Source organism: Rattus rattus, chromosome 1 (assembly GCF_011064425.1).
Source record: "Rattus rattus isolate New Zealand chromosome 1, Rrattus_CSIRO_v1, whole genome shotgun sequence".
In the NCBI taxonomy this organism is placed as follows: Eukaryota; Metazoa; Chordata; class Mammalia; order Rodentia; family Muridae; genus Rattus; species Rattus rattus.
Window position 1 is genome coordinate 72,157,981 of NC_046154.1, and position 288,358 is coordinate 72,446,338.

The 288,358-nt window shown below is 40.4% G+C and overlaps 1 protein-coding gene and 1 pseudogene across 1 annotated transcript; both read left to right on the top strand.

The window, feature by feature from the left end:
• The first annotated feature begins 28,573 nt into the window (after positions 1 to 28,573).
• On the top strand, positions 28,574 to 175,993 carry Mpdz (multiple PDZ domain crumbs cell polarity complex component). The gene is made up of 48 exons (XM_032902440.1): positions 28,574 to 28,763; positions 50,408 to 50,476; positions 52,594 to 52,760; positions 71,181 to 71,393; positions 73,597 to 73,736; positions 74,660 to 74,873; positions 75,802 to 75,930; positions 77,416 to 77,622; positions 81,011 to 81,125; positions 81,417 to 81,505; positions 90,083 to 90,245; positions 91,012 to 91,083; positions 93,988 to 94,094; positions 95,852 to 95,998; positions 96,789 to 96,953; positions 100,085 to 100,270; positions 101,258 to 101,467; positions 102,728 to 102,844; positions 104,398 to 104,565; positions 111,106 to 111,381; positions 111,635 to 111,749; positions 121,063 to 121,261; positions 124,405 to 124,446; positions 126,935 to 127,039; positions 130,515 to 130,607; positions 134,351 to 134,528; positions 137,180 to 137,290; positions 141,072 to 141,170; positions 144,323 to 144,485; positions 146,178 to 146,374; positions 147,408 to 147,499; positions 147,680 to 147,770; positions 149,165 to 149,245; positions 156,598 to 156,690; positions 156,779 to 156,853; positions 158,540 to 158,705; positions 160,481 to 160,626; positions 161,259 to 161,342; positions 161,500 to 161,693; positions 164,471 to 164,618; positions 167,066 to 167,152; positions 168,289 to 168,379; positions 169,184 to 169,227; positions 169,948 to 170,070; positions 171,203 to 171,307; positions 171,844 to 171,956; positions 172,681 to 172,804; positions 174,692 to 175,993. Exons 2-48 carry the CDS (start codon positions 50,461 to 50,463, stop codon positions 174,836 to 174,838), a joined length of 6,207 nt encoding a protein of 2,068 aa, XP_032758331.1. The 5' UTR covers positions 28,574 to 28,763; positions 50,408 to 50,460; the 3' UTR covers positions 174,839 to 175,993.
• Positions 118,608 to 118,730, top strand: LOC116890571 (annotated as a pseudogene).
• Positions 175,994 to 288,358: the final 112,365 nt, after the last annotated feature.

Here is a 288,358-nt window from a genome sequence, read left to right on the forward strand (position 1 = left end):
GTGTGACTGCTGTAAAATTTCAATTTCTACTTGAGAATATTAATTTTGTAATCAGATAGATACATATTTAAACTAAAATTAAAATTTTGAGGCCTCCCCTCTGGACCATACTCTTCATAAAGTCATCCTACCTACTGAGCAAAGTAAAGTCAGCAGAGCTGCCTCCCATTTCACTTCAAGCCCCTGCATCAGGAAAGCAACCCCAGTGAAAGGACAATTCCCAGAGGAGCTATGCTGGCCACCTATACAGTGCCGGAAACAGGGAAATGTGGTTAACTTGTAATCTGCATAATCACAAACCCACACAAATAAAAAGCACTCATCATGGCTGAAACTGAACTGGCCCCAGTTTGTATCTTTCCCTGTACTAAACTGCTAATATCTTCCATAGTGCATAGTATTTTTCAAATAAGTTTGGGAAGTAAAAGTGTGAACATTATTTCCTAGTTTGTGTCAGCTTGAATAAGCTAGAGAAGGGAGCCTCAGCAGAGAAAATGCCTCCATAACATCAGGCCATAGGCCTGAGGGAGAAACCAATCCACTGTGTGAACAATCCTTAGCTGATGGTTCCGGGTTCTGTAAGAAAATAGGCAAAGCAAGCCATGGGGAACGATCCAGTAAGCAGCACTCTTCCATGGCCTCAGCTCCTGCCTCCAGGTTTCTGCCGTGTTTTGAGCTGTTGCCTTGGCTACACTCTTTGGGCTGTGATATGTAAGTCAAATGAAGCCTTTTCTCTCCAACTTGCTTTTTCATGGTGTTTAATCATAGTAATAAAACCCCTAACTAATACATTTTCCTATCTCAAATTACACAAATTCTTTCTCTATTCCTTTATAACCAATTTATTTCTCTTGAATTTTCAAGCCACATTCTTAGGATCTGAGGAAAAGCCAACTTTGTTTTCTAACTTATGAAATTGTCACTGGTGAGCCCAGTGACATTGTCCATTGCAGTTCTCAATGGCTCTGTGATGAAGTCATCTTTTGCATGTAGTATCTTGAACCTCTTGTTCTCCTCTCCCAGCACACTGAGTTTTCTCGACCTTCCTTGGCTTCCATCTTCTTCAACCCATTTCATCATCAGACTTTAAAGTCAGAAAAGTGACTGGGAATCTTCTTGAATTCATTACATAGCATTTTTTCCTCTGCGTGTTTTCTTTGTTATCCTCTGTATTTGAACCTCTGAAAGCTTGGATTTCTCAGATTAATTCTTGCATTTCTTGTCTTTTTCTTGATTATTGCCTGCTTTTTTTGTTTTGTGCTTTATCCCCTGGCAGATTTCAACCTGACTTTTCAAAAAGGATTTAAAATTCCTGTCACTGCTTTTCATTTTTTAAATGTGTTGTTTCTTTAAAAACAACATTCTATTCTAATGCATACTGTGAATGAAAGATCTCACATATGGAGTAGCCCCATCCAAGGAAAACCAAGGTCCTCAAGGCAGCAGCAACGAACTCTGACTGTTAGAGGTAAGGGAGAGCCACAGGTGGGCTGTCTTACCATAGCTAGTTCTCAGTTGAATGCAACCGTGCAGCCATCTCCACGATTGTGTGTGTGTGTGTGTGTGTGTGTGTGTGTGTGTGTGTGTGTGTGTGTGTTTTCCGGTGTCTCAGATTTTCTAGATGTTTTGTGCCTGGATTTTCTTTTATTTTCTTCCTCCTTTCTCCTTTCCTTTCTCCTTCCTTTTCCTTCCTTCCCCTTCCTTCCTCTCCTCTCCTTCCTCTCTCTCTCCTTCCTCCTCCTCTTTCTTTCTTTACTTTAACATTGGTTTTAGTATCCTTTCTTCTACCCTGTGTTCAGTATCTGAGTCTTTATTCTTCTATGTCTTTCACTCTGTTAGAGAGGTTCATCTTTTTATTTGACTTTGTAAGTTTTTCATTTCCAGTTTTATCTTGGTTTAGGTTTTCTTTGGTGATTCCATGTCCTGAACTGTTTGCTTCATTTTACTCCATTGTTTGTTTGTGTTCTCGTAGGGTCACAGCTTCTCTAAGGTCCTTGAACATATTCACTATAGCTGGTTTGAAGCCCTCGTCTTGTGTTTTAGCTGTACTGTGTTTCTCAGGCCATTTCTCTATAGTAGCATTGCTGAACACCTGTGGAAACATAGCTTCCTGACTGTTACTGATTGTGTTTTTGTTCTGTTGGATTTGGGATGATTGTAATGCTAAGTGGTGATATCTGGCCCTGTCTTTCTTGGGTAGAGTTTTCATTCCTTGCCTTCTGTTGTTCCCTTCGGATCTTAAAGGAGTGTGGTAGCTGCGGGTTGAGTGCTTCTGAGTCCCCGCCAGGTAAAAATTCTGTCTAGGTATGTGGAGCTGACATGAAGGAATAGGGAGGGGCTAGAAGGGTGCTGTGGGGAAGAGGAAGAAGGCGTTGGTGGCAAAGAGGGTCTACTCAATGGAGGAAAGCTGAGTCTGCCCTGAAGCTCTCGGAGTCCCTGGAATGGAGGAAAGGAGGGAAAACAGGCTGCTGCTGGAAGTCTGTTCCTGGGTTGGGGACAAAAACAGGGGAAATAGAAATGAAGAACAAGCAGAAGACTGAAAATTGCCCATCAGATTCCCAGGCCAGATGTGGCCAGCAGGTTTCCAGGGAGAGAGTGCCTTCACTCCCTCTGTTGCCTGCTGAGACAATGGGATGTGAAGGAGGAACTGCTTAGAGAGGAAGGAGAGGCCAAAGCAGGTGGTCTGTTAAAAGGTGGGGATACGACTGGGGAACTGGAAATGGAGGACCCTTTTAAATGTTTTTAATAAGGCCCTCCCCGTCTTCTGCCTTGTTCAGTGGCTGATGGGGTGGGGGTGGAGGGTCATTGTACTAGGTGGTCCTTCCCTGGGAGGAAATGGAACCGTCTACTGTAGCTATCAGAACGAAGTACAGCATTATTGCTATGAAAGAATTTTACAGAGTTAATTCTTAAAATATCCTTATGCTTTTGTAAAAACATCTATCACTCAAAAACTGTTTGGAAATGCTACAGATAGTATCTTGCTACATTTTTTACATATTTATCCCTTTATATGGTTCATCAGAAGTTTTGCTGTATTTACTCTGGCGAAAGCTGACACAATTGTTATAAGATTATTTTTCACAGTAGTAGAAGTACTTTAATGTGTTGTAATTGCAGCATCCTCTTAATAGTTGCTTTAAAACAGTCTCAAAGATGATAACATTGTAATCCCTGGTTCTACATTAAGGAACCAATTCTTCCCAGGATACTAATGCATAAAGAAGCATAGTAATAATAGGTATGTGGAAATGTGTACTCGGGGAAAAATATAACCTTTTAAAATTACTTACAAGTAAAAACGCGTGCCAAAACACATTTCATCACAACTAAAAGTAATTTTCTCTTCTCACAAATACAATTACAAAAAAATCAAATGAATTCCAAGGAGTAACTTAAGATCAAGTTCCCTAATTTCAAGGGCACATGTAGCTTGGATGGCATTTCGTGAACCGTTCTCCAGCACAACCATTTCCAGGCTTTACAAGAAAACAAATGTGCAGTGTTTCCTCAAGTAGCTCTGACCAGAACACTGCTTAATATACATGGCTTTGTAAATTAATGCTTTTCTACTTAAAATGATGCAGGAAATGTCAAGAGGACTCCCCAACAAGCCCTTTGACTCCAAATTCCTCCAACTAGGCTTTCAGAGAGAACCACAAGTGTTTCTGAGAAATCTGAGACATTTCATCAACAACATATCATTGAATATGGCTTCCTTAATACATAGAAATCCTTCAAGAGTCGTCTTCTAAACTTAACCAAGATATAATTTTCATCTCTTGCCAAAATATCAAGTACAGGTTGACCACAATAGCATTTAATTTTTTTTAATATTCTGGTTAGATTGAACTGAGAACATGGTAATTTATAGTAATTACAAGAAGATTTTTTTCCTAAAGAGCTTTTGATTATTGAGGAGTTTGGTTCAGGCCAGAAACTTGTGTATTTAGCTTTTCTTTTCGGGAAGGTGTTATTTTGGTTGTGTATTGAAAAATAGGAAAAAATAGGAAAAATTGTTGAATATCCTGGAGTGGTATTGATTGGTTTAGTGTCTGCCTAAGAGAGTTTAGAATAATGTTAAGGGTAGATGCTCTCAAAATTGTTCTTGGTCAGTATACTCAGTTTACCCTGCACACTTGCCACAGAGAATGGGATAGGAATGGGGTACAAAAAAAGTAGCTGAAACAGTTCTTGACACAAGAAAACACCTATGTTTTCTACTGTTCTACTGCCTGCAGGTCTTGTTGTTCCACCCAAAGTGTTGAGAACATCTGTGTCTCAGTGGTAGCCTCTCATCGGGTGCAACATACCTTCCTAGAACAAATGCAAGAGCAGAAATGATAAGAAGAGAAGACCTAAGATGAAAGCATTTCCCCTCCATCCAGGGCAGCCATGCAAGGCATTCTAAAGCCAGCTGGCCACAGCAACGAGCATCTGCATGCAACTCAGCAATGGCCCCATGGAGAGCACAGTCAGCCAGAATACTCAAGAGCACTGACAAACTGAAAGAGTACAAGTGCTTCTGTCCCTAAACACACTGTTCCCACCACCATCGACGTTATCAACATTATATAATATTCTACTCAGAAAACAACGAAGTCTATGCCTTAAAGAAGAAACTCCTAATTGAACACCATCAGGAAATCCTTTTCCAACAACATATTGGCTGAAAACATTAATATCAAAGTTCATAAAGTTATACAATGTTCTCTGAAAAACCAACCTAGGTTATGCAGGCTGTGTGTAAACTAAGTTGTCCATCGGTAAAGCTGGGGACAGGGAAGAAAATGAATTACTCAGTTCAAACTCTTTAATCATCTTAATTCTGTATGAACTAAAGACAAGCAATTCCACTTCTTCCTAACTGGTTGCCTAACAATGAGTGTCTTGTAAGGACTACTACTAGAGTTGTTGAGTAAGGACTACCACTAGAGCGTAGCGTCACCTAGGGCCTGCTGAGCCTACGATTTATCCCAGAATGGTTCAAGTGCTAACTTCATTGCATGTGAGTCTCTGCAAGTACATGGCTGGCATTTGATCTTCTGATCCTTGGATACTGCAAATGCTAGTCACTATCAGTTGCATGACCTGTCTGTACAAATGGTTCTTTCACAGTGTGTACCTGTTCACATCCGCAGCACACACATTCTTGGTAACTGTGGGTGCAGACTGACTAAGAACTCTAACTCTGTGCAAGACAGAGAGAACTGCATGGTATTAGGTGAACAACTAACCATGAACATCACCTGTCCCTAATACTGTGATAAAGAAAGCCTAGTATTTGCTGCCCTGTGCTTTCCCTCAACTAGCATTGTTTGGTTGGAAAGACAATGTTTCTTTATGAAACAGGTAGCTAGCTAGGGAGACAGGTCATGCATCACATCCAACTGATCCGTGAGCAGTAACACCACCAGCATCCACTCTTCTTCTTCCCAGTGTGGGGTAACTCGGGGCAGAAACTGGGCTCCTGCTTTCTTTTGTGTGATGATTTTAGAGTCTGCTTCATACCAAGTACTCATGTGTCAGTCATTAAATAATAAGAGGGAGGCAATTAACTTATTACCTTTCCCTACCATGACAAAGGGTATCGATTTCTTTAGAATGATGAGACAACAAACCAGAAAGTCCATGGCTGCCTATATTAAAATAAGGTATCACATACTTCTTTCTGACCTTTTTTTAACTTTGAAAGATATTTTATAGACTGACAGAGAGGAAAAAGAATTAGGTAGAAATAATAATTGAAATAAATAAACAAATAACAAAAGATAAAAAATTTAACAAATGACAGAATGTAGCAGAAGGTAATTCAATAAAAATTTGTATCTACAATGGTTTGTGAGCATAGCATGTTTTCTTTGGCTATTTTATGTATTTACATTTCAAATGTTATCCTCTTTGTCTCCTCTCCCACACCCCCCACTTCCCTTCCCCTGCTTCTGTGAAGATACTCACCCTCCCACCCACCCACTCCCATCTCAAAGCCCTGGCATTCCCCTACACAGGGGAAACAAACCTTCGCAGAACCAAGGGCTTCTTCTCCTATTGATGACAGACAATACCATCCTCTGCTACATATTGGCTGGAGCCATGGGTTCCTCTATGTGTACTCATTGGTTGGTGGCTTACTCCCTGGGAACTCTGGGGAGGTCTGGTTGGTTGATATTGTTGTTCTTCCTGTGGGTTTTCAAACCCTTTCAGCTCCTTCAGTCCTTCCTCTAACTCCTCCATTGGGGTCCTCTACTCAGTCTGATGGTTAGCTGCAAGCATCCTAATCTGTATCAGTGAGGATCTGGCAGAGCCTCTCAGGAAACATCCATATCTGGTTCCAGTCAGCAAACACTTCTTAGCATCAGCAGTAGTGACTGGGTTTGGTGGCTGCAAATCAGATGGATCCCCAGGTAGGACAATCTCTGGATGACCTTTTTTCAGTTCTTGCTCTACTCTTTCTCTCTGTATTTCCTCCCATGAGTATTTTGTTCTCCCTTATAAGAAGGGATGAAGCATCCACACTCTGGTCTTCCTTCTTCTTGGGCTTCATATGATCAGTGAATTTTTTCATAGGTATTCCAAGCTTTTGGGCTAATCATCTGCAAATAGTGATATTTTGACTTCTCTCTTTCCTATTTGTATCCCATTGATCTGTTTTTGTTGTCTAATTGCCGTGACTAGGATTGCAAGCACAATATTGAATATGTAGGAAGCCTTGTCTAGTTCCTGATCTTAGTGGGATTGCCTCTAGTTTCTCTCCATTTAGTTTGATGTTGGCTGCTGGTTTGCTGTATATTGCTTTTAATATGTTTACATATGGGCCTTGAATTACTGATTTTTCCAAGACTTTTATCAGGATGGGGTGTTCAATTTTGGCAAATGCTTTCTCAGCATCTAATGAGATGATTGTGTAGCTTTGTTTTGTTTTTGTTTTTGTTTTTGTTTTTTTGAGTTTGTTTAAATAGTGGGTTTCATTGATGGATTTCTGAATATTGAACCATCCCCGCATCCTTGGGTGAAGCATACTTGATAATGGTGAATGGAATGATCATTTTTATGTGTTGTTCAATTTGGTTTGCTAGAATTTTATTGAATACTTTTCCATTGATATTGATGTGGGAAATTGGTCTGCAGTTCTATTTCTTTGTAGGGGGTTTGTGTGGTTTAGGTATAAGAGTAATTGCGGCTTCAAAGAACAAATTGGATAGTGTTCCTTCTGTTTCTATTTTGTGGAATAGTTTGAAGAGTTAATATTAGGTCTTCTTTGAAGATCTGATAGAATTTTTTCACTAAACCCATCGGGCTGTGGGCTGTTTTTTGTTGGGAGACTTTTAATGACTCCTTCTGTTTCTTTAGAGACTGTTTAGATGTTTGGTCTGATCCTGATTTAACTTTGGTACCTGGTATCTGTCTAGAAAATTGTCCATTTCATCCAGATTTTCCAGTTTTGCTGAGTATAGGCTTTTGTAGTAGGATCTGGTAATTTTTTGGATTTCTTCAGTTTTTGTTGTTCTGTCTCCCTTTTCATTTCTGATTTTGTTAATTTGGATGCTGTCTCCGTGCCCTCTGGTTAGTATGGCTAAGGGTTTATCTATCTTGTTGATTTTCTCAATGAACCAGCTCCTGGTTTTGTTGATTCTTTGTATAGTCCTTTTTGTTTATACTTGGTTGATTTCAGCTCAGAGTTTGATTATTTCCTGCCATCTACTTCTCTTGGGTGCATTTGCTTCTTTTTGTTCTAGAGCTTTCAGGTGTGCTGTCAAGCTGTTAGTTTGACATGCTCTCTCCAGTTTCTTTTTGGAAAGGAAACCTTTGGAGGCACGTAAAGCTATGAATTACTTAGCACTACTTTTACTGTATCCCATAAGTTTGGGTAGGTTGTGCCTTCATTTTCATTAAATTCTAAGAAGTATTTAATTTCTTTATTTCTTCCTTGACCAAGTTGTCATTGAGTAGAGCGTTGTTCAGCTTCCATGTGTATGTGGACTTTCTGTTGATGCTGTTAGTGAAGATCAGCCTTAGTCCAGGGTGATCTGATAGGAGAGCATGAAATTATTTCAATCTTCTTTTATCTGTTGAGGCCTGTTTTGTGACCAATTATATTTTGGAGAAGGTACCATTAGGTGATAAGAAGAAGGTATACTCTTTTGTTTTAGGATGAAATGTTCTATAGATATCTGTTAAATCCATTTAGTTCATAACATGGTTTCACTGTGTCTCTGCAGTTTCTGTTTCCATGATCTGTCCATTGATGAGAATGGGGTATTCAAGTCTCCCTCTATTATTGTGGGGGTGGTGCAATGTATGCTTTGAGCTCTAGTAAAATTTCTTTTATGAATGTGAGTGCCCCTGCATTTGGAGCTTTGATGTTCAGAATTGAGCGTTCACCTTGGTAGATTTTTCCTTTGATGAGTATGAAGTGTCCTTCCTTATCTTTTTTTGATAAATTTTGGTTGAAAGTTGATTTTATTTAATATGAGAATTGTTACTCCAGCTTGTTTCTTGGGACTATTTGCTTGGAAATTTTCTTTCCATCCGTTTGCTCTGAGATAGTGTTTGTCTTTGTCACTGCAGTGCATTTCCTATATGCAGCAAAATTTTGGGTCCTGTTTATATATCCAGTCTGGTAGTCTATGCCTTTTTTTGGGGGAATTCTATTTTCTTTTGGGTTTGTTGCAAGAAGATTACTTTTTTGCTTTTTCTTGGGTGTAGTTTCTCTCCTTGCGTTGGAATTTTTCATCTAATATCCTTTTTATGACTTGATTTGTGGAAAGATATTGTGTAAATTTGGTTTTGTCATGGAATATCTTGGTTTCTCAATCTATGATAATTGAGAGTTTTGCTGAATATAGCAGTCTGGGCTAGCACTGAGTTCTCTTAGGGTCTATATAGTATCTGTCCAGGATCTTCTAGCTTTCATACTCTCTGTTGAGCAGTCTGCTATAATTCTGATAGGTCTGCCTTTATATGTTACTTGACCTCTCTTGTTACTACTTTTAATATTCTTTTTTTATTTTGTGCATTTGGTGTTTTGACTATTTTGTGATGGGAGGAATTTCTTTTCTGGTCCAATCTATTTGGAGTTCTGTAGGCTTCTTCTATGTTCATGGGCATCTCATTCTTCAGAGTTGGGAAGTTTTTGCCTATAATTTGTTGAAGATATTTACTGGCTCTTTAAGTTGGGAATCTTTTCTCTCTTCTATACCTATTATCCTTAGGTTTGTTATTCTCGTTGTGTCCTAGATTTCCTGGATGTTTTAGAATAGGAGCTTTTTGCTTTTTTCATTTTCTTTGACTATTGTGTTGATGTTTTCTATGGTATCTTCTGCCTCCGAGATTCTCTCTTCAATGTCTTGTATTCTGTTGGTGATGCTTGCTTCTATGACTCCTGATCTTTTTTCTAGTTTTCTATCTCCAGAGTTGTCTTTCTTTGTGATTTCTTTATTGTTTCTATTTCCATTTTTAGATATTGGATGGTTTTGTTCTCCTATTTGGTTATGTTTTCCTGTAACTCTGTAAGGGATTTTTGTATTTCCTCTTCAAGGGCTTCTACTTGTTCACCTGTGTTCTCCTGTATTTCTTTAAGGGAGTTGTTTATGTTTTTCTTAATGTCCTCTATCATCATCATGAGATGTGGTTTTAAATCCAAATCTTGCTTTTCTGATTTGTTGGGATATTTAGTACTTGCTGTGATGGGAGAACCGGGTTCTGATGATGCCAAGAACTCTTCATTTCTGTTGCTTAGGTTCTTGTGCCTACCTCTTGCCATCTAGTTTTCTCTGATGTTAGTTGGTCTTGCTGTCTCTGACTGGAGCTTGTTTTTCTGGGCAGGTTTTGGGTCGGGAGTGCTGTGGGACAGCGTTAGCTCTGGGTGCAGATCCAGAAGGGTCCTGTCCAGGCTGCCTGCAGCTCTTGCGCCCAGCCAGCTCCTGGTGGGTCTCTCCATAGACAATCAGTGGAGAGAAAGTGGGGTCCCACCTATGGGCTTAGGAGAGTGAGCACTCCTAGAAGACCAGCTTTCTGCAGGTAGGTTTGGGCCAATGAACTATGGGACAGCTCTGGGCACAGATAGAGACTGAACTAGGCAGCCCTATGGCTCCTGTGCCCTGTGTGCTCCTGGTGGATTTCTCTTTGGACAGTCAGTGGAGAGAAAGTGGGGTCCAACTGCATGGCCATAGGTTCCTGGCAGACCAGCTCTCTGTGGGTAGGTTTTGGGTTGGGAGGGCTGTGGGACAGCCTTAGCTCTGGACGCAGATGGAGACCGAAAGCCTTTCTGACTTTTTGATGCTGAGTACATGATACAAATTCCAGTAGTCTTTGGAGAAAATATATCAGTCCTTGATCTTTTTCCCTCTCTTTCTCTCAAATTTATCTGATGTATCTAAGTTTTAAAATCCTTGGTAATTCAGAAATCTATATGTTGTATTTATAAAAGTTATTCATAGTTTGAAACGAGCAATGTTATTATCCATTCCAAGCCAATCTTCCTATGTTATTAAACCATACATTATTTATCGGGCTATTTAATCCCAACAACTTGAAATATTCCATAGAGATATGGCAGCAATTGCATATGCAAAGAGCATGAATCTGGAGATTATGGAATGGCAAAACTCGCTACAGTAAAAACTAAGCAGTTCCTCATAATGACATTACTGATTTACTAATTTGGTTTATCAAACTTTTACTCAGTTTCTTTCTGTTTTTTAATCTCACTTCTTACTGAACTGAAATTAAAAGTAAACAACTATTTGTGTATATATAAGCACATACATGACATGGTATGCATGTAGAAGTCAGAGCACAACTTGATGCACTCTTTCTACTGTGTGATTCCTGGGGACTGAACTCGGATCCTCAGGCTTGGCAGCAGCTATGTTTACCTGCTGAACCACTTCGCTGTCCTCACTAAACTGAGGTTTCTAAAAATGTAACATGCTCAATTCACTTCTAATCTTTTTTCAGAAAATGCAAACCCATGTTTATTTTTAATATTTATTTTTATTTTATTTATGTAAATGTGTTGGTGCTTTGCCTGCATTTTTTGTCTGTGTGAATGTGTCTGACCTTGGAATTACAAGCAGTTGTGAGCTGCTATGTGGTTGCTGGGAATTGAACCCGGGTCCTCTGGAAGTGCAGTCAATGCCCTTAACCTCTGAGTCATCTCATGTTTGTTAGAGAACAAAGAAATTGTAAGTAAGTTAAGTCATTCCTTTATGTTTGTTAATATATCAATTTTACTTTTTCTCTGATTTCAGGATATTACTACAATGGGGAAACTGAGACATGATGAGTTGGAAGGCAAAGCCTTTCTAATGGGTAAACAACCATACACACACACACACACACACACACACACAAACATACACACACACACACAAACACACACACACACACACACACACACACACACACAAACACACACACACACACAAACACACACACACACAAACATACACACACACACACACACTCACACACACACACATACACACACAGACACAGACACACACACACACAAACACACACACACACACACACTCATGCTGTGCAGGGATTAATGCTAGACAAATGCTTTGATGCTCTCTTATACCAGCAGCCCAATACTTGAGAGAGAGAGAGAGAGAGAGAGAGAGAGAGAGAGAGAGAGAGAGAGAAAGACAAAGAGTGTATGTGTGTGTGTGTGCTCACATGTGGAGATTGATGTGGGCTTCTTCCTCAGTCCCTCTTCACTTTCTTCTTAGTAATAACAAAGGGAAATCTGTGTCAACCTACTTTATTGACAATATAGAGGCTGACGAGGAAAAAGAAAAAGCAGTAGATTTTATTCAAGCAATCAGCAGCTTCCATAAGGATGGGAAGAACCCTAGAGCCAAAATTGGAAAGGATGTTTTACTGGGCACTGGCACCTCCCTTTTCCTGACTCCTCTTCCCTTCTCTCTTATTGGTCCCATCTGGGTTCCCCTTTAGGCATGTTCCTTCTTCCTGCAGGGAAGGATGGAAGTGGAGGGCTTTTCCCACATCTGTGGTCAGCCACAATCCTTTTAAAGAGTCTGACTTTGATTTCCCTATCTGCCTACATTTGCCTAACTCTTTCAGTATAGATAAAATTACAATTTAAAAATTTTGGACTTCTAATTCAAAAGGTAGGTAGTTCTCAAGAGTAAAAAATGTAGCAAGGGACTGATTTTTAAGAAGACTGTGGTGATTCAAAAGGAATGGATACTAACCCTGAATGAATTGTTTAGTAAGAATAACGAGATTCAGTAAGTGACTTTCTCTTAATATCTTTTTTCCCCTAGAGTTGTCAACAAGCTGAAAGAAAAATGCCCAAAGCTCTGTTACTGTCTAAAAGAAATGGAATTAAATAACAACAACAAACAAATGCTCACACAGTCTGGATACATTCACCTGCTGGTTTGCCTAGCTAGCATGCAGGAAGTTGAGGGCTCTAGCACTATGTTAATCTCAAGTGGCAGGCCTGTAATCCCCTGCTCTTGAGAGGAGCATCAAAAGTTCATGGTCAGCTTGGGCTACATGAGATTGTTTTACAAATAAAAACTGCATTGGAGAGATGGCTCAGTGGTTAGGAGCACTGTCTGCTCTTCCAGAGGTCATGAGTTCAATTCCCAGCAATCACATGGTGGTTCATAACCATCTGTAATTGGGTCCGATGCTCTCTTCTGGTGTGTCTGTGACAAGATGCTCATATACATTAAATAAATAAGTATTAAAAATAAATGAAAAATAAAAAATAAAATAAAAATTTCACTGACACATATCAGAAAGCTAGTTGAGAGCCAGTTGAGATCCTGAATCAGAATGAAGTCTGTTTCTGTCAATAATTAAACAGAGCAACTGGATGCAGAATGGCCCAATGAATTACACTGGAGCTACAGGTCCTCCAAATTTCCAAGTGTCCTAACTACATATATGAGTTGAAAAAAACCACACAGAAATATAATGCAAAATTAATTACAGTGGAGTTGAATGCTTTCTAGTCCATTTTACTGTGACAACCTTGTTAGAGGTCAGCCAGAATGTCTTCACAATAAACAAGTCAGGATCTCTCTTGGTCTCCCAGTGCAGTGTTTGTGAGCATTCTCACCTGCTCTTAGCATAGTGCCAGTTTAAAAAAAAAAAACTTTTTAATGATTCTTTCTAAATTTCCTATCATGTACCTCGATCCCACTAATTTCCCTGTCCTTCCATATCTGCTCTCTACACTTGCAACCTCCCCACAAAACAAACATACAAGCAAACATACAAGCAAACAATCTCTCTGTGGAAGCTGTGGTGTATACTGTATGTCCCCTATTATATCTTTCTGCCCAAACAGCTTTTCTTGAAAGAAGAAATTGCATTGCTGTTAGTTATTGGTTCTGTTCCAAGACTCTGGCTTCTGATACACTATTAATGTTGTTACTCTGTGTCCTGAGGATGTTGCAGCTTTGGATCTGCAGGACTGGTCCTTTTAAATGCTTCAGCAGTTCATAGATGGAATAAATGTTAGGGCCAACCCAAAGCCCTGGAGTTTGGCCTGGGTGGTAGCTATGCTGGTTGGGCTGACAGTACTCATGCATTTGTGGGTGGGGGCAGGCTGTAAGACGTGGAAAGCAGACCTCTCACAGGTTTTTCAGAACCAGGCACACCCACCCCCCATATGCTTTTCTTGGTAGGCTTTTAGCTCAAAGAGACATTTTACTCTGTTCTGCCTTTCCATCACATTTAAGCCCCTTCTAAGGCCCTCTGCTGATCTCCCCACTTCTCTTTGAGGCATGGGCTAAGGTTGCATGCCAGTGTATGGAGAGGAACATGTGGGGGAGTGGAGATTGGGGCATGCGCACTAGATGTTTGTTCGTCACATTTAACCCTGCGGGCGAAACCCAAGCAGGAGAAGGGAGGAAATGGACCAAGAGAACCAAACACAAAGCAAGAGAGGAGAGGGCAGAGAGGGTGAGGGAGGAGAGGGAGAGAGAGAGGGAGGACGAAGAGGGAGAGGGAGGACGGAGAGGGAGAGGGAAGACGGACAGGTAGGAGGGAGGAAGGAGGAGGGAGGAGGGAGAGCAAGAGCGAGATCGCAGAGAGAGCCCATGGCCAAGATGGCGGATTTATACAGGAAAGAGAAACTTGGGAAGGGAAAGGAAGTCCCTAGGCTAAAAGGGATATATAGCACGGGATGGGGTAAGAAGTTAAGGGAAGAGCCACAGGTACTGAGTGAGCCTGAAGGCCGAGCAACTTTAGTATGTTATAGAAACCACAGTTAGCCACTGTACTGAGTTTCACTGGGACCTGAGCAACAAAACAAGACACAGTATAATGTATGAAATGAGAAAAATGGGCTTGTGCCCCATTAGTTGGCATTATACAATGTGGTTCTCACAAAGAATAACAGTAGCGTCTCCAAGGTCAACTAGATAAAGTTAAAACTGGGGAAGCGCTGAGCCTGCGGGCCGAAGGGATGCTTGATCCACAGGCTAAGAAGTGAGGAACAAAGACCCAGCGCTGTTCAGAGCTGCAGCATGGGTCCCGCCTTCCTCCACTTCTGGGCTACCCTGCAAGGAGAGACTCAGAGCTAGTTTCCAGAGTGAGAAGTTCTTTGGAGAAACTGTATATTTGGTAGGGACTGACCTTCCGTTTAACGGGCAAGGTCTTGCTTCTTCACTATCTCCTTAGATAAAACTAAGGCATCTTCAAAAGAATCATTCAGAGAGCTGGAATGTTTTGCTAGATGGGAGGTACTTTGTTATCCGGATACTCGCTGAACTGTAAAATCCATTAGGCCTTTCGTGGTGCAGCTATTAAAACTGATCATAGTGTGAAAGTCTTTGGAGACTTGATATGCATCCCCTGGAATCTGGGAGGTAAGGAGATCACTGCCTGACTCTTCATGGACAAGCTGAAATATGGAATCTGGTTGGTCATGGGTCCCAGAACACAGATTTGGATGTGCTGAGATTCTCTATGATCCTAGAAAGGTATTAGGTCTACACTAGTACTGTGTTGAGATAGCTTAGAAAAAGGAACTGTCTTCCTAAATGTATGGGCCCTGGTAGGGGGAGTCGTGGAGGGTGTACCAAGAAAGTGGAAGTTCAAGGGCATTTTTATGAGGTCAGTGGGAACATACCTCATTCCCATAATGGGCAGAGATCCAAGAAGAAAGCATGGAGGAGGTCTCCAAATACCTCACTAAGTCACTGGGTAACAGATGAAGCCAGCCTTGGATAGCCGCCACTGAAGGAAATTGTTGTCCTCCAGCAGAGTATAAAGATACTTTGGCCCCTTTTCATATCATCTGCAGATCCGTACCCTAATGTTGGAGAAGTCAGAAACAGCAGTAAATAGACAAGTTAGAGTGAATAAAGCTGGGTTATAAGTCTGAACAGTTGGGCAAGGTAAGTTTCTTTAAGCAGAATGTATGATGGTTATTTAAAATGAAATAGCTTGGAGGTTAGGTGTGAGGGTGCACATTTGCAATCTCAGAATTTCGGAACTGTGGTTAAGAGAATCAAGAGTTCAGGGATATCCTGGGCACGTGAGACAGTGTCTGACAGAGGCAGAAGGGGGAGGGAGGGAGGGAGGGAGGGAGAGCAAAGCAATAAGAACATAGTTTAGGCAGGAATACTCCAGGTTAGAAGCAATTCTCTACCACTCACAAACAGCTACAAAACAAAAACGATTGATGGTGATTTTAAAGAATATCTGCATTTTTGATACTTTTCTGTTGTCCCAAACATAGAATTGATGTACCCGCTCCCGATACCTAGTTAGACTTTGTGACTATGCCCAGCAGGGACATAGAGGCTGGATCATGAGGCATGCAGCAGGTTTGCCAGGTTATTTTGGGATTTCTCTTGGAAGCCTGCAGCTGCCTTAAAAAACTGAGGTTACTCTGAGGAGAGGGTGTGCAGAGATCAAAATAAGAAGGAGAAACAGCGATGGTGGCTAGAGACAGACACAATGTCTGATGTTGCTGTCAATAGCTACTGGATGACATGCTTCAGGTTGTGCATTTACATTTTAAAAAACTCTATGGTGTACCTGAGTGTTTAGAACAAACCCAGGACCCAGTTCAGGCTGAGAAGGGCTACAGGAGTGCCTCCAGGGACCACTGACAGGAAGTTTCCTTACCTTTAATAGAACAGTTGCCATGGGCAATCTCTAGACATTTCTCAGGGTGGATGTGATACATGTATCTGCCATGGTTGCCTAGTTAGCAGCCCGGGTAGGAAGCAGAGAGCAGAACTTGAAAGAGTCCGGATGGAGGCCAGAGCCCTCCCTGAACTAATGCTGACAACTGCTCTTGACTCTGGATAGTCTGAGATACACAGCTGACAGCCCTTTGATTTTATAAGCCAGTTTCAATGCGTCTTTCCACTTTACGCAGAAGGCAACAAAGAGCAGCACCATGTAGCATGCCAGCAGAGAAGCAGAAGTCATCAGGAAGACAGGAGAGAGGGGGTGCAGTTGGCAGGGATGCCACTGCCCCTCCAGTGGTGCTAGCATGGGATAAGGGCAGGAAACAAAGCTCTCTGCTCTCCTGGAGCTTGCTTCCTAATGGGGGAAGGCACGGCAAGGGGCACAAGAGGACAGAAATCCTAGTGACTGAAAAATGATACAGATAGTGTAGAGTAATGTGAAACTCTAGAGACCCCTACTGTCATTGGAGAGCAGAGAAGTCTACAGAAGTGACACTTGATCCCACATCTAGATGAGTAGATTCTGGTCATTTAAAGCTGTGAAGAATAGGCTTTGTTAAAGACAGTAGCCTTCTTGAAAGGCAGAAACAAAACGAAAGACAAAGGAGTGGAAACTCTTTATGAACATTAAAATGAAAAAAATCATCTTAGGATGTGGTCAAAATGGAAGAAGCTGGTTGGAAGTAGGCTTGGTGTGCTGTCTGAGCTGGTGTATTCTCCCCCTTCCCCTGCCTTCCTCACTTTCTCAGTTTTCCCTCTTTCCTGGGGTCTTGCTGTATTCCTTAGGCTGGCTTTTCACTGTTATGTAGCTCAGGATGGCTTTAAACTCCTTTTCTCCAGCCTCCTGCTGTGTTACAGGAGTCTATCATTCAGCCTGCCTGGGACTGTGAATCAGTAACAAGCCTCAAATCCCACATGGATATTTCTGACCTATGGATGACATATGGAGCATTGCTTCCAAAGCTTGACCACAGAGAAGTTAAAAAGTAAACTTTACAAGTCTCTGTAGCAGTTTAACATTGGAAAACAATATCTGAGCACATCAGAAATTAAAAACAAAACCCAACAACCCAAAACTCCAAAATCCTGATTAGTCACAAATAGTTTAAGAAGCATTGCCCCAAGCTAGGATCTCTCTCTCTCTCTCTCTCTCTCTCTCTCTCTCTCTCTCTCTCTCTCTCTCTCTCTCTCTCTCACACACACACACACACACACACACACACACACACACACACAAAGTCACAGCTTCTACATAAAATTTCAACAAATATCCATCTTTTCCAAAAAAAAGAGTCAGCTAAAAATATCCTAAGAGGACACTGTAGTGACAGGGAAGGCTTCCTCATCCTGGAATATTGAGGCAGCAGGTGATCAAAATGAAGCACAATGGAGTCAACATGTCTGCCCATGTGCAGTAGTCTCAAGTTGATTGTTTGAATAACAAACAAGGCTAGAACAGCCATGATCTTTTGTGGGGGAGACAGGACTAAGTATATATTAACCCTTGATAAGGGACTGACAACGGGACCAAAGAAAGATTTCTGCCCAAGTCTAACTAAATGAGACAATGGGATTATTAGGGTTACTTACAGGGACATGGGTGACTATCACCAAAGTCTACCCTCTGTGGGCGACCACTCAGAAAGCTGCATCCTTGAGCTCCCTCGATGGCTCATGGGCACCTGGTCAGAACTTGCTCTTCAGAGCTATCATTGTTCACATAGCCTTGGTAAGGGGCTTTTGTGGGTCTTGTTGCTACCTCAGTTTCTCTCATGTCTGCTGTGCATCTTTTATTTCCTGCCTGTGATTAGCACTCCTCCTTCCAGGAAATGTTTCTATTCCCAGAAAACAGTTATTCAACTTTGAATCAATTTTAAGACAGAAGGAGGCAAGATACAAAGAAACAGGAGTATACAGATTGCAGTTGGGACAGACTTAGCAGCCTTGTAGTAGACTTAGAGAAAAACCTAGTCTCTAGTTTCCTGTCCTTAGTCTTCCTCCATGTTTCTTCTATGTAACCTGAGAGGCGCCACACTTTTTGGTGAGGCCAAATCTTTACCAACAGACTGCTCTTCTGTCGCTTTTTCTAATTACCTTTTTACAAACTTCCAAGCACGGAGGCAATCTCAAATGTGTTTCTTGAAATCTAAAAGAATTTATCTTGTTAGTTCATCATGGATGCTTTAACGTATATTTCCTCAGTGTGGATGTTTCAGTTTTCAAATTGCAAACAATCCAGTGCAAACTGGTTTAGAAATGATTTGTGGACTTATAAAAATGTACAAAAACATTAGATGGGGTAAATTTGAAGTAAGATGGAGATGTAGCAGTCATCTTGTTGCAACGGATACAGAAAGGGCTGGTAATAGATGATAGATGCCAGTGCCTCAACATGTTACAGTGAAAGCAGACTTTGGGATTAAAGGCTCCTCAGCATCAACACAGTGAAGCCAGAAGCCCTAGGGGTGATAAATGAAGAAGTGAGACACAAAAGTGGATCCTGGGTCTGGAGGTTGTGAACCACCCCGTGGATGCTGAGAGTCAAATATGGGTAATCTGAAGAGCACCCAGAACCATTAACCAGTGATTCATCTCTCCAACCTCAGCCTTGAAGTGGAACCTTAATGGTTCATTAGAAAAGTCAGTTGTGTTGGATGGTGTTTTGCTGGGGCAAACACATAAAGGTGTGTTTTCCTGATGTGGACACAAGTGAAAGGATTTTTTGCTAAAGCAGACACATGGAGGAGGAACGTTTTGATTCTTTGCTAATGATATGAATGTATTAGTGCACCTCACATTGAATAGTTGAGCTCCACTTGTATGGACTCCATAAGGAAAAGCATACCAAAAAACTTCTGGTGGTGTGCTGACAGCCTCTTACTGCTTCCGTGGCCAATTGGCAGAGCATATCAACTGAGGCTGACTCAGGTGCTGAGGCAGGACTCATGAAGGTCACATGATGTTTGAAGGGAATACAAATAGGACTCGATGGACAGTGTAGGAGGCTGAGCCTGGCTTGCTTGCATAGCAATGCTTGTTGGTCTAGCATCTTTGCTGATCTTCACTTTGCTGAGAGAGGCACAGCCAAGACCTTTCTTCGTGGCATTCCTGTTGTCCCTGGTCAATCCTGCTGACTTGTGCTGAGGCTGTGGTTTAGCTGTCTTTGCTAGTTAGTGCCACCACTGCTGATTCGTGTTTGCTATCCTGACTCTACAGAACTGCATTGCTGGTATAACCTTGAAGTGCTTACAAGTCGACCGGACTGTTGCTGCTAACCTCTCATCTGAACTGCTGATTTCCTGACAGCACAGATAGGATTTGCTCCAAAGAACCTTCCTAAAGAAGTCCACTTTCCCCATATCCTTACTTTGTACTACTTCTGGTGGATGGTGGACAAGAAGGGAGGTTAAAGTGTTTAAGACCCATCATTTAAAATAGACATAGAAAAAACTAAAGTAACACGGCCCTGTAATTTTTTTTTGCCAAAGAAGGACTTTTTACATGAAAACATACTGAACAACATAAGTAGTGCCTTTCTGCTATTATTATTGCTTATATTTCTTGGGGACAAAGAACTTACTATTTCAAAGAATTTGTGGTCTGGAAGTAATGTTTTGTGTAGTTAGATTCTAACTGTCATGGTCTCTGGAATAACCCAATTATTCTGGACATGTCAGGTTATTAAAACAATCTGACAAAGATTCTGAAATAGTTGTTTATATTTCTCCTCAAAACAAACCTCATTCCAATGCTTTCGAACGACCTTATTTACCAGAATGATGTGGGACCTAAAGCATTTGAATTCAAAATCAGAAGGTCATGATCTCACAATGGCTTTTTTTTTCTCAGAAGACTTACACATGGACACACTGGTAATTTCAGAGTCTCCATTCTGATATAAGCAGTTTGTTATAGGAAGAGAAGCAATTAAACTGGGTGGGAAAGGTGGTGAGGAGGGAAAAGGGGTTGGAGATAAGGGGTGGGAAAGTAGGTCAGAAGAGGGATGGGAGTGAGAACAAAAATCAGGTGGGGAGCATCTCTGGGACTTGCTGAAGATCTGGGACAGGGGAGACTCCCTGGAATCTATGGAGTGATCTTAGCTGAGATTCCTAGCAGCTGGGGATACGGAGTCTGAAGAGACCACCTCCTGTAGGCAGGCAGGACTTCCAGTGGAGGGAGGGGGACATCAACCCGCCCAGAAAACCTTCAATCCGAAGTTGGTCCTGCCTACAGCTCAGCAATAAAGACGGAGGCGAGATTGAGGGAGATGGATGACCGATGACTACTCCAACTTGAGACCCATCCCATGGGACAGAGCCAACCCCTGACATTATTAATGCTCTGTTCTGCCTGCAGACAGGGACCTAGCATAAACAGTCTCCTGAGAGGCTTCATACAGCAGAGGATAGAAGCAAATGCAAACGGATGCAGAGACCCACAGCCAAACATCAGGCAGAGCTCAGGGAATCTTGTGGAAAAGTGTGGGATAGGATTGAGCAAGCTAGAGGGGTCCAGGATACCACAAGAAGAATGACAGAGTCACCTAACCTGGGCCCATGGGGGCTCACAGTGATTGAACCACCAACTAAAGAGCATACATGGGCGAGACCTAGGCCCCCTACTCATTTGCAGCAGATGTGTAGCATGGTCTTCATGTGGGTCCCTTAACGACTGGAGCAGTGGCTGTCTCTGACTCTGTTGCCTGCCATTGGATCCCCTTCCCCTAGCTAGATTGCCTGTTTAGCCTGTAAGGGTGGGACTACGAGGAATGGAGGGAGGGGGGCTGCCATCAGGGTGTAAAGTGAATAAATAAATCGATTAATTAATTAATGAAAAAAATTCTGAAAAGAGTAGCAAATTTTACAGTTTCCTCCTGCTTTGGATTCTCTGTTCCATTGTCTCCCCCAGTGGCTTTGCTCCTACACTCATGTGCATCTGCTATCCTCTCATCTCTACCTTCCCTTTCCTGATCTTTTTTCCCAATAAAGAGAAAAAGAGATCATTTAAAATGTTTTATTTTTAAATGAACAAACTATTTTCTATTTCCTTTCCTTGAGAAACTAGAGACCCAATTGAAACAGTAAGATCATCCAGCCAATAGATGAGGCTTAAAACATGTCTGCCAATTATAACACACTAGAACTGCACATGCGTTGGGCGTCAGCGACCTTTAGTCAGAAGGAGCTGTACTCATGCCATTGAGTTCCCACTTAAATGAAGTATTGTTAGTATGAATCATGCTGGGAAATGGTAACGGGAAGAGTGAAGTGTTCCACAACTGAACCCCCTAAGTCACGGGGTCCCAAGAAAAGTCTCGGTACCCATTGCTAACCTCAGAGTCCTGTATAAACATCTAACTGCAAGTGGCCAACCACGGTTAGGAAAGCAGAATAAAGACTGTGTTTGGGAAGTACCTAAAAGCATCCTCTTGTTTCACTGGATCATAGCTGTAATCTCTGGGACGTGCCTATCATCTGACAGGAGTAGACATTTCATGTGTCTTAGAAGTATAGAATAGCTGGAAATGTAAAACTATTCATGCTTAGCTTATGTTTGTATCTGATCAATGGTATTTTTAAATAATTTAAGCAAGAGTCACCCAAAACTGCCTTTATATAAGAATGGCACAAAATAGACTCTAGGTAATCTGCCTGAGATTATATATCTGGGTCATACAGTGAGTCCAGTTTTAATCAAAAAATTATTTATAGTAAATTAAGTTTAATTGTGTGTGTGTGTGTGTGTGTGTGTGTGTGTGTGTTTGTGTGTGTTCATGTGGGTATGTGCACCTAAATGTAGGTGCCTGTGGAGGCCAGAATCCTCCTCTATATCTGAAGTTGCATCTAGTTGTGAGATGCCCGATATAGATTATGGGAGTTGAACCTGCGTGCACTTCAAGAGTAGAAATCCATCCTAACCACTGAGCAATCTCTCCAGCTCTTTGAGGACCAGCCACACTGATTTCCATAGTAGAGACACCAGTTTCTACTCTCCACAGTGCACAAGAGTTCTGTCGCCCACACTGCTCCCTCCTTCTCATCCTTTGCTAGTTTTGTTTTCTTAATCTTAGCCATCGTGACTGAGGAAAGGTGAAATTTCAAAGTAGTTTAAATTGCATTTGTCTAATGGCTAAGGATCGGGGATTGTTTAAATACATTTCTTAGCCATTTGTGTATTGTCTTCTGAGAACTCCCTGTTCAGTTCCATGCCCCATTTTTAAATGACCTCATTCATTTTCTTGATGTTCAGTTTCTGAGCTCTTTATAGAGACACTGGCTTGTTCATGTTCATTGCTGCTCTATTTATAAACCCAGAAATTGGACACAGCCTAGACATCCATCAGCTGATGAACAGATAATGAAATTTTTCTACCAATACACAATAGAATCATATTCAGACATGAAGGCAGAATGAAATTAAGAAATTTATAGGTAAATGGGTGGAACTGGAAAACATGCTGGGTGAGGTAACCCAGACACAAGAGACAAAAGTCACGTGTTTTCATTCACATGTAGATCCTAATGTCGAATCGAATCTTTAGATCTGTAAGTTTAAGTTGGAGCATCTGTAGAATACAGGAAACCAGAGAGGGCCTGTGGTGATTTGAAAACATCACTGCATGTGGGTTTTGTGATTTTGTACCCTGGCCCTACTTCTAATTCATTCTTTCTTCCTGCCTTTGAGGATATTAGCTCTAAGCCCCCTGCTTTAGTTGTCATGCCTACATGCTGCCATATGTCCCTGCCAAGACTACATCCTCTTATCTCTCTGGAAGCAAAAGTCAAAAGACATTCTTCCTTAAGTGGCATTGGTCATAGCGCTTTTATCACAGCAAGCCAAACATAACTTCCAGAAGTCTTTGGTGAGGAGGGGAATACATATCTTAAGGGAGGGTAGAAAAATACAGGTAATATGAAGAGGAAAGGGGGAAAATGGGGATGGAGGTTTAAGTGAGGAGAGGGATAACATGGTGGGAAGAGGAGTGGTGTGGAGTGGGATGCTGAACACTAAAACACTAAAGATGTTTTTAAAAGTTGCCTGGAAACCTATTTTTTAAGCTATACACCCAATTATATGAGTTAGTTGGGGTTACCCCACACAGGAGAAAACTGCTCCTTCTGGGAGTCACAAGCTGGCAATTAAAAAGTCAGAAATGTGATACCTCCTGTGGAGTGTGTGCAGAAGTGCCCCAGCGAGCACCATAATAAGACAAGCCCTTGCCCTTGCTCTTACTTCATAGTAACGCTCTATTCTGAAGACAGCACATACTTTGGGTGTAGGACATGGAGATGTCAGTTTGATATTGACAAGAAGTTCTTCACCACTCCTTAGATTTCATAGACCTGGAGATGCTACAAAGACTGCTGGTGAAAAAAAAAAAGCCATTTGTGGCCTTACCTAGTTGTAAACCCTGTTAACTATAATAATCATTGGCATGGTAAGATATGCCAAGTGTGTAATAGTGACATGAATGTTATGTGGGCAATCATCCGGTTTCAGATTAAGGACTGTTCCTCATGCCTGCAACTGGAAGTTTGCCAAGAACCAATCTTTGGGAAACTCACAGGCCCCAGGGAGAAGCCTAATACTTTTATTCTGTGCAACGGGCACAGTATCAAATTGCCCTGTGAATCCACATCTCTCTACCCATAGATCAGTATACCCCTCAGATCTTATCATAGAAAACTCTTTGTGCAGGATATGGTGGTTAATGTAGAAACTCACAATTTTTAAAAGTATAGCAAATAAGTGTCAGTGGAGTACTTAGGCACAAATATATATTATATTCTCTTCCCCAAGGCTGAGGAACCATCACAGAGGTGGGAGTGATGGTTTGTATATGTTTGGCCCAGGGAGTGGCACTATTAGGCAGTGTGGCCTTGTTGGAGTAGGTGTGTCACTGTGGGTGTGGGCTTAAGACCTTCACACTAGCTGCCTGGAAACCAGTCTTCTACTAGCAGCCTTCAGATGAAGATATAGAACTCTCAGCTCTGCCTGCTCCATGCCTGCCTGGATGCTGCCACACTCCCACCTTAATGATAATGGACTGACCCTTTGAACCTGTAAGCTATCCTCAAATATATGTTGTCCTTTATAAGACTTGCCTTGGTCATGGTATCTGTTCACAACAGTAAAACCCTGACTAAGACAGTGGGCACATAAAGACTGTAAGAACTGGTCAAGGAAGAGCAGAGCAAAGCAGGAAGTCAAGCAGGGCAGGAATCCATAGACCAGAGCTGATGCAGAGACTGGGGAGGAGTGCTGCCTATTGGATTGTTCCTCATGGTTTGCTCAGCTCAGTTTTGTTTGATTGTTTTATAGTACCCAGTACCAGCATCCCAGGGATAATACTACCCACAGTGAGTGAGGGCATTTTCTCAGTTGAGATTCCTCTTTTACAAAGACTCTAAATATTGTCAAGTTGACATAAAACTGACCAGCACAACTGAACTGCACTCATGAACTCACAGTGGCTGTGGTTACTGCACAAAATCAAGCCAGGCAATAGTCCACCTTGGAAGGGGAACAGGATTATGAGCCCTCACTCCGAGGTGAAGCACTACCTATAGTTGATAGATTCTGGGGGAAGCAGAGTAGCTTCATTTAAAGGTATGGTCCAGATAGGCCAAAACATCCCTGCATTAATCAACTTATAAAGCAGAGGGGTTTACTTGGACTAACATTTGGGGAGTTTTAGCCTGTTGGCTCTGTTGCTTTGAGCCTAGGGTGGAGGAGCACATCACATGGATATGCTGGGATATTCCTACATCCAAGACGTGGGCATAACATAAATTAGAATTTATAGGCTATTAACATTTTTTAAATAGGATGCAAAGCTGGGAGGGTGTGGCAGTGGATCTGGGAGGTGGAATGAGAATGGGTATGATCAAAATATAATGAATGCATTCCCAAAAAATTAAATACTACTCATTTTAGAAATAAGAATGGCTTAATCCGTTACTTGGATTTCAGAAAAGTAGATGGTCATAGAGAATCTCAGTGCGCCCATTGGGGATATTACTGGAATGCAAGGGTACTGGAATGTTCCAATCCTTTTGCTTTCAGATCCCTGGGTCTATAACAGAAAGTGTAAGGAATCCTTTAATAGTCTCTACTAGGTAGACTGAGCTATTGCACAGCATAGCAACTCTGTTTTATCTGATTTGTGCTTCCTCTGTCAGATTTTATTTCAAATTCTTGAATTTTTCAAACAGCTAATACAACATGCCATCCTGACTAATCACTTCTGGGAACCAAGCAAAGGATAACATGGGGTAGCAATATGAGCACAATGGATGTTGTATGTCCACAGTCTCCTGGGGCCCATGTGTTATAAAGACTTGGTTCCTCACTTGGTGATATCAGCAGGTAGAGGTGCTTCTCAAAGTTGAATGCTTGTGGGAGGTTTTCAGGTCTTTGGGCTCATGCCCTTTAAGGGCACAATGGAACCAGCCCCTTCGTCTCCTTCTTTTCTACTATCACATAAGGAGTTCTTCTTTGCCACACTTTCCATGTGACGTGCTCCCAGATCAAATGTCCAAAGCAACAGAACCAACAGAATGGGCTAAAACTCCCCAAATGTTAGTCCAAGTAAATCCCTCTGCTTTATAAGTTGATAAATGCGGGTACTGATTATGGTGATGGAAAACTGACTACTGATGAGAGAGCTTCTAAGTTATATGATGAATATTCACCCTTGCAGTCACTTATTTATCCTTTGCCATTGGAACTCCAGCATTCTGCTAGGCTCTGAGGCTACAAGGTGACTTGGCTCTTGCCCTCTGTGGAGTTTATGGGTTAAGAGGGAAGAGGGATAATGAAGTATGCCTAAGCATTTATAAAAGTAAGTCGGCAATCATAAAGTAGGATTATATTATGAAGCAAAAAATAGTATACAATGAGAGCTTATCACAATGGCTCCATCCTAAGTTGTAAAAGTAATGGGTACTGAAATATGTACGAACGACCAGACTTGAGCAGAGCCGTTAGGATTCTCTTTTGGATAAGCCATGTTAGAGACAGGCAAATAGGGATGTTTAATATGCTTGAGTATATGTGTAGGTTGATGTCCTTATGCAGTTGAAGGCAGACACAAGATAAAACGAGGCCTGTCATTGGATGAGAAGAAAGGGAGGCGGGGACAGAGGTTTTAGAAGGGGAGGGAAGAGGAGAAAGGGAGAAGCAACATGGAGGCAGATGTAAATGATCCTTGCCATGTATCTCTACATAGATACAGGTTGTTATGAATGTTGTTCTTAAGGGATGGATTTCTATAGGCAAATTTATCTTATCTAGGCGGGAGGTTTATATCCTTATCAATTGGTTGTGAGTTAATTGTGTGGATGTATTGTACATTGAGCATTTAACACATACATTTGGTTGTTGGTTAGTTCGTTGAGTGACGATTTAACTGGGTTGTTGGGAGTGTAAGCAGAGTCCGTGACAAGAAGCCGTGCGAGACTATAGAATGCTTGGGGCTAGCATGGCATGGACCCACAGAATGTGATTTGGGTCTCAGGCGTGGTAACAACCTGCCAGTGGGACAGCGTGTAAAAGCAGCTGACAGAGAGACAGCTAGAGCTTGTGGACCCACGCGAGTGGTAACTCACGGGAAATGGTTGTGCACTTTTTAAATTATACCGCAACATATATGGAGAAGCTTGAACTGAACATACAAATTTGCACATTCTCGGCCAGTTGATGAGAAGGTGGAAGTGAAGATGGATTTAAAGATATCTTTTAAAACAGAAAGAGGATTCATAACTGAATCTTGAGGAACTCCGGTATTCAAAGGTAGCAAAGACAAAGGGATGCCCCTTCAAGTTCTACTTGAGGACCAGGAAGCTTCGCGTTCTAGCTCTTGCTTAGGAATTGCAATACTGAGTTTATACAGTGATTAACTATTTAAAAAATTCTAAAGCGATTTCTGTTGTTTTCCTCTAGAAAAGAACTGTCAAAGCTTGCACATTTTCACCTACAAGGAAGGAACAGAACCAAAATGGGTTTGACTGAATGAAAGCCAAAGTGGGGTACAAACAGGGCCAGAGGGAAAGAGGCAAGGGCTCCAAGAACAGTGTTCAGCCTCTGTGAATGCGTACGAAAACAAAAACTATGAGGTGAGAAATACATCCCATGAATTCAGGTAGCACAAGGCCTATGCCCTTACCAAGACAACTGTCAGAGCAGTGAGCGGCCCAGAAGTCAGGGTCTTTTCCATGACTGTGATTAAGAACACATCAGGTAGAGACAGAACCCTGGATCCAGCTCCCACCCCCGGACCCCTAACCCCACCCCCTTCTCTTTTCCGTTGTCCTCGGTTCCAAGGTGGGAGGCCTGACAGAACAGATTTCCATAAATGCACTGGGGGAGAAAGGTAAGATGGGATGAACTGTCCCTCAGCGTAATTACGTTTTCATCTTCAAAAATCTTAGAGCTGATTCATATCTATAAGCGTTGAAGACATCCAGAGTTCGCATTTTCCTGCATGTCAAATCCACGCGGGCGGATCGATATTTGTGGGACCAAGGGAACTGAAGGCTTGGTCCATGTGTCGTCTCCACCCAAGACACTCAATTCACTTTAATCAACTAACACCAGCAAGCAAACATATTCATTGAAAGGCATCACTTTCATTCTTGTGCATTTTATGTGTTTTCTCCTTCAATATTTAGTAAATGTTGGAGAAACTCAAATTCTCAAATTGCTTTTTAGTAGACAAAATAAAATTATAACGCAATTCTAAATTCTGAGAGTTTTAAATTGCACACTCTAATATTAGACTTAGAAAAAAGAGAGAGCTGTATTTTCTTTAACAGGTGTAGGGCTGGGGTAGATTGTGGGACTCAGAACTGAGGTCAACAGAAATGTACCAGCACCACCACCACTACCACCCCTCCCAACCACCACCCCCAGCGGCAGACAACTCTGAGCTCTTCTCAGGAGTTTGCTGATTCTTTTAATTGGCTCACCAGGCTAAGAATGCATCTTGATGTGCAAAGTAACTTCTCAAACAAGGACTTCCCTTGGCCACCTCGTTTCTCCACAGGCCAGGAATGCAGAGGGCAGTTCTCACCGAGAAATAGAACTGCAACTAGAGACCTGGGCTGGGAGCATAAAACGCTGCATTCTTAGCCCAGTTCAATTATTTTTGATAAAATATCAGCAACACTGGAGAGCAAGTATTTCCCGCGCAATATTAGGGAAATGCTATACTTAAAGAAGAAGGCATTTCCTTTGGAAGTCACATTTAGGAGCCTGCCCCACGCCCCGCCGCCTTCGCGCTGTCCGTCACCACGCGGGCCCCGGCCCGGGCGCCGGTCGTTCCATCCCGGCGGCGGCTGGGCCGCGCCCCTGATTGGCCAGCGCTCCCCGCCGGCGTCACGGCTTCCCGCAGCCCCGCGGCCTCCGGGAGCCTGGTCGGCGCGCAGCGAGGCTGGCCGGCCGCGGGCTCCAGTTCCCCGGCTACGCGTGAGCGTTCCCGCCACACAGAGCTCTTGGGGCCGTGGTTAAAGCGGAGAGGAGCCGAGCGCTCTACCCACCCTGGAAGTCTCCTCCAGGCCGGCGAGCAGGGTAAGCGGCCCCGCCCGAGCCCTGCCCCCGGGACTCTGGAAGTTTCCCCGGCTGCGCGCTCCCTGCTGTGCTCTCCCCGCGGCCTGCGCGCCTGTTGCTGTGCGCGGGCCCGGGGAGTGCGGGAGGGCCGGGGCCTGGTGGGGGTGGGGAAGCGTGCGGGAGGCGCTTTTGTGTTGGAGCCCTGCTTCGTGGGCGCGATGGTGCCCCTGGGTTGCTATTCTCCAGGGGCTCAGGGTCTGGGTAGTTCCTTCCCCAGTAGGCGGGAGGAGAAGGGGAGGAGGAGGTGGAGGAGGAGGAGGAGGTGGAGGTGGAGGAGGAGGTGGGGGAGGAGGAGGAGGGCGAGGAGGTGGAGGAGGAGGGGAGGAGGGAGGAGGAGGAGGAGGAGGAGGAGGAGGAGGAGGAGGAGGAGGAGGAGGAGGGAGGAGGAGGAGGAGGAGGAGGAGGAGGAGGAGGAGTGGCAGCCTGGGCGGGCGCTAGGGGGTTGCTCTGCTGGGGGAGGACGCCGCGGACAGGCAGGCCTGCGGGCGGAGGCTGGGGTTTCCTTCTAGCATCAGATAAGAGGACCGTGACTTCACCAGCTAGAGGGAAAACTCCTCACGGAGGCGTTGTTTCAGTGTCCTGAGGGGATGAATCTGAGAACTGAGCCCAGGCCACCTCATCCTGTGCTGTAGGACAGCTGTGCAGTCGACATCACCTTTGTGTGTCCATAGACCTTCGTTTAGGATGCCCTTTATAAAATGAGTAATCTGGGAACACAGGAGGGGGCGTTGGTTCTAGGGGTATGGGAGGTTTTTGCGTGTAGAATTTGTTCAGAGATGATGATTTCATAGCGGTCAAGTTATCCAACTTAGTATCTTACTGTTTTAGAGGCTGATAGAATCCAGATTAGCAATTGCATTTAAAACTCTAATAAAATTAAACTTTGAACGCCTTTGATTTGAACTTCTAATATAAAGTTTTGATTAAGTGCACCTGGTCTATGTGTCCCAGGATCTAGGAAAGCTAATTTGGGATGCTCTGTAATTTGTCTTATCTTCCTCGCCCCATTTAAATACAAAAAAAGCAAAAATTGATGGGACTTTTTTTTCTTCAACATATTGATTACAGCACATATGTGCACTTTGTCTTTCACGAGTTCTTTTTCCCTTGGATTCTTCTAGTTTCTTCTGGTTTTCTTTCTTCCTCCACATTATTCTTTTACCACAGAACCCTGATGAGGCTTGGTGAGGGAGTTAAGTTTGTTTTTAGGGTGCTCCAAATTCCTGTCTGAGTCCCTGGGGGGTTTCTTTGAATTTCAGATGCTTTCTAACTAGGGAACACTATGAGGGAGTAAAGGTTGTCTATACAGCATACTTCCCTGCTGGTTGGAGGTTTCTAGAGCGATAATTTCAGAAATGCAAATTTGCATTGATTCAGTGCTTGGCACTTTCAACATTTAACTAAAGTAGGCAAAGTGGTTTCCGTATGAAATCTTGGATACATGTTTTGGAGGTAAGACTAGCTGGGAGGGGTGTAGAAGCTTCTGAGCAATAGTAAGTGGCTTCCATGAATTAGTGAAAGATTATTTTGCAGAGTACATCCCAAGTTTGTCATCATAGATTTGACTTGAGTTGAGTCGCAGATTGGCTACACATTTTACATTTATATTATGGTCAACATACTTTGAATTTCATCGAATACTTTGAGGCAAAGTTGACACACTGTACTGGACGTGCCTCCAAATACAGTGGAATAAACACCCCATCTGCCAGAGGAAGGTCTACACTCAAGAATGAAGAAACAGATGAATTTGCAGTGAATTCAGGATTGCTAGATTGTCCGGGGGATGTGTCTCACTTCGGTGGGTTTGTAAAAATAGACATTTGGTAGAATTTCCTTGGGTAAATATAGTTAAATTGTTTCAAGCATCAGTTTGCGGATAAGACAGGTATTTTTCTCTTTTAAATTTAAGCTTTGGGTACCGAACAGTATTTACAGAAATTTGAGAAACTAGTATGGCAAATTTGTTATATTGTAATTAGTTAGATAACTTTAGTGGGCCTCCATAGGAGAAAGAGTGGGCAGAGAAATCAGTGCTAATTAATCAGGTGCCCTCAATATGGTGGCTATGAAGTAATTAGATAGCAAGCTTTGGAGACTTGTTGCATCAGATTAAGCAGTGGCAGGACTGGAGGTGGGTCAGAAGGAGGCATACAAAATAAATACAGTGTTCTGGAAGCTTGATGTCTTTACTGATCACAGTCGACGATAGAAAGCCCTTGCGTGTGGTCTTCAGAAAGAGCGGCCAAAGGGTCTTAGGTTGTTTGACATGATGAAGTGATAATAGTTTTGTTGTTGTTGCTGCTGTTAAGGTAAGTTAGTGTTTCTCATAAAGAAGAGAGCATAGACCTGTAGGTGAAATGGTTGGGAAGGAGGTGGGTGGCAGGAACTAGAGGGGAATATCAGTTTGTAGACTTCTAGAGTAGAATTGAAAGTTTGGGTCAAGGGAAAGTGGTAGGAAGCATGGATGGATGTGCAGCTGGAGTTTTGTTTTTCCCAGTGTTTTTCATTCTTATCTGTGATCTCAGAAAAGTCATCCAAATGTCCTTGTTTTACCAACTGTCCCCTTCAAAGCAGTCTAGGCTCTCCTGTCATGTCCTTCCAAACTCTTGTGGCATCTTCTACCCATTGCTCTCGTCCATAGCCACTGTGTGTGTGTGTGTGTGTGTGTGTGTGTGTGTGTGTGTAGTAAACAGCATCCCATTTCCAGTCTGGTGTACTGGACTCTACAGCTGGAGAACTATAATATATCTGCTGGTGATAACAGGAAGTGATGTCCTTGGTTCCCAAGCACGGCAATCAACAAGTGTGGCATTTGGTTGGTTTCTGTTTCCTTGCCTTGTTAACTTCTCTGTATTTTTTCATGTTTTTTCCTTTCTGTGTGTTGACCTGTTTTCTTCCTAAGAAAATGCCTGGTCTCATTAGTTAAGGCCACTGATTACCCCATTTTACTTTAATTATTTCTTTTAAGAAACTCTCCAAATATAGTAGTCATATGCTTAGGTGGTAAGGATTTGGATTTCCCATGAGTTTGAAAGAAGAGGATGTATTCTTTCTCCCATAAGAAAGTTCTTGGAGAAACCCAGCCTGTAAGCTGATTAGAAACAGAAGGATAGGCTGGCCCAGGGTGAAGGAGAGAGGACAGAGAGGAGGCAGCTGGGTAGTCTGAGCATTGTTGTGGTAATGTGATGCTTGGTAGGAAAGGGAGACTGCTATTTGAGGAAAGGCTAGTTCATCTCTGGCCCAAGGCCTACTGCTTTCCCTAAGTGTTCGCTGGGTACTGTGTATCTAGGGGTTTTTCCTTTCTGAAGAACATTAGTTCTATCTTCAGCATAATTTTCTTAAAATATTTCTGAGCCTTAAAAATAATAAAACAGATTCAGTAAAGAAGAAAGTATTAATGTAAGCATGATGAGTTTTGTGTTTGATTAAAATAACACAATTTGGTTAAATTAATTAACATCCTGGTTCTTGAGTCAGGGTCTAATGTAGCCTCAGCTTAACCTGATTCACTATGTATTTCAGGTTGGCCTTGAACTCCTGATTCTTCTGCCTCCACCTCGGTGGTGCTGGGATTATGTAGGAGCATACTACTACACCTAGTACAATCTCATTGACTTAGAACCTGTGTCCCATGTGTGTTTTGTGGCCTATTCTTAGTCATAATCTTCTCCCCTTTTGAAGATTCCCCCTTTTAGAAAAACAAATAGAAGATTAAAAAGGCAGAGTGATCATATGTGATCAGATGACAAAACTCTCATTTGGATTTTGAAATTACATTTGATGATTTAGAGACATGTGAAAGCCATTCTTCCAGTTGTGGACATCTGGGTGAAGGAAAGCCAATGAAACAACAGAGGAAACATAGACTAACGTTCTGACACTTTCTTTCCTTCCTGTCTTTTGTCTTTTTGCATATGGTAGTTAGACTTCTTGGGTTTAGGGAATTCTTATCTTTATTTATTTAATATTCTTATTCTGATAAACTATTTTATCTCCAGGTCTAAGATATTGTAAATAAATGCATGAGGGAAAAGTGAGAAAGGAAAACATAGACAGTAAACTAAACACACATACACACATAAACACACATTTTAACAAAAATGATTCTGTTGAATATTTATGATTGGTAGTTCTGAGTATATAGGTGATAGGTAATTTCTTTAATTACCATGTACATAGTTGTATTTTTCATAATTCCTTTTGAAGGGTTATAGATATGAATAGAAAAGGTAGCTTAGTGTGTGTGTGTGTGTGTGTGTGTGTGTGTGTGTGTGTGTGTGTGTGTGTGTGTGGTGTGTCCTGTGAAAAGTCTAGTAGAGTGTTGCCTGGCCTCCTTTCTCTTTCTCTACCATGTTCACAGTTTTCTTGGGAGTGCGGAGTGTAGTCATTCTGTACCTGATTTGAAAAGTATGACATGGGATTTGGTGGAGAGATGGCTCAGTTGATAAACTGATTGCCTTTTCATCATGGGAATCAAAGGTGGAGATCCCCACCATGCATCTAAATACATGCATGTAAATACAATAGCAGGGCCATACATTCAATCAAGGGTAGAGGGGTTAGAGATAGGAGGCTCTCTGGAACTCATAGGCCAGCTAGCCAAGGCAAGTCCATGAACTCTTAAATTCAGTGAGACTATCTCAAATATAGAAAGGGATAAAGGAAAACACCTGAGGTGTACCTCTGGTTTCTACAGGCTCATACAACTCCTTCACATAGGCAAGCATACACAGGGACGTGTACATATGCATTGATACATATGTACATACATGTACACACGTACAGCATTGCAGTGCTGCTCATTATGAAGGTCGCTGAGTATAGATTGGATCAGGCTATGTCAGCAAGCACTTTTAGTCTTTCTTGTAGCTGTTAGGAGACAACAGGATAGTTTATCTGGGGCTGAATTATTATTGCTTTCTAGCCTGAATATTTGTTCAACCCAGGAGGTTCTTGTTTTCTTAGGGAGGCACGGGGCTATTTAGTATATTTGTTACTCTAAAAGGTTTCCTTATGGCCCTTTTGTTTCTTTTCTACCTTCCTTACCGCCCACCCCCTTCTTCAGGGACCAGCAATGTGCTCTCCGTCGCTGCAGATGAGTCCGCACTCACAGAGCTTGACTCAACTGAATGGATTGGTTATACAGAAGGCCACAGCTTTTTCACTATGTAATTCTTTTAGAGTTCAAACTAAAGTAATTTAAGGTCATAGTTACGACTTAGTCCTGTTCATTGCTCTCTACTAGTTCACTGAATCTGGATATACAATTAGGAGAATTTAGTGGCTTAGGATTCTTTTGTACGTTCACTATTCAGTTGAAGTGTATTTATTTTTACTTTTGTAGTTGAGTGGTGACTTCAGCTATAGAACCTCTTAGGTCCTGTAGTTGAGAACTATAAATTGAAACAGCAAAAGACAGACTTAGTGGCAGAAAGATCAGACGCACATAATCAATGCTTCTAATTTTACTTGCAAGAAGGCTACACAGAAATGAATACCTCAAGTGGTTAAACCGAGGTGACAGATAGGCCTGTGTGTGTCTGTGTGTCTGTAGGTCTGTGTGTTTGTGTGCATGTGTTTCTGGTGTGTACAGTAGGAATTGATTTTATTTGGCATGTGAAAGGCTAATGACATCTTTACTAGTAACAATAAAGGCTATATGTATTACAACAGTAAGTTTGTGTTATTTAAAAGAGAGGGAATTTTTGCTCCACTTGGGTTAGAAGGGAGAGTCAAGGTAAGTTGTTGTGTCTTCTGGTACTCATTGCCTCACATCAAAATAATCCTTATGCCAAAGGAGCATATGTTAGGAGAGTGTATTCTGAGTCCTGTGTCTCAGTGTGCATCAGACTTTTATACTTGGCTGTGTGTCTTCAGTCTTCCTAAGGTCAGGCTACTGTTGGGTAGTCATAGAATTTCAGCGTTTTTACTAGATGTTACAGAAATACTACTGGGTATCTTAAAATGACAGGATCCAAGATCCTTAACTTTTAATAATATAAGGTGAATAAATCAGAGTAAATAATTGAATAAATCCTTCCTCTGAGCATAGCATATATTCATATTATATATTATATATTTATAATATAGCGAGTGCTGTTTTATTTCCAGGCTCTCTGCCAAAGTTGTTTTCATGTGTGTGCATATTTTTAGTATTTTAAAAGTCATTTTGTTAGAGTTATCTGTAATTCCATATAAAAGCATACAAGAAGAATATATAAGGCTTTAACCAGTAAAGGAATGGTTTGCTGTTAGGATTATACAAATAATACCTATTCTGTAAATGTTCCATTTGAGACCATTGAGTATACCAAGAATTAGAGATAGGATGAGCTGAAAACCTATTTTATTCTAGATCAGGCCTTTTCAACAAAGGTAGGAAACATATGTAATTACAAAGGTGTGTGTGTGTGTGTGTGTGTGTGTGTGTGTGTGTGTGTGTGTGTGTGTGTGTGTAGATGCAGGTGCATGGTGTGAAAATGGGGAAGAGAGAGGAGGGGGTGGGTGTGTGTGTGTGTGTGTGTGTGTGTGTGTGTGTGTGTGTGTGTGTGTGTGTGTGTGTGGTGCAGTGCATGTGTAGATGCAGGTGCCTGTGGGCTGATGCGAGGCCAGAAGAGGTTGTCTGATCTGGGACCGGAGTGACAGCCAGTTGGGAGCTGACTGATGTGGGTGTTGGGAATGGAAACCTGGTGCTGTGCAAGAGCAGCAAGTGCTGTAACCCAGGACCATCTCAAACAGATAATCTTAAAAACTCTTAGGAACCACGGTATAGAGAAATGCAAAAATAGATGATATTTATTTCAACAATTTATTTTGTTTATTACAATTTCTTCAAAATATTATTTAAATATGCAATAAAATATAAACTACAGATGTTTGTCTTCCTCTTTTCAAAAAAAAAAAAAAAAAAAAAAAAGTCCTGCAGTCATTGCTATACTTTACACACAGCGTATCATCATTTAGAACTTGCTGTATTTCAGAAGCTGAATAGATATGCTGGCTCCTAGCTACTGGTAAACACAGCACTTTAAATCATACATCTAAGCTGCTGGAAAGATGTGGTCAAAAGAAGCTGCGTCATTGTGCCTGGACAAAGTATTCTGCTGGCGGCATCCATCCAGCATTTCTTGGGTTGTTTTTGTCTGGTCTTTTGAGGAAAGATATCATTGTCAGGCTGGGAGCCTCCTTCCTCAGCCTTAGAAGTGCCTGGAACACAGGCATTGGAAGGACACCTGTCCAGCTGGGTTGTAAAAGTCTTTATGTGTTTGTTTCTGCTTTCTGACCACTTAGTTGAAAGTGTGATAGAAAACACAGAAAACAGCATCTTAAAATCAGGTGTGGTCTCTTCAGTGTTAGTAAAGCACAGTTAATGAATATAGCTAAGTGGTAGGTGAGTTATTTAAGTAAAAAGACACGCTTATTGAAAAAGCAAAAAAAATTTTTTTTCCAGAAAGAAAAATAAAATCACTTGTAAAGGTGAACCACAAGATTGCTAGAGAACTGCATTTGGTAGCTAAATATGGAGTTTATCATGGTAGCGAATCAGTAATTAGGGCACTGAATTGATGCTAATTTAGCCTAACATACCTAAAGTTCGTGTTCAGGGTCATATTGCCTTATAATTTTTAAATAAATTTTTCCTTATCTGAACTACTTGGAACCTTGCCAGGAAGCTAGACATTGCCACCCTTTGCTGAATCAGCTCCTAGCAGTCCTGGTTCTGAGGACTGAGCTGGTTATCCTAGGGTTTAGACAGAATCTCTGTTCTCACAGCAGTGTAGGGCTCTGTCTAGCACTTATTCACTACAGATCATGGGAAATGCTTCTGGTCAGATTTGATCTTCCTGGGTGTGTGCTTATATAATTAAGAAGATCCAAAAGTAAATTTGCTTTGGTTTAGTGACTAAGATCATGGCAGACTTTTCTCTTTTAAATATTCCATCATTCCATAATATGTGAGCTTTATTCCATCTTGGGGCTTATGAGAATATTGTTTATTCTGGTAGGCTTGTTAAATTTACCCTTTAGATCACTGACTTTTTAATTAGACTACTTTGATTTCCCCTACTTTTAATTATCAAGACTATTTCCTATCAGCATTTTTTAAAATTAGTGCAAGGACCAAAGTTCTATCAAATGAGTCATATTTGGTATGAGTGTGAACTCTTTTTTTTTTTTTTGCATTCCCAGCACTTGAACAGCAAACTGCCCACTGTGAACCATCTCCGAATGCCCCACCCCCACCTTCTCTTTGAGAAGGGTTCTCTAGATTGCTTAGGCTGACCTTGAACATCTGATTATCCTGAGTAGTGGAGATTTGTGATCTATGTCACCAGACCTGGCTTAATTGAATGTAAATACTGTCCCCTGCCTCTTGTTTGGCAGCAATCATTTTATAAGTGTAAAAATTACAAATCGGTCTGTTAAGCATGCTCCAGCATGAGGAGACTAAGAGAGTTTTACCACTAGGATAATTCTTTTTTTTTTCATCTTTATTAACTTGGGTATTTCTTATTTACATTTCAATTGTTATTCCCTTTCCCGGTTTCCTGACCAACATCCCCCTAGCCCCCCTCCCCTTCCATATGGCTGTTCCCCTCCCCATCCTCCCCATAACCGCCCTCCCCCCAACAATCACGGTCACTGGGGGTTCAGTCTTGGCAGGACCAAGGGCTTCCCCTTCTACTGGTGCTCTTACTAGGCTATTCATTGCTATCTATGAGGTCAGAGTCCAGTGTCAGTCCATGTATAGTCTTTGGGTAGTGGCTTAGTCCCTGGAAGCTCTGGTTGGTTGGCATTGTTGTTCATATGGGGTCTTGAACCCCTTCAAGCTCTTTCAGTCCTTTCTAAGATTCCTTCAACAGGGGTCCCATTCTCAGTTCAGTGGTTTGCTGCTGGCATTCGCCTCTGTATTTGCTGTATTCTGGCTGTGTCTCTCAGGAGAGATCTACATCCAGTTCCTGTCGGCCTGCACTTCTTTGCTTCATCCATCTTGTCTAATTGTGTGGCTGTATATGTATGGACCACATGTGGGGCAGGCTCTGAATGGGTGTTCCTTCTGTCTCTGTTCTAAACTTTGCCTCCCTATCTCCTCCCAAGGATATTCTTGTTCCCCTTTTAAAGAAGGAGTGAAGAATTTGCATTTTGGTCATCCTTCTTGAGTTTCATGGTAATTTGAACATTTGGGCTAATATCCACTATCACTAGGATGATTCTTACATCAAGTATTATATTTTCAAATATCTGTTTCTCTTGGAGTTCTAATCTCAGTTCTCCCCCTCCTTTTGTTAAAAATAGATTATTTTCTCATACACTACATCCTGATTACAGTTTTCCTGCCATTTCTCCTAGTTCCTCCCCACCTCTCCTCTCTAATGGGTCCACTCCCTTTCTGTCTTTCATTAGGAAAGAACAGACTTCTAAGAGATAACAATACAAGCTAACAAAATAAAATATAAGATAAAAAAAATCACATTAAAGTTGGAGAATGCAAACCAACAGAAGGAAAAGAGCCCTAAGAGGTGGCACAAGAATCAGAGACACTCAGGAATCTTACAAGAATACCTAACTAAAATCTGTGATGTGTATGCAGATGTATGAGGGTGCAGACCCATATCGGCCCTGTGCATGCTGCTTTAGTGTCCCTGAGTTCCTATGAGCTTTGCTCAGTTGATTTAGAGGCTCTCTAGTGTCCTCATCCTCTCCGGCTTAGACACTCTGCCTCCTCTTCCACAGGTTCCCTGAGCTCTGAGGGAAAGGAGGAGATAGAGACAGCCATTTAGAGCTATGTGTTTCCAGTCTCTCTCTCTCTCTGCTTCATTTTAACCTCATTTCTCAATTCTCTCCTTTGCCTTTGCCCTCTTCATTGGTCTTTGTGTTGAGCAACTGTTTAGAGACCACTGATTATCCACTCAGTGTCCCCAAGTTATTCTTCCTTAAACTTTTAAAAAACTTTTATGTGCACCAGTATTTTGAAATACATATATTATACACACACATATATATATATGTGTGCACCATATGTGTTTCTGGTACCCTTGGAGGTAAAGAAAAGATGTGGTTAACTTATGCACACTGTGTAGGCACTGAATCAAGGTCCTCTGCAAAGACAATGGTCACTCTTCGCCACTATCTCTCCAGCCTCGGGTTGTTTTCTTGAATAATTGGTTACTCACACACGTTCATGCAATGTGTCCTCTAGATGCCATTCAGCACACGTTAGTGCAGTGTCTGCTGTGTGCATTATTCAGCAGGTTTGTGAAGGTTTGGTCTGCTGTAGATCTATTTCCAGAGGAAAAAGGAAACAACTGAATGATCAGCTGTGCTTTGCTGCAATTTATCCTCTATTATTTGCTATTTTCTAGAACCACTTCAAATTCAGTGTGTCTATAAGGAACACATTTCCAGCCATCTAGGAAGCTGTGAAAGTCCTCTTTGCTGCTATTTTTTCAGCTAACAGGCCTCACAGTATATCTAGCATCTCAGATTAACAACTCTAAGAGTCAAACTCTGTTGATGTCATTTGCCTGACTCCTTTGCCCCCCGGCTCCTGGGTTTGATTGAGTCTTTTGAGTTGTTTCTATGAATGTGTCCATCTTTCTGTTTTATTCTTGCTGTTTCCCTGCGCTGGACTCCCAGTGGTTTTTTGCTTGTTTGTTTGCTTTGTTTTTCTGTTCTGTGTTGTTGTAGCACCGCTGTTGCTTTTCTTTCTTTGGTAAATTATTTACCCTACTTCCAAAGTTGGTGTTTTTTTAAAATATAAGTTTTAATGTCTCCCATTTGCAGCCTTCAGCCGTGTATGCTCTGCTCCGCCCACAGGCCAGTCCCAGGCAGGGCGAGGAAGCGGTGCTCTCCAGGCTCCTCTTAGGACCTTACTGGGAGCCGTCACCATGCTGTCATGTGATCTTCTGAATTCTTTACGGTTTCTGGCCTTAGCAAGTATCTGTTCCTCAACAAAAGATTCCTTTCCTTCTTGGATCCCTTCTTTTCTCTGTTCATCCTCCAGGGAGGGGTTGATGTATCCCATCTTCAGATTCCTATTGATTCCCGACGATGACAGTGTTGGGTGCCTAGCACATCACAGCATGGTGCTGGCCTCCACTCTGCTCTGGCCTCAGACATAGGGTTATGTCCTTATTCTCTGCCATTCTCGTGCTTTAAGTCACCATGCCAGGCATGAAGATTTTTATACAGTTTGGGTATTCATCTTTTATTTTTAAAAAAGATTGAAATTATATGTGAAAATATGTAAGCACTGGTCCCTAACTTTTTGTGAAGAAAAAGTCGATGTAAAATGTACACATGGGAAAGCAAGAGGCTTAAGGTTGGAAACATGAGTATTTAAAAATGTACAATGACGTTTGAGAATTATTCTATCAGTAAAAACTGTTTGAAAGAAAGCTTCATGCTTGATCACACTGAACAATACCAGTGTCTTCTTTTATCTGATGGCGAGGAATGTGGCTAGAGCGCTTTTCTAGCATGTATAAAGCCTGTGTCACCACTGTTGACTGCCACCGTGACGAGATGTAGACATACTCATGGGACAAGCTTTTCGGCACACCTGTGCAGTGCAGTATTTTCTTGATTAGGTTAAACTGCGGTGGGAAGACCCATCTTAAAAGTAGGTGTCACCATTTCTTGGGTTGATCCCTCACTGTAGAAAAAAGAAGGAGTGAACTGAACACAGGCATTGAGGGCTCTTCGTTTTCTGAGTTTGAGCAGAGGCATTGAGGGCTCTTTGTTTTCTGAGTTTGAGCACAGGTAGGTACTGAGGGCTCTGCCTTCTGAGTGTCCAGCCGCCATGCTGTAGTCATCTGCTTCAAGCTCCTATTGCTCTGACTTCTTTACCAGGATGGAATGGACCCTTGAAATGTGAACTGAAAGAAACCTTTCCTTCTTGAGTTGTCTTTCAGGGTATCTTGTCAACACAACAGGAGAAGAAAGTTAGATTCTCTGTGTCTTATTGGAATAGGAAAAGAGAAGAGGAGGAGGGGAGGGTGAGATGGAATAAAGTAGTCTTTTAAGGAGAGTGGAAAACCTGGACTCTGAGCTTGTTGCTAATTCTCCTGATGCCCCATATCTAGGAAGATTTCAGTGTTTAGTTAATACTTGATGAAATAATACAGTTGTTAATTTTGGACTTGTTAATTTCTGTCAATGTCTACATTTCTAGGTTAATATGTATATTTTTATTTTTTGGTTGATTTTCTAAAGCAACCAATACCATCAATTTATTTTATATGATGGATATTGTAATAAAAACGTCTGATAGCTCTGTAACATTTTTAAGTGCTGACTATTCTCCCTGACAGTCAATCCACATGCTTTGCTCCGTGTGTCTTTGTGCATGTTCAGCTTTTTCACTTTATTACAAGCTCTTCCTTCCCACCAACGGTTGCTTCTCTGTGTCTTGCTGTACATCAGAACTAAGCTCTTTCCACTAATCTCTGGTTAATAACACTTTATGTCTCAGTACTTAGACTAAACTGATTTTACAATTTGTCAGGTTGAGTTCTACTTCCTTCAATCCCCAAGGGGCAGGGGATCATTTTTTAGGACTGTAGGTAGTATAAAAGGTGTTCCTGGTTTAGGAGATGACAAAGTACTTCCATGCAAGAAAAAGGACCAGAGTTTGTATACTCAGAACCTATGTAAATAATCCAGGCAACACTGAAGATCTCCTTAGTCTGATAACTGGAAGCCAGAGGACTGGCTGGAGTTGATGGGGGTCCATGAACCCTGTGTTCAGGTAGAGACCTTGCATCAATTAAAAAATAGAGATCTGTCAAGGATGATGGCAATGTCAACTTCAGGCCTCCAAATACATAGGCACATATGCACTCTTATACACATGATGTGAACACACAGACACACAGATACAGACACACATCATACTATATACAAAATGGAGTTTTCAGTAAGTGGGAAAGGTGTCATAAAACCTTTGGCTTTGCCACATGGATAGTAATGGGGCAGTTTGCTGTTCTTACTTTAGAAGTGAGGAACTTTGATTAAATTAAGGACTTATTGTCATAGCTGTTGGAAATACAAAAATACAGAACTTAATATACAGGCATTACGTCAGATACAAATTAGTAATCAAAATAGTTTTGTATGTCTATTGCTTGTAGGCATTTGCAAATGTTAGCTATAGCTGACTTTACCAAGTGGTTAGAACAACTCAAAGAGGACAGTACTCAGCCTAGCATCACATAATTAAGAAAGTGAATTGTTTATTCAAGAGACTTAACTAAAAATGCAACTATGAAACTCGGAAAGCCCAGCTACCTGAGTTGTTTAATCTGAAAGCCTGTAAATGTTGCCTGTCCTATATCATGACTGTTAGAAGCCAGAAGTGGGACTTGATGCTGTGGACTTCCTAGACTGTGGATTCCCAGGTTGGATCTATCTACACGTTGGCTCTGTTGTTTACAGGCTGTCTGCATGGGGGAAACACTGACTCCTGAGCCTCTGTCTGAAAGCATCTGTGATGAGCACATATCATCAGCTCAAGGGGACAGGGACAGGATACGTAGTTCACAGACAGTTCAGTTGTATATAGTAAGACAGGTTTCTCTGTGTAACCCTGGCTATCCTGGAACTCTCCAAGTAGACCAAGCTGGCTTCTAACAGCGTTCTGCCTGCCTCTGCCTCCTAAGCACTGGGACTAAAGGTGTGCAACACCATGCTCTGCACGTTGCAATTGTATTAGCTGCCGTTAGTGAGCAGCATATTTGTAAAGCTCCGAATAGATGGACTGTTGCGCTCATTTGTAGATTACAACCCTGCCTATACTTTAGATATTTCAGTGGAAATACGTTTAAAGGAGTGTTTGATGGAGGATTATGCCTGAGGAGTAGGGCTACTTTTTCATTGGAAAAATTATGCAGAATATGGCCAGGGCTTTAATCTTTCCTCCTTCTTCCCCCCCCCCCATTTCCAAATTTGTTTGTAGCCAAAATAATTTTAAATAAGTTTGATGTTTTATAATGTAAACTCTTTGTATGTCAGTTTTGGTATCAAGAGGCATGTAATGAGGCTTCACTAACATCTCTGGTGGTATGCTTCTGTGTCTATAAAATCTGGTGTTAGCAGGCTTAGACATAAAACATAGAGATTTTACTATTTTAAAATAATCCATCATTAATAATTGTGAAAGAAAGTGTTGATGCATTATACCAGCTGAATTTGAGGGTTTTGAAGAACTCTCTGGAAAGCACCATAAAGAATGGGCTTAGACAGTGAGGGTATGCTCACTCAAAACTCTCAACTCCCTCACAGCCCGCTCTTCCCTGAAGAGACCTGGAACTCAACCAAGAGGGCTCACAACCCATTAGTCACCACAAGCAAAGCATGGGAGAGAAAATGGCCACATTAGTTATAGCTCTAAAGTGTTGTTTTCTTACCAGACAACTGCTGATCAGAAACATGAGCCTGCCTTTTCCTGAGGTAACTTGTAAACTTTCTCTTTACTCCTATCCAGATCCAGCAAAGGGAGATCATGGAAGTCACAAAGGGAATGTAGAAGCACTGATTGATGAGGAAGGATAAAAATATCTAATTACGTGCAGTGTTTTGTAGCTCAGGGTAACTACGTAGGCGGTATAAGAGAGGACACCCCTGATTTCTGTAGGAAAGATTCAAGAACTGGAGAAACATGTTGGGAAATAGTGGACAATGTTTGCAATAGAGTTACTCTTAAGAGCTAGAAAGAAAACCGTAGAAAATGACATTGGAAGAATTGTATATACTTGAGGTTGTTAGACAGAACCTTGCCTCCCTCCTCTCCCCACTGTCCTAATTCCATAGTGTTTTTCAGTGAGGTTTGTCTCTATTCACTACCTTTTAGAACTCCACTGAGGAATGCCTCTGTTAGAGTTGACAAAGCCACATATTGTTCTGCCTCGGGATTGGCTCTCCCCTCTCACCAACTCAATGGAAATCCTGTGACTGAGTAGGAGGCCAAGGAATGACAGACATCTTCAGTACCAGCCCCTCCTTCTGTCACTACGAACTCTTGCAGACCAACTGCCAGCTGCGTTCTGTGTCCATGGGGATGCTTGCCTCTCCATGCATTGTATTAGCACCAAGGACACACTGTGCTCAGGCTCACTGGGGAATTGCCTTGTTCCAGGCAGGCAAAAGGACAAACAGCAAGCACCAGGAGTAACTTCCCCAGAGAATTAATTTCCAGTATAGGAATTACACCTGAGGCCACAGAGTTTATCCTTCTGTGGGTTTGAGGTCTCCAAAGAAAACAGTGGCAGAAGTGAGTTGTTCTGTGGGTTCCTGGCTGGATCTGGAATCGCCTCGTATTGACACATTTATTTGCCAGAGCCACCCTTGGAGGAATCCCTCTGCCTGGTTCTGTCCAAGAAATATGTGTGGCATCTGGTATCTTGGCCCTTAACCCTGAAAGTGTGGTAGTGAGCAGAGGCAAACTGCCTAACAATCCAAATTCCTTTGACTTTCACTGGGGAGTTAGAGAGCAGAAGAGAGTGAATCTGCTAGAAGCACCATTTCCTGAGTCAGTATGCTGAGGGCAGATGACTCCAGAGAAGGCTCCTGTCATCTAGGGGTGTGGGTAGAAAATAGGAGAGATATGCCAAAGACAAGGTATCAGAACCCCATTTTAATGTTTATTTTGGATTCTTAAGGATAACAACAACAACAACTTGCTGGAAGAGGAGGAGGGAAGGCATAAATAATAGAATAACTATAAGCAGATTTAATTTACCTTGTATTCTTTAAAATTGTCCCACCAGCTTTATAGTTGAAGGGTAGCAACAGCTCTAAGCCACAGACTTAGAGACGACCGGTTTATGTGAACCAACGCCAGTGAGTGTGTCTCTCAGCTACATATGTGTTGAGGTTTTTCCAACTCTAGAATTGACGTCGGAGTAGATTACAAGCAGAGGATAAAAGAATTTAACTAAAAACATACACATTATAATTTAAATGTGTAACTCGGGAAGTAGATACAAGTCTATAAAAACAGTATTTTTGTGTTTTGGGGTGTCTGTAATTTAGGAAGGAAATACTTAAGTTTTTGAAGGGGTAAGAATACCTCTCCTTGAGGCAGCCGTTTAAAAAATGAATGCAGACATACATGTAGGCCAAACACACATACACAAAAAATAAAAGAATAAAACAAGGAAAAATAACTTTCAAAACCCACTTCAATTCAAAGCAAAGTTAATGAATATTTGTTAGTTCAAATTTATTTGTTGTATAAATATATCCATAACTTATAAAATGTTTAAACTATAATTTTCTGTGTATCTCATTTCCATGGGATCTTTGTCCCCTAAAAAGAGGGGAAGTTTTAAAACAAAGGAAGTGAATAACAGTAGGAATCCTAAGAAATGAAAGGAAATAATATCATTGATATCTTTCTCTCTCTCTCTCTCTCTCTCTCTCTCTCTCTCTCTCTCTCTCTCTCTCTCTCTCTTTCTGGGGGAGAGGGGGACAGGGTTTCTCAGTGTAGATCTGACTGTTCTGGAACTCACTCTGTAAACCAGGCTGGGCCTCAAACTCAGAGATCTGCCCACCTTTGCCTCCTGAGTGCTGGGACTGAAGGTGTGAGCCACCGTCGTCACCTGGTGCAAACTTCTTTAAAGCATGTGGATTCTCAGTTAAAGCAATGGTTTCTGCTTATGAGCTTGTTTATCTGACTGTGCATTAGTGCATTTTCCTATAGTTTAGTATTGCTATATATCGTGACTTTGTCATTCCAGTATATGTGAAAGAGAATGAATTTAACAGATTTATGTTTGGGTTACCCATTGCTTCAGAGGAAGAAACTTTTAAAGGTTTTGTGTTGGATGCAAATCCAGAAGTGACCAGCAGCAGCCCCTTACTACCTACCATGGCTCCATGGCTCCATGGCAGTTCCTTCAGGGAATACCCACCTTGGAGGAAGGTAGTTCATAAAAGGGGTGGCCTTGTTTCTCAGCTACTCTAGCATTGCCTTAGTCATTGTCACTTTTGGAAACAAATCCCAAACATTGAACCATTTTACCAGTAAGTATTTATACACTTATTGATCTACTTACACAAAGAGTTTAGCTTACTTGAAAGAAGGAAAGGCGAATTCCCTGTAGATAGATATTCCCTGACTTGAGGCTACCCTACTTGTTGACTGCCCCGTAGGTGACTGCAGCTCTTGTTTGGACTGTGCCCTTTTAAGCCAGTGATGTACCATTTGAGTACTGTATATGTATAGACTATAAAGTGTTTTATTTTTCAAAAGAGCACAACTATTCTGTGCTTCTCAATTTAATTTTTAAAAACTAGACAGTAAGTCTATTCGTTAACAAATAAGTTTAATTTATTGTGACTATAAATCTCCAGACTTGTTTCAGTCCATTGATTTGTGTTTCTTGTTTGATGCTCTTTTCCTCTTTGTTTCCCATCTCCAAGAATGCTATATTTTGTTTTATAGTTTTTCCACCAGGCATGTGTGTATGTGTGTAATTATTTATTTACTGATGTATTTTAATATGTGAATTTAGCTTATTTTTCTGACGGAGTTTGAAATGAGAACATTTTAGCTACCTGTGAAAGCCAATTTTAAGCGAGACATGTTTCCTTGTCTGTTAGCATTGTTTGGCATCCTACATTTTCATTGACGTCACTGATATTTGTCATGTGAGCATAGCATTAGTGAACTTCCACTAATCCCGAAGTTGGTATTTAACTCACAGCCCTACAAAGGTAGCAAGCAAGAGTTTGTTTAATAGGAGATAATATTGATCAGTATGTCTAATAGGAAATAATATTGATCAGTATGTCTAATAGGAGATAATTTTGATCAGTATGTTTAATAGGAGATAATATTGATCAGTACATGAAGTAGTTTATGAAGTTAAACTTTTTTGACTTTGGAGTAATTTTAGAATTAACAAATTCTGCAGTTACTGTAGGAATGGAGAAAGACTTATAACTTTGATCATGAAAATAAAACTTGCATCGAGGAAAGCATTTTTGATCCTGGCCTAGAAAATGAGGAGACAGTTCAAAGGAGGAGAGGCTGGTCAAAGGCTGCTTGCGCCTACTGGGCAGCTGTGGTGTGGGCAGATGCTATGCTGTGCCCCTGCTTTGGAGACAGCAGTTATGTAGTGTTATCCCAAAGTCGGAAGCGTAAATGAAAGTATGCACCTTGCTCTCACAAACTCTTGCAGATATGACAGATTACCTGTGGGGGATTATAGTCTGGCGTTTGTCTGCTAGCTTCAGGAAGTGCTGAGGCAGCTCTGCACAGGATAGATGCTAAATTTAAATGCAGGGGCAGGTGCTGAGCTACTGTGATGAGCCACGAAACCGGTGCAATGAGCTTTCACTATTTTATATTTATTTAAGTTTTAGTAAGAATTGAGCATATTAACTATAAAAGTGAGCATTTCCTGAAGCTCCTCCCCAGAGAATTATTTCTATCTGTGCCGGCTGGGTAATTTTTGTTTTGAGGGTCATCAATTTGACACAGCTAGGAACAGTCTGGGAAGAAGGACCTCAGTTTTAAAAATGCCTTTGCCAGACCTATAGCAAGCCTATGGGTTATTTGTTTGTTTGCTTGATGATTGTTGCGGGAGGGCCCAGCCTACTGTGGGTGATGGCATTCATGGGCAGGTGGTCCTGCACTGAGTAAGAGCCAACGGAGTGATCCATGAAGAGCAAGCCAGGAGGCAGCTTCCTTCCACTGCTTTGGTTTCAGTTCGGCCCTGACTTTCTGTCATGATGGACTATAGCCTACAAAATGAAATAACCCCTTTCTCTCCAAATTACGTTTGGGTATGGTGTTTTCACAGCAAACAGAAAGCAAACTAAAGTGCTAGAGCAAAGCATTTTGTTTTGTTTTTTGTTTTTGTTCACGTGTTTGTTTTCTGCTAGTTGCTGTGAGATCCACATTCAGAATGATGTGCTGTGTGAAACACTGACTGACTGCATACGTTTATGTCTGATTCTTCCAGAACAGCTTGCCAGAGAGCAAAATGGCCAATTAGTGCTTGCTCCTCAATAAAGCCAAATATTTAGCTTATCTTTCATTCCTTGCAAAAAAAAAAATAGTGCTATGTACCCTTGTTGGGCAGTGAAATGGTCATTGAGGATCTGGGAAACTGTCCTTATCATAAAAGTTTATAGAAAGCACACAGGCCTAAGATTGTAAATGATGTCTTAGTTTTACTAAGCAAATACAAATATAAGAGGATTGTCAATTAAATTACCAGTTAAATTTGAATTTTAGATTTTAGTATAAATATCACTAAAGTTTTGCAGGAATTGTATACTAAGAAATTAGTCATTTTTCCTGTAGCTCAAATTTGAGTAGGCATTGTGCTTATGTTTGTTCATTCTGGATGTGCTCAGTCGAGGTAAAAACTAAAGAAGAACGCAGCACTCCAGTGCTTCCTTCTCTCTCCTCTAGCCTGACCACCTTTCACTGCGAGCATTTTTGTGAAACGCATGAAAATACTTTTTTATAAATACGCAGCTTTGTGGTTCGTACAAATATATATCCAGTAATCTCCTCAGACCGTGGATTTTACATTCTCTTAATTTATACAGGTGGTTGCACCTTAGACACCATCTCACACATTCAATTTTAAAAAATCAATACCTCTACCTTGTGATTTTGTTTTCCAGGACAGTATAGAAAACGGGAGATAGAAGATGAGTTCAGTGGTTCATGTTTCTTATCCTTGGCAGGAGAGGGAATGGAATTAAGAGCTTGCGGACTACATAATGAGATTGAGGTCTGCCAGGGCTGCATAATGAGCCCTGTCTAAATAAGTAGGGGCAGTAGGATATAGCGTAGGCTTGGAAATAAGGCAGGGGGTTTCAAGTCCAACTTCCCCACTTAAGGACTCTGTGACTTCGGGCGAACACTCTGTGGGGCACCAAAGGAGCACTCTGTCAGGCACTGGAGGAGCACTCTGTAGGGTACTTGAAGGAACATTATTTCAGGCAATATAAGGACCCTTACCTTTAAGATGTCGTCTCTTCCCAATTCCAAGTCCATTGAGTAATGATTGGTGTGTGCTTCAGAGTGTGTGACTATTGAAATAGACTTTGGGTCCATTTATATGTAACCTGATAGTGTAGTGCCCACAACTAGAACTTATGGATGGTCGATAGTTGGTATCTACTGCTTCTATGGGTCTCTCTGTTGGGGGATTAAGTCTTAATTTTTGAAATGCAACAGCTATGTTTTAAACACTAATATAAGTAGGTTTACTTTATCTTGAGTGTTTTTTAAAGATTGCATTTTAAAAGTGATTTGTTTAAAATATATGAACATCACATAGGTGATAAGTGCTATTATTTTTCTTTGATAGGACTACTGATAGGTTCGAAAAATGCGTAGATCCAACTGGATCAGATTGTGTGGGCAGTTGGTTGTGTTGAATGTCTATACTAGTTTAGTTCATTTTAGACTTTATTTAGACTGAATATAGTTTTCTTCATTGGTTTAACCTTTATAGGTGTGCTGGTTAGTTATTTGTTGGTTTCTAATCAACTTGACATAAACAAGAATCATCTAGAAGTAGAAGCTTCAATTGAGAAAATGCCTCGAGCAGATTGGCCTGTGCATTTGTCTCTTGGGCCTTTTCTTATTAATGATTGATGTGTGAGGGTCCAGCCCACTGTGGACTGTGCTACCCCTGGGCAGATGGTCCTGGGTTGTATAAGAAAGCAAGCTGAGTCAGCCTTCAGAGCAAGACAGTAAGCATGAGTCTTCCATGGACTCTACTTTCTGTGTCCGAGTTCCTGCTTCGGTTTGTGCTCTGTGATGGATCATGTCGGAGAGAGAGAAACCTAATAAACTCTGTTCTCCACAAGAAAAAATGGTCAGTGTTTTACCACAGCAACAAAGAACGAAGTAGGAGAGAAGGCAGTGGTTTACATGGTCGTTCTACCATGGAAAAGAAGAGGAAAGTTGTGAGATGAAATTTTCTCCTGGTGAGGAGCAGCACTGTGTAACATTTAAACAGTGTACTCTGGAGCCAGATGTGTGTGTGTGTGTGTGTGTGTGTGTGTGTGTGTGTGTGTGTGTGTGTGTGTGGGGGGGTGTGAGAGAGGGAGAGAGAGAGAGAAAGAGAGAGAGAAAGAGAGAGAAAGAGAGAGAGAGATATCTTGGCATGTGTGTCTCTCTCTCTCTCTCTGTGTGTGTGTGTGTGTGTGTGTGTGTGTGTGTGTGTGTGTGTGTGTGTGTGTGTGATCTTGGCTTCACACTGGTGATGTCACCTGAAGCAAGGGACTTATTCGGTCTGTTTCCTCTTGTAGGTGGGTAGACAGTGTGGGTTAGGAGAATAACTGAACAGTGTGTTTGAATGCCGCCCAGCATGCTGTAACTGCACTGGGAATAGTTCTTCCGTTTACCTCCCATTAACCTTCCAGCCCTTCCCTTCTTGCTTCTCAACATTATATGCTATTATTGCAACTATTAGGCATGTTTTAAAATCATTTCTTCGCTCTGTATGAAACTGTTACATTTAAGTCAATATCATTTTAATAAAAAGAATAGTAATATCACCAAGCACTTTTCAGTCTTTAGATTTCATTAAAACGTAATGACTCCATTTTATTTCCTTTCTCCTCAGAGTCTCCTTTTAGTTGGTGTTTGGCATCATTATAGTTTGGCATCTTGAAGAAGATGTTGGAAACCATAGGTAAGAAGACTTCTCTTTCCTCTGTTGCTGTCAGAAGCGAGCATGCTTCAGCTGCTTTCTCAGTACACTATTCTCTATATACTATAGTAAGTTGGGTTAATTTCTTATCCAGTAGCATTGAACTAAGTCATGCATTTCTATATTTGTGCATTTTTTTCACATTGTTATAGAAACAATCATTCAAAATAAATAAACATATGAGGGAGTGTACAAATTGTGCTTAATAAGCTTGATAGAAACTCTACTCTGTTTTATGAAATGAATAATGACTTTCGGGTGTCACTAGGAATCTGACCAGTAAGCTAATACTACAACAAGATTGTTATTCTTACTTGTATTTGTGCAGGTAAAGTGCTGCCCAATATGGCAGTAATTGTACCTCAAATTCCATTTAAAATAGTTTAATTTCTGCATGAGATAATTTTGTCTGAGAGATCAGATTTCCTTCACTTGTGTGTGAGTACTCTCTTCCCCACACTGCAGTGTGGGCCAGTGCTTTAGAGAGACTGATTATAGAAAGCCGGGCACACTGCAGCGTCTCCAGGTAGTTCTTGGGCCTGGGTACTGAAGGGTGTGCACAGTTCACTCTGACAGCCCAGCAGTTGACAGTTTTGAGGGAATGGGACAATAAAAGGAAAAAGAGCTATTGTGACATTTGACTCCTGACTCTGTTCCTACTCTGATCATAAAATTCTGTGTGGTCACATTTTCTGTGTCTCATTCTGTATTGAAATCTTAGGCCATAAACATTGCTGGAACACATAGGGAAGTTCCTTATACTACAAGAGAAGGAAAGGGAAAGTGTGGCTTCCATTAAAACACTGCTTTCTGGATTTGTTCTGTTAGCAGTTACTAAGTAGCATCGTCCTGGAAGAATTGATGTGCATGTTAGTAATAGAGTTGTGTTCTAACTTATACAGAACAGAGTTTTCAGGTATCTCTTTATCAACCTTTGCTTGGAATTTCTGAATGATTTTTTAGCTTGATTGTGTGTATGTACTCACGATCAACATGATTTTGTATTTAGTTACCCAGTATCTGTGGAATGCCAGATGTTGTTCTGTAAGCACTGTCTCTGGTGGTGATCCTCTCTTTTCTGATTACTGTAATATATGTGTAATATTGCATGTAATGTACATGAAATAGGTGAATATGCTAATATATATACATATATATTGTTATGCTCTCATGACTATGAGAGGACATATTGGAAGAATCTCTATTTGATAAAAAAAATTGACTAGTGAAGTGTAAGAACTTGTGTTTGTATAATTCAGGAGCATGTTAAAGTTCACTGGTGGAAGCATGTATGTAAGGTGCTAGGATTATCAGATCGTAGTCAACATGCTTGCTTTCATAAGACACGGATTCAAAATATGCTTAATAGTGATCTGAATTATATGGGTTTGAGACATTTATAAATATGCTATTTAATTTAAGGGTCAAACATTCCAAGGGTAGAAATAGTACCTTGAAATGTCTGTTATTGAGCATTCCTAAATTATCAAGTATAGAACACTTAATCTTTTAATATAAGGAATTATTATATTTTAGATGTGATTCATCACTCACAACAACATCCACTTATTAATGGGTAATTTATCTTCTTTATTATATGTAAATACAATGTTGTTTATCTTTTTGAAAAAGAGATTAGACGTTTAAGGCCATGTAAGGCTTTATGTGATTTTCACAGGAGCTGGAGCATCTGGCACTGAGTTCGTTACACATCATTCGCGTCAGTTTCTGTGACTTTACAGCTCTTTGCTTAAGTGTGTACGATACCTAGTTCCTGCTCTAAAATGAACTTCACTGTGAGAAACAAAGATTTTAGTCTTCCTCTAGGTCCTTAATCTAACCAAGCAGCTGGATTGTTTTGAAGTATATGTTAATATGCTACTTAATTTTGAGAAAAAAGTATTTAAAGTCTTAAAACTTTACTGTCCTTCAACTGAATTAAAAAACGTCCATCTTTTTATAGCTTCACACTTGGTTCATATATGACACTGCTGTGCACTTCGGGGGATTATTTTGAGGTTTCTGAAGGTGTAAGAGTCTTCACAGATCTCACAAGCCTTTTGAGTTCTATTATTGACTGAAGCTTCTCTTTGGAATAGACAAAAACCGGGCCCTGCAGGCAGCAGAGCGCTTGCAAAGCAAGCTGAAGGAACGCGGGGATGTTGCAAATGAAGACAAACTGAGCCTCCTGAAGTCTGTCCTGCAGAGTCCACTCTTCAGTCAGATCCTGAGCCTTCAGACTTCTCTACAGCAGCTGAAAGACCAGGTAGGGTGGCATCACCCACAGAGGCCCTCATGGTGTGGCAAAGACCTTGTGAAAAAAGGCTCTCACTTTTCCAAAGCAGACTTCTCTCCGCGTTAATAAATAATGAAGTCACTTAAACCAACAGACATTCAGGCTCTCTGTGCCTGTTCCCTGCTGGTTATTTTTGTACCCGTTGTTGCGGATGGTGTGACATTATGTTGAAAGCTCGTGTGGATGCCTAGACACGAGCTCCTGCGGGAGGAAGGCTGATGAGGATGTTGGGGCTGGGCGGCTGCACTCTTGGTTTTCATCATCACTGAGCCCCGTTGTTCATGTTATCTTGTTCATTCAGATTCCGACGTTCAGTACAGCTACAGGATTTGAGAGTAGCGTGAATTTGTATGTTTAATCATGTGTGTGAGGAAGGGAAGTCACCTCTGTTTTGACAGTGAAAGGATAATTACATTGTCATCAGCTAGAGGAACTGCAATTCTCACTTCTTAAGAGTGTGCAAGTAGCACTTGCTTCCATGACAGCATCAGATGGTGATAAACATTAGGATTTCTAAATGTAACACCATGTTTTATTCCCTGTAAAAATTATGAACATTAAAAAGTTTGAACATTTATATTAAAACTGAAAGTGTATCACATGACAGAATGAAAACCAAAGTCAGATGTTCTTTGAACTTACTTAATTTAATCACCATTTCGCAGGTTTTAAAAATATTTTTAAAATAGTTCTTATCCTCTCAAGGTTTGAAGTCAATTTAATTATGTTCTCATGTTTTTATAATTAATTTAATGGTTATGGATGACTTGCTAGCAAATATTCTGCCTTAAAAGGATAAAAATGAAACTTAAAATCTAGTTTCATAATTCAGCGCATGAGCATCTCTAATGCGACGGGTATTCCAGATGTCAACACAGAGCAGAGGAGCATGCCTCGTCCCTCCAGCCCTAACCTAGAGGCCTGGTGCTTTTGGAATTCCCCATTAATAAAAAGAAGAATCTGCAGGAACATTTAGCTATCGGGCTGAGGAGATACAGCAGTCAACAGTGTCCCCAACCCTAGAAGACTCTGTTAACAAACAAACTCGTGAACAACTGCAAGCTGGGAATGGTGGTGCTGAGCAGAGAGAAAAATGGATCCCGCACACAGGAACTTGCAGGCATACACATAACCATGAGCTATGCTTCTGTAGCGAATTTCATTTTGATGATTTAAAATGCCATGGTTGTGAATTTCAAAGGAGTTTTTGTTGCATGTGTGTGTGTTTCTCTTCTTGGTAAGATACTAGAAAGACCAGATTTCAATATTGATGGGCTAGCGACCTTTCGGAGAAACCAAAACCAGCGTCTAGAATATAAACATAAATATGGAATGGTAAATTATGTTTTTATTCCAAGAGTGAGCAGAAGTCTTCTTTGTGTATTGTGTGAACATGTAGTTGTAATGACAGGAAAGTCAAGTCATATGCCAAGTATGTTAAGATACACTAGTAGTCAAGCAAAGTAGCTGGATCTTTGCCTGTTAGGCAGCCTTCTGCAGGGAACAGGGTTTATGTCCACTGTGTACATTGAAAGGACACAGATGGTCTACAGCTTGCACTTTCTGGTGTTTCCAAGTGGAAATAGAATATTACTCTAGGGCCATGTGGGCCTACACGATTCACATGAAGCATACTGAGATAGATATCCATTGAGTATTGTAAGGAGCTTCACAAAGTATAGCCTACTGTGATTTTTTTTAATATTTATTTATTTATTTATTTATTTATTTATTTATTTATTTATTTAATGTACAGTTCACTGTCACTGTCTTCAGACACACCAGAAGAGGGCATCAGATCTCATTACAGATGGCTGTGAGCCACCATGTGGTTGCTGGGAATTGAACTCAGGACCTCTGGAAGAGCAGTCAGTGCTCTTAACCACTGAGCATCTTTCCAGCCCCCTACTGTGATTTTTATTACAGATATAGGAATGTCTCTGATACTACAGAGGATAGATTGTTTCATGACGATGTACAATTTATTTAACTCTGTAGACAGACTGACAGGCAAGAGCATGGCCAGACCTCTGAGAAGAGTTGAGGCCTCCGCACCAGAAATAGATAGCATGATGGGACTCTGAAGAGAGGAAATAAGAATGTAAATGGCCCTTCTTACACCATTGTGAGGATGGGGGTGCTGCGTAATACAGGTCTGCAATGAGGCTGTTGAGTTCCCAGGCAGGAGGCGGGGAGGGGAGAGAAGCAGGATATGTGTCCACCAAAACCTCCCTTGCTGTAAACCTACTTCAGCTAAGTAGGGACCACAGACTGAGTCTCTGTCGGTTGGCATCTATGAAAGGCCAGAGCTGTTGTAGTTTTCTGGGCAGCAGCTGGATTCCGATGTTACATTCTTACAGTCTGCGTTCAGGATTAGGTCGTGAGGTACTTGAGTGCTGCTGTCCTGTCTTGGATATCGTTGGGTTTTTGTCTCTTGACTATCTGTCCATAGAAGAGGAAAGCAGTAAGACAAGCAGGGAAATGTGCAGCTCTGTCTGTCACGGTGGCTCAGGAAGCTCAGAGCTGTTTCTAAGGCAGAGTTTGAAGTGGACGTGGGCTTTGTACCGCCCTTGGGACCTGCAGCCTGTTTTAGACCTTTTATTTCTTGTTTCTCTCAGAAGCAAACTTGATGCCTGTGAGTCTCTCAGAGGTTGGTTGGTGACTGTCCCCAGGACATTGAGAGTTTGCATTTGCATATGTATTTTATGAAGTTTCTCCAGTCTAGTATAGGTGGATGCCGTTCTTTACCAATTCTTTTTTCTCACCAGACTTCTTATTTTGTGTCTAGTAAAATTTCAGATTCTTCATAGTATTTTCTACTTTAAAATTTAATCATAAATATTCTAGACATTATCATGTTAGGTTTAAAAGTGCCACTATATGAATGTTTAAAATTTAATAATTCATATAAAATTTGATTCATGCTCTTAATCCAATGACCATACAAATTACCTATTGCTAGTTTTAACTTGTTACCTAATACCTATGTGTATATTTGCTGTACAGTTTTGTATGCACAGCAGGTGGAAATTACTGATTCTGTCTTTTTTGTTTTCTATCTTTAGCCCCTACCCCATGCCCAGTATCATTCTGTGTCTGCTAGAAAAGCTCGAGGTGTATATAGTATACTGATGAACATGATCATATTGTTGCATTAATGACAGATGCTGACATGCTGTGTCGAATTAAACCTGCAATTTTCCCCCTCCAGTCCTTCTCATTACTTCTATTCAATAATGTTTAATTTTTCTAATTTGCTTCTACAGTATTAAGACTGCCCTTAGAAATCAAACTGTTTCCCTTTGGCAAATTAAACATTTGACAGGTGTGTAACTGAGAGGGCAAAAAAGCCGTGCCCTGAAGGGATGTGCTATTTAAATATTGTCAAAATTATTAGCAGGTCTGAGAGTATAATTGATGCCTCTGTTTAACTCCGCCACATTGTGTATTGTTCGAACGCCAGCTAAAAGGATGTATGCTATTAAACCTGAATAATCTCTAATCGCTCCAGCTCATTTCCTATTGCACGGTTCCTGTTTAAGTGAAAAGAACTGCGACTGTGTGTCAATGATCTGTCAAACGCAGGTTCTCAAGCAGTGTCCTCAGTGTCACCTAGTCATCACAGCTATTAACTACAGGGCTTAATGCGTATTCATGAAAAAAATCTCGCTATTGTGGGAGAAATAAACACGTTAGCAGTTTAATAATAGAATCTTGTCAGCCTTGAGCATATCGGATTTGCATATTTATTCGGTGAAGTTGCTCCAGTCCGGTATAGACGTAGATGCTTCTTACCTGATTAATTAATTACCTTGCTTTATGAATGACCATGGGCGCTAAATAAGCATGTAGGAACATTGCGAATTAAAATTATTAATTTTAAATAAAAATTTAGGATGGGGGTTTATAAATTAACATTGGCAAGATTATTTTTGAGCCATGACAATAGACTAATGCTGAGATTGGAGAAATGGTGTCCCTAGCTTAGGTTACCAAGGATGCTTCACTGCAAAATGAGCCTTGGGCCAGGAATATCAGGGACCACTTCATAAAGAACTCTAGCATCTGTGGTATATGGCATTCTTCTGTATTTCTGGTTTGGTTAATGTTTACAGGTTCCTACTTGATCCATCTCCTCTCTTTCAAAAATATGTTGGTGCGTACATGTTTTATTTAGAAGATTTAGAAGTTTAATACATAGTGATATATATATCCATCCTAGACTTCTTCTTGAAAATTTTTAACTGAAGAAATGCTGTTACATGGTATTATTGTTGACAGTTAGAATAAATAGATCATTAAAACAAATCACTTTCATTTTTGAAGTTCCATCTGTACATTGTGAATTTTTTTTATAATTCTGTATTCGTAAATTTTACCTGTTTACATTCCAAACAACTCCTGATGACAAACAGCCTGAAAAATGAACAAAAGTGACCACAAATGCAGACTAAAATACCACAGTAGTAGATCTGCGGATACCTAAGGACCTTGACTTACAAAGTTCATATCATTTAATTTTGGTTTCCAACGATCCAGCAAAGCCAAACCAAATTATAAAAGAACTGGGAGTTGTAAACTTCTTATTATGAGACATTCATTGAACTAAATTTTACCATGGCAATGATAATTTTTAGCACACTAATGCTTTTATGGAGTATTTATAGGTGTTTACAATATCTTTGTTGAACATTTAAAACCAATGAAAAATAGTAAATAATAAGATAGGGTTCTTACCATTTCAGGGAGAAAATAGAACACAAGAAGACAAAGTAACAAATGCTATGATGGAAAGAATTATTTAGGTTTGATTAATAGCCCCAAACAGAAGGGACAATATTTAAAATGCATCATGAAAATTGACACTTTTCTGCAAAGATGAGGGGATAGTTCAGGTGGAAGGAAGAGTAATTTGTATGCGTACAGAGTGCTTTGGAAGTGAGAGTATTGTCGGCATTCAGTTTGGAAGTGAGAGTATTGTCGGCATTCAGTTTGGAAGTGAGAGTATTGTCGGCATTCAGTTTGGAAGTGAGAGTATTGTCGGCATTCAGTTTTGCTTGACCTACTTGGAGGTGGTAGAGCTGCTATTGGTGTGTGGTGGGTGGAGCTTGGGAAGTTGTCACCAGTCCATCATGCCTAGCACAGGCTCACTCTCCCCCATCATGGCCCCAACCTCAGGGCCCACATTGAGAAACCCTGGCTCCATCCACACCTTTACTCATCAGTATTCCTTCATGATAAAAGCCTTGAAGAGAAGAGTATACTGGAGACCTAGCTCAGTATAGTCTACAGCAGTCTAGAGCAAGCACACAGTCAACATCATGTTAAAAGGGGAAACATCAGGAATAAGTACCTATTCTCCTGCTTTCTGTTCAGCATAGTACTTGGAGTCTGGGCTCGAGCAATAGGAAGTGAAGGGGCTGGAGGGATACAGATAAAAAGGTAAAGCATGGAAGTTTCCTCATTAGCAGATATGACTCTATATGGAAAAGAAACAAAACCAGTGGTTCTCAACCTCCCCAATGCTGTGACCCATTAATACAGTTAGTTTCTCATGTTGTGGTGACCCCACCAACGTAAAATTACTTTCATTGCTACTCCATAATGTTATTTTGCTACTGTTATGAATCATAATGTAAGTATTTGTGTTTTCTGATGGTCCTTTGGGGGTTATGACCCACAGGTTGAGAACTGCTGCCTTAAATGCCCCAAGAAATGCATAGGTTTGTGTGTGTGTGTGTGTGTGTGTGTGTGTGTGTGTCCCATAACAAGATTAAAGTAAGAGGTTTTAGTAACATTTTGATAAATAACAACTTTGAGGATGATTTGAAAATACATAAACTGTTCTTCAGATGAATGCTATTCTTCATATTCCTGATGCTAAGGATACAGTGTTCTGTCTTAATGTAGAGGTGGATTTTCTGATGAAGGATAAATGAAGGAACTCTGTAGAGATAGAGGCAAATGCTGCGTGTGTACTTTCTATCACTTGATTGGCATGAGCAGGGTTATACCTGAAACGTCTAGCTTTATCTGTAAACCTAAGGGATCAAGTGCACGTCCAAATGAGATATGATGCCGTTAAGTTGTAACATCATCAGCTCTGACAACTTCTTACAGTTTAGACAGAGGGAAAAATGAGGTCTTGGCCGATGACTCTGAGGATAAATAAATTGTTTCTCAAGAGTGAAGATCTGAGTCTGGATTCTCAGAAACTTCATACAACCTGGACACAGCAGAAAGTGTCTTTTTGTGAGCATTTCTGAGGATGCAGAATGTGGAGATAGGAGAAGCTTCTGATGTGCATGAGGCGGTTATCCTGGCATAAATAGTGGCAAACAATTCAATAATATGTCTCATATAATTTGAAAGATGAAGACAGATAGCCACACACACACATCATACACATACATATACAAACACTTTCATCAAAAGAGAAATGAAAAGTTTTGGAACTTGAACATTTAAATATGGGGTGAGATACAGGTGTATATGCTTGCCATGGTGTGTGAGAGGGAGTCCGAAGTCAGCTTTGTGAAGTTAGTTCTTTCCTTTCGCCTTTATCGGGCTTTCAAGTATTTAACTTATGTTACCAGCGGTGAGAGTCAATGTCTTAACCATCTTCCTAGGACACACACACACACGCGCGCGCGCACACACACACACACGCATACATGTTTATTTTCGCGTGGCAAGTGGATGTACGTGTGGGGATGTATATATCAATGAATGAAGGTCAGAGGGCAGCTTGGTGGAGTTGTTCCTCCCTTAATTTTGTGTGGGTCTGGGAAGCTCTGGTTGTCACTTTTGTGTAGTAAGCAGCTTTACCTACTGAAACATTTCACTGGGTATCTGAGCATTTTACTACTTAATTTGAGTTTTAACTGAAAAATGCTATTTTGTGATGTTTCTCTTAAAGAGTGTAAATGCTTGTGTGCCCCAACTTATATTTTGTTATCTAATAAATTTCCCCCTTTCCCTAATTCTAATTTGTGTGGAGATGGCGATGCTCCATTTGTAGGCTGTGAACTAGTTAACACAAAATGACTCCCACTTCCTTGGACTGTCTAGTTAAGTTCAGGCTTGTTCTTATGGGTGTTGGAGGACAGAAAGAAAAGAGAATTGTAACGATCGCATTAATACAGTTATCTAAAAACAGAACGCAATTCTTACCAGTGTGTATTGTTTATGAAAGTGGAAAAATATTTTTTATGTCTGGAATAATTTAAGAGAGCATGTGGCTGGTTAAGAGGACTGGTATTTTTGAAATGCTGATGTACATCATGTAGAAGTTGAGAGGAACGTTTTTTCACTTATTGTGTAGAAAGTTCAATTTCTGTGTTTTGAACAATAGCAGCTTCAGATGTTTGTTCATTGACTAAAAAGTAAATACATAGGCACTGAGTGCACTAAGTCTTATGTTCCTTGATTAAGAAGCCACTATTTGAGCTTAATGCAGAGCTGGTTCAAATGCAGCCATGTTTCGCTGTGGAAAGTTCCTATGCATCTGAAATAGCAAGTGGTGCTAATTATGTGGTATTTTTGGGACAAAGATAAAATTTCAGAGAATAAAAGAACAAAAACAAAAAGCTGAATGAAGTTTACTGGGTATATGTAATTGAATGTTTTTTGTTTTGTTTTGTTTTGGGTTTTTGATATGTTTTGGTTTTTCATATATATTTGATATATGTGATATATTATATATAATTATCTAAGAGTTTAAGAACAAGTCTGAAGGGATGACTTAGTTAAGAGGGCTCATTGCTCTTCCAGGGGATCTGGTTTCAGTTCACACATGCATACACATAATTAAATAAAAATTTTAAGAAAGGAATTTAAGAACACTATGTACGTTTGATTCCGTACCAGCAGCAATTAGCTTCAGGAAGCTCTTGTATATGTGGACCTTGGATTGCTTACCTAGTGGACCAGTTGGCCATATTCCCCTTCTGCCCAGCGAAGAGGCAGAGCTTCTGCAGTTGCGTGTCTTACCCAAGACCATGCCAGTATTCGTAGTGGACCAAGGAGGACAAAGCAGGCCGGTTTTACCCAAGCCAATGACATTTGACTTTCAGTTTCTATCATTTCTGACCTTGGTTAACTTTGTAAAGCAATGAATGAGATTTAAAAAAAATTAAAATGAATGGCATTTCTAAAGGGAAATGCACAGAAATGTTTTAAAATTTTAGATTAAGATTTTCATTTGGCTATGAAATTGTATCCTAAATTTTAGTCTTTAATTTTAAAAGTTTCATCCTAATTTTATTTATATTTATAATTTGCTATATGTTATGGGTTAGTTATTTGAACTGGGTTAGGCAGGAATGGGGTTAATGTCTCTGTGCCCCCTACCCACACACACACTTGCTGCATTTGTCCTTAGGGTTATTTCTCCCTTTCTCTCTCTAAGCATATTGTGAACAGTTAATAGTTTCATTTGTCTTCTGGAGATCTGATAATGATGGCAAAATCATTGTGAGACCCTAATGTCTTATCTAAACTTCTGTTTTCCTTGGTACAGTAGTGGATTAGTTCACTTTATCTTGGTGCTCTTATTGCCTTGATGTAGAACATTTCAGTGTACTTTGATGGTAATATATTTTGTCAAGACACATTCCTTGAATTTTTTCCCTTGAAAGATTGCCTGAAGAAACACAGTTCTTGAGATTCAAACGAATTAATGCTCTCCTGAGGTATGCATAAGCACGTGTACAGACTGCTGTGTGCCGTGATACTTAGGGTGGGGCAAGGGGAGCGTTGTGGTTAGTCAGAGTTCAGGCTGGCTGAACTGTGCCTAGCTTACATTTGGATACTTTGTACCCCATATATACGCAGGCTCAATGATGATAGCGTACTTAACTTGTAAACACCATTAAACATGCTGAATGCCGTGCATTCAATATATATAATTCTTTAATAAGAGATGAATTTTTAAAATAGAAAGACAAGTAAGCGGAGTCCCTTTGGAGGTCCTGTACTTTCTCAAGAGTAGAAACTTTGTTGAAGAACTGTCTGTCATGGCCTCATCACCACTGTCATCAGCATGGCCTGTCAGTGTCTTCTTCCCCCAGGACTTGCTCTCAGCATAGTTCTATGTCACCATGACATTAGTGTGAGAATGCAGAGGGAGGAAGTTGTCATGTTCTGAGCAGGATATGCAAACATGGGAAGATCACATGGCAGCGCTGGTATCTGGGCCTGCAGAAGCCAGGACCCCAGTCTTAACTGCAGGGCCGCCTGTTGTCTATGTTTATTGACTTCATAATTATTGAGCATAATTTAAGGATTTCCTCCTGACCTGAGGGCTTCTTAGGACTATTTATTCTCAGTTTGTTGTTATGTCATTTTGTATTGGCTTCTGTTACTGATAGGTTTCAGTTATTGATCTTAAGACTTTATTCATATGATCTACACACACACACACACACACACACACACACACACCTGCCATTGCCACCACCACCTCAGCCACTACCACCACCATCATCACGACCATCATACCTCTTAACTGTGCATGACCCTGTCTTTACTAAAATAATGGGACCAAAACGAAGTGAAAGGCCTAAAGAGGAATCTAGTACTTTAATAGCACTCAGTAAATATTACCTGTCTTTTCTTATTAGTGAATCTTCCATACTGAAATTTAATATTCTAAGGCAATGCTTTTTTTTTTGGTTTCATGATGACTTACATTCTTAAAATGTATGTAAAGCTTGGGCTAGAGAGATGCTCCGCAGGTAAGAGTGTTAGCTTTGCAGTCATGAGGACCAAAGTTGGGGTCCCGGCACCTTTATCACAAGCCCTGTATCCATAAATGCCTGCAGCCAAGTTATCAGGAATAGAAATGTTCTCTTCTGGCCTTTGTTACAAAGGTGTAGTTCCTGGGCACACAAGTACACATCCTCTCGCAGACACATACACACGTACACACACATAAGTAAAATAAATCTTTCATATTATTGATAAAGAGCTATAAAATGTTTTAAATTTTATTCCCAAGTATCAACCATAATAAACATTAAAGTTGAGAAATTCTTTAAATATTTATTAATTCATATACAATAATTATGGAAAATCCATTTTATGTTTAAAAATTAGTGAGAGGAAAAACTTTGCTTTGTATTTTCTGTACATTTCTCTGCTCTAATTCTTGACTGAATGGCTGAGGTGGTGGCAGCGGTGGCAATGTGTGTGTGTGTGTGTGAGTGTGTGTGTGTGTGTGTGTGTGTATTAAGATCATTTACTAAAACCTATCAGTCACAGAAAACAATGCAAAAGCACATAACAGTCTGAAAAAAATAATCCCAAGGAGCCCTCAGGTCATGAGGAAATCCTTATGCTCAGGGGAAAGTTGGACTCCCTTACCTGCGCTTACAGAATTTATGGTTTTACCTGGCATATATGGGAAAAAATTGGTCTTGCATGGATGTGTGCACTGCAAAAGGAAAATAGTTCTTTTAGCACATTGTAGCTATCCTTCTATATTTGAAAGGTTTATTGTTTTTATTTATGTGCTGTGTCTGTGTGCCAGGGTGTGAAGTGGGCACGCGGTGCCTACAGAGGGCAGAAGCTGCATTAGATCACCTGGACCTGGGGTCACGGGCTGCTGCGAGCTGTGCTGTGATTGGAACTGAACCCAAGTCCTCTGCAAGAGCAGCAAATGCTTTTACTTCGGAGCCGTATCTCCAGCCCCTGCTATTCTCTGACAGTCTTCCAGGAGCTGTGATGTTTGCCCTAAAGGTTAGATAGAGCATGGAGCCTGGGACTCGAGCATCTCAGACTCCGTTACAGTAAAGCCTAGTTGTTTGTCATGGATTTCATTTCTGTTTCTTACCCAAGCATAGTATCATATAACTTTGGCCACTTGAAAAATTTGGAGATTGACAAAATTAAATGTATACTTATTTATACAATCAAAAATAGTACTTGCTAATAATATTTGAGATCTTATCAACAAAACCTCTTAGATATGGGATGCTGTTGAGGTCAGGGTGGCAGATATTGGCTCTAAAATTCTAATTTTCATTTGAAAGTGCTGTCATCATTATTGATAACAACTCTGACAACTGTTTTACTTGATGTGACCCTCGCATTTTGAAGAAGTGTCTCTCTTTCATATGCTCAGGAATACACAGTCATAGTTTGAATCGTATTTTCAGATATGTACATTAAAACTTGGCCAGTTCAGCTTGCAGTTCAAAAGTAGTTGTTTTCCTGGCTCTCTTTTCCAAGGTCTTTTTTTCCCTTTATATGACAGTGCAGTAAAAAACCATGAACTAAAGGGAGATTTTTTTAAAGGACTTTTAATCACTCCCTCAGGACTTTGGGCCATCTATAGTACCTGCACTTGGGTGGCTGGGCTGGAGAAGCACTCTGAGTTTTCAGCCAGCCTGAGCTGAACAGGCTCTAGGGTAAGACTCTGATTCCAGAAACCCAACAGAGACCAACCAATGAGGAAAGAAGCAAAGAGAGACACCTGAAACCTTTATTAAGTAATTTAAAGCGTAGGGAGATAGGCTGCTATTTGTGATAGAGGCACTGGAAGTATTTCTGGTCATCTTTCTTTTAATCTCTACAATATAAATACTCTGTGTACCCCATTAAAATAATAGAAATGGAGATACCATCGAAGCAGATGGGAGCAGGGCTGGGGATAGAGCACAGTGGTAGGCGTTCTTGCCTTGCATGCTCAATGCCCAGAGATGAAGCCCTAACACTGCCAAAACAGAACTATTATTTTTGAAATTAGAACCTCAATAGAAATTAAGGGACTAGGCAGAAAGTTCTTTTTATACTTCACTTAGTTATGGAACTTAATTATTTTATTATATTGGTTGTGGATATGAAAATGCACGCACTCAGCACATAGCTTGAATGTGGTGCTCAAAGAACTGCTTGTGATGATCTCTTCTGCATGCTGGTCCCAGGGACTGAACTCAGGTCCTCAGGCTTGGTGGCAGGTACCCTTCTTTTCCTGTTGAGCTGTCTCATAGCACCTAGAACTTAATGGCTTTAAAGAGTAAACTTCGGGTTTCTTTTATAACCGCAATAAAGAGTTTTAAACACAGTTGGGACTCTTCAAACATCAGTTTCTTCTTCACACAGAGCGCCCAGTGCTTTATACATATGTTATGAAAGTGGGGGGGAAAGTCTCAATCTTGAGAGTCCTTTAAAAGATTGTAAAGGCCTTCTCCGGAATGTCAACTTATATAGTCAGACGGAGTACATTGCATTGTGCTTGAGTACACAGTTTTGTTTAGTGTATCTAGTGACCAGATTTTTATAAATACTCTTTGTAATTTTAGGAATGAATAAAATCAGTGTGGTTGCAGTTTTGAGTGAAAAGTAAAATGCTATAAAATAGGATAACTGGTGAAGTGGCCATTGGTTTAAATCAATGAGCACTGTATAGTGTGCAGTTTTGCACTTGACGCTGTCAATCACTCACTAATGAGCACTGCGCTGGGTAGAGTAGTGATTATCTCTATATACTTTACTAAATACCAGAAAGGAAAAGTCAAGAGTCTTACCTACTCTTTAATTCATTTCCTTCTCTAGGCTTTAAGTGTTCTTTCCTTCCATCTCGAGTTTTATAGCTGGTAATTTCTGCTTTCTAGCACAGGGGAGTGTTATGAGAAATAGGCCGTGGGAACTCAGCACTCAGAGGTAATGGGAGCAGGTGCAGAGTTTACATCTCCATCACTCAGAGTGAGTCCTTGAATTCTTGGGGTAAAGGATTATTTTCTAAATTGAATCTTTTCATCTGTTAAGTCTATCGGCCGAAGGCAGTTAGAATCGACTTTAAGAGTATTTGTAGATTACAGGTTCTAGACCACTGTCCAATCTGCTCTTAAGAATTCACAGCGGAGAAAGAAAGATATCCAGCTGCTTGGCATAATTTACAGATAATTTTAAATACAGTTTTTTATGAATATTTTACACTGTAACTGGGGAAAGAAATTCGTCACTTTCTGCCTCCAACACTGTCCAGTAGCACATAACCTGATGGTTAACAGGAATCTGAATGAATGAAAGGGAGGCCTCCCTCAGACAACATGTAAAACTGTGCTTGTGTGTGACGATGCTGTCCTTCCATGGACCGGCATCCCATTTTGTTTGCATGTCAGAACCTTCCGAAAGTATACATTCCTTTTGTCTACGAATTCTCTGATTACACCGTGTGACTTTGCCTACTTTGTCAAAATTAAGGGTTTTAGAGTTGCCATCCCCTTTTTCGGTCCTCTTTTCTGTTCTGATGTTTAGCTGTCTATTTTATGCCAGTGTCAGCCTGCCTTTACCACTAGAGCTTTGCAGTGGAGTTTGAGGCTGGGTATTGTAAAATGTCTTTCAGTGTTCTTATCCTTAGAATTACTTGGTTGTTTGTGGTCTTCTGTGGTTTTACTTAAATTTGTTAATCTTTTTTTTTAAATCTGTGAAATATGATGCTGGAATTATAATAGGTATTGAATTAAATTTGTAGATACATTTTGGTAGTACAGTCATTTTAGTAATAATTGCCATCTCAGGAGCACAGAGGTCTTCCCATTGTGTCCAACGGCCTCTAATTTCCCTTTTCCTTGTCTTGAAGATTTATGATATAGAGGTCAGATATGTTTATAGTTAATTTTTTTGGTTATTTATAGGAGAGTGCATTGTAGATGTAATTAAGACTACTGATTTTTTTAAAAACACTGATATTTTAGCTTGCAATGCTACTATGTTTATTAGATCAAAAGTCTTTTGAAGTAGGTAATCATTCCATAAAGATTTTGAAATATTATTCTATACAGTCCAGCACCCTTGAAATCCATCCAAATTGCATTAATAATTTGTTCCTTTTTCATGACTAAGGGATGATCCATGGTATGGCTACATCTCTTGAAGGGAATTTTGCCAGTTTCCATTATTATTGCAACTACAGAGGAAGTTGCTACTGTGAGCAGTTAGATAGAGTGTTTTTGCTTGTAGTTTGTTGGTGCTGTTATTTTGTTGTTGTTGTTGTTGTTTTGCTGCTGCTGCTGTCAGGACAGATTTCCATTGTATAATCCTCTTGCCACAGCGTCCTGCATTACAGATGTAGCATCTCACTGTGTCTGGCCTTCAGCTTAGGGTTTTGCTACTGAATAATGCTCAGGAGGTTGTATGGTTAGGACATGCATAATTTCCCCCAGAAACTACCAGTTTATCTCCCAGTGAATATATATTGATTTTTTTCCACATTCTCCCTATCTTAGGAGGTATAAAATAGATATTTTTATGTTTTTAACTGACTCGTAGTGGTGCTGAACATCTTTTGGTACCTGTTTTCCAGTCCTATACCCTACTTAGTGAAATGTTTCTACTTTTGTTCATTTTCAAATGACTTCTGTTTCCTGATACTTTGTGTCCTTGTCCTTGTCCTGTCAGATCAATGCTGTCACCACTTGAAAGATGCACAGAACTCAAAACCTTTCAACCCACTCTAATCCCATTCCTGCCCTTCATGTAACTGCATGCACCAGCTCTCCATAGATACTCCAGACTGCAGATGTGTATTGTTGCTGTTCTGAGTAATTGGTACTGATTCACTCACCTTTTAACCCTTGTTTACTATTCATTAACCATGGACCTCCTGCCTTTTGGACTCGCTCTCTAAGATTAGGTTCTTTCTGGCCCCACATTTATTCTGTTTTTTCTTTCTTCTCCAAACCCACAACATCAGGTATGTTTGCATACATGTGCTGTGAAAACCATCAGTATTTATGCCCAGTTTGTTGAGTTTTTTATTTTTTAATATTTGCTTATTTATTTAGAGATAGTCCCTTGAAACATGATCCTGTCTGTCTTTTGTTGATATTACAAGTGTGTATAGTCACCTCTGTCTTAGTTTTTAGTCACTCTGCTCAGTTGTGGCTCACAAAGGGAGCTTCTCTTCTTTGGGGTCAAGTTTAAGCTTCGTTCTTCTGGATTTTTGTGATTTCTCTGCCTTGTTTGTCAGCACTGTCACTATGATGTGCTGGAGTCAGGAGCCTCTCAAGTAGAAAGATGGCAATGGTCTCAGCTTTCATATATTCCTCTCCTTCACTGTCTGTGACAGCTACTGCTCTGCTTCTCATTGTTAGAGCATGCTAGAATTCCTGGCCTCTTTTTTATAGTTGAATACGCTGTGTTTTATAAAAAACAAAAAGAGCCAAGGATATGTTTGGTAGGAGCATGGTATGGTGAGGTGGTATGGTGAGGTGGTATGGTGAGGTGGTATGGTGGTGAGATGGTATGGTGAGGTGGTATGGTGAGGTGGTATGGTGAGGTGGTATGGTGAGGTGGTATGGTGAGGTGGAAGGGCATGCTGCTGGGGGCCCATGCAGAGGCATTCCTTCCTCCTGAGGTAGCAGCCGTGTGAGTAGTATGGAATAGAGTTTATTTAGGGTATGGGAATGGGAGTTGAGGAGTGAGTAGAGACAGAAAGGCAGAGTAAAGAAGAGGAGAGAGAAAGGGAGAGAGGAGAGGAGAGGCTGGCCAGGAACATGTGGAGGGGGCATGGGGATGGGGAGAGAGGGAGAAGGGACAGAAGGACCAGAGTAAGAGATAAGAGGTTAAGAGAGTGAGGAATGGCCAAACAGCCCCTTTTGTAGTAAGCCAGGCATTATCTGGCTATTGCCAGGTAACTATGGGGTAGAGCCTAGAAGAAATGCTAGCATTCTTCTGTTTAGGTTTAGCTAAAAGGGAAAACTAGACAGAGGAGATGGTGAAACAGGAATAGGATCATCATGATCTTTAGCTGCATCCTGCTGACTTTGGGGCAATGTTCTCTGGGAAACCTAAGAAAATGGGAATGAGGATGTTGGCCCAGTCTGAGGAGAGTTGGCTGTGTCCTTGCTGTCCAGGGTCTGTGGAACCATTAGTGGGTGCAAGAAAGAGCAGGTCCAGTAGAAGCAACTGTCTGTAAGAATAGATTGGAGCATCTGTGTGGGTTGCTTCTCTGAAGCTGTTCTGGATATAGAGTTTGAAGGCCTGGACTTAAAAAGATGCTGAAACACACACACACACACACACACACACACACACACACACACACACACACACACACACACACACACACTAGAGGTAGAGAATAAAGTTAAGTTTGGGAGAAAACAGTTTTTGTTAGGCATACATTTGAAACCCTTTGGTCTTGGTGGTTGTGTTTTTTTCCTAAGAGTATACATTTTCAAACTAAAAAACAAGACATTTCATAGTGTAACTTAAGTACAGTTGTAAAATATGTGGGCTGTTTTAAGTAGGTAACTGTGGCAGTCCATTTATATGAAACTCCAGGAACAGGCAAGAAGCCAGGGAAGTCACCAACCTCATTAGACTCTTAAGAGATGATCGTCACATCGCAGTGACATTTGTTCTCCAAAGACTACTCTTTCAGTGCCTTCCACTCGGTCCTTTAACATCAGAGCTTGTACTTCAGTGTTAATTTCTTACAGCAAGACCATCTATTCCTGGAATTGGGTTTGTTCACTCTGGCTTACTGTAGCTGAAGTCCAAATATTTTTCACTATGCAAACAGACCATAGGCATTAGGTCCTAGTGTGTGGGATCTTCGCCTGTCACAAGTTTTATTATGCCATCTGCTTCAACCTGATCAGTATGTCTTCTGCCGGCAGACTTCCCTGAAGTTGCCATGGCTGGGGATTAAAAAAAGCCAGTCTTGGCAAGAGAAGCTCGTTTTTGAAAAATAATAATTGATCATGCCTGCTGTAAATTTTAAAGTAAGCATTGGATAGAATTCCCAGAGGCTTCCTTCCTCTTTTTCATGGGTGACTAAAGGTAGGTAATATAATGGTAAAGTTTTGGCAGCTTTGGTGACCAAGTAAGTTTTCTGCTTTGTTTTTAAGGATAGGTAACAAATTCTTCTGTATAGATTGGGAGCACTGTATGGAATATCTTCGCAGAGTTCATCAGCAGATGTTCCTCACCTCCTGTCTTTATCCTGGAGTGGTACATTGAGTGATTGTGCTCTGTGTAGCACACAGAGGCGCATGATGAAAAAGTATCACGGTCACTCTGTGTTACTAGTCATTTGACTTTGTGTGATCCATCATCCATGAATTGGAGCTGACACTAGTAGGGGATTTGTGTGGATAAGTGTTTGTTGTGAAGGCTTGCTCTGGGTAGGCCTTCCTTTAAAGGACAGAGACATCAAGGGAAACAGAATGGCTGGATCCTCCCCCTGGGGAGTTTTACATTTTAGTTACCCACAGTGGTTGAATGGAAGTGCTGTGACAGTGGTGTGTATCAGCAGCATGGGAGTGCTGTCCAGGTTAGCATTAACTGTCATTTTGACACAGCGGGGACTCTGTTGAAAGAGGAGACTCTGTTGAGAAATCATCGTTACTAAGTTTGCCTGTGGCCTGTGGGCATGTGTCCATTTTCTTGATTGGTAATTTATGTGGAAAGGTCCAGAACCCTGAAGGAAATACCATTCTGTGGGCTGGTGGTCCTGAGGTTTAAAAAAAAAAGGAGCTAAGCATGAGCCAGAGAGAGACTGAGCCAGAGACCAAGCTGGCAAGTTGTCCTCTTCCGTGGTTCCTACCTCCATGCTCCTGCCTGGAACTTTGCCCCTCTTTCCTTTAGGGATACATACTGCCGTGGATAGAAGGCACAGAACACTTTTTTCTCTCACCGTTGTGTTTGTTTGGAGTGTTTTCCTATCACAGGAACAGGATGAAACTAGAGTAAGAGCTGTGCAGAGAAGGAGGGCAAGGGCTGCCAGCAGAGATGAGTCCTGTGTGGGATAGGTTGTCCCGGAGGGCTTCTCCATGGTAAGGTTGTATAGACCTGGGTGAAGTAAAGAACAGACCGTGAATGTCTTTACCCGACTGGTGCTGTGAAACTCCTTACTGCAGTGTCAGGTAGTGTGAGGAGGTCAGCATAGCTAAAGCCAAGAGAGTGAGGACAGGACAAAGCTATTTTGAACATAACACTGATGAATATTTCTGATGCAGAGTTGTAGACGAAACTTTGCAGAAAGGCCCTGTTTGCACTGGCTGCTTATACTGCACAGTAAGGATTTACTGTCTAAATCACACAGGCAGGATTGACAGCCTACACCTCTGAGTGAGGAATGACCACTCACGCTGCTCAGTAAGGATTGATTATCTACAGTGCTTTCATTAGTTTTACTTGGAGCGTGTGACAGACACTGCGATTTTCACCTTTGTGAAGTAACAATCCTTCTGGTGGTGTTATTCCACAGATAGCAGGAGCTGGTGAGATAGCGGGTTAATGTTTTGAGAAGACTTAACCTAAAAGTAAAGAGGAAAGTGGCTGCAAAGCCACTCTCACTTCTCCCACCACCGCCGGACCACCGCAGAGCCTGGAAGTACACTAGAATCGTGGCTAATCATCTCTACATCCTCCTAGGTAAACGTTGCTACTTTGGCAACTGCAAATGCTGACCATGCCCACACACCGCAGTTCAGCTCTGCCATCATCTCTAATCTGCAAAGTGAGTCACTTTTGCTGTCTCCAAGTAATGGGAACCTCGAAGCAATTTCTGGACCTGGTGCTCTACCCGCCATGGATGGAAAGCCTGCCTGTGAAGAACTTGATCAGCTCATCAAAAGTATGGCCCAGGTAAGAGCATTTCTCCCTGTGACTCAGCCTGGATGTATTGAAAAAGGTCTTCAAGACCTGGATAATTTGAGGAATTCAGCAGCATTCCTGAACAGTTTTTTTTTATTTTAATTTTTCCATTAATATTTAGGATGAACATGAGTCTATTATACTAGAAATCATTGCTTAGTTGCACAAAAGTGTATTTTGTGATAATTCAAGTTTGAAGGCAGACTGTAAACACATTTGACATTGAGAGATTATAAAATGTGTATGTGTCTACACACACAATGTGTATATACAAACATCTGTATTTTATCACCTCGTTAACCATTAATTAACATTTGGTCAGTTTGCATTTGCTCCTTTTTTCCCAAGTCATAAAATTTATAATGAAAATGAAAATCCTCTTAAACCATTACTCTTCTCTTTCATGGAACTTGATGTAACTACTGTTATGGGTATGGTAGGTATTTTTCTAATTCACTTTTTATTAAGTATATATAAGCACGGACATTTGTATATATGATATGCTTTTATGTTTGTGATATATATACATGTATGTATATATTTTTGACTATAACAAGAAGTTTTTAATTTTTTAAAAAATTTTTTATTAGATATATTTCTTTACTTACATTTCAAATGTTATTCCCTTTCCCAGTTTCCTGTTCATAAACCCCCATCCCTTCCCCTTCCCCTCTTCCATATGGGTATTCCCCCTATTACTGCCCCCCACCATATTCCCCTGCACTGGGGGTCCAACCTTGGCAGGACCAAGGGCTTCCCATTCCACTGGTGCCCCAACAAGGCTATTCTCTGCTATATATGCAGTTGAAGCCCTGAGTCAGTCCATGTATAATCTTTTGGTAGTGATTTAGTTCCTGGGAGCTCTGGTTGGTTGGCATTGTTGTTCTTGTGGGGTTGCAAGCCCCTTCAACTCTTTCAATACTTCTTCTAATTGCCCCCAAGGGGGTTCTGTTCTTAGTTCAGTGGTTTGCTGCTAGCATTGACTTCTGTATTGGACATGCTCTGGATGTATCTCTCAGGAGAGTTCTATATCCGGTACATTTTTCACCATACATTTTTTAGCTTATCTAGTTATCATCAATCTTATCTAGTTTTGGTGGCTGTATATATATGGGCCACATGTGGGGCAGGCTCTGAATGGCCGTTCCTTCAGTTGCTGCTCTAAACTTTGCTTCCATATCCTCTCCTATGGATATTTTTCCCCCTTTTAAGAAGGAGTGGGAGCATCCGTATTTTGGTCATCCTTCTTCTTGAGCTTCCTGTGGTCTGTGGATTGCATCTTGGGTACCTGAACAGGTTTATAATGAAAAAGAAGTTTGTGGAATTTTGTCTAGTTCAGATGTTTCTATTACATTTTATTTTATTTAATTTTTGAGATTATAATATATCATTTGACTCTTCTCTTGCTCCTACCAAATGCTTTCAAATTAATGTTCTCTCTTTTTTATTAATTACACACATATCTATGTGTGTAATTAATACTCACATACTCACACATATCCACATATACATCTTGAGTAGACACCAATGAAATAAAGGAGTAAATGCGGATATTTTACCTAGTGGGTAGTGGGTACCCTAGCTGTATGAGACGCAATGAGGGAGCATAGCTGGAGCTAAGGAAATGAGAGACAGTCGTAGGGACAGGGTGATCATGGAGGACTGACCACCCACACCCTCCGCCCCCTTCTCCGAGTCTGTGTGTGTGTGTGTGTATTCGTAAGTACGTAAATACAACCTGCTCAGTCTGTATAATGTTACTTACATGTTTATATTTTCAAGGCTGATCATTTGGAAAAATGATCACATTTTAAATTGAGTATTCTGTGCTACAATCCAGAAATACTCTTCTGGAAAAATGAAATGTTATATTTTAGGTGACAAGTACTAAGCTGATCTTTCTCTAGTTCCTTCTTTTTGATAATCAAAGTAATACCCCAATGAGATAACTTCCACATGCAATATTGTTTTTGTTTGTTGTTGGGTTTGTTTTATTTTATCTTGAGACTGTTTTAGTTGATTTTGATTTTGCTATGGCGTCTGGGCTAGCCTCCATTTCCTACGTAGCCCAGGCTTGCTCACAGTTCTCTTACCCTCCTCTCTCGTTCTCAAGAGCTGAGATTAAAAATATGCACCATTGCCACCAACTAGTCATCGGATCTTCACTTTGTTTTCTATTTTGTTTCCTGAACAGGGTCGCCACGTGGAAATATTTGAGCTCCTCAAACCTCCATGTGGAGGCCTCGGCTTCAGTGTTGTTGGGCTCAGAAGTGAAAACAGGGGAGAGCTGGGGATTTTTGTTCAGGAGATTCAAGAGGGCAGTGTGGCTCACAGGTGAGACTGCCACAGCAGCTCCTTTGTTCTACACAGGGAAGGGTTTTGACCACTGCAGGAGGAGATGAATGCAAAGAAAAGGCTGAAATGATCAGACATTAACCGGGTCTTAGAAGCCGTTATTCTTTGGGAGTATAAAGCAAGTCCATTAAAATGAGAGTCACGGGGTGAGGGAGACGCTGACGTTCTGGCTGTGCAAGGATGAGGACCCAAGTCTGGATCTCCAGGACTCATAGAAAAGTCAGATGCAGAGGCACTCGTCTCTAACCCAGTACTGGGCCAGCACAGACAGGCATTTGCCAGAGTTTGCTGGGCTACCAGTGTTGCTAAGATGAGCTTTGGATTCTCTGAGAGACTGTCTCAAAAATGAGATACAGAGCAGTACAGGAAGACACTCAACCTGTGTCCTTCCTATACATGTGCCTAAGCAGCCATGCACATGCGTGCACATGTCACACACATTAGAGTAGCTTTTAAATGGCCATCAGTTATACTTTAGTAAGTGAAGAAACAAGTATGATCTTTTGTTCATTGTTATTATTGGACCTCATTTTGAATAAAAGTCATTAGAACTGTCCCATTATAGTTTGAATTGTGTTTTCTTAATGTAGTCAGAGTAGGAAGAGATGCATACTTTCATTTTTAACATAAAAGACCATCCCTAAATGAATGTTAGTCAGCTTTCCATGAGAAGAGTCCATTGACAGTGGATCACATAGCCAGAGAGCATGGAATTACCACAAGTACGGAGGGGTGGGGGTGGGGGCAAATCCTGCACTTTTAAGTAGAGATTCAGGTACAAGTTTTAAAAATATGTGTATTTTACACTAGGATTAAAGTGGCCTGAACATTCCCAGCCACAGGAACTGTCATTTCCTTGAGAGCATTCACGTCTTCCGTTACTTCATTTCCTTCCTTGATAGAGATGGCAGACTTAAGGAGACTGACCAGATCCTTGCCATTAATGGCCAGGTGCTAGATCAGACGATCACACACCAGCAGGCCATCAGCATCCTGCAGAAGGCCAAAGACACTGTACAGCTTGTTATTGCCAGGGGGTCTTTGCCGCATATCTCCAGCCCACGAATTTCCCGTTCTCCATCTGCAGCCAGCACAGTTTCAGCACACTCGAATCCAGTGAGTAGACAAACACCCCTGGTCTTTCAACTGTGCCCACTTTCTACTGCCTACTCTTTCCTCAGGTCTTGCTAGTTGGTTTGCTTGGTTTTAGTTTTTAGGTTATTTTTTTTGAATAATTATTCTTTTATGTATTCCTACTTGGTGTATTTATTTCTGAATTCTGGTTGTTTTGAACCTTTAGAATAGCTTTTACTTTGCATGATTCTTTGACAGCATTAATAAAAATGGAGTCCCTTAATAAAATTTACTTTACCTGTAAGTGGATACAAATCTTTATTTTGCTTGGTTTTGCTTTCCCTTTTTTCTTTTCCTCTTTCCTTTTCCCTTTTCCTTTTCTTTTCCACGATTCCCCTTTCCCTTTTCCCTCTTCCCTCTTCCCTCTTCCCCTTTCCCTTCCCTTCCTCTCCCCTCTTTTTCCTTACCCATTCCTTCTTTCCTTTCCTTTCCTTCCCTTTCTTTCTTTTCTTCTTTTGTGCATGTTCATTCAATCTCTCCCTAGATAGCCTAGAACTCACGGTGTGGATCAGGCTGGCCCTGAGCTCTCAGGATCTGCCTGTCTCCACTTCCTGAGTGCAGGGATTGAAGGTAAGTGCCACATCCTTATGTAGTTACAGTTAGCGGGCAGTGATGGCATAAACTGCTACAAATCTGCATCCTACTTCAAAGCATAATTAGGCAGACTTTCCTAATCTAGGGCCGCTGTTGGGTTGGAACTTTTTATCAAGGAAGTTTTCCAAATATCTTTAAAAACCAGTGCATGTTTCTGCATGTTAAATTATATCACTACAGTGATAACTATAAGAAGGATCATACAGATGGTGATAACAGTCTGTTCTAAATGAAAAGCCAGACTTGGTTAGTCTGGGTCTATATGAGCTCAGTTTTTATCACCAACCAAATACTCATCCAGAAGCTTCCCTTTTAGACGCACTGGCAGCATGTGGAAACGATAGAACTTGTGAATGACGGGTCCGGTCTGGGATTTGGCATCATAGGAGGAAAAGCAACTGGTGTGATAGTCAAGACAATTTTGCCTGGAGGAGTAGCTGACCAGGTGAGCTACTGTTGCAGGTCTGTTTCGTTGTTGTTAACCCAGAGGTGTGGCTTCATCATAGAGGTTTCCTGTTTAATAAAAGGAAAATTTGATCAACTAACGATCTTTCATTTTGTTGGACTGGCCTTCAAGTATTCTCTTACACTTGGAAGAGAGTACTTAGAAAATAGGCATGGACCGTACTTAAAATGCAGCTGTGGCCAGTGCACTGAACACCCTGAAGAACCACAGACGAAACCAGCCTGATGATTCCAGTCCCGGTAGAAACGTCTACCTGTTGTTTGAGAGTTACATATTTGTAAACCTGGCAGCTGTTCAAAAAACACGTTGTGTAAAATGTGTTATCGTTGAGGTAAAGCCCACTCTCTTGTGCCTTTAGTGCTGGGTCTCTGGTGTCATCGTTGTACATGACACACAGCCACTTTTCCATTTAGTTTGTGGACGTGTTGTTGCTTCTGAGATGTGCCATTATTTCTATCTATTTATTTATTTATTTATTTATTTATTTATTTATTTATTTATTTATTTATTTTTGCGTAGGAAGATGATGTAGTTCTATCTGTATTTAATATTTTTAACTTTACAGGGTTATAAGGCTATTGTTTTCACTAATAGATTTGAACTTAAACTTGGAAGCTGAGTTCATCAGATATCCCTCATATTCATGGATGAAGGCCTAGTTAGACAACAGTGCTGTTGTGTCAACAGTAAAATGACATCTAAGTATTATATGACATCTAGCAATAGCAAGTGAACTTCACAGGCTCGAAAGAAAAGGAAGAACCCTATATATACCCTCCCCTTCCAGGAAATAGAAAATATACGTACATTGAGCTTTAAATCTACTAAAATAAAATGAAATGTCAAGGTTAATTCTTAGTTGGACTGGCCACTGCCTGGTCTTCCTCAGCCATGAGTCACTAGTCACTGTCGTGACGTACTGTGCAGAGCAGTCTGTCATTTCGGGTTTTTGTTTTAAATATTGTTCACTTCACTCTCTTCTATCTTCATTTTCCTTTCACTAGAATGTTCTCTGGAAATTCATTCTTTGCAGCATTCATAATTGAGATGGCCAGATAGAAACTGTAGGAACGTTTCAGCACTTTCTCCTGTTCCACATCACATTCTAATTCATGTGAGCTGTGTTTGCATGATGACTTCATACCTCATCTATGCTTAATGACATCTTTTCTTGTTCTTCAAAACTAAAAATCACACAAAATCATGTTTTATTTTCATGAGAATTCTTAGCTAGAAGTCAAGCTGAAAGAAAAACTAGCTATTGATTTAACAAATTATCTGTAAGTTTCATTTCCTTTTACAACATTGAATGCTAAAAGACAGTTAATCATACAATTTAACACTTAGTTTTATGTGTTTGACATGTCATATTGTCATTTGTGTTATTGTCTTTAGATCAGAACTTTTCAAGTGCAGTTATAATAGAAGTGCCTTAATTATTTTAATGCTTTTTTTTAAAATCAGCATGGTCGACTATGCAGCGGAGACCACATTCTGAAGATTGGTGACACAGACCTAGCAGGGATGAGCAGTGAGCAAGTAGCACAAGTCCTCAGGCAGTGTGGAAACAGAGTTAAACTGATGATTGCCAGAGGCGCTGTAGAAGAAACTCCAGCACCTTCCTCTTTGGGCATCACCCTCTCCTCTTCCACATCTACTTCAGAGATGAGAGTAAGTAGCTAAAAACAGTTGATGTAAAAGGGTAAATGTGAATTTTATTTACCGGGTGTAATCGTTGTCTCGGAGCTTCTTGCTGAATAAGCTCACCTTTTCTAGTTGTTTCTGAACTCTGCCTTGCTGGTTCAACTTGCTGGTTGTTCTGGCTCAAACTATGCCCACCCTCCAAGCTGACTGATTCAATCTGACTTCTCTCAGCTTCTCGCTGAATTGCTGTATTTGGCCGTAAACTAACTCTCCCAATTTGTTATAACCTTCTGGGTCCTTATTCTCTGACTTCAGCCACCTCTACTGACATGCACTGAACTCAGGAATAAGTTTAGCTCCACTTCACTGCACTCACTGCACTGACTCCCAGCTGACTGACCCTTTCTCCCTGCACTGCTCTTAAATAGCTTTTCTTTCTTGTGCTGTTCTTATGTTCTATCAAATCATTCTCTGATCCATCACTTTGTCTGCTCCTCAATTAGACTTCACTTTCAAATATGGCTGCTTCCTTCCACCAGCTAACCTTACCTACATTGTTTGGGATTAAAGGTGTATACTAAGGACATGTTTATATTTCATCAAGATCATACTGTAATACAGAAGGTCTATGTGACCCCTTGCCTGAGCAGCCATGTTGCTGGATTAAAATTCCTGTACATAAAGGTCTAAGCAAACAGCATTTAGATATTTATTTAAAAGTTAGATTTATTGATATCCATATGTATTAAAAGAATATAACAAAAAGCATGGGTAGAGATGCTAATGTTTTATTTATTGAGAATTCCTTGCTTAAAGATTCTAGGAGATCATTTCATACTTTCTGTAAGCAACTGTTTTATAAGAATATTTGAATTAATAGTATTGTATTATTCAAATCCATATAATCCATATAATATTTGAGTTTATCATTGTCTTACTTAGAAGACTTTTTGTAAACTGGGCCATCATTCTAATCATGGCCTTTTGACAACTTTTCTCTAGAAAGTTTCTTATGTGGCAGTTGGGGATTGGGAGCCAAGATGGTGGAAACGGATGAGGCTTATGGACATCCCTGTGACATTTCTTTAATCTGTGCTAGCTGTGGACTATTAACAGATCTATAATGAGTGATTGTCACTGTAAATATTTGTTTAAAACACTAGTTACGCTTTGGCATGGCACATTGGCCATGAAACATTTGGCATCATTCATTAGTATAGTGTGCCATATTTGTCCTAAATTTGATATGAAAAAATGTTGGGAAGTTTCAAAATTATTTTTTTAAGATTTATTTATTTATTATACATAAGTATGCTGTAGCTGTCCTCAGACACACCAGAAGAGGACATTGGACCCATTACAGATGCTTGTGAGCCACCATGTGGTTGCTAGGATTTGAACTCAGGACCTCTGGAAGAGCAGTCAGTGCTCTTAACCATCTTAATTGAGCCATCTCTCTAGCCCCAAAGTTCTTGAAAATTAAAAGTTATATCAGTTGGTTTCGGTCATAAGTCTACAGTGGATAAAATAAAGTAAATGCAGCCAAAAGTGTCTTAAACATTTTAGAACAAATTTTACCCATTTCTGGGTAAATTTTCCAACACATGCCAGTCCTGTATCCATTTCTCATACATGTAAAATATCCACATTTTCTTTTATTAAAACTGCTCTAATCAGTTGCTGCAAATTCTTTTGTTAAGAACCTATCCTCCCCCATAAACCCTTTTAAACTTTATTAGCCCACTTGAAATTTCCATGATTCTGTTGTTTTTAGGACTGGATTTGGTTGCTATTTTTACAGAGAGAAAAGAAGAAAGCAAGCTTGTTTATCGAAGTGTTTAAATGCCATTCTTTTGTGGAAAACAAAACATTTTATTCAGCAATATATAAATGAATGCAATACCAGAAACTACTCGATGTAATGAAAGCTTAGGACAGTGTCTATTCTCTGCGTATATCATCATCTCTGAAGCTTGTGCCCCGTTTAAAACCATTCGATAGTCAAATTGCCACCCTCTAAAATAGCACTCGGGTAACTTATTAAAAATAGAAAACACATTTGTTTCAATTGAAGCAGATTTTATCCTGTCATTTTCTTGTAATTATCTAAACTTTAAACTTTTGCTAAGTTTGCACAGATAATTATGTGCAATGGAAAATAAATCCAACTTTACTTGTAAAATTACACTTCATTTAGGTGGACTATCAGTGAGATAACTGTTTACATAGATCAGAAGATGTCAGTGGCCAGCCAGCCCTAAGCTGCTTGGCTATAAAAGCCCATTGCCTTGAGTTTTTGGTAGGATTGACTGGAAGGTCTGTTGGCATTATGCCAATGTATAGGATCAGTGGCTTATTGACGACATCATGTGTCAGCTCACTAATGCTTAATTGAGGGAGTCTTCTTTACCTGTGGTCCCACATGCAATTAATAGTGACTATAATAGTATATATTAGAGAAGGCTTAGACCCAAGAAAGCTGTTTTCAGATACCATTCCAGAACAGGAGAATGCCAGTTGATAGGCACACTTTCTTGATGAATATCTTTAATTTACCAAACAAAAAGGGCAATGTAAAAACATCCTTGGTGCCATTTACTTCTTTTAAAAAATTAGTCACCGGCCTACATATAACATGGCTGTGGGGGAGATTCAGTCATACTCATGGTGTTAGAATCAAGTAAAAAGTTGTAGGTAACAGTGGGAGCTCTCTCGTGGAGGCTGAGACCCTATGTTTTATAGTCTTATGTACTGTACCTCATTGAGAAATAGGAGCCCTGCAACCACACCGTGGGAATGTGAGTTCTGCCTCCCCAGATTTCAGCTGTTTATCCCTGGAAACATGTAAATGCCTCCTTCCTCTGGGAAAGATTGATACAATTGGACATCCCACTGGCCTACCAATGATGTCGGAATTCTAGGTTGTTGTAAGGAGTAAGGAGTGAAGACATGCCAACCCCATCCCAAAGACACTGTTCAATAAACAGCCGCTGGTCATTACTCTTCTTGGTAGGTGGTTGTCCAGAAAGCGATGTTTAGAAAGATTTAACTGACAGCACTGCATCTTAACTTTTTAATATCAATTTAAAGCATGACGTCTTTGAACTTTAAACATCCTATCTCCTTTAGAAATGAAGAGATATATCTGAAAATACTTTGTTAACAAGAAGCTATTTAATATTTAACATTTTGTCTATATAGCATGTTTGTCTGGTGAGGGGAGGCTCGGCTTTCTTTTCTACATTCTTTTCTGAACGGAAATGCAGTGTTCAGTCTGTATTGTCAGGATGTAAGGGGCCAATTTACAGTTAGAGATGCCTTAGCAGAATTGAATCTTTGACTTTGAAAAGTGACCTTAGTCTTTCTTACATGTTGATTTATCTAAAGATTTATCTATTTATTGATACTGCTTTAGGTTGATGCTTCAACTCAGAAAAGTGAAGAAAGTGAGACGTTCGATGTGGAACTCACTAAAAATGTCCAAGGATTAGGAATTACCATTGCTGGCTATATTGGAGATAAAAAATTAGGTAACTTAAAGCCTAAATATTTTCTACGCATTGCAGCCATCTTAATATCTGTGTTATGAGATATTCGATCATTATATGATTCCTGGTGTGGACAGCTTTCTTAGAAACAGTTTGGTATAGGTGACTCTGATATGACATGCTGAACAATTGCTGTGTTCTTTGTACTAAATGCCTGTGTGGCTTGTCACTAAATACTTAGTCATAATTAGGATTTTAATTTGAAAGGCAGAAGGTGGCTTTTCTTTGTGTGTGCTTTATAAATGGTGAACACTTTCTTCCTTCTAACCTTAGAACCTTCAGGAATCTTTGTAAAGAGCATCACAAAGAGCAGTGCTGTGGAGCTTGATGGACGAATCCAAATTGGAGACCAAATTGTAGCAGTGAGTTACACATTCATTTATAATTCTGCTGTCTCCCGATGAAGAATCGCATTGTCTGAGATTAGATGGCTTAGTGGTTAAGCTATGACTGCTCCTCCAGCGAACCTGAGTTTGGTTCCTAGAACCTGTGTGGAACAACTCAGAACCATATCCACACGTATACATGCAGATAAAAATAAAGTCTTACAATGAGGAAATAATTTCTTATCTATGAATACATTTGTATGTGTGGGTACAAGTGTGTTCATTTGCCCATGTGTGCCAGAGGCCATGGGGCCACGTTTGGTGTATTCCTCTATGGTTTTCTGTGTGTGTTTGTTAGGACAGCGTTTCTCAATGAACCTGGAGCTCATTGGTTGGCTAGACTGGCAGGCAAGTGAGTTCCATAGGATCTGTCTGGCTCTGGCTCTTGTTGAGGTTAAAGACTACATGGCCTTGCCTGGGTTTTATGTGGGTACTGTCGCTCTGAACTCAGCTCCTCATGCTGGAGACTCAATTTACCCACTAAGCTCTGGACCCAGCAGTATGAAGATTGTACTTAGTAAAGATCTGCATTTATTGACATTAATTTTTTTGTTTGTATTTGGTGTGTGTGTGTGTGTGTGTGTGTGTGTGTGTGTGTGTGTGTATGTATGCACATAGGTATGTCTGTCTGCTGGTGTTTGCACATATGGAAGCCAGAGGATGACACTGGATGTTTTCTTCTTTCTTCTAGCCTTATTTTTGAGACAGGGTCACCAATTTTCTAGACTGACTGAGCCCAGGGATATTTTCATATTAATTAATTTATTTATTCACTTTACAGCCCCCCCACCAGTCCTATTCTTACAAATCCTTGCCCCCATTTCTCAAGCCCTCGTTGGGTACCAACCCTCCCTGTATCCCAGGGATCTTCATGTATGTATCTCCTAGCACTAGGATCATGTGAAGTGTATCACCATACCCAGTCTTTTCACATGGGTAGCACGATGCCAACACAGGTCCTTACACTTGCATATCAAGCACTTTACCTGACGAGCCATCTCCCAACTCCAGATCCATTCATTCAATCTAATTTTAGTGGCTTGAGACTATCATTATAATGGCCTAATTTATTATTTTCAGATTAAATGGAATATTGGATCGAAGCATTCCTTTCCTTAAGTCAAAAACAAAAATTAATTTCTTTACAGTTTTTCATGTATTTGAATTATGGTCATAATGAATTTGTTACACTAAAATTATAGTATATTTTCTTGTGTATATTCTGAAGGAAGACCTGGTGTTTACTGTAGCTGGATTTTTCACTTACACATATGTTTTTAACCTTGAATGACATTGTGGTGTAGATGAGCTCCTTTCAGTTCTATAAACATATAGGATTGAAAGAAATCAATCCCAAAGTCTTCAATCTGGTCATTGTGGTATCATAGGAAAGCTTTGAGTGTATGGCCACTTCAGGTAGTTAATAGAAAAGTAACCCTCTGTTCAGCTGATACTACCTTCTTCAAACTGCTCTGTGATATAGAAACTAACTTAGGTTAACTGCATGGGGAAACCTGTAGATGGTATGATTTCTTAGGGATAGAAAAACTAAAGACCATCAGATGACCTGAAGATAGGAAGTCTGTTTGTTTTCCTCTGTCTAAACTTCTGTAACTATAAGATCTTTCTCATTGACAGTAATATTTTAATATCATTTTGAAGACATCAGTGGCGAATGCTGACTGATTAAAGATTCCTTAGTCAGCCACTACCTAAAGACTATACATGGACTGACCCTGGACTCTGACCTCATAGGTAGCAATGAATATCCTAGTAAGAGCACCAGTAGAAGGGGTAGCCCTGGGTCCTGCTAAGACTGAACCCCCAGGGAACTAGATTGTTGGGGGGAGGGCGGAAATGGGGGGGGGAGGGGGAGGGGAACACCCATTAAGAAGGGGAGGGGGAGGAATGTTTGCCCGGAAACCGGGAAAGGGAATAACACTCGAAATGTATATAAGAAATACTCAAGTTAATATAAAAAAAAAAAAAAAGAGTCCTTAGTCACACTGTTTTTCACATAGCACAAGCCAAATAACCCAGATACTGTTGGTAGGCAACTGGCTGAACAAAATAGTGTGTGTGTGTGTGTGTGTGTGTGTGTGTGTGTGTGTGTGTGTGTGTGTGTGTATGTGTGTGTGTATGCACACAGGTATGTCTGTCTGCTGGTGTTTGCACATATGGAGGCCAGAGAATGACACTGGATATGCAGTGCCTCACTTTTTGACCTGCCAAACATGGAAATTCTGTCACTTGCTGCAATCTTAATCAGTCTTGAGGACAGTGTGCTGACTGAAATAAAGGAGGTGTAGAGACAGATGTGTGATCCCACTGCCGTGACCCAAGCTTGTCAGAGAAATGGCAGGTGGGAGTGGTGGCTCTGGGGCCGTGTTGTTGTCAAATGGTGGGAATTGTCATTCAGCATGACACTGAGTCATGTACATGATGAAAAACCCTAAAGGTGGCTACAAACCACTCTGAAACATTTATCACTAGGAACTTGATGGTTAGAAAATGCTAAATTGGTAAGTTTTGTTGTTGTTGTTGTTACATATCTATCACATTTTAGAAAAAAACAGATTAAGGAATATTACTTCTGCCCTTGGAAAGTCTATAGTGTGTCTCGCAGAGTGTCCCTGGCATTAGAACTGTGAATTCTTAACTGTATCTATCTTTTGAAGTTCAACTGAAAGATCAGGTTGAGCTTTCTGCCTCCTTGGGTAACAGCTGTGAAGACTTTCTCAGTACGTCTCTATCTTACCATGAGTGGAATGAGCTGCTGCCCCTTTTTTTATTTTGGGAGTGATGGAAAGAATGAAGAGACAGCGTGGATCCATGTATAATTGTCCTAGTCAAGTTTACTATTGCTACTGAGAAACCATCATGACTGAAAGCAAGTTGGAGAGTGTTTACCGCTCTAAAGGTGGTAGGACCTGGGAGAATGGAGCCGAAAAAACGAGGCAGACTAAAGTCTTGTGCAATAATGAAATTTATTCAGGGCATCAGACAGTTTATACTCTGACAATTAAGAGAGGTAACTTGAGTAAAGTCATTAGTTCAAGCTGTGTACAATCACAAGGTCACACCATCTGTGGCAAAAACAGTTGTATCCAGAGGCATAGAAAAGGATAGTTTAAACATTTAATTGAAGAATAAGAGCAAACAGTAATGAGTATCTGACATTAAGCTTATTCCTATTGGTGATACCTGGGAGGAGCATGGAGGCACATTCTAAGGACAATCCCATGTTATTAAGAAACTGAGGTCACAAGACTTCTCTGGTTTTCTTGAGGTGTTCTCATAAGTACTAAGAATTCTCATGACTCCACTCTTGGACCACATTCTGACAGGGGAGGAAAGGGTCTGCTTGGCTGACACTTCCACCTCATAGTCCATCATTGAAGGAAGTCAGAACAGGGCCTCAAGCAGTAAGGATCTGGAGAGAGGAGCTGATGCAGGGGCTGGCAGAGTGCTGCTTATAGGCTTCCTTACTCTTCAGGACTTGCTTAGCCTGCATTTAGAATCCAGGACCACCAGCTCAGGAATGGGCCTTCCTCCATCGTTCACTAATTTATAAAATGCTCTGCAGAACTGCCTTCAACCCCATCTTCTGGAGTCTTCTGGAGGTTGTTTACTTTTTATTTTTTATTTTATTTGTTTATTTTTTTGCTGAAGTTCCTTCCCCTCAGGTGACTATAGATTGGGACAAGCTGACACAAAGGTGCTGTCAAGCACAATAATCATGAGTTAAAAGTGTACTTTTTCTTTCTTCAACTATCTATGTCAGTTCATTAGGCAGTGTTTCAAATCAGCATTGTGATAAATAATTTATATATTCTATAAGTTATGCCTTTAAATTGCACAATTCAGTGGATATTCATATACTTCCCATGTTGGACATTGCTCCCCGCTTTCTCTGTCTCCTTAGGCCTATGGAGTCTGGGGTCTACATTCTGTCTTTGTACTTTTTCTGGGACATTTCCTATAAGTACAATCACATAGAATTTAGTCCATTATAGTTGACTGCTTTATTTAGCATACTGTTTTCAAGGTTCATCTGTGTAGTAGGTTAAGCTTCCATTTTCTTTTCATTGTTGGATACTTTTTTATTGTGAGTGGCTTTGCCACACTTACCTAGTAGTCAGTTCAGCCATAAGAGGTATTTTCATTCATTGGATATTAGAGTTAATGCTTCTGTGAACATTCAGATACAAGGTTTTGTAAGGATGTGTTTTCATTTTATTTTGGATATGCTGAGGGGAATTTCTCTATCTTAGAAATTGATTGCTCTGTATTCAGTTGTTTAGCAGATTAAAAAACCCTTTTGAGATTATAATTTAATTTTGACATTTCTCTCTTTCCCCTTCTTCTTCCAAACCTTCCCATATACTTGCCCTTTTCTCCTTTAAATTCTTGCATTTTAAACTATTATTGCAAGCACATATGTACATATATACATATTCCTCAATATAATCTGTTTAGTTTGTACAGTGCTACCTATGTAACTTTGTAGGTTTTAAGGGCTGGCCAGTTGGGATTGCTGGTGTGCTCTCCCCTATGGAAGGCAACTTCTCCCATTCCCAGCTTTCCTCAGTTACCTATAGTTAGTTCTGTGTGGAGGATTGAGGTTTATGGATTTTTCTCAGTCTGTTTTATCCTATCCATTGGTCGTCCTTAGCCAGCTTCTTGATTCAATTGCATGGCCTTAGGATAGATTACAATGTCCCTTGAATTACTCTTCAGAGAACCATGCGAGACTCTCCAAGCATGTGGTACAGGATATGTTGTATGATTATATTCTATTAGGAAAGTGTTTACTTATGAAGTAGATTTATTGTAGATTTTTAAGTGTCACAGTAGCTTCCCTCCAGGTTGTCACTGCTTTTGTTCCTTGTAAGTGATCTTCAAGGATGACTTCCACTTAGCCAAGTAGGTGATAAAAGAAACCTACTCGCAAAGGGGAGGTGTACTTTCTCTAAGTCTTCTTTTGCTTTTAATAAGATTGTCTTCACTGTCACTCACACTCTAATTACATTCTAATTTAGGAATGCTTTAACCCTAGGAAGCCTTGTGCGGAGCTTTCGACCATTTGTTGGTTTATGTAAAGCATCACCGTCTTGTGGCTTTCCCACAGACCATGTATTCATTCTGGGCCAAGTGTCACCCACTGGTGGCCCTCCCATAAATTGATAATATTTCCTTCATTTCTAGCTGCAGCTTTACAACTACAGATTTTATTTGTTCTGGTTTTGTTTTGACAGCAGATATTGGAGCTATAATCTATTTTTAATTTATATTTATTGAGGTGCTGAGAAGATTAAGAATTATTTACTATTTTGAGGAAGCATTTATTTTGTAATTTTAAGCTAGTTTGGCCTTCTTTTACAGACTGTATTCTGTGGACCTCTAGTGTTTCCTTTGTACAGTACAAGGACAGGAAATTGCCACTGTACACCACCACCCTCAGCCCCCGGCAAAATCTTCCATGTTGGCATTCTGCTAACAATCATGTGGAAAAGAGGCTCCTTTCTCTTAAAATGTTAGCTAATCTTGTCAACAGATAACATCATAACACCTATTAGTTACTTAGTGACAGGCAGTTAAAAGCAGCATAGAATGATGATTGATAATGGGAAGGGTCAGGTTCTGTCTTATGTTCCGTGACAGACATAGATTCTCAGTTTCTCGTAGTAGATAAGGGTTGTTGGAGGGTGATTTGGCAAGTTACATGGGTCATGCTAGGAAGCAGGTTTTCTCAGCTGTGCACTGGTATTCGCCATGATTTCTCCCACAGGCTGTGGTGCCTGCATTACATGTTACCAGAGTCAGGCATGTGCTTCTCTGAGGGGCAGAGGCTGTTCACCTTTCTACCTCTCCTCTGTGCTGTCACTGAGCCGGAGCTCACACCGTCGCTCCCCTGCAGTCAAGCCTGGTCAAAGCTGAAGACAGATTCTGGGCTGCTGTTTTGCTGTCTGGGACTTTTATGTAGTCTGGCTGTAAATTTTTTATTTCCATAAAACTTTGGGATTTCGTGTTAATTACCTTTCACTCTATTAATATTAACAGTAGCTTCCATGTGCCCTAGCACAAAGCATTATGAACTGGAGTTCTTGGAAAGTAGCTGCCTTATTTCCATGTTATGGTGAGATTATTAAGAATCTTAGCTGAATTATAGTTTAAAATCTAGCCTATGAAAGCAGATTTTCTTTGCTGGTACCCCTTCTGTGTCATTTGGGTAATAGATATTTTTTAAATTTTAATTTACCATGCTATGAAAACAAAAGCAAATGCATTTTTCTATACATGTTTAAACAGAATTCTTTGTACCAAATTTTTCTTAATGGAACTTCATTTTAAAAGAAAGATAAAAAATGATTTTAGAACAACCACTTGCAGCATAAAGTTTTGTGCACTTGAGGATTTTTTTTTTTTTTTTTTTTTTTGGTATCAGTGTTCAGACTTGGACTTTTTCGTTGTGTTTTTAAAGTTGTCTGAGACAAGACACTGTCTCGCTCTGTAGCCTAGGCTATTCTGACACTAAATAGTCCAGAATATCCCTGAACACATGGCGATCTTCCTCCCCTGCCTCCATGTGCTGGGATTTAAAGATTTGTACCACCATGCCTGCCTCCCATTTTGTTTCTTTATCACCATGACACCAGACATATAGCATGTCTGTCTGTTTTAGCAAAACTTGTCTTTGATGCCTAAAGAATATATAATTTGATCAGAATGAAATAGCTGCTTAACAGAATATAAAACAAACAGAACTAGGCTGGGTGCTGTCGGGACAGGCGATCGCGGTACGTTTGGGGTTAGCCTGGTCTAGAGACCAGGAAGGGCAGCCCTGGCAATCGTGAATGCGCACGGGAGAGCACTCAGCAGTCGGGGCCTGAAGTTCAGTCTGAGCACCTGTGTCACATCGCATAGCTACAAACGGCAGTAACTCAAAGAGATCTGATGCCCTCTTCTGGGCTCCATAGCCTTTATACACACACACACACACACACACACACACACACACACACACACACACACACACACGCACACACGATTAAAACGAAAGCCTTTTAAATTCTGAAATATTTCATATATCTATGTTTAAGTATTATTGTAGTCTATTTGGCATCTTATGTACTAGTAGGCCACCTCCATTTCATGTGCTTGTGCGTGTGTGCGCTTGCATTTGTGCGTAGGTGGACGTAGGTACCCGTAAGTGTGGAGAAGTTGGTATGTCTTCCACAATTAGGCTCTTCAGACAGTCTCACTTATTGAACCTGGAACTTTATGATTGGTCAATAAGCCCTGAGGATCCTTTCTGTGCCTTCCATGTGCCATGGTATGCAGGAGTCAGGGGATGACTTGCTGGACCTCATTCTCTTCTTCCACTTAGTGGGTCTTGATGATCCAACCTAGGATGTCAGAGCTAATAGAAAGCATCTTTATGTGCTGATCATCATTTCGGTCCTGTCTTAGCTCGTGTGTGTAGGTTCTAGGGGATTGACTTTGTATTCTCATACTTGTATAACCAACATTTTACCAAGTAAGCCATTTCCTCAGTCAGGGACCGCCTCTTTGTAATGAGAGAAGATAGTTTTATTTCTACTAACATTTCTCTGACCAGATGAGCACATGGAAATTAGGCTGTCTTGCTTTCAGCCTTTCAAGACCATTTCTAGAAGTTTCTTCAGTATTGGAACTCTTTTTTGCTTGTTTATGATTCCATTGTAGTCTTTTCTGTTATTCTGATTTGCTAATCTTTGTAAAGGGAAGTCAGAAGATCTGTTAAGGGGAAGAATAGAGTCAGGTGTCCATGTTCAAGTTCCCATGTAAGTCGGAAGGACTGCACAAGAGTCAAGGAGGCAGAGTCTGAGACTGTCTTCCACATACCAGCTCTCAAGACCTTTAACTGACTATTCCTACCAGGGAAATAATTAAGTATTAATTTCCTCTGTTTCTTCTCTTCTTTATATTCGGATGTAATATACTGTTCCATTTGTTATGTGTAGAAAGCCGATGTGTCTTTGTTTGTATACACATATGTACAGATAAATAAAACAAATGTTTAATTGAGGTTTTATGATTTCTTTTCTATAACTGTTACAGTTAGGCTACACTGTGGTAGAGGATGCTGGTCTGGATCTCACAGTGGTTTGTTCACCTGCTGAGTATAAGACATTCGAGTTTTTTACTTCCCTTGTTCGCAGGCAATGTAAAGTACTGTGAGTAAACAACAGTGTCTTCGAGGAGTGTTTTCCTCACTGCCTTCTGTCCTTCATCCCCTGTGGTGCTCATTTTCATCAGGATCACCTAGTGAGTTAGAGAAATGATCTTAAAAGTTACCACAGGATCTATAGAAAGCAATGTAACCCTTAGAATAGTGCTGAGCAAACCACCATTACTCCTCGACACCAAGTGTGTGATGGAATGTTGTGGTCATTTCCCAGTGAGAGAAATACTCATTCCCTGTCCATTACTCAGTACTAAGCGATAAATACACATTTTGCATCAGCAATACAAAAGTGCCCTTGATTTTAATATATCTTGTTATCACAGGTCGATGGCACCAACCTTCAGGGTTTTACCAATCAACAAGCAGTAGAGGTGTTACGTCACACGGGACAGACAGTGCGTCTGACACTGATGAGAAAGGGAGCCAGCCAGGAAGCAGAGATTACGTCAAGAGAAGACACCGCAAAAGATGTGGACCTCCCAGCTGGTAGAGACCTTTGTGTTATCTTGACATTGTCTTCTAACCCTAAAGCAATTTTCGTAGAAAAATGTTTTGACATTGGCTGGAATTATGGCTCTGTGCATTTGCTTTAGAATGGGCTCTGAGTAAAAGAGGCATCTTGTTTCTGTTCTCAGTTGGAGATAGAATCTCTTTTCTGTCACGACTTTAACTTGGGTCACAACAAGATGCAGTTGTGTTTGATTCTTTTAGAGACTGAGAGGAGGCATGCGTGTGTGCGTGCGTGTGCATGCATGCGCGCATGCGTGCGTGTATGTGTACGTGCCCACGTGTGCACATGCACAAGTATGCACAGTGACACATGTGGAAGCCAGAGGATTGCGTCACGTGTGCTTCAGGTGCCGTCTGCCTTATTTGAGATGGACTTCTTCATTGTTTACCACTGTGTATGGCTGATCTAGCTGGAGCACAAGCTTCTGGTGATTCTCCATGAACATCCTTGCAGTAAGAATCAACAGAGTGAGGCGTTTATCTGGAAAGGTGTTTTATTTCTAACATTGTTGAGCATTATGTTATGCACTAGGGAGTGCGTTCCTAGGAGAAGGGCAGGCAGCTTTCAAGAAAGTCCTAGCCCACTTACAGGAAGACATTAAGTACATATGGTTACTATGGAGTTAGTCTCTTCAAAAGTGACTCTAATCAGTGCTTCAGACAAAGAAAATGGGTTTGGAGAAATTCAGATGCTTTTATTATCAATTTTATGAATATAACTTAAAATATTTTTATCTTTAAGAAAATTATGAAAAAGATGAAGAGTCTTTGTCACTGAAGAGAAGTGCCAGCATCCTGCCGATCGAAGAGGAAGGTAACGCTAGGACAGGCTTGGTGCTCATTATGTTTTAGACACAGTGCTTGCAAAGAGATTAAGTCTTTATGACAGACTAAGTCACAAAAGCCATTATAAATGTGATACTAACGTCTTAGGAAAAGTGAGGTTGATGAATTCATATTTATCAATAGAATTAAGTGCTTTTTAGATTAAAATAATTCATTTGTTTATTGTTTGTTAATTTTTAGGCAGAATCAGTTTGTTCTCTGATATATGCGCACACATGTACACAGACACACACACACTCCAGACTCTTGAAATATCAGTTGGTAATATGTGTAGTTTTAACTTAATGTTTATGTACGCTTGACATGTCTCTATCTGTGAAACAATAATAAAATATAAAATATTTAAAAACAAACAAAGAAACTCTTAGATTTTTTAGGAATGAAAATAGCCAGGGTTTTGTTGCTGCTGCTGCTGCTGCTGCTGTTACGTTTTCTGCTGTGATGACTGCTTCCTGAGGCAAGGTCTTGCTATGTGGCCCAGGTTGGCTCCTGAGTGCTGGATTTCAGGATACGCTACCATTTTTTTTTCCTGAAACTATGTGTTTTGGGGAGGCTGATATGTACTATTTAGTCTTTCTGAGTTACAAGCTTTCACCTTGGGAGCTGGGCTTGATAGCAGTTCTGCAGAGAATTGTTCAGTAAGAATTCTCCTCACTGTAGGTTTGCCAGGATCTCTGTTTTATCATATTTCACACCAAGTCCACCCTCTTTGTTTGCCTTGAGCCTCCTGCTTCTTTCCCTGATCCTGCTGTTGGGCATTTGGCATTTGAAACCACTGGGCAAGTGGAAAACTGTTCATGTCCGCTGTGTGGATTCTGCCATTCGGAAGCCTCCCCACTCTCTCTGTGGCCTCGTTATTTCTTTGCTGTGGGAAGTTTTAGTTTACTTTTATTATTTAAAGGGAGTTTGTGTGTGTTACAGTATCCTGGAAGGAAAGTGTGTAGTGTTCATACATATTAATTACATTCTGCCATCTTTACACTAATTAGTAAAGAAAATACTTAGGCTAAAATGAATATCAAGAGCTGGGGAGAGGATAAAAATACTTAGAACATGACTTTAAATAGGAAGTGAAGATGGGCACAAGGGGTTATGTTGAAGATTCAGAAACATCTATTTTGCTGCAGAAACGGCAGCTAATGAGAAATTTGCATATGTGTGTGGAAGGATATTGGCACCTCCAGACTTAAAATCAGGAGTACTTGAGCTATTTAAAATAAATAAGTAAATAAAGCAGAAACCTGGAAGTGGTTCTAATGTACCTGGTCTGTCTGTCCTGGCAGGCTGGAGTGCCACCACCTTTCTAGAGGATGGTGACTCTGCAGGACAGTCACTTGCCCACTCACCAACGCTGGAGAAGAGGGCTCTGTGGCTTTTTGTTTGTGTCTTCAAGGTTGGGAAATGAGGTCTGGAGGCAGGTGGGAGATAAGAGTGCCATGGCCATGGGCTGGGAGGATGAATGTGAATCTCAGAAGCAGTCATCTGATTTCTCACATTCCATTTATAATCTCCTGTGATTATAAATTTAGATTCCTATGGAGCTGTGTGAACACGCGCGCGCGCACGCACATGCACACACAAACATGCATACACACATGCACATGCACACACACACTCATGCATATACACACATGCACATGCATACACACATGCATACACACATGCACACACACATGCACACGCACACACGCACACACACAAAATTGAAGGTGAACTGGGGAAATGACCTCTGTCACTTAGGGTTAAAGATTCCTCATGAGCCCTGCTCACTGCTGATCATTACCCTTTGCATAACTAGATTTTAATTTGGACAGAAAATACTTATTTACAGGGATACTGTCCAACCCTGTTTTGCTTTTTTTTCTCTAAGCTAGACATTGAACCTAGGACTTTGCATATGATCAAACCTTTAAAAATAATTATCAACTTTGTCCAGTTTTTCAAGACAAGTTCAGAATCATTAACTAAAGCATGATGAGCCTAAACTGAGAGACAGGATAACTGGTAAAAAAAAATCTTAATTCTGGAATATTCGCTAAAGTAATATAAAGACTGTAAAGGAATAGAGGTTTTTAAAAAGCAAACATTTATGAATAAGCACCAAGTGACATTGCACATATTGTAGGGCTAGTAGTGTGTGTGTTGTAGGACTAATTGTGTGTGTGTGTTATAGCGCTAATTGTGTGTGTTGCAGGGCTAGTTGTGTGTGTTGAGGACTAGGGCTGTAGCTCAGTGGGAGAGCGCTGGTGGAAATAGACAGACACACAGAGATGCTCCTCAGTGCCAGCTTTCAGCTCCACATTCTGTATTCGCAATCATTTATTGTAACTTACATGGTGGCTTCCTTTCTCACTGGCTTAATGGCCTTTTTTTTCCTTTTTTGGTGGGGGAGGGCTGGTTAGTGGGATTCTGACTACAGGTTTTACTGTAATACACATTCTCAGTTCTTCATTGTTTCATACTTTTATGTACATTTCCCTGGTATTGGAGTAGTCTATTATAATTTATTCGGTATGTGTATGAGGTGATATCCTAGCCTCCTTTCCTCCTAACTACAGTTTTACCGTAGTATTACCAGTAGAAAAGTTCATGTGTCTGAAAGCAGCCCAGAATCCTTGTTCTTTTAAAGAACACTGAAAATGTATGGAGACCTGAATGGAAAGTCTGGTTAAAGCTTAAAAGCTGTCTGTTAAACAAGAGTACTGTTGCGTATGCAAGCATTAGTCAAAGTTCAAAAATTAAAATTCAGTAAAATATGAGGGAACCTATGAAAAGTCTGACAGAGTACACCAGGATGGTTTTACCTTACCTTCCTAGTGTAGAAGGTGAGTTTTGTGTCCTGCTGCTGACTTGAATACTTTGACTGTTTCAGGATATCCACTGTTGTCAACTGAGCTGGAAGAAACTGAAGATGTGCAGCAAGAAGCTGCCTTGCTGACAAAGTGGCAGAGGATTATGGGAATTAACTATGAAATAGTGGTAGGTTAGCTTGCTCTTCCTGCTTCCTCACTTGAACCTGTGTCTATGCGGAAAACTCTTGGGGAAAATAAAAGTAATCATTGGAAGGTGCCCTGGCGAGAGGTCAAAGGTCTAGAGTTTTTCAAAGCTGTAGTGACTGATTGGTAAGGGACTGAAATATATGGTTTGCAAGTTTGAGAACTCAGGTGTCATTGTGCTTCAGTGTTTCTGAGCGTGGTGTAAGTGATGTACACACAAGAAAGGTTTTCCTGATGCTTATGCATGTGACTTGTAGAAAGGACCAGAGTAGAATGACAGTTTACTTCAAATAAGATACGTTTATCAGGAGCTATGACAGGCTTCCCTTCCTCCTTCCTCATCTACCTTCCTTCCTTCTTTCCTTTTTAAAAAAAAGTCACTTAATGCAAGATGTCATGTACCCAAGCTGGCCTCTGATTCTCTAGCAAAGTTGACACACAACAGGGAATTCAAAGCAAAAGTAAAATACTACGTCAGTGTAATTTTTCATATTTATAATTCCTTTATGTCTCTGGGTTAGAAAAGGTAAAATAAAGCAGGTAATATTTATAATAAGTAGCTCTGGCCTTCACTGCTAAGCAGTATTGTCAATTTTGCATTTTTTTCATAGCAATACTTATTTTGAAAAACTCAAGGTAATGAACAGTCAAATAAGAAATGAGTAACTATAGCCAGGATAATTTTCACTTTTTTAAAATTTTTTTATTAAATATAATTTTTTATTTACTTTTCAGATGTTATTCCCCTTCCCGGTTTCCTGTCCATAAGCCCCCATCCCCTGCCCTCCCCCTCCCTGTACATATTCCCCTCATATATCCCCCTTACTGTACCTCCCATATTCCCCTGCACTGGGGGTCCAACCTTGCCAGGAACAAGGGCTTCCCCTTCTACCGGTGCCCCAACACGGCTATTCTCTGCTACATATGCAGTTAGAGCCCTGGGTCAGTTCATGTATAGTCTTTTGGTAGTGGTTTAGTCCCAGGATCATTTTTCACTCTTAAGTTGGGGAGGAATACAATAGGGTTCAGGTGAAGCATGCTTCATTTAGCACTGACTTCATGGATGGGATTAATGTGACCTGCATGCACAGCAGACATTTGCTGAGTAGTACTCTCTTGAGAGCAGAAGTATGCTGCATGGCAGGACCACGTCATTTGTGATCCTTGCTCAGGCAAATGGGAGTAGCTCTGCCTTCTCTTATGCCTGTTGTGTACGTGGCAGCATTAATATAGTTATAGAGGGGGTGGTGGGGCAGAGGTAGCTGGTGACTTCAGGGGGAACCTGGCTGTTTCCTGGAGTAGTTGAGCTCTATATTGGATTTTCAGAGCTGAGAAGAATATTTCCCAGCATCACAGCTCAGAGTCAGGTGACTTCATTCTGATACTGACCTTTCACCAACCACCATTAAGATTAGCTCTTGTTTGGTAAAGATATTTATTTGTGGGAGATGATACATGGCACCCCATGGTGTGCATAGCAACAAGTCCCAGGTATGCAGCCTGCAGGCTGTCAGCTGTGCTCAGGTCTATAGGAATTATTGCTGAGAATGCTCTTGTGTGCTTGAGGCTAGACATACTCTTTTGTGTTGGTCTGTGAAACCATTTTCTGCTGGTAGTACTATGGTGCTATGTAGCTCACAATAATATTTTTTAAAGCTTTTTTGAGAAATTGCATTTTTGGGTGAACTTACAATATTTACATTGAATAAAAAGAATCCAGAAGAACTTTCCTCATTTCAGGTGGCTCATGTGAGCAAGTTTAGTGAGAACAGTGGGCTGGGAATAAGTCTGGAAGCAACCGTGGGCCACCACTTCATCCGGTCTGTGCTACCAGAAGGCCCTGTGGGACACAGCGGGAAGCTCTTCAGTGGAGATGAGCTATTGGAAGTAAGACGTTCTGATTTCTACTGATACACGGTGGGAAAGGCTGCTGGAAAATTAATGGTGATAAATAACACAACCATAAAGTCAGTCCAAAGACAGATACCAAAGCTCTGTGTGTACACACCTACAGATCCAGCTCCATATGATCTATTTCAGTGGTTTTTGTTTTGTTGGGTTTTATGCTGTTTTTGCTTTCAAAGACAATGAAACTTCCATGGCAGTTTTTAAGTGTATTCAGTTCTTAGAATAGTCAGCACTTTCATGTGCTTCCAGAGAGAATAACGACAAACAGCAAATGCATCCTCTCTCCCCCACTCGCTCAATTCTTGTCACTTAGTAGCTATCGACTGATATTTGTTTCCCTGCAATCTGTCAATGTTTTTTAAATGCAGAAATAAAAAATAGAAAAAATTGTTTCCAATTTTAAAAACATTTTACCATATATGCCATTTCTGGTCCTTCTTAGTAGATTCATTAAATGCTAATTCTTTGTAGTCTTTTCTCCTGTGTCCTCTGGGAATACTTTTATTCTCTGTTCCTACCATACCCTCACAGATCAAACCTAGGGAGAAGCTAAGGGCTTTTTTTTTACCATGGTGCTTGAGAAGCTACAGTCACACCAGACTCTGAACTCGCATTCGGGTCCCGTTCAGAGGTACGGGTTTAACTGCAGGTCTCTGCAAGGCAGAAGCACAGCCATTACTCTAAAGAAATTTATGTTGTGGGGAAGTGGTGCTCTCACACAGACCTCTGTATTATAAAACTTATTTTGGGTGGACCTGTCTTTCTGCAGGTCAATGGTATAAATTTGCTTGGGGAAAACCATCAAGATGTGGTCAATATTTTAAAAGAACTTCCTATCGATGTGACAATGGTATGCTGCCGTCGGACTGTGCCACCGACCGCCCTGTCAGAAGTGGATAGCCTGGACATACATGATCTTGAACTAACAGAGAAGGTATGAGACTTGAGGAAACAAGGCTAATTTGATGCTTAATTCTGCTAGAATGTGAGGCTACTTTCATTTTCTTCAATACTTGACTTTGGAAATAGAGTCTGTGCTTATACAGTGGATCTAGAACTCATCAGCCTGAGCATGAATCAGAGTTGACGCTTAACCCGAGAAAGTCACCTCACCTTTCTGAACCACTTTTTTTTTTTTTTTTTTTTTTTTTGTAAAATGTAGGTTGGGATGTTGCCCATCTCATGGAGACTCTCTCTGCAGGTGAAAATAATTACAACAGATAACACTGCCCACTGTGAACTTGACAGTGGGTACCCCCTATAGCATGCTGTGTGATTGACAGGAGGTAACACTGCAGCATGTATATGTGGCGTGCCCCCGTTAACTAGTTGGACAGAAGTATGCAAATAGTACACAGATGGAGAAGCGTACCTTTATATGGCCGCCCAGCTACATCTGATTTGCAGCTAACCATTCAGTGGATAGCTAAAGTATTGAATGAAGTGTTTTATTGTATGTTTGGGTTTAAATTCACTTGTACATTTTAGGGTGAGATTATAAGAAAGTTAATTCTATTCACATCAAATAATTTTCTATAATGTGCATTTTTCTATATTCTTCTTATCTGTTTAAATCAAAATATCCAGTAACAGAGCTAATCACCTCTTTGGAAGGTGATTTAACATTGAACCCTAGTCAGTTTTTTTTCTTTTCAATTTTTTTATTAGATATATTTTTTACTTGCATTTCACATGGTATTCCCTTTCCTGGTTTCCTGTCTATAAGCCTGCATCCCCACCCCCTCCACCATATGGGTGTTCCCCACATTCACCTCCCTTACTGCCCCCTTGCATCGACATTCCCCTGCACTGGGGGTCCAACCTTGGCAGGACCAAGGACTTCCCCTTCCACTGGTGCCCCAACAAGGCTATTCTCTGCTACATATGCAGTTGGAGCCCTGAGTCAGTCCATGTATAGTCTTTGGATAGTGGTTTAGTCCCTGGAAGCTCTAGTTGGTTGGTATTGTTCTTATGGGGTTACAAGCTCCTTCAGCTCTTTCAATCCTTCTTCTAATTCCCCTAAATGAGGTCCTGTTCTCAGTTCAGTGATTTGCTGCTAGCATTGACCTTTGTATTGGACATGCTCTGGATGTGTCTCTGAGGAGAGATCTATATCCAGTCCCTTTCAGCATGTACCTTTTAGCTTCATCAATCTTATCTAGTTTTGGTGGCTGTGTATATATGGGCCACATGTGGAACAGACTCTGAATGGCCATTCCTTGAGTTGCTGCTCTAAACTTTGCTTCCATAACTCCTCCTGCGGATATTTTTTTTGTCCTTTCAAGAAGGCGTGGGAGCATCCGCATTTCGGTCATCCTTCTTCTTGAGCTTCCTGTAGTCTATGGATTACATCTTGGGTAATTCGAGCTTTTGGGCTAATATCCACTTATCAATGAGTGCATACCAAGTATGTTTTTCTGTGATTTGGTTACCTCACTCAGGATGATATTTTCTAGTTCATTCCATTTGCCTATCAATTTCATGAAGTCATTGTTTTTGATAGCTGAGTAGTACTCTACTGTCTAGATGTACCACATTTTTTGAATCCATTCCTCTGTTGAAGGGCATCTGGGTTCTTTCCAGCTTCTGGCTATTATAAATAAGGCTGCTGTGAACATAGTGGAGCATGTGTCTTTGTTGTATGTTGGAGCATCTTTTGGGTATCTGCCCAGGAGAGGTATAGCTGGGTCCTCAGGTAGTTCTATGTCTAATTTTCTGAGGAACCTCCAGACTGATTTCCAGAGTGGTTGTACCAGTTTGCAATCCCACCAACAATGGAGGAGTGTTTCTCTTTCTCCACATCCTTGCCAGCATCTTCTGTCACCTGAGTTTTTTATCCTAGCTATTCTGACTGGCGTGAGGTGGAATCTCAGGGTTGTTTTGATTTGCATTTTCCTGATGACTAAGGATATTGAGCTTTTCTTTAGATGATTTTCAGACTCTTGATATTCCTCAGCTGAGAATGTTTGTTTAGCTCTGTACCCCATTTTCTAATGGGGTTATTTGGTTCTTCAGAGTCTAACTTTTTGAGTTCTTTGTATATTTTGATATTAGTCCTCTATCAGTTGTAGGATTGGTAAAGATCTTTTCCCAATCTGTTGGTTGCTGTTTTGTCCCAATGACAGTGTCTTTTGCCTTACAGAAGTTTTGCAGTTTTATGAGGTCCCATTTGTAGATTCTTGATCTTAGCCTCTGGAAAAGCAGCCAGTGCTCTTAACCACTTAGCCATCTCTCTAACCCCTCCTTGTCAGATCTTATGAAAGGGGTTTCTTTTACATTATGCTAAAGGAATCAATACAGTGGGATAATTTTGTAACTTAAAGGGTGAAATACATAGCTTATCATTCACATGGTGACCAAAGTAGGGAAGAACAAGAAACATGATTCCACATTGCATGTCCCTCGAAGGGTGAGCCCTGGCTATGCCATATGGTTCATTTGTGTGAGTGGGATGGTCACAGGAGAGCAGGGGAGGAGGTCTGCGTACATGGCTCTAGGCAGTGCAACCAAATATCAAAAGCAAAGGCAGCACACAAACTAGAATTTTATTCTGACAAACACACCTTTCTTAAATTCGATATGTTCATACAGATAAGTGGACTTGGCTTAACCTGTTTTCAGTTTCTTTTGTTTTTTGATTTTTTTTTGTGTTTTTTTTGATTGTTTTGTTTTGAGAGAGAAGTTAACATTGGAAGCCCAGTTACCCCTACTTAATCTACATAGCCTATGCACTGTAGAGTCCTTATTTGCATATAATACAAAACTTTACACACACACACTTTTTCTTGAATTCTTTTTAGTTAATAACAACAACAACACACTTCTTTTTATTTTTCATGTAGAGGTGGGTCGAATGTATACAAGAAGTAAAAGTCACCCATAAGCAGTGTTGTAGATGCATAACTACTAAATACATTTATAGGAAATCCCAGCTTTTTTAATGCCTTTTAAGACTTAGGGTTTTGAGAATGTTTTGGTCAGTACAGACTAAGGAACCCAACGTTTTTCTTGCAAAGTGTCAAAGCTATTCCCTCTGATAAAAGAAATGTCTGGTCTGTTATTCAGCCTCATATAGACCTAGGAGAGTTCATTGGATCCTCGGAGACAGAGGATCCCATGTTGGCGATGTCCGATGTGGATCAGAATGCCGAGGAGATTCAGACCCCGCTGGCCATGTGGGAGGCAGGCGTTCAGGCCATAGAGCTGGAGAAAGGGAGCAGGGGCCTGGGCTTCAGCATCTTAGACTACCAGGTAACTCTATCCCGATTTTTCTAGTTGCCATACAGATGCCATATTCTAAAAGTAAGAAAGCAATGATATTTTAATATTTTACTGTTAGTAGTATGATTTTTTTGTTCAAATTAATTGCTCAGGATAATAATGTAGTCAATAGGAATTGTTTTTATTACAAAATGTTTGTTTTAGCATTATATTTATTGAACTATTTTATGTTGTAGCTTAAAAATTGAGGAAAACAGAGAATACAGTTTAGGAGTATCATAATACATTGGGTTATCATTTGGGGAGTATTTTTATTTCTATGCTTTTAATTTATAGTTTACACTTTAGTGCTAATCCACAAAGTATTAGCTATTACTTTCATTTGTATAATATAGAAGGTGAATTTATACTTGGACGTATCACAAATTCTAACATTCCAGTTGTTTTACTAAATTTATGATTGTTTATAAATTGACTCCGTGCAGCCTGCACCCTTCCCTGGATTGTTTTGTGCTAGGCAAAGTGGAAATGCTAAACACTGTCTGATAGAACACAGGTGTTACTCTTAATAGTCTTGAACTCAAGCTATCTCTGAGGATTCTAGACCATGTGCTTGCAGCGCAAATGTTGCATGCTTTTCTGTATTTCTTCATTTGTAAAGGACAAGTCCTACCTCAGAGTATACCCATCCACTATTCAAATACTATTGTTACTCATGTCCTTGACATCCAGCTTTAAGTGACAGCTTAAAGACTTGACAGTTTCCTGAAAATTAAAATTTCATCTTAAAGTTATCTAGCATTATCCAGGAGTCAATTTAATGACACTAGCAAATGAAGCTTCCATTGCTTCTAGTGAACTCTTCTGGTCTTTCTAACATGAGGTAGACATTAGCTTGTCCTAGGTACCCATTAGAACCTCATATGAAAACCATAAGACACTTGAAACAGTATATTTGTAAAATATACTCCGATTGCCTGAATGAGCTGACTGCTTTTCACCCTCCTGCCCTTTTAGGACCCCATCGATCCAGCAAACACAGTAATAGTCATTCGTTCTCTGGTGCCTGGCGGCATTGCTGAAAAGGATGGACGGCTTTTTCCAGGAGACAGGCTCATGTTTGTCAATGACATTAACCTGGAAAACAGCACTCTGGAAGAGGCCGTGGAAGCCTTGAAGGGAGCGCCCTCAGGGATGGTGCGGATAGGAGTAGCCAAGCCTTTGCCTGTAAGAACTTGGGTTGTATTGATTTCTTGTATATATGCAAGGGAAATGACTGAGGAGAGCAGAATAGTTATTTAGAAGCAAAGTCTTTTTTTTTAGCTAGTTCAGGACAGTATTTGATGTTTCATAATCTGTTTGCACTGAAGCATATGATGAGTATTTCTTTAAGTGAGGCTTAATGAATAGAAAATATAAATTTGTAGGCAAATAAAGCTCCATAATAACCCTAGGAGGAAGAAAAGAGGAAGACTGTCCCTCTGTACAGAAGCAAACTGAGACTGGGAGTAGGGTGGGGTGTCATTTCAAGGTCACATAGATAGGGGGCATAGCCATTGTTCTTCTGGTTACCAGTACTTTATATACTGGGATTTGATATTTTAGTCAAAACCTCTGCTAATAATGGAATCTGTTGACTATTGAGATTAAATTATTGATTACTATTTTAAAAAATGCTTTTCCTCCAGAAGTTCTACATGGGTTACTGACAGCAGGTGATGGGGAAAGACAATTAGTATTTTCCTTTTTAATAGAGAGTAGAATACAAGTGTAGAACTCTTAGTGTCTTAGAACAGCAGCCTGAGTTTAGTAGAGGAATCCAAGCAGATGGCAGCATTGAACAGTTTAGTGACATCTGCTCCTATAAGCTATGTTGGATTTAAGGTCCCAAGATGTCCACCTGGATTGTAGGGCGCAAGCTTTAAGTGTTTTCAAACTTCTTCAGCTATTTCAATGATGCCAGGGGAGACGTGCCCTCCACTGCATTTCAGAGAGGTTGGATGAGTTCACCGTGTCCTCAGTACCATTCCTTGTCAAGTAAATTGCATTCTTTATAATAATACTTGAGAGAAAGAAAGGACAGCATTGATTTTCGTTAATGTTTTCTTCTGCAGCTTTCAAAGTCTTAATACTTAAAATTTTTCCTTTCATTATTTAGCCAGTATTTAATAGATAAAAAGTGACCAGACAATTATAATAAAAATTACTCATTTTACTGTCATTTGAAAGAAGAACAAAAAATAATAGAAAGGGATTCTCGTCTAATTGTTGGTGTCTATGCGAGGCAAAGGCCTCTGTCTCCCTTCAGTGGAGGTGGTTAGGATCAGTATGTATTTAACTACATAGCTTCCGTTCTATGTTGAGATCACATGTTACCACTTGGAGACTCATCATCCTGTTATTCTTCCTCTTCCATCCCTTCCCCCTTTCTTCCTTCTGCTGTTCTTTCTTTCCCATAACCCTCTTCTCCACACCAATGTTCTGCAGCTTTCACCAGAAGAAGGGTATGTTTCTGCCAAGGAAGACACTTTTCTCTGCTCACCGCACACCTGCAAGGAGATGGGCCTGTCCGACAAAGCCCTCTTCAGGGCTGACTTGGCTCTGGTTAGTGGCCACAACTGATCAAGCCTTCTTTTTAAATTCTTATAAATTTTACTTTTAAAAATGATTTTGCCACAGTTTTATTGACTTGCTTGTTTGGTGTACAAAGAAGCTCAATGTACCCATATTGCTTTAAACTCGAGAGTATGAGTTAGGTCTTTGACATTATATATTATTCCCAATCCTAGTTTGGAAGGGAGATAGTTCTTTTTGTTGGTGTTTTCTAAGCTCTTGGTTAGCTATTTTAGAAGGTTTTGATGTATTTATAGTAAGTTTATGACACTCATTGTACTTAAATATGAGGTGACCTTGGCATTATAATTTAGAGTACTGTGGATGTTGTGAAGTGCTATGACATTAAACCATACCATGACATAGCAGATTCATTTGGAAACACAACAGGACACAAGATATTATTCCTTTTCTCTTCCATTTTTCTTTTCTAATATGGGCTCACTGTGTTGCCATGGCTTGTCTGCAGCTCACTATTAACTATCCACCTGCCTCTGCCTCCTGAGTGCTGGGATTAAAGCAGTACGCAGTCATGCCAAGATCATAGTCTCTAAAGCCCATCATAGGACACTATCCTCTCTAGGGTTTGGAAGGCGTTTGGGACTCTTTAAATGGATGCCAGCTGAGAAGATCTTTTCCATTCGCATGGAAGCCCAGTGCCTTGTAGCAGTCCCAGCATTCCTTTTTCCTAATGAGCCGTTTGCTTGAACTGGTCACTCAACTTCCTGTAGACCTTGTGTTTCATCTCTACAGTAATTGAGCTAGTTGACTTTTAGAATCTCTTAAGACTTAAAGGCACCAGTGATAGCTATACAAATTCTATTTGAGTATTCTTTATGGGAGTACCTTAAGACGGACTTATTATAATGTGGCATAAGGCTCAGTTAATACTGTCTAGATTGTACTAAGTATTTTTCATCCAGATTGTTTTACATAATATACATTTGTAGATGATAACCTAGTATCATTCTAGTGAATTTGAACAAATATTTAAAATACATTTTCAGCCTGTGAATTATATTCTAAGAGGCTAACTTTGAAATGCTCCAGCAGCATTTCAACAGCCGTTTATAGTGATATGGCCTTCTAATGTTAAAATGTTTATTACTTAATGCTTCCGGAATCTAGTTTAGAATCTGTGATTCCAGCTCAAACACAAAGCTTCTCTTTCATTGTTTCATCTTAATCTAATAGACAATCACATAACTGCCTTTATGAAGAATGGTGTATTAGTAGAATATGGAGAATGATAACCTAATTCTTTGCATCATAAAACAGTATTAAGTATATTCCATACAAAACTACTTAAACTTAAAATTGATTAATTCATTTGTTAATTGTTCCCTTTAGCTCTTGGGTCTGACACTAGACACTCTCTGGCCTCTGCTGTGGGTGTTCGGTCCATCTTTGTGCTGCTGTACCACTGCAATTTTTAAGTGGTTAAGAGCGGGGAAGGCACATGCAGAAAACAGGACAGAAAAGGATCCTGTTTGACAGTAATGTGTGGTAGGCTAAGGTAACAGCTGGTCTTACTTTATTCCTAGATAGATACACCTGATGCTGAGTCCATAGCAGAATCAAGATTTGAGTCTCAGTTCTCTCCTGATAACGACAGTGTCTACTCTACACAAGCCTCTGTCTTATCTCTTCATGATGGTGCTTGTAGTGATGGCATGAACTACGGCCCCTCTCTGCCCTCATCTCCTCCCAAGGTACAGCAGAAATGTCACTTCATTTTGGAGAAATGTCTGTGTAAAACCTTTTGAAGGTCAGAGTTTCTGGAAATTGTAGGAGTAGCGTGTCTTAGTTACTGTCCTTTTGCTGGGAAGAGACATTATGACTAAGGTGTCTTGAAATCAGGGACTTGCTTACACTGTCAGAGGCTTAGCCCATGATCATAGCAGGGAGCATGATGGAACCAGGCAGGCATGACTCTGGAGTGGTAGCTAAGAGCTTATATTGCATCCACAAGCAAGAGTCAGGTAGGTAGTGAGATTGAGTCTGTCATGGACTTTTGAACCTCAGAACCCACTCTCAGTGACACACCCCCTCCAACAAGGCCACACCTCTTAATCCTTCTAAGCACTCCACCATCTGGGAACCAAACATTCAAATTTGTGAACCTATGGGAACCATTGTCATTCAAACCACCACATAGCATATTAATATCTCCAGTCACAGGTTCACATCATCCAGTCACAGGTTCACATCAGAGTAAAATTTCACTTATGCTGTTGATTGTTTAGACTGATGGCTACTGACTAGTTCCAATGTTTGTGAGACAACTGATAGAAATAAATGTTTAAAGTTTTTATTAATATTTTCATAATATATTCCTCAAATTATGCTTTAGCAATTAGGAAAATTTAGAATGACATTTTTAGTTTTTTTAAATAACTTATGCAAAAGATATAGTAAAAGGTTTTTGTTGTAATTTGACAATTACTAGCTAATTTGTACTTAGTGCTGTTACTTACTAATGCAACGTGTTGTCAAAGAATATTCTACATTAAGATTATGGTGAAGGCAGTGTGTGTTTATGTCAGTGGATATGAGGGCCGAGCACAGTCACTGTAACACATCTGCTGTTGATACCTTAAACATGGGTTATCAATATGAATGCTAATACTCTATTAATTTTCTTGGTGACATCGTATATAACATTCAAAAGTGGTATTTTAAACCATACAAAATTTTAATTGCAAACAGACATCTTGATCATCTGATTGTTAGAGATTGTTTTTTTTATATTTCAGGCACTGTTGTTCACTTATTGTTGATTTCTGCATCTATTTCAGTCATGTTTCTTTTGTATTGGCTGCTAATTCTGTTTATTTGAATCTCTGAGAAGTGATTTATAAAGTAGTTATATACATACACTGTAAATATCTGTGCACATAAGAGAAAAACTTAAAGTGTGTAGGTATGGCACTTCCTAACCTTATGATAGATGTTATTTTGAAGAAAACTAGGATGTTTGGGGATACTGCTCTCTCAGATTTATCTGTTGTATACAATGGTGACTGGGTACAGACCCAGGTGTCTAGGTAGACAGTTCATGTATGGATATAATTTCTGTGTTGGAAATATACAGTAAACGATCATGAAGATAAAGAGAGTGGACATTTTCTTTTAAGGTGATACCGTTTCCCTCATGCATTGAATTCAGTGGAGGAAGACCCCATTAACAAGGAGGTTGGGAAGCAAGATCCCTTAGGTCTATCTTTGTTTTCTTCCTTTCCTGATTAACAACTGGTTATGGCAGGACATTTGCAGGTCATTTTGTATTAGGTATGATATGTGCCTGTCACTTTTGCCCATGCCACCAGGCACCCTCTTGGACTTTGTTGCAAGGTAAGGTCTTACGTGAACAGCTGCTCCCTTGCCTGCACACTGAGGCCCCTGGCTGCAGACTGTCTGGACTGTGTTCATTTTGACCAGCCTCAGGGCTGGAAGCTGGTTTCACCTCCTGGTGGGATCTCCGAAACCATAGCACTGTGTGCTTCTTCTGGCCAGTGGGACAGATTGCGTTGTTTAATGTAGTAATTGTTACTTACAAGGATTACAGAGTCTGCAGACAGAGAAGCATATATTTCACAGGGCAAACGCTGGCTCTGTGCAAAACAACACACTGACTTGCTGAAGTTGGTTTGCCTCTTTTTTTTTTGTCCTAAACAGTTTACTCTTTTATTGAATCAAAGTTTGGCAAGCAGGCCCGACAACTGAAATATTTAAACTAAAAAGCAAAAATAAGCCATTAATGAGGATGTTTAAACCTCCTGTGGGCTTTTAGTTTCCATAGTAAAATACTACAACTCTACTGTTTTCTTGTATTGTGCTTTTGCTTTTGTCTCTGAATTTTAGTACTCAGATCTCCACTAGGAAAAAATGACAAAAACTGAATAAATTATATGATATATCCTCCCTGTTTGCACTATCAAACAGGGTTTGTTAAGGAACTCATAATAGACCTTTGCTAAAAGTCCATAAGCTTGCCTCCGGACTTTTCAATTAATAGGATGAAGCCATTAGCATCGATGGTTGTTGACATATATGTGGTTGTACATACTATATGACCATATCATATGTGTGGGTAATGAAGAAAACAGATGCTTGAGTACAGATTTATAAGAATGACCAAGCAGAACCCCAAGACCTCAGCATTTCCTTCAGTTTTTGATTTAGCAGGTAGAGACTGGAAACGGAGCTTTCTTCTGTGGAGACCACCTTTACAGCTTGGTTAGGTTTGTCTGCTACTGGGACCTACAGGTGCTGACCTTGGAGCATGTGCTTGCCCTGGTGGAAGCTTATGCTTCAGAGCATAGTTTAGCCTCATGCAGCAGGCCGAGCTCTCTGAGTTCCTGCCTGTGTTCAGGTGTGAGTCAGCTCTGGGAGTACATTGTACTTTAGTTATACTCATTAATACTTATAAATGTAAATTGTCCACTTCTGCATTATCGGGGTTCCAGGCAGTTTAGTAAAATACTCATTTCAGTTGAACATGGTGTTTTCCCCATTGCTGGAAGGCATTTTAATTTTATTTATTTGTTTTTTTCTTTATTTATTTAATTTTTGAGGTAAGGTCTTGCTATGTAGTCCTGTATTATAGACCAGGCTAGCCTTGAACATAGGGTTCTGTTTGCCATACCTCATCCCCACTCACAGCGCTGGGGTCTGGGCTAAACACCTGTGCCACAAAAGCCAGCAAATCAAGGCTTTAGCCAGCGGGGTTTAGTGTTCCAGGCAAGGCAGATTTACACAGTGAATAATAAAATAAATAAAAGGTGCATTTTAGTATCAATATACCTATAGCTGTGTTTTTCTTTTTTTGTTCTAACTACTAACTTGGGGGATTATTTAAAAATATATTTATTCCATTTTCCTTATTGTTTCCAAAAACATGACAAAATTCAGTAATACTCGTTTTCCAAAATTGAATGTCAATTGATGTCTGTTTAAATGCTCAACATAGTTTCTATGGAAATTTTTGCTTTAAAAAAATGACATAATAAAACAGTCAAGGTTTAATAACTATGTTAAGTCCTGCAACCTAGTGTCCCATTAGACCACATTCTCAACCTGTCACCAGGGATGAAATTGTCAGGACAGACTAGTTCAGGAAATGTGTGTTCTAGTGCAGGGTGAAGTTGTGTTTGTTAAAGATAAACCTTTGTGTACTTTATACACCAAACACAACTGCTGGGTTCCGCTCTGGTAGAAAGCGTCCCCCACACCCGACTGAGCTCTGCTTTGAAGCGCCCTATATGATATTGTACCGGCATGATTGCATCTGCTTTGTAATGGTTTGGGAGGAGAGCTTTGAAAGCTAAGAGGCCGTGGAAGGATGGGAACAACTCTGGAGCATCCGTGAAGGAGTCGCTGGCTTTTGGGAATGAACGTTAGTGCATTAGGGCCATATGAAAATAACGAAGGGAGCGTGCCTCAATCTCAGGGAACTGGAAAATGGCCGTTAGGTAGAGGAGTTGGGACCATGAAGCACAGCAGGAGTTCTCTGGTAAACTGCTGTTGTAGCTGTCAGAAACTGCAACATTGGGTTATCTGTGTAAATCAGCATCCAAAAAGTAGTGTGTAATGAACAGCCTTAAACTTTGCATTAAGTTTAAGAAATACAGTCTTTCACATATGTATTTAACCTTTTAATTTCTCATCTATCCCCATTTTCCATGAATATACCAAGCATTTTGAGAGGCTTCACTTACAATATCAAGAAGTGTGGGAAAATAGAAGAGCTGTTTTAGACATTGGTCTATAGGACAAAGATGTTTTGCATTGCACTTAAACAAAATCAAACAGTAGGGTGTTCAGCACCTACGTAGGCGTGCATCATCTGGCTTGTTGATTAGCCATTCCCTTTCAGTGTGTCTGAACCACTTTCCGTGAATAATGCATGGACATTTCTGTCCTATAATTTCCAGTAAACCCCAGCTAACAAGGGTGGATAAACCACTTTTACTGATGAAAAGCAGATTTGATTATGTTTCTTTGAGGCATGAGTGTGATGGTTTTCTGCTAATTATTGTAATTAATTTAGTAATTTCAAAACTACCGATGCTTTGGTAAGTGTGCTATTTTTCTGTAACAGTAAAATAGCCGCATTGGAAAGCAGAGCCAGCAGTTCCTGTAGACTGGGATGTGGCGGCAGCTGCCTTCTCTCCTGTGTTCCTAATGGCACTGGCGATGCTAAATACTTCTGTGACAGACAACTACATTTACTCCATGCGTTAAGAATATTGCACAATTCAGGAAAGTGAGAACTTACATTAAAGACCAGGACATAAAATAGGTTGTTTTGAAATTGTTACCTTCATAACAAAAAGGAAGAGACATACATTTCATCTTACAACTGAAGTAGATCCTAGATGGCCAAAATGTAAAACAGTTATGTGTAGAACAAATACTAGAAAATGTCACCCTTCTCTGGGAACTGTGAGTAATAAATGAAGCCCAGAATCCCCCAAATGACAAATTTGGTTATGCCAAGACCTTCATCATGGTAACATATTACATATACAAACTTAGAACCTTGGTAAGCTTTTTTCAGTCACGAGAATTCACACTCTGAAAAGGAAAAGCGAATGGTACCTGGTAAAAGGAGCCGTAGAGAGTGAGGAGAGAGTGTCACACAAGATACACGGGTTTACCTGGGCTAATTGTTAGGAGCACACATGGTAAATGCTACTAGTACACTTCTTCCAGATCGTATTTCCAAGCAAATACAGGGTTTGTAAGAAGAGTTCAGAGGCACCCACTGTTTGTTTCTGCGAGAGAACACTGGAGTGGTGAACGGTTGTGCCACCAATGCAAGCATAGTCTGGCTGTACAGCAGTGTGCAATGTAACTAACGGCAGCACTAGGTCTGTTCAGCATTTCCTCTAAGTCCTGCCTGTTTTCAGCCCTTCTTGTCTCCCTCTCAAGTCCATACGAGGAAGAGCTGTTGTTTGTCCCATGAAATAGGTGAGAGGAGCAGAGGGGAAAGGTGAGAATTGTGGACTCGGCCAAAGCTTAAGCTAATTGTGAGGCTGCAAGGATGGCTGTCCACCCGTGCCTGTCAGCAGTAACTGCTCTCAGGGAGGGCGAGGTGGACGGTAAACACTGACCTCAGCATGCAAGACAGCGGAGATACGACAGTGAAAATACTGCTTCATGACGGTTCTGTTTAAACAGAAGGCCCTAACTTCATGTGCAAATATATAAAGATACTGGCATGAATATCTAACTGATCCTGAAATATGTCCTGGGGATCTAAGTGGACAGAGGAGGCTCACACAGGACTTTATTATTCTCTGTCCCTGAGCTGAATCCATTTGTACAACATGGATCTTCTATGTGTGGATTGTTCTTAAGACTTTTGCACTTTAGAGGAATTGGGAGTGCTGTGGATATTGTGTACGATGATTCTATAGTGTGTAAAAAGCTCTGAGTTCAATCCCCTGCATCATAAGAAGACAAAAATGTAGATAAGAGGATCTAAGGAAAACAAATACTTATGCATAGTGGTCTGTAAAGCAGCTATGTTGCCCCACGGATGTAAGTGCTAAAATATGTCTGCTGTGAAACGTGGCAGCCATATAGGTCTATAGGGTTTTAAACCTTCAAGGAATTATAGAAATTTTCTCATATGTAGCTATAAAGGCAGGTTCTTTGATACACAGGTTGCTAATAAGAAAAACTAGATTAGAACAGGTTTTCGTGACTCTCCGATTTAATATTGCTTGTTAGAGCATACAGAACATGCAGGTTTTTCTGTAGTAATCTGAATTTCAAGGATTTCTGTCCTTCTGTATGAATAGATATCTGTCAATAATTTGCTCCTGGAGGATCCTTGGATTCCAAAGCCGTGGCTCTCCTCTTTGGTACTCTCAATATAGTGCTCCTTCCAGCAAGTGTGATTTGGCTATCTGAGTTGTTTGCTTCTCTCTGTAACTTTAACTTAGAGTTGTTAGTTTGTAGCTAGAACTAAATATTGTATCTAAAATTGTCTTCTATCTGGCCCATTCTATATCTCAGTAGAACATGAGATACAAGATTTATAAGAAATGCAGTGGAAACATACGAAATTAAAAATATGCAGGAAAAACATGTTCAGTGAAGAACTTATATGTTAGAAGGCTTTGAGAATAACAAATAACTGTTTTTCTATTTGTCAGTAAATAGTAATTCACTAAAAGGTGACTTACAATATGTTGATATAACTCTTAACTCTTTTGACTTGTGGCTTTGTTCATCATCAGGACGTGACCAACAGTTCTGACCTAGTGCTCGGTCTGCATTTGTCCCTGGAAGAACTCTACACACAGAACCTCCTTCAGAGACAGCATGCTGGCTCTCCTCCCACAGACATGAGCCCAGCAGCCACCTCTGGTTTCACCGTCAGTGACTACACACCTGCAAATGCTGTTGAACAAAAATATGAGTGTGCAAACACAGTAGCGTGGACTCCCTCGCAGTTACCAAGTGGCCTAAGCACCACAGAGCTCACTCCTGCACTGCCTGCTGTGGCTCCGAAGGTACCATCCTGCAGCTAGCCCCTGGTGGTGTGACTAGGGAGATGATGGGGAGGGGAGAGAGCAGCTTTCATCCCGTCCTCTCCTAGAGTGGATGAGTGCTCGCCTGACTGGGAGGTGACCTACGAACTTGATTGATTATGGCTCCTTGCTAAAGCACAACTCAGGAGGTTGCATGTGCAATGTTGAAATGACTGCTCCAAAGTCTAATTTTCTCCCATGTGACTTTCTCTTTTCCTTCTTCCGGGGCTCTAAGTATTTAACAGAGCAGAGCTCTCTGGTGTCTGATGCTGAGTCTGTCACCCTGCAGAGCATGTCCCAGGAAGCCTTTGAGAGGACGGTTACTATAGCAAAAGGCAGCTCCAGTCTAGGTAAGTTCCCCACCTTCCACCCAGAACTGCTTTTCAGTTTACTAGAGGACAGAGGGCTTCAGTTTTCACAGTGTTGGTCTGTAAGGACAGAGAGTTTCAACACCATTTTTATCTGCAGAGAAAAGGTGCTAGAAATGTTCTTGTTTCTTTTTATGCATATTTTTTTCTGATGCGGGAATAGGTTTGTTTATTTCATACCAGCTTACATCCCTTATTCTCTTATTTCTAGGTATTCAAAAACCTCATTTACATTCAAGTAAAAGTTACATGAATTATGTGTGTATGTGTAAAGTAGCAAATCAGAAAAGGAATTCTTAGAAAATGAGAAGTTGGCAATTGGAATTCTAAGTTCTTTGGGAAAGTAAATTACTACTTTCTTTGAGTATTGCTACTTGTGTGAGAGTCAGATTGTATTTACTCTCTCATTCACTGGAGGTGTTAGGAAGACTAACACCTGCCAGGTGTGCCACTTCCAAATTAAATGCAGATTACTCATAGTCTACGTTTGTCCTCAAAAAACTCTGCACACAGATCTCCCTGCAGAGGCAGTCCTCTGCCATTCATAACAGGCTCTGGATGGTTCATAATCACAAACCACTTTCTGAGGAGGGAAGCCCTGGTGGTAATAGGTATGGCTGCTGGGACAGAGCCACAACCATTCCCACACTGAGAGAGGCAGCCTCTACTGCTCTGGACTAATGGAGGATGATCCATTAGAGCCTCAGAATGTCCAAATATAGCCCAGTTGTTAGCTCTTATCAAAGACTGTCTCCCTGTAGTGACCAACCAACAAACACCCTTTACACTAGTATCCTGGGCCTGGGCCTGGGCCTGGCTTCTAGTTGTACTTGAGACTTGGAAGAGACATTCCCAGATCCCCAGGCCCTCCTACATACTGTTTGGTAGTGGTTGGATACCTACCAATACCAGGTAAAAGGGGAATTGTAGGATAGGATATTGTGGTGGTTTGGATATACTTAGCTCATGGGAAGCAGCACTGTTAGGAAGTGTGGCCTTATTGGAGTAGGTGTGTCCTTGTTTGAGGAAGTGTGTTGCTTGGGGGTGGGCTTGGATGACCCACACTCAAGCTCCATCCAGGGGAGAAGAGAGAGCCTTCTCCTGGCCGCCTTGAGATCGATATGTAGAACTCTTGACTCCTCCAGGACCATGTCAGCGAGCATACTGCTATGCTTCCCACCATGATAAAGGAATAGATCTCGAACTGTAAGCCAGCCCCAATTAAGTGTTGTCCTTTGTAAGAATTGCCCTTGTCGTTGTGTTTCTGTACATCTGTAAAATCCTAAGATAGACATGTACTGCTGTAATTATATATAATTTCATATTAAAAGAAGACATATGTCATAAATCACATAATTCTATTTATCTTAGCCATACAATACATGTATAATAAATAGCTATACAACCATATACCAAACATGTATACTACATATAAATATAGTCAATATTTATACTCTATATTACACATGTAATAAAAATGTTTATTAAATTCACTGAATAAGACGAGTTTTATAGACATCTCTGCAGCTCCAAGTGTTACCCAGCAGTGTCCATCGCAGCTGCCCAGTGGAGCTCTTGGACCAGTTTTTCTGTGCTCACTTTATCCTGGATTAGAAAGGATTCCCAGTAAGTTCTGTGCCTCCCGTTTGGGGATTTGTCAAGTGTAAGATTCCCCATTTGTGCAGCAGATTCAGATGCTGCTGTGTTCTGCGGGTCTCTGAGGAGAGGCAATAGAGTGTATGTAGCATGTTGGCTTTTTACAGAGATTTACAGGCCTTCTTATTGTCCAAATACTCATAACTCACAGTAGAAGAACCTCTTAGAAAGCTCCATGGAAACGTGTCTACTCCAGCATCCAGCAGTTGCTGTTCTCTCATCTGGGGCTCACTGCACAGAGACAACGTCGTATACCTCCTCCCTGCTCCGAGAGGGAGCGCTCTCTCCCTGTTCACCGTCACTGTTCTGTGTACGCGTAGCATAGCAGGTGTAATGCTTCAGTGCTTTACGAATGCTTAGTGGCGACTGGCTTATGTCTTAGGCTTATATCTTTGCTCTAGTTACAAGTAAGTGGGGTCATGTAGTTCGTAATGCTTTGCAACGACTTCATAGAGCAGAATTCTTTAAATCCTATGTAGCATACATCAGACATTTCCTTTTCTTAAGGCTAAATCCTATTCTCTTGTAAGTAAACATTTTCTTATCTGCTGATGGACATTTGAAGTGCTTTCACTCTAGTGTTTAAGTTTTAATTTAAAATTTTTATGAGCTAGTTAAGATATTGTTAAAAACAGTAAGGGTTAAAAGTATTCTTTATATATGGAAACTCATTAAAACTTCAGTAGCTTGATTTTAAAATTAAAATACAAATAGGCCTCAATTGTGAATGTGAGAGCAGTGTTGACGGAAGCAATCACAGTGTATTACCGTTTGGCTTGTGCCACAGTTTCAAAGTGTAAGTGCCTTTCAGCTGTACTAGAATTTGTTTATTTAATTATTATTATTTTTGTTTCATTTTCAGAATTAGGCTACATACCTGCTGTGTTTTTATAAACTTAGGCCTTGGTCCTTGGACACTTTTGTTCTCCCCAGGGTTCCTGAGACCTGCGGGCCACGCTTGCCTCTCTGTAGCTGAAAACCGTTATGATTACAGCCCAGTGCAAGGGCGTAAGGTTCCTTCAACATTGTGAGATATTCCACTGCAACTTTTTAACTTGAAGATTTAGTTCTGGAGTGTGAACTTTATAGATGATGTCATGTCATAATATCAGGATTGTGAACGTGCCTCCTAGCTTCTCAGACATAACATTTTAACGCCTGTCATGTTGAGAACATTTCTTTTAATATTTCATTTAACTGACGTGTTTAGTGCTCAGATTTCTACATACTAACATGTAAAGAAACCTTGGGAAAAGGCCATTTAAAGTAAATCTCTGTTAACATAAATATTAAGTTAATTCACTATGTATAACTAAGATTTAGTGTGGGCAGGTGTTTTCACTGTAACCTATGGCAACCATAAGCACTGTAAGAAACAAAGAGCGTGAGGAGTAATATAAGAACCTCATGGTGAGTTTCCTCTGGTCAGTGCACAGTCATCATGTGCTCAGGTTCACAGTCTGCCCTCAGCCGTCTGAGGTTCGCAGTCTTTTTCTTCTGAGACACCAGAAACAAATCATTAATAAATGACAAGTTCCTGCATAGGCTCTCACTGTCACATTCATTTCGCTTTCATAAAACAGGTTTGACGCTGTCCTTTGGGGACAGGGTCGCAGTATGTTTCTCACACTGTCTTCAAATATACGATTGGAATTGCAAGAATGTGTCACCATGCCCAGCAGGGTTGTTCTTTAACCTTTTAAAGTTAGAGATTACAGTGTGTGTGTGTGTGTGTGTGTGTGTGTGTGTGTGTGTGTGTGTGTGCGTGCGTGCGCGCGTGCGCGTGCATGTGTGTGTGTTTCTTGATTTTTGGTAGATCATAAATTGATTGCTAACTATGTTGTTTGGGGCTTGAAGTAAAGAAGCAAACATTTGAAGGGACTGAAAATGAAAAGGTGCTGTATTCCCTTCATTGGCAAGGTACTGAAACATAGACAGACTCGTCGATTTGCCTGGTAGTACTTAGCCATTAAGATCTGGAGTCAGGATTCAGGTCCTCCTGTTATTCGCTGGTACAAACAGGCCTTTCAGAAAGACAGCATTGTGACTGCTGCAATAAAAATCTGCATTGGAAACTAAACTAGGATTTAGGCTTGTTTTGGAAGCAGTGTTCTTTGGTTTGAATAGAGGTACATTGTAAATGTATCCTATGTGGTGCATTTTGTTTTGTTTTTGTTGTTGTTTGTTTGTTTGTTTGTTTTTTGAGACAGGATATTACTGAGTAATTCAGGCTGTCCCTGGAACTGCCCAGACCGATCTCAGATCTGCAGTCATCTTCCCTTTTTAGTTTTTCATGTGCTGAAACAGTAGGCATGAGTCACCACTCCTAGCATCTTCTCTCTGTCTGTCTTTTCTCTTTTATATTCCATTTATTTTGTAATTAAATAGACATTTCTTGTTACCTTTTCTGTTATTATGTCACACCTATACACAGTGAAATAGGACCCCACCCGTCTGTCATTTCCTCCCTTCCATGCCCTTTACCATGTCCCCTTTCCACTGCATGCTGCTGCCATTGCTGCTGACACCTCCTCCTCTTCCTTTCCCACTGAGTTCAGTTAGTCCATGGATGTGGGGCTGTCCACTAATGCATGTGAAACCTACCAGTGGGAAACCAGCAAACAGGAATTCATTCTTATTTCCCAGCAGCAGGCAGTTGCCAGCTGCTCCTCGTTAAGAGGGAAGGCCTTGTGAAGACCACCCCATCTATCCCAGCATTTTGACTGGCTGGCTGGCTGGCTGGACTGTGCAGGTAGCCACAACTGCTGTGAGTTCACTCACGGCATGTCATGGCATGTCCATTAGACAGCACTTCATAGCGCTCCTCTGTAGATTTCAGCTCTCATATTTTTCTGCCTCCTTCTACCAGGTCTGAGTCTGGGTGGGGGAAGGGGAGGACAAAGATGATGAACACAGTCTCTTTCTCGGTACTTAACCAGTTAAGCATCTCCTGATTAACTACTGCCCCCTCAAAACGAAGCTTCTCTGACAAAGATGGAGAGTAGCCCAGGTCTGAGTATGATTCTAAATATTAATAAGTCAATTTAAAACCATGACCCTTGAGGAAAATAACAATAGAGGTTCTTTTTCAGGCCCATGACTTCCCCAGCTATGGGCTTCTGACCAGGTTTACAGTAGCAGTCATGAAATCCACCCCACTCCACCCCCAAATCCTGACACTACTATAGCAGTGGGCATATTGCTTGACAGATTGGAACTGCAGCATGAAGGGTCTGCTGCTGGTACTAGAAAAGCTTGCCAGCAGGGAAGCACTCATCAGTGTGGTACTGTTTTCTGTGTCCTTGGGACAAAGTGTGTGTTGTCTTCACCAATAGGGTCTTACTATGTAATACGGTGGGTAACCCAGGTCAATGCCAATAGCTTGTGTTGTTTCAGAGAACTCTGGGGTCTATCTGACCAATAGAGAGGTATCTCATTACTTGCATTGTACTTTTCTTTAGTAACTCATATATTGTCCACTTACGCAGGAAAATTCCTTTAGAACTTTATTTTTGGTTACATTTTGAAGTTAGCTTTCTGTCTAGTGAGCTTCTGTAAGACGTGCTGACACTGTGGTTTGGCTAAATCCACATACTACCAGCTTTGAATCCAGTAGTGCTTGTTTTATGAAATTTCGTTTATATATGTTTAAAACTATAATGTCCTCTTGATGGATTATTGTCCTGATTATGAAGTAGCCTTTCCTCATCTCTTCTGACTAGTTTTGCTTTGAATTCTATTTTATCAGATATTGAAATAGTTACACCTGCTTGCTTCTTGATTATATTTGTTAGGAATAACTTTTTTCCATTCTTTTATTTGAAGGTGATATAAATATTTAGATTAAGTTCTTGAAGGCAGAAGAAAAAATAAATACTCTTCTATTTTCTAATCTGATCTAATAGTCCGTGCTTTTGTTATTGGGAGATTTGAGACTATTAGTGTTCAATTATTGAAAGAAGGCTTTCAATGACCATCTGTTCTGGGGCATTTACTTAGCTCTCTTTTATTAACTGTCCAGGGATTGTTTATTTATTCCTTTGGCAGCTTTGATGTCTATTCTTCTACAGAGATGGAAAGTTTCCTTCCAGGATCCCCATTAGAGCTAGGTTTATGTTGTGCACTTTTATCATGGAAAGTTTTTACTTCTCTTTCAATTTTAATTGGTAGTGTCTCTAAGTATTATGGTCTGTGTTGTAGTTAAGGTCTTGCAGAGCTTGAAATATGCGTATCCAGGTCCCCTGGCTCTAGGTATTTCTTTCAGATGCTCTGGCATTAGCCTGTTTTGCCTGTGTTTGTAAATGACTTGACCCTTCTCTCTTGCAGTTTTCAATACCCTCTGTTGTCTGTTTTTAGCATTTTAACTATATGACACTGGATTTCTCATCTCCTGGCTTGTGGTATTAAAATACAAATATTACTGGGAACATTCTTAAAATTGCTTAAAAATATATAGTTTGGTATAGGTGATACTCTATTATCTATTTAGATAGATAATAAAATAATGATATAATGAATAGTAAAAGCAATAAAATAATGAATTTTTTATTTGTCAACGTTTGTGTATAAAGAAACACGCTTCATGGTGTGATTTATACCTGTAATCTCCATGCTTGGGAGACAGAGTCAGGAGATTTGCTGAAAATTCAAGGTTAGCTTACATAGAAAGTTCAATATAGAAAGTTTCTGGCTACTCGGGATCATAAAGTGATACCCTGTCTCAACACAAAACACAACACAACAAAACCCAGGCTGTTGGTAGCACATATCTTTAATTCCTACCACAGGCAGCAGGAACTCTGTGTTTGAGGCCAGCCTGATCTAGAGACCAAGTTTCGGGATAGCCAGGGCTTCATAGAGAAATCCTGTGTAGAAAACAAGAACAACAAGCACCAGGTGTTGCGGCCCTTGCCCTTAATCCTGTCATGCTAATCCCAGGACTTGGGAGACAAAGGCAGGAAGAGATGAGTTTGAAGCCAGTTTTTCTGCATAGTGGTTTCAAGGCCTGCCATAGCCAACTAGTGAAACCTTGTCTTGAATTAGCAGCAATAACAATAACAAAAACAACAACAACAACAACAAAAACTCAATAAGAAGAAAAAAGGAACAAGAAAAAACTTGATACCTTTATATCATTTCCTGTTGGATTTATTCATACAACCTTGTTAGAAAAGAAAATATTGCACTGCCCCTAGAAGCTTTATAGGTGTGGCTGCTCTGTCCCGTGTGCATCAGTAGGTGGCAGCGAGGAGAGAGGCTGTGTCTACTGTTCCGACCCACTCACATCTGAGTGATTAGTCTAACATTCTCTGAACCAAGCAAGCCTGAGGGGACCTGCAGTCCTGAGCCAGGCAGGCCCAGACTGGCTCCCAGGATAGGGAGCAAGCCAGGGCCTGAAGAACCCTGCCTGGGACCATGAGTGGGACTGGGGTGCATGGTGTGAAATTCACAAAGAACCAATAAAAACAATTTTTTAAAGAAAGATATAAATTTATTTAAGTAAATTACACTGTATTGAAATGTTTTAAATGCAAATTTACAGGTTTAATGTGTAAATAGGGTACAGATAAGCTGCTAAGGTCACTAATTCAAACAGCTTATATTGAATGGCTGCTTTGGAGAAAGTGATACCAATGTATAAGTTGTGTTAGAGCATGCTCCAGGTGAAGGATCAGCTAAAGTGAAAAGAGGGAGAGATTTGTTGTGTATGAAAGAGGCAGCCATAGCTGGAACTCAAGGGCCAAGGAGTGTGTGATAAAAAAGAAAGTCTCTTAAGTTTCATGGAGGGCAGGTCTCCTGTGTCCTCTGTTCTGCAGCTGAGGGATAGGCTGTATGTTAGAAAAGTGTTGAGGGTTCCATGCAAAGGTCACATAGGATAGAATTTGTCTCTCTTGAATTGCCTTTATACCGAGTATAGTGAATTACAAGGCACAGTATCAGAAGGCAAACAAACAATTACGGGACTGCAAAATCAGAAGCAGGGGATGGTGTAGGCTTGCTCCAGGATTTACTTACAAGTGGAGAAAAGCAGGTAGATTAAGAGTAATATTTAAAGATAGAAGTGACAGGTCTTGGGAATGTGTTAAGTCTAGGGGAGACATTCAAATAGTAGCTAAAATAGTTTCAGGACTGGGGAGATGGTTCAACTGGTGAAACACTGAAACCCTGACTAACCAAATGTGAGGGACTGAATTGAGAACATCAGAACCTATATTAAAGGCCAGATTGGGTGTTCCACAGTTTAATCCCAGTTATAATGAGATGGGAGATGTCAGTGAGCAGGTCTGCAGCTTATAGCCAGCTGGCCTATTTCCCCACCTATGAGCAACCTTGTCTCAACCCAAATGTAGAAGACGCCTGAGGAACATCACTCAAAGTTGTCCTCTAATGTTCCCACACACTTTGTACAGGCATGTACCGACAATCACACACACACACACACACACACACACATGACTCCAGTGTTACTATTTGAACAAGGAAGATAACTATGATAGGAAGCCAATGTCTTTTTATCAAGAAGGGGAATACTGTTGAAGTGAGAGGAAGTGAAAAATTAAAAGTTATATAGCAATATAATTATGAAGATTCCATCTTTTGTCTGGTATGAAATCCTGGGGACTTGTAAAGAAGGTATCAGGTGCCCATATTGGGAACTGATTAGAGTTCAGAAACAAAAACTGTAACGGGTGAGAATTACACTTCTGTTGATTTGAGACAACAGACAGCATTCAAATACAGTGTGTGCTCTGTTCTGGGAGTCAAGACTTTAGCGCACTGCGGGCTGTTAGAGTCCTGTCTCTTTGCTTTGCATCTTAAGCAGCCCGTGTAAGACGTAGCACATAGCACCACCTGCTCTGCGGATAGAGATGAATGAGGCGCCGAGACAGAGTACACGCTGCCCTCTTAGGCTCTCCATTTGGAGTCCTGTCAATTTGTTGCTTATGTAAGACATGAACTGCTATTAGAAAACTACCCTGATGGTATACGATATTTTCTTTTTAAAAGTAATTTATTTTTGTTTTGTATGCATTGGTGCTTTTGTCTGCATGTGTGTCTGTGTGAGGATGTCAGATCTTGGGGTTCCAGACAGTTGTGAGCTGCCATGTGGGTGCTGAGAATTAAACCTGGGTCCTCTAGAAAAACAATCAGTGCTCTTAACTACTGAGCTATCTCTCCAGCCCTATGCAGCGTTGTGTCTTGATAGGTGGACCACATCGAGTGGTCTAAATTATATTTGTTAATTATGTGTATTAAATATGGAATATTTTACCTTTACATAATTTGACAAACATCTTAAATCTCTTGGAAAGATTTTATTGTGGGCCATCAAGACGACTCAGCTGTAAAAACACCTGCCACGCAAGCTTGATGACGATGTTCAGTCTCCAGGAGCCATGGTGGAGAGAGAAATGAGCCAAACGTTGGCCTTCTGGACTCCACACGTGCACCATGGCAGATTCATGCATATACCACGCAGGCATAACTATGATTGACAGTAAATTTAAAATATTTCCTTAGCAAACCTTGGTAACTAAAAGCATGATTCTCATTCTCTATAAATCTATAAATAATGTTGAAATTCAAAGAGTTTGAAAGTCCTATCTATGGTTCTTGTCGCATTCCTTTCTTCCTGTAGGCATGACAGTAAGTGCTAATAAAGATGGCCTGGGAGTGATTGTGCGAAGCATTATTCATGGAGGCGCCATTAGTCGGGATGGCCGGATTGCTGTTGGTGACTGCATTTTGTCCATTAATGAAGAATCCACCATCAGTTTAACCAATGCCCAGGCACGGGCCATGCTAAGAAGACATTCTCTAATTGGACCTGACATAAAGTAAGTGTCATCTGGATCAGTTTATCTTAGAAAGTTCATGAATTTTATCTCATTAATAAGAGTATTTTTCTATATGATACACAGAATTATCTTTTTTCCCCATGTAAATTATCCCACGCTTTATTTCTATTAGTTTTTGACTCTGGGTAAAGTTCGTGACACTTGAATTTTCTAACAGTATATTGTTATTTTGATCTGGTGCTCTGCTAAGAACCATAGCCATGAGAGACATCCTATGTTTCAGACATCTCATAATCTCACACAGTCTCATGGTGGCTACAGCCCACAGTATAAAGAAACACGTCCCTCCATCTGAACCCTGGAACTATAGCAGTTCTCTCAAGGGCCAGGTAGGAAAAGGCTAAAGTGCACAAGGCCTGCCTGAGCTACGCTTACCTTTCATGAGCTCTCTTGTGCCCCAGGGAGAGTCACTTTCGTCTGTAGTAATTTCTGCTTATAGACCCTATAGCTTATTTTTCCAGGAAGTGCTTGAATTTCCCTATAAGTCTGTAGTGTTCCTAAAACACATCTCTTTCTCTCTCTCTCTCTCTCTCTCTCTCTCTCTCTCTCTCTCTCTCACACACACACACACACACACACACACACACACACACGCACACACAGGCCAACATAAAATGCAGCTCGGGCTTTGTTGCACTCACCAGTGTGGATCCCCTCTGACATTCATCATTGATTGTTTGAGCTTATTGTACAAGGCTTTAAGGCGTAAATCAGAGCTTGGGTAGTGATTACTAGTGTGGAGTTATTTTTCTATAATATTTTGCAAATGGCATTCCTTAGAGCATATTGACCAGATGGTTTCTCCTATGACATCATAAGCAGTAAGCATGTCCTCTGTGAGCAGCTCCTGCTGTCTGACACAGAAGGGCTGTTGCTTAGGCAGAACCTTCACTAATGGTCTCGTAGCCCACATGCCCCTTTGACTCTGTAGTAGAGCAGATCTTCAGCTCATGTAGCCATTTCTTAGTTATCATTTAATGGAAAGAGTACAGGGGAACATCATCTTAAAAGTCAGTCCTTGTGCTACATAAATGGAACGGCTTTTCAGATCATTTCTCCTTGCTTGTGACCAGCCTTCCTTTTGCCTAAAGGTAAATGATACAGATCACAGGGAAATGCTTTGTGCAGGATGTTTAACTTACCTGATTGGCTGTGCTACGAAATGCACGTGGCCTGGAGACTGAACATTCCATTGTTGTTCAATGATTTCCTATTAGGCACTTGAAGCAACAGCATCCATACTTGGTGCTGGGCTTCCCCACCAATGATCATAGAAATTCAGCAGGATCTTTTAAGTGTCTGTCCTGCCTCGAGTTAATTTCAGAGAAGTTTTGAGTGGATTTAAAGTCAAACCATCTCTTCTCATATTTCTTTTTTTTCTGCTCCCTCATAGTTCTTAGTGATTTGTATTGTGTCTCTGCTTTTCAACTTCACTTGTCAATCAAGCTAGAAACCCCAAATCCTAGAGAGAAACATTGTCTTATAACTCTGAAAGATAACCAGAGGGCTAACTTCCTAAGCTATCACTTCGCAAAAGTCAAAGCACACTGAACATGTAAAACAGAGAGAAGGAAAACCTGCCCTCTTCTGAAATTAACTAATCAATCTTACAGACACACATGCATGCACGCACGTGCACACACACACACACACACACACACACACACAGAAAGAGAGAGAGAGAATCAATATTCCTCACCAACTAGCCTCTCTGTCTCTGTCTCTCTGTCTCTCCGTCTCTCTCTCTCTCTCCGTCTCTCTCTCTCTCTGTCTCTCTCTCTCTCATACACATATACACACATACATACACACACACACAATCCATATTCCTCTCATGCACACAGTTTTTTCTTATATACATACAAACAAAATCAGTATTCGTTACACACTAGTCAGTTTTATACATACATATATCAGTCTTTTCTACACAGATACTAGTCTATCTTTCTCACTCATCCAGTGAGATGTCTTTCATACAGACATACTAGTCTTCTATGCACATGATAGTCTTTACACACACACACACACACACACACACACACACACACACACACACACACACACACACACAGTTTTTCTTAAAGGCCCACTAATGCTGGTTTAGCTGTCTGTGAATAGACTTTCCTGAGCCAATGGTCGAAGTTAAGTTTATTCTCCCACAGTCCTTTTCAGAAGCATAACACACATGATATAAATCACACTTGGTGGGGCTGCTGAGCAGTGTTTTCTGGGCTTTCTCTGAAGTGTTTTTGGCCCTATCCCTTTCAGTCACATCCATTTCATGAAGCAGGGGTTTAGAGTTACCCTGAGGTTACTGTGCCAATCTCCCAGAGGGAGATTCTGAATAAAACCATCCCACCACCCTGACCAATTCAGCTCTGAAGTTATGGCTTGGCTCTAAGCTCTGTCCAACCACTTTTCCTATATTGCTTATTAATGGGGAATGCTGGAAACTATAAAGCAAAACAAAAAAGGAAGCCTCAAAGACTCTGACTGACTCAGCTCAACTGATTGGCCATAGGGAGAGGGTTGCTTGTGGAGACGGTGTGTATGCTCCTTTCTCTGCGACTCCGGGTAGACAACTGTGAAGTTTGTGTGCATTCGTGCATGCCTAAGGGATGGATTGAGTTTCCAGAGTTCAAGAACACCAGTGAGTTCCAGGCCCCTTCGTTTCCCGTGGAAAGCCAGATGTGAAGCCTCAACAGAATACACTCTGTTCCTTTTCACTGTACCTTGCCAGGAGCTAGTACACATTCCTGTAATAATAGCCAGGGTTTTGTGCTTAGCAGCAGCTGCTTATAACATCTGCCAGATAATTACCGCGCTGAATCAGAATTCACCTGCCTTAACCCAACATGTGGGATGAATTCCTGATCAAGGAATAAAAGATTGATTGCAGTTACATTTTTCCATGCTTGTTAATAATCACCGCTCTATAGACTCTAGGAAAGAGCAGATGCTTTTCTGGGGGAGGTGTAGATGAGAGGGAGGTGGAAAGGGGGAAAATATCCAGGAGCACCCACTTTTAACTACATATGTATGCGTCTCACATTCAGCACAAGACATTGACATTTGTTAACACCATTGTAAAAAGACGCCGCGGCGTATGCTTCACATTCTAGATTCTCTGCAGCACCTGCTGACGATCGAGCCCCCTTTTATGTGTGAGTATTGGTGACTCAAAAGCTCATTATGGTTGTGTGTTACAACTTGTCTGTGAAAACCATTTCATGCTTTTGTAACATCCCAGATCCAGATTAGATTCAGTGTATACAGTTTGGCTTTTCTCTTCATTTATAAGAATGTCAGTTCCAGCAGAGTTGTGCAGTTGCTACATTTTCGCCTTGCAGTGATGGTTGTGAACTCATTTGGAAATCCTTTTTTGCCAGCCACTAAGCTTCCAGGCTCCTTTGTGAGGCTGACCCTGTGTGCATGTTCAGGCGTGGCCCCTGGATTAGCAGCTGTTGTCACATGTCACCATCGCTAAAGCAAATCTCTTTCCTTCCACCCCATGTGTAACAGAGGCCAGGTTACATAGAAGGTTTTGATGCAGTTCCCAAATAATCTGCTTCCCTGTTTCTGCCGCTTGCCATTCGGCTTTGCTGTTTTCTGCCTCATGTGGAGGTTTTATGGGCTGTGTGATTGGCCATGTGCTGGAACTGCTCTGCATGTGCTGTTGCATCGTGGAATACCGCTTCTGATGACCTCTGTCAGAGTTGGGACAAAATGACATGGAAGCAACTTTGTCTGTTCTCTTCCCCTGACCAACAAAATATCCAACAAATGTTTTATAGAGCCTTTGTTTATTACCCTCTGAGAGAAATAAATCAGCAAGTACAAACAATTCATGAATCCTGCTTGGAGTTTCAAGACGGCTAATTAACAAAACCGGCGAGGCTTGTCATTAGTATTGCTGTGTCCCTGTCATATTTTGCCTACGTATTTTCCCTTGGTTTTTAACTCGAGGGTTATTTATATGAGTTCTCTCAAATTTAGGTTTTCTAAAGTTCTCTCAAAATTATGTTTTCTAAAAATCCTGTAACCTTTTAGATTTTATATTAATTTTTATGTTTGATTATTACATAGGAATATATATTACATGTTTTGACTCATGAAATTTAAATGGATAATAGCAAATTTACTATTGAGTATTTTTGTAACACTTTAAAGGGTTTTCTTGATATATATATATATATATATATATATATATATATATATAAATGAATGTATTAAGCTGGGCCAGTGACAGGCCAGGCTTTCACAGTGCCTAGTGAAATTCTGCAACCGGTGTTTTCTGCTCAAACTCTGGTCCTTGTTGCAGAAATGTCTCAGAGGTTTGAGTGTTCTTTTGGTGGGCTGGCTGTGGTGTGGCCAGCTTTGTTCTGAGAGAATCCTGCCTGCCTCAGTGTCTGGTGGTGTTTAGCTTGTGGCTGCCTCATAAAATTTGACATGCTTGTGGTTGAGAATTTCGAGGTTCAGCAGTGTTGTCTGGCCTCAGCACCTCATGCCTGCACTTAGAAGCCATGCAGGAGCGAATGTCTTTGTAGTGTCCTCAGTGCCAGGATCCTGTGACCTCATCTTAATGGATGTATTGTAGGTGTAATATTGTATGTGATTACAATATTGAGCATGTTTCATACATACTCTTTTGACTAGTAGGACAAACATGTCTTCTAGTGACTTCAAGAACAGTGTTTAATCCGAGTAGTGACTAATTTGAGGATTTTGACCAACCTATTTACAAATGTAATCAGCAGAGCAACTGGCCTTCCAGAATAGCAGTAAATATGAGCTTTGCCGTGTTGATGTCTAAGCTCATGGCTGTATACCATGACCAGTGCAATGTCTCCCACACGATAAACTCAAAGTTGCTACTTGTTGAGTTTACTAGTTTTCTTTCAAGTATAAACTGATTTCTTTGAGGGAAAAAAAAGTAAAAGAAGTCGCTACACATTAGTGAATCTTTCCTTAAACTTATGGATGTTAGCAATATTGTTAGCAAGGTTCCAGATAGTTAGATTTTTATAAAGTACACCTAATTTATTTCTACAAGAAAATGTATTTTATGACACAAATTATATTAATATAGATCTTTATTTATTTACATATTTATTTTGTGGTGCTAGTAAAGAACCTAAGCCCCAGGCATGGTAAGCAAATATTCTGCAATTGAGGTATAACCTTAGTTTCATTCATTCATTCATTCATTCATTCATTCATTCATACATTCAGTTACTCACTTCATTCACTCATCCAGTCATTTATCATTGTAGTAAAAAGAGAACCCCAGAACTTTCACATCTAAGCACTCTGCAAGTGACCTGCCTCCCTAGCTTTCTTACTGAATTTTAGAGCATCCAAATATCAAAAATATTACATCAACTTACTTGTTTAGAGAAATAAATGATTCTACTTCCCCAATAATTGTTTCTCAGTAGCATTTGCATTTTAGTTACAGTCGTTGCATTTGCCCATAGAGTATTTTGCTTGATATTTAGGTCGTATGTAGAATATGCTCATTCCCCATATCATATGAAGTGCAGACACAATGGGCAGACATGAGTGGGCATTTGGAGTTTTACTGTGTTTGAGGGGTTTTTCTGACAGACAGACTCTCTTCCTTTTGCTTTCATGGACTGTGTTTATTTCCAGAATTACTTACGTGCCTGCAGAACATTTGGAAGAGTTCAGAGTAAGTTTTGGTCAACAAGCCGGAGGAATAATGGCACTGGATATTTTTTCTTCATACACTGGCAGGTGAGTAGATAAGTCTTACTACAAAACAATAAATGATGCAGAAGATTATAGAAAATAATATTTTCCCTTTGTCTTAATTACTCTAATAATTATCATTTAGAATTGAAAATTTGGGATATATATATATATATATATATATATATATATATATATATCTCCATGTCCAGTTCAATAACTTAAAATTACCTTTCATCCACCTTCTATGTAGCACTTTTAACAGTAAGAATTTGTAATTCTCCCCAGTTATTATTAGTTACTAGACAGTACATTTCCCATAGTTATATATAGTCTTTTTACTTTTCCTAGAAATATCAAACAATTCAATCAGAAATATTTTTTTTTGCAATGTAGCTTTTTCTTTCTTTTATTGGATGTTTTTAATTTACATTTCAAATGTTATTCTATTTCCCGGTTTCCCAGATATAAGACCCTTATCGCATCCCCCACCCCTTCTTCTATAAGGGTGTTCCCCTCCCATTCCATGTCTTCCTTCCACCGCCTCCCCCACATTCCCTTACACTGGGGGATCCAACCTTGGAAGGACCGAGGGCTTCTCCTTCCATTGGTACCATACAAGGCCATCCTCTGCTACATGTGCAGCTGGAGGCATGGGTCAGTCCATGCATATAGTTTTGGGTACTGGTTTAGTCCTTGGGAGCTTTGGATGGTTGGCATTATTGTTCTTATGGGGTTACAAGTCCCTTCAGCTCTTTTAATTCCTCCAATGGGGGTCCCACTCTCAGTTCAGTGGTTTGCTGTGAGCATTAGCCTCTGTATTTGACATGCTCTGGCTGTGTCTCTCAGGAGACATTTATATCTGGTTCTTGCCAGTATGTACTTCTTACCTTCATCCATTTTATATAGTTTTGGTGGCTGTATATATATGGGCCACATATGGGGCAGGCATTGAATGGCTGTTCCTTTAGTCTCTACTCCAAACTTTGTGTCCATATCCCCTTCTATGAATATTTTTGCTCCCCCTTTTACGTAGGAGTGAAGATGACTTTGGTCATCTTCCTTGAGTTTTATGTGGTCTGTAGATTGCATCTTGATTTATTTGAGCTTTAGGACTGATATCTGCTTATCAGTGAGAGCATACCATTTGTATTTTTCTGTGATTGAGTTACCTCATTCAGGATGATATTTTCTAGTTCATTCCATTTTCCTATAAATTTCATGAAGTCATTGTTTTTGATAGCTGAGTAGAATTATGTTGTGTAACTGTACCACATTTTCTGTATCCATTCCTATATTAAAGTGCATCTGGGTAATCAGAAATATTTTTAACAAATACATTTATTCTATTCGGAGAGTCGTAGGCCCAGAATCTTTGTATATTAGGAAATAGTGCTCAGCTTTTTAAGGCTCTCACTATAGTGTATGTTAAGAACATTTAAATAATAGAGTTTTCTGTACTGCTCTGAAAAGATAGACGTGGGGTTGGTGGTGCTCCTGACTGAGTTCCCAGCAGGAAGGAAATGTCAGCATGACTTCTCTGGAAGCATGTGCTGGTTTCTGTGGGTTGCCTTCACAGTCACACTGACAGTTGTATACCAGATTTCTCCCAAGCTTACTGTAGAGCATAGAGACTCACAAACATTTGAATCCTCTCTCAGAAGAGTCCTACCTCCACAGAGGTTGTCAGAACACCCCGGTTCCCAGTGACCCTGAAGGAATCAGGACATAGCTCCATTGTTTCCACTGCAAATTATGCAAGGCCCATGGTGTGTAAAGAGTAGTTCGGAATGTAAAGACACGATCTGAGCTTATAAAGAAAAAGAATATTGCAGAACTTTGGGCCTCATGACATTTATGGCAGCACTGCCTCACTCTGTGCAAGTGTCCAAGTGCACTCCAGAATTCCTCTCTCAGACTTCATAGAATGAGTTGATTGTAGTTTCCCAGTGTTTTCTGTCAAAATGGGAAAAGCACTCTTTTTTCTGTCTAAATGGAGGACCAATTCACAGGTCAGTAGATTCAGGGGCCTTAAAACATTGAAAAGTTTTAGAAAGAAGGAGCTACTTTTATTGCTGTCCTTCACTCTCAGCACAGAGAAGAAAATGGCATTGGTTTTTCAGTGTAGCTGCTTAACCACAAAGAAAGCATGTTTGTTTTTAACAGCAGGACACTTAGAAAAGGCAGTCTGCATCTTACAGAAGAATCTGCAGCAGCAAGAGCTTAAATTCCTGGAGCCCCCCATCCCCAGCTGGTTTCAAAGCCACACTTAGGATGTAATCAGGCAAACTCTTAAGATCTTGACCATTGACTCCAAAGGAAGTCGCTAAACCGAAGAGGCAGTGTGCATGGCACAGAGGGTCTCAACATGTATGGTAGAGAGCAAGGGCTAGGAGTATTTAGAGAAGCATGGGGGAGGTAGTGAAAAGACCCAACACTGTAGAGTCATTTGAAGAAACTGGCGTCTGTGTAGCGACGGATGAAGACTGTCTTCCCAGCTCAGATGTCAGGAACGCAGTGCAGTGTGTCCAAGATTCCTTACGCATCCCTTTTGTATAGCTCTCCCAGCCCAGGATTAGGGCAGAGAACCCCCTCTCCAATGGCTGCCAGTAGATGTTTCACCACTGCTCACATTTGCACTCTGTCTCCTAAACTACTTTTTTTCCTCCATCGATTTCTCTTTTCATATCTTTGGCTTATGTTCTCTGGGTAAGGGCTTCATTTGGAAAGTTTCTCATTAAGCTATCTGACATCACTTTTATAAGACACCTCTTGGGACTGCTACTAACCACTCTGGACCATTGTCAGGTTTAGACTCCAGAAAGCTCAGCTCTCTCCAGATCTGTCCTGTTTAGTTTACATAAAAGGGGACGTCAGGTACAGAACAGCTGTAGGTAGGGTCTGTAGCAGATAAATTTTATTTTAACAGTGTTTAAACAACGTTTGACCATTCAGGCTAAAGGAAAAGGATATTCATAGAGAGCCTGGACATTGACCTCTCAGCTTGGGAACTATGCTGAAGTGCAGACCTACCAGGTCACCTGAGTTCTGGCCCTGTGTCTGGGCTCACATAAATGTGAACCAGTTCAGGATTCCTGTCAGCGAAGAATAGCTACAATTTGCATACATGTTTTCTTTAGATTTTTCAGCTCTGTAAAAATCAACTGATGCTGAGTTCCTTTAAGGCAGAAAAATATTTGCTCAAAAGTTTTTCTTTAGAATCCCAGGGTTTGTTGTGTTTCCCATCCCTTTCCTTTATTCGCTTTTATTCTGGATATCAGCAAATGCATGCACTGGGAAAGACTTTGTGAGCAGCAGTTTCTCCAGACTTCTGGGTACAGCTGACTCTAGAGTAAGGTCGTTTGGTTACGTTCTCCTTTTACTATGCTGGGAAATGTTATAAATTTGTCAGTCACATACAATGAAAATCCAGACAGTTCTGCTGTTTTAGCGTAACTAAGAGTTAAGTGCACTTGAGGCAGTGTTGCTCCACATTCTCATTGTTTGTTTGCTTAACCAGAGATATTCCAGAACTCCCAGAACGAGAAGAAGGAGAAGGGGAAGAAAGTGAACTGCAGAATGCTGCTTACAGCAGCTGGAGCCAGCCCCGGAGGTAAGCACTGCCTCTGTGTCCATGCATTCAGTGAGGTCTGTGGAAAGGGGGGGAGGGGGAGGGAGAGAGGGGGAAGGGAGGGAGAGACACACACAGAGACAAATACACAGAGAGGTGGGTGATCTAAAGGACTGGTTCATAGCTTGCTCCTTATAGCATCACTCTTTTATTATTTTCATATGTACTAGAGAAAGTATTATTTATCATACAGGGTTAAAATTAACATAAACAAGGATCTATAGCAGACACTAAAGTGCATTGATAGCTGGAATAAATAAGGTTTGAATAGTTTTAGGTATACTGCCTAATGTCTATTTATATTTTAAAATTATATTTACATGTTTAACATGTTTACATTTAAAATTGTGTGTATTTTAACCAACTGCAGTATTTTAACGTGTGTGTGTGTGTGTGTGTGTGTGTATCAAGAGAGACTTAAATGTGCACAAGGAACTTTGCGGTCACAGGCTGAATTTGTTCAAAGCCTTATACTTGCTGGCACTGGTTCCCGTGCAGCAAAGAAGACTGACCTTGACTATGCTCACTCAAATCACTCTAACTTACACCACCATCACCACCTCTCCCACCTCCACCACTATCACCACCTCCACCTCCACCACCACCTCCACCACCATCACCACCTCCACCTCCACCACCACCTCCACCACCTCCATTACCACCACTACCTCCACCACCATCACACACCACCACCACCATCACCACCACCACCACCACCCACCACCACCACCACTACCATCACCACCACCACCACCACCACCTCCACCATCACCACCACCACCACCACCACCACCACCACCACCACCACCACCACCACCACCACCACCACCATCACCACCTCCACCACCACCACCACCACCACCTCCTCCACCACCTCCACCACCCTACCACCACCACCACCACCACCATCACCACCACCACCACCACCACCACCACCACCACCTCCACCACCATCACCACCTCCACCTCCACCACCACCTCCACCACCATCACCACCTCCACCACCACCTCCACCACCTCCATTACCACCACTACCTCCACCACCATCACCACCACCATCACCACCACTACCACCATCATCACCACCACCACCTCCACCACCATCACCACCACTAGCACCAGCACCACCACCACCACTACCATCACCACTACCACCATCACTACCACCACTACCATCATCATCATAGAGTTATTTGTTGCCTATCATATGCCAAAGCTTTCATTTTGCAATTATATGCATTAAGTAGTTAAGACCATCTTATTAGAGATTCTTATTGGCTGCACTTCACAGCTGGGATAAATAAGACAAAGAGAATAAGTAGGTTGCCTGGTATCATGTGATTAAGTTGTTCAATTCCTTCCAATTAAACAGATCAACTTCCTAGGACTAAAGGGAAGCGGTTGGTGGCCTGCATCTCATCTGTCCCACACTGCCCCACAGTAGCCATCTCTTTCCACCATTCTTTTCACTTGACTGCAGTCCAACTTTCCACTCATTGAAAGACCAAATGTCACTATTGCGGACACACTAGACCACACTGCCTTCTTGTCCTCAATGCCCACATCATTGTCTTTCATGAGGCCTGACATAGATGCAGGGCCTTCTCAACACTCTGAAATTCTTCCTGACTGAAAGCCACCTCGTGCTTGCATCCTCCTCTTTCCCACGATGGTCCTGTAAATTCATAAATGCCTCCTTTTATTCCTTTTGTAGTGACCAAGATCAAACCCAGGGCCTTGCACATACTGAGCAGTCACCTTCCAGTTAGGCCCTCAGCCCCCATCCTTCACCATCAGCTGTAGCAGTTACTCTCTGAGCTCTGTATTTCTGGTGTGGATGAAGAGAGACTAGGGATAAGCTGATAAGGCCCAAGGTAGGGGCATATGAAGTCAACGTACAGGACAGAGAGGACAGGCTGTGCTTTCTGGAGTGGAAGGTGCAAAGCAGTTCAGGGTGTCTTAGGGGGTGAGAGAAGGATCGTTTCACGTAGAATATTTTCAGCAACCGTCCTTCATGCTCTGACTGTTAATGATCAGGTCTGCTCTGGCGTTATAGATTCCTATAGAGGCAAGCTTCTGAGTAGCGTGTGCAAAAATGTTTTTTCCCTGGATTTGGCTACTAAACCTAGGAGCTGCCATCTGTTCAGTGGTAGCTGAACCTCCTGATCATTTAATGACTGTATTAACATTCCTGCGCAACGGCACTTCTTCACTGGTTTGCACTTTAACCTAGAATGTGAGTCCCATATTAATACAACAAACCACATAATTTACAGAATGTTGAATTAATCCTTTGGACTGGAGTTTCTTTATGATCAGACCTTTAGTATTCTATTTGTTAGTGTGCTATGTGGAGCCTCTAAGAACCTTAACTAAAAATATAGTACCATCATCTGCAGAAGACTTTCATCTTGTAAAACTAAGACTGTGTCCCCTGAACATTAGCTCCCCATCCACTTCCCAGCAGAGCGCACTTCATTCTATGTCCTGTCTCTGCGTAAGTCCCCTCTGGACCCCTTGTGAATGCAACCATTGGCCAGCATTTGGCCTTGACTTTGTTTAGCTGGCCAATTTCACATTACATAATATACTCAGACTTTGTGTATGTTGAAACCATTTCTTTTTTTTAAGGCAGAATAAAATTCCAACTAAGCGACGTATCATTTTGCTTGTTCATTTTTAAATATAAAACTTACTTATTATTGTATGTGTGGTCTCTGTGAACATGAGTGCAGGTACATGTGGAGGTTTGAGAACAACATCTGAAAGTTAGTCTGTCTCCTACCTTATTTGAGGCAAGCTTGCTCCAGTTTCTCCTGCTCTGTGTACACTAGGCTAGCTGCCTCAGAGCCTGCGGGCAGTCCTCTTGTCTCTTCCTGTTTATGGGTGTGCTGGGCTTACAGCTGTGAGCCAGCACCTTGGGCTTCTCTGGGCTCTGGGCATCAGATTGTACAGATAGCACTTTGATGCCCCGACTGCCGGGTCGATTCACTTCTAATAGACATAAGGGCTCCTGATACCTCTTAGCTGCTGTGGATAGTCTCTCTACAACCCTGATTTATCTGTTTATGTCTCCGTGTAGTAGTTGTATTTTAAATTTTCTCTTGTGTCTGTAACCTGTCACGTTCCCACCAACAATCCAGTTTCTTTCCATTCTCATAGACACTTATTTCTGTTTTCATAATTTCAATCCTAATGGGTGTAAGGTAATGATACTATCAGATCCTGATTGTGTCCCTACAGATGTTCATCGTTGTTTCATGTGTTTATAAAATATATATAAACCTGTAGCCCAGGCCCTTGCTTAATTTCCAATCCATTTGTTTGGGGGGATTGATAAACAGCTTTAGAAAGTCCATTCTCACATTGTGGATATTAATTCCGTATTGGATGTGTGATTCCCAAATGCCATTTTCCTTCTTTGAGTTGTCTTTTTTCCTCTCATTTTAATGAAGACCAGTTTGGGTGCACACACACACACACATTTATTTCCTGTGTCCTTGGTTTCTGCACCGGCTAGTTTTATGTCAGCTTGACACAAGATAGAATCATTAGAGAGGCAGGAGCCTCAATTGCAAAAATGTCTCCATAAGATTCAGCTATAAAATTTACTTAGTTTTGCAACAGCACTCCTACATGAGACAGTGTCATCTAAAGGGAATTCTAAACTTCCAGGAGCTTGCCTTTGTGTGTTTCTCAGGGAGTTTACAATTTTATTCTTATAGGGTGGAACTTTGGAGAGAGCCCAGCAAGTCCTTGGGCATCAGCATTGTTGGTGGTCGGGGGATGGGGAGCCGGCTGAGCAACGGCGAGGTGATGAGGGGCATCTTCATTAAACATGTTCTTGAAGACAGTCCAGCTGGCAAAAATGGAACTTTGAAGCCGGGAGACAGAATAGTTGAGGTAACCTCCAATGAGCTTTCTGTTCACAATGGTGCCTTTGTCTACTTTCTTTACCCAGGGAGTTCACTTACCCAAGTGTTAGAGTCAAGTGTTTGCCATTCAAGTATTTTCCCATTCTCATCCAGGGTTTTTGTGTGCATATGGTGACAAGATTATGTGTTTGATGTTATAACTTATATTGGGAGATACAGACAATAAATTTTGGTTTTAAGTATTGATCATAAGGATTATCAATTTTAAAACTGGAAATTTTCTTAGAAGAAAATTAAAATATTCAATATTAAATGTACACAGTGAAAACCATACAAGGCATAGTTAGGTTTTCTAGTCAAATATTATTTCAAAAAACACTTTATTATAGTCCTTGCAATATTGATAAATGTTTTGAGTGAGGGTTTTTCTAGGTGAGATTTTTCTCCTAAATTTTTCAATTTTGAGAATTTGATTATTTTTAAATGAATGTTTCACAAAAGCTAGGAGTCTTCTCAGTTCTACACCCTCACCACAGAAGACTCTGTGTATGCACATGCATGGCATATACTTTGATACATGTAAGAGAGAAACATACAGTGAAATTAGATGCAATCCCCACTTAAAATTTAATATGCAGAGTCCTCAGGTGCAGGAGAGCCTCCCATCAGAGCACCTGCTAAATTTCTGGTGCTGGGACAGGAGCCAGTGTCCACAATAGACAAGACACTGTACCTGCCTGGCCACGAGAGAGCAGATTAGAGAAGTAACCGAAGCACCACAGAGCAGTACAATAAATCATCTAATCGGATTCGGCACAGTTAGATTTAAAATGTTGAGAAGTGGGAGCCTGACCTAGTTTTTCTAACTTACAGAGTGGAAGGAAAGGAGTAACTGTTAAGTAAAGACGTTTGTGAATGTAATGGACATTTTATTTACCTTATACAAGTGGTTGGTCTCATTTTCTCAGTCCATAGACTTTACATAAAAATGCCTTCCTGGGTCAGAGGGTTCCTTGGGGCATAGCAGTCTTTAGAAAGAGTATATTGGCTAGACATTTAGCTCAGTGCCTGGTACTCACCACATATTCATGCAAGGCCCTGGGTGTAACTCCCCTAGAAATGTGAAGTGGAAAGAAAATGTTTTGCAATTGGACTGTTCATTCATTCACTCATCTATCCATGTATTCTCTGAGCCTGAGAAAGTGAGAGACTGACGTTTGAAGTAAACAGGAGCCTCTGCCTTTCTTTACCCTGACACCCTCTAGAAACAAAGGACAGCACACCCTGACTCACTCTTATTAAATGGAATAGTAGTCCCTTTAATGGAATTCTTTCTTGTAGGTAGAACGTCATCTAAAAACTACAATTTAAATTGTGACTACTATGTTTATATTTTGTAGTTTAACTATGAAATACTTTTTGCCTAAAGAGGGAAATATGAATTATTTGCAATTATCTTTAGACATGATTGGCCATGTTTGGTCCCAATTGGCTTTTAAAACAATTGAAATATTAATTAAAGTTATTAGATAATAAATTACATTAATTAAAACTTCCCTTACAAATTGAAGAGAAAGGATGTTTTGGTGTATGTTCTAAAATACCTGCATATAGGTTCTTCGGTACATTACCTACAGGATTTCTCCGGAAATAGGAAGCCTGAGCCCTTGTAGTTAGTCCTGGGCATTGTATTATAGGCCCAGGCTACCCGATTGCTTTAGGCTTGAATAACGATGTTTAATTGTCATACAGTAGGCATGACTATTGACTTGTTAGAAACATTAAAGACCATTTTAGTATGAATGGAAAAATATTGTTATATTAGCAAATTATCAACCTGAGAGAGAATTTTAACTAAATGTTTATGATTCTATGCCAGGACTTAATGATTGGTTTTCTTCCACAGAATTGTGTCCACTCTTTGCTGTACTTAGTATTGGGAATGGAAACACCTACAGTTTTCTGGCAGGACTGGCATTGGCTCTTCCTCTGCGTTTCCTCCTGAACATCTAGTGCATAAGCTTAGCTGATCATCACCTACAAACATTACAAAATGACTTTCATTTTTCAAGCTATTTATATAAGAAACTAACAAACAAGCACAATTTCTTGGCTTCCAACTTCTGCCACATTTACTGCAGATTCTTGTGCAAAACTAACCTTACAGTAGTCTTGACTTTTCTGAATATCATTATTTTGTTTATTCTTTAAATTTCCCTAAGAGAAACTCATGAAGACTCCCCTCCTCCATACACAACACACACACACACACACACACACACACACACACACACACACACACACACACCACTTTATGAAGAATTAGCAGTATAGCACTGGCTTTGATAAAGGGATCCCTGAATGCATCTCCCCAGTTTGTTTCCTTAATGACGCCCATCCAAAACAGATTCATAACCATACAAGAGCAGCTAGTGCTGAGAGGAATGTAGAAGCAGAGCTCTCATCCCAACTGGTTATGACGCCAGCTTAATCTTATCCAAACAAGGTGCCATGAGTCCACTGGAGGGACGAGACCTGTACAGCTTAACTCCTTATGTTTTTGTCCCTGAAACAAATCTCCCAGGACCAAAAGGAGCCTAAAGGAGCCTCAGAACTGATCCAAATTGCTCTTTTGTTCTCTAGCTTTTTGAAATGTTAAGCTGAGGCCTTCCATTGCAGGTGGATGGGATGGACCTCAGAGATGCAAGCCATGAACAAGCTGTGGAAGCCATTCGGAAAGCAGGCAGCCCTGTAGTGTTTATGGTACAGAGCATTGTAAACAGACCAAGGGTAAGCAAGCACAAAGGGCAAGGTAGGCATATTGGCAACAGTACGCAACTTGGAGTCTAATGTAGCATGGACCAAGTTGTCTGCATGTGCACCTATCAATATTCAGAATCTCCGAAGGTATTTATGAAAGGTTTCCTTTGCTGTATTGAAACATTGAACTGCCCTGCAAGTCTCTTCTATGGTACATATGAAGACTTTAAAATACATGGAAATATAACTAATTTGTCACCATGTCAAGTTGATATCTTGCTAGTTAAAAAAATATATACAAATTCCTGAAAGGAATATAATGTGATATGTAGATTAAACATCATCATCTTTAGTTGAGTCTCTTGGAATCCATAAAGACTTCATTTTTTTCTAAATTTATTCTTTATATAGAATCTCTTATCTATGCTGTCACATCATCAGATCTTAACATATTTGTATATTCCACTGGATACAGAATTGTCATAGAGTACATTCTGCTTATATACAAATCATTAGATAGTTATCTCTCAGCTACAGTCAATATACAGGTCACCACAGATCCTTGAGAACAGAAACGTACTCTCTCATTCGACCCTCAGCCATCCTTGTTAAAGGACTTTATATGTTAGAGGCCATCCATGGTGTTGTACTCCTGCAATCACAGATGTCCAGAGGCGAGGCAGGAGGATTACAAATGTGATGCTACTGATAGCACACATTTATCCTAATAAAAATAAATTTTAAGAATGTGTCAGCACATCAATGGCTATTAATCTAGGAAGAGTAAAAACTGCAGCGTAGCATGTTTGGTATGCCCCAGTGATGCTGAGAGTGAGCATTTTGCTGCTAGTTCAGTGTTGGTTCTGATACCTTCTTTATGGCTCACTGAAATATATCTTCATATGGAATAGTTATTAAAAATCTGTTCCACATACTAAGAAAGCTATTCAGAGACGTCCAGAAGCCCTCAGTGGGGTTTTCTTAATTATAATTCCCTGAGATACCTCAAACTCCTGGAACTCTGGAGAAGCTGCTTCTGGGTGGAAAAGCCTGTACACACAATCCCTGGGCCTGTACATGCTGGCAGGTCTGAGGCGGCTGGCTTTGAAGGAAAGTGTCCGTACAGATTTAAGATGTCAGTGCTGAAGTGATGGGAGGAAGGTGGCAGCACCCTGTGAGATCTGTGTCCTGACCAAGATGAACCTTCTGGGCTCCGGAACACAGCACCCAGGTTTATCTTCTGTCTGTCTCGTTGTCAAGACAGGTGTGGCTCTGGTTGGGGTTCACCGTGTGGAACAAATGTACTGGTTCTTAATATAAGCAGTTCTCCTCACATCTGCAGCTTTTAACCATTCAGTTGTTTATTGTTAGGTAATAATTATCCATTCAGATAGAAAATCTGCCAAATGATAGGGCTGCCTCATGCTGCATTCTTTGCAAATGCTATTCAGTTTGTTTAAATAACTACAAATCTTCTTACATTTGTTAACATTTGTTGTGTTAAACATAGACACAGCGTGGTAATATTGTAAATGGCTGTTTAAGTTGAGTTACAGCTATTTTTTTGTGTGGGAGGGTTTATTCTGGTTTTTTTTGTTGTTTTATTTTAATTTCTAACTCATATCATTTAGGATAATATTATAAACTGCTGAGTAGTGATTCTTAATATTACTTTGAACAGTTAAGCTACAAACATTTCTTTCGATGCCAATCACATTTTCTAATGAGCTAGAAAGATATTGTCTCATACACCTGGAAAAGATTCCTATTTTTTTTATTTGAGGCATAATGACACCTAATTTTATAGCAATTATTCCAGGATAAATCTTGCTTAGAAATGACATGTTTAGTCAAGTTAGACACATTTTGCTTTGGGAAACTAGAATTAATTTTGCATTTAAAATGAGATACTCTTTGTTAGTGGTGATTTACTTCCAAATGGAAGTAATCAGTCCTCTGGTTAGCTAAAGGAAAAACACCACAAATTTACTTACGGTAGAGTCCCTGTGTGACAGAGTTTCCTTTATGAGCAGAGGATAAAGCTTCTGGAAAATCTTACACAGTTGAGAAGCTGGTCTGTCCTTCTGTGCTTTGGCTTTTCAGGGATGAAAACTCCATAGCATATCCCTGATAATCCCTTCAGTGTAACAAAGTGAGTTAGGGCAGTGTACATCCTGATTGCTGGGTGGCCCCCTTCATGGGGCCAGGGGATGGTTTGGTGTCCTCGCTGTGTCTTCAAAGTTGTTTCTTCATCAGTTACCTTAAGGACATTGCATCGTTTATGTTCTTTAGCACACTCTCGGGTCGGTAACTATCTCCCTATTGGTAGATGTGACCTACCATTCCATGTACATTGCTCCTCTGATAGCACCAAATTGAAATCTTGTAAGGTCTGAAGAAAAGTAAAAAGTAGAGGTCTCTGGGAATTTCATGTCTTGATCATAGTTCTGATTTTGTTGTTCCACATAGTTAGAAAGGACAGGCCCTCAGTCTGCCATGCATGATGACCAGAAATAGTCTGCCCACACCACCAGGCCTCCAGTGTCATCCACTGCCTACTCATTTCTCCCAGCTTACTATGTGGTCCTGTTTCTTGGCACTTGTAAGCCTCTCTTGAGTAAAGCAGGAGCTGACATTTTAAACTGTAAAGCGGGAGGAAGTGGAGAGGAACAGAAATGTCATTGTACCCATCTCTTTTCCTGCCTTGTCTCTCAGGAAAAACATTGCAGGAAGCTCAGATTGAAAGGGCAGCATGGCATAGACAGCAGGACTGGAGCCTGGGGACAGTGTCTCCAACATGTTCCCATGCAGGGCGGGGTCATGTGACCTGACCCCCACTCCATGCCCTGCAAGGGGGCTTTGTCAGAGAGAAGTAACACGAACATTTAATTGGCGCCAATATGAATTTTAAATGTCTGCAGTTCTCTTTAAAAGATCCAGTCAATAGAAGGAAAAGATAGTGGGTGTGAAGGTAGAATTTATTGTGCTAAGGAAATTTACTTTTTTTCCTTTTAAATATGAACGTGCTAAATTCTGTTTGGCTGACTTCCTGCCTTTAATATGTATATTCAGTTTCAACAGCCCCGGCAAAGGACTTACTACAGTCAAGTCACAAAATCTAGGCGAAACACTAAACACAGACTTAAAGTACTGTCCAAAACCGTAAATCCTTCAGTAGTGTAGGAGATGTCAGACTTCTTTTCTTTTATTAAGATGTAAATCTCTGTCAGATCTTCACAAGAAATGGTGAAGAAAGGAACACACCATATAGTGATTCTTCTCCCATCCCCACCCCCTCCAATTTTTAAAGTTTAAAAGTGCAATTGTTCTAGATCAGTGTCTACTGGCTGGTCAGAGTGCAGTGTCCTTAATGGGGGGCAATGTAAAGAAACGAAGGTTCCGCTGAGTGGACAGGTAAGTGCTTAGTGTGCATTCTAAACAGACTGCTGAAAAGTAATGTCCCTCCCTTCTGAAAGTAAATGAAAACCACAGCGTCGGGCTTTCCTTTTGAACCAGGCGCACGTAGCCAGGGCAGAGTACATGCCTTTGATGATAGTAAAACCTTCCGAGGAAATGGAAGAGATTCTGGTCTGTTTGACGATCTGTTTGCGTTCCTGGAGTGATTAGACCCAGGTGGAGGCTTGGGTCATTAGAAACAACCATTAGTCACTGTTTTAGAGGAGCACACGAGCAGCCTCTCAGGCCGACGTCACTTCTCACAGGCAGCTCTGACAGCCAAGCACTGCTCTTGACGTTGGGTTGTTTCACAGACATTTCTTATGCCTTCAGCGCATCTTCTCTTTCCTTTTAGAAATCCCCTTTGCCTTCCTTGCCGCACAGCCTTTACCCTAAGTGCAGCTTCAGCAGCACTAACCCATTTGCAGAATCTCTCCAGCTCACCTCTGACAAGGTTGGATAATGCCCATTGTCTTGAACTCGCCTTTGCAGAATGTTTTGTGTTTCTACTGTGCCTTTGTCCCACTTCACTGTTTATCACACTTAGTCAGAAAAACAAGGGAAACAATGGTTTATTCCGAGTGGACAAGCACTTTGCCCTGCCAAAGAATATTTATATTTTTACGTGTACTTAAAAGGTTCCAGTGTTTTTCCTGCATTTTTTATGATTTTTTTCATGCTTAAATTTTAGTTGCTATTTGTATAAACTACTTTTATGTATAGTTTTCAGAAACATTGTATTGTCTTAAAACAGCTTCAGATTTGTACACTGAGCAAACCACTCTGCAAATAAGTGTGAGTGTGCTTGTGTCTATGTGTGTGTTCATGACAAAACCTTCTGAATATTCATGGAGTAAGTCTATATAAATGCCAGATCATGAAGTGTAACTGTTTCTATGCTTGTCATTTTTCCTAGTTTATTCTCATATTCTAATGAAATTATAAAACCAAATTTGAAACAAAATTTTATAAAAATTCTTTTATATCATAATTCAGTAGCAGAAAGGGAGAAAGCTGTCAGAATTTTGCTTTAGAGACCACTTTATGAATATTCATTGGGTTTTCGTGTTACTATGTCACGGATCAGAACAGAAGCCGTACCTGGAGGGTGTTGTCTGTGACCATGACAGTTACAACATTCGAGCACTGTCACCTATGATTCCCCAACTGACCCTTTGTTCCCACACCGTTTAAGGTTTGTCTCCATGCATGTTTGGAAAGTGGGTGTGTTTTTTTGTGTGACACGCATGTTCATTTATTTGCTGTAAGCACAAGGGCTAGGGTAGTTTCATTTGACCGTGGTGAAATACATATCTTGTTAAAAGACTTCAAAAGATTGTCAATAACAAACCAGTTACACTGTCTTAATACAGGCAAACAAGAGACTGAACGGCCCCTCCAGGAAGAATCAAACATTGCTTCTCTGATTAGTCAGTTGGCTTGGAATAGAGTTTTGCTGTGTAGTGTTATGCCTACAGTCCTGACGAGGTTTTAAGATGGTTAGATTTTTTTTCCCTCATTATTTAGTAAAATAATAACAACAGCAAAAAGAAGGTAGAAAGAAATATGAAATAACATATCCATAGATTTGAATGAATTCATGTTAGGCAAATAATACCTTTTGATTATACAGAGAAGTAATTATCTTCTTAACCAGAAAGTACGTATCTTTTTTCCTTTAGAGTAATATCTAAATTTTCGTTGAGTCAAGTGAACTTTCCGGTGTGTTTGCACACTTTTATTTGTACATTATTTGAACGACTTCTATAGCACACTGTTCTGGACGACAACACAGATTTCATTGGCACATGTAACTCGTATTGTTTGGCCAATGATGTGTAAAGGGAATACTGTTAGTGCAGCAAATCATGCTCCTGAAGATCAGTTGTCCTGAATTTGTCAGCCAGCCCTGTGCCTTGCTGGTAAACTATATGCATTTTAAATTAGCAAAAACATTATATTTCGTGCATGAAGCTCTAGTGTTGATGTGTTTCATGGTATTCCTACTACCAGCTAATCATTCGTAAGAGTTTAAGATTGTCTTCTTTTAGAACAGGTTACTTTCAGAAAATAACAAACATATACATAAATTACAGCAGGCAATGCAAGTTTATTCTTTTTATAAAAGTGACATAAAGAATAGAAAAACATATAGATTGAAAAACTATGTATCAGAGACTGCCTGATTCTAGGCACAGTGCTTTATTTGATTGTCCCCGATCTTGAGACCCAGGTACTGTCTTACTGTGGATGCTGGAGAAGATAGCCAGGTTTAATACAAACGTCACTATGGTAAGAACGATAGAAACTTACCAGCAAGGTGGCTTAGCATCACGGTGCCTGCCATCAAGACCAATGGCCTGAGTTCAGTCCCTAGACACCACATGGTGTAGGAACCAGCTCTAGCAAGCTATTTTCTGTGTTCCATGCTCACTCTGAGGCATGTGCACTCCCAAGTCACCCAAACTACCATGCTAAGATAGAAAAGAACAAAGGAGAAAGAAGTCTAGCGCCTGATTTTAAAGATTCATCCTCCACAGGCCTTAGTTTGTTCATCTGAGCAGTAAATCTCAGGAGCTAATCTGGGGAGCTAAATAGTTTACAGGCCTTTTAAATCCCAACCTGCTGCCTGATAATAACTCATATGCAAACTTGATTATAACGAATTAAATTCTAAAGTAATACCAGTGGTCCTGAGAGACAACAGGCATGTTGCATCTGGCTTTGTTGAAAGGATCTCTCATGAGCCACCATAGCGATAAAAAGTGGGAGGTGGTCTTGAACCCACACCTGACAGAACTGTGTCTGTTCTCCATTTAACAAGCAGGCTGTCTTGGGGGAGCAACCTGCATGGTTTCTATGGGTTTGTTCAGAGTTGTTCAGAGAGGGGATTCAAGTAGCAACAAAGAATTGCTCCATGGGCTGGAGCTGTGACTCCATAGAACACCCAGTGTATACAGGGTCCTGGGTGCAGTCCCCAGATCCACAGAGAGAGAGAGGAGTGCTCATGCATATCCTTGCTTACAAGTGTTGCTGTTATTGGCATTGTATTCATTTATTTTGTGGGTGTAGGTGTGTGGACTTGCACATGTATGGTCTATGTCATGGAGATCATAAGTCAACCTGTGGCAATTGGTTCTTTGTTTCTACTGTGTGAGCCCAGGTATTGAACTCAGGCCCTTAGGCTTTGCCCAGGTGCCTTCACCTCCTTAGCCATCTCAGTGGCCCCCACTAACGCATTTTAAGGATAGTTCCTTGTTAGTTTGCTTTCTATGGTTTGTTTGGTTTTTATTCTTGACAGACTTGAATGACCTCTAAGATCTACACAAATCCTTACATTTTTCCCCCAGTAGGGAAATTTGAACATTTTTCTCTCTTAGGTCATTTAAGCCTTCAAATTCATTTGTTTAAACTAGCAAATAATAATTTAATGAATTATGTTGATTCCCAAATCCTGTCTAACACTTCTTACACTCACATGTAAGCTTTCTATTATTGGAGAATATTTTAGAACTGGCATTTGGTTTTGGAATTATATTCTTATTTGTTTTCCTTAAAGTTTTCGTGGTATCGCACATGCCCACTGAATTCTTTTTGTCCCCGCAGGCACCCAGCCAGTCAGAATCCGAGTCGGAGAAGGCCGCATTGTGCAGTGTTCCTTCCCCCTCTCCTTCAGTGTTCTCAGAAATGAGCAGTGATTGTGCACAGCCATCTGCAACCACAGTCGCAGAGGATGAGGACAAAGAGGATGAGTTTGGTTACAGCTGGAGTAAGTTGTCTCTTTGTGATGCCCTTAGTTCTAAGAAGTGTTGAAGTAGCTCTGGCTTTGTTCTGTGTGTTAACTAGTGATATATACTCAGTTGTAGCTGGGAGGACTACAGTTTGTTTTCCTTGAATATAACGTGCATTCCTGAGGCATGACATCATCTTCCTCCTTTACTTTAAATACACATTTCTCATAAAGCCCTCTTGCTTCTCATATGAAAATTACAGCAGTCAAGACATCGCAACCAGCATAGGATTGGCCGGCTCTCTTCAATACCCTCTGCCCCTTACAGGCTTTAGACTCCGCCTTGTAGTATTGGATGGTTATTGGTATTATGCCCTGAAATTCTGGTATTTCGGTAATTATAATTATTAAGATCAACTCTTGGGCATCTGACAAGTTGTCTCAAGTTTTAAATACAGTTCTCTCAGGTTACTAACATTGTATTTAGGTAATGTCTAAGGAATGCTGACAGTGCTCCACGCATAAATTGAGCCAAAAATCATGAATGTTTCATCAAATTAAAAAGTTTAATTACAAAAATATTTTAGATTTATGTGTTTGATCTTATGTGGATGAATGTTTTGCCTGAATGTGTGTGTGTTCACCACATGTGTGCCTGGAGCCATTGGTAATACTAGGAGGGCTCAGATCCTCTGGAACTGGAGTTATAGGGGGTTGTGAATCACTCTGTGGGTGCTGGGAACTGAACATGGGTTGTTTGCAAGAACAAAGAATACTGTTAACACTGAGTCATTTCTCCAGCGCTCAAAAAGTTTTATTTTAAAAACCTAACCATTCCCTTTAAGGAGTCTACACTGCACGTACTTTAGAAAGCAGAGAACAGGAAGGTTACCCCGCTTGATTGCAGAGGGAGTGCAGAGATGTTTATTTGACCGATGTAAAGAGTCAGCGTAAGTGCAGGTCATAGGAATTTTCTAAGAGATGATTTGTCAAGTGTGATCACCAAATCAAAATTATCCAAATGTTACAGGTGGTTGTTTGGTTTCTAAATCAGGTTACCGCAAAACATAATGCCTTAAATAAAATAAGAACTTAGGACTACTCATGCGGGATGACTGACCTGCTCCTCAGGACTCCTTTCTAAGATGACTCACTGACACAGGCTGCTGCTTTGAGCACCTACTTATGGCCCTCTCTCTCAGTTTTAAATGTGTGGACAAACTGGTGATAAGGAGAACTAGTATCATATAGTCAGGGCATACTGTTTAAGGCTGGGAAGAGTATATTGACTTGCTCTGGCCGAATGGCTCTGTACACCGAGGAAGACCACTCTCTTCCATCTGGATAGCTGTCCGTCATGATGTGATGCACCCTATGGATTTGCCTCTGTTGAAGAAGCTTCCACTGACCAGTGAAGTTGAGAATTCTATGTATTTTAACTCCATTCTCCTCTGCACGTGTTCAGTTGATTTTTCTGATTTAATCATAGTCTTGGGAGATTATAGATTTAAGTCACTTCTCTTGGACCCAATGCTGCCAAAATGAACTAGGTAATAGTCTGAAATTATACACAACAAACCAACTGTGAAAACAGCCCTTATGTTCAGGCAGCCATTCTAACCTTTAGCTGCCAAAGAAATTATTATATCCATTTAGATAAATCTAAATAAGTGTTTCTGTTAAAGCATTTGTCTGTGAATTAACTGTAAATGCATTTGTTGTTATGTGTAGAAAATATCCAAGAGCGTTATGGAACCCTTACAGGCCAGCTCCATATGATTGAGCTGGAGAAAGGTCATAGCGGTTTGGGTCTAAGTCTTGCTGGGAACAAAGACCGAACCAGAATGAGTGTGTTTATAGTGGGGATTGATCCCACTGGAGCAGCAGGGAGAGATGGCCGACTACAGATTGCCGACGAGCTTTTAGAGGTAGGTGTTGGTATATGCTATTGCTACATCAGATAGTGGAAAGCTCAGTTTCCAGAAAGTCACCCAGACATTGCATAGTGACTAAGAAAACCACCCGTTGCCTAATAAAACTGATGCAGTGCAGCAGATTTGGCTCTACACCAGATCTCTACAGCATAGCTTGTGTCCCATTAACTCACACTAAAGGCCATGACTCTGCGGTTCCAGAAACAGTTTTTGTCCCAAGATAGCAATAAAAATCACACTTTGAAAACGTTTTTGTGTGCTTTATTTTTGTTTGGAATTTTTTAAATGAGAAATGACCAAGCATTCCCTGGTAATGATGCTGACCCACTGGACATGTGGAGGTCAAATCCCTAATGAAATAAATATTGGGGGTCAGGTGAGGTGACGCCAAGTCTCCCGCAAGCAGCATCTCAGCCTGCTAAGCAATGCAGGTTTCCTGATCACACTCTCTAGTGGTTAGACTTTGTTTGCCTTTCCCTTGCCTCCTGAGGCAGAATCAGCGTACCTTCACACTGCCTTTGAGCTCTTGTGAGGTCTCTGCTGTCCAGACTAGCTCTGGTCTCAGGGGCTTGACATCTGGACACGTGGCCTGGCAGCTTTATTTGTGTAGAGTGCTACTCTGCTTACAAATCTGCTGCTCTGTCCTGAGCCTGAGAGGAATGACTTTTGGTACCCTGTTTCCTAGGACCAAGACCTATCCAGGACCTAGGATGAGACGAAGGCTTATCCAGGTGTCCTTTGCAAGCCACAGAGCCTTTATCTGTCAGGAGGTTGACTGCCTTCTCTCTTTATTGGGTCAAAATGTCATTTACAAACTGTCCAGGAATATCAGAATCGATGCACGTCATAGTCACATTAATGTTAGCTTTAAGCATTCTCTATTCATATCCAAGTTTTGGGTTCTGTTCTGGAGAGGAAAAAATGTATAGTATAATAAAGAGAGCAATTCAGTTTTTATTAGGTAGACAAGAAGATAACAAAGAAATGAAGAGTTTTAAGTTCAGCTAATGATACTTATTCCTCATAGATCAATGGCCAAATATTATATGGCAGAAGTCATCAGAATGCTTCATCAATCATTAAATGTGCTCCATCTAAAGTAAAAATCATTTTTATCAGGTGAGCATTTTCTCTGGTTTACTAAATACTTGGTAAACATTTCACTTCAATTATTTTCAATATAAATAAGACATTTGATACATGTCCACTCATGACTGGGGTTAATAATCTTTCTGACTCTTCAAGTTAGGGGATGGGAATACTATCACAATATGACAGACAAATGTGTTCTTCTTTTAGAAATGCAGATGCAGTGAACCAGATGGCTGTATGTCCAGGAAGTGCAGCAGACCCTCTACCTTCTACCTCAGAAAGTCCTCAAAATAAGGAGGTAGCTGTGAAATTTTTATTTTTCAGGGAAGATTTGCTTGATATATCTCATTAACTTATTAACCATAGTAGAACGTTACAGGGATTCAAAGATAAGCTATAAGCTTGACATTCAAATTGTTACCACCAGACAGAACTTATGTGAATTAGCATACCACTTGTGCAGAGGCCACCTGAGAGCCTGCATGTACAATATAGAGTGGTCTGTTCTGCTCAGGAAAGAGACTTTGTGGAGGAGATGTTACATGTGAGGAACATGGAGGAGGGTTAGTGGAAAGCGCTGTGCCCAGAATACGTGGGGTAAGTAGGAGCACACATCCCAGCAATACCTGAACCTGAAACTGCCAAGAGTATTAAGGAATGGTACTGGGAAAGTAGTGCAGTGTCGAGAAAGGGTCCTTGAGAAAGGAGATGCTCTCAGGCTTGGGAATCACTGTGAAGGCCAACCCTGTTAGTCACCATCATCATGAAAATCCTGGTTTAACTCTGTGGAAGTTCCCACATGCTTGCTGCTGGCAGAGAAATGACCCACAAGAGGCAGGAAGGAAACTCAGCATGGCTCAGCTAGCTGGACTGGTTCAAACTTCTGAAGTCTGATCCCAGCCAGTTTATTTTAGATGTAATTAAGTACAGTACAAGTTTGGGAAGAAGTTTTTTTGGTAATAGTGACTTCAATCCCATGTGCACAATTAAGCTTAAAGCATGACTACATCAAAACTCTTTTTGCAAAGTACATGTGATCTCCACCATTAACATCGTTTGCATAGCTTAAGGACCTAGGATCTGGTGTGGTCTCTGACTAAGATAGTTGATAGGTCACCAGACTACAAAGTACATGTGACATCTCCCAAGAACAATTAAAAAAGATACCAGACAGAAGACCTTAAAATTAGAGGAGCTAAGGGGTTGTCAGTGCCAGAAGGTGAGGGCAGAATTCATTCTTCCTTGGATGAATGTTTGAGCAGAAGGCTTATTTACATATAAGACAGATAAAGAAATCATAACCTGTTTCAAGCTGTTTACATAAGTTTGGGTAAGTTAAAGATGGTAAACTTGTATTTTCATATTGCACCAACTTTGTCCCTTAAATGCTGTAACTTAATAACTTTTACGGAAAGCACTTAATAGTTTCTGAATACCTATCCTAACTTGTGAGGAAAGAGTGCTGCATGGTGCCTGTTCTGTCAGCATAGGCTCCTGTCGCAGTTCATTATGGAGGAGACTCAGTGTAGGCTGAGGTGCTGTCCAGTCACACCTCCCAAGTATTTTAATATAAAATATCAGATATTAAAATGTAAGTAATATATAACATGAATCATTCTGATTAAGTGGCTCTTACATTTGAAACAAACAAAAATTGCTAGCAGTTACCTTTTGCATTTTTTTCTTTGTCAGGTGGAACCAAGTATTACTACATCTGCTTCAGCTGTGGACCTCAGCTCACTTACAAATGTGTACCATCTGGAGCTTCCCAAGGTACGTCTGTTTGCCTGGGACTTAAATGATTGTGTATCCTCACACATTGGTACTGTTCACTGGCTCCCTGTGGCCCAGTCTCCAGAGAGCCCTATCTGCACCATCTGGGGTCTCCTTAGAAATGCAGGTGCTGGGACCCACCCAGGGCTTCCTGTGAGTGGGGGGCTTTAGGAGTGGGCCTAGAAGTCTGCTTTAATAAGCCCCCTTGATTGCACTGCACAGTAGTAACTCCTGAAGACTCCTGGGCTAATCAGTCCCTTTACTGTAATCCAGCTTTTCCTGATTTTAGTGTTATTTAAAGATAAGAAATGTGTCATCTCTCTATGATTTATTTACTGAGATGCTGGTCAGTAGATTCTAAGATGAAGAAACAAGTAAAAATTACTGCTGTTCATAAAACTGAAAAAACTAGAAGTTCAGATGTTAGGCTCCTTGGAAAAGACCTGACTTTCAGGTTCAGATACTGCTTACTGAAATGGTTTGCTGTTTTCACCTACTACAGTTGATACTGAGAAGCATGTGGGCATCGGGGATCTGAATAAACAAGGAAGGGCTCAGGCACAGGCAGTGAAGGAAGTGAGAGAAGGCAGAAGTCTGTCTGCAGGAAAGGCTGCAAATGCAGATGGTTGGAGTGGCCCACTCCCTCCAGCCATGTGGCCTGGTCTTCTGAGCCTGGGTCATTCTGTCTGGGCATAGCCAAAGCTTCATCAGAAGCATTAATTTCTACAACTATAATTTGAAGGCAATAGTCATACTTTTGTCTTAGTCAGTTGTGAAAATTAAATGAATTACTTATATAATAGTGTAATTCCTAGCACACAGTCAGACTATTGGAAAAATCAACTGTATTGATTTCATTTCTTCTTCTTTTTTAATGAAACAGACCTGTACAAAGGTGGACTGCTTCAGTCTTTTTAACATAATATTTTTATTACTTTTTCGAGAATGTCCTATGTACACGCAGTATATCAAAATACTTCCTCTAACTCCTCTCTGAGAGCCTCCAGCCATGATCCAGCCCCTCCCAACTTCCTGGTCTCCTTTTCCCAATTTGTGTTGCATATGTACTCCATGGTGTGGGACAATCCAGGGGAGCATAGTTGACCGACCAGGAACAACACTCTTAAGTCATCAGACTTCATGAGCCCCCACCACCAAGCACTCAGGACTACTTGGTTTTGTACAGGCAGCTACAGCTGCTATGAGGTCTTACATGGCTATAAAAACAGAGTTTTTATTGTGAACTATTTTGCTTTCGACAAAGACAACAGAAGTCATTAAAAGCTTTTCCTTCCTGCCAAAATGGTCTATATATTTTAATTAGAATCTCTCCTGTTGCCATGTCAGAGTGATTATGTCCTCTGCTTCTGTCCAAATTTCAGGCCTTAGTTTGTTTTAAATTTGTAAATGCCAAAGCCACTATTTAATAATGCAATTATCTACCTATAGCTTAATTACAGTTAATTAGGAAGCACTTAAATGTATGCTGAAATTTTGGTATGAATTTTTTTCATCAGTTTATATTTATCTCTAGAAAAGTTGAAAATATGGTAAATGTCTCACATGCCCTTTTATAGCAATTCAAGTAGATTTCCTCATGTTTAATTATGCTGGAGTGAACATTAGTCAGAGAATGCTAGACAGTGAGCATGGTAGGTGAGAGGCTTACAGTTCTATTGAAGCGCAGAGCACAGACGACTCCGGACTTAGACCTTCCTAGCCATGACACTGTTACCCAGGGCAGATGCCTGCATCAGCACGTGGCTGCTTTGTATTAATTATCCTGACAAAAAGCAACTAAGGAAAAAATGGGTTTATTTGGGCTCACAATCCAAGGCACCGTCATCACAGGTGAATCATGGCAGCAGGAGTTTGAAGAAACAGATAGCCACATTGCATCTGTAGTCAGGAAGCAGAGAGAAATGACTGTTGGTACTCAGTTTAGTGTCTCCTTTTCATTCACCCTAGGATACTTGTGGAATGGTGCCACCTACTTATGGTGGCTATTCCCACCTCTATTAACCTAATACATATAATCCCTAGCAGGCGTACATAGTAGCTAACCTCATCTACGTAAGGTCTTACAGGAATATCTTGAGACTTCTGTCCAAGGTGATTGTAGAACCTGTCAAATTTACAATCAATATTAATATTAGGAATGTGGGGTGTTGCTGGGATGAATCTGACCATTTTGTTTCTTGAGAGGGTTATAGCATTTTTTGGAGTTTTAGATTTAAAAATTTGGGGAAATCTCTGAAGAAATATGTCCTCAGGGTCATCATGCAGAAGTGTGATGTGGCCAGCAGTGGCCAAGGGTACATCTGTAGCTGTCAGGCAAACTTGGTCGCATGTAATACTCATCCATATGTCACTGATTTTTTCCATGGCCTTCAAACTACAGGGCTGAAATGGTCATGAATGGCAGCCAAGGCTTGGCATTAAAGAGGCCAGGAGGGCCATTGGTGAAGATGCAGGATCTTCAATGGAGATCCTCAAGATTCAGGAGGTTATGGAGAGAAGCTGAGCTTAGCACCAAGGGCTTATTATAATGGCCATTGGTGAAAGTGCATCCTCAGTTGGAGTGGAGGTCTCAGCATTAAAGGGGTTGGGACTTGCCACTGTGAAGCAGAAGCACAGTGCCTGAGGAGAGACCAGATTTGACACTGAACCCTCCTCAGTTGTAGTGGACATTCCAGAATTGAAGGGTTTATGGAGAGGAACTGACGCTTGGCACTGTGGGAGGCCACTTCAGAACATACAGCCTTAGTTGCAGTGGAAATCCCAGGCTATTGGAAAAACCTGGACTATGGGGCAACTACCAAAAGGTAGGAGGTGTGGAATGGCATGAAGTGGGCTGAGCCAAGGAGATGAGCTGCATGTGTGATGACAGCAGAGAAAGGTGGGGCTTATGAAATCCAAAAGATCCAGATTGAGTCCAAGATGTTGGCCTCTGACCTGTTGAGGTTTGGTCTCACTTTGATTTAACTGTGACTGTCTCTTGGGTCTTCCCTCTTAGAATAACAAAGTATGAAAATTGTTTTGGACTTTACAGGATCCCACAGTTAAGAGACTTTAAATATTTAAAGAGACCTTGGACTTTGCTTTTAACTTTGTATTGATTCTTTGTGAGTTTCACATTATTCATCCCAAGTGACACAGGGCTTCAGGGCACTGTGTTTTCTAATCTTTGTTTTGCTTACTTTGTTTTGTTTGTGTTTTTTTTTCTCTTCTTTTGGGGAGGGAGGTTGCAAGGGAGATTAGTGGGACCTTGAACTTTTTAAGTTTTAAAGACTATGGGGGTTTTAAACTTATACGATGTTTAATATTATGAAATTACATGCGATCTTGGAAATAAACAAAAAAAAAAGAAATAGATGGTTTAATAGCGGTATGTTTGTGTGTCAAGTTAACAAGTGGTCAGTTGTGCTGGAGTATTGGTCAATTTTACATAAATTAGAATTTCCTATGAAGAGAAAACCTCAACTGAAGAATTCCCTCCATTAGACTAGCCTGGGGTCACACCTTTGGTGCATGTTCTTGATGTGGGAGACCCAGGCTGCCTATGGACAGTGCCATTCCAAACCATTAGTCCTTACTTGATAAGAAGGGAAGCTGATCAAATAATGAAAAGCAAGCCATTGTGGATTGTTTTTTCATGGTCCCTGCTTTAGTCCCTGGTCACCTTGAGCTCTGACCTGCTTTGCCGTGACTGTGGAATGTTACCTGGAAGCACAAGATGAAATAAACCCTTTCCTCCCCACTTTTGGTTGCTTTTGGTTGACATTTTATCTCAGCAAGAGAAAAGCTAACTATAATATAACTATAATACTCTCCAAAGTTAGGATAAAGAATAGTCCTCACTTGGTAGTTATAGGGCATACATACATACTGGGTATTATACACACACACACACACACACACACACACACACACACACACACACACACACACTGGGGTGGGGGATACACATGCTAATTATTGGGAATTAATATAGTTTTTAGAAAAGAATAAAAGATATCTCATTGCTGATCCTAGTGTTCTTTCTTCCTGCCTAGGGACACCTTGTTGAGTTATTCCACACATGTTTGCATTAATGTTATCCATTGCTCAGAACCTTGGATAAAAGCAATGGATAAAAGTAATACAAACGGACTGAAGAGATGGCTCAGAGGTTAAGAGCACGGACTGCTCTTCCAGAGGTCCTGAGTTTAATTCCCAGCAACCACATGGTGGCTCACAACCATCTATAATCAGACCTGGTGCCCTCTTCTGGCCTTCAGGCGTACATGCGGGCAGAAAACTGTATGATGTATACATAATAAATAAATAAATGTTTTTTAAAAAAAAGTAATACAAACATGTATGGAATAACTCAACAAGAAACCTTTCAAAAACTTTTACTGTCAAACAGGATAAGTCAGTGTTCCTTTGCTTGACATTTAGTAGTGAGGTAGACAGAAGCCTGCCTTGTCCACCAGAAGCCATTTGACACCCTGAGAGGTCACAGATGAATTGCTAAGCTTATAAACCTGGTTAATGATCGTAAGGCTGCCCAAGTCAGTTACTGTTGAGTTAGAAGAGACCCAGAGCAAGACTCCTTCATCATAAACCAGAAAGCTTTGCCTTGCCTTGACGCTTCTGCTGATTTATTCATAGATGTTTGTTGTATGAACTCCCTTTCTGATGTTGTTGTTATCTGGTGAAAATCCACGACCTTGGAGAATGTCACTGCACTGGCCCCACAAACTTCCACTCACAAGGCAGTTTTATGGTAAAATAAAATATCAGGGAAATGGAATGTGTTCTTTTTCTCAGTGGTCAAAGGGGCAGGATAAGGAGACTATTTAAGAATCTTTTAAAATGAGCTAGACAAAGAGGCAAATAATTATTATTTTCTGGGTTTTAACTATGAACATTAAGTCACTAAGTACTTTGGGTTCATATTCTTTATCAATACAGGAGAAATTGCACTTTTATAGTGAACAAACTATTCTGAGGGTTAAGTGAAGCAACGAATGTATAGACTTGTTACCATTGCATTCAATTTCCCATAATTTTTTTCATAAACATTTTTAAACTCCTGAGGTTTGGAATACTCTGTAGAATGTATCCTTGAAAGTTTCCTTTGTGGAGATCTATATGGAAAAAAAATTATATATCCTGAGAAGCTTGTGAATGCCTCACTCTGTGAAGATGGCATGGGACTGAAATGCAGGGAAGCAAAACCAAATAAACAAAGCAAACAAACAAAAACAAAAAACCAAGCAAATGAAAAAGCCAAGAGCCATCTAACACTGATGGCTCATCACAAGTCCTTTCTCCCTTATTTCTCCAGAATTTTTCAAATTTTACTTGAAAAACAATTTAATAGTAATAATACGTCTGTTACGACATCTACTGTGTAATTAACTATGAAATATTGCCTTCACTGCCCCACTCTTTGTTGCTGGTCTCTTCCTATCTGAGGCTATGTCTCTGAGGTGTTCCCTTCTGTTAATACGTGGAAGTGGGAGTCTAACAACAGGCCAAGTCTAGTTCCAATGCCCAATTACTTTTTCTCCTACTATTTTTAAAAGAGGGATACAAATATAAAATAAAGTTGTTATGTGTATAATCTACAACCTTGGTGGTTTTCTGTGATGCAAACTCAATTAATAAAAACTTTGATCAGAAATTTATTTTTAGTATGTTTTACCCTAGAAAAGTAAGTGTAGATTACAGCAAGTAACAGATTTTACAATTGTCAGCAATAGGTGCCACATTCATGTGATTTTTACATAGAGGAAATCCTCAAGTTACAAGTTAGGATTACAAGTTTTTCTTGTGAATTTTAGAAACCCTTTCACTTTCTGATAACAGCGGCTTGTTCATTTTGGTCTCACTTGTAATTCTTATTTAGGGCTCTTACTGCACAACTTTATGAGCACTCCATAGTCATTTCACGTGATGGCATTTTAAACTAGCTCAGGATAGGATCTCATGTCCTCTCCTGTTGAGGAAGGACTCTGTCCACTGTGCCAGAAGTAAGCTGGAAAGTTAACAGTTCGGTAGGAAAGGGCACACTCACACTGTCCTCCCCTTTGGTATGTGTTGTTGTCTACTTCTCTGGTACAATTTGTCTACAGTATGTGCACTTGTATTTGTAATGTCCTCAGTGGGGTTAGGACCTAATATACACACAGACATTTGACTTATTGTTGCTTTGGAATTCATATTGAAAACAACCAAAAACACAAGCAAAAACGTAACTAATAGGAGAAAATTAACTCCATCGAGCTTAATAAAAGCTCACTCTTGGAATGAATGCAGGCAAGTAACCCACATCCTTCTTCGTGGCATGTCTGAATAGGCCCCTGCCAGGGCAGTAGGCCTTCCCACAGAACCAGTGATCAAAGAACCAGAAAGAAGCAAGCCTGAGTGTTTTCTGTAGCCAGCTGTGATGTTCCCTTTCTGTAGCTTGCTTTGTTAGAATCAAGTCAGTAAGTGTATGCCATCCTCCTAGGTTCACTGCACCAAAGGGAAGAATATTGAGATTTTCTGTGCATATTTTCAAATCACCATCCAAAACTCAAGTCAGGAAGAAGGGAGAGGACAGAAAGATTAAAGGTGAGGAAGATGGGAGAACAGTGAGAGGCAGTTGGTAGGCTTTGTCCCCGGAGGAGGAGCTAGGCATGCTAATGAGAATGTGCTCGATGCTACCTAGGCTAAGGTGAGAGTGGGTAGGAGATAAACAGCACCCTCTATGTTACTAAAATCAATGTCTTAGTGGAAAGGGCTATTATTGTTTTATTTTTTTCTTTTAGGTAAGAAAACTCTGATTTTTCTTTTTTCGTAGGAAGGAACATTAGAGATCATGGCATACCTAAATACAAGGTCGATTCCAAGTCAGGAGCCCTCTCTAATCGAAAGTGTGGCTCCAGGTGTGTTCTCCTGAAACTGTACATGTTTGCCCATTCTCCATGTGACTCCGTATGGAATTTCTATGGATGAAAACCATAATGCAAAAAGTGACTAGCTCTGGCTACAACAAAAGGAAACAGAAGAAGATAAAGGCTATGGTTATTTAACATTTTACTTTCGGTTTAGTTTACTGTTGAAAATAATAGATCGTGCAGCTGTGGCCAATTCAGACACATAGCTTAGGCATGAATGCTCATTCTGCAGCAAACAAGGACTCTTTTTCAGAAGTGACTCCGAGGCTCTGTCCCAGAAGGGACTCATATGCAGCATAAATCATCCCTGTCCTTGCTTTTGTAGCCCTTGGGTTGATGGTATTTTGGCTCATCCTGGCTACACATCTTTACATTAAATCAGTTTCAAGTTTCCTGACCGGTCTTCATTTCCTTGTCTAGGATCAAGGAGGCTTAGGCATTGCTATCTGTGAGGAAGACACACTCAATGGAGTCATGATCAAGAGCCTAACTGAGCATGGGGGAGCAGCCAAGGTGACACTCCTAACTTTCTCACTGAGAAGTGCTGGAAGGGGGTAATTACTCTGAAGTGGTTACTAATATCGTCCACATTTCACCTTAGGATGGAAGGCTCAAACCTGGGGATCGCATCTTGGCTGTAGATGATGAACTTGTTGCTGGCTGTCCTATTGAAAAGGTATTTTTGCAATAAAGGCAGTGGTGCTGCCAGCCCATCCTTTGGCCTGGCTCAAGTGTGGGCATAGGAATTGAGACTGGGTAGATATGCAAAAAAGATTCCTGTTTACAAAAGAGGGTTTTTCTCCAGGTCCCCCAAACTTTGTTTTCTGTTTTCTAATCAAAATGATGTTATGATTTTCCCTGATAAATTATTTAGTCTTCACTGTTATTTCTGACAAATGTTGCTTCTGGTTTCTTTTGAGAAATCTGGGACCACTGAAGAGTAGCTCAGTTCATGTTGAGAATACAGGCACATTGTTTACGCTTAGCTCTCATGTGTGTTGCTATTAAGTAGATTTGAATATACAGCCATTACATGTCTGACATCTTTTAGTGTTGAACGGCTCCCGGAATCTATAGTCTCTATGATGTTATTTATATGTAAGTGCCAGAGTAAAAGCTTTATTTTCCTTAGATATGATATTCTCCCCACAACCCCTTCTAGGGAAAATCCATTTATACATTGGTCAGCAAGAAAGTTAAAGCTATTTTCCAGTCTTTCTATTCTAATGACTGTATTCTAATGGCATGGTATAGCTTGAATCCTTTAACCTATAAATCTGGTTTTGCTTTTGAGTTTGCCTTGACCTTACTGTTGCTGAGTTTACTGCTCTCCATTTACTGTGCTCACCAGTGTGTTCCTATCTCCTCAGAAGGGTTTGTAGAAGCATCATCAGATCCCTTGCACAGTCAGAAACTGGACAAAATGCTTACTATGTCATCTAGTGCTGTGGGGATTGAGGAAAACAGATGAGAGTGATTAGAAATGTAGCAAGTTGAAAGACACTCATACATTTCACTAACATAAAGAAGAATCTTGACAAAGGTAGTGCGGAAGGAGACTAGAAATTGACTATAGCTATAATCTCATTGGATAGTTGGAGGACTAGAGGAAGCATCTTTCTTAACCTCTCTGGGAAACACAGGGAAATCATTTGTTTCATTTTTTCTTGGTGACAGATGAGTTAGAGACCAGAAACATTGGGTCTGGGGAGTTAGCTCAGCCAATAAATTACATAAGAATCTAGAGTCAGGGTTCGGTGGTAAAGAGTGCTTCTAGGTATCCAAAGTTCTGTTCCCAGTCCCCATGTCAGGCAGCTCACAACCACCAGCAACTCCAGCTCCTAGGGTTCTGACAGTCTCTTCTGGAGTCCACAGGCACAAACATACATGTGGTATACATACATACATACACACACACACACACACACACACAAATAATAAATAAATAAATAAATAAATAAATAAATAAATAAATAAATAAATAAATCTTTGAACCTAAACAAAGAGCCTGAGTTGGAGAGTCAGAGCCCATGTTGATGAAAGGAGGAGTGGGAGAAGACATAAATAGCCGGTGTGCTGGCGTGCCAGTTCTTATAATCCTGGGATGAGGAAGCAGAAACCACAAATCCTTTGGGATTCACGAGACATCCAGCCCAGCCTGATCAGTGAGTGCCAGTAAGAGACCCTATGGCCTTTACATACCTACACGTATGTACCTGTACACACACAAACGTTCATACATATGACCATGTACACATGCATACACACACAGCAAAGAGATTCCAGCCATCTGGTGACTTATTTGTGTGTGTTTACTCATTTTCTTTCAATTTTGTTTTCCTTTATATCAATCTCTGGCCAGTTCATCAGCCTTCTGAAGACAGCAAAGACAACTGTAAAACTGACTGTTGGAGCTGAGAACCCGGGCTGTCAGGCTGTCCCTTCAGCAGCTATCACAGCCAGCGGAGAAAGGAAAGACAGCTCCCAGTCCCCTGCAGTCCCAGCTCCAGACCTGGAACCCATTCCAAGTAAGGGCTGTCGTTTGAGAGTCCAACACTACCATACATATGACAGCCCCAACGTAGTGTTTTCCTTCAGAGCAGGCCTGAGCACAGATCACTGCTTAAACGTTAAGTCAAAGAGTCTTTGACTAAAAGAGGGCACAACAGAGTAAAGTGTAGTCCCTGAGCAATAACCTGCATCTATAAGTTATCCAACTTAGGAAGGTGCCTGCCTTAGCCTCTTCCTCCCCAAACCAAGGAAGCGGTCTTTGCTCCCAAGTTCTTGCTAAGGGTACGTGCAATTACAGGCATCCAAGTAAGGAACCAGCTCTTCATTTTGTAACTTCTGCTGTTGAAATGGGAAAGGAGCTCATGGCTTCAGTTTGGTGTTGTATAGGTTGTACACGATGATCTGTTTCACAACTAGGATCAGTACTGGCTCTGTGCCACAAAGCTGAACTGTTGGCTACTGCTGTGTATGCGAAAGATCTACACTGGGAGCTGAGGGGCTATGGAGAGCTCCTGTCAGATGAGGGAGTCAGGGACAAGGCTTTCCTGTATCTCTAAGTGACAGTTTAGTATATGGATAGAAGTATTACTTGACTTCTTAGAAAAAGAATACTCATGGATTAAAAAAACAGACAAATAACTCCATATTCTCTAAAGCATCAATTAGAAATAATTTAAACATTACCTTTTCTGTATGAGGTGGGAAAGCGGAGAAATAGTCTTTAGGAAACATTTCATTTGTTTGATAGTCTGTTAAGGAGAAATGGGCTGAAAACATTCATAATACACCTATTCAAAGAATTACTTAAAAGTATGTCGGATTACTTTAAGCTTGTGTGTAGAGGGCTGAGATTCATTGAAGTAACCATTAAAACTTTAACGACTTTCTCATTTAATGTTCGATCCTAAATAGCATTGTATATAAAATATGAAATTCTCAATGAAAACTTTGCATAAGTGAAAATGTCATGCACCTGCTTTTACCATTTCTGGAGCATAGCCTGTCTCTGACTTCCCAAAATGGGAGAGCTTGTCCACAGCACACACTGAGCGAGAGCGGTGCTCTGAAACCTCCTTTTTCCTGGTGTTGTGTGCACTTGGAAGACGAGCTGTGGGATTGTTCTCTTTAATTTTTTTGCATCATATTCTTATCTCCCCAGTTCAGAAAGGTGTGTAGCAGGATTTGATGTCAAGTATAAAAATACCAAGTGAGACTCAGGAGAAAGATTAGAAATTAATAAAGTGAGTTTATAAATGCTCAGCATCTATTACATGAGAGGAGACTCTTGAGGAAACAAAGAAAAAGAAAATAAAAACTGTCATTCCACGGTGTAGCACCATGACCAGAATTCACTATGAGCTTCCTTCCTGAGTGTGCTTGTGAGTCCGCACAGGCCAGCCTGTCTCTGAGTGTAGTGACCGCCCTTCTGAAGAGCATGTGTGGCTTCGGTGAAGTGTAGGCTATTGAGTTCAAACCGGAGGCTCAACCCAGCTCTAGCCTGTTTTCCTTCGTGCTCTGTCTTTTTACCTTCAGCAACTTAAAACGTACAAAATAACAACAATGAAGAATAATAATAAGTAACTGCATGCCTATCCCTAGTTTAATGATGATGAATTAGTCAAACTACTTTGATTATTTGACATAACGAAGAGCTACAATACTCAGGACAGATGAAGGTATCTTTCCCCTGATCTTTTTCTCCATCCTCCAAGGCAACTTGTGCTCTGATTTTGCCATGTGTGTTTTCTAAACATTTTTATCTGCGGCTCATTTGTTCTGAACTCATTTCTAGGTACGAGCAGGTCATCCACACCAGCAGTTTTTGCTTCTGACCCTGCCACCTGCCCCATCATCCCTGGCTGTGAAACAACAATTGAGATTTCCAAGGGCCAAACAGGCCTGGGACTGAGCATTGTCGGGGGGTCAGACACGTTGCTGGTAAGTATTTCACTCAGAGGAGTCCTACCACAGGAGCCCTCAACTGTTCCAGGACACCATGAGGAGGAGATTTCTGTTATTTTTATTAAATCTGATGTGAAAGCTGAGAAAAAATTTATCATTGGTAACAAAAATTTAGGATTCTGACTTTGACTAAGTCAAGACCAACTTAAATAGACTCTGTTACACATAAGATATCAGAGTTTGTATCAGTTCACTGGCCCTTGGCTTTGTTTAATTTCCTCTTTACTTATACCCAGGTTATCTCAGCCCCATATTGGGAAGAGTATGGAATACTTAATATTCAAAATTCTTACATATCAGAATACTTAGAAGATTATTTTCATTTGTCGATAGGGAAGTTATTATATCTCTGTTATATTCATGTATGCTTTATAAATCTTATGAGTTTTATCTTCAGATTTCATTATCCCTAGAAAAAAGTACATGCTTCTTTTAGCCTTTTGATCCTATCCATAGGTGTTTTCCTACATTAGGGTGTGTGGCTCACGTACGGACCAAGCAAGTGCATGTCCTCGTCTGTCTGTCAAACTACAGTGTCTTCTGTTCTTTCCTCCCCGCATTCCTAGGGAGAATGGATAACACTTGTGTATGTTATGTTTGGGCCCTAGGGCGCTATTATTATCCATGAAGTTTATGAAGAGGGAGCAGCATGTAAAGATGGAAGACTGTGGGCTGGAGACCAGATTTTAGAGGTACAACTGCTTCTTTATAACCTAGTGTGAGAGGCAAAGGCCAGGGGTAATGAGCTGTTTCTCCCTTCGTTCTTTCTCTCCTTCCTCTTTCCTGCCTCTCTCCCTCCCTCCACCCACCTCACCCAGCTCCTCACCGTAGCGACCTGTTTCCACACAGGTAAATGGGATCGACCTGAGAAAGGCTACACATGATGAAGCAATCAATGTCCTGAGGCAGACTCCGCAAAGAGTACGGCTGACGCTCTACCGAGATGAGGCCCCATACAAAGAGGAGGATGTATGTGACACCTTCACCGTCGAGCTGCAGAAGAGGCCGGGCAAAGGCCTTGGGTTGAGTATTGTTGGCAAAAGGTGTGTTGGCGAGAACAAACTCAGGGTGCCTTTGAGACTGAATGGCACCTTAATTGAATGCATCAGTAGTTTATGCTCTGCCATTGTAAATAAGTGAGCCAGTGTATTACAGGGTTGTATAATCTTCTGCAAAAGGTCAGTTGGTATGAAGTATCTGCTGTGTTATGTCTTGAGGACCAGTTAAATAAGAAATAATCCTTGACCTGTGTTGCGGTAACTATTAATAAAGAAATCTCTACCATCCCACACTAGTGCCAGCTCCGGTGGGCCACGTGGCATCTGCAGGGTATTGTTTAAATTTATTTTTCTTAGATATTCTGTGTATTTACATTTTAAATGTTATCCCCTCCACCCATCTCCCATCCCCCCTTCCCTTCCCCCTGCTTCTATGCGGATGTTCCCACTCCCACCTCAATAAAGAGCAGAGCATCTCAAGCCACCTTCCGTCTCATGCTGCGGCCGGCTACTCTCTGAGCAGCTGCGCTCTTGTAACTCTGTAGCTGCAGACTCTGCTCACGTTCTCAGCATCCACCCCCAGGGTTATAATCACAACTCCCAGTAACCCATTAAACTCAAAAATCAATACGCTTGTAATTTAGCAATCAGATTTACATCTTAAATTCTCAATCCACAATATGTCCACATAACAAACTCACAACCAATTGATAATGACATAAACTGCCCACCTAGATAAGAAATTGTCCAATGAAAATCCATCCCTTAAGAAATGTTAATAACTACCTGGGGCCATTTAAGGATCTGGGTTGTCTTTCTCCTCCTCCATCTTGGTTCTCCCTTTCTTTTCCTCTCTCCTGCCTTACAAAAACTCTGTCCCCGCCTTACTTTTTCACTACCCAATCACAGCCCTTGCCTTATCTTGCACCAGCCCTCATCTGCATATAGACATCAACTACAGACCTAGGAAAATTCATCCTTAAGGCTGGACACGCGGCTCAGGGCTGTAGAGCATTTGCTGCTCCTCTATAGGTCCAGGGCTCATTTCCCATCACCCATACTGGGTGGCTTGCGACTGTAAGTGCGGCTCCAGGGGCTAGACGCCCTCTTCTCACCTACTCACACACAAGTGGCATTCACATACTTGCAAAATAATAATACACAGTTAAAAATTAAAATCCTTTTAAAATTTCATCCCCTGATGATGGAACCTCTAATTCTTATAGCAAATTATTTAATGGAGAGCGACACATTGGGGGAGCTAGAGAAGAAAGGGGACCAACTGAGTTCCCTATTTAAGAAAGTGCATTGCTGAGGAGTTTCAAGAAAAGAGTGTCTAACCTAAGGCTTAAAGCGGTCAGGGATAGTTGTTCTGTTACAGACAAGGGAGGGTAGATAGCCTCGGGGACAGGAGTTGTCCTATGAGGCATGTGCCACCAGCCGAGGACTGAAAGCCTAAAGGAGGTCTTGGGGGCAGATGAGTGACTACGTATTATTGAAACATAATAACTACATAATAACTAAAAGATACTGGTATGTAATTTATATTGACTACTGTTTATAGAAGTCATACTAACCAGTAGTGAATTCCATAGACATTTTCCCTTATGTATTCTAAGGCCATCAGGATCTGAATCTGTCGAATAGTTAAGCAAATGTGTCAGAACCCAGAAGCCAGGTCTGTGTAGTCTGCAGAGGCCCCGAGTTACCATCAGCTGTCTTTACTCCTCACACACCAGTCTCAAAGCAGCCTTGCACTGAGGCCCCATCTATGATTCATGATAGCCTGTTCCACAGTCACACTGGCGTTAAAAGGTCATATTTACAGTTTATTTTTGCAGAACAAATAAAAGGCAGCATTATTTGCTCCTTGTAATAGTGTGTAAATAGTGTGTGATGCTCCTTGAATCTCAGTGGAATTATGTCTGGGAAATACATATGCGATATAGTACTGTAGTCTTAGCCTTACAAAATCACTTCAGTCACAAGGTTCCTGCGGCACTAAGTAAACCTCTGGTAACAAATCCTAACCTTTTCCTCCCTGAGAACATCCAAAGATACCATCTAATCCTAACAGGCTATTTAAAGAGGAGAAAATCCATGGTTAGAAGGAGTCATTTTGTAATTACATGCAATGTTTAAAGTCCTCTGGTGCAATTCAGAATTTACTGTACAGTACTATTTATACTTAACCTTTCTATCTTAATGAGAAGTCCCAGAGGTTTGTTTGTAGTTTGTTTGTTTTTATTAAACAATGAGAATAAGATTAATGTTTGTTTGTTTTGGATAAATCAATTGTATATAAAAGTTAACTATAATGACCTCAAATATGTCATAGTAATGATGGTTAGGTTGTAAGTAATGGTTTCTGTTTCTAATATATATCGTCATTTATTTTCAATAATGTTAATGAAAATCTCAGCATGACCACATGACTCCAGGACGGTGTCCATAGAAAACCTTAGTGTGGTGTGGAAAAGCCATACACTCGGTACCCAGCCACTAACAACTTGATTATTTTTTTTACCATCTTCTAGGTGTGTGGCCCATAAAACAAGAATTGTGGTACTCACTTATTCAGAGTATATAACAAATGAGGACTGATAGGCCCATGAGAGATACTTTCTATCTATGAAATACTCTCTTAAAATAAAATTCACTGTTGTTTTTCATCTGTTAAAGCTGCCCCAGTATTGCACAAAACTGTAAAACCTCTTAAAAATAGACACAATTTTCACTTCGAATAATTAACTTTTGATTAAGCAAGCATTGCGTTGCAGCTGAGAGCCAGGCTAAATGCTGAAACCCACTGTTGCTTGCAGAAATGACACTGGAGTGTTTGTATCAGACATTGTTAAAGGAGGCATTGCAGACGCCGATGGGAGACTGATGCAAGGGGACCAGATTTTAATGGTGAATGGAGAAGATGTCCGTAATGCCACCCAGGAAGCAGTTGCTGCCCTGCTCAAGGTAGATATCAAGTACCATAATTTTGTATCATCTGTGTTAGTAACCATCTCAGATAAAACAGAAGTGCGATACCATATCTGAACAGTAGATTTGTGACCATTTATTATATTGTTATAAATCTGCTTAATAGCTTTGTTAGAAGAATCCAGGACATGAGTACCTGAAATGACAGCAAATCTTTAAAGCACATATTCAGACCTCCAAAATCTTAACGTATGTTCTTTCAAGTTTCTTTCTGGATTTGTTCTTATAACTTGGCAGTCCATCGTCTGAGGCATTAGGAAGCCCTCCAGGCTCCCCACAGCATCACAGGAGGCAACGTTTTCTGACCACTCCTCTTTAGCTGCTTTTTCAATCTCCTTTCTAGGCACAGCACAATTGGTTTTTTGTCTTGTGTCCCTAAGTGGCAGCCTTTCCCTCTGCTTTACACAAAGGCATATGTAGCCCAGCTCCCATCTGACCCGACAACATTGCTCTATTTTAAACTTAGAGTAAAGCTATTCCTCTGAGAGTCATGCTCAGCAGTGGAGGGAGCTTAGTGTAGACTCAGCCATCACACCAACACTAGGAACTGCTCAGACAGTTATAAGGCAACCTCCTGGCATCACTTGCACTAGGTTTTTAACGTCCCTGATGCTGTGACACTTTTGATGCAGTCCCTCATGTTGGGGTGATCCACAACCATAAGATTATTTTTGTTGCTACTTCATAACTAATTTTCTTACTGTTACGAGTCATAATGTAAATGTATGCTGTGCAGAATATTTGCTACCTGTGACTCCCGTGGAAGGGTCAATTGACCCCAGAGGGGTTGCAGCCTGCATGTTGAGAACCACTGACTTGGTTCTCTAGAGCACCTTACACCGTGAAGTTAGTTTCCTCAGAGGAAAGCTCAGCAATGAAGAACCATTCTCTTTTGGAAGGTGGACTCATCTCCCTCTGAGCATAAGCTGTGACCTATAGAATACTGATCAGAACACTACTCGTGGGAGGTAGAGTTTCCTTGTTAAGAAATGGCCCAGCCTCTGGAGAAGACTGTGTTATCAGTACAGATCACTTACTGCATTGTCTGTCGCCTGGTGCAGTTTTTACCTGAAGTTTAATTACACGTGGACTTGAAAAGGCCATTGTGGCTCATATCCCACGTCTGGTTTGAGCCTGTATGTCTCAGCCCCACAGCTGGTAGGGCTGCTGGGCCTTGAACCAGAAGGAACCCCTCAGACTGGACTCCCAGAGGCCTTTTCCAGGTGGAGCTTCACCTTAGCCTCTGTGGTTTGAATAAGATCCAGCACTATAATTAATTAATAACTGTCATTAGTTATTAATGGAACACACAATAAGCCTGTTAACTATTAAAGTCATCAAAACAAAGCAACCAGAATTTTGTTTTGTAGAGGCATGGGATCAGTGTTTGACACAGTGTTGCTGTGTAACCCAGGCTATCTGAGAACTCACTGTGTAGCCTAAGCAGGCCTGAAACTCACAGTGACCTACCTGCCTAACCTCTTGAGTGCTAGGAAGCCAAGCTATCCCATAACCAGATTTCTTTAAGGAAGAGCAGCTTCCCTTTGGAGATAGATTAGGGACAGAGGTTAGCAGTATAAGACTGAGGGAAAGAGAGAAGCAAGTCTCACTGAGATCACATAAATGGTTCTAAAGTCAGTTCATTTAGCCATTTTACAAATGAGCGAGGCAGTATATAATGAGAGCCATAAACATCATAAACATGTATATGGTGTGTGCTAGCTCCAGATTAGTGCTGTTTTGTCTAATTTTTCTTATTTTGAAAGACATGATATTTAATGTACAAATCATTTATGTACATAAATTTTATTGAAGGGGTTTTGCAATAATAGGAAAGCTGTCACTAAAAGTGCGAAATCGAGACACCTCCCTGCACCACCTCCATGATTAGACTACACTGCATTTCCTACCTAGAATCAGCTCTTAAAGGATGGCAAGCAAATTGCAATCATAACATTACAACTGTAGAAGCCTTTGTGTAAGTTTTATGTAGTGGGTCTGCTCAGTGTCCGTGCAAGGAAATGTGACTAAATTACTTGAATGCATTTTTATTAAGGAAATGTAAGTTGTGTGGGTAGTAGCTTTTAGAGCTTTCGTCTGCATTTTAAACCCTGAGTATGCCTGACTCATTTGCCCTTCTTACATTATGCTGGCTTTTGAGAAATTACTTAATTCTCAATTTCTGTTTGTGTTGATAGGAATGATCTCCATGTAGATTGTGGGACTCTGAAATGAGCACTTACGACTGCTATGTTGCTATTATTCTTATAGTATAAATGTTTAAAAATCCATTGTTCACAAAGGATTGGGATCGCCCTGTCTATGGAATTCATGAAAGGAATATGAGTTTAGTTCGAGGCCGTGCTCTCCTAAAGTTGGTTGTAAAATTTCATTTTAATATTTTCATAAACCATCTCCATCAGTGTTCCCTAGGCACAGTAACCCTCGAGGTTGGAAGAATCAAAGCCGCTCCATTCCACTCAGAGAGGAGGCCTTCTCAAAGCAGCCAGGTGAGTAGCTGTGGAGGTTAAGATGAACACAAGTCCATGTGCGAGAGGGAGTGTAGAGCTGTTCCCCGAGAGACTGCCTAGGGTCACAGAAACATGGCAGGTAGGCCCACTGCACCCTGAGGACTCTTGACAGTTTAAAGGTACTTTGTTTCCAGCATTCTTCTTCCACAATCTCAAGAGTTAGCCACCTAATCAGAATAGGCTAATCCAGTCAAGGTGACATACTCTAAGATACTGTCAAGCACACATCAGTCAGTACCAACTAGAAAACTCCAGGTCGATGACTGCAAACCATCTCTATACAGAAATATGACTGGGCTAAGGAGATAGTGCATACAAAGTTGGCATGAGTGCTTAAGTTAATTCCCAGAACACATGAAAAAAACAAAATTTTTGGTGCTTTCAACCCCAGTTCTGAGTTGGTAAAGCAGCTTGGTGATTGCTGACCTACTAGCTTACCCACATGGGCAAGTCCCAGGTCCCAGTGAGAAACCCTGGCTCAGAAACCAAGGTGGATGCCTCCTGAGGCAGGTATGTAAGGTACACTGTGGCCTCCAAATTCATGCATGATTATATGCACATGTAGGCCTCCTACACATACATACAAACACACACACACACACACACACACACACACACACACACACACACACACACACACACACCAAGTGCACGATTTGTGGCAAGCCTTTCTTCTCAGCATTATCATCTGATGACAGAAACCTATTTTCATGAATCTGTTCATAAAGACCATTTATGGACTGGCATTGGGTTCTAGCTCACTGCCCCCCTTAAATAGTTTTAAGCCCTAGGTGTTATGTAGTAGGTTAAATTCAAAGAGACTTAAAACTTGAAAGAGATTATGGAAAACTACTAAAATTTTCCATAGGTTGAAATCAACTTCAACTACCCTTCAGTCAGATTATCTTCAATTATTTATGTCATTACTCCTTAAAATAAACAAACAAAAAGAAACCAGTAAGTATGCTTAAGTTACCTTTAAAATTACCGGACGCCACTGTTGTTTAACCGTGTTTTACTTTAGATGAGATTAAACACATGGAATGGTGGAATCCTTTTACTTAGGCGGTTATAAATCCCCATTCTGCCTGTGTGATAATTGCCATATATTTTAGGTGAGTGAGAGCGGCCTGTCATCCTTCAGTCTCCCACTTTCTGGAATACATACATCAGAATCGTCGGAAAGTAGTGCCAAGAAGAGTGCGTGTAAGACTGGCTTTACTTTATTTATGTTTTTACCATGGAGCTGCTTTCCTCCCCCAGACCATCCTGTATCCTAGTGTAGATAGAAAACACGCACTGGCCAAAGTCCAGACCAAGGGGAGGCGCCCTGGGGCGGCGCTCCCCACTCTCGTTTGCCTTACAAGCTGTAGATGCGTCTGTAGTTTTTTCTTACTGAGCAGATCAGCTATTTGACTTTGTTCCTTTTCTCTGTTGAATGTAACTCCAGTAAATCAGAAAATACCGCTAAGCAAAGCCTTCTTTTTTCCATGAAGATTACAAAAAGTTTGAGGAAATCAACACAATCCTCCTGTGTTTTAATTACATGCAATCACGGCATGGAGGATTTTTGGCTTTGTGCGTTGGTTGAGAGATTTTCAGATTGAAGAACCTCGCCATATGGCAGTCTCTATTTGCAATGTGACTAATATTCTAGAAATTTAGACACTTAGTGCATGGATTTTTTTAACTCATCCCTAACTATTCCTCTGAGCTGTGTGAGCAGCTCTCTATCCAAAGCATATTCTGTTCTTAATTCAGTCCGAGTGGATTGTACAGTTGTATAATCAGAGCTGAACCCAGAGGGAAGAATGGCTTGGCATGCATGTTTTTCTGCTTGAGGACAGAGTTATGTGTGAGCTGGATTTAATTATATGTACTACTGATAACCAAGTGTACCCTTCTGAAAAAAGACAGCCAGGCGGTGCCGTCCAGCTTCATGCGTTGGCTACAATGGGAATAAACATAAATGTTTTAGCAACCAAATTTTATCTGTTTTTGCTTTTACAGTAGCATCTGAAATTCAGGGATTAAGGACAGTCGAAATAAAAAAGGTAATTTGCTCTCTTGCAAGGCATTTTTTTGATTGTTTTTTGTTGAATATTTTATAGTGCCCATCTGAGAAATATATAGTTACATTGTAAGCAATGGAAATAATGCAATTCAATCTATGCCAAATTTCTTAACCGGAATAAAGTTACTTATATTTTAATATATTTTACTGAGTAAATTATAAGTAATTTATTCATTATATTTTATACTGTCAAACATAGTATTATCTCTGCCTCTCACTTCTTGTACTGATGAGTAAGCTTTCTTTAGGACATGTGGCCTGACAGACCACACAGGCACCGTTTGCCGAGACCTATTATATAGGCTTCTCCACACTGGATGCCATCATTGTGTGCCTCATGCACACTGCAGGTCTCCCTGAGACCCAGCCAGAGCTTTGCTGGGGTCAGTGCATGTGCCGCAGGCCTCTCACTAGACAATGTCCTCCTTGTGAACATGGTCCTACTTGGTTTTACACACTGTGGTCCTCTCCCTTCTCTGAGATTGCCTGCCTTTTATCAATCTCAACATTATTTAATGTGTTTCGATTGCTTTTACTTTCCAAACAGATGCTTTTTTCCCCCTAAACTCCTTGCACCAAATGAAGTATTTTGCACCCTCATACCTAGAAGATCCTAGCAATAGAATATTGTGTACTGAAGAACAGACAAAAGGTCAGTTTAGAACACTACTTTGACCAAAATGCATCTGTCTGATGGCAGGGGCCTGCTGACGCACTGGGACTCAGCATTGCTGGAGGAGTGGGCAGCCCGCTTGGCGACGTTCCGATCTTTATTGCCATGATGCACCCAAATGGTGTTGCAGCTCAAACCCAAAAACTCAGAGTAAGTTTTTCTACTAACCACAGTGCTCCTAGCAAATCTTGCAGGCGTTTCCACCTCTCAGTCTAACCACTTACAGCAAGGAAGTTCTCAGAGTTTAAATCTGCCTTTAAATAACAATGAAGTTATAGATGAGCTTATGTAAGTGAAAGGTCAAGAATAGCAAAAGGGAACATGATGTGGCCAGATGAAGATTGTAAGGAAATTACAACTTTGGAACACATTAAAAAGAAAACAAAGTATGTTCAGAACACAGTACAGAAGGAAACTTCTTTCATATGTATTATTGATTTAAATGCTGACTTGATCATACCAAATTGGAAAATGTTGTTTACTTACTTTATTATAAATTTTACCAAAGTTTACTGTAAATATAATTTCAAATGGTGTAAAGCATACACATTTGCTTCAAGGCTGGGGATAGCCCAATGCTGAACAACACTGTCAACCAAGCACCCTCTACTGCAGCAGCTTGGTCTCTCTGAAGGAAACCTTTTATGCCCAAGCTGCAAACAAGGTCTCCAAAAGAACCATGTATTAGATAAATAACTTCAAGTTCAGGAATGATCCAGCACCTATAAATTTATGGTGGGCACTGAGAAACTGATTATACCGGAGTGCCATAGGTTCAGTTAACTTCCTAGGAGGCAGCGGCGGACACTCTAAACTGGGCATAGGACTCTCACAACGACCCAGCTCTGTCCTGTGAAGAGCCAAGTAAGCTGCTGCCTTCCAACAAAGTTGATTAACTGAAGTGAACACTAAGCCAGCTTGGCTCTGCTGCTCTTGGTTTGCCAACCTCTGACTTATGGTCTCATCTAACTTGGTAATAGTATCCAGAGAAAATCTGGCTTCCAGATGACACCGATACTTTATGGTTTTAATAAGTAATATCTTTCCCAGGAGAAAGAAGGACCAGGGATGAGGGAGGGAGTTTGTTCTCATTGTTCTCCCTCCCCCAGGATTATCAACTCCATCTCACCCCTCCCTTTTGTGTTGCTTCTTAGATTTGAGTTAGTGGCCTCCTGCCATATTTCAGAAGCTGGTGGCAGCTTAGGTGTGCTATGAGAGGTCGAGAAGAAAGGCCATGTTGGCCTGTCAGCCCTTCTCTGCATGCTGGCTACTTGTCTTGCAGGTTGGGGATAGGATTGTCACCATCTGTGGCACATCCACTGATGGGATGACTCACACACAGGCGGTTAACTTGATGAAAAATGCCTCAGGCTCCATTGAAGTGCAGGTAAGGCTTTATTCCAAGCTCTATTCACAATGTAGGTAGCCTGAGGACATGGGAGCTCTGGCGCTAGATAAAATTGATTCACCCCACTACTGTTTTACTTAATATATTCCTTGAATGACCATGCTTAGATTGAGGGCTCCAAGAAAGCATTATGAAGCACACGCTGTAAATTTCATCCTGGTGCCTTCATTATTTCATATTTTATATCTAAAGGGAAAAATACAGCACCTCAGCAGCCAATGAGAGAATCCTATGTGCTCTGTGAGTAGCATGTCTTCTATAGTCTCTGAAAAACAGTTACAAATGAAGCCATGATTAGAAAACAAAGAAAATTATAGAACTTAATTTTGGATATCTAAGGTTCCTGGGCATTGTGAAGTTTCTTTCTTTTCAATAATGTTTTAATCATTTCTGTGTTTAAGTAGTCAGTCAGTAAAAACTCTCATTTTAATCTAAGTTCTTCTTTGGAGCGGTCTTTTGGGATCCCTTGGGTTAGGTGAACATGCATTTCCTCCTCTCACTGTGCCCACACACAGGTGGTTGCTGGAGGAGATGTGAGTGTGGTCACGGGTCATCAGCAAGAGCTTGCCAATCCTTGTCTTGCTTTCACTGGGCTGACATCCAGCAGTATATTTCCGGATGATTTAGGGTGAGCAATACATTATCGGGTATGTCATTTATTCCTTGAGACAATTGCAGTCTCTGTCCCATGTTCTGGGCACTCACACTGAGGTAAAATAAATGGAGAGAGCATATAAAGTAGAGAGTGTCAATGCTTCTAGTCAGCTAGTCCGATGGGTGGGTTACAGACCACTGCCTGGTCAGAACTGCTTCGAGTATAAACAGTTACCTAGTAAGAGATGAATAGACTACAGACAGCTATTCACCCTGCCACACTTCCTGAATTTTCAGTTTTGATATTTTTGAGAGGATATTTTCTTGCTCTTGTTCATTGAACTTTGATTGAAAATACTGAATATATTAGAAAATAACACTAAATATAAAGATATTGGGAAAGTTGAAAAGTAAAGAGAGACATTTAAATTTTCAAGTTTGATGCTGCCCTCATTTTGTTCACAATTGACTTTCCTGTCTGAAGTTGAAACTATTGTTTATGACCTTGCATTATGGCCCTTTGAACTTTCATCCCCTCACAATAAGCTGGAGAAAAATGAGAATGAGAGTTTCTGTGCCATGAGAACATGCAATAAATAGCATTTTCCTTATCTGTAAATGCAGAATATGCTAGCTATAGTCTGAGTCAGGTAAAGCACAGAGCCAAGGGTTGGGGTGGGGGTGTTTGTGCACACATGCACGAATATGTGTGTGCACGTTCAGTTGGGAAACCTTTTTTCTCCTTTCCTTTTCTGTAGCCCTCCACAGTCTAAGACCATAACACTAGACCGAGGACCAGATGGCTTAGGCTTCAGCATTGTAGGTGGCTATGGCAGCCCTCATGGAGACTTACCAATTTATGTTAAAACAGTGTTCGCAAAGGTAAGCTTGCAGTTTTTAACCACTCTGTTCCTTACTAAACATTAATTAACACTGGTCAGCAGCTGGCTTATTAGTTTATGGCCTGAGGTGATGCCAAATGGTTAACACTGATATTTTCTTTTGAAATCCCTGCAGGAACAGGTCATTAAATATTTTTGTCCTGTTTGAGGTTTCATTATGTTTAGAGAAAACTAGTTCAAATTGTAACTCCATGGAAACTCTCAGCAATATACATGACATAATCAATGAAGCCTGTCCTTTCCATTTAATAGCAAGTCACACACGATTATCTTTGGAAAATGGACTTGCATAAACTGTCTACTGTCGAGGACTGGCATGCTTTCCCCTGTGTTCTTTATAGTTGTGAAACCTAAAGTAGGTACTGAAAAATACACAGAATTAATCTCACGTCATGACTAGGGTGGTTATACATTTGAAGAGTGGTGAGCAGACCTGCTGTCTACAATAAAGCAGTATTTGCAATCAAGGAATTCAATTACTTTGGAAAAGAAAGCTCTGTATATAGTTGTAGTCATCTACTAAACTATCTTGGGAATGTTTAGAATAAGAATAAAGAGACCGTAGTTTTGATGAAGTCATTAAAATAATAGAAATGCATATAATGGTTGATAATGTGTTATTAAGACCTATTTTCGAAGACTACAAAACTGAATAATGTTTCCTGCAGAAGAAAACTAAGAATCTCACATTTTACAGCACAAAAGAGTGGAGTGAACATCAGGCCTACAGAGACTTCGTTCAGGCTCTTTAAATTCTATGGCCCTTGATTTTATGGAAGTTCCTATTATTTTAGAAAAATACTACTATTTTCAACCAATTTAAAGTGCTGTTCCGTGGCAAACTAGCTGTAGGCTTAATTTGTGAGATTTTTTTTAAAGTTATTGGTATATCCAAAAATACAGACTGCATTTGCCAATGAATAGAAGCACCATGCAATCCTTTCCCTCGGCCTAGGAACAATTTATTTCAGGCTTGCTAGTTAGAACATATTTTAAGAATTTCATCATTATACTCTCCTCATTAACTTTTCCATATTTTTAATCTTATATTTAATTGCATAATTATCGTCTATGTGCGTGCCTTAGATGGAGTTTTTTTTTAAATAGTGATGTCTGTGTTTAATCATAATTATTTAGGGCCTATAGGAATAAGAAGAATCTCTTTTCCCTTGTAGTAAAAACCAAGACGGCTTGAGCAGGCTTTCTTTGCAAAGCGTAGAAAGGATTCCACTTAGCGGTGGCTGGGGGCTTGTGTCTGAAGTTTGGGCTGGGCTGGAATCAGAGCTGATGGCCGCTGGACAGGCACTACATGAGGGGTGTCTCCCCGGACCAGCAGTGGCTGTTAAGTCCTCACTTTGCCTTATGCTGATCAGCCTCTATGTGGGCTTTCTCTCTCAGGAAACCTGTGGACTCTGAAGTGTCTGTAGCTTTGTTTGCTAAGGCTGCCTTTGTTCCTCCCCACTCCTTTGTATTTCTGGAGGCCCTCTTTACAGTCTAGAAGAGCCTAAGTCTCTATAAAAACATCCCTTCTAGTTAGATGACCAAATATTCCTTATTAATTTTAGTTGCTACCAACTACTCTGGTCAAGGAGGAAAAAACAAACAACAAAATCCAGCCAACCCCCCCCACACACACCAAAAAATCCAGCTGCTCTGTACTGCTTACTCTACACCAGATTGGCATCTCAGTGTTAAAACAGTTTTGGAAGAAGGGCCTCTTTTGTGTATGTTCATCATGTGTAATGGTATGGGGTGCCGGGAGCAATGTGTGTACACACGCAGAGCGATCTGCATTCTTGTGCAGCTCCTTTTCTTTGTGTGAGGCTGAGTTCTTTCACAAGTAAAGAAGCCTACTTCATGATTGCAGGGAGCAGCGGCAGAAGATGGGCGTCTAAAGAGGGGCGATCAGATCATTGCTGTCAACGGGCAAAGTCTAGAAGGCGTGACCCATGAAGAAGCTGTTGCCATCCTTAAGCGGACAAAGGGCACTGTCACCCTCATGGTTCTCTCTTGAATTGGCTGTCAGAGCTGAAGCAGCCAGCTACGTGCTCACCTCCTACTGTAACAGAGTGGAACTGTTCACATGACCTGTTGATTGGGGAAAGCTACGCGGGGCCGAGAAACACAGTGATTTGTTACTAACAACCAAACAGCATTTTTCCTTTACCGTGGCATTTCATAGTCTTATGCTCAAAAAGAAGGGAGATTTCCAGAGGTAAACCTCAGTTTTATCTTGAAGATATCTAACAATTTATAGTCATGTGGACAGAATTATTGTATGCTCATTTTGTTAGTATGGAAACAAAATAACGCAAAGTTAGCCAAGAGAAATGGCTTCAGAAAAATTAAGATAAAAGGTGGAAATTTAGAAAAAAGAAGACAGTCTTGAGTTTTATAGAACTTCTCCAATCTAGAAGTCAACAAAAAGAAAATAAAGTGCCCGCAGTACTCTTGAATAGTCTACTGTTTTAAAATTGTGAACATTGTGACGTACTGGTTCTCCTTACCTCTTATGCGTATTTTTTCTGCTAAAATTGTTCAGCAGTCTTCATAAGCTTTAAAAGGAAATTGTGTTTAATGCATATCTCAGTGTTCTTTTTTAGTTTTGACCTGCTATATTTTCATGTTGTTGTATGTAAAATAATGTTGCTACCCTGTGTTGGCCGCAGTTCTTCTAAGAAACATCCACTCCATGTAGTCATGGAAGACAGAGAAGCAGCCCAGAACGTTCTAATGCTGATTTAACGGACTGATACAACGTTGAAAACACGTTCAGTACCATGCTATTGTTTTTACATTAGTATTAATCTTAATGACATAGAAAAAGACAATGTGTTAGTAATTATTTTGGTTGTATGCCATTAGTAAATTGACAGAAAAATTAAGGGGGTTAATGTGACTTCATTTCACTGCTGTATATTAACATCTTACAATACAATAGTTTAAGACTAAGGGAAACAGATGGAGCTGTTTACCGAGCAACTGGTGAGGAATTATGTGTTCAATCCCATTTTAGAGCGTGAAACTCCTACATTAGAATAGATAAAGTCACTTTAAATATTATCTATATTTGTAACAGAAGTCGTATACATATATTTTATTATAGCATTCTTGTGTAAATGCAGAATTAAAGTGAATAAATAAGTTTTTTGTGGTGTACAACAAACAAGCAGATGCTGTCTTTGTTTGTTATATTGGGGAAAAGTGTTATAATTCAAGACTCACTGTTTTAAATTAGTGAGTCTCGTCATAGATGCAATTAGAGCCTTGGACAAATCCTTGTGGAAACCTCAGTCTCTTTCCCCCACAGTATCCGAGAGATTCCTAGGCTCCTTGTTAGCTGAGGATGATGGCATAGGGAAAGAAGTGTTCTGCTTCCAAACTGGGTTTTCAGGGATGCTACCCATGCAGTGATCTTGTCATCAGGTCTCTAGAGAGCTAACATGCATCAGATGGAAATTATCTTCCTGAATAAGGCTCGTCTGGATGGAGAGCTGAACAAGAAAGCTTTGTATGCAGATTCTGTCTTAAATTAGCTAGTGAGAGTGTATTGTCTCTCGCTGGTTTCTTTTTCTTCTTCTTTTCTGTAAGATGATAGCTCATTTTATTGAAAAAACCTTGAGTTCATTTTTAAAATATAGGAGAATATTTTTATATAACCATCCTGTGAGTTTAGTTGTCCATGCAAAATTCAAAACAAATTAACCAACATGCGGGTTGCAACAAGTCTTCCTCCAGTCCTTGTCACTTGAAGTAGTTGGTTAACAAAATCCATCTCAGTGTGCTGCTACTCTATTGGCTTTTGGACATCTTTTAGTGACCCTCTCGTATGAAGGTATGCCCCAATCCTTCCATAGTATTCTATGGATCCTGAACTTATCTGCTTCTGCAAGTTAGAAGTTAAAAAGACTTTAACAGGGAATACTACTATCAGTACTGGGGAAAAGCCAAGCAATCAAGCTGATGTTTGAGACAGTATATCAGAGTAACATTCATACACACAGAGAGATCTTCACTTAAGTAGTGTTCTCCTACGAGTCCAGATCCACCTGAATCTCAGAATGTACTATTTAGAAATAGAGTCTTTGCCCGTGTGATTAAGGCCTGGCAGTATTGGGATAGGTCCTGCCCTGTGATTGTGACAACCCAGCTACATGGGAGATGGTGGCCATGTAGAGATGGAGGCAAAGGCATGAGCCAAGGAAACTGTAGAGGAAGGATCCGTGCCCATGAAGCCTTTTATGGGGATTTCAAGTTCCTGACCTCCAGAACTGAGAGAAAATTACTGTCTTAAGCCACCAGTTGGCAGTACTTTATAAAGTAATCCCTAGGTAATTAATAAAATATCTTTATGTCATGAACTTCGGTGATAGTGCTATTAAGAAACATGAGGAAGAGGGATAGGTAATAAAGTTTGAAAAAAAACAGGAATGTAGATTCCACCACATTTATAGAGATGGCACTTTTTGTGCTGAAAGAAGAACATGATTTGCTTAGGCAGAGAGTTTAAAATTAATCTTACAGCATTAGTGTTGTGTATGATATAAGACAATGGATTGCCTATGAATTTGGTGTTATTGTTCAACTTAAACTGGAGACCACCATGGATTTCTGGTGCTGTTCCTCACTGCCAAGGAGTAATTAAAGCAGTAACGATGTGTTAACTTCACAGCTACCCATTTGTAGCATCAGGAGTAGTAAGCAGTATATAATTGTGCTGTGGAATTCCTGAATCAGAAGACTTAGTCATGAAGGAGAAGACACAGAGGAGGTCGTTTTTATTTTCACCTTAAGGATCCTGAGAAAGCAGATGTTGACAGACATGAAGCGAGGAAGGGAACTCTTCGCCTGTCTGAGGTAGATGGCATTAAGCCTGGTTAGATTTGCTCAGGTAGGGTGTTGTCGGGATGCCAACGCCCCTCTTCAGCTCTCAGAGTGAAGCTGAGAGTTGAAAGGTTGCCTGCAGAGAGACGGGAGGAGCGGGCTTTGTGCTCTTGGTGTGGGAACGTCAGAACTCTCATCACATGCTTTCTGCAGCCCTGCTGTGTCCTTTCCAGTTCATGACAGATCTGGAATGCATTTGATTTGTGCAGAGATGTTCCTGGACTTCGTCTACTAGGAATTAATGTTAAACGTTGCCCTTTGCAAGGGAGCTGTTTTTAAGGCTAGATTGGCCTTCTTTACTTCAAGAGATAAAAACCAAAGCTGCTGGTGCCAAGAAAATGTCTATTATAACAGAGTACGAAACCCAGGGAAAACAACTATTCTTACAGTGATTTCTGTGTGCTTGACGTTGCAGCTTCTCTTGCCTCAAGATGCAAGTATTCAAAATTGTCCATTTCATTGTAAACTAAAGACAAAATATTTATATAGGCATTTGACTGTAAGCCAAATGCTAAAACTTCACAGTAGGCCCTAAAAGAAATTCTAGCAGAGAGGTAAATGGTAATAATCTCAGAATTGTCCGGGAAGACTGCCTTAGGCAACTTTGTGGAGCAAGTTTCTCCTCACTTTACTACTGGGTATTATTTCTTAGGAGACTGTGTCTGTAATCCATACCATTGACCTGCTTCTTTCTCTCTTTGCATACTTACAATGTTGTCTTTTCATAGAACCCCAAAGTTCCTTCATATCTCTCTTCTCCTGCCTCTCCCTCTCCCCCCCCCCTCTCTCTCTCTCTCTCTCTCTCTCTCTCTCTCTCTCTCTCTCTCTGTGTGTGTGTGTGTGTGTGTGTGTGTGTGTGTGTGAAGTCGTATGAAGTTTCCTGTATTTGTGTGCCCAATTCCTCTGCTTGATTAATTGTCTTCTGATACTCCAGCTTCTTCTTGACTTGTTGTAAGGCTTTCCACTGAGTTTTCCAACTGTATTGTTGAGTTTTTCAAGCCTGTCTTCATTTCAACTTCACTGCTCTTCCATAGTTCTCTCTTCACTGAAGTCAGTTTTCCAAACCTGAATTGTGTCTGTCCCCTTTCATTCAACTGTGTCTTTGTGTGGGCTTGGACATCACTCTGGTGATTCCTATCTTTTAAGTTCATTCAGTTGTTTGCCATGTGCATATTCTATGATTCATTCTCTTTTTGCCCTTACCAGGTGTGTTCAGAAATACACATATCTTAGGGAAATTCTTCTTCCTAGAAATTACTATTCTTGCCTAAGTCTAGCTGTTGCAATTCACATGTCATTTCCCCTAGAATTCACACTTCCATTCAACAGAAATTGACTACAAATCAACTTACAGAAAACTTTCAAAATGTCAATGTTGTGTTTTAACAATCTTTGTCATATTTCCTGTGCCTTCATATGCCTGTATTATTAGTGGTTTATTTTCCTTTTATAAGTATTAGTCATTGTTCTGACTAGATTTGTGCCAACTTGACACAAGCTAGAAAAGAGGGAATCTCATTTGAAAAAAAAAAAATGCCTCCATTAAGATTCAACTATGGGCGTTGGTGATTGGTGAGAGAGGGCCCAGCCTGCTCTCCCTGGGCTGGTGGTCCTGGTTCTATTGGAAAGCAGGCTGAACAAGCCAGTAAGCAGCACCCCTCTGTGGCCTCTGCCTCAGCTCCTGCCTCCAGGTTTCTGCCCTGTCTGAATTCCTGTCCTGACTTCCTTCACTGATAAACAGTGATGGGGAAGTGTAGATAAACACTTTCCTCCCCAAGTTGCTTTGGCCATGGTGTTCCATCAACACAGTAATGACCCTAAGAAGATGACTTTCAACATAAATTGTCTTGAAAGGAAGCTTATCTCATTACTTTATCTGAGAAGTCAGCATGACCTGCCATAAATGCAAACAATAAAATTAGAAGTTATACCCAAGTGCTATTGGTTAAGTTGAGGCTTGTTCTTCCTTAGTAAGGGGTACTGCCATTGTTAGCATGACATCAGCTCAGTGGAGACTTTTCCTGGACTTAAGAAACTGGAAGTATTTTCTTCTGTGATGCTATCCTTGCTAGGCCACCTAAAGTGCTGTGTTTCCCCTTAGAAAAATTGTTCCAACGCAAAGAAACTCTGTTGAATGCGCTTTTCTTTTGCAGTTGTGAAAGCATAGCCAGTCATTTCTTAGCTACAAAGGTTGCTTAATACTGTTCATACTATAATATGTTCGCTAAAATGAAATCAGGACATGATATCTATTGATTTAGTTTGAGCAATCTGAATTTGAAATAAAGGACAAATGACATAAATTAATGAAGTAAAATTAATGCTGTGGTAATATTAAATAAAGCAAGTGCCTTTTGCACCTGGAGGGCTCTGCAGATGGCGGTGTTCCTAATTACACACCCTGCTGCTTTTAAGTGCACTGATTAAAAAAAAAAAATCTCACAGCTGAGTATATAATATGCACTTGCTGGCTCCAGGAAAGGTTGATGGAGACAGCCAATACACAAATGTTACGTTTATGAAAAAGTACAATTCTTTAAGTGAGATAAATATTTGTATGATTTTTAAAACAAACCATTATAATCATTGTCTTTTCTGTGAATGTTGTGTCTGAAAATGATTTCCCTCAAGCCAGTAAGGAAGTACTTAACTGCAAGCATATTCTTACTAAAAGGAATAATTTGCTAGTAGAATTCTAAATAAGTTAATTTTCTAGGTTTAAGTTAAACTGGTCAGTTATTGCTAAGATGTTTATAAACCTAATTCTTTTTTTCTTTTTTTTTTTTTTGAACAAGACCATAGTTAAACTTTATTGTCTCTTCGCTTGGTGCATGTTTTTGCTTATTTTTTTACTGGATAATTTATGTATTTACATTTCAAATGTTATCCCCTTTCCAGGTTCCCCCCTCTTCCATGCCCCCTCCCCCTGCTTCTATGAAGATGCTCTCCCTCCCACCAACAAGTGACTTCTCTAGAACACATGTTCCAATAATTACAATTTAGTGCCTAGGCAATGGTTTGCTACAGAATTTGCAAAAAAGACTGAGCATTGACTCCACATGTGTCTCTCTCTCTCTCTCTCTCTCACACACACACACACACACACACACACACAGAGAGAGAGAGAGAGAGAGAGAGAGAGAGAGAGAGAGAGAGCCAAGTGCTTCTTTCAATTTCAGAATCATGGTTTAAGTCACTTTTGTAAAAATACTTGGTACACATACTCAGCTTCTTTGTAGTTAGATATATATTGGATACTTATTTTTTCTTATAACTAGATACATGTTGCTCACTTCTATCTTCAAAGTAAAGGACTAGAAGCTGAGCAGAGGACTCTGTCAATGAACTTCCTGCTGCAAAAGCAAGAGGGCCTGAGCTTAGATCTTCAGCACCTATGGAAGTGCCAGGCGTGTTTAGACACATGTAATGCCAGCCCTGTGGCAGGGTGGTAGAGCAGAAACAGACAGATCCATGGCCCGGCAGCCTACCCAACCAGTGAGTTTTGGGTTCAGGCTTCAGCCCTATTAAAAATAATGTGCAGAGGGATAGAGGAAGGCACTCACCTGTGCCCTCTGGTCTCCACACCTGCACACACACACTGGCACGCACACTTGTACACATCCACACAAACGTACATATACTAACTATGCACTAAGTGCATAAGAGGTTAAATGTTCTGGTTTGGATCTTAGATGCCTTTCAACAGTTATGCATGGAGTTCCTGGTACCAGTCTGTGCCACTGTAGGTGATAAAAATGTTGTAGGAGGCAGGGTTTGCCTAACAGACGGAAACTAAATCATTTGAGGAATGCCCTTGAGACATTACTGAGACCTGGTCCTTTCTCTCCTTGGGGCTTCCGCCCTGTTACCCTGCCTCAGTACAGTCCTAGAAACAGTGGGGCAAAGTGAGCTCAGACTGAGACCTGTAAGACCTTGAGCCATCATAAGACCCCTTTCTTGTGAGTCAAGTGTTTCTGTCACAGCAACAGCTAACACAAGTAAACTCTGATTCCATGGGATTCCCACCCAAATAGAGAATGTGCTGTCAGGTGTTTGCAGTAAAGGACTGTGGGTGTTTTTTTTTTTAAGAACAAGTGGTTTGCTTGGAGACTCAAGGGGTGTTTAGTCCTAATCTTGTTAAATTATACATTTAAACAAAATTCATAATAGTTATTACCAGTTGGATAACAGTCACCCATCCTCCACATCTGTTTGCAGATAGTTTGTACTTTCTTCTGATTTTTTCCTGTCTGTATATTGTAACATTGCCAGCAAATGCTGCCATCTGTACCCTCCCCCAACACTTGCCTTCCTGTGTTTGCATTTACTGTGAAGCATCCCTCCCAAATGCCTTATGCATTCCTTTGAACTAGAAGTTACTCAGAAGTGCAGAATGAAGAGTCAGACCTTTGGCTCTTTGAGCCTTGGCTTGGCTCCTCACTTGAAAGCCTCTGTGCCTGTCTGTGAAATGGGTCTGCAGGCTCATTTGATCACAGCTTCCTCAGGTTGCGTTTTTTATCAAATGACAGTAAATGTCTACATATGCTACTAGTAAAATGTCAGTGTGCACTAAGGGCTGTGATGCGCAGAGTGCCGTTGTAGATGTCACAGGCAGTGTGATAGCGCTATTCCTAATGTCATTCTGTCTCTTCATAATTACTGCTTAGAAGGGGAAGCCAAAATACAAAGAATCCCAGCCTGGGCCGTGCGGCCTCTTCCCTTGGTTGCGTGAGTGTGCCTTAGTATTGTAAGAAAGAATTGCTTTCAGTGGGAGTTTCTTAAACCCAGCAAGAGTTTCTATCGATGATTGAAGTGTCAGTGCTTACATAATAAGCCAGATACTTAGTGTGCAAACTAACCAGGAAATTGTACGTTGGGTGTCATTTATATCACACTTACCCAGTCCTCTGTGTTAGATTAATTAGACGAAGTAAATCCATTTCCATGCCGCCTTTTTTAGATACAGTCATTGTAAAAGCAGGGAAACAGAGGAAATGAGATTGTTTGACTTAATAGTCTTATAGAAAATGTTGAGTGAGACCTAGCTGTCTGCCAAACATTGGCTTTCTTCAACATTGGGCTCTTTTTCATACGGCAATAAGGAGGCCTGTGGGTTTTCTGTCACTATTGTTTATGCTGCAGATTGATACTACAGTAGAGAAAGCCAAAGAACTTTAGGTCTACTTGTAGTGACTAGACCCTTGACAGGCCATGCCAATTAGTCAGAGTCACATCCTCAGCTTTCCAAACACTCCACAAGCCACCTTTCTGGCTCTGAGATTAGGTGGGGTAGTGTAGGGGGTTGATCTGGGGTTTCTATGTATTCAAATGGTAAATCCTGGCCCCTGAGATATGGTCACACACCCCAGCTTTGTTGTGGGAATGTTACTCCCCAAGTTCATTGATCAATAAAGGGTCAAGCCTGTGATTGAGCACTAGAGGTAAGTGGGTGTTCAGTTACTGGGCTAGGGTCACAGGTAGAGAGTGTGGAGAAGAAAAGACAGGGAGAGAAGAGGAAGCAGCCATGAGAAGAGATGGACCATGAGCACATGGCCGGGGGAAACAGCAAGTACCAAGGGACATATGGCTGGATGTAAGTTAGAATAACTCCAAAATCTGCCCAACCCAGGCTCACCGCTTGTAAATAAAATGCCTGGGTTGTGTGTCTTTTAAATGGGCTACAAACAGTCTCGACCCCCAGTTGAGAGTCAAGTGTTTTGTGAATATCTGCCCAAGAAACCATGCATTTCAAGTAGTGAAAGGCAGTGCAAGACCAAAGAATGTTTTCGAAACATTAAAGATTTGCAGTCCTGAAGATGTGCATGTGGCCAAACTGTGGTGGAGCAGTTGCCTGCAGACAGGTGTGTCCCTGTGCGGATAGACAGACAGACTTGCAGTCAAAGTAGTAACACAGTTTCTGCAGTGTGAGGTTCTTTGGCGTGTTTCCCTTTCTGGCTATATTTTGGGGAGCTGAGATACATTTACATGACTTTGCTACCTACGAGGCTTAGTACTTTTCAACTTTCCAGTGAAAAAGTAGACGGTAACTAGAACCTCTGCCTCGTGCAACACGAGGATCTGAACTGGAGAAGCCTCAGTTGCTAAAGAATGTGCTAAGATTTTAGAGCACGTTGATCTAGTGGGACAAAAGAGAACAGTGCCACAAATTGTGTCTACCTTCTCTAAATATATTTCTTTATAGGAATGATATATCTCCTGAGACATTAGAGTCTTAACTATGTAACAAATGTGATTTTAAGAAAAACATACTTATATTTATTAGTTTCAAGTATGTGTGGGTGAGGGTACTACATGAGTACAGGAGCCTAAAGAGGTCAGATTCCATGGACCTGTAGTTACAGACGATTGTGAGCTGCCTGAATTGGGTGCTGGGAACTGAACTCAGGTCCTCTGGAAGAGCAGTGGACCACTGAGCCATCTCACCAGCCCCCAACAAACATGAACTTTGAAAGAAACAGAACACTATATTATTGGGATCATTTCCGTGGTCCATTACAGCAATGTAGGTCACTGTTTAGACATATGCAGTATTTCTACCATGCGTTTATAGCTAGTTTGATTAAAAAACCATTACATCGACATACAAAGCACAACTCTACAAATATCATCTGTCATTTCCCCGCTACATAATCTATAAATGAAATCTTAATACCTGTTCAATAATAATAGTAAATAACATGCCACAATAATTCTGCAAAAATATGAGGTGAAATATAACTTATTTCTAGTCATGGAGCCAGAAGTCTGAGAACTAAGGCTCTCTGATGTAAGCAGGCTTGTGAGCCCTTTTGAGATTCCAGCCAGAAAAAGTTCATGCCCAGGACCATATCTGCAACTGCCTCAGAAGAGCTCCTCATCCGAGCTCGGCAGACCAGCGCGGGAGCTAGCATACGATTGTAACAAAAACACACACAAGCAAAACATTGTCTGCATTGAATCTCCACATGGCTATGGGTCAAGAGGTGGGAGGAGTGAATCAGAAAATGTTTAGGGCCAAGAGGATAATCTCTAAGGAAAGCTATGTGTTGCTTCTGGACACATTGTGATTAGAATAGCCTAGAGTTGATTACGCGGTGACATGGCCCCAGCCTGCTCGTCACCTGCGTGGGGTTTGTGTTGAGGTTTTGACCTGCATCCAGGAGTATCATAGTCTCATGGTTGATCAGCCCACAGGTACGTGTCAGCTGATGACGACTTGGGTCTTCCCTCACTCCTCTGGGATATCTGCTGGTCTTTGGGATTATATTTTGCATCATTCATCATGAATATGTAGTTCTAAAAAAAAAAACCACAAGAGGTCAATTGAAGAAAAAGGCCCATATTCATCTATAGCATGACTTACATATCATCTTTATCTGTCCTCTATCTTAGATATGGGTGATTTATAACAGTTTGTACTGTCATTAATCTACATCTTCCTCTTGGTTTACATTAGACACAATATTAATGCAAGAATTCTCCTCAGTGCAAGTGTTGGCAGGAGGTAAGATCGGAATGGGGTGGGGGATGAGGACGAGGAAGAGGATGAGGAGGACGAAGAGGACGAGGAGGAGAGGGGAAGTCAGATGAAGGTAAGGGCATCTGCTTCAAATCTTCTGTTGATACTTCTGCCCCTGGCTATAAAAGTGGACTTCCTCAGTCAGGGAGCGAGCCCATTTTCTAATTATAATTTTAGATGAAAGACAGAACTTATAAAATCTTGCATACAATTACTAACTTTATAAACACTTGCTAAACAACAAATGTGAATTAAAGGTTATAAATACATGATAGAATCATTTCAGGACAGACTTGAAAATAGAAAAAAAAAAGGGAAAAGAACCCAAGGATAATGCAAATTGGACCAATAATAGTTTTCATCTGCTGTCTCTTCTATTCCTTTGTAAAACTTTTTAATTTATGAAGAAAAAAGCTGAGAGAATCTCAGAGTGTCGTGGATTTGTTTCACACAGTGAAGAAGTGAGAACTGTGCATTGTCCCCAGCACATGAGTTTCAGAAAGCAACTGCTGTTTTTCTTTTGCAGAGATTCCAGAAGCAAGGCCCAGCAGCTGGTCTCCATGTGAACGCATGGTCTGAGCAGATGCAGGCATCATGGTTCCAGGCTTTCAGAGTAGCAATTGTTTTGAATTGAATCTGCTTCCAAGACGGTCTTGCTTACCAAACCACCAACTGTGTGATATGTACCTTCCTTAAGCTCATTTCCAAAGTAAACGCAGCATCGACTGACTGTATATCTTTCTAGAAATCACCATCTGGGCACTGTTTACTCCTTGATCTTACCATGGACAATAGTGAGGATAACCACAGTAGTACAATCCATTGGTCCCATGATGGCTTTTTTATTTCTCAGCTCCTGGTGAGTTTCCCATGCGACAATTTGATGTCAGACCCTCAGTGGTCACCAAAACTACCCTGAGCCTTTGAGTTTGTTATCTCACACCCAGGAAGAGTAAGATAACGCAGTCATGGAGTCCGTACAACAAGCAAAGTGATTAAGGGGAACTGAGAAAGGATTCTCAGGAGTGGGAGGGGATCCCCGTGAGAAAAGCAGCCGGGTTGCCCGGACCCACTGAGTTTTTAATGGATCTTACGGAAGAAAATGGATGGAGACCGAGGCACTCTCCATTGGGATTGGTTACTTGAGTTCATCTTAGATCAAGCCAGTGAGGAGATCCCAGGCTACATGCATACTCCCTTGACCAAATAGAGGTGCCCCAGTCAGGAGAGAGGTTCCAAGACTGGCTCATGGCCAGCATGGCCCACTGCCCTTGGGTTTAAAATGTAAAGGCTTTAGAAACTTATGGGAGGTGGTATGAGAGAAACAAAGCCCAAATTTAAGTAAAACAGATAATACTTTTTATTAACTATCAACCACATTGGCCTATGCTTAGGAACAGTTCTCGAGAGTAGACTTGGCTAGAGGTATAAAAAAACTAAAGTTTTAACAAATACTGACCACACATGGCAATGAGTTTTGTATCTGAGTTGATAGTCAGTTGGTCTGAGGGACAATTTTCTCCAGTATCCTGCATGAACATTGTAGACAATATTTTCCAGAAACAGATGGCAGACTATGGGCTGTAAGGACAGCACTGATATTATCTTCTCTCCACTTTCTCCTTCACCAACGAAACTGCCCTGACATAGAGCCAGGGCATGCCCTTGTCATTCATACCACACTGCAGTTGGTCCCATGTCACTCCAGCATGCCTTTGTCTCTGTGACTGTCTGTATTCTTGCTCTGGTCATAGAGAGAACATCTTCACCAACACCTCTTCCTGAAAGTGGAGTATAGATGGTTAGGATGATAAGAAAGGACAGGCCACTGACTGCAGCTGAGCTGTTTAACTGCATAAGCTGGAGAACATGCTCGGATCCGTCCCACTGTCACCGGCCCATAATGTCTGCAACCCCTTCTTAATGGATGATGAAACCAATGAGGTTGGGCATCAGGTGATGCCATGGCAGACTCTCCCCACCTTATGTTTCCATCTGCAGGAAATTCTAACATTCCTGACTGCTTTAAAGTGAACATCTGGGGACAACCGTTGGTTAGAATAAAGCCGTGCTTATTTCAAGGGCCTGCGTCCTGAGAAAATAGAGGGAGTTACCTTTTCCCCCAGAGAGTCAGTATTGCATAGTACAGTCTTCGTCATTTGGGGCATGAGCTTTTTCCCCTAACAGGAACGTTGCAATTTACTTTAACTGTGTCAGGCTAGGCCCTGTGATTCTGTAGATAAAGTACTCTCCAGGGTCAACCTCAGGGCACTCCTAAATACTGTGCATCCGCGAAGTTCAGAAGTACAGAATAAGGAAGCCTCGCTTACCTACGCTGTGTTTACTAAGGAAAGACTTTCCGTCAGGTAACTTCTTCAGCATTTTGGTGAAACCTCAATTTTCTTCAGAATGTCCAATGCCACCAAGTGCAGCTCCCAAAGGAGTTACCACTGGTATATTCCTGCCTGCCATTATTTGACTGTTTGTCACTTTTGAGCTCTTTCGAACCCTGGCATCTGAAAACTCCTTATTCCCTGGAGCTGGAGTCTAAGGCCTTTCACCAGGGCATAATCAGTGGTTTAGTCATAATTTTTATTTCAAAGAAACACAGACTAGCAAGGAAGCACATTGATTTCTTTATTAAATCATAGCCGTTAAAACTTTAAGGTCCTACAATTATTATGTCCTTAGGCTGCCACACTCAGGGAGCAGGGGTATGAAAGTATGTCCCCACTCAGGTCAGCCCACAGGAGTCTCCTCACATCTAGTGCTGCCTCATTCTCTCCTCCACCTCACGTGGGGGTGGCCACTTCTGCCTGCCAGGTACATACTTACTCTTTGTAACACACTCAACATACTCTACAACTAGGGCAGCATTTTATGATGGGCACTTTTTTAAAAGGAGATTCAGCATACAAGTGAATGAAAGAATCTGAACCATAAAATCTGCTGAGGCAGGAGGATCATAAGCTCAAGGCCACCTTGAGCTAAAAACATTAAATTCTGTCCCAAAAAGAAAAACTGCTTGGAAAAACCATGGCCTGCTGCACAGTATGTCTTCAAGTGAAAATATGTGAATATGTGCCTTTTATACTATCTGTCTCTCTGTCTGTCTGTCTCTGTCTTTGTTTGTCTCTGTCTGTCTCTCTGTCTCTCTGTCTCTCTGTTCTCTCTCTCTCTCTCTCTCTCTCTCTCTCTGTGTGTGTGTGTGTGTGTGTGTGTGTGTGTGTGTGTGTGTGTGTGTGTTGTGTTCTCTTCCCTTATATGCACATACACTCTCCCTACCACTATGGTGACACTTGCTGGGTCGTCTTCAGTATTCGTCACCACACTGACCTGATGCACAGCTGAGATGATCTCAAGACCTTCAGCTTACAAGACTGTGATCTAGATAAACTTATCTCTATAATACAGTTGCCCTCTGGGATTTCATTGCAGTAAAGGAAAATTGACTAATACGGGGGCATGGTAGTTGGAGACAGAAAATAGAACCTAATTTGCCACTGATATACTTAATGGTTAGGTTTTTTGAGTATAGACTGAGTTAAAAAGGGAATAACTTTTCTCCCTTGAGCTTGAGTGGAAATTCACATTCTTAGTTCGAAGAAAGGGGCACCCTGGGAAATCTGGCCAATGGCCTTTGTAAGTTTCCCCAGTGTTCTTCCCATAAGCCACACTTCTCTTTGTCCTACCACGCTCTCCACTTATCACATCTAGGGCAGAAATTCCAAATGAAGACCCCAGTGTCATAGATAGCATGCTCTGTACATGTGTGTCCTTCTCTGTTGCTAACCTGTCCTTTGGCACAGGAACTCAAGGAAAATGTGCTTCTCTCGCTCTCTCTCTGTCTCTCTCTCTCTCTCTCTGTCTCACTCTCTCTGTCTGTCTCTGTCTATCTGTCTCTCTCTCTCTGTCTGCCTCTGTCTGTCTGTCTCTATCTGTCTTTGTCTTTCTCTGTCTCTTTGTCTCTCTCTGTCTCTTTCTGTCTCTGCCCTTATCTCTCTGTCTCTCTCTCTCTGTGTCTCTCTCTGTGTCTCTGTCTCTCTCTCTGTCTCTCTCTCTCTCTCTCTCTCTCTCTCTCTCTCTCTCTCTCTCTCTCTCTCTCTCTCTCTCTCATAGGCCCAAACTACCCCTCACCCAGCACCCAAACATAATGTCCTTTATATTTTTTTAGTATGACCTGTATTTATTGCTAGCATCTGCCCATGCTCTGGAAAGAGTGCTATATTTAGTCTCTTCGCCCTCTTTGCTCTTTCTTTATAGGGTTGGAAACAAAGCTTACGTCAACACTCTGCCTGTCCGCTGACACTAGCAGTAGTGCATCCATCTTTCCTGAGTGAAGACCCTTTGGTTTTTCACTAAATCCCTCTGGGTCTTCTTGGTCTCCCCCAAAATGTTTGCTCAGAAAATGGGTTAAGGTTTTTATGGTTGGTTAAATAACAAACACTGATCTTATATATGCTGATGAACTCAAGCTTCCTAGAGGAGCTAGAATTGGGGTGAATTGGATGTGTTTGTGGGAAGCCACATGTAGAGAAGGAGTGTGCAGATCGGGAAGAAAGTCCTTGGGCATTCTAATGCTGTACATTGAATTATAATCCTATAATCCTAATTTCCCTTCCCACTATGTGGCATAGATTTCATTTGATACACATGTGAACATGTGTGGGGCTCAGTTGTTAAATCTCCCCATTTCCTGCTGCAGCTTGCCTCAGCCTGCTGATTGAGTGAGAGACAAATGCTATTATCTTATTAGTATTAAGGGCACCTATTGCTTAGCTTTGAGTTTTGCCTTTCTCTAGGATGACCTGATCCTCACTGAGCTACTGTTAGCCTCTCCTCCAGACCCTCTACCTGCATTAAGTCCTCTGCTTAATGAGATCATATGCACTGAAGTGTGTCATGTGTAAAATCCATGAATGCATAGTATAATGTACACATGTGCTTATATATTTTTACTTATTTAAAATAAAAAAAGTCCTAGATGGTTCAAAAATAAAATGTTTGAACATTGGTTTCACACAGAGATGTGGGTTTTTTGGGAAACATCAAAACATCAAACATAGTAATATATCATAACTCATCATTGAGTGATGAATATCATTTTCTAAATCTCTTTGATAAAAATATCTGAAGGGATTAAAGTTCCGAGCACCATATTTCAGGAAAGCTACCTCTGTGGCGCCAGACTTTCATCTGCGTAGCATGAAGGAAACTCTCAGTGTGAGGGACATTGAGGAGACACAGGACTGGAGAGGAAAACGACAGATCAGCAATGTCTACTCACTAAGTTACGACAAGTCAGAGCGAGCGTACAAACCAGTCCTTTGATGGTTCCTGGCTGCCTGGCTGTTCTCACAGTGTACATTCTTGTATGTGTGTGTTTGTCTTTGTTGTTGTTGTATTCTAATCCTCTGCCATCTTTATTGTCGAATTTTACCTGAACACTGGCCACCCAGTGTAAGGTAAATATGCTAATATTCCAAGCTTAATAATTGTCAGGCCTGACCATCCTTCACTGCCAATGAGATTAAACAGGCTGCACACTTCAGCACCTGCCTGCTAGCCCAACACTAAGGAGGCTGAGTGAGGAGGATCATGAACTTGAGGTGAGCCTGGGCTACCCGGCAAAGCACTGTCAGAACCAACAAACAAAGTGGGAAATAATTTAGTTCCCTAATTTTATAAATTAGTATAAAAGCTGCCATTGAAAACTATATTTTCTATCAAATGATTCTTAATTTAACTGAAGAGTGTAAAAGTGGGTTTCTTTAAAGGATTAAATAATTTAACATTGATCTCCCCATGTTTTACGTTAAGGGAATTAGCAGGCAAGCATTAAGCGTGCACATTGGAATCTGGGGTGACGGGAATGAATGGAGAACAGCTGGAGATGTCATTAGCAGGTGCTTGCTTAGCTGCACTCTCCAGAATCCAGACATTACACCCTCCCAGCTTCCAGCCATCCGTACATACATTTCCACCAGGAGCAACTTTTTCTTCTTCATGGAGCACGCCTCTGCAGGTGAGCAACCTTCCCAGCAACTCCTAATTGTGCCTATGACTCAAAGTTGCTCTTGTGGCTATGCCCGCAGCGGTGTGAAGCAAATTCCCATAGAATATTGCCACATGCTAATATTGGGACATTTAAAGAGAGAGAAAAAGAAGAAAGACTAAGCCAAAGAGGCATATCGATTACTGTTGTGTTTAGTACTGATATGCTAACGCACACTTGATACATTCTCCATATTTGTGTAATAGTGATTGTAATATCAGGTTTTGCACTAATTTACGGTTTGGACAGTGTACAAAGCACGTGTGCACTATCATTTGAAGCATGTGGGACTAGAGAGCAATCCTCTGAGTGAATAAACAGAAAAAAAATGGGTGAAATTAAGACTGGTCTGAGCACCATCAATGTCTTTGTTTATATGTGTAAGTGTATAGTGTACGTTTCAGAAGGAAAGGTTAGAAACTGAAAAGTTAGAATTAACTGCAGTAAATAAAAATGATAGATGAGAAATTCACATTCAAATATGTGGCTCACGGGGGACTGTCGTCCTCAGCCAGCACTGGTTTCCGCACAAACAGTGCAACAGTGACCCCACTAGGCACACTTTCTCTTCCTTTTCTACCTTTCAAGGTGAACAGAAGGAAGTGATGCAGGCAATTAGGCAAAATAGGGGTGTTTAGGGTGTGTCCGGGAGTGAGCCGAGATCTTAGTGATATCATTTTAGTGCCAATGCAAATGATCTAAATTATTGAATCGGAGTAATCTAAATTACCGAAGGACTAGCCAGATCTCTGCTGTCCCTGATACCGGCGTAAAGTTGTCTTTAATTAAATGTACTTGAAATAATCCAAAGTAAACCCGGGAGAGAGAGAGAATAAAACAAATCCATTAAGGAGGTTGCATTTCCGAGGTCGAACCACTAGAGGGCAGGAGAGCTCTGCTACTTCTGTTTTGCAACAGTCCCCTGGCCACCGAGCCCCTCACCACTTACCCCTGCCTGGTCCACACCCCCTGACTGGTTAAATGGTTTCTGCAGGAAAGGTCTCCATTCTGGCTTCTAAAGTACCAATCTGTTACAGTTCCCCAGAGACTTGTACAGAAACAGAAAGCAAGTATGTTCCATACAGATTACATTGTTTCTGGTTCTGGGGAACTTTGCTTTTTGCTCTGGAGAAAAAAGGATAAAGCCACAGACTTACATGTTTTTGTTTTGTTTTGCCTTTTTTTTTTTTTTGTTTTGCTTTTAAATAGACTCACCAAATCAGCTGATTCTTTAAAAAATACCTTCTTTATGAAAATCTAATTTAAAATGGGACAATTTTAAAGACAATTTTAAAATGTAGCTAATTATATCCCAAACTAAAAAGATATCCACACTAAGTGCCAGAAGCAAGGCCTTTTATTAATATCACTACTTCTTCACAGAATTTTAAAATTACTTTAAAAATATATTTCATACTTTTCTCCCCACCGCACCCCACCGCCCCCACCACCCCTGCTCTCTCAATAAAGCTTTTATTCCGATAGAGTGAAAGATTTGGTTGAGTTTTTTCTGACTTAGGTTGAAGTCCGTTTGAGTGCGCTGCTTCGGTGCTTTAGTGGAAAGGATTCAGCGAAGCCTGTCTCCCTCTCTCACGTCCTTCAGCATCCTTTTTGGTTAGGTTTCATCTTTAGAACAAACAGAAGTAAGCTTACCTGGCATCTTTGGCTCGGGACTCTTGGAATTACATTTCTATAGTCAAACGAACCTCCTAACTTTCCTTGCTGTAGAAGAGTATGGTTTGAGGAACATTTTTTTCTTCTGGAGAACATGCACATAAAGCTACACATACTCTAGCTCTTAAGGTCACCAAAGTAGACTTCGTTTTGTTTAATGGCAATTTGTATCCATTGACCATGGGAAAGTCTGAAAACTAAGGCATATTACCCTTAGATAAGAGCCAAAAGTCACTAAATTAATAAATATTAATAAATTAATAAATATAGGTATTATTAACACTCCTGGTATCTGCCTAGTTTTTGTTAAAGTCTCCCCCCTTCACAGAAGCTTTCTGACACTTTACAGTAAGTAGGTTTTTAAGCCGAGATGGCTAACGCTGTACTGTGACAAACAGTGCTGGCAATTTCTAGCAAAAACAAGGCATTTCTGCAGAATCCTTGTGTGTTTTCTCCCAATTTTTCGTTGGTAGCTTCTGTCCTTCAGGGAGGGATTAAAACTTTGCTGGGCGTAGATGGAGCCCAGGGCAACTTCCCAGAAGGCTTTGCTGAAGCCCCACTTGAAGCTTAGGACTCCCGGCTCAGCTTAGCTTTCCCGTAGTGTGTAGGTCAACTATTACTCACGGTGGTTCAGTCTACACTGATCTTTGGGGAACCGCAAGAACCCAGTAGTAAAACAGAAAACAAACAAAGCAAAAGCAAAACAAACAAAAACACCCGCCCCCCCTCCGCTGCACCTAAAGGAAAGTCCTTGCAAGGCCACCACCAGCCACGCTTCCTACTGTCGTGGAATCTGCTTTGGCTGGCAGTCTGTGTTAACCGCAAAGACGGTATCTTTATTTCCTTGGAGCAAAAGAAAAAACCTCGTGAGCCTTGGAACGGTCCTTGAAGTCCTGCATTTGCCTCATGGCTTTTTTCAAACGGAAACCTGTCCCAACTCCTGTTCAGTCAGCTACTGACTCCCCCAGTGACTTTCTGTGAGGAACAGCACTCTTCTGGAGTAGCCGATTCTCTCCTTTGGATAGGATTTTAAGTAAAAGAGATCATTTGACAATGTTAAGCTTGAAATGTAGTGACCTTAGTTAATCTATTATTAATCCACTTCAGGTAACACTCCAGTATGAGCTGTCAAGGTTCCCTCTATTGGACACGAGGCCCACCCTGCCTGGAAAATAAAAGTCATTTAAATCCTTCTAATGGGGTACTGTCTCTCTTTAGTCTATATGTGGGTGGGGGTGGGGGTGTCAGCGTTTTAACCTTTTGTTGTTGTTGTTAAAAGCTCTGGTTTCTTAATTCAGCCATCACTTATTCAGCACGTGTCACGCACTGGTCCTGCATATACATTTTGAGTATGGATATCCAAAACACTGGGGATAACCACCTCCGTCCATCCATCTTGATCTATTTAAATTGAGAGGCAAGAGCCTCAGTGTAAATAGAACAGGGTGACAAAGCCCTATCTTTCAAAGTTAATAAACACTTCTATTTTGGGTAAAAGTATAGTTGAAGTTTCAAGGCTGGTGGAGGGGGTAGCAGTAAACTAAAAAAGAGTTTGAAGCAGAAGTCACATTGGTAATGACAATGACAGGTACCCCCTAATGGAGTGTTCTGTCTCCAGACCTCTACCCTGATCTCAGTTTTAACAAGATATCCGTTCTGCAGAGCCTTTACACAGGAGATCTGCCACAGGATCCTGCCCAAGTGTCAGGCACACTGTAGCATTTTACAGAGCTGCAAAACAAGTTCAGACAACCTAGATCTTTATCTGCTTTGCTGAAAGGGGCTGGTTACATTTTAATCTCGGTTATATAAATGTTTGTTTTGAAAGCAAGCTGGCACATCTCAAACCCCTTCCTTTGATTTCCAGTAAATAACCTCTCCCTTTCCCTCTCTCCTTTCCTCTCCACTCCCTTCCTCATAAAAAGCCACGTGATATAGAAAATTAAATATATCAAATGATGTAAATTATTGAGTATGTATTCTTTCTGCTTGTGATTAGATGTGCTGTTTAGATAGTTTGTGATGTCAGCCAATTATAGTCTAGACTGTTTTTTTTTTTGCAAGTGTGTTGTGTGTTCACTGCATGCATGCATGTGCGAGTGTGTGCACACATGCTCGCAAGTGTAGATCAGAAGCTACAGATTGGTAGCAGTGACTTTCTCCATTCCTCCCCACTTGATTAGTTGAGTCATAATTTTTCAGTGAACCCAACTAGCTCACCATGTCACTTGTCTCTGTCCTCAGAGTATTGGGATTGCGGGCAGCCACAGAGCCTGCATAGCGTTTATGTGGGTTCCAAATTCCCGTCCTCACGCTAGCACAGGCAATGCTTTATCTGTGGAGTCCTGTCGCCAGCTGTAGTCTGGAATCCCTAAACATCAACTTGAGTAAGCTTAATTTATATTCAGTCAGATATACCCCATACCCCTTTTGACTATGTCCATTTTCTGTCATGAAGGCCCCTTGTCACCTGGAAGCTATGCTGTTTTCTAACACTATAGATAAAATTTCCTTATTAGAAATTCTTAGCAATTAAATCACAAAGCATGTTTTTCTATATTGGTTTCTTTTGTTGTCCAATGTGTGGGAGATTGTCTACATTGTGTGTTTATCCCGCTCCTGAGTAGCATTCCTTTGTGAAAATATTCAGTTTAATTACAATGTATCTTTGTTTCAAGTGTCCAGTTACCATGAATGTACCTATTAACAATGCATGAGAGTTTTCTTATCAATGTAGCACATACTTCTCTTTAGAGGAATATAGTAAGATTGCTATGTGGGAATGAAGTACATCCTTGACCTGTGAGACAGTTTGCCCTTTCAGTAGCACCTGTACACCCTTAAATTCCAACCGACAAAGGCTGATGGCTTCAGTGTCCTATCAGCATTTGGTGAGGTCTGTCTTCTGAGTTCAGTTATCCCAATGGGTACGTAGTGGCTTCTATCACATCTGATAATGACCAACGGTTGTGCCTGTGGCTATCTCTATAGCGATCTTGGTTAAGCTCTCCATATACCTTATACCCTTTAAAAACAAATTGTCGTGATTATTATATATATGGGGAGGGAGGAGAAAGAGGGAGAGAGATTGTGTGTCTATTTCCTTGTGGTTTATCAGTTTCTCTTTTTGTTTCCATTTTTTTAAAAAAATAGTATTTATTTTTATGCTATGTGTATGAGTGCATTGCCTACATGTATGTACATGTACCACAAGAGTGTCTGGTGCCTGTGGAGGCCAGATGAGGGTTAAGAATTAAAGATTGTTGTTAGCTCCCTCGTGGGTACTGGTAACTGAAAATTGATCCTCTCTGTTATGAAATATAAATGCAATGACAGCAGTACAGAGGTACCTTGTGGACCCATGACAAAGTGTCTCCCTGAGAAATTATACCATGCAACAGACCTGGTAAAAGAGGGGTTTATTTGGGAAAGGTGGGGGAGGGGATACTTGGAGAAAGGGTAGGGGACATAAAGACAGGAGCAGAGCTATGAGGGCAGAAAAGGGGGCATAGAAGGACAAAAATTGAGAAAGAGGGGAAGATAGGCCAATTAGGAACACATGGAAATAGAGAGAGAGGGGGAAAGAGGACAAGAGAGGGGCTTGGGGAGAGAAGGAGGGCTGGGGTAACAAGCAATCTGCCTTATATGCTGCCTTACCTGGCTTGTTCCTGGTAGGTGGTGAGTGATGATGCAGGCCCAGGTCCCTCGGAGGGGTCTAGCAGAATCCTCTGTTACCCAACATTCCTCTGCCACCAAACCCAGTCACTGTTGCTGATGGCCAAGAAGTGCTTGCTGACAGGAGTCTGACATGGATGTGTCCTGAGAGGCTCTGGCAGAGCCTTACTGATACAGATGAGGATGCTTGCAGCTAACCATCAGACTGAACACAGGGACCCCAGTGGAGGAGTTAAAGAAAGGACTGAAGGAGCTGAAGGGGTTTGCAACTCCATAGGAAGAACAATATCAACCAACCAGACCCCCCAGAGCCAGGGACTACACCACCAACCAAAGAATACATACGAAGAGACTGATGGCTCCAGGCACATATATAGCAGAGGATGACATTGTCTGGCATCAATAGGAAAAGAAGTCCTTGGTCCTGTGAAAGCTTGTTTCCCCAGCGTAGGGGAATGCCAGGAAATTGAGGTGGGAGTGGGTGGGAGTGGGAGCATCTTCATAGAGGCCAGGGAAAGGGGACGAGGTTTAGAAGGGAGGAGGGGATAACATTTAAAATATAAATACATAAAATATCCAATAAAAAATAAATCAAAAATAAAAAATGAGGAACTAGGAAGAGGTAATTGTGGGGCAGGAGTAAGAGTTACTTTTTGCTGACTTTCTGTCTTCGAGAAACCTAAGAAAATTGGGATGCCGATCAACTTCTGGGAGAGCTGGCTTTTTCATGGCTGTCCAGGATCTGTGGAACCATCTGTGGCTAGGAGCGTGCAGGCCCAGTAGAGGATTCTGGGAGGCAGACTGTAGCACCTGTGGGTAGCTTTCCTGACGCTGTTCTGGATGCAGATTTTGAGTAACCTCCTGGACTTGCCAGGATGCTGAAACACAAACACACATTGGAGGGAGAAAATAAAGTTAAGTAGTTTAGGGAGAAAAAACGTCCTTAGGAGTACATTTGAAACCTTCAGATGCATGGTCTTAGTAGTTGAGGACAGGGGGTCCCAGAACTGAGGAATGTGGAAGGAATCCCATCCTCTGGCATAGGTAACAGGTGGGAAAGCTAGGCTATTGATTGACTGAGGTACTTATCGGGACAAAGTATATTTGACCCATGGGAGATTGATCAGAGTGGGTTTCCTGAAGCTTACAATTATCTTTTCAAGTTTACAAAAATAGGTGTTAAATTGTAGTCTGTATTGAACTCCACATTGTAGAAAAGGGTAGTAGATAGCATATTTGTGTCACAGTCGAGGTATGGTAAACAATTTTTGTTAAAAGTGTGGGCAGTCACTAAAGTGAGCTCAGGGAAGACATACAGCTTTCATGGAACAGAAGGGTCAAGAGGAGCATTTTTATCTCCATCTGGAAGACTGGATGCACACAAATTTAGCATAGTGAGGAACGCCTTTAAGTCCATAGTTAAAAGACAACCAAAGGGAGCTTAAAATCTTCAACTTGTGACTATGATAGTGGATCATAGAGTGGAATGCTTTACAGTGGGCTAATAGTTATCAGAACTCCATTGATTAATGTTAGAACTCTGAAGTCTTAATTAAACACTCTCCAAGAGCAACAAGTGCTCTTAAACAGCCCAACTTGGTGTTTTCTCGAAACAAGGTCTAACCGTATGTCCCAGCCTAGCAGGGAACTCCTGAGCATCAGCCTCTTGAGTCAGAGTGACAGGCCTGTGTCACAGCTGTCTGCTCCTTCATCGGTGTCTTCGAGGCTGGAGATTGACTTTGGAAGACTGGCTATTGCTCTGTTCTTTCATGGATCATTAAGTTGAAGACCCTCTAAACAAATCCTGACCTACATCTAATTTGCAACATTTTCTTCTAAAATGTCAGCAGTTTTTTTTTAGTTGTAGCCATGAAATTCGTGTTGAGCAGCCTCTGTGTGTGCTGTGAGGTATACATCCAAGTGTTTACTGCGTATGTGATGTTCGTAGAAGTCAATCACACTAGTGTCCTTACTAAGAAAGCTGTCCTTTCTCTACGGCTTTGCTTTTTATCTTTGAGAACATTCATTTATCCACATAGCTGCAAAATTACTTCTCCCCTTTTGTTTCCTTCTTCTGTCTTAATGTTCTAATGCACCACCTCAGTTATTTGCAGGCTACACTTTAAAATGTGCAGCGTAAGTCTGCGCTTGCCCTCAATGTACAAAGTGTTCGTTTTGACTGCTTTCGTTCCTGCTCTGTTTCATCTAAGTTGTCGGCTCCGCTTTTCAAATTCTACCAAACAATCCTGTACATATTTAGGATGGAATGGTGTTGAGTGTGGCAGTCAGTTTGGAGCAAGAGCCATGGTAACAGGGTGAGCCCTTCAGTACCGTGAGGTTCACTTAGTCACTCATTGATTCTATTGCTTTCGCAAGCTCAGTTATGGCAAGAATGTTATTGTTTGTTCTGTCTCTGTCTCCAAGGGGTTTACTGACTTTTTCCTCTCTCAATTCCCCAGTTCCAGGTTTTATTCTAAGGTCTTTCACGTCTTTGGAGTTGGTTTTGCACAGGATGAGAGATAGGGACTTAGTTTGACTCTTCTCTGTGTGCATATCCAATTTTCTCAGCACCATTGATAAAACAAACAAACAAACAAACAAACAAAAGACTCTACTTCTTCTCCAATGTACATTTTTGCTGTGTGGGTGTATGTCTGGGTATTCCATTCAATTTCATGGATCCACACATATATCTAGTGTTGTGGTAATAATACCATGGTGTTACGGTGGCTCTGTGGTATAACTTGAAATTGGGAATAACAAAACTTCTGGTATTGGTCTCTGCTCAGCTGTGCTTCCATATACATCTTAAGAATTTAAAGATCTCTTTTCATGGAGAATGGCATTGTATGGATACCAAGGGAAGTCATGCTGGTACTTTTGGTACTTTGGTATGATAGCCCTTCTCATAATATTAATTCTTGTGATCCATCAGCGTGGAGGGCCCTTCCATCATCTAGTATCTTCCTCAGTTTTTATTTTTATTTTTATTTTTGTTTTAAATGTTCATTGTAGAGTTCTTTTATTTCCAAGGTTAGGTTTCTTCTAATGTAGTTTTCATTTTGTTATGCTTTGGGCAATGGTGGAAGGGAGATTTTCCAGAACGTCTTTCTTGATCTTCATAGATAGGCAGGCTATTGCTTTTTCTGTGTTTATTTCTGTGCTTCCAGGTTACAGAATTTATTAGTTCTCAGAGTTTTCTATTGGAGTCTTTATGAGTCATATAGAGAATCATATTATCTGCACATAAAGTTAAGTTAATCTTCCCTTCCTTTTTATTCTATTATTTTCATTGTTCACTGTTCTAGCTAAGACCAGATACTATATTGAATAAGAGTAAACAACTAAAAAGAGTTTGTGTCTTGTTCCTGATTATAATTTAAATGATTTCAGTTTTTGCCCCATTTTGTATAATATTGATTGTAGATTTGTTGTATATAGTCTTCATTAAGCTGAAATATGTTCCTTCTATTCCATGTCTGTTTCTGGCTTTTATAATGAAGAAATGTTAGATTTTGTGAAAAAAATAGAAAAATAGAACCTATTATGATGGGCATGTGAATTTTGTCTTTAACCCATTTTATGTCTTTGGCCTGAAGCTCATCTTCTTCTATCTTTACGTTACATAAATTTGATCTTTTAATGGTGCCCTGTAGAACTCACATATGTGCACCATTCACAGTTTCTTTGTTAATGTCTCAGAACTCCAATTTGCCTATCTTGTCTTCTATCCATGATATTCTGTCTCCTACTTATCTATTCTATTGGTAAGGAATAATACTCAATTTTTTTTTTACTTACTGAATTCTTCACTTCTTTGATTTTTCCCCAATATGTTTATATCTTCAATAATTTCTGATTCATACCCTATATTAACGTTTTTATTTCATTCAAATATTTATTTGGATATTCTTTGATTTCTTTGATCATCTTTATCACCATTCTTTTAAATTATCGTTTATGATTTCATACAGTTCATTCTCCTAAACCACCACCATTGTAGAACTAGCATTGGAGATGAGTTATGCTGGTTTGGGTTTTTTTTTTTTTTTCTGTTTCTTATATACTTAGCTGAAAATTTTTTGTTGTTGTTTTGTTTGTAATCAGCTACGTTTTCTCAGCTGATGTATTGACAATGTTCAAGTGGGGATAAGTGGGCCTTGGTCCACAAGCTCAGGGTGCCCCGCAGGACACCTGTATTTGTCCCAGAGTAGAATTTTCACTGCAGAAATAATCAAGGTTGCTGGATAGGACCACAGTGCAAATGCTGTATTAGTCAGTTGAAAACAAGCAGCGAGGGCTGGGGAAATGGCTCAAAGCCTAAGAACACTGGCTGTTCTTCCAGAGGTCCTGCGTTCAATTCCCAGCAACCGTATGGTTGTTCACAACCATTTGTAATGGGATCCTATGCCATCTTCTGGTGTGTCTGAAGACAGCTACAGTGTAAACATATAAAATAAAGAAATAAATCTTTTTTTAAAAAAAGCAAGCAGTGAGCCACATCATTTCAATAAGTAGCAGTTAGAACATGAACCAAGGTGAATAGTAATGTGTTTACTAGGAGCAAATTAGCAGTGGAAGGGCGTAGGTAAGTACAGAGGAATTTTTATAGTTCTGTACATTTTATATATTTGTATATTCACAGCAAATGTACTTTTATTCAGCTCAGATGTAATTGCTTCTTCATTCCATGTGTTATTTTACATCAAAATATCCTGTGATTGCCCCTGATCATTCTGTTTACTTCTAATCTAATTCCACTTTGGAAGATTACATTCTTTGGCCAACTTGTAAATATTTTTAGAGTTTTAGAAACTTGTTTCAAGTTCCATTTTGGGTAATGTTTGAGTGCAACAGAAATGGATATGTATTTTATTCTTGTGTCAGTGATCTAAGAATGCCAATTAGATCAAGTAGGCCGATATTCTGTGTTATTACTGATGTCTTTTTACATAGTACATCACTTTAAATACTGTTAGACTTATTACATGCATGATTTCTTTTGTATTTCAATGATCTTTTTATGTGTTTTGAAGCTATACTTTCAGCACATAAATATTTAGGAAGTCTATGTCCTTTTATAAATTATTCCTTTTACTTTTACAATTCATTGGCTTTTTGTTTTTTGTTTCTTATTATTTTATTTATGTACCTTCCAATCGTTGCCACTTCCCTCTTGGTCCCCCCGTCATAGTTTCTCATCCCATTCCTCCTCCCCATTGCCTCCAAGAGGGTGCTCCCACCACCAGACCTCCCCTTTTCAGGGGCCTCAAGTCTCTGGAGGATTAACAGCATATTCTCTCACTGAGGCCTGACCACGTAGACCTCTGCTATATTTGTGCCGGGGACCTTGGACCAGCCTGTGTATGATCCTGGTTGGTGACTCAGTCTCTAGGGTCTCCCTGGGTCTGGGTAAACTGACACTGCTGATCTTCCTATGAGGTCACTCTCCCCTCAGCTTCCTCCATCCTCCCCTAATTCAACCATAGTGGTCCCTGACTCCAGCTCAATGGCTGGGTGTTAATATCTGCTTCTGTTTCAGTCAGCTGCTGGTAGGGCCTCTCAGAGGACAGCCATGCCAGGATCCCGTCTGTGAGTACACCATAGCATTAGTAATAGTGTCAGGCCTTGGGGCCTCCCCATGGGATGGATCCCCTTTCCCTCAGTCTCTTCCGAGTTTTTGTCCCTGCAGTTCTTTTACACAGTAACAGTTGTGGCTCAGAAATTTTGACAGTGGGTTAATTACCTGTCTATCTACTGACAGTGGACTTTTCAAGTTCCCTCTCCCCAATGTTGGGTATTTTTGGCTAAGGTTACCCCCTTGAGTCCTTAGAGGATCTCACCTCCTGGGTCTCTGGTACTTTCTCAAGGGTCCCCTCTCCCTCATCCTCTCCCTCAGGCTGCTTATTTCCATTCATTCTGTTGGCCCTCTGGGCTTCCTTCCTGTCCACCACCCCCATACCTGACCCTGTTCCCCTTTTCCCTCTCCCTCCCCTCTCCCACCTAGGTTCCTCCCTCCCTCTGCCTCCTGTGATTATTTCTTTTGCCTTTCTAAGTTGAATTGAAACATTTCAGCTAAAGGCCTCACTTGGGCCTCTCTGCTTGTTACACGTCTGTGGGTTGCATCCTAGGTATTCTAGGATTTGGTTAATATCCACTTATCAGTGAGTATATACCATGCATGTTCTTTTGTTTCTGTGTTAGCTCAGGATGGTAGCTTCTAGTTCCATCCGTTTGCCTGCAAAATTCATGATGTCCTTGTTTTTAATATCTGAATAGTGTTCCATTTTGCAAAGAAACCACATTTTCTGTATCCATTCTTCAGTCAAGGGACATCAGGGTTGTTTCCAGCTTCTTCTATAAACATGGTGGAACATGTGTCCTTATGGTATGGTGGGACATCTTTTGCGTATATGCCCAGGCATAGTATAGCTGGGTTTTAAGGTAGAACTATTTCCAATTTTCTGAGGAACCTCCAAATTGACTGCCAGAGTGGTTGCACCAGTTTCCAATCCCACCAGCATGAGGGAGTGTTCCTCTTTCTCCACACCTTCACCAGCATCTGCTGTGACTTGAATTTTTTTATCTTAGCCATTTTGATTGGTGTGAGGTGGAATCTCAGAGTCATTTGATTTGCATTTCTCTGATGACTAAGGATATTGAACATGTATTTAGACCCCTCAGGACCATTCTATATTCCTCAGTTGGGAATTCTTTGTTTAGCTCTGTATCCCATTTTTAATAGTGTTATTTGATTCTAACTTCTTGAGTTCTTAGCCCTCTATCTGACGTAGGATTGGTAAAGATTTTTCCCCAATCTGTTAGTTGCCATTTTGTCCTATAGACAGTGACCTTTGAACATTTCTGTAAGTGTTTCTCAGCTATTCAAGATTTTTCTGTTCTGAATTCTCTGTTTAGCTTGTACCCCATCTGTTAATTGGGTTATTTGGTGCTTTAAAGGTTAACTTCTTGAGTTCTTTATGTATTTTGGATATTATCCCTCTGTAAAATGTGGGGTTAGTGAATATTCTTTCCAAATCTATAGTTTGCTCTTTAGTTTTATTGACAGAGTTCTTTGCCTTAGAGAACCTTTTCAGTTTCATGAGGTCCCATTCATCAATTCTTGATCTTAGACCCTGAGATATTGGTGTTCTGTTCAGAGTATAATCTTCTTTGCCAATGAGTTTGACTTCTTTTCTGCCCCAGCCGGCAGGGCAGTCAGTGGAGGTTGGGGACCACGTAGGAGAGAATGGGGGACAAGAGACATGAAGAAGGACGCCAAGACAAGAGTCTGATCAAGGTGACAATTTTAATTTTTCCCAAGGCTGAATTTATACCATAGCAGGGGTAACAGAGGGAGGGGGGAAGTGGGAAACATTTAGGAAGGCCAAGGACACAGTGCTCTTGTGGTCAGCTGCTGTCAACAGGATGTTAGGAAGGTCATAAGTTTGTCATATCACTAGGCAACCTGACCACTAGATTTGTTTAGTCTTCTGCTGCTGGCTGGGGATTTTCCATGAACCCAGTCATACCTCACTCTATAATATTAACACCAATAATGGAGGGTTTTAAGGGCATTACTCCCAACACTTTCCCAGTTTCTCTTCTATTAGATTAACTGTATCTGGTTTTATGTTGAGGTCCTTGATCCACTTGGACTTAAGCTTTGTGCAGGGTGATAAATATGGATCTATTTTCATTCTCCTACATACAGGCCATCAGTTAGATCAGCACCATCCTCCTTTTGCCTTTATTTCTTATAATTTTACTTCATTTCTGTTTTAGTTATTATAAGCTACCATTATAAAAATAATATAAACAAAATAATGAACAAATAGGAATCTACTTGCCTCATTTACATAATCTGGAAAGTTCAATATCACCATGTACACAAGTTTTGTACTTGATGAGTAGAATCTGCTTTGTAGATGGTATTTTCTATGATTCTTCAAATGGAAGAACATCATGTTTTGTTTGGTCTTTATAAGATTACTAAGCACATTCACAAGGCCTTTTCTCTTATGACTCAATATTCTTCTACAACTTTAAAAGTGAAAATTTAAAACATTGATTTTGAGAGTCACAAATGTTCAGACAGCAGTCACTATGCATTTGCCCCATATAACTACCTCTTTTGGTAATTTATAGTGTTTCTCATTAACCCATTGTTCTAGGATTTCGATTGCTATGACGACACACCATACCCACAGAAGCTTTTATAAAGGATAACATTTAATTGAGGCTAGGTTACAACTTTAGAAATACAGTCCATTATCATCATGGTGGGAAACATGGCAGTGTGCAGGCAGATACGGTGCTGCAGGAGCTGGAGTCAAGGGTTCTACATCTTGATCCAAAAGCAGCAAGAAGAGATTGTGTGTCATACTAGGTGAAGCTTGAGTATATGAGACCTTAAAACCCACCCCCATAGTGACACACTTTCTCCAACAAGGCCACACTTATTCCAAGGTCAAACTTTCTAATAGTGCCACTACCTATGGGCCATGCATCCAAACACATGAGTCTCTGGAGAAGAAACCTATTCAAACTTCCACACCAATTATATGTAGTTTTAAACTCTATCACTTTAATTTTACTTTGATAATGTACTAGTATGCTTCTATTCTTCCACCCTAATGTTTGTGTCAACACAAATCATGTGTGTTTGTTGATGCTACAAGTAGCACAGTACCTTGTTAGTATTTTCTAAGCAGCCAGTTATGACTTAAGTAATTAGAAACAAGTCTCATATACTTAATCATGTGTATTAGTCATTTTCCTTGCTGCTCTGATGAAGTTTAAGAAGGAATGTTTATTTGGGCTCATCATTGATGGCTCAGTCTGTTATACTGTGGAAGTGTGATGTCAGGGGCGGGAGCAGGAGGCAGGAGCCTGATGACAGGCAGCTGGTCACTGTTAGGAAGCACAGAGAGATAACGCCAGTGCTCAGCCTCATGCTTCCATTCTACTCAGTTTGCCAGGTGGTGTACATCTTCCCACTTCACTCAACCTGATCTTAATATCTCACAGGCCTGCCCAGTGACAGGTCTCCTAAGTTATCTAAGATCCTGCCAGGTTGACAGTCGGTATTAACCCTTACCACACTGTATTTTTCATTTAGGCAAATTTCATGTGACCTTTTGGCAGTTCTCCTAAGAGGGCTGTGACAAGCAATGAACCTAGTTCACCTAGCTCTCTCAGGATTCCTGTTTGTGATGTGGCCATTCTTTCTGTGTTGCTCTATGACTTTACCACAGTCACTTAATGCTCTCATAGAAGGCCAAACTACCAGTCTTGGATTTTAGATCTATAATCTCATCTTTATATAGACTTAAGTATTTTATTTTTATCCATCATTTCAAAACACCTTCCTGTTATCTGACGTTATAGACTGAATTTGACCAGTCAGAGTGGGGAGAAGGCCCAGTGAGAGCAACTGAGTACATGATCTACTCCTCGTCAGGGGCGGTCCCTTTCAAGGAAGCAGCATTAACATCAAAATACAAACAGCACCAGAACAACCCACAATTAAATATACAATATACATACTTACATACATGCATGCATGCATATATACATAGATGCATAATATTTCATGCAGTGTGCATTCATGTTAGATAGAGATAATTTATGTTGTATCATGCATATCTGATATATCCAGTTTGTTTTGTTTCTCTGAAAACCCTAAGTAATGAAATGATCTTGGTACAAACAAGCAAAAGATTTTCAGGGAAAATAAAAAAACCTCAGAAATATTTCTCACCCCAAGAACTATGAAGAAATGCACTTCTGTCATTGTAGACACCCACTCCGGAGAGCAGACCACAGTCACCCAGAGGTAACTACATACAGCTTGTATGTATAGCTTGCAGTTTCTGACAAATTGGGTGTTATTCTCACTTTTAGTGTGTAAAATGCTATGTTCCTTCTGGCATTTATGGAATTGTGTTTTCTGACTATTTTTGCTGCAGGTAGTTTACCTTAATGTTTTCTTAAGATTTATACTGTGTAGTTTAATCTATCTGTAACCCTGCGTTTCTCCACCCATCATTCACTTGCTTCCCCCAAAATAACAACTCTAAGATTTCTTATATATGAATAAGTGCTTAGACCAATAGCTTTGCCTCTGTGTTCCCCGACGAGCTCATATCTCAAATATTCTGTTATTCTATTCTATGTTCTGCCTCATGGCTGGTTACTTGGTCCTCAGTTTCAGGAAACTGTCTTCCTACAGAGTTCGGGGGTGAATCTTTTTGCACTAGGCTCTATTTCCAGAAACCGGCTCTCTCTTTCACTTCCCTACTTCTTGCCTAAGGTAACAGCATTTTATTGACAAGTGATGCTTCCATATAGTACAAGAGATTCTCTCTACTATACTGTTTGTTTATGTGTCTTTTTTTCTTAGATTCCACCAAGCTTGAAGGAAAAAGATCATTATGAAGGAAGTATTCATAACACCATTTTTGAGGGAGGGCTTGAGTTACTTGAGTCACTCAAGTCACTTGATATTAAGCCATGGACAGGTGTCTGTGTTCTGGTTTTTGTTTGTTGATTGATTTCAGGTTTCTGAGTTTCCATCTTGAATTCTGGTGTCTTTTCTATGACAGGGCATGTTGCTCACCATGTCCATTGAATTTCAAATTTCATGTCTTATATATTTCAGTTCTAGGATTAACATTCTAATACTTTGCACCTTTCTCTTCATAACACTACACTGGCATTTATAGTTTTAATGTATATTATAATTCACTTAAAACTTTTGCTAATTTCATCATCACTTTAATTTCTGAACCATTTCTAGTAACTGGTTTATCCTTCCTTTTAAATGATACCACATTGCCTACCTTACTGCACATTTAATTTGATATAGATAATTTCCACACAAAAACAATTATGTTTTTAAATTATTTATTTATGGCTCCTGGTGTTTTGCATATACATCTGTGTACCATTTGAGTACTCAATGCCTGAGGAAGCCAGAAGGGAGGGCTCTATTCTCTGGGGCAGGAGTTAACAGATAGTTATGAGCTGCTGTGTAGGTGATGAGAATCAAACTTGGGTCCTTCAGCTGGTGCTTATAAGTGCTGAGTCATTTCTCAGGCACGATTGTTTTGATTAGATCATGTCTTCTTAGTAAGTGCTGGAGTTGGTTCTCAAAGGTAGTGAAGTGACTGCCATATCAGCTTGACATTTTCTGAACTGTATTTTCTGACACGTTGTGATTGGCCACAGTAGCCTTTCCTCCACAGCAGTGCTTCTCAAGATTCCAAATGCTGCAACCCTTATGTTCAGTTCCTTATGCTGTGATGACCTCCAATCATAAGGGTACCTTCCTATTTGTCAATTTTTATGGGTTTTTTTGATACATTGTTACCCAAGACAAATAAGAATTAGTATTACCATACAAATTATGTGTATCACTCAGAACATGTAGAAATTCCAGAACTCCATGGGACCATGTGTTACAATAGCTATATTCATGTAACCTTGAGCATGTATCAAGAGCACTGTTGCCTAGAGGTGCAATCTATGGAATATGGGTGACTCTTGGAGGATATAGGATACAGGACTTAGTGTTTCTTTTGTGACATGGTTTTCAAATTGAATTTAAGACTCTGTAGTACATTCCATTATATATCTATATATATCTATATCTATATATATATATATATAATGTTTCTATATAATGTTTCTATATAGTCCATTCAAATGAAAATATAAACCATGAAGCATTTTTCAGCATACTGTGCTTGTCACGTGTTGATGGTTAGGGCTTGACTAGAAACTTCTCATCTAGTTAAATAAAGCAGCAATGAGTCAGTGAGTGCACATCAGCGATAGACCCTGATCTAGAGTCTGGACGAAGCTCAGCATTTCACTATCTTTCCATCACGAGTATTCAATGGGATTTACTTTCTTGAGACTTTAAGCCACACACGGTGCTATCATAGCGCCGGGCTGGGCTGCACTTTTCTTCAGAGAGGAGTGGTGTTCCTCCTGACATTCTTCCTGCTTCTGTGTGTAAACCACCAAGAGGGGCTTACTCAGACAGAAGCTGCTTCCTAAACCCTGCCCTAACATGAGTTTTATACAGCCACAGGCATGCACTGGGTAGCAGCCTTTGTTCTCTTAATCCACTAAATCGTTTATTTGGAGTTTTTCTGTCTACAGGCATCCGAAGTACTCTAGTACTGAAGGCGTGGCTCTATGTGACCAGATGCAAGGGAAAGGGATATTTTGTGAACAAAGATATGTAATCTTGCCCCCGAGCATACTGATCAGCAGGGAGTGTCACCCCAATGTTATTTGATATGCGTAATTTATTTCTGTAATTAGCAGAGAATAGTTTATATGTTATAACAAATGAGGTCAGCCTGAACATTGCAAAGTAATTGAAAACTGGAAATACTGTTCTTTAGTATAATGTAAAATGTCTTAGAAGTAAACAGATGTTACTTCACCTGTCTTAACTTCTTCGGTGGTAGCTCATGGTAGCTTATATCCTCTGTGAAATTGGTTATTTTTATAATATAATATTGTTACTAAGTTTTTGAGATTTGCATATAAGCATACCATTGTATTTTAGTCATATTCATTACCCATTCCTTCCCTAACTCCTCCCAGAACATCCTTCCCAGAATACCTCCCAACTTCATTCTCTCTATATGTTATAATCCACAGTCCAATCTGTCCTGTCCACACAGTCAGGGGACTGGAAGAATGTAATGAAACATGGTGGAGCTAACAGAGTTCTCAATAGTAAAGAAAACTGACACCTTTCCCTAGTACCATCACCTTCCATCAGTTTCTCAGTTAGCAATGCAGCCATATAAGCTCACCCTCCCCCACCCTGACCCTGACCCTTATGTTGTATGAATGCAGCCATCCTTTCATTCCCAGAAGACACTGTTTTGATCTTCTCCTCCCTGATCTCTGGCTCGTACAATCTTCTAACACCCTCTTCTACAATGATTTTTGTGCTTTGGGAGGAAGGCCATATAGATGTCCCATTTATGACTGAGCACAACACAGGTACTCCCTATTTTTGTTTCTCAGGATCTGAGGGACACTCTTCCAAAGGGACACCCATATGACGTCCTATTATGTAGAGAGATGGTACTGATTTGTAGGTAAGGGTAGAAGCTCTCAGGAAGGGGAGGGTGCTGAACTTAAGAGACTATTCGCAGGTAGGGGTGGGGCCCGATGGTGGGCTGGAGTAGATCCTTGTCTAATGGAAGTAGAACTCAGAGCAGTCAACAGACAGAATGGGAGCCTTGTCTTCTGGATATTCTTTTATTTTTAACATTTTTTGAAAAGTATGTATTTGCAGTGTGTGTGTGTGTGTGTGTTTCCATATGCCATGGTACACATTTGGAGGTGACTTGTGGAAGTCAGTTCTTTCCTTCTGTCATGTGTACTCCAGGGATCAAATCCAGGTTGTCAAACTTGGTGGCAAGTGTCTTTAAACATTGAGCAATTATACCAGCCCCTCCATGGCACTCCCAGAGAATAAAGTGCTGATGCAATAACTGAATCCCACAGTTTATATTAAAGTTCATTGTCTATGTTGGACAATCCTGTGTGTGTTGACAAGTGCATAATGCCATATTTCTAACGTTATATCAATATAAATGGTGTTTTCATTACCCAAAGCTTCCTGTGCTTCACTGATCTAGCAACCACTGATCCTTTTACTTTCTTTGAGTTCTTGAATGCATCGTCAAATTATCGGAATTTTATTGTTTCTGCTCTTTCATTGGCTGGCTTCTTTTACTTAGATGGTAGACATAGGTTTAGTAGGACATGGGTGAAATGAAGCAGGAATGAGAAAAATCAGGGGTACATTTGTCTGTGATAAAGGAGAGAAACATTGAGGCGTGGAGGGGGATAAAGACACCAAAGATGATTGAAAACGCTATAAGAAAACATTTTATGTTTACTTAGAAATACATATATAGCATATATGTACACACACTTAAAGATACATATATAACATACATGTACATATATACATATATACACACACATATATATGTGTGTGTATATAATTGAATATAATTGAACATATATGTATATATAATTGAGTGAAGGGATAACACTTGGGTTATGCTATTCCATGCAAAAGTCATAGACTTGCCAACAAAACACATGTGCCAGGTTATACAACTGCCCAGCTGCATAATGGGTGCTATTCACGGGGATCTGAGGGCTCTGACCCTGCTGGATCAACCAAAGAATTACAGCTCTCAGAGGGCGAGCCAAAGCAAGGCTGGTTGCCAGGCCTCTTCCACCACCACCACTGCCCCAGAGCCAGTGGCAGGGGGCAGGACACAGCAGGCAGCTAAGAGAAAAGGTCTGGGGCCACTGAGCTGAATGTGGCTGCCGTAGACTGGAGCAACTTCCAGTGATCAATTAGAGCTCAATAAGACAGGCACTCTCATACGATCATTGATGAAATAACGCGTGCTTCACTCCTTGTGCATGGGACCTTATTAAACATTTTGAGGTGGATTGGGTTCTAGAGGCAGATGCTGTCTATTGGCTTGGTCTGAGATTTTAGGGATACCTCACCTAATAGCTCAGATGAGGATGCCATTTATCCACCTTTATATCAATATAGATGGTATGTTCATTACCTAAAACTTCGTGTGCTTCCTGGATCTAACAACCATTCATCCTTTTACCTTTTTTGAGTTTTTGAACGTATTGTCAAATTATTGGAAGAGCTTCAGATGTTGTCCCTATGTGACTGATTGTTACAGTCCTCTCCACAGGGTGTCTTGGTCAGGTGTTCCAGGACAGGAACCTGGCTGGGAGTAGATGTTTACTGTTCTCAATTCTGGGAATTGCTAGGGTTCCTGAATCTGCTTGACCTTACCAGGTTTTCTGTCTGATGGTACAGTCCACTGCCCACAGGAAACCTCCTTGTAACTTATTGGTCAGTAAAATCTAAAAGACTCTCAAAACAGTATTGTCATTGCCCTTTGATTCATCTCACAAGTTGAAGGTAAGACCCTATTGCTGGTTGCAAAATGGCACTACACACTTCAGACACAGAACTTCAAGGAATAGAGCTGGAACTTACCTGGAAGCCTCCTCCCTGAAGACTGTCTCTCATACTACATGAAGTTGCTACACAAGCTGCCAACAGAGACAATCAATTGGTATCTTTAGTCGGATGAGAAGCCTGTGGTCCACAAACATGACTGGACTGGCACTATATCCACAATGGTACATTAGTGGCACTTTTAGCTTGGGGGTGACTAAGAACTGTTTCATTGGACTTAAAGGCCATACAGCAGGAGGGAATTCATAATGGATACTGTAAACTTAGTCAAATACACATGGCTGGAACTGTCATAGACTTGAGAAGGACCTTCTCCTGCCATTTTCCTAATATAAAGCCTCATAATATTCTAAATACTTATCCCCAGGCTCACAGATAAGTGTAAGTCTTACCCTTTATCAGGGAAGCTTTCCCCCAGCAAACGGAGACTATTACAGAGATACGCAATGACGAGACAAATATAGAGGTCAGGTGACAGGAGTACACCACCCTAGCAGATGCGCCTCCAATGCAAGGCACAGAGAAAATTGCAATAGAGGGCAAGAAAGCTTGTAGGAACAGATGATTGGGAAGTCTCCTGAGAGACGGTGACAGAGAAGCTGCACCCATGAACTGCCAGGAATTTGGTTGTCTGAACAAAGTCAGCAGAATGACAAGGTTCATTGACACAGAAGGATGGCCAGGGAAGTTTTCTCATGGTTTCATGCCTAGATGAAGAGCTACAGTGAGTCAGTGGGACCAGTGTCTTCCTGGGGCAGGCTGGTCTAAACCCAAGGGATCATGCCTGGACTCAGTGGGTTATATATACAGGTTGCACATATCTCTAAGAAATGACACATTTTTAGACTGAAGTGCAACATCCTTTTACATTCCCACAGGCAATAAAAATCTACTCTCTGTTTCTCTCCATCTTATGTTGCCAGCAGTTTTGACTTTTTCCACTCCAATGTTTATGTAGTGTTAATTCACAATTATTTAGAATTTTTATTTCTCTAATGACATGAAATATGAAAAGAATTTGGATATGTTTACTTGCCAACATATTGCAAATACTTTTAGTTCTGATTTTTTTAGTCCTATATACTTTTGTTCCTTTTCTGACATTCTAGAATATTGGTAGTATATATTAATATATTATTTTTAAAATATTGCTAATATTATATATAATACTGGTAATGTATATATCTTCTTTATTGAGATATCTGTTCAAACTTTTTCTCACGTTAGTAGTTTTTGTTGCTCTTGGTCAGTTTTACCATTCTTTTCTTTTTCGGTCATTTCTGGGTCATATGTAAAACCTCACCCACATTCTCTCCTGTGTTGTGTTCTAAGAGTTTTGTCACAGTTAGGCTTGTCTCCTGTCTAGACCTATATTCTTACACATGGATACACAAATTTCTATCTTCATTTACTGAAAAAATAATTGTCCTTTTTTCTTGAAATGATTGCCTGGATTTACTAGTTCTGTTACATTTCAGTGGGTATTATAGTTTGTCTTTTATTTCATTTTATGTCTTTTATGACATTTTGTAGATTTTAAAAATAATATGAAAAGTAGGAAAAAACCAATGAATAAAGCAGGTCTTTCACTGTTTCGATAGTTATTATTCTTCCCTAATTTAATTAAATAACTGTCAAAAATTAGAATGATTGAAGGCAGATTTATATGCCTGATGACAGTAGAAACCTTTTGGAAAATATTTGATATCATGGTGTTTGGGGATAGTGAAATCAGTGCTGATGGATAGGATGATACCAGGAAATGCCTTGATGTTGTCTGTGGTGCCATGAAATTCCCTAGCGTTGACCTGACCTAGGAGTTAGGAAATAGGTACAGAGCGTCCCTGGTAGCTGTTTTACTCCCTAAGAGTACACGGAGACTTCTTTCCTCTCTTAAATTTAGCATAAATTACAAAGTCTTTCTCCCATTTTAGCTCCGTGACCTCCATCCAATACATAAGGTGTTTTTGACGAATGGAAATTCAGTCTCCTCATTTTAGGTGTTTAACAGGTTTGTTTGTTTTTAAAGATTTATTCATTTTATTTATAAGAGTACACTGTAACTGTCTTCAGACACACCAGAAGAGGGCATCAGATCCCATTATAAATGGTTGCGAGCTACCATGTGGTGGCTGGGATTTGAACTCGGGATCTCTGGAAGAGTAGTCAATGTTCTTAACCACTAAGCCACCTCTCCAGCCCATTTGTTTGTTTTTTTTTAACCTGCTAATATTAAAAAACGTCAGAAAGGGAGCACAAATATATGGAAACCAAAGAATATTAATTTTAAAAAAATGCTGCAACAAAACATGAAAATTGTTTTTCAACTGAGTGTGCATGCTAGACATTTAACAAAACATTTGCCTCTGTGATGTTAATAAAGGTCTCAAAGCAGAGAGGCTGAGGCCTAGGAAGATCGCCACTGGTCCAGCACTCATTCTTTTGCTTTTTGCTCATTTGCCTTGTGTTTTTGTTTGTTTGTTTTGTTTTTGAAGACTGAGTTTCTCTGTGTAGCCCTGGCTGTCCTGGAACTCACTCTGTAGACCAGGCTGGCCTGGAACTCAGATGTGCTTGCCCCTGCCTCCTGAGTGCCCCGATTAAAGGCCTACACTGCTGTGCCAGCCTCCTTTGATCTTAATAGTCTTAACAGACATAGAACTGTTTGGCAGCAATGAAGAGAGAAGTCACATACATTAAATATAACAATCACTTAAAAGAAACATCAGAAGCCAAGAGTGTTCCTCTAACTCTGCTTGTCAATATCCCTTTCATCGACTTACAGAAAATGTGGCCATCAGTCACACTTTGGGCACATTGGCTCCCATGTTTCAGTTTTCATGCAAGCAGCACCTGTCTTCTGTGAGTAAGGAGGTAGGACTGGATGGTTTTTGAGATGATTTGGTTTATGCACATATCGGTTAACCGGCTACGGTTTGTTGAACCTTTTGTAATAGGCCTATGACATAGTCATCAGAAGAATTTTGAGGCAGAGGATTACCAGGACAAACAAGCCAAAAATGACTAAGCATGATCTGAAGCAGGGCCTTGGAGAATTGGTAACAAGTGTTTTGCTTGGTTTTGGAAGGAAGATTCCAGACAGTTAGACATTTTGGGAAAGGCAAGACCTTTGGGTCCATATGTAAGTCCACCTCTGATTGTGGAACTCCATTAGAAATATACAGTGTAGCCTTAAGCAGAAAGCCCACCCATTGAAAGCCACTTTCACCCCTGGTGAAATGTATGAAATGATACTTACCTCATAGCCTGTTGTAAGTTTTCATGGAGATGATGCTTAGAAAACCCTTATCTCTGGTCCTAGCACATAGTAGGTTGCCTATGTCTTTTCAGGTTGTGATGCTTAATCCCGGGGTCCCTCTTCTCAGTGGGGGAGTCACTGGGAGCTGTGGAAAGGAGACGTTCCTCATTTTCCCTCAACTGATAGAGAAAGCAAATCTCCAACCACTAATTAACTAAGGAGGCATAAGCCCTAACGTCCACCTTTAAACATTGTCCACAGATAACTGTAATCTTTACCCTTCATGGAGGAAACTATTTTTTTCTATTTTTTGCGATAGACTAAGACCATTACAAGAAAATCATAGCCAATAGAAGCACTGAGTTGTGAAGTCCAGTCCTGATGGATTTATCTACAAAACAGTCACTTCTACATCTAGGACTCAGGAAACATTGCAGAAGACAAGGGAGAGAGAGCTAGAGGACTTCGGACATTTGCTATAAAATTGTGTCTCCTTTGAACACCACAAGTGGTTGCCATAACGTTTCACCAGCATGACCTGCATACTAATGAACATACAAAACTTGAAGTTCAGCACCTACAAGGCCTCAACTCTAATCAGAGAACCATAGGCTACCAATGAAAGCTGGGAGCAGAAGAAGTGTTCCCGTAATTGGTTTTGCAGTGCCAAAGTTTCAGTCCTAAAAAACATACATACAATTAACATTATATGGACACAATAGGTTATATTTAGGAATATCTATCTATATACAAATACATATATGTATGGAATAACAATTGATAATGAAGAAAATGAAAAAGAGGAAGAGGAGGAGAAAGAAGACATACATTTAAAGGAGAGAAGGAAGGGGCATGTGGAGGGTTCGCAGGCAGCAATGTTTTAATTAAATTACAGTCTCAAAAAAAAAAAAAAAAAAAAAGTATTTTGGCTCCTCAGTTTCTTCACCTGTGAAATAAGTCTCTGCCAGATAGGCGTTAGTGTTTTCTCACAGTTCTTTGATCTACAGTTTGATTCATTCCTTTTATCCCAGTACTGCCCACAGACAGGAAATCCCAAAAGACAATGAAATTCATTGAACACAAGTTCCCAGTGGGTAAGGGAAATGGGCCAGACTTTCCTGCAAATGTGTGGCTTTTCGTCTTAGGCAAGAAAGGCTCCTTTATTTTATAAATCTTAAATGGAGTAAGACTAAGCTGTGAGAGTAAGCTGAAAATGTGCCCATCCCCAGTGCAGCACTATTTAAATCTGTTAATCATTACTGCAACCATGGGCAGACAAAACAGGTATGGAAGGCAGAGAGAAGAAGGGTGTGGGAAAATATGAGAAAGTCAAGGGCAGAATCAAGTTTGAACCTCCTCTTCTTTCTTTTAAAGGGTTGCCAGAAGACCTTAGAGGGCAGGCTGGAGCACTGGCCTGCAGAGGGACCACACTGCTCACTGCGGTTGCCCATAGTTACCTACACAGTGAGAACGCACAGGTAATTCAGAGCTGAGCCATCACATGGACTCCCACATTCTTAACAGGTTTTTCTAAAGCATCAATAAGTTTACGTTAGCTGGAATGAAGGTCTGAATTTAGGCCTCAAAAAAAATATTCCTTTCCCCCACCCCAATCTGTATAATTACTGTTTTTTTCCCTCCAAAAGTCTTTCAAAATACTATAATTAACAGATTGGCAGATAACCCATATAACCGCAGTTAAGGCAAATATAGTATGCAGCTGTCTTTGCATTAAGTGATTAAATCAAATAGCGCAGTTTTGAAGTACATTTATAAAGCATAAATTTACCTCCTGGCAAAACTGTCTCAAGGAACACACCCTGCGCCATCTGTTCTCTCAGCCTTAACACCATATTTCCCAGGATGCAAGTGAGGGAGAGCGCAGCGACCAGCTGTGCACACCCAGAAGCTGCCGTGAGATCCTTTGGCGTATGCATCAACTCCTGGATTCTCTTACAGATGTGCAGAGTAAATCATGTACCTCATGCCTGAACACACGACACGCATATGTGACACGTGGCACAACACGAATTCAGTTCAAGAACGTCTGTCTGCCATTTTGACATTTGGAGAATATAGATCCTTTCCATGAAGGTGATGGTTTTAAATGCAATTTTCAAGGACGTACTCTTTTGTTATATTTTTGGTGTAGATCATTCATTAAATAATGACGTATCCATTGCCTCTGTGACATACTAGGTCCTGAGTACCATGGGTAGTATGATAAATAGTGGCAGTCCTTGCTTTCTTTTTTTTTTTTTTTTTTTTTTTTTTTTTTGGTTCTTTTTTTTTCGGAGCTGGGGACCCGAACCCAGGGCCTTTGCGCTTCCTAGGCAAGCGCTCTACCACTGAGCTAAATCCCCAACCCCAGTCCTTGCTTTCTAAGAACTTACAGTTTAGTCTAGGAGTCTACTGTGCAGCTTTGGTTAAAGTTAATGGTTTGGATATAGCATTCAAGCTCACAGAGGCGTAACCTCATTTACGGTTTATAAAAGTACATAAATACAGTGAAAATGGTGTGATCAGACACTGTCACCAGAGCCAGCCCCATTCAGTCTTAATTCAGTGGAAGAAATGGAAACATTTCATTATCCAGTGAGGAAACCTGAAGATAAGTATAGAAAGAAATGCTAAGTTCGATGATGTACTGAGGGGTCTCTGAGGTATCAAAAAGAACTGAGAATAGGAGGAGTGTGGCGTTAGGGACTACAGCAATGGCTATCAGCCCTGGCTGCTTAATACAGTCTGTTGGGGACACGCTTAAAAACATTCATGCTCAGACACAAGCCCATATCAGTTAATCAGAAACTCCAAGAACAGGCTTTCGGAATCTCTTTTTTATGTTCTTGAAAGTCATTTTAATAATACCTACACAATAGAAAGTGACCTGCGAGCCAGACTTCTAATAGGGCCATGGGCTGACACTACACAATATATTAGCACTGGCCACAGGAATGGTAATTAAATCAAATTTGAATTCAAGTGCCTAATCATATTTTAAGCATTTAAGAGTCACGTGTGACTAGTGAAAAAGTAATATAAATTACACAGAATTTGAATCTCTACTGTCTTCCTATTGATTAGTTCTAAGCGTTTTCCAAATAAGTTTTTTTATCTTTATTAACTTGAGTATTTCTTATTTATATTTCGATTGTTATTCCCCTTCCCGGTTTCCAGGCCAACATCCCCCTAACCCCTCCCCCTCCCCTTCTATATAGGCTTCCCCTCCCAATCATCCCCCCATTACCACCCTCCCCCCAACAATCACGTTTTCAAGCAGTGGCTCCCGGGCTCCATGTTCCCCAGGGTAGATAGGAATGCAGCTCAACACAGAAAAATAAACTTTCTTAAAACATCAAGAGGGGGCAGGAAGATGGCCCAGTTGCTAAAGTGTCTGCCATGCACGAGGACCCCAACTTGATCACGAACACCCACATAAAAAAACCAAATATGTCATGGGCCTATACTTCAGGTACTGCAGAGACAGGAGGATCCTTGGAGTTTGCTAGCCAGACAATTTACCTGAATTAACAATCTTCAGAGCCCGTACAAGACTCCATGTCAAAAAATAATATGGAGCATTGTTGAGGATGACCAATGACCTGGTATCAACCTCTGGCCTCTGCATACCATGTCCCCCAGATATTTGTATAAGTGTACAAACAAATGAAAGATTCTGTGACTTGTTTGGCTACTTGATTACTAAGCATGGACCTTTGAGATGACAATATCACAGTCACACCTAATTGAGAGAGGAAGAAGAGAAAATATATACTACTGCAAGTCAAGAAGGAGTTAGGAAAGGTTTGAACAGTGTGGGCAAAGAACTGGGTGCTTACAGTAGTGAAACAGGTAAGAAAAGAGATTCTTCAGTCAGGCAGGGACACAGGTTTGAGGAAATTAGGAAGAGCAGGTTTTGGAAAATAGGACACAGAGCATAACATCTTTGTTACAGGACAATCACCTGTCGTCAGTCAGGATAACTAGAGAAAGTGCTTGGAGCCTGTGACTCTGATTGGAAAATGGCTTCTTCTGTATTGGCAATACTGAGAAAAGTTAAATGATGGCCTGGTTTCGTCAGCTAGGGCACATGTTAACATTGAAAATGAGGAAGGTAAGCCAGGCTGCCAGAATTTATTTATTCATTTACTGACTTTTTTATTTAACGAGTTAATTAGTTAGTTAATTAATGTGTGTGTGTGTGTGTGTGTGTGTGTGTGTGTGTGTGTGTGTGTGTGTGCGTGTGCCCCTCAGTAGATGTAAGAGCTCCAAATGAATAGCGGTCAGAAGAGGGTGTCAGGTACTCTAGAACTGGGGGTAAGCTGTCTCCTGGTTGCTGGGAATCAAACGAAGTCTTCTGCAAAAGCAGAAATCACTCTTAACCAATGAGCCATCTTTCCAGGTCCAACGTCTCTGTGTTTAGGTGTAAGCCAAGGCTTTTGAGCCACACATCACCACTGTATCTACCCAGACTGTACTGTGGTGATACAATTTTATGAAAATTTTACTTACATTGCAAGAGTCTAAAACTTTTGCTGAACCTCATGGCCAAGTTTACAATATATCTTGAGGTTGCTTGAGACTCAGCATGGTATCCTGCTGTGTACTTACCCTGTTCCTTTCTCATGCCTTTAGGAGCATTTACTTGTTTTGAGTTTCCCATGTATTCCTCCCATGCCCTGACTCAGAAAAATATGTGTGTATGGAGCATGTGAGTTGTGGAAGTCATATACCAAATAATCAGAAAAGTCAGAAGCCATCTTACCTAACAAATAGCCCCACAAATGTTGGAAGGACACACACACACACACACACACACACACACACACACACACACACACACACACACACTGGCTTGACCACTGTGTGTTTACAATGCTGTTTGTTATCTCAATCGGATGGGTCATCTGGAGTTAATAACGTCCCCTCTAAAACTTTGTTCAGGATTTCTGTAAAGAATCCTTTATTCCTTCCACATGTAATGCTTTCTGTGTTTGTTGTTTAAGAAATTGAAAGCAATGCCTTTTGATTGGAACACACTGGTAATACAGACAGATATGATACACACAATTGACAAACTCCAGAAACGCCAGCAACACAGACTAAGGCATGATGGAAAATCAGGGAGAATTCAAGCTTACACTGACTCCTGGTCAGAGGAATCCAAAGAGAAGTGCCATGCTGACTTTCCTTAACGTGACACAGATGCATTTTGGTGCCTCTGAGGCTATCTTTGAAGCACTTAGCTGATGGCATCTGGCTCAGTAGCCTCACTTCCTGTGTGTGGATGAGGGTACAAGCAGTGCCAAATGACTTTCCCAAGGCCTTGCAGCTAGAACGTGAGGCAGGAGCCTGAGTATAATCCAGGTCCAATCTCCACCCTGGAGACTGCACACTGTCTTTCAGATTTCTGGCAATGAGCAAAGCCATACACAAAGAACTTCTTCATTCTAGATTTTTAAATAAAAGCACTTAAAGCAGGAAATATCACATTTAGTCAACTGGAGGAGGGGGCAGAATCAGACTTTTCAAGATTCTTAAATTCTTTTTTCATTTATGTGAAGCATCAGGAACCCCTCTCCTTTCACCGTTTGCTTAGAACGGTGCTCCTAAAGGCATGACAAAGTGTTATCATAGGACACTTTGGTTTAGAGGTATAGATTATTTGACATCTTGGAGAATTTATAATTTTATAAGTCCTGGTCTTCCTATAAATGTCTATTTAACATGAACATGATCATGCTAACATTAGCTGCTATTTTCACATGGGGATAGCTAGTCCATGGCCATCTATCAATTCATCTATCCTTCCATCTACCGGTTTACTCATTCATCTGTCCATTCACTTCATCTGATGCCTTATTATCAAATAAATGCAGAGCTTCTGGTTGTTGCTGTTGTATCTGAAAATAGATTTATTTTCCGACTGACGCTGTATAGTAGCCAGTCTGAGCTGCAGTGGGCAGGCTGAAGAGGAGATATTTCAAGTTTTGTTTTGCTTCAATATTTATTAATGCATAAGTAGCTACATTTAATATGCCCATAATTTACTAGTAGACCTTATCTGAAGGCAGAGCTAGAGTCCGTAATTACTGTGACGCACGTACCCTCCAGGCAGTTCTTAAATCTGACTTTTGTGTACTGCCATTCGGGTTGAACGTTTAGCAATGCGATTCATAAAGAAGCAGTTCACAGAAAACTATGATCTGGCCTAACTCAACAGCTCCCACTTTAATAGTCAGTGGGAGTCAGCTTTAAATTACTCAGCTTATAATTTATATCCGGAACAGACAATTTAATCGTTTTCGGATGTGTTCAAGCACAGCTCACAGTTTAACGGCCTGTGCCTTTTATTTTCTCGCCCCTCCCTGACAAGAAGACTCTTGTGCTTTCACAGAGAAAACAGCTTTCCTTCCCAGTCCTCCTTCAGTTAGATTGTGCATGGAAACACATGATGAGAAGGGGGAGGCGAAAAGCAACGCAAAGCTCCAAGGAGGAAAAACCTGGGAGGTTTCGAGGTGGTGTAAAAATTAACTGAGAAAATGGAACAATTATTTTGACAGCAGGTGGGAGCTCAAAGCTGTTAATTAAGAGGGCAACCATTAAGAACATGAAGACTCAAGTTTCAAGAGGTTTACTAATTCTTTTCCAGTGTTTTGTGAAGATTTGATTATATGGTACTATTTTAAAATATCATTTTATGGTTTTAAGAAATGACAGAGGAAGTGGCTTAACAAAATGATCATCTTGGAGGGACAAGGATAACAGCTAGCATTTGGCAGCTAGTCATTGTATATAACTCTAAAGTGTTATTTACCCTGTGGATAAAAAGACAACTAATTATAAGAAGTGGCGATAAAATTAAACATGTGTGCTGATCTCCAGCAAATCAGGCAAGTTACGATGAAGTGAATGGACAGATGAATGAGTAAACGGGTAGATGGAAGAATAGATGAATTGATAGATGGCATGGACTAGCTATCCCCATGTGAAAATAGCAGCTAATGTTAGCATGATCATGTTCATGTCAAATAGACAAAAGATGAGTCAAAGCAACAACAAAAACTAATAGGAGGGTTATGCTCTCTGTAAGAACAGAGGAAATAGCTAAAGGGTAGACAGATCTTTCTGTTGGGAGCTTTGTCATAACATGAACCACTCCACAATTCCTCTTATACACTTCAGTGAATATTAAATAAATGGAAGTCAGGAGAAAGGAAGAGGGGGAAGGAAAGACTGGTGATATATTTGAAAAAACAAGAATGGTATTTATCCAGTACAATCTAAAGAATCTTCACATAACAGAAGAAACATATTCAACATGTTAGTAAAAACCACTTTAGGCGCAGAGGTGGGGCCCACATGCCCAACTTGGTCCCTGAAGGAATTTAGAAGGTGTGCCCAGATTTGAGATGACACTTCTGAAGTATGGCCCAGGACATACTTCAGTGGTTATCTAATCATTCAAATGAAGGCTTAGAGGGGTGAATAATACTGTCCAACACAGACGGTTTCCTAGTAGCAGGGTAACCTGGGAGGACAGAGAATCAGATGAATCGGGTTTCAGATCCTATGTCTCCATCCAGCTCCCTCTACATCTGCCTTGTCTTTGTTTAATACCATTTATCATTTTAGAACCCATCGCAGCTTTACTCTGTTTTTAGATGGTGGTGGTTTTAGATGGTGGTGGTGGTGGTGGTGGTGGTGGTGGTGGTGGTGGTGGTGATGATGATGATGATGATGATGATGATGATGATGACAGAGTTTTTTTCTTTGCCTTTTCTCTCCCAAACAAAGTACTCTGGTCAGGCATACCTCAGCCTCCTGAAAGCTGAGAAGACTGTTCTGCATTACAAGAAAGAACATACTTACCTCTCTTTTTAGCCAGCTGTTCAACACAACTCTCCCATCCTCTTCAACATTTTTTTGGCTCTGCAGTTGTCCTTTCTATTACACTTCTCTCCTCTCTTTTCCATCATCCCAATGCAAATCAAATCACCAGTCAGGCTGTTTTATACCCAGTAGTAAATTAGCACACACAGTGCCATCAGTGTCCCTTTACTCCCCCCGCCCCAAATGATTAGCACTTAATCACAAAACTGTTTTGTGATTGAGCTTTACTCTACCTATAAATACTGACTAGTGGGACAGACAGTAGTCTACTCTCAGGGGAACATTGGATAATTAAAACACACACACACACACACACACACACACACACCATTATTGTGTTTTTTAAAATCTTTTTTAAAAATCACATATTGTGATCAAAGTGATGTCATCATAAAGATGAAATGATGTCTCAATTTATGCAGATAAATTAATGTACTGTATTAAATAAATGAAATCAAGGACAAAAATCACATGATCATCTCAATAACATGTTTCACTCAATAAAGTATCTTCATGATAATAACATCAAAAAGATGTTTGAGCAGGTAAACATATCTTAATAAGAGCTATTTAATGACACAGCCAGAGTAAATGTCATGCTAACTGGAGAGAAACTCCAAAGCATTTCCTTTAGATTAGAAACAATACAAGAGTTCCTCTCTCTTTATTTGTGCTCAATATAGCACTTGAAGTCTTAGCTAAAGCTATAAGACATGAGAAGGAAATGAAGCAATACAAATAAAAAAGAAGTCAAACTATTTACAAACAATATAATTCTGTATTCAAGAGACCCTCAGGACCCCACTAGAAAACTCTTAGAGCTAAAAAACGCTTTCAACAAAGTGGCAAGGTACATAATAAACACAACCAGTAGCCTGTCAATATACTGATGACAAACTTGCTCAGGACAAAATGGGGAAATGACTTTGTTCCCAATAGTCATAAATCCTGCCCCTCACAAAAACAAAGACAAAAAACAAACCAAAACAAGCAAGATCAAAAACCCCTAAACTAAACAAAACCAACCCAGACATGCAATAAAGCTAACCAAAGAAGTGAAAGACCTCTACGATGAACACTTTAGAATCCTGCATAAGAAAATTAAAGAAAATACTAGAAGGCTTTCTATGCTTATGGACTCAAATAAATGATTGCACGAAAATGGCCATCCTACCCAAAGCAATCTCCAGATTCAGTGCACTCTGCATCAAAATCACAATGCCATTCTTAATAGAAACAGATAAAACAACAATGGCGATGACGACAACAACAACAACAACAACAAAACCCCTTAAACTTGACGTGCAAACCTGGATAGCTAATGCAATCCTGAGCAAAGGAAATAATGCAGGAAGTATGACAGTACCTGGTTTTAAGTTAAACTACAAAGTTGTATCAATACATACAAGGGCTTGCTGAATAGAATTCGAGTCGTTCAGAAAATAAGGCAAACAATCAGCAAATGGGCCCTTATGAAATTAGAAGTCCTTCCGTGCCACAAAGAAACAATCCTACAGAACTCCTACAGAATGAAATAAAATCTTTGCTTGCTAAGCATCTGATAGAAGGTTAGTATGCACAATATACAAAAACAAACAAAAGCACTCTGGAAACCAAGGAAACAAATGGCCAACCAGAACCCAGAATGTGAATTAAGAAATGGAGGCAGGAAGTTCTCAGGAGCAGCCCAGGTGGCTGATAAAAGCTTTTAAAAAGTATTTAATATCCTTAACCATTGGGATAAATAAAACTTAGAACGGCTGTCATCAAGAAGACAAAAAGACTGCTAATGCTGACAAACAGGTCGGAAAGATGATTCTTCATCGAGTGTTAGTGGCAAGTTAATGCAGCCACTTTGGGAACTAGTTTGAACACCTCTCAAAAGTATATCCAAGGGGGAAAAGCATATGACCCATCTACACAACTCCTATGTGACTACTTCATTCTTTGTCTAAGCACACGAGTACATGCACAGTTATGTTCAGTGCTACTCTATTCACAGAAGAAGGGAAATGGAATCATCCTAGATATCCACAAGCTGAAAGCCCAATGAAAATGTGTCATGTATTCAACATAGAGAAAAATGGTTCTCAAATGTAAAGGAAAATGGAGTAGAATTGGAAAATACATTCAATGAGACAACTCGGCTCAGAAAGACAGACAACCACCATGCGTTCTGTCTCCTATCTGGGCCCTAGCTGTAACTTTGATGGTGTGGGAGTTAAGTAGAAAGGTATACATGGAGCAGGTTGAGAAAAGATTCTTTAAGGAAAAGGGGGTTAATAGAAAACATCCTGTTGCATTAAAAATTTTAAAAAAGGGGCACGACTGGTTCCCATGTGTCACCGCTCCACACTGGCCCCCTGGTACTCTCGGGCCCAGGCGGTCACTCCCTAGCATTAGTTCTGGCACCGTAGGGCCATATAGAACTAACATTAATTTATCTCAGCCGTGGCTGGTTCCAGTGTGGCACCACACTACGTTAGCCTAGCTATCTTCTAGCCCCAGTGATCTCTCCACTCCCATGGTTAGTCGCCCTGACCAGCCCTGGGCAGGAACTCAGGTCCCAGCTACCCGGTAACATCAAGGCTCAACAAATTGTAACCCAACAGATTTATGTGTTAAATTCTCAATCTACAATACATCCACAGAATAAATTCACTGCCATTTAATAAAGATAGAAACGGCCCCCCTAGAGAAAATTGACCTAAATCACCTGGATTGGAATCGTCTTCCTCCTTTGTCTCCATCTTCCTCTTCTCCTCCTTCGATGATTTTCAAATGGTAATAGTTGTGCACAGCTTGCATTTGAGAGAAAAGTTTTTTGATTTATTTTTAATTAAACAGAAAGGGCGATCTGTATGTTGATGTCAAGGCAATACATGATTGGACAGTAGATAGTGTGGTGGCGACAAAGTTTTCGTAAGGCAGGAGAGAAGAGGAAGAAGGGGGATGAAGATGGAGTCTATGCAAAGCTTGGAGTAGAAACTGAAGGAAAGGCCATCCAGAAACTGCCCCGCCTGGGGATCCAGCCCATACACATACAGCCACCAAACCCAGACAATATTGCTCATGCCAACACGCACTTGCTGACAGGGGCCTGATATAGCTGTCTCCTGAGAGGCTCTGCCAGAGCATGAAAAATACAGAGGCAAGATGCTCACAGCCAACCATTGAACCAAGAACGAGGTCCCCATTGGAAGATTTAGAGAAAAGATTGAAGGAGCTGAAGGGGCTTGCAACCCCATAAGAACAACAATACCAACCAACCAAAGCTCCCAGGGACAAAACCACCATCCAAAGTGTACACATGGACAGACCCACGGCTCCAGCTGCATATGTAGCAGAGAATGGCCTTGTTGGGCACCAATGGGAGGAGAAGCCAGTATAAGGGAATGTCAGGAAGGGGTTGGTGGATGGGTGGGGGAACAACCTCAGAGAAGAATGGGGGAGGGGGATGGGTAGAGGGTTTATATATGGGAAACTGAGAAAGGGGATAACATTTGAAATGTTAAATAAAACAAATATCCAATGATTAAAGATGGGGTCTAGGGAGGAGGATGGTTCAGGTTTAGGTGACCTAGATGATTTAACTTGTCTAGGTGGGTCGTTTATAGCTTTATCAATTGGCAGTGAATTTATTGTGAACAGTGTATGAAAGATATGGCTGAGGCAGTTGGAGTGTACAGATCTGGTTCTGTTGCCCGAGTGGAGTGAGAACTCGCACGGCCCTGAGAATAAGCTGAGGGGTGTGTGTGTGTGTGTGTGTTTGTGTGTGTGTGTGTGTGTGTGTGTGTGTGTGTGTGTGTGTGTGTGTATGTGCGTGTGGCTAAAAGGGAGACAGCTGGGAGGGGGCGGCTTGTGCTCCGTGCGGCAGGCTAGCAGCTGGAGCGAGCAGATCTGGTTTGCAGGAACTGATAGAAACCGATCATTTTTAATTTTTACTGTAACAACATCCAATTTGAAAATGGAGAAAAACTGAGGGTGGAAAGGTTAGAGTGGACAAGAGGGTCAAAGAGATAGGAAAGAAAGGTCGTGGGAGGAGACTCAACCGGACACTAATATGTGTTTTGAGAAAAACTCCACAGGTCTCAACCTTTATTCTATAAAGTACAGGGTTAAATTGTGTCCCCCTAGTTCATTCCCAGGTTCTGATATACAGTTTTGGATTCCTATGTTCCCTTCTGGAAGTCCCTTATCTTATGGAAATAAAAGTAATAAACGATTCTCTATTGGGGGATAGAGGAAGGCAGTAGACAGAGCTCTCATGGTATTTTCCAGTTCTGTTGCTATGTGGAAAGGGGTTTTTGTTTCTTGGAGATGATTTCGTTCCAAGGAAGCTGTATCTTTTCTTATTTTTTCACTACTTTGTGGGATCTTCGTGGGTTCTTCATATGGCTGTCTGTAAACACTTTCTTCTCTGACTCAGCTCAGCTTCTCCTAGCTCAGATGTCTCCTATTTTCACTCTGCTCAATCTCTTCCATAGCCCTACCCAATCTTCCTTCTTCCTGTGTCAATCTTTCTTTCCTCCTCTCTAACTCTCCTCTCTGACTCTACACTTCTGCCACCTAGAGACCTTACTCCCATCCTTCCCTGGTCCTCCTCCAATCCTATCTCTCTCAGCCACTGCTGGCGTTTTATATTGTCTCCCGTCCCCAGAAGTCCAAGAGGCAACTGACAATGAAGGTCATAGGGTCAAGCAGTTCTAACAGCTAAGCATTCCCAAGGAGTCAGTTGACTAGCCACTGGGATTCTTTTAAAGGTGAGACACAAAATAAACCAGATTACATTTCTAGTGACATTCTTATTTGGAAAGGCTTTCTTGTTTCTTGGATATAATTTTGTTCCAATGGTGTCCTGATTTGTGAACTCTCCATATGATCCCTTGAAAGTAACATCTGGAAAATTTGTATTTGCAGCCAAAAATAAGGCTGCTTCCAAATGAAGCTTTTCCTGAAGCACCTGCGATTGGGATGTGTTACAGCTGCTGTACCTAGGGTCAAAGTCCTGGTATTGTTTCCTTCTTTAGCTAAGGAAGGTCACTCAGTGATATATAGCACAGGGGTCTATGGCAGAAGCTTGTTTCATTGACAATGAGGAAGATGTTTTCACACTGGATTACACTGGGGATTTCTATTATCTCAGTCAATAAAAAAATATTGATTCTGTGTGTGTGCATGCACTGGTGGAGGCACATGTGTGCCTAGGTGTGAGTCAGTCAGAGTCCCACTTCTGGTGTTGATCCTTGCTATCCACCTTGCTTGAGGCAGGTCCTCCATTAATTTTCTACTGCTCTATACCAAGCCACCTGGCCTTCAAGCTTATGGGAATTATGTTCTCTGTCTCTCTTATCCCTATAAGGATGCTGAGATGTGGCTCTGAACTCAGGTTTCTGCACTTGTGGAGCGATTGCTCTTTCCCATTGAGCTGTCTCCTTAGCCCTCCATCTTTTTTTTTTTTTTTTTTCTTTAAATAATTTAAGCTTTAATTGATTTTCTATTTGAGATGACAAATTAAGTTTTCTTGACAATTTTTTTTTTTTTTGTGTTTTTTTTTTTATTTTTTTGTTTTTCTTATCTTGATTTTTTCTTATGTACATTTGGCGATCGTCCCCTTCCCTCCCCCCCCTTCCTTACGGGTGTTCCCCTCCCCACCCTCCCCCCTTTGCCGCCCTCCCCCCGACAGTCTAGTTCACTGGGGGGTTCAGTCTTAGCAGGACCCAGGGCTTCCCCTTCCACTGGTGCTCTTACTAGGATATTCATTGCTACCTATGAGGTCAGAGTCCAGGGTCAGTCCATGTATAGTCTTTAGGTAGTGGCTTAGTCCCTGGAAGCTCTGGTTGCTTGGCATTGTTGTACATATAATTCTTCCAGTTCATTCTCTGATCCAACGGGGGTCCTGTTCTCAGTTCAGTGGTTTGCTGCTGGCATTACGCCCTGTTTGCTGTATTCTGGCTGTGCCAGGTTCACATCCGCTCCTGTCGGTCTGCACTTCTTTGCTTCATCCATCTTGTCTAATTGGGTGGCTCTATATGTATCATGTGGGGCAGGCTCTGAATGGGTGTTCTTCTCTGTTTTATCTCTTCCCTGCCAAGGGTATTCTTGTTCCCTTTTAAAGAAGGAGTGAAGCCTTCACATTTTGATCATCCGTCTTGAGTTTCATTTGTTCTAGGCCACTAGGGTAATTCAAGCATTTGGGCTAATAGCCACTTATCAGTGAGTGCATACCATGTATGTCTTTCTGTGATTGGGTTAGCTCACTCAGAATGATATTTTCCAGTTCCAACCATTAATTTCATAAAGTCGTTGTTTTTGATAGCTGAGTAATATTCCATTGTGTAGATGCCACATTTCTGTATCCATTCCTCTGTTGAAGGGCATCTGGTTCTTTCCAGCTTCTGGCTATTATAAATAAGGCTATGAACATAGTCTTAGCCTCCATCTTAATCATGAACCACTTACCACATCACTAAACACTTCCCATGTAATGATTTGACTAAATAAGTGATACAATGTTGTTTTTCCACCATGCAGGTAGCTAGTATGTAGAAGAACAAAGGCTGGGGCCTGAGATAAATGGAATGCCATTTTTATGCATGGCATCCATTTTGATTTCATAGCTGTCCTTTTGATGCTGATTCTAGTAACTCTGAAAAGCTTCATTAATAAGGTAAGAAATATAAGGAGTACACTATGGCCTCAGTTTTTGCTCAGATAGAGTCTAATAAGGCTGTTTGAAAACTGGAATGCCTCACTTTGGGGGCCTGGGTGTGAGGATGATAGCTATGACCACTAAAGTTTCTTCAGGCCAGTTTTCACTGAGATCATCAAGATCTGGTCATTTGTGTAGAACCATTTATTAGGAAATGATTTGAAACCCAGAAATTGCTAGAATTGATTTTTTTTTTTTTTTAAAGAATGAACATGTGCTGGAAAGTTTGCCCAGCACTTAAGAGCCCTCGATCATTTTTTAGAGAACTCAAGTTCATTTCCTATCACCCCTGACTGGCATCTCATAATCACTTCTAACTCCAGTTCCAGGGGATCCAGTAATGTTTGCAGGCCTCTGTGGTTACCGCTCCCCCCAACACACATACATGCACCCGAGCAGGCACATAATATACATGGATTATAAAATAAAAGGTTTTAAACAACAAATCAGAATAACCCAATATTTTTTACTCAGATTTATTTTGTTTCTAACTGGTTCCAAATTGCTGTGTATGCAAACGCTACCCTGCTTTGAACTTCTGAAACTCAATTACATGCTATCTTAAGGTTTCTATTGCTGTAATGAACACTGTGACCAGAAGCTACTTGGGGAAGAAAGGGTTTTTTTCGGCACAGAGCACATGGTTCTGCATGTGGGTTACCACTCCTTTGAGGGTAAGTGACCCTTTAACAGGGGCTACCTAAGATGATCACAAGCATATATATTTACATTATAATTCATAATAGTAGCAAAATCAGTTATATAGTCACACAAAAATAATTTTATGGTTAGGAGTCACTACACATGAGGAATCACATTCAAGGTCGCCAGCATTAGGAAAGTTGAAAACCACTGCTATCGTTTTGTATAGTCCGTCATCCAGAGAAGTCAAGACAGGAGCTCAAGTCAGGAACCTGGAAGCAGGAGTTGATGCAGAAGTTGTGGACGAATGCTATTTATGGGCTTGCTCCTCATGGCTTGCTCAGCTTGCTTTCTCACACCATACAAAAATAAGCCCACCCAGGAGTTTCACTGCACCTTGTAGGGTTAAGCACCTATTAATGAAATGTACCACAGGTTTGCCCACAGTCCTGCTTGGTAGGGGCCTTTTCTCAGTTGAGGTTCCCTTTTCTCAAAGAACTTTAGCTTGTGTTGGGTTGACATAAAACTGGCTGGAACATATTTGCAGGGATTCTTTCTGAATATTTAGGTATACGCCAAGAGAAAGAACACCCATAGTGTGGTTCTCAATGCATATAAGGTTAGCAGAAACACAGAAGTACTTGGGGCTTATCGCTGTTCTATTCACAACAGCCAGGAGATAGGAAAGACCTAAATATTGTTCAGCTGATCAATGGATAGTAAAAGGTGGTTCACAACTGAATCGTATTCATTTGTAGTGAGGTAAGCCTGAGCCACACAAAAGGCAGATGCTTTCTCTGATTTGTGGTTCCTAGAGCCAAGTTTTTGATGATGTATATAACCTGAAATAATAATAGGACCCAGCAGAGCAAAAAGGAACATGGGGTGAGGATGGGTTGCTAGAGAGGGAAATAGCAAGACATGGATTCTATGGAAGGAAAAATGGGGGAAAGGCTTTAACTGAGGGGATGGACAGTAAATAACCATGATATTTGAAAAGGCCACAGAGAATCATTATTTTATGTTTACCTACAAATACATATTACACATATATAGTTTGAATGAAGTTTTACCACTTGGGGTGTTAATGCTCCTCTCAAGAGCCATAGAGGAGCTATTACCAGGCAAGAGAAACTGCCTTGGGGTTGTTGGTTAGGACAGGCCAATACATCTCTTGAACAGTGAACTTACTCAGGGATGCCAAGCGCTGAGAACATTTAGCATCACACAGGACCCAGCAAGTGTCATGGATTGTACTTGCCCACAATCTCCATAAGTCTCCTATTACCTAAGGCAGCCACAGAATTTATTTCTTTCATGACTGACATTTTTGATGAAAGCATCTGATGAACTATTTTGCAGCGCTGTTTTCCCATCTGGAAGCAGTTGCTAGAGCTTGTTTTTGCTCAAAATGTGAAGGCTATTTCTAGTATTGTAGTGTTTTGTTCAGCTAAGAGTCAAACAGGGCTTTGCTGAGCAGAAACATAGCTGAAGATTGGAAGACTTGAGAATGTACCTGCTGTGGTCTGAATACTCGTGCTCTACCCAAATCCACATGCAGAAATCCTTATAGCCATGGCGATTATAAGAAGTGGGATCCTTTTTTAAAAAATGGTTTTCTGTTGAAGGCAAGGCACTCACAATCTGGATTAATGTTCTCTTAAGAATTCACAGTGATACCCTATTCCTTTGTGTGAGAACTCAGTGAGAAGAAACAGCCTTCAAGAAAGCAGTATCCACATATACTACAACACACTCATATGATATATATATATATATATCAATGTAAACAACCTATAAATTGTCTTAATATCTATTGAAAATATGTAGATGAAATGTTATCAACTATATGGAAAAAACAGAATATACAATTTTTGATTACATACTGATGTGACTAAAATCATGTCTACAAAATGGAGGTCTATATGGCTCCAACTTCTCTCTTAAAAAGCTGAGTCTCCAAATCAGGATGTCCCTGGCTTTCAAGATAGGTTGGAGATCTGGGAGAGCTGGCATGCTCTGTGAGAAACAAGAACATTGTAGAACAGTATGGAACAGTGGTGATAAAAGAACCAGCAGGATTGGGCCCTGTGTGAGTACACATAGAGACCAGGTTAAGATCCTAAAAAGGACTTTGATGGAGAAAAGCTATGTGGATGAGGATGCAGGTAATAGGAGGATGGGCTGTATGTCCTGTCTCCCTTCACCATATGTGAAGGATAATTAAAATCTTTGTTTGCTAATACTTTTTATTAAAGTGTTACAGAATTTACAGGCTTGGAAGGAGATTGAGCTGGGTTTGTGCAAGGATAAAAAAGATATGTAGAAAGCTTAAGTCCAAGTGGATCAAGGACCTCCACATTAAACCAGATACACTCAAACTAATAGAAGAAAAAGTGGGGAAGAGTCTGGAACACATGGGCACTGAGGAAAATTTCGTGAACAAAACACCAATGGCTTATGCTCTAAAATCAAGAATCAACAAATGAGACCTCATAAAGCTGCAGAGCTTCTATAAGACAAAGGACACTGTTTTTAGGACAAAAACACAACCAACACATTGGGAAAAGATCTTTACCAATCCTACAACAAATAGACGGCTTATATCCAAAATATACAAAGAACTCAAGAAGTTAGACTCCAGAGAGCCAAATAACCCTATTAAAAAATGGGGTTCAGAGCTAAACAAAGAATTCACAGCTGAGGAATGACGAATGTCTGAGAAACACCTAAAGAAATGTTCAACATCTTTAGTCATCAGGGAAATGCAAATCGAAACAATCCTGAGATTGCACTTCACAACAGTCAGAATGACTAGGATAAAAAACTCAGGCGACAGCAGATGCTGGTGAAGATGTGGAGAAAGAGGAACACTCCTCCATTGTTCCTCAGAAAATTAGACATTCCACTACCTAAGGACCCAGCTATACCTCTCCTGGGCATACACCCAAAGGATGCTCCAACATACAACAAAGACACATGCTCCACTATGTTCATAGCAGCCTTATTTATAATAGTCAGAAGCTAGAAAGAGCCCAGACACCCTTCAACAAAGGAATGGATACAGAAAATATGGTACATCTACACAATGGAGTACTACTCACCTATCAAATTAATGACTTCATGAAATTCATAGGCAAATGGATTGAACTAGAGAAATATCATCTTGAGTGAGGTAACCCAATCACATCAAAACACACAAGGTATGCACTCACTGGTAAGTGGCTATTAGCCCAAAATCTTGAATTACCCAAGATGCAATCCACAGACTACATGAAGCTCAAGAAGAAGGATGACCAAAATGCAGATGTTTCACTCCTTCTTTAAAAGGGGAACAAAAATATCCATAGGAGAGGATATGGAGGCAGAGTTTAGAGCAGAGACTGAAGGAATGGCTCATTCAGAGAAGTGCATGCTGACAGGAACCAGATATAGATATTTCCTGAGAGACATGGCCAGAACATGTCAAATACAGAGGTGAATGCTAGCAGCAAACCACTGAACTGAGAACAAGACCCCCGTTGGGGGAGTTACAGAAAGGATTGAAAGAGTTGAAGGAGCTTGCAACCCCATAAGAACAACAATGCCAACCAACCAGAGCTCCCAGGGACTAAACCACTACCTAAAGACTATACATGGACTGACCCATGCCTCCAACTGCATAGGTAGCAGAGGATGGCCTTGTTGAGGCACCAATGGGAGGAGAGGCTCTTGGTCCTGCCAATTGGACCCCCAGTGTAGGGAAATGTCAGAGGGGGAAAGGAGTGGGGGTGAATGGGGAGGGAAATACCCTTATAGAAGAAGGGGAGGGAAATGGTATAGGGGGCTTATGGACAGGAAACTGGGATAGGGAATAACATTTGAAATGTAAATAAAAAGGAAAAATTATATACATATATATATGATGTATAGAGAAGCAGGAGTAGAGGTAAAGGATTTTAAGACCAAACATGTTGGGCCATTGGTACAAGTTGTAACATAAATTTCAGATTGTCATGCCTGAAAAGTAACTATGTCCAAAGCCAAGATCTGCAACAAATGTTCTGTTCTGTTCTGTTCTGTTCTGTTCTGTTCTGTTCTGTTTTCTGTTTCTGTTAAATGATATGTTAAAGGATCGATTGGATAACACCTGAGTCTAGGGAAAGTTTTGTATCAATGGATTCACATCTCTGCTCTTATCTTCCCAACCTCTATGGAGCCTCAGAACTTACTGCTGTAGCCCCCCAAGAACTTATGGGGTGTGGTCTCAGTGCCCAGGTGTCTGTGGGCACAATGTGCTTAAGGTGATGGAGATTGGCTTTTTCCTTCTGAGTTACATTTGTTCCTAGAGAACCTGAAATCTATTTCCTGGGACATTGCATGATATTCTACATCCTCTTAAGGTCATGATTCCTATTTTTTTTCAACCAGCTTTAAGGGAAAAAAATTCATGAAGATCAGGTTAGAGTTACTGAGGTTCAGCTCCCCCCAAAAAAGGAATTTTGTTTTTTTCTCTTATTCAGCTTTTCTATAACACCTTTGAGAAGGAAACTCCTAGGAACTAGTAGAACACCACCGTTCATGAGAAATAACTTGGACAGAAAAGAGAAGAGTGGGCATAGACTCCCACACAGACCTCCCAGCCCATCAACCTTCGCTGGTAGAACTTCCTGGGGAGATCTCCTCTCTTGCTAATCGGGAATGCTGCATTAGTGCATGAGGAGCTCCCAGTGATGTGTACAAGTGTACAAATGTGTTCTCTCAGTGGCTGTTGTTCATCTTAGGTGTCTAGGACTGACATGAAAGTCAGTGTTCACCCTCTGCTTAGATGCTGCCACACCCATGTCTAGTGGATGGCAGGGATATGTCCCTAACAGTCCAAGAGTCTTCCCTTCTTTAGGAGGGGCCTAACCATTAAGGACCTCATGAAAGGAACATCACCAGGGATTTTCAAGAGAGGAAATGTATAAAAATTGTTATATTCACTTTTACAATGAGAAAATTAAGTATTTTGATGCAACCTAGAAATTCAGATTATTCATGAATAACAAATGTTCCTGCTGGGGAGGGTGTGTGTGCGAGCCTAAGGTTCTTGATCCCCCCCACCCATATTTCAGCAGCAATGCAGAGAGCCAGGAAGAGGATCAAAGGTGGGACACAAACAAGCAACCTTCTGCAGGATCACACCCTGCCAACCAGAACCCTGAAGGATACGCAATGTGCCCTAATCTCAGATGTTGAAATCCTAAAACAGTCAAATCCCTAAAGTATAAAATCTCTAAAGATCAAAGTCCCGATGATCACAATCCCAAAAGAGTAAAACACCAAATGTTGACATTTGGAAAGAGGAAATGCTGAAAACTGCAACCCTGTTAAAAGAAGTAGATGGCTGCATGAGACGGGTGCAGAGCTGGATTCTAGGGAAGCCTTCGTTAAAGTTTGGGGACATGCTGTCCCTTCACGCCACAGCATGCTTGACTTCCAAGAACCACCCTTTGTCAGAGAGTAAAATGAGCTCTGAACACCAGCAGCTTTCTAGATAAAGGACAGGGTTCTGCCAGTGTGAGGGAACACACTGAATGGGGAACTAACAGTGTTAGGGTAGGGGTTTGAATGAGAAGAGGAATTTTTCCATGCAACACTAGATCTGAAATAGACTTTACTGCACAGGCTTCAGTTGAGTTCCAGGATGCTGGCTTCCAAACTCTCTCCACCGGGCTTTAAATTTTGTTTTGTGAAACTTTGTTTTTGTTCGTGTTTGCAAACATATCTCATTTGGTATGCCAGGCTGGCCTAGAATTTACTATGTAGCTATGGGTGTTCTCACACTCACAGCAATCCTCCTGCCTCAGTCTCCCAGATGCTGGGATTACAGAACTGTTTGACACCATGCCCACATTCCACTGACTTTTATGTCTATATATACAATCCTTGCTCCTATTGCATCTAAAAATCCTAAAATGTTTCTGTGTGTGGATTGATAACTGGAAAGAGTGAGACTCAGTAGGGCTTGAAAGAAGAAAATGGATCTCAATCAAATTCCCAAACATGGAGGACAAGTTTATATTTTGGTTCAATCAAAACTTCTAAAACTGACAGCACCTTACCAAACAAAGGGTTTTCCTGTTGTATGCTTGTTTGTTTTGTTTTTTTCTTACTTCCACTTTTCCCAATGCATTCGGGTCAAAGTTCCAGTAACTCTATTGGACTAAAGGTAAGCAAATGGGCAAACTTCACTTTTAAAACTTTTGATAGAAGGAAGAGGGCAAACAGCGACCACCACCGTACATTTAGATCTCTCCAGTCTGAAACAAAGCCCCAGGTACATGGTTTCAGGGAAAGCTACGTGACATAAAAAGGTGGATAATTAGACCCTGGGTGAAGCTCAGAATATTGGACTCTAAAAGAAAGCAGTCCTAACAGGTATGTTAGGCGAAGGACAGGGTAGACAGTTAAGATTCTCAGCTACGTAGCAAATTAGAAGCCATCTTGACACATAGGAGACCTTGTCTCATTACAAAACAAAATAAACACTGTAGTGTTCTAATTCATTTTACTGAATTTTGATTTTGAAAACACATTTTCACAAATATATAAAATATTTATGTAAAACATTAAAACTTCCCTAGTAAATGAAGCGCTGTCCTATATGTTCATTTGTATTCATGAGAGATGTAATGTCTTAGGTTGTAGGTATTTTTGGAAAACACAGGGATGCCCATCACAGCTCATGATTGATCTCGACTTCAATGTCGAACACTGTACGTCATGTGACTGCAGTGCCCTGACTAGGTGCAGGTAACCGATAGCGCCAGTGTTTCAATTTCTACATGTAACATTTTACCCGCTGTGAGGAACATTGTTGTTTATAATTTCTTATAAAAAGAAAACACTTTTATTTTATTCAGCAAGAACATCATTGGTACTATGTGCTTTGTAACTCTCCTTTTTAGGAAGACTTGAATATACACCCTTTGTTGGGTGATGAAAGGCCAGGTTCTGAGGTAAGTGAATAGAGGTCCACAGAAAGGAAGCCAAAGCCCTGGACATTCTTACAGTCCCTACTTTAATCACAAAGGATGACGAGTAATGGAGAGTTCAGTGAGGTTTGTTCACTGGAGATAGTGTGAGATGTAGCATAAATCTGTACGCTCCAGAAAAATAAAGCCAGTAAGGACATAGCTGATGTCTGGGAATTTGCAATTGCAGCGTCTGTAGGATGCAATTCCAGTTTGGAGGCCTAGGGACAAACTGGCATTTTGGCTTATATCTGAAGTCTGTCTAGGAGATGATGTCTTTATTTGGAAAAGCCAGTCATTTATTTGACTCTGGCCTTCACTTTATCAATGATGGCTACTTCCATGAAGGACAGCAAGCTCCTTTATTCAAAGTCCTACACTATTTTAGAATATTTTTATTCTTTGAGAATTTCATGCCATGTATTTTGGCGATATTCACTACCTCTCCCAACTACCCTCTAACTTATCTTCCCTTTCCTGCTTACCCAGCCTCCGTCCTCTTCTTTTTAAACACATCAGGTTCATTCTATATGCTGCTCATGTAGTCTTAGATGTGTGGCCTTCCACTGAAGGAGCTATTAGTGCCTCAACTGTTAAAGAAAATTTATTCTTTCTCTCTTGGAAGCTATCAATTGACAATAATTATTCATCTAGGAGTTAGACATCATGCCTACTTCCCTTTTCCATGCTGAGATTTTTGTCTGAACTGAGCCTACACAGGCCATCTGCATAATTTCCCAAGTGTTGTGAGCTCATATATGCAAATGTTATGCTGTGTCCAGAAAACACATCTTTTCTTGTACTCTACTGTTTATGGCTCTTACAATCATTCTGCTTATCCTCTCCTCAGAAACTCCTGACTCTCTGGGGGAGGGGCGTGGGATGTAGATATCCCATTTAGGGTTGAACATTCTATAGTCTCTTGGTATCTGCATCTTGACAAATTGTGGAGCTTTGTTAATAATATCCACTGCAAATAAGAGCTTCTCTTTTAATGCTTGAAAGATACAATCATCTACGGCTATACCAGCAATAAGTAATTAACAGTTTATTTACTAGTCTGTCCATCTAGCAGAATAATAGTTTTAGTCTCTTCCATAGGGTCTTTGACTTTTCAAGTCATATGTTCTTGGCTTGATAATGGTACCAGGTATGGGTTTCATTTTGTAGAGAGGGACTTAAATCCAATCAAAAAGTGGCTGTTTATTTTCATAATGTTCATGCCACGATTACACCAATGGGCATGTTTTACCAAGCCAGTCAGTAGACTGCAGGGCTGATATCTTGGTAAAGCTAATGATTTCTATTGTGGCGGTGTGCATAGAACCGGAGTTATAAAAGAAAGCCAGTAGGGATGAAACATTTATGCCAGGACAAGTTTGATTTATCTGTGTTTTATAGCTCAAATATGTGGTGTCTTACCATCAAGTTCTGGGGCATAACCAATTCTATTGGCAAGAGTATTGGGGATATAGGAGAACTCATGCCAACAACTCCACAAGAGAAAAAAACATTTGTGTCATGAGGCTTTTTGTTATCCTGTAGTGCCCCTGTCTTGTGGTTGGGGCATTTTCACTTCTTACAGGGAGTGACTCCATTTAAATTCTTTGTAGAGATGTACCTGTTTCATGACAGACTTTCTGGAGAGTGCGGAAAAAAACATCTATTATATCCAGATAGGCAATCTATGATAGACCAAACTACAAACACCACCAAAGTCCGACTTTGTGAACTAAGGAGTTTTATTGTGGTTGCTTATAGGAATATAGGTATAGGGTTTGTACAGATTCAGAAGTGAATGAAAAACACCTGCATCACTAAAGCCCTCCCCGGCATGGGTAAGAGCTCAGAGAGCTAGAAGGCTGGGGTGCACTGTGCAGCTTGTAGGCTGATCTGCAGGTTGGAGAATGTTCTTTCCAGGTGGCTAAGTCAACTGATTCTCTTCCTGGCCTCAGCTTTCTGGGCGTGTCCTACACAGTTCTTACTGCTTATATGTTCTTGGGGAAATGGGGGGCCCTAATGAATCTGGTCAGTTTGAGGGACTTCTGAAGCTCATTTTAATTGTTTACTTCCTGAGTTTAAGGAACCTCCCTGTAGGACGAAATGCTTCATCTTCCCCTTGATCAGCTTGTTATGAATGTTGTAAGCATTCTGTGTTTTAATGAGCTTCCCTCCAAGATTTAATGTTCTAATCTTTAATGAAACTGCTACACAGCAGTGTGTGTGTGTGTGTGTATGTGTAATGAAATAACTACATACACACATATATTAAGTGTGTGTAACTAGATAACTATATATCGTGTGATTATAACTAAAGAATTATAACTATCTATATATGTCTCTGTCTCTACACACACACACACACACACACACACACACACACACACACACACACACACACACACACACACACACACACACACACACACACCACACACACACACACACACACACACACACACACACACACACACACACACACACACACACACACACACACACACACACACACACACACACACACACACACACACACTAGAGATAGAGAGACAGAGAGACAGAAAGAAACAGAGAGAGGGGGGTCAGAGAATGAGCCAGTGTTGTCAGCATACAGTCGAATGTTAAAGGAAATATATTTTTTAGGACTTGAATCACTTTACAGAAAAGAAATAACCCATTTTCTATATTGGAAACAACTTGAGTGTGTGAATCTCCTTTTGATAGTGTGTGTTTTAAGAAGCAAACTGGAGATTAAGTATTTGGAACAAAAAATTAGCATCCAAATTGAGTTATTTTGAAATAGGACATACATCAAAATTTGAAGACTTAGAACACTTAAAAACCTCTTTCATTATTTATATTGACTACATGTTGCATTTTCCATATATTGAGTTAATTGAAATGTATTATTAAAACTAATTCTACTAATGTACTCTTTAATTTTTAACCACCTTGTGTCTGTTCTACATTTACATATAAGGTTCAGACAGGTAAAAATATATTAGGTTTTTCTTTCTAGGTGGAGCAAAGCTCTAGTATTTATTTCTTTACTTTCAAAATACTCTTTTTTTTTTTTTTTGGTTCTTTTTTTCGGAGCTGGGGACCGAACCCAGGGCCTTGCGCTTCCAAGGTTCAAAATACTCTTTTATCTCGGTCAGGCATTCTTTGGAATTCCTGTGCGTTCTGCAACACCGGGTATTCAAATGATGGCGCCCATCTGGAGTGAACTGATCCCCACAGAGGCCTTGCCTAGAGTTTTTGCTTCTCTTGCTTCTACCCAACCTCGTTTCTACTCTTATGCATTTGGCTCTTTACTCTTTTGGGAAATCACAACCATAAATCTTTAGTTCTAAGTTCCTAAGCTTTTCATCTGCTTGCTAGCTTGAACCATTTCCTTGACTGGCTATTGAGAGCTTTCCACAAGCCTTGTTTTGGTGTTCCTGATCCTGTTCTCTCAAGTGCTCCCGGCCCGGGCTCTGCAACTCTTTATTAATAGCGCCTTCCCATCTCCTGGGATTTTCATTTTGTTTCATTTTCATTTTGTTTACTTTCTGGCTTTACACGTGTTTTCAAATACTATCTGTATTCTTTGTAAGTTTCACGTATTTATACTTTATATATCGATCATATCTGTCTCTTTCTAACTCCTCTAGTGTCTTCATTACATCTCCCACCAAGCTTCATATTCTCTTTATCTATTCTTAATACTACCAGCTAAGTGCTGCTTATCTGTGCTGAGATATGAACCTGCCACTTAACCAAAGGAAAGTGATTGAGACAGCCACCAACAACCTTAAACACCCACAGTAGGGAAGGGCCTTGGGAGTCCCTCCCTTACTCTTTGCGGGATGTTGACTGGCCGGTTTAGTGCAAGGCTTGTAAGAGACCTCCGCCACTGTGAGCTTATGGATGCTGCATCCATGCCCTACCCAGTAGCCTGAATTCAGCTTTCCCCCCAGTCTACCAGCTGTTATAGTCTCCTCCCCGTCTTCCATGGGCTTTTCTGAGCCTCCGACGGTAGGAGGTTGATATAGATGAGCCATCCATAGCTGAGCTCAGTTCTTTTAAAACAACATTCAAGGAGGCATCTACCAGGAAGGAAACTGCAGGAGATGGCGAAGAGACACTCGTCACTCAATTTCAAGGAGGATGGCCACCTGGCCTAGCCAGGGTCCTCCCTGCTTTTCATTCAAAGCTGCCTTCTCTCTGAGCAGACCCGACTGAGCCCGTAGCTGAGGACGGCGGTACTGTAGGACTTGCCCATGTTTCCAGGGCCTGGCTTATTATCACTCTTCCGCCTGCAGCTCCTGAAGGCTGCCTGAGCTTCTCCGATGCCCCCCCACTCTTTCTGTCCCCCCACTCTTTCTGTCCCCCACTCTTTCTGTACCTCTGGCTTTGACTCAGGAGGTTCAGAGCTGCCCTGAGGTCCAATGGCTTTTTCTGCCCAGACCTGCTCTAGGCTTCTCTTAACTCCCTTAGGCATCATCACCCCCATTCACCCCCAGGAAACTTTCTGCTGTATTAGTTTTGTTTTACTCCTGCTTCTAAGTGGCATCATTCCTTAATACTTCCTCTTTCTTACTCTTTCCCGATTGCCTGATGTTTCAGTGTCTTCCCGATTTCTCAGGGAAATGCTCAGATTCTATAGACTTAGAATCCCACATTCTTGTACAACGGATCTGCTAAAAATCTAAGTGACTGATGTGTATGTCGCCAAGAACTTTTGAGGTGAACTATATACATTCTTGTTTTCTACTATATTTTACAATCACGGGTTTAAGATGCAACCCAAATAAAGTAATTCAATTTGTACCTACCGTGCCCAGCCCTGTTCTTTATGGGTTCCCAGAGCCAGAGTGGTTAGGTGACTCACCTCCAATTGGGAGAGCTGTAAAGTTAACTGCCCTCCTATGTTAATCATCTCTACAGCGTTCTTTATTTTGTGGCACTTTTTTCATCAGAGAGCCTCAGGGCCTCGCTCTGCTCCTCATCTACTAATCTTATTAAATTACTTCCTAATGTATTTAACTATGATTATTTAACTCATCTAAGGTTGGATAGATTAATTCCCTGTAGATGATGATAGCCTTTTCCTTGAGGGAATATACTCTACCTATTTCTGGGAAAGTTCTTTGTCAATGCCTAGATTAATAAGAAAGTGGTCACAGAAAGCCATATATATATATATATATATATAGTTGCATATATATACACATATACATATATACACATATATACATATATGTATATATATAGAATAAACAAACATCAGCACATATATATGTTAGCATATATAATTAGTTCATATATGCTAACGTTTACTTTATGTCAGCAAGTTGATATGATAGTTCCATATCAAAAGACATAAAAAGAAAAAAAGAAAAAAGAAAAGTGTTAAAAAAAAGAAAGTGTTAGTAATAAAAGATGAAGTATTTTCTGGTGTTCTGTTTTCCTTATTCTGTTCTTAACTACAAGCCCTCCTTCCTCTTCACCCAAATGGCTATTATTCTCTCAATTATTAACCCCAGGGGACAAAATCTAAAATTTCCTAGGAAGGCATTATTAACCACCTTTCCTAAATGGCGGTGCATCTTGGGAAGAGAAACTCAAATTAGCTATGGGAAGGTTAGACAGAGCTGGGGGTGCCTCGTCAGACTTGGGCAGGAGTCAAGTAAGGAGGCAGTGCATAACTATTAGGCGAAATCTTGAAAGGATTAAACACACACACCCACTTAATTTTGTCCCCAGGAGTCTTACAAGTCATTTTCTTCCCTATGTAATTCTGTCAAAAAGTATCCATGTTTTCATTAACTGCTGAAATTATTTTTTCCTCTTCAATAAAGAGTTACACTGTACTTTTGTGTGTTAGTGAGCATTTATCCTCTTACCTTACACTATTACGATCATTAACTGTGGTGTGTAAATGTAGTAGTTATTACTGCCTAACTTTTGTTGAAAATGCACAATAAAAGAGGGAAGGTAGCAAAAAGAAAGGACGAGAAAATCATGCTGCCAGAGTTCTCTGCCAAGGAGCAGGGCACTGAATGCGTGACATTTAGCTTCTGTGCCCAGCGGCTACGTCCTGTGGTTTTAATGAAAGAGACTACGAATCAGCCAAGAAACATAATATTCTTGAGAATTGCACATCATGGCACTGGAGAAAACGAAAAATTACATTGAAAATATCCACGAGTTACTTTTTTCTTCTCCTCCTTTCTTTTTTTTAATCTCCTGTTTTCATAAAGGAAACACATTTCACTCTGGGCCAGGAAGGTGTCAGAGGGAAGATAAGGAAACTGTGTGCCCCAGGAAGATTCCTTGCTCCAAAAAGAAAGAACCACAGTGGACCATAGGGAGAAGTACAGTAAAGTATCGGAGACTGGTTTGACACAACAACAACAACAACAACAACAACAACAGCAGTAGGGGGAACAAATGAATGTATACTCGACTTTGCTTCTGAAGAGTCCCAGAGCTGTCAAAGCAATCCCGGATGTTGTGAATACGCAGACTCCACCTTGGCTTCCCTCCGTATACAATATTTTAGATGAAACAAAATCTGGAGAAATGCAGTGAGCAGAGTCGCTCGACTGTGTAGCATGTCCCTGTGCTAGCTTGACTGTGAGCTCAGTAGCTGACGGGGATGGAAATGCTGTAAATGGTATGTGTTAACCTGGCCTTTGTGAAGTCTGTGCTTACCGGCCAGGTGTGCCAGCCTAAGTCCACAGTGTCATTTCCACGGACATTTTTCCTAGGCTTTTTAAAAATGTTTTTTTTTTGTTGTTGTTATTTTGTTTTGTTTGAAAATGTGTTAGTAAAGTGACATTGAAGCCTTCTTTAAGGAGAGGACTTAGATTCGATTTTAGGGGAGGGAGGAATATTGATTCTGGATATAAGCAGGTACCTGTAGATTTATCATCCTTGACATGGGTTCAAGTGTTTTTTTTTTTTAATCTGATATTTTTATAAGGATTAAAATGAAATATTGGTTGGATTTTACATTTGCAAACCAAATCAGGGTTTAGGAAAGTGCTTTCAGACCTGATTCTGCCTTTTTTTGTTACTCTGGCTATCACTGCACAGAGGTAAAAAATGGTCAGCTGAGGGCCGAGCTGAAGAGAGCACAAGAAGGAACTCTGACCGGCGGCCATCATCCTCGTGAAAGGCTTCCTTCCAAATCTCTATATTTATTCGCATTATTTTCTACTTTCCCCTTTCCACTAAACAACTTTTAAAACGCACTAACCATTTACACCAGCTGACTTCAGCCTACTCTTGGAAGGCCAGCTGCAGCCCCACAGATCCTACGAACATGGCCTCCAGAACTGAGATCAGTTTGTCCACTGCGATGAATTATGCATTACTGCCAGGCTATTTCTTGGCATGGGAAGATGTGATATGTCAGATTAAAATTAAATATTGAGTAGGCTGTCTCCTAGCAACACAGATTAAAGAAAGTCTTTTTTTCTTTTATATATATATATATTTATTTATTTATTTTGGTACTAGTCAAGTATGGGAGCCTCCACCTGAAGTGTGTTTGCATGAAGGAATTTGACTGATCCCAATATGGCACAGAACACTGAATGCATAATGCTCTCCCCCCACCCCCCAGCTGCTCGCTGGTTTCAGTAATGAATCCCACGGGTATTCAGAAAAGACCCGAGAGTCCACTTTGTGCAAGGTTTTCAGGTTTTCCCACATTAACTCTTAGAGTTTGTGGCTGGGTGAGGCCTGCACTGAACACCAGAGCCATTCTTGAGAGCAAATGGCAATCTTGATGTTGACCACAAACTGTCAGAACCCACTGTCCACTCCTCACTCAGGAGGGGACAGGAAGCAGGCACATGACAGGCATAGCCTTGGAACAGACCGTGTGGTCCAGACGCAAGTCACTTTGGGAGGCTGGGGGAGGGACAGAAGGACACATGAGTCACACCTAAGGTACTAACAGACCTTTCAGAAGCCCTCACTGTAGCTTTCCTTTTTCACTTATTTTCTTACTAGCTTCTCATCTTTAGTGGCATATTAGAGACAATTAAGACAGGATCCACACTTTTCGGTGTGAAATAAGCCAAAGGCCAAGAACGGGATTATTTGTTTAGGACAGGTCAATTGCAAATAACTGCAGGAAAGACTCGGTCTTTCTGAGATACTGGGTTCCAGTGTCAGTGTGTGTCTATTAGAAATGGTCTTTTCTGTCGCAGGGAGGCCTGTATAACTGAGTACTTATTCTTAACTAAAAGTTCCTCTATCCATTCCTCTGTTGAAGGGCATCTGGGTTCTTTCCAGCTTCTGGCTATTATAAATAAGGCTGCTATGAACATAGTGGAGCATGTGTCTTTGTTGTATGTTGGGCATCTTTTGGGTATATGCCCAGGAGAGGTATAGCTGGGTCCTCAGGTAGTTCAATGTCCAATTTTTTGAGGAACCTCCAGACTGATTTCCAGAATGGTTGTACCAGTCTGCAATCCCACCAACAATGGAGAAGTGTTCCTCTTTCTCCACATCCTTGCCAGCATTTGCTGTCACCTGAGCTTTTGATCTTAGTCATTCTCACTGGTGTGAGGTGAAATCTCAATGGTACATCTCCACAATGGAATATTACTCAGCTATTAAAAACAATGACTTTATGAAACTCATAGGCAAATGGATGGAACTGGAAAATATCATCCCGAGTGAGGTAAACCAATCACAGAAAAACACACATGGTATGCACTCATTGATAAGTGGCTATTAGCCCAAAGCTCGAATTACCCTAGATGCACAGAACACATGAAACTCAAGAAAGATGACCAAAAATGCGAATGCTTCACTCCTTCTTTAAAAGGGGAACAAGAATACCCTTGGCAGGGAATAGGGAGGCAAAGTTTAGAACAGAGGCAGAAGGAACACCCATTCAGAGCCTGCCCCACATGTGGCCCATACATATACAGCCACCAAACTAGATAAAATGGATGAAGCAAAGAAGTGCAGGCCAATAGGAACTGGATGTAGATCTCTCCTGAGAGACACAGCCAGAATACAGCAAATACATAGGCGAATGCCAGCAGCAAACCACTGAACTGAGAATGGGACACCCATTGAAGGAATCTTAGAAAGGACTAAAAGAGCTTGAATGGGCTTGAGACCCCATACGAACAACAATGCCAAGCAACCAGAGCTTCCAGGGACTAAGCCACTACCCAAAGACTATACATGGACTGACCCTGGACTCTGACCTCATAGTAGCAATGAATAGCCTAGTAAGAGCACCAGTGGAAGGGGAAATCCTTGGTCCTGCCAAGACTGAACCCCCAGTGAATGTGATTGTTGGGAGGAGGGCGGTAATGCGGGGAGGATGGGGAGGGGAACACCCATAGAGAAGGGGAGGGGGAGGGGTTAGAGGGATGTTGGCCCGGAAACTGGGAAGGGGAATAACAATCAAAATGTAAATAAGAAATACTCAAGTTAATAAAGTTGGGGAAAAACGTTCCTTTGCAGGTACACACTGCTGTCTCTAATAGTGTTCCAGGGCTCGCACAGGTTTCTGCATGCAGCAAAAGAAAAGAGAGCAAGGTGAAGCTTCCTATGAACTGATGCACTGTATAGGCGCAAAGCTGGACCTGTGACCCGAAGGATATCTGAGGTCGAGCTGATATGCTAATCATCACAGGACCTGAAGTCATTTCCTGTAAGACGTGACACAGCCAGGAGACAGAAGCCATAAACGCATGCAATATTAGTAAAGCAATTACTGTAGAGTGGTAGGACATCGTGCTTTGCAAATCTCTTGCCATTTAAGAAACATCTGTCTCTGCCATTAGAAATTACTGCTTGAAATGAACAAACAAACAAACAAACAAACAAACAAACAAACAGAAAAAGCCGTGTTTTGTGTTTCAGTTTTGCGTTCGGTAGCCCTGTCAGTGAGTCTGCTGCCAAAGCTCCAATACCAATTTCGTAGCCTAGTCCCTTGGTTGGTTTTCTAACCAGTGTAGCCAATTGTGCCGATCGCAGGCAAAGGAGCAATGAGCAGATCCACTGCGCTGTGTGAGGTGCCCGAATGCAATCACACACAGTGTAAAGAATGGCAGAGTCAGGAGGTGCTCAAAAGACCGCACACGGATCTTCACCTGATAGAAACTGGCTTAGGCCTTGGTACGAGCATTTTCCAAAAGTCATAGATTCCTTACTTTTTAAAAAGGCGACTATTCATGCTCTGTTACAGGGCACCTCAGGTCTTTTTGTGACTGATGACTGAAGCAAACTGACCGAGAAAGGAGGAGGTTGGAGGTGACCAGTGAGTCCGTTTTCTTGAGTCCATTGCCTCGGTTCTGTCTCTGTTAAGTGTCAAGATCGGAGTCCCCTTGAGATATTAATTTTCTTCACTTTGAATACAGGGCTTGGTTTTCTGTCCCCCTGCTTCAAAGGGAATCAGCTAAAAGTACTTATGGAAATGTTTATGTCTGAGGAGAGCTAAGTCAGGCAAGGGCTTCTCCTGTACATGTGTTCTGGGTCATATTACCTGGTATAGCACTGACTTTTTAACGTAGAAGAAAGAATCCAAAATGTATGATCAGTTACTGAGCTCATCCGGGGAGTCTATACAAAGTCCTTCAGGGAAGAGGGGTTATTGTATTAGAAATTGGAGGTTTCTACCCTAGCAGGATCGTTTAGTTCCCAGATAAAGGACACAAACCTGTATATTTATAGTAAGCTTTAATAATAATAGACCTGGGCAGATATCAGCCCTCTAAGCTCTTACGCCTACTTCCCTATCAGTAACCCTGGGATAGAATGTGCCATGCTCTCCCTGGGCAGCTCTTACTCTGACTGACCAGCACCCACAGCCAGTTCTTATGGCCCATCTACCCCATGGCATCTTCCCTGTCTCTTCACTATCCGCTCTGCTCCTCATGGTCTCGCCTCAGACCTCAACCCTAAGAACCAAACCTCCACCTACCTCTCTTCTACCCAGCTATAGGCTACAAACATCTTTATTCAATCAACTATTTTAAATCAAGGAACCAGGCTTCGTAGCATCACTTGGTGAACATGAGGGTTTCTTCATCCCTGAGGTAATTAGATCTTGCGGGTCAGTATTTAGCATTACAACACAGCAACAGACCAAACCTCAACAGAGATCGAAGCTCACATTAGCTACTGTGGTGGTTTGAATATGCTGGCTGGCCTGTGGGATGTGGCACTATTAAGAGGTGTGGCCTGATTGGAGTAGCTTTTTTGCAGCAAATGTGTCACTGTGAGGTAAGGCTGTGAGGGTAAACTTTGAGGGCTTATGCTTAGGCTCCATTCAGTGCAGAAGAGAACCTCCTCCTGGCTGTCTTCGAATCAAGATGCAGAACTTCCAGCTCCTTCTCCAGCACCATATTTACCTGGACAAAGTCATGCTTCCTGCTATGATGATAATGGACTGAAAGCTGTAAGCCAGCCCCAACTAAATGTTTATCTTTGTAAGGCTTGTCTTCCTCATGGTGTCTCTCCACAAAAGACAGTCATGAAGAAAAATACACAGGAAACCCGTAAGAGTGGCTTCTGAAATCGAAAATCACAACAGAAGAAAATGTTTAAGGGCCATCTTTTTAGATTTGTCACGTTGTATATCTTAGTGGATACCTGAATTCAAGAGGCATTGGTTCAAATAGTTTGGTCAGGAACCCCTAGATACCTATGGTAATTCATCGTATCAGAGACATCTACAAAATCACAACTGATTTTCCCACAATTCCCTTAGAACTCTGTACTGTACCGAACAGCCCTTACTTTTCCATGCTTCCTTCGTTTTTTCAAAACATTTCCTACAACGTTCTTGATTCTGGTCTCTTTCTTCTGGGATGTGTTCTCCACATTGGCTCTTTAAAGAAATCTAAATCTTAATTCAAAATCGGACCAGATCCATAATTTCCCATTTAACTCTCACCAGTGACCCTAAACCATTCACTGAGCAAAGCCCAACACCTTCAAATGGTCAACAGAGTTCATGATATGGTCTTTTATCTAACTTTCTGGTTCCATGTGTTACAATCCCTTACAATATGATCCTTATCAAAATTTGAAAATCTGACATTCATTTGCATAGGCCATCATGCTCCTGGCTCATCAGACAAATCACTTTTTACTTTCTTCCAGTCTGGTAGTTAATTCCAGGTAAACTGTATGGCCACTTGTTCATACTTGATTTATAGCATCGTTCTCAGAATATACAGGGTGGGGCACCTACCACGTTGTGGTAGGAATAGAGCTTTAGAAATAAAGAAACTTTGATCCAAATCCTATCATATAAACTAAGTCCTACACTGAATTCCTTTGACTTATAGAGAGTCACAGGTTTTCTATTTATCAAATAATAGAAATGTTTAAATTTAATAAAGATTGGCATTATGATATGATATATACATACATGTACTTGACTTGATACATGTTTGCCGTGGACTATGCTAAAACTTCCTTGTAAACACATTTGTCTTCTGCTTGGATGTCAGGTCCCATGTATCTTTCTGGGACCTTTCTACACCTGTCCAAAAGACAAACATACATGTGTACAATCACAATCTCTTCCAAGTATCACAAAACAAAGGTGACATGGATGAATAAATCCCCACACTTCAGGACATTTAGAGTCACTAGAATAGCACTGTTAGAAATAATGGCATTGAAAGTGACTTCATAGTTCCAACATGTAAGCATCCTTCCATGTCTGACCTTTGAATTTGATGCTCTGAGAAACTGACATTATGTCATTCTTAAAGGACAGACCATCACCAACATACAAAAATCTTGGTGAAGAGCATTGCCCAACCTTGTCTTCATGTCTTTGGTTGTTTGGGGATTGAACCCATGATAATAAAAATGGATGACATTTATCCATTGATTTGGGGGTTAGCATATGACACAGCAATGGGAAGAAAAGGAGGTGACTAATCAAGACCATATCAAGAAGAACCTTAAGATTCATGTTTGAACTTAGACGTGGCTTTTTAGGAGTTTAATTGGAGGGATAAGTAGGGAGGTGAGAAGACCAACTCTATTTCTTATAGGGTTTGCTCAGAATAATACTGAAGGGAGAGAGATCTAAGAAAGGTACCTTACTTATGAGGCTATTGAATAATAGTCAAGGAACATGGTATAATACAAGACAGGTGTCACGACCACCTCGTAGGTGTAGGGGCTGGGCCATTGCACATGGTCTGATACTTAGAGTGATTCCTGCTAATTTAATACAATGCAGTTAAATTGCTGAAACTCTTAGTAATTATTAAAAACAGGACTCCACATTTTCTGGTAAATATATGCATTTATTTGCTTTACTTTAAACACTTCTCTTTATTAATGCCACAAGGAAATAAAAACATTTCCTTCAAGAAGAATTAAATTAATTTCTCTGTCTCCTTTTTCAGCTCTTTGCTAGTTATTGGTAAGAGACAGGGACATCGGTCGGCAATATGGCTCAGCAGAATGAAGGTACTGACTGTGCAAACCTGAGGATTTGAGTTCAATCCCCATAGCTCAACTAAAGGTAAAAGGAAAGAAATGACTCCACAAAGTTGTGATGTCCACATGGGCTTTGTGGCAAACACATCTCCCCCTCCATGTACACACATACAAGTGCATGAGAGTGCATGTACATGCATACAGACACACACACACACGCACACACACACACACACACAGAGAGAGAGAGAGACAGACAGAGAGAGAGAGAGAGAGAGAGAGAGAGAGAGAGAGAGAGAGAGAATATTCATAGTAAAAGATACAGCAGCATTTTATTGAAAAGAAAACACAGTAAATCTTTTGATTTAAACAGTCTTCAATTTGGGGTTCTGCATTTTCATCCTGTGCTTTGCTTTGTGAATTACTTTGTCCTGGCAAAGGTCACTGAAGAGTAATTATGAATCACACAGTCAGATGTAAGAAGATCCACATTTTATTCCACTTTCCTCTCCCATAAGTCCCCAGGGCTATTCAAGTTGACTGATCTGGGTGGAGTCGGCATTGAGTTTTGTTTTACTAAAATAAAAGTAAAAAGTAGATATGTTTGTTTCTGTTTTATACATATAAACTTGAGGTCTTATTCAGGAAGTAGGAAGTCAGAGTTTATAGAAAGAAAAAAGTATTATTTATGTTATTTTATTTTTCCTTAGCTAAAACAGACAATCTTATTCTATGCTCTAAATAAAAGCAAAATCATATCAAAGAACTAGAAAAATCCCCAAATAGCTCCTTCTAGATCTTCACAGGGAGAGTCTGAGTGTCAGATGGCCTGCAGACTCTGAGGTTCCAAAGGGGGAAAAATTTACAGTGACCAAGCTAAATCTTGAATTCTTAGCCAGTGTAAAAGAAAACATTCACATGAGTGTAAATGGTCTGAAGGTTTTACTGCCTATTTGTGGCCATTTATAGTATAAATAATTCCACGTGTCACTGACCATTTTCACAGACATATTTAATAATCTTGAATTATTCATTTTATGGATTTTTAAATAAATAATGTAGTTGTTCTCTTTTCAGTGTGCTTCTGGTATGCTAAACAAGTCTATTCTCACAAGTCTTGTTTTCTTGGTTTCACTACGGTCATCTCTGTTATGAATTGCTTTGATTTGAGCGACAAACATTCATGTGCTGTTGTAGTATAGATTTACTTATATATCCTAACTTCAGAATACTATAGTGAGGTGGAAAATACACCTCACAATGGAAAGAGTACGGTAATTGTGCTGCAGGATATGGCATTTTTTATTTTATGTTACTTAATTTGTTGCCGTTGATCTCTGACAAGCCCAGCGGCAAGCATCTTCAAATATGACAGGTTCTGAAGCACACTGAAGGCTGTGTTTATTTGAAAAATAACTGTGATGATGTGTGCAGCTGTGCCTTAGTCTGAGCTCTATAGATTTGGGTTTGGAGAGATAAGCATTGTACACTACATTCCAGACTCTCCTATCCATTAAGTGGGAGGAGTTAGGAGACACAGGTAGTGACCGGAGACGTGGCTGACACAGGACTCTGCCTCTCTCGGCACACTGCTGTGGGACAAGATTTTAAGCAAAATATAATACAATAATTAAGAGTTTGAAGCGGCTCACGTAGAGAGAGAAACCAAACTAGACTGAAACCCTACAACTAAAATCACTTCAAGAGTGAAATGGGCCACTTGTTTTCTTCTGTGTGGCTAATTTTTTCGGGATTCTGTAGTCACATGTCATGACTATGCAGTTGACCAGATATGAGAGTGAAAGATGTGAACACCAATTTTGGTTTTAATTTTTAATGATTTGAATATAATTAATGATCGAGATTATTTTCCCATCAGATAGAATCTACACAGAAGTTTTTTTAAAAGCTAATAGTTAAATAACATGAGAATTAGTGTTTTTTTGAAAAGCATATAAAATATTTCTGAAGTTAAAAACTTACTTATCATAATTATATACTTTTCTAATGTCAGAAAAATCCTTTCCCAGACTTGAATCATCGGGAAGAAGTTTCTTTTTTTCCAGGCAGAGTGGCTCAAAATAGACTGGATTGTTTCCAAGATTTTCAAAATGAGTTTTGATCTGGTTTAAGACAGTTTTAAATATTTTTCAAAGACAAGAACATTTTGAGAAAATTTTCAAAAGTTAGAAAAATGAAGCTTTCTTAACAAGAAATAGATCTTACAAATTAACTGTTTAAAGCCCAGTAGAGTCCATTCAATAGGAAAAAAATCCAATCATCTCTCCCCCGCCCCGACGTGTGTGTGTGTGTGTGTGTGTGTGTGTGTGTGTGTGCATGTGTGTGTTTTGGAAACAGTGAAGGTAACTTTGAAACTTATTTGGGAAACACAACTCCTGAATAAAGTCAAAGGGATCTCTTCAAAGAACAGAGTGAGGGCATCCATGTGATCCAGTCCAAGCCTGAAGATGAACAGTTACACTCACAACATGGTGAGAATGGGCCACGGGTAAACTGGAACAAAACATGCACCATCAGTTGACTTTCAACGCAACCCAGTGTAGAAGTTCCGAGTCAAGGCTGCGAGCTGGAGAAAGAGGCTCTTCAACAAGTGAGACCGGAGAAATAGACACGTGCACCAGTAATGTGAAGGAAGCTGTAAGTGATGCTTTCATCTAAATTTAATTTCTGCTTATCCAAAGAAACAACAGGGAACACCAAGTGACAGTCTCAGACTGAAGAAGATAATTCTCCAACCCATATAATAGCCCATTTAATAACAGAAAACTTAAACCCACATTACATGAAAAGCTTGCTATAAATGGATTTTTAGAAAGCTCAGTTCCTAGATGATCATGTCACAGAAGAAGACCCATAACTGACTGTGAGTGTATGAAGGAAGGCTCAACCGCAGAGAACTGAAAAATTAAAATCCACACATGGTACCAATCCGCAGATATACTATATAGTGGGCAAACTAAAATTAACAAATGATGGCCAGGGGCTGGAGAGATGGCTCAGTGGTTATGAGTGCTGACAGCTCTTTCAGAGGTCCTGAGTTCATGTCCCAGCAACCACATGGTGGCTCGCAACCATCTGTAATGGGATCCGATGCCCTCTTGTGGTGTGTCTGAAGACAGCTACAGTGGACTCATACACATAAAATAAATCTTTTTTTAAAAGATGGTCAATAACATTCCCCGGTTTGGCAAGGATGTGCTGCTTCGAAAGCTCATACATCCTGGCTGAGGTTGCAAAACTTTATGTCTAAACTTGGGTCCCATCTCCAAGCTATCTCCTTTCGTCTATGAAAATACTACAAGCTGCGAAGACAACAGAAAGCTACACTATTTCTGCTCCCAAACATTTTGGACTCACAATTCTCTCCTTGCGTGTCTTGTGACAGAGCTTGCATTAGTCATGTACGCTTGTCCTGATTCAAAGGACTGCTCACTTACGAACACGCATTTTATTTATTAGATATAAATTATTAATAGCGTTGCCATACGTAAGTATAACTTCAGATTGTTTCATCTTAAGCAACACAAGACTTTGCTAAGTTAAAGCAAAGGGAAGATAGGAAGAGGGCTTATTGGATACGATGCTTTTGAGGGCCCGAGTAGGTGCACCTACATAAATGCTCGGTATGGTGGAGGTACCATGCCAGAAGTGGTAACTTTGATGCCCCAACATATAAAAAAGACACGTGCTCCACTATGTTCATAGCAGCCTTATTTATAATAGCCAGAAGCTGGAAAGAACCCAGATGCCCTTCAACAGAGGAATGGATACAGAAAATGTGGTACATCTACACAATGGAATATTACTCAGCTATCAAAAACAACGACTTTATGAAATTCATAGGCAAATGGTTGGAACTGGAAAATATCATCCTGAGTGAGCTAACCCAATCACAGAAAGACATACATGGTATGCACTCATTGATAAGTGGCTATTAGCCCAAATGCCTGAATTACCCTAGATGCCTAGAACAAATGAAACTCAAGACGGATGATCAAAATGTGAATGCTTCACTCCTTCTTTAAAAGGGGAACAAGAATACCCTTGGCAGGGGAGAGAGGCAAAGATTAAAACAGAGACTGAAGGAACATCCATTCAGAGCCTGCCCCACATGTGGCCCATATATATACAGCCACCCAATTAGACAAGATGGATGAAGCAAAGAAGTGCAGAAGTGTAGATCGCTCCTGAGAGACACAGCCAGAATACAGCAAATACAGAGGCGAATGTCAGCAGCAAACCACTGAACTGAGAATAGGACCCCCGTTGAAGGAATCAGAGAAAGAACTGGAAGAGCTTGAAGGGGCTCGAGACCCCATATGTACAACAAGGCCAAGCAACCAGAGCTTCCAGTGACTAAGCCACTACCTAAAGACTATACATGGACTGACCCTGGACTCTGACCTCATAGGTAGCAATGAATATCCTAGTAAGAGCACCAGTGGAAGGGGAAGCCCTGGGTCCTGCTAATACTGAACCCCAGTGAACTAGACTGTTGGGGGGAGGGCGGCAATGGGGGAGGGTGGGGAGGGGAACACCCATAAGGAAGGGGAGGGGGAGGGGATGTTTGCCCGGAAACCGGGAAAGGGAATAACACTCGAAATGTATATAAGAAATATTCAAGTTAATAAAAAAAAAAAAAAAAGGAGAGGGGAGGGATTAGGGGGATGTTGGCGGGGAAACAGGGAAAGGAAAAAAAAAAAAAAAGAAAAAAAAAAAAGTGGTAACTTTGAGAGCTCAGTGTCCAGTTTGCCTAGCCAATCAGTGAGCTCTAGGTATAGTGAAAGCCCATGTTTCAAACATTAAGGTGGACCGTAAAGATGACAGGGTAGTCCTTATGCACAGACAGGCACACCCGGCACAGACACACGTGCGTGCACAGATGTGTATACCAAACACGTGTAGAGAAAAGAATGGCAGATTTAATTTCCTCAAAGTATTTTCACTTCTGAAAGCTGCTGTTAGTTTCTGCGCTTAGCTGTCATTTAGAGTGAGTAGGTGATTTTCAAGTAATTTATTTCTGCTTTCTTGTTCTCCAGTCAGGTGTGAACGCACAAGTCCACATGCCTTATGGTAGGGATAGGGAACAGGGCCTTCCACGGTCTAGCTGTGAGGATCATAAAAACATATCAGGGCATTTGTTTTGTAGGCGATTTTATTTAGGCAGCGCTGGGTCACTTGCAGTGGGTAATCAAGTGCAGAATAAAAATACCTGCATCTCAAAACTAGGAAAGCATGCGTTTAAAAGCATTAAAAGTGTGGTCGAGATTTTTTTTTTTTCTTTTTGAGTCTGTTGAAGAACAAAGAAAATTCCAGCTTCAGGTGGGCAGTACCCCAGCTCCAGTTCTGGCCTGACAGCTTCTTGGCAAGAGCCCTGGCATCAAGCTTGACTGGATGGGAAGGAAGTCCTGAGGGGAAGCACAGGGCGGGGGGCTGAAAGAACAGCGAGGGAGGCTAGAGCCTCGGCTGCAGCCTGAGCTCCGTGTCTCTGGTGCAGCGCCAGCGCCACCATGTGGCCATCTGTGGCGCATCAGCGGGAGAAACCGATTTTCAACACATTTGCAGAGCACAGAACTGTTCAAAGGCCTGGGAAATCCTTGAGAAAGAGCATCCTCCAGCTCTTTTTCATCTAAAAGTGTCTGAGATTTCCCAACAGCTCAGTTAGCAAGCCATCTGGAATGTTCGCTGTCTAGGCACTTGGTATTTGTTTCTGCACTTATCAACTATTACTCGACACCATGTGCCTGTCATTGAACTGAGCAGGTAGGCAGCACATGGAGGTCCACTGGGGCATATGAACGGCGAGATGATCAGCATAAGACAAGGACTTCAGGGAGGCAAAGAAAGGCACGTCTGAGCGCGTCCCGGGGCAGTCAGCCTTTACATTTACATAGAAATCGGCACTCCCCCCACCCACGATGGGCACAGGATTGATGCCTTAGTAATGGTGAGCCCAGAGTCTGTTCTCTGTCCGCTACTGCTGCTGGCGTTCACAAACAGACCAGGAAACCTTCCTGTTGTTAAATGTGACTGCTGTGTGCAGGAAGAGACCGCTCAAAGAAAAAACAGTGTTCAATCCGCTGTTACTCAGAGCTGAGTTCCGGCACCTTGCCTGTTTTTGTTGCTGTCACTTCCTGTAACCACAGTGCTTATGCATTCTCCAGTTCGTACAATGTAAACAGCAATTCTAAAACTGCTTCAAGTTAGACTGAGAAGTTAAATAAACAAGGCTTTTTCAAGGACTTAGGGGGATGTGCTTGATGCCCTGTTGTGCACAGGGTCATTTGTGTCCGTTAAAGTTTGAGGTGAACCTAACGGGGCTCTACTATCTTTTCTTTTTTCTTTGTTTTTTATTTTAGTTTTAGTTTTAAATTTTTAAAATTTTTTTCTTTTATTAGATATTTTTTATCTACATTTCAAATGGAATCCCCTTTCCTGGTTTCCCCTCCAGAAACCCGCTGTCTCCCCCTACTTCTAAGAGGGTGCTCTCCCAACTCCTACCCACCTACCTGCCCTGACATTCCCCTACACTGGAGCATCGAGCCTTGACTGGACCAAGGGCTTCTCCTCCCATTGATGCCTGACAAGGCCATCCTCTGCTACATATATGGATGGAGTCAAGGTCCAGCCCTGTGTACTCTTGGGATGGTGGTTTAGTCCCTGGAAGCTCTGGGGGTTCTGGTTGGTTGATATTGTTGTTCTTCTAGTGGGGTTGCAAACCCTTTCAGCTCCTTCAGTTCTTTCTCTAACTCCTCCTTTGGGGTCCTTCATGGGGACCCCATTCTCCATTCAATGGTTAGCTGCAAGCATCCACCTCTGTATTTGTCATGCTCTGGCAGAGTCTCTCAGGAGACAACTATATCAAGTTCCTGTCAGCATACACTTCTTGGCATACACAATACTGTCTGGGTTTGGTCGCTGTATATGGGATGCATCCCTGGGTGGAGCAGTTTCTGGGTGGCCTTTCCTTCAGTCTCTGCTCCGCACTTTGTCTCCATATTCCCTCCTGTGAGTGTTTTTGTTCCCCCTTTTAAGAAGGACTGAAGCATCTGCACTTTGGGCTTCCTTCTTGAGCTTCATGTGGTCTCTGAATTGTATCTTGGGTATTCTGAGCTTTTGGGCTAATATCCACTTATCATCATGTGCATTCTTTTGTGATTGGGTTACCTCCCTCAGGATGATATTTTCTTGTTCCATCCATTTGCCTAAGAATTTCTACCTTCTTTTCATGTGTGGGGCTCACTCTCCTCTCTTGGTGTCTCTGCCACTGTGCAGTCATGGATGTCATAAGGACAATGGCCCAGAAGTTTAGATCCAAAATAGCAGACAATAGGAAGCTGGAAAGATACCGGCTCACACCAGCCTCCAGGCCTAGCGCCATAACCTCTGGGAGAGAAGAGCTCCCAGATGCACACAGGAAGTCACTCTCTGTGCCTGCAGCCAGCGCTTTGGCGCTGGAGTGGGAGACAAGTGCTCTAACAACCCCAAACCAGGAAAACACAGGTAATTAGACGAGCTATGTAACAAGCTGGAAGACGCAATCTTAATGAACACAGCAGATTTGTTAACAATTACTGGAAATCAAACTGTCACCATAATTTATGGTTATGCCCTTAAGGAGCTAAGACGCTTCACTAATCATGTATGCCTCATCCTGTTAGTGTATTCCCTTCTTGTTTATATTTGTGCTAAAGGTTGATGTCTACGCTGAGGTCATCCCTCTGCCAAGTCCATTGAGAATATACTCCCTGGTCCTCTGGCTTCATTGTAAATGTGACAAGATTTATATTAAAAAGAAATGGTTTCAGCTCAGGACCCCGAAGACCAAGTTCTCAGCTCAAAGGAGATGTATTTGGCCCAGAGAGACAAAGGTCAGGAAATAAGAAACAAAGACAGGAGATAGAGGACAGAGAGAAGGAGAGGGAATCAGGGCAGAGGGGACAGGGAGATCTGTCTAGGTATGCCTCTGATAAAGAGACAGATGTGGTCCACAGGAAAATGGCAGTTTATGAACGTTGGAGGGGAAACCCTGTGTTTGGATGAGGTGTTGAATTTTAATTGAGTATGTTAATTAAGTTAGCAAAAGGGGACTTTTGATTGCTGGGCTTCAGTACTTCGATAATACCTTGGTAGTCAGCCTCAGGAGGAGGAAGTGGTCAAATATGAATAGACCTTGGTGGCTAGCTTTAGGAATATAATCTCACTGTTTTAGCCAGGCAAGGGGGATGGGAGAGAAAGGCAAGACCTGTTAGAGCCATGTCCACCATGCTTGAGATAGTCCCTTCTAGAATCCACTAGAAGATTAGGATTGTCTGTGAGAACATTGCCCTGAGAGGGCTGAGGTTAAAAATCCACCCGAATGTGGACAGCAGCATCCATTCAATTGGCTGGGACCCCAAACAGAATAAAAAGGAAGAAAGGAGAAAGTCAGTTTGTAGTAACATGCCCCCTTTCCTATTTTTGCCTGCTGTTTCTCTGCCCTAACATCCTCCCGCTCCTGTTATTGACTGAAACCCTTGAAACTGTGAGCTGAACTGCAGTCCCACCCTTATGTTGTGCCATTGGGCTTATGTCCACAGACATAAAGAAGTAACTTGAGAATATATTTACCATCCAGCTTGTGACACATTGTGGATGTCAGGGTCTAGTAGATGGGGAGGGGTGCTCCTAGGTCCCCTTTCAGAGTTGCCTCCTTCTTTGGTGGATCAACCCACAGTACAGCACCCTATGCTTGTGACCACATCAGATTTCAGTTCATTTTCTCTGGGAGAGTTCTCTCATTTTGAACCCAAATTTGCAGGAAAACTGAGATAAAACTGAAGCCAAATAGAGTTGGCATGCTCTTGTTTGTAAAATATAATTTCAAGTTCGGCTTGTTGGGATCCACTTCCTTTATTGGTTGATCATCACAAGTCTTATGCTGTTTGTGGTTTGACAACAATGTCTTTCTACTCACACTATCATTTGAGAGAAAGGGAACTCGATTTAGAACTCTACTTAGTTTGCAATCAGTCACTAAATGTCCTCTGCCTAGATTCAATTTGAAATATGTTTGAAAACCCCAATTTTTTTTAAAAAAAACTGAGAATCTACATTTGAATCTGACAAAACACACGATATGTGAATGATGTCTATGTTCTCTGAATCAAACTTTAAAAGACATCAATCAAACCTATATGTATTTCTACATAAGATACAATAGCTAAAGTTTTGTAAAATTTTAGAATATTATGGGTATCATTGGCACAAGATGAAGTGAAATGAATCCTCATATAAATAATGTATTTTATATAATATGTATGTATTTCTCAGACTCTAACAATTCATCAAAAAATATCCCTTGCTCTGTTATTACTGGGGGTTTTGTGGATACAAACAAATGTTTTCATTTTTTTCCTTTGTAAAAAGAAGCTGCCCAGTTCTCACTCGGGCCAACCCCCAGAGAGACGCCATCCGCCAGAGAAGCCGACTGTCCTCACCGCAGAGTAGCACAGGGTGTCCTTCCTCCCCAGAGTACCACTTGCAAAGAGATGCAGGGTCAAGGGCCTGAGTCTGAGGCAGAGGTTCACACTAACTTCCTTCAAGTGTGGTAATGAAGTTTGTATTTCTAGACCATAAACATTTGCAGGCAATATAAACAATGATCCCCATTAAAATGCTTAATATTGTCATTGTCATTTTTCTAGAAACTTAACATTCCCAAATCTTCACATCCTAAGCCCTCTCCCACGAATCCTGGGGTGTCTGTGCTCAGTGTGAGGAAGGTTAATAGTAGTCATGTGAATGGTCAGGACAAAACTCTTGGCGACCATGGGACATTTCCTCAGTCAGCCCTCTCGGCCTCTAAGATCATTCCAGTTTAATAAATTTGAACCTGGAATAGCCTGAGAATCATTTCAAATCTGTTTAGCACTCTGTGGTCACATTAGCTAGCCTTTACAAAGAAATTAAGAACATTTCAGATGTAAAGCAAGGCTATAGTAGATCATGTCTTTAACATCATGGAACTCAAAGGATAAACTGCAATATGCAATGAGTCCTCATTCTCATGAAGAATAAAAGGCTTGCATTATTAAGGATGAGGGCCAAGACTTTACTGTGAAGATTTTGTTTGGTCCATGTCCCCAGAGTTCCTCATGTGTGCCCTTTTGTACTAACGGCAGCCAGTAAACATGACTTGACTGTGGCCCTGGAAAACTCTGTGTGGATGCTGAACTTACTTACCCTTCATAACAGTGCTCTGAGGTGACTCTGTCAGCCCCAGATTATATGAGAGATCACTTTGGAAAGGAGAAATACTTCCCCAGAGTCTTGTAGATAACTCACTTTGAGGGTAGGGTGGTCTGGCAGACACGCAACCTCTTCGATCATCAAAATCCTCTAAATCCTTTACCTAGAGACCCAAATTCACCCTTAGCTTGGGATGGACCTCTTCCTGACCCACCTGTCAGCATGTTCCAAAGGGTACAGAGAATCTGCCTGCATGCTGAATGCTAATTCCCTCATTTGCCTTCCCAACTTGGACAACAGCTCATCTCTCCCACAGTGTCTTGTGCCCTAGTGGGCCATGTTCTCTCTCTCACCTACATCAGCTCCAGCCCATCCCCTCTGGATCCCTCAAGTTGTTACAATCTTTCACTTTTCTCCAATTAATCCCTAAGAAGTTACTGGACCACACCTCACATCAGCCTTTGTCCCACTAAGGCTTTGGCAGCTTGCATATAAAGTGAATAAAACCCTAACATGCTCAGCCATGAGCTTTACCTTCGTTTCAGACCTTGGCTGCCCCAACCTCTGTTCCCGCATGTGTCTATTGTCTTGTGTGATTTAATTTCCATTTGCTCTTTCTCATTCCCAAACCCAATGTGACCCACGCTTCCCACTGGCTTGCGTGTCTACCATGTTCCTGGTAAATTTTCTTTCATAATCTTCTCTATTCTTTATATTCATCCCTTTTAATTTCATGGTTCACATGTTTGTACTAAGATCTAAAATGAGCCTTATCCACTTGGACTCCTCTTTTTAATGATCTCTTTCATTAATGTGGTCAGCTCATCATTGTTAACAGTACCAACACTCACATATTTATCCAGCAAATTTCCCACTCAAAATCTAAAATTATGATTTACTATGATTGACTTTCCCACAGCGTCACCATGACCATGACGCCAACGATAGGGGGCCTGTTCGAACTCCATCCGTTAGAGTCTTTGTTTGGCTTAGTTTGCATCAGTGTTTTGAAACCCAGTCTTAGAACAATTGTAACAACCTCACACGGCCAATCTCTGCTTTCCACTCAGAAACACATTACCATCAGACATACATTCATCATGTTCAGGCATGTTAAGGAAGCAAGGATAAATAGTATCCTATCTGTGGAGCTCTGTGAAAAAGATATTCCTATCTTCTCCTCACAATTATTTCTTGACATTCTCAAGGCCTCATCAAGAACTTCATCAAGAAATCCTTTCCTAGATCAAGGACACTACAGAGTGAACTAACCTGTGACCTTGGGGGCTCACAAAGCCCGAGTCACCAACCAGAGAACATTCAGGAGCTGAATATAGACCCCATTCACATTTGATGCAAATTTGCAGCTTGGCCTTCATGTGGGTCCCCTAACAAGGGCAGTGCTGTCATAGTCTCTGTTCCCTGTTATTGGATCCCCTTCCCGTACTTGGACTTGCTGGTTGGGCCACAGTGGGAAAGATTATGTCTAGTCCTCCTGGGACTACCAGGGTTGGGTGGTACCCAAGAGGAGAAGGTAATTGGAGGGAGGACTTGTAGGGGTGGAACTGGGAAGAGAGGAAGGAGGGGACTATTATTAGGCTGTAAAGTAAAGACAAATATATGTAAAAACAAAAGAAATCTGCCCTGTAGCTCTCTGCCTTGTCTCTGTTTTGAGCCTATTGTCCAGGAAGGCCTCCCTGAGCACTTGTTTAGAGCATTGGATCCTACCACAAATGTCTGAGGTAACAGATTGACAGAGCAGAAGGGTTTGTTTTGTCCCATGGTTTCAGAAGCCTCACTCTTTTGTGGGTTGACTCTGGTGCTCTGGGCCTCTGGGGGAGGCAGGATCCTGACTGGGGAACTAAGTATAACCTGACTGCTTGCTTCAAGGCCAGGGAGTGAGGCATAGAAAAAGAGGCCTTAGCCATGATTGGAAGGCAAGAGTGTCCCAGCAGTCTCACTTCTATGTCTCCTCTGCTGGTCACAGATTTGTTCACTATTAAACAGAGGCAGGAAAGAAGTCTCATAGTTTGACATCCAAAAGAAGGAAAGGAATCGGATCAGACCTTTTAGGAGACTAAAGGAAAATTTGCATTAGTTTCCAGAAACATAATCTTGCATATGTAACCATCTAGAAATTTGTGTGAGAAGGAGAGTTAGTTCAGCTGTTAACTCGAGCTGCTTCTCCAACGGACCTGAGTTGAATTCTCAGCTTCCACATGGCAGTTGACAACCATCTGTAATTCCATTTCCAAAGGATCCAATGCCCTCTACGAGCACATAATACATAAATATACATGCAAGCAAAACTCCAATGCACATAAACTAAAAATAAAAAATTGTAACTTGAATAATGCAGGCTGCTTAGGGAACATGCTCTTTTCTGAAATACATAATCTACATTAATTCAAAAATGTTTCCATACATGTCACTTTATGTACTATATAACAGAGAAAAAATATGCAACACATTTATGATCAAGCTTGTCCTTCATGGCCAAGAGACTTAAAATATGGAATCAAATACACATAGTGAGTTCTGCTTTCTGGACAGGCTCTGAATCCTAATCTCCAGGTTCTTTCCTTTCTAAGAATGAAACAGTTATAGTTGAAATTTCATAGGGAATCTGTGAGGGAAAAATAGGTCTGTGGCAAATAGTAAGAGGAGATTGGAAAGTCTTGTTTTCTGTGTGTATCATGTGATCATATAAGGGCAGCTCTGACATTCACTGAGATGCATTACAAAGCAATTGTCACAGGTATTCCAGGTAAGTCACTTAGACATTAATCCACTTGAAAACTGTCACATTACTTGAATTCATTTCAAAATGAGATGTTCTTTCCCAAGACAGATTAAAGCATTTGTTCTTTGAATGTTCTGAGTTCAGACCATCTGGAGACAGACTCTTCCCTGTATTTTTTTTTTTTTTTGGTGGGAGGTGGGGGTTGAAAGAGGGAAGCCTGAAAGAGTGAGAGATTTATAGCTTCTGTGTGTTTCAACACACAATTCAATTTCTTCCCCCAAGAGAATTTTATTTCATTTGGAACATTTGTGCAATGATGTAGCACGCCACATATGAAGCATTCCGCATGATAAAAGTCAATCCATCCTCTGCGTGTCCAGTCACATAGCTGAGTGGGGTGTGATTTGGAGCAGACTTCGTCGAAGAGTCAGGATCGTGTGGAATGCAGTGATGGGCTTGTTTCAGCCTGTCTCAGACCATCCTTCCTCTGCCTAGCTGGGGCCAGAAGATGAAAAGTGTCTACTTCTCTGTGGTCACTCATCAGACTTCCTTCACAGGGAGAGGTTTATAGAGCTCCTGTGCTTTGAGATGCTCTGCAAAAGGTGACCTGGAGTAACTTTGGTGCCAGGAAAGTAATAAGGGACCATAAAAGGGAGCTCTAGGTAGGGTAAAACAAAGATGCTATGAAGTGGTGGAATGGGGAAATAGAGGAGGGTAGTTGGGGAGGGGGGAGGGGAAGGATAGAGGACACTGAGAGTGTCTGAAAAAGTCAGAGGGAATCATATCATCTTATGTTACTTAAATTGTATATTTGAGAAGCAGAATGTCCTTTTTGAGATAATGTCTTATACGTATGACAGGGAAGCTACACTCATGAAACTGCAATAATATGGGTGTTTAAACAAGTCTATATATGCTAGTTGGAGTAAGGATATTGCCCCTCAAAGCCATAAACTATCCAACTATCTTTGTTTCCTAGTCATGGGGAACTTTCTTGTTCTTTGTCATGGAAATCCAAGTGACTCCTGAAACAACATTGGCTGTTGTTGTTCTCTTTGGTTGCCTCTCAGAAATTAAGAGTCTATCCATATTGTCTAAGAGTCTTCTTTGCAACTGAGCTTCCTTTGGCCTAAGATGGATTCTCAGCTTCATTGTTTATTCTGGCAAAAGGGGGCCTAGTGAATGTGGTCAGTTTCAGGAACTTCCTGAAGCATTTTGAGTTAAACCTTTCTGTTTAAGGAGTTTCCCTGCAGAACGAAACATTTCAATCTTGGAGGAATCTATTATATAACACACGTTGCCAAAAAATACAAAAAAACAAAAAACAAAAACTCGAACAACAACAACAAAAAAAACAAATCAACAAGCGAATAAACAAAGAACTTAGACAACAAGAATAATGAAAACACTAACCAGCACACCTATCTAGTGATTCAAAGAACCTACAATTATTCTGCTTACCCTAGGATGTCTCTGAAGAATAAAAGCAAGCCTGATAAGCTGGGCTTCAGTGCTAGATTATGCTCTGTTAAAATGTTAACAGACAGTTCCCATAAACACAAAGGAAGACACATTCAACCTTTATGAGCTGAGCATCCTACCTTTGACCTCTGCATTTACTTAGACTGATAAAGTCACTGTTCTCCTGTACTGTACTTACTTAACATCTCAGTCTTTAGTCTCTCTACAACACACATTCACCTATATCTTCTGTTCATCCAAACCAGGCCCATCCTTCAACAGATTTTCAGAGAGCTTTCGCTGATTCACTGAACCTAGCACCCACTGTCAGTATGTTAGCATGTGTTGCTTGGAAACTTCCACTGGTTTCATACAGGAGTTTTCTCGTTATTAATATTTACATGTGTACATGTGAATGATGTTGTATCTTTCCAAAGAGCAGCCATTCTTAGGGTAAAGAGTTGCGAAGAGTAATGCTTCACATGATAGATGTTGAAGTAATACAGCAAAAACATACAAGGAAAGCAAAAAAGATTAACATGATATGTTGGGTAGTTTTAAGTCAACTTGGTACAAACTTGAGTCACTGGAGAGGATGGAGCTTCATTTGAGAAAATGCCTCCATAAAATGGCAAACCTACTGGGTATTTTCTTAATTAGTGATGGGTGGGGGTGGGGATCCAGCTGATTGTGAGTGAGGGCCAATGGTATGATGGTATTGGGATCTATAAGTGATTAGACTTAACAAGCTACAAGGAGCAAGCCAGTAAGGAGCATGCCTCCAAGGCCTCTGCATCGGGTCCTGCCTCCATATTCCTATCCTGTTTGGGTTCCTGTTTTTACTTCTTTTGATGATGGACTGCGGTGTGCACGCATTAGCCACATAAGCCTTTTGTTCCTTCTTTGGTCACGGTGGTTGATGGTAGCAGTGGTAAACCTGAATAGGATACTTGATGTTTCTTGAAACGCGTCCCATCAGCCAGTGCACATGCTGAGTTACTGAGCAGAGGCAGAGAAGCCTCCACTTAGTCCTGGTGTATAAAACTTGAACTGTATTAGGATCCAGCAGCTACTTTGGTGAAAACTGGGACTGTAAGCCAACATTCACAACATATTAAAACCAAACTTAAAAAGGTTTAAATGTGTTTGGAACCAAGTAAGAGAGCATAATAATGAGTCAAACTGTGGGTGCACGAGAATTGGAGAGATTTTTTTTTCCTCAGTTAACAATGATGTTAAAAAATGAATGGGAAAAAAAGCCCAAAGATAAGTTACCTGCTGTTCTGCAGCTCCAGGACCAGGCTGTAGGCACTTATCATCAGTTAGTGCTGCAGGGCCTACACACCTGAAAACCCTATCTATCAGCTCCACAGATTCATCTTTTGGGATAAAGTCAGCAATCCTGTCAGCAGATCTCATAACTAACAAGCCAATTTCTTTTGCTCATAAAGACTCTGAATCTTGTATTTGTCTTGAATACCTTTCAAAGAAAGATGAAAGGATTCATCACATATCCCAAGCATTTGCCGATGTAAAAACAATGAGACAACTCATGAAAGTAATGGTAGGAGACTGATAACTGCTAGTCATTCAGTCGCCAGAATTACATCATAGTAACCCACTGATCCCTTTAAAATAAGGACAGTCTCTTTCAATACATTCATCAGGAGGTAAGACACAGACTAGTTGCAACACCTTTTTATTTTTCAGTTAAAGTAAAGAACGTCTTGTTCTGTGTTCATTCTTGTTTATGATCTCACAGTAGCGAAGGCATACTCACAAAGAAATGAATTAGGTTGGCTGTGTCATTGGCGTTTGTATCTCATTTTTGTCTTCTCTTTTGTCTTGTTGGAAACTTCCTGGGGAGATATAAACAAAAGTCTGCTCTACCCCATAAAGCATTGACAACAGACCTAAGAAACAACCCTACACAAGTCTAGATTGAAGCAATGAGTTTGTTGTGCTATTGCACAGTGCATGAGTGTAGGGTTACTTATAGGAGCATGGATGAGTCAAAGGCAGCAGCAACCTCTAACACCCACCCCAGAGTGGGTGGAGATAATGAAAGCTGCATCTTGAGAGCTCCTGACAAGCATTTAGGCTCCACCTCAGAATCTTCTCTCCCCTGGCAGCTGTCTACTACTTATGTCATCTTGAGAAAGAACCTTGAGAGTGTTGTAAGCTTCATGAACTTCCTATGCCTTGGAAATTGTTTGTACTTGCTCAGTCTTTATGATGTCTCTCATCCATCCAGTAGTGACTGTTCATTCAGAGGAAAGAGCTACACACATGTCTTTAAGCCTTAATCTGAAGGCAGTAACACCCCATATGAAGGCAAGTTTGCCTTAAACCATGCCAAATAGATAGGCAGAATAATTATTTTCTTAATCAGATACTGTAGTTTTCTCTTCCAGAATTCACACCCATAGCACAGTTCCTACCAGCTGGACAGTATTTAATTGAAATGATAATTATTCTGCTATTTCTTTGGTATGGCTTAAGGCAAACTTGCCATCATTATATCTATTACTTTATTATTACCATTTTTGATGTGGTGAAAACAGTTAAGATCTAGTCTCAGAAAACAGCAACTATATAATACAGTATTATTATTTGTTTTAGTTAACTATAATGTACATCAAATCTTAAGAATTAATTAATGCTTCAAATGAAATTAATCTTTTGACTGACATCTCTGTTTCTACTACCCCCTAGCAAATGGCAACCATGGTGTGAGTATCTGTTGTGTGGCCCTCAATTTTTTTAGGATACAGTTTTAAGGGAGATCATGTAGCATTTTTCTTTCTGTTTCAAGCTTATTTTACTTGACATAATAGTGACCATATTGTTTCATACTGTGACTAATAGCAGAATTTATTTTTAAGGCTAAATCATATCCTACTTATACCCCATTTCTCCATCTAGTTATAGCCATTTCCATATCATGACTATTGTAAATGGTGTTATTGTACAGACAAGAGTATTATGGGAAATCTTGGGAAGCAGACTGGTTGTCTAAAGGATGCCATGTTCATTCTGTGAGACAAAGAATTATAGTACTCAAAGAGGCTGAAGACTGAGAGGCAAAGGAAGCAACAGACTTCTTAAAAAGTCCAAAAAGATCAGGACTGGGGAAGCTCCAGAGTTGAGGGGCCACAGAGTGGGCTCTGGATCAGGATGATTTATAGAGACCCTGTCCCCTGCCCTTTTCTGACCGCACATGCTTTCTCCTTTATTGATCCTGCCTGGTTATCCACCCTTGGTCTGGCTTCTTTTTCTCAGGGTTCATGGTTCCCAGGTTAGGATAAGAATTGGCTCTCTTAAAGGAGTTTGTCCTTGCAATCCCTGTCCAACTTTTTTTCCCAGAAAGCAGGTGATTTTGCAGAGCACTAACTCCACTTGGACATGGAGCAATAAGTGGAATTGATGTTGTTGTGCCTGTTTATGTTGCAATTTTTGAGGAAGCTTCACTGTGTTTTATTCAATGATTGCACCAATTCATATTCTCAGCAATATCCTCCAGTTGGAAATATTTTTCTCTGCTGTTTTCTTCAACAACTTATGCTTAAATAGTTTTGTGACTATGAAGAATAAATGGAGAGAAATGGCCTCTGCTGTGTTCCCTCTCATTCTTCCTCGACAAAAACAATTTAGGGGCAAAAGTACTTATTTTAGCTCAAAATTGCAGATTATCTTCTGCCATCTTAGGAAAATAAGGTAACAGAAACCTGACGTAATTGGTCACATCCGCAGTCAAGAGCAGCGGAGGAATGCATGCATGCTTGTGCTCAGATCACTTTCATTCACTGTTCAGAATCTCCTTTCTAGGGAATGGTGCTGCTTATGGCGGGTGGGTCTTCTCAGATCAGTTAAGATCATTCCTCCTAGGGCATCCTAATTTAAATAATTTCTCATTGAGATTCTGAGGGGATTCTCCATTGTGTCAACTTGTCAATTAAAAGTTACCACCACCCCTCCCCTACAACTTCTGCTTCTCTATTCTCCCTGTCTCCCCTCTCTCTTTTTTTCCCTTCTCCCATCCTCCCTCTCATTTTCTAAATGGTAAAATATAGAAGGTATGTAATCATTAAACTTTAATGTAGACATTTTTGTTTATTTGACACTAATAAAAGATGACTATGCATACAAAAATTTATTTTCTGGATTTCATCATCTTTCAAGTTGCCAAGAAATTCAACTCTGATGATCTCCTACTTGGATATTCTTGGTTTATTACACCGTTAAGTTTCTGCCATAAACCACTAGTGGAAATTCAAGGGAAATGTGGTCTGTTTAATTTGGTAGAGATGTTTGCATCTTATGGAGGGCCATTCACGCATCCTTTGTCCAACTGAATGTAACAGATTTACTTTAGCTTTTTATGAACACTACTGTGCAGAAACAAATAAAAAGTCACTAAATTATTCTGTCTCATGACAAACTGAATATGGACACTGTGGTCCTACTAAAGAGTCTTGGTGGATGTGGGATGCACTATGTGCTGGGCCTAAAAGGAGTGTGAATAAAATCATGCTTCTCCAAAGAGGAATCCTGAGGAACTTCCCTCAGTTTAAGATTTTTCTAACAACAACCAAGTCTCCTGCTTGCATAAAGAAGCAAAGTATTATTCAGAACAAATAAAAGTAAATTTATTGCTTAATCTGGCCTTTCTTCCCATCAGGATTCTAAAACTACATTGAATTTCATGTCATTTTTGAACCAGTCTTTGTTAGTGAAATATCAAAACTGTAGAAGAATAGAAAGTCTTACCAGAAAAAAAATGTCTTTTCTGAAAGAATTCATGGTGTTTTCCTCCTGAACTATATTTATAGATGAGGTAAAATGTTGAAGATAAGTCTTAGGGACAACAATCATACAAGGAATATCATAAGCTTTCTTTGCATGGACCAAGTTTCATGTCCTATATAATCTGTGGTCACTTGGAGGTGAGCAAATGGAGAAGTTCAAATAATGAAGACCATTATATGGAGCAGTCTGCTGAGTGAATATGCTAATTCTCACTATAGAATGGTAAACTACCTTATCCCTTATTAAGTTCTTTAGCTTCGGACAGCAAAATAAAGTCCTGAGAAATTTTTGAAAATAATTGAACAAGACTGTTCGGGACATTTCTTTTGAAAGGTGTTTGTAAACTTCTTGGGCAACTGGTTATTTTAAAAATCTGAACTAGAATCCTGGATCTACACTCCATTTCCTTGGCCACAACTCTGCCTGCATCTCTAAGGCTGGCTGTCACCTGAGACAACTCAGTAAGATCCTCATTCCCCATTTCCTGCCTGCTGAGTGCCCCAGCAAGACCATGGGCTGCCACATCCCCTCTGTGCTCCATCTTCTGGTCCACACCACTATCTGCAATCTTTGAGAACCAAAGCCATCAATAATCATCAACTCTGACTGCATCCCTTGAGGCCTGCTGCCAACTGGGATAGTCAGAGGCCTGAAACCACCAGGGACTTCCAGCTCTGCCTGTAGCCCTGAAAACATACTGTGACCTGGGACAATGAACTCTATCTGCAATCACAGAGGCCTGCTGCCATCAGTGACTATCAGGCCTGCCAATGCCAGGGACACCAGATGACTAACAGACAGTGTAAGAACACAATTAACACAAACCAGAGCAATATAGCACTATCAGAACCCAGCTATCCTAGTACAGCAAGCCTTGGATACCCTAACACACCTGAAGAGAAAGACATTTACCTTAAATCTCATCTTACAAAGATGCTAGAGGTCTTTAAAAAGGGAATAAATAAATCTTTTAAAGAAATAAAAATACAAACAGGTAAAAGAAATGAATAAAACTGTTCAAAACCTGAAAACGGAACTAGAAGCAATAAAGAAAACACAAACTGAGAACACCCTGGAGATTGAAAACCTAGGAAAGAACTACCACAGATAGAAGCATCACTAAGTAGATTAAACTAGAAAAGAAAATAATCCTGCCATATAATAATCAAACACTAAATGTACAGAATAAAGAAAGAATATTAAAAGTGGTAAGGGAAAAAGGCCAAATAACATATGAAGCCAGACCTATCAGAATCATATATGACTTCTCAACAGAGATGCTAAAAGCCAGAAAGGCTTGGGCAGATGTCATATATACCCTAAGAGACCACGGATGTCAGCCCAGACTACTATACTCAGCAAAACTTCCAGCACCATTGAGAAAGCAAGATGTTTCATGACAAAACAAAATTTAAACAACATCTTTCCACTAATCCAGCCCCATAGAGGATATAAGAAGAAAAACTCTAGCACGAGGGTAATTTCAACACAAGAAGGTTAATTCCAGCCATGAAAACACAAGAAATGAATACTTTCACACCAGCAGATGCAAAAGAAAAGAGTCCCCCCACCCCCCACACACCCACTACCATCACCAACATCAAAACCAGATCCATCATTCTGCAGCATACAAGAAACACACCTCAGCAACAAAAATAGATAGATACTATCTAAGAGTAAAGACCTAGCAAAAGGTTTTCCAAGCAAACAGACCCAAGAAACAAGCTGGAGTAGCCATTCTAATATCTAATAAAATAGAATATCAATCAAAAGTAATCAAAAGACATGGGTAAGGTCACTTCATATTCATCAAAGGAAAAATCCAACAAGATGACACCTCAGTTCTGAGCATCTATGTTCCAAATGCAAAGGCAACCACAATAATTAAATAAATACTACTAAAGCTTAAATAACAAATTGAACCTGATACACTAATAGTGGGAGAATTCAGTGCCCCACTCTCACCAATGGACAGATCACTGAAGCAGAAATTAGAGAAATAATGAGACTAACAGGCATTATGAATCAAATGGACTTGTTGCTGTAAATATATAATCTCAATTTGGGGTTTCTACCCTACCCATTTAAATGACACAAAATTTTTTATATTTATAATTAGCCTATAATGCATTAGAACTACACTCTGTGCTATTATGTCTACTTCTTTATCAATAACCCTGAGTTATAACTTGCTATGTTCCATCCAGGCTGTTCTTAAGTCCAAGAGTTGGCAAGTACTCATGGTTATGTCTTCAAGATTCTTATCCCACAATATCTTCTTCTCTCTTAACCTTCTTCTCTCTATATGTTTCTCCTCAGCCCCCAAGTCTAGGAATCAAAATTTTGCCTATCTCTATTCTGCCTAGCTATAGGCTGTAGGCCTTCTTATTCACCAATTAGAGATAACTTGTGTGGCAAGGTTGTATAGCATCTCTTGGGTCTATATAGATTCTCCGTCCCTGGGGCCAACAATGCCTTGAGGGCCAGTATTTAGCATTACAACACATAGCAAAAAGACCAAATCATAATAATTCCCTCTTTTGTCTAAAAAAAAAGGCTCTTTCTTTTATGTTAATAAACAACATACAGTAGGAACAATAATGAAATAATTATAAAAATTACTAAGTAAGAGTTATATTCATAATGTTTAGTCCATTTATTTTGGCAACATAGATAACATTCTACCATCAATCATATCTTGGTGAGTTCAGAGTTTTGTATCTAAATCATTTTCTATCTTAACTTGTATTGCCATCTTAAAAACATTTTTTAGACTTAAAACATCTTTTAAAATCCTAAACAATTTAAGCTTCTAGTAAGACTATGATTATTTAGTCTTCAATTCCACTGGAGACCCAAGAAGAAATAAATATTGCCTGAATATGTATGAAGGGCTGGAATTCAGCTTCCAAAAAAAAAATAAAATAAAGATAGCTGAATATTTGGGCAGTCTCCAATTTTCTATAAGGTTGCACATCTATCTTCAACCTTCTGGCCCAGAATATCTGACAGATCTTATATAAAGCAAGAATTATGAAGGACTTGCTTATCCTATCTTGACAGAGTTTGGCAATTTACTATCCTGCATCCATTTGTCCTTTTAAGATAGCATTTAGTCTGCAGATAAAATTAGGGTATTTTCTTTGCCTAATGTCTAGCTTGCCATAATTAAAGCAACTCCATATGGATGTTATTGATGCTCATCAGCTTTTTTTAAAGTGGAATATGGGCACAATCAGGAGAAGACTTGTCTCATAGTCAAAAGACCTTTTAATAATGATATAATTATAAATGTCATATTCCATGGCTCTCTGAGGCTTATGAAGATCAACTATTGTTAAACATTGTTTATTCTTAAATATTTATCGTCTGAATAAAATTGGAAATGTTGTATTGTAATAAACTAAATTAGTATCTAATATACTTATGAGTTTGATTGGCTGACTATTAAATTTCATTATTTAATTATCCTAAACATTTTGTAATACCAGCTTTAAAAGGACTGGGACTAAATCTTGTATTTTGAATGAGTCTCATAGGATAATAACTATACAAAAACACACATATATTGTGTCATAATAAAATTAACTTTAAATTTTCTATCAAAATACAAAAATTCATTCTAATTAAAGTCTTAAACCTACATATATTTTAATATATAAGATTCTGTACCATTATAACAAGATATTACCTCTATTTTGCATCAAATTATAAAGATCTCTACCAATGTAAGATTGTGGCTATAAAATGTTTTTGGTTTAAGAGTAGATTGACAATCTACCTCTATTTGTCTAATTTTCTATAATATTTTTATATCACCCCTTTTCTTTTTAATCCCTTTCCCTTTATCTAAGAAAGAAGGGAAGATAGAGAAAATGAAAGAAAGGATAAACATTCTTGATTCTAAGCTCCCTCTTTAGTTTCCTCCCTGTCTAAGGTCATAATTATTTGTAAATAATCCCTTAAAATGACAACATGTATAATTTCTAAAATGATCTATCCACCCCAAATTAAGAGACTAGGATGACAGTCCCCTTATAGTTGCTTCTTGCTGAATTAAGGTGAAAAAAATCTTGTTTGGGACCCCCAAAAAAGAAATTGGAAAAATGGTTAAGTCAAAAGAAAGATAGCTGTAGCATTTGTTGTCCAGGCTCTGTATGTTGAGAAAGCCCAGGCTTAAAGGAGTTCTCAATGAAAATAGTCTGAAAGGCTGGAACAAATGTTCTGAAAATATTTCAGAACCCAGTCAGTCTTAAGAGGGAGAATCAATCAGGGAGCTGGTACAGCAGGTCTCGGCATCTCAGCATCTCCAAGGCTGAATCCTGTCAGGGACACCCTCTTGTTCTTCCATTCTGTAATAAACAAACCTTACATGCAATACATAGTTCTATAAAGACATTTGTATGAAATGTGCAGGTTATACAGTTCAATTAAGGATGATTTTTCTGCTCTTTATTTGAGCAGGTAAATGACAATTTCCTTTCTTCAGAAGTTACTTTGGTCATAAAATCAAACTGCAATATAAAACTCCATTTATGCCATATAGAAGGATGATATGAGAATCTTTTTTTCTTTCTTTTTTATTTTTTAGGGTGAATCCATTCTTTATTGTCAGGATACCAGCAAGTCATTACAATAGCAAATATTAAAGGCAAATCTGTAGCAGCAGCAAAATCCAACAGAAACAGCAAAGTTTCAGAGAATAAGCAAACGTCAGTGGATACAGACAGAATCATCTGGAATACCACAAAAATTTCTTTGGTGTGTTTAGCCCTATGCAATGAAGACCAATATAAATCAGCAAACAACAGCATGACTAATGAATCATTGCACAGTATGATATGAGAATCTTATAGCTAACAAGATTTAGTGGCTATGCAAGCTGAAATTATGGTTATGTAATACATATATATACTATATACAATATTATATTGTGTGTGTGCATGTGCGTGTATGCATGTGCATGAGTGTGTGCATATGTGTCTCAGTTTCAGAGTTGTTTCAATAGAAAGTTTGGCATTGTACCTAACGGGGTTTGTTTGACCCTTTTCATTCTTTCTTGTCTGTAGTTGAGTACTTCAGGAAGTTTTCCCATGTCATGTCTGATTTTAATCAATTTGGAAGGAACCAATAGCTTTTCTTTTTCTGTGGAAATATAAGCATAACATGTCCCCCAGCATAACACATTTCATGTTTTCCATTCTGAGGTTAGGATATCTTTAAAATAAACAGATTGGTTTAATCCAACAGATTTTTCCTATAATCCAAGGTCTCTTGGCAGCTGTAGTTTTTTTTTATTTGTTTGCATTCAAACAATTTAAAGTTAATAAAGCACTATGTAATCTATCTCTGGGTGTCTTTGTTACCCATTATTGCTTGTTGTTAATCTCTTTTAAAATAAAATTTTGTCTCTCTATGATTGCTTGTCCTGTAGGATTGAGTAGTATACCTGTAATATGTTTTATACCATAATTTGAAAAAAATCATTTCATTTTATTAGAGCCATATGCTGGAGCATTGTCAGACTTAATTTGTCTAGGTAGTCCCCTAATGACCACAATTTCTAATAAATTTATAATTGTAGAATCAGCGTTTTCTGAAGTTAAAGCAGTTGCCCTTTGAAATCCAGAATATGTGTCTATAGTATGATGCACACATTTCAGTTTACCAAACTCTGTAAAATAACACACACCCATTTGCCAAATTTCATGTTTTTGGATATGTTTAGAGTTACTCTGTGTAGGTAATGGAATTTGGTTATACATAGAACAAGTAAACATGTCATTACAATTTCCTTGGCTAGTTGCCAAGTGATAGAAAATTCCTTTTCTTAAACCTTTGTTAACCTGGTAGATTTTTAAATGAAACTCTGAAGTCTCTAGCACACTTCCTATCAATAGCTGATCAATTTCATCCTTACCTTGTGCTAGAGGGACTGGTAGACTCATATGAGATCTGATATGTGTTATATATAATAGATGATTTCTATTTCTGATCTCTTATTATAATTAAATAAACAAAGAAGTAAATTCAGAATTATCCTGAATAAGTTCAGCAGTTTCTATATGCAAAACATTTTCTGCATATCAAGAGTCAGTTACAATAATACAAGATTGTTAAACATTTAATAACACCATAAGAATTGCATATAACTCTGTTTTTTAACTGAATTATAAGAACTCTCAACCACTTTAGTTATATTTTCTGACTTATATCCTGCCTTTCATAATTTACTTGCATCAGTATAAAATGTAGGGGCTCCAAATAGTAGTTGTGTTCTTTTTGGAGAATACAATCATATATATATATATATATATATATATATATATATATATATATATATATATGCTGAAGTTGCTTACTTTTTGGTGTATTTAATGTTAATTTGTCCCAAAAATTACTCTGAATTTTTTGCCAATATTTATTTTCTGTCCATAATAAAACAATCTCAGCATTAATGTAAAGGTACCACAATCTCAAGTGAATCTATTTCAGCTAATTGAGAAAGTCTTGTTTAACCATTTAGAATCAGGCTTCAGACCTTTTCTACATAGGTCTTTAATTTTTTACTCTGTTTGTGTCCTACAAATATTCACTCTAAGATATAATCTTCCCTCTGCGTAAGAATCTCTATGGGAGAATGAGTAGAAGGCAATAATACAATGAAAATACAAGTCATCTTTGGGTCAATGTGATCCTTATTGGCATTTTGTAATTTTGTTCTATCAGAGCCAATTTCTTTTTAGCTTTTGCTAATTATCTTCTTGCACTATTCTTTATCACTGTGAAGGGTTTGAAATGAATTACTCAGCTCTTGAGTGGTCAAATGAATTGTAGACCAAACCCAGTTATTATCTCCTAATAATTTTTGAAAATCATTAAGAGCATTTCTCTGGTCTCTCCTGATTTGTAATATTTGTGGTCTGATTTCTTGTAGATTTATCTTATATCCTAGGTAAAAAACGGGAGCTCCTCTTTGTGTTTTTTCAGAAGCATTTTGTAATCCCCAGTGGTCATTTTTTTCTTTTCTTTTTCTTTCTTCTTCATGAAACATTTGTTCTAAGATATCTCTATTTGAATCAGCCAACAAAATATCATCCATATAATGGTAAATTGTGGATTGAGGAAACTGCTTACAAACTATTTCCAATGGCTCTTGTACAAAATATTGCCACAATGTAGGTCTATTTTTCTTTTAGCAGGACTTTCCATTGCTTCCTTTTGGTTGGCATTGAGTGATTAAATGTCAGCACTCTGAAGGCAGATCTCTCTATCTTGTTCTTGTAAAAGGATTGTAACAAGGCAGTTCATCAGATCATTCACTATGATAGGGCATTCATTAGGTAACAAAGAAAGCAATGAAATTCCAGGCTATAAGGAACATATTGGCTGAATAATTTTATTAATTTCATTACACTAAATAGCAAAAGACCAAACCTAAACAGGACTTAGCAGATGTCTACAGAACATTTCATCCAAGGACAAAAGAATACACTTTTTCCTCAGTACCCAATGGAATCATCTCCAAAATTAAACACATACTCAGTCACAAAGCCAGCCTCAACAGATACAAGACAATTGAAATAACCCTTTGCATCATACCAGATTGCCATGAACTTAAGCTTGGCTTCAACAACAAAAGAAACAGCAGAAAGCCTAGAAATTCATGAAAATTGAACAACTCTTTACTCAATAACTACTGAATCAAAGAAGAAATAAAGAAATTAAAGACTTTCTAGAATTCAATGAACATGATGGCACAATATACTCAAACTTATGAGGCACAATGAAATTAGTGCTGAAACGAAAGTTCATAAGACTAAGTGCCTTCATAAAGAAATTAGAGAGTTTTCATACTAGCCATTTAAAAATACATCCAAAAGCTCTAGGAAAAAAAATAGAACATACCCAAGAAGAGTAGAAGGTAAGAAATAATCAGATTCAGGGCTGAACTCAGTAAATTAGAAACAAATAGAACAATATAGAGAATCAATGAAACCAAGAGCTGGATCTTTGAAAAAATTAACAAGATAGAAAAACCCTAAGACAAACTAACTAAATGGCAGAAAGACAGTATCCAAATTAACGAAATCAGAAACAAAAAGGGAGACATAACAACAGACATTTCAAAGGCTTACACTTTACTTCAAAAGGCTATACACTCTACACTATTTGAAAATATAAATGAAATGGATGATTTTCTAGATAAATATCACTTACCAAAGTTACAAAAAGACCAGATAAAGTACCTAAATAGCCCAATAATACCCGAGGAAATAGAAGCAGTCATTAAATGTCTCCTAACACCCTCTCCCTACTCAAAAACACAGCACCAGATGGTTTTTTTTTTCTTTTCTTTTTTTCAGAGCTGGGGACTGAACCCAGGGCCTTGCGCTCACTAGGCAAGCACTCTACACTGAGCTAAATCCCCAACCCCAGCACCAGATGGTTTTAACACTGAATTCTACTTTGTTTTAAAAGAAGAGTTAATACTAATACTTGACAAATTAGTCTTCCAAAAGGAACATTGCCAAACTCATTCTCTGAGATCACAACCATGCTGCCACCTAAATTACACAAAGACTCAACAAAGAAAGAGAATTTCAGACCAATTTTCCTTATGATCATTGATGCAAAACTACTCAATAAAATATTTACAAACCAAATTCAAGAACATATTAAAGGCACTAACCACCATGATCAAGTAGGCTTCATCTCAGGGATGTAGGAGTGGTTTGATATATGAAAATCCATCAATATAAACAAGCTGAAAGAAAAAACACATGATCATCTCATTAGGGGAGGAAAAGGCCTTTGACAAAATCCAACCAACAACTTCATATTAAAAGTCATGGAGAGATCAGGGATATAAGACATACCTAAACACAATAAAGGCAGTATACAATACATCAATAGCCAACATCAAATTCAATGGAAAGAAATTTAAAGCTATTACAATAAAATCAGGTACATTTTAAGGATGTCCACTCTCTCCCTATCTCTTCAATATAATACTTGAAGTCCTAACTAGAGCAATAAGACGACTAAAGGAATTCAAGGGGATACAAATTTGAAAGGAAGCCAAATTATTGCTACTCACAAATGATATCATATTATATGTAAGTGGCCCCAAAAATTCTACCAGAGGACTCCTACAACTGATAAACACTTTCAGCTAAGTGACTGGATGTAAAATTAGCTAAAAATCATTTGTGCTCCTTTATACAAATAATAAATATGCTGAGAAAGGAATTAGAGAAACAATAGTTTTCACAATAGTCACAAATAATATGAAATATCTTGGTGTAACTCTTATTAAGCAAGTGAAAGACCTGTATGATAAAAGTTTCACATCCTTCAAGAAAGAAATTGAAGAATATATTGGAAAATGGAAAGATCTCACATGTTCATGGATCAATAGGATTAACATGGTAAAAATGTCCATCTTACTAAAAGCAATCTATAGATTCAATGCAATTCTCATCAAAATTCCAAAATAATTCTTTAGAGACCTCAAAAGTACAATTCCCAACTTCATATGGAAAAACAAAAATCCCAGGATAGCTAAAATAATCCTGAATAAGAAAATATCCCCATTCCCAACCTCAAGACATATTATAAAACAATAGAAAGAAAAACTGCAGGGTATTGGTATAGAAGCAGACAGGTTGATCAATGGAATCAAATTGAAGTTCCAGAACTAAACTAAACACACACACACACACACACACACACACACACACCTATGGAAACTTGATTGTTTACAAAGAAGCCAAAACTATACAATGGAAAAGAGAGAGCTTCTTCAACTAATGGTGCTGTCTAGCTGGGTGTCTGCAGGTAGAAGAATGCAAATAGATCCATATTTATCACTGCACAAAGCTCAAGTTAAAGTGGATCAAAGACCTCAATGCAAAACTGGGTACCTTAAATGTACTAGAAAACAAATTGGGTAATATCCCTGAAATCATTTGTACAGGAGACAATTACCTAAACAGAGCACCAATCAACAGGCACTAAAATCAACAATTAATAAACAGGACTTCTTAAAACTGAAAAGCTTCTATAAGTCAACAGGATAAAACAACAGCCTTCAGAACAGGAAAAGATCTTCACCAATTCTATATCTGATAGAGGGCTAATATATATAATACATAAGGAACTCAAGAAATTAGCCACCAACAGACCAAACAACCCAATTTAAAAATGGAGTATAGAGTTAAACAGTATTCTCAACAAAGGGATCTTTAATGGCTGAGAAGCACTTAATTCTTCAACATCCATAGTTATTAGGGAATTTCAAATAAAAAAAGACTCTGAGATTCCACCTTACACTAATAAGAGTGTCTAAAAGCAAACACTCAAGGAACAGCACATGCTGAGGAGGATATGGTTCAAGGGGAAACATTCCTTCTTTGCTAGCAAGAGTGTAAACTTGTAGAACCACTCTGGAAAGCAATTTGGCAGTTTCTCAGAAATTGGGAATAGTTCTACCTCAGAAGACCCAGCTATACCACTTCTGGGCATATAACCAAAAGAAGCTCTACCACACTTGTTCTTCAAGGGCACTTGTTCAGCTATGGTCATAGTAGCTTTATTTGTAATAGCCAGAAACTAGAAACAGCCCGGGTATCCCTCACCTGAATAATCGATAAAGGAAATGTGGTACATGTACACAATGGAATACTAATTAGGACATCATGACATTTGGAGGCAAATGGATGGAACTAGAAAATATCATCCTGAGTAAGGTAACATGCATGGTATATAGTCACCTATAAGTGGATGTTAGCCATAAAGTACAGTATAACCATGCTACAATCCACGGACCCAAAGATGTCAAATAACAAGCAAAGCCCAAGGGATGATGTTTGAATTTTAGTCAGAAGGGGAAATAATATAGACATCAGAAGTGGGTGGAAGCAGGGAACTAAGTAGGAGAGGGGCTGGGGGAGAACAGGGCAGGGGTATCATGTGTAGGGAAAGGATAGAAGAGAGAATGGAAGTCGGTGGTGGACTGGGTCACAGGGCATCTTTAGGACTTGCCAGAGACCCAGAATGGGGGAAGACTCAGGTAGACCATGGAGATGCCTCTAGCTTATACTCCTAGCAGCAAGAGATATGGAGCCTGAAGTGGTCATTTTTTGTAGCCAGGCAGGATTCCTAGAGAATGTATAAGGACATAAACCCACCCACACAATCTTTCATTCAAAATGTGTCTTACCTACAACTTGTGCAAAGACAAAGATGAAGCAGAAACTGAGGGAATGGCCAACCAATAACTGCCCCAACTTAGACCTGTCCCATGAGCAAAAGCCAATCCCTGATACTATGAATGATACTCTGTTATGCTTGCTGGTCCTGTGTATGTTAAGTCAGGAGCCTAGCATGACTGTCCTCTGAGAGGTTCCACCTAGGAGCCAATGGAAACAGATGCAGAGACCCACAGTCAAACATTAGATAAAGCTCTAAAAGTCTTTGGAAGAATTGGGGAAGAACTGAAGAACCTGACAGGGATAAGGACTACACAAGAAGACCATCAGAGTCAACCAATCTGGACACTTGGGGTTTACAAGAGTTTGCATCACAAACCAAAGTACAAACATGGGCAGGACCTAGGCCTCTCTATACATATGTAACATATGTGCAGCTTGGTCTTCATGTAGGTCCCCTAATAATAACAGCACAGCAGTCCCTGACTCCATTGCCTATCTGTGGATCCTGTTACCCCAACTGGGCTGTCTTGTCTGAACTCAGTGGGAGAGGGTGTGCCTAGTGCTTCAGTGATTTGATGTACCAGAGTGGGTTGATACCTAGAAGTCCTTCCTCTTCTCAGGAGAAGGGCAGGGAGAATGAGAGCAGATGCTGTGTGAGTGGGGATCAGGAAGAGAGGAGGAGTGCAATTGTGGTGTAATGTGCATAAATAAATAAAAATCAAAAATAAAGTCTAAACTATAAAACAGCCAGAAAAAGACTACACGTAAGATGTTGAAAAGAAATACCACAAAAATTTTTACTTAGTTACTGGTTAATATATGTGGGATGAAAACCTTTCCTTGTACTCTGTATCCTTTTAAAAATAGGAGTGTGGAATAGAAAGCATCAGATAGGAATCTGAAAGATTCAGAAGACAAGGGCTGGGTAAAGGCACACAACCGTGCAATTTCTGCTTTGATTATAAATTAGAAAGTCACTTTCCAGAACTCTGTTTGCTGATAAATCTGCTCATTTTAAAGCATGTGATTCTTAAATCCTCTTAAAATGACAGTCTATGAGGAATGTTGAAGTGTGTTGGAAAATCTAAATGCTCCCAGCTGCTTTCTTAATTTTAAAATATTTTCTTAAAGGGGATTTCCAGTCTGTTGGTAGGATTCAGATAGAATTTCTGTTTTTTTCCTTGTTTCCTTTTTTATTTTTGGATTTCATAATGTGGTTTTCTGTGGAGAGATAGTAAATTATATTTATTTATAAATTTATATTATTTCTTCATTACTTACTAAAATAAATTTTTATGTTAGTTTCAAGTTGTCCTTATTAGTAATGAATAATAGAGAAAGCTGTGATGTTTCTCAAAAGGTTCTTTAAGTTGGCTGTGGCAGTGATATTATGGATAATACAATATTATGGATCAGTATTGGTGATGAACAAAAAAATCAATACTAAGGGATAAGCAGTAAGAGATGTTGCAATGAAGGAGAAATGGACACAGAACATGTTTTCAAGATGCTATTTTTCAGTTTAACAAAGACATACTGAGGGTGTGACAACTGTGTTTCAAGCTAGGCAAGAGACTGTGTGCAATAAATAACCTCAGAAGTTTCAGCCCTGTGAATACTTTACTTATAAAAAAGATCTTTGCAGTTTTGATGTGGATTTAAGTTAAAGACTATCCTTTGGATCCCAAATGCCACTGAATGCCACATGAGAAATGGGCAGGGCACGATTAGATTCAGATACATGTGGAAAACAGGCATCATTTCATGAAGACAGTGGTGGGTCCACATGGTGAAACCCATCCAGCAGTGGGGAAGGTTTCAACTCAGCATTACTTCTCTAGATGTTGTACCAGAGTAAATATTGTTTTTTGCAACGTGGTCTTATCAACTAGGTCTGCTGGGAAACCAAGAAGAATGAAAAAAATGCCTGTATTACGTGGGGAATCTCTGGGACCTTCTGGTTCAGCACCTCATATGGAGATATACCATATCTTCTATGAGAAATATTATCCAGTCATGAAGGGTATCTCTTTTCTACACTTTTTCTTAGTTATATATTAAATTAGATCACATGGTAGTAGGTTTTCGTATATACTTGGTTTTAGTTACCTACTCTAACCATAATTTCTCCTATATTTTACATAAAATCTGAGCCTGCAGAAGACTGGCCCTGTTAACAATCAGTCATGAATGTTAGGCTATTAACTATTAGTCTGAGAAAAAAGGAATCACTGTCTTCAGTTGTGTACTCACTGATTTGCTACCAAGTTCCAACATTCATTCAGATAGTGGGTGAAGAAACAAAGGATAAAAACTGATTTGTAGGGAGGAGGGATGATTTTTGGGGTAGGAAGGCCACTAGAGAGGGTGGAGGTTAGAGTAATTAGAATATACATACATGAAATTATAAAAGAACACATTTAATTAATAAAAATTGAGTTTTTGTTGCTGAACATATAAAATACAACAAATATTCAGGGGCCCACTGTTGATATTGGAAACTATAAGTATTTCTTCCAAATCAATAAAGAGCAAGAAACGGTACAATAGAAACAATGATCAAGGACACAAGGAAACAATTCATAAATGAGGAAAATAGAATGCTTAATAAATATAAAAACATGCCCAATTCCGTTATTAATCATGAGACTATAATTAGGAAAAACCATTTGGTTGCCATCAGATTAGACAAAAAAAAATCTAATAATGCTTGTCATGTGGAAAAAAGGTGAACTATAATACATTTTGATTGGAAGTAAAATTATTGCAATCAGCTTAAATAATTTGAAATTTCTCAGTTTTATGGGTTGACTTATGCCTACTCCAAGATAAATATATTGCATTTTTTACTCCTCCCAGTTTCTCACAATGGAACCTTATTTGTAAATGTGGCTATTACAGTTGTAAGTATTAGTACAATAACAGACTGGAGTGGGGGGGCTACTAAATCAGTAGTTCTTGTGAAATGTCCATGTGAAGACAGAGGGGCACAAGGAGCATGCCACGTAAAGATGGAGTTAGAAATGGTTAAGTAGCCACCCAACAAGGGATGGCTGCTATTACTAGAAATTTTATTGGGAAAATGGTTTCTCCTGTATCAGACATTATGGGTTCAGACATTATATTACAGTGATCAAAAAATATTTAATGAAACTGAAGACATGGATGCTGGTGACCTTATTTCTTGCTCACCCTAATGGTTTCCCCAATATCCGCACAAATCACCTCTTGAATTCAAGCTAAGTCTTCTTGAGGTATCCTGGGATCTCACCATAATAGCTGTTCATATGCATGCACAGAGAGATGGGGTAGGGTGAGAGAAGCTAATGTGAGTTTTGGTTGTATACTCACCCTAGCTTCCTACAAATTATTTAATTTTATATGTGATTTATTATTCCCCTTGAACATTGAATTCTCTGACTAAAAATAAGCTTGAGCACAATTGAGATAAGAACATATTGTTTTCTCAAATGATGACGTTTCCTTTTGATTTAGTGTAAAATGGAGGTTTTTTTTTTTTTTGTTTTGTTTTGCTTTGAAGTCTACAAACTGTGTGATATTTTTATCTTAGTGAAACTTTTTCCCTCTCTGGTCTCTTTCTTTAGATAACGCCAATTTAGTTTTGAGACATGTTGACGAATTCTTCTGTCTTACCAGTCAGGGTTCTATTTATCACATTTTAAAACACCAAGTGCTATTACAATGCCCAGTTTCAGGTAGTACGGGGTTTTATCTGGTAAGTTTTGTGTGTGTGTGTGTGTGTGTGTGTGTGTGTTAATGCTGTCAGGACTTGTTGAACTCTGTTCTTTATAGATGGTCTGTTGGTCATTGCACAGTGGATCTGTTCCTGGATGACTTCCCCTGCTACACATCTCTGTTATATTAAGATCCTTTTTATTTATATATAATTTATTTACTGGAGGTTTATGAGTCCTTTTTGTCCTTTTTCAGAGTAGATTTTAACATTTTGTTTTGTTGTTGTTGTTGTTTTCCTTGGTTGTTTTGTTGTTGTTGTTTTTACATTCCCATGGTACTCCCAAACTTTGTAAAATGAGTTATAGGCAAATGGGTTTTTCTTTCAAGTATAAGATTCTGAATAAAACCTTGAGGAAAACCTCAGTGATCAACGACAGAATATGTTTAGATATGGTATAAGAAACATTATTCAGAAAATAAAACATTACATTAGATGTTATAAAATCTGAACATTTCTCCTAAAAGAAGAAATTAAAACAAGACAAATTAACCTACTAGGAGATAAATATATACTTGACAAAGGCTATAAATCTAAAATATACAAAGACAACTCAAAACTTAATAAAAATATCAAAATAAATAAGTAAAAATGGCCATGTTGTTTGCAAAGATACTTCACCAATTGAAATAAAGGTCTAATAAGTATGTGAAAATATAATGAACATTATTAGAAAATACTTAATTTTGGACCACATGGACAATACTAGAGCTGTGGTAAGTTTAATACTAAATAGATTGGCTAAGTGTTGGCAAAAATGAAGTGACCCAAACACATCTTATAAAAACAGAAAATATAACCTGAGTTTTAGAAAATGACTCTACTACTTGATCCAGCCATCTGTTCCTAAGTAATTATTTAAGAGAATTCAAAGGACAGGTTTGTACAATAACAGAAACACAAAAATATTTGTGTTGAGATTATTCCTAAAATAGAAAAATTTCAAATTCAAACAAGAGGTGAATAGATCAACAAATAACTGTCTAGTCTGGGCTATAGGCTATCATCTCAAATATCAAAGAAAATTTCCTAAATCACCAAATAAAAACACAGAAAAGTTTTTGGTATAATAAAAGATTTTTTAAATATTCAGGAATTCATGGCAAGTACTATCTTACTGAAGTTTTGCTTAGCTCCATTCATCATTGTATTATAAATTTTGTGTACAATATCCTTTTTGTTTATGGTCCAAAAAAGTATGTAGTAAATAATCAAGGAGGGGATGAAGAAAGGGCTTCGTAAGCTTCCATCCCTCTAAGGAGTTTTCCAATTGTTTGGGGCTGTATCCTTGCTCATGTTACAGTTTTATCATCAATACAGCCTGTGATCCACGTGACTCCTGTCCATAGTGACCTGGCTGCCTTTGAGTTTCACACACTGGTTCAAAAGATTTGTGCAACTTTCTCTGTATGATAGAGCTGCAACAGACAAATCTTGAATTTTTAAGAGTCTTAGTAACAACAATTTCTACTTCTTCCTCCTCTCGTTGTTGTTGTTGTTGTTGTTGTTGTTGTTGTTGTTCTTCTTCTTCTTCTTCTTCTTCTTCTTTCTTCCTCTTCCTCTTCCTCTTCCTCTTCCTCTTCCTCTTCCTCTTCCTCCTCTTCCTCTTCCTCTTCTTCTTCTTCTTCTTCTTCTTCTTCTTCTTCTTCTTCTTCTTCTCCTTCTTCTTTTCTTCTCCTTTTCTTTTTCTTCATCATCTTCTGTACATCAAGAAAAAATTAATTACATTTAAAAAGAATAAAGTCCACAGTAGAGAGACTGGTGAGACTCCCAATCTCATATTAGCCTAGGTTGGACAATCTGACAAGTAAGAACAGTGGCTCGTACTGGTAGCTCATCTACCATTTTTATAGATGGTAGGGTCTGAAGGCATTTGCATGACAAGCATTGGGCTTATAGTAATGCAACTGTCTTTGAATCATTGCTGCTTCTGTAAGAAACCCCTAACCCATATTCCTGTAAGAAGGCCCAATAAAACTTAATTGGTTCACCAACTTAATGAACTTTCATGCTATCCATACTTTGATCTGTTATTGATTCCCAGTCTGGTACAAGTACTTGTTTTTACATATTTCCTAGGAAGAGTTTCATACAACAAAAACCTGATATCTAAACCAAGTGTAAAGAGACTGTTCAGAGCACTGGTGTATTAGAAAAAAGAAATCTGATAAGCCATTCTTCACAACCCACTACCAAATATATAAAAAATAATGCTATACTTAACTGTGGATGGCAAGCTAGTTTGCTTGCAATATGGAAATAATACTCAAAGATTTTCTACTTTTATGGAGAAGAAAAGTGTACTAAAAGAAGTCTATTAATGAGGTGAACACAGAGTTGTCTGGTTCAAGACTGATACAATTAGTAAAATTACCAACAGGCTAGAAAATCTCTAAGAATCTCACAGCTCAGGACATCAACTGATATTGCCACTATGGTTGACATAAAATATTAATGATCTTTATTACTTCTGTCTTATGTATTTTGAAAGTCTCTGGGTCCCTGACCTAAATCTTTGAAGATTCCCCTGTGCCCAGACTTATCAGCTCTTGCAAAGAAATGCCTGAGGGCCATCATAGAACCAGTCACCAGTCAACCAGTCTTAGCATTTCAAAGTGAGTTGAGTCTCAGCTGGGAACAACCGTTCCTACTCAAAATAAGATGATATGGCTGAAGAAGAGTGTTTCCAATGTCATTCAGGATAAATTCAAATATGGTCTTTCCAAAATAGTACTAAAGGACACATTTACTGAGAGATGTAGGTCATGTCACAGAAAGTACAAACCACCATCTTTTCTGTTAGTTTTGTGATTCTTTGGGGAGAAAAGTTGCATATAGAATTCAGAAAACTAGGCTAAAATTATGATTTAAAAGTTCTGGTCTTGAAATCTATAAGTATTTTATCTTTCTTTCTCTCCCTACCTCCCACTGCAAAGGCTCTGCTGCTTTTCTGTTTCTTCCCTCTGCCTCTTCCTCTTCTACTCATGCTTCCTCTTGTCTCAGCTATCCTTCCTTCCTTCCTTCCTTCCTTCCTTCCTTCCTTCCTTCCTTCCTTCCTTTCTTTCTTCTCATCTGTGTCATCCATGCTGGTCTCAATCATGTGATTTACCCAGCTTGGCTTTTTTGTGCACATGGATTACAGACATGGTCCACCATGGCAGACTTCTAGTCAAGGTGAATATGTGGGGATACAATTAAAGAAAAGTCACACAAAAGTAGGAACCCAAAACTAAGAACAATCTTCATGTTTATTTTTATTTAGACACCTTCTTTTTGAGAAAAAGAAAAAGCCAAAAATCTCACATGGATTCTTGTAGTATATAGTAGCATCTTGGGAAATAATTATTGGTATGTCAACTCAGATTACAGAGAAATAATGTTCATAGTACACAACAGGATTTGATATGAAATTTTTCTTCTACCTTGAATTCCAGCTAAATTTCAGATTTGGTTAATACAAGTGTCATCCTATGTTTCCTGTTGCTTAATCACCA

Coding starts and splice junctions, on each gene's coding strand:
- Mpdz (XM_032902440.1), top strand. Junction 101,468..102,727: donor GAGTAGCCAAGCCTTTGCCT/GTAAGAACTTGG, acceptor AATGTTCTGCAG/CTTTCACCAGAAGAAGGGTA. Junction 161,694..164,470: donor TTGAGTATTGTTGGCAAAAG/GTGTGTTGGCGA, acceptor TGTTGCTTGCAG/AAATGACACTGGAGTGTTTG.